General features: G+C 47.1%; 8 protein-coding genes across 10 annotated transcripts; 4 read left to right on the top strand and 4 right to left on the bottom strand.

Moving 5' to 3' along the window:
* Positions 1-64,081: 64,081 nt before the first annotated feature.
* LOC149358102 (uncharacterized) lies at positions 64,082-70,494 on the top strand. Its single transcript, XM_089585048.1, has 5 exons — positions 64,082-64,366; positions 65,869-66,021; positions 66,490-66,569; positions 66,902-67,376; positions 69,835-70,494. Exons 1-5 carry the CDS (start codon positions 64,153-64,155, stop codon positions 70,446-70,448), a joined length of 1,536 nt encoding a protein of 511 aa, XP_089441174.1. The 5' UTR covers positions 64,082-64,152; the 3' UTR covers positions 70,449-70,494.
* Positions 70,495-72,114: 1,620 nt separating this feature from the next.
* Positions 72,115-74,924, bottom strand: LOC149358101 (uncharacterized). The gene is made up of 3 exons (XM_089578023.1): positions 74,718-74,924; positions 73,466-73,539; positions 72,115-73,240 (listed from the first exon to the last, which is right to left on the bottom strand). Exons 1-3 carry the CDS (start codon positions 74,922-74,924, stop codon positions 72,115-72,117), a joined length of 1,407 nt encoding a protein of 468 aa, XP_089434149.1.
* Positions 74,925-84,078: 9,154 nt separating this feature from the next.
* LOC149358100 (nose resistant to fluoxetine protein 6-like) lies at positions 84,079-165,111 on the top strand. Its single transcript, XM_089576728.1, has 15 exons — positions 84,079-84,301; positions 126,747-126,946; positions 131,051-131,159; positions 133,054-133,150; positions 133,684-133,847; positions 135,411-135,587; positions 136,533-136,626; positions 138,382-138,474; positions 144,979-145,147; positions 145,671-145,750; positions 147,412-147,528; positions 149,174-149,306; positions 154,160-154,349; positions 156,010-156,152; positions 162,625-165,111. The coding sequence occupies exons 1-15, from the start codon at positions 84,079-84,081 to the stop codon at positions 162,736-162,738; spliced, it is 2,103 nt and encodes a 700-aa protein (XP_089432854.1). The 3' UTR covers positions 162,739-165,111.
* LOC149358099 (uncharacterized) lies at positions 165,103-166,242 on the top strand. Its single transcript, XM_089576727.1, has one exon. The coding sequence runs from the start codon at positions 165,103-165,105 to the stop codon at positions 166,240-166,242; it is 1,140 nt and encodes a 379-aa protein (XP_089432853.1).
* Positions 166,243-166,293: 51 nt separating this feature from the next.
* On the top strand, positions 166,294-169,525 carry LOC149358098 (uncharacterized). Its single transcript, XM_089578022.1, has one exon. It carries the CDS (start codon positions 166,918-166,920, stop codon positions 168,019-168,021), a length of 1,104 nt encoding a protein of 367 aa, XP_089434148.1. The 5' UTR covers positions 166,294-166,917; the 3' UTR covers positions 168,022-169,525.
* Positions 169,526-178,326: 8,801 nt separating this feature from the next.
* LOC149358097 (uncharacterized) lies at positions 178,327-190,978 on the bottom strand. The gene is made up of 4 exons (XM_089578021.1): positions 190,932-190,978; positions 186,964-187,178; positions 181,471-181,693; positions 178,327-178,664 (listed from the first exon to the last, which is right to left on the bottom strand). Exons 1-4 carry the CDS (start codon positions 190,969-190,971, stop codon positions 178,348-178,350), a joined length of 795 nt encoding a protein of 264 aa, XP_089434147.1. The 5' UTR covers positions 190,972-190,978; the 3' UTR covers positions 178,327-178,347.
* Positions 190,979-229,522: 38,544 nt separating this feature from the next.
* LOC149358096 (neprilysin-1-like) lies at positions 229,523-231,831 on the bottom strand. Its single transcript, XM_089576726.1, has 2 exons — positions 230,254-231,831; positions 229,523-229,975 (listed from the first exon to the last, which is right to left on the bottom strand). The coding sequence occupies exons 1-2, from the start codon at positions 231,829-231,831 to the stop codon at positions 229,523-229,525; spliced, it is 2,031 nt and encodes a 676-aa protein (XP_089432852.1).
* Positions 231,832-254,578: 22,747 nt separating this feature from the next.
* LOC149358095 (uncharacterized) lies at positions 254,579-282,927 on the bottom strand. 3 transcript variants are annotated; one of them, XM_089585046.1, is made up of 4 exons: positions 282,796-282,927; positions 263,911-264,116; positions 261,856-261,936; positions 254,579-255,910 (listed from the first exon to the last, which is right to left on the bottom strand). In XM_089585046.1, exons 2-4 carry the CDS (start codon positions 264,109-264,111, stop codon positions 255,509-255,511), a joined length of 684 nt encoding a protein of 227 aa, XP_089441172.1. In that variant the 5' UTR covers positions 264,112-264,116; positions 282,796-282,927; the 3' UTR covers positions 254,579-255,508. The 3 variants fall into 3 exon arrangements, with proteins under 3 accessions (XP_089441172.1, XP_089441170.1, XP_089441171.1); XM_089585044.1 differs by having other exon boundaries at positions 282,558-282,889; XM_089585045.1 differs by lacking the exon at positions 261,856-261,936 and having other exon boundaries at positions 282,558-282,888.
* Between the last annotated feature and the right edge of the window lie 5,431 nt (positions 282,928-288,358).

Raw genomic sequence — 288,358 nt, 5'->3', positions numbered from 1 at the left:
TAAACATTTCGTGACACCGCCAACGCGTAGGTCTTGCGTCGGTTTGAAGAGGCGCTCTGTCAACTACATCAGCGTCGATTTCAACTCTGGAAACTGTCGCTGCTCGCCGCTGCTGCACGCGGAGAAGTTCGCAGTCGCTCTGAACACTCGTAATATCAACATGTGGCCAATTGAGTAAGCCTCGCGGCATAGCTGCCACCACTACAGCCACGACCTATGCCTCGCTCCCCAGTTCAGTCGACGGACGGCCATCTTGCCCCGGCAGAAGCGGAGGCAGACGTCACGTAAAAAGCAGCAAATCGCTGCAATCCGGTCGCCAGGCGGTTCCGCTCTTCCGCTCGAAAGTTCAAGTTGACCAACCTCCCACGGGTCCGCGCCTCCTTGACTTGCAGATGCTCGCTCACGCTCTGGGCTTGCCTCCATTTCCATTCACCTGGACCCTTTTCATCACTATCCTTTTATTCCCTCTTCCCCCAGCACTGCGCGACGGCGGTGATTCCCTCTCAAGAGGAGACAGTTGAACGCGCCGTGTTCCTCTTTTCAACTCATCATCACCAAGAACCTCTCTCTCTCTCTCCCGCCCGCCGGACGGGGCGGTTGCCTATTAAGGCGGAAGCCTTTAATGTCTCATCGTTGTAAGCAGCAGTTGTCGACAGAAAATGTCACGCTTTTCAATTGGTGGAAACGGTCGTGACGTCACAGTGCGCGAATTTCAAACGGGGCCAATTGCACTTTGGCTAGTAACCATACAACCAATTGAAGGGATCGTATAGTCATGCTCCAAGTAAGTGGTACTGAGCTTAGTTAATTGCTTAATTACCCAATTAGCCTAATTAACTTCGCTAGTCAGGCCATATAAGTAAATAAAACCGAGTAGAAAATTGGTCGACCTCGGGAATCGAACCACGGTCTTCGGAGTGCGAAACGAGCATGCTATCCACTCCGCCATGCCAGTTCGATGGTTCGGGATGAACAAAGGCGCGTCTAGTGAATACGGTGTCTTCGCTCACTGCCATCCTCCTCCCTTCTCTTCCGGCGAGGTTTACGTGTCCACCGAGATATGAGAGACAGATTTCCTTTCCTCAAAAACCAATTTACCGACGAGCGAGGCGTAGAACCGAATGGGCGATGGCGTTCTATGGACTCCTTGGCAGCGTTGCAAGACGCTGTCGCGTTCCACTCTTAGGGGCGAAGCTTAACATCTTAACCACACATCAGTGACCACACTTTAGGTCAAAAAAGTGCCCCCCTGAATTTTGACGGGTGTCCACCGAGATATGTGAGACAGTTACTGCGTAATTTCCTTTCCTCAAATACAATTTTCATTTTCTTCATTACGGCTCCTCTTTATCTATCTTCTTTCACTCCCACCTCCCTTCCTCTACGGTGCGGTTCAGGTGTCCACCGAGATGACAGAGAATTACTGCTCCATTTCCTTTCCTCAAAAAGCGTTGCGTTCAAAGGGCAAGGCATCGCGCCGAACGGATGGTGGCGTTCCGTGGACTCCCTGGCAGCGCTACAACGCGCTGTCGCGTTCCACTCCTAAAGGCGAAGCTTAAGCGTAATTAATTAGCAGTTAATTAGCATTCAGGCATTAATCAGCAATTAACAATTAATTAGTGATTTGCCATCACTTAGTAATTAGTACTCAAATATATGTTACGCCACCAGTGCCGCAGAAACAGCGAAGGTGGTGCGGAAAACGCTTCCGCCTCTACCCACTTTAGACAGTCAAAGTGCCCCCTGAATTTTTGTCTGGTCGGGCGGTCCGCCAGTCCGCCTGCCTGGCGGATCCGCTCAAAAGCGATAGTACAACGGCCCTTAGCGGGACGTCCCTCTGTCACCTGCATTTAAAGGGTGCCTTACCATTGCCTTTCAGCATCGGCGCTGTTAATTAGACCGACCCGTTCGAACGCGAAAAGAGTGTTGTTGGTTATATTTGTGACAGTTTGTGAAATTTGAACTTGCTGGGAACTAGTGAATATAAATAATAATAACAGCATCAAAACAAAAAGTTTGTTTTCTGCTTTTCAAAAACATCAAATTTACCGCGCCACTTGAACGTTCGAAACCAGCTTCATAATTGCAATAATAATGTAGAGAATGTCAGTAGATCAACCCTGAAGACTTTTCTTGCTGCACAAAAGTGAGGGTAACATATTTTATAAACGCGGCCTTTCGCTTTCGGGTAAAACAGTTTCTTGCAGCTCGAGCAGATATCTTATAAGTGGGGCTAAACCCAATTTTCACAGAAAAGAAAGTGTAATTCGACACTGAGCTAAGTTTAACGCACAAAAACAAACTCGCGAACACCTTGCACTAGAGTGTTCTGAATGTTGTTGACTTTATTTTTTTTAATGTTGTTCATGGCGTGGTTTAGTCTGAGGATAGGTTTCAAAAACAACTTTTTGCTGGGCTAGTTCTCCAACGCTCTTGGCCGTTGAAGTGGCCGCTGTCACTTTAATGATTCGGAAATATACAGGCGCGTGCAAATGCGGAGAAACCGCGTGAACGGTGGCAGCTGTTGTTTTTCGTGCCTCACGGAAGTGCGCGGGCGAGCAGGCCAGCATATTAAGGGCGCCCTATGCATATTTCGACTACAGTCACAACAGGCACAAATACGTCAGACAGCCCAGACATGCAGTTCTGCCAGTTCGCGTGTACTCTTCGCACTTTTGCGCACGCCTGTGCATACAAAGACACGGCGGGTCCATCACGCACGCGGAAGTGCTGCGCACAGGGACCGCAGTGTCAACCCACCCAATTCTCCAACAGCATCGGCGACCGTCGACCCGCCGCCGGCTTGTCAGCGCCTTATCGCGGCACGGAGCGGCAAAACCAGCCACAATAAGCACATGAGCCCAAGTTTCCCCACAGAGTGATTGTCGTCGGCTAGGCTCTTCCTATAAGCACGGCACGTCACCGGCTGCCTTCTCCCCCCCCCCCCCCCCCTACGCCCGATGACAGCTGCGTCATGGGCGAGAGAAGGTGCAGAGAACGTGTGGATGAGTAACTGTTTGGTTTGGCTGCACGCATGTCGCTTGCTTTTACTCTGCTGAAAAATGCACTACGAATGCTTCACTGATGCGAACAACCCGGCGGTTTGGTAAAGACCATTTCATCTAGGGCGCCGCCATTTTGGGGAGGTGGCGTCGTCTATGTTCTGTTCTTGTCCCTAGCGCCATGCTGGTATGCGCGCGCATTTGCGCGCGCATACCATGTGTGTGTGTGTGTGTGCGCGCGTGCGTGCGCGTGTGTGTGTTAGAAAAGCGCCTGGGTGACGGGAAAAGCTTTTCGAGCAAGACTGTCGCCGTTTGGTTTAGTGATGGCCGCAACTTCATCGGATTATGGGGCAGGAGGCACTTCCACTGTCGTTCCGATGATTGACAGGCAAACGAAATTTGTTTACGAGTTGTTTGTTTGCTCTAGTGCACAGCAACGGTCGCACCGCTACGCGTCGGTCGAAGAAGCGACACAGGCAGCCGCCAAGCTTCTTTTATGCTATCTTATTGAGTGGGATAGACTACGATCTGATTGAGTGCGATAGACTACGATTACCGCCAGCATAACAAAGTCACTGCATGAAGGTTTACGTTAGCCGCACTTCACTTTGCTTAAGTGTGCGTGGTGCGCAGACGCGAGCTGTATTGTTGGACCACTCACGGTGATGAATTTCTTTCGTGAAAGCTGACCCGTGTACACTTCACAATTTCAGGCAGGTACTAGAGTACACTTCTCAGCGAGATACGCGTCGTGCCAGATTCAGGCGTCTGATACCTGGTGTCCTCTCTGCGTTTCAGCTGGTTATCACTTCGAGATAAATGTTCGCCTACGAGCAGGTCTAGGTGGTAGGTTCGAGAATGTTTACTAAGCCAGAGCGTGCAGGCACCAAACGAAAGCACTGTCTACGCTAATTGACATCGCGTATGTCACCGTTGCTTGCTTGGGGGCTTGGCCACCGAGCGAGCGCGAGCAATGGTCGTTCTCGCTGCCTCGCCACTTTTTTTCGCGTACGTGTCCACTCTTCACTGTTCGAAAGATAAGTGTTGCAGCCCTAAATAAATGTCCGCACTAAACAGAGAAAGTTAGATGAGAGGTTGCATGGGTATTTGCCACGCGGCAGTAGAAATTCGCCACGCCACCCGCAGCTCAATTGTGCTTTGGTGAGCAAGCGCGTTTGCGGTCGTCGTTAAGCACGCTATTCGTCTTCACACAAGTTTTGCAGACTTTGGTACCTTGACAACTGGTGCAGTGAGCACGCTCTTTTGCTTCTGCTAAGGCCCAGTTGTTCGCGGTAACAACACTGCTGCAACAACATTCCTTACTCGGCAGTGCTGTAATATCGCATATCATTTGCTGTCATATTTAGCATGCAACAAAAACTTTGGAGAGGTCTTTTTTCTGCTTATCTGAGCTATCTACTTCCATTGCTCTGATTTTGTGACCTTCATACTTGTCTGCAGGTCACAAGCTGTGCAGGCGTCCAAGTGTTGTCACTGACTGAAGTGGTCAAACGTCCGGATGCCACACATCATTTTTTATTTGCAAGAGAAGAAAGCATGTGACTTCAAGGAGGCACAAAATCCTCTCTGTTAACGCTAGCCAGTCAAAGACATCGCTCGTCTTCATCTCACGGAAAGCGACGCAGGTGGAACAGGTCGCAGCCGCACTGACGCCGCGGCTGTTGATGCAGTGCTCATGGCTGTGCGGCTAGTTTTTTCCGCTTGCGATAGTTGTTGGTGCAGCCAAAAACAGCGCAGTGGTATCCTGATGACCTCGGCTCGTGATTCATGTTCACAGCCAGCGTCAGAACACGTAAACGCGGTTATCTCGTGCAAAAGAGAGCAGAACGTCACTCAACGCGTACCTCGCCGTCCGCGCATACCCGGAGGAGAGGAGGAGGAGAAGCGGCGGCGCGCGCGCGCCGGTTCGAGGCTATTTTCCTCCTCGCGCCGAAAACGGTCTGCCGCGTGGACAAATTTTTTAGTAGCCGTTAAGGAGGAGGAATGCCCCCCAAGAATACCTCAAGACACGAGGCTTCGTGTATGTGTAACAGAATTGGCGATAGCCGGAAAATAACGTACGAAAATAAATATAGAGCGAAGCGGGTGTCAGGCAGCCAGCGAATAATAGGTTTATTCAGGCCTCCAGTAATGAAGGCTGCATTGGAGTCGCAGATAAATGTTTGAACCCCCGGCGGTCGAATTTCGATGGAGGCAAATTTCTAGAGGCCCGTGTACTCTGCGATGTCAGTGCACGTTAAAGAACCACAGGTGATCGAAACTTCCAGAGCCCTTCACTACAGCGTCCATCATAGCCTGAGTCGCTTTGGGATGTTAAACCTTGATAAACCTAAACCTTAATGTTTGAACCACAAAAGAACGGCAGACCTCAATATGGCCATCGTTTCTGTACCTGCTACGTATCCTTTCATCATAGCGGGCCAGATAAAGGACACTGCCTCCTTGAGCTCAAGCGACCAATTTGTGTGACGACGACTCCGTGAAGCTGGTCCGACGAACAGATGCGCGGACCAAAAGCCGTTGCTTTCGACAACCAGCTGGGCAGATAGGCTGCGATTCGGGCTGGATCATCTAGAGTACATCGTGGATAAATGGGCTATACAGTAGACTTCACGAATCAATGTTCTGCTTTCAATGGAACAAGAAGCGAAACATGAAAAAAAAATAAAGCCAGCCAAAAGAAGACACACGCAAGAAATGGGAAGAAGACAGGACAGAGACTGGACTACCAGCTGTATATTTAGCAGATCGGGGGCTAAATATACACATGGCATTCAGTCACATGACCATCGCCCAATCACCATCCCACTCAACCATCCTTCGGGGAACACATATAAAAAAAATTAATAAGACCGCATTCACCCGTCATCCTTAGGTATCTCACAACTACCATCACCCTAGTGTAGAAAAAATTTGGCAATAGCAGGTAATCATTGCAAAAGCAGAGGCATTAACAATAAAAGAACAAAAAAGCAACACTTTCAGCGCCCAACAAACCAAACCACATCAAGCAGAACTGAATTTCATTCTTATAAAGCAAACGTGACTGTTTCCTATCGAAGCTTCTGATTACAAAAAGAGATTGCATGAAGGCACCTTCCTTTCTTCGAAGGGCAACAGAGCAGTCACACAACATACGCCGCCTTTCTTCGCAACCAGAAACCGTCAAGTACTTCACGAGCCATCTTATCGTATCGCGACTGTTGTCCAGAAACGTGATACCATGAAGCACCGGCTCACATTCGGAATCTTCGCAGTGAAGGGGCAAATTCAACCCAGTTCCCTTTCCAGCGATTTATGGTGCTCCCATGCTTTATACTTGATACACCGACCCGTTTGGCCTATATAGCATGGGAAGCCCGCCTTGACAGACCTTGAGATTGACAGACTTCAAAAGGCGGGCTTCCCATGCTCTGCCGTGTCTGCAGTAGCATACACCCTGTTACAAGAAATGAAAGGAAGAATAAAAACCACAGCAAAGCCAGGACAAAGGCGACCACAAGTGCTCCCCTATATGCACCGAGTGGCGCACTACCTGAAAAAGGTTGCGGTCAGGTATTGTTTATGTTTTATGGGGGTTTAACGTCCTAAAGCGACTCAGGAAATGAGGGACGCCGTAGTGAAGAGCTCCAGAAATTTCGACCACGTGGGGTTATTTATTGTGCACTGATATAGCACAGTACACGGCCTCTAAAATTTCGCCTCCATCGAAATTCGACCGCCGTGGCCTGGATCGAAACGTCGTCTTGGTCAGCAGTTGAGCGCCACAAGCACGTATCCGGTCGTCTTCTCAGCTCCAAGAAAGCTGAGTGGATTGTGCGCACTTATCGAGCGAAAGAAGAAAGCCCAGTGCGAAAAGAGGCATGGTGAACCCTTTAGGAACTGTGGGGTTGGTGTTGGGTACGAAATACCACTGGCGTATTGAGGGGCCTATACAGGTCAAATGAGTCGTTGCATCAACGATAGAGCATGGGAGCACCATAAATCTTTAGAAAAGGGGGCTGGGTCGAATTGACCCCTTCACTGCAAAGATTTCAATTGTGAGTCGATGCTTGGTGGTATCAGGATTCTGGGCAGGACTTGCGATAAGATGGCTCGTGAAGTACTTGAGGCTTTCTGATTGCGAAGAAAAGCGACGCATGCTGTAATCACTGCTCTGTTGCCTTTCGAAGAAAGGAAGTTGCCTTCATGGAATCTTTCTTTTTTATAATCGCAAGGCCTTGGTAGGAAACCGCCATATTTGCTTTCGAATAATAGGATTGAGTTCTGCTTGATGTGGTTTGGTTTGTTGGGCGCTGAAAGTGTTCGTTTTCTGTTGTTTTATTGTTAATGACGCTACTTTTTGATTACCTGCTGTTTCAAAATTTTTTCTACGCTGGGTTTAGGGGACGGTTGCTATGAGATATCCATGGAAGATAGAAGGTGAGTGAGGTCCTAGTAAACATTTTTTTTATTTTTTTTCCACGACGGATAGTTGATCGGGATGGTGATCGTGCGATGGTCATGTTACTGAATGGCCTGTATATATTTGAGCCCCGATCTGCTAAATAAACAGTTCGTAGTCCAGCCTCTGTCTTGTCTTCTGGGCAGCTTACTGCGGGCGTCTTCTTGGCTGGTTTTACTGTCCTTAATGCAATGCGCCGACTAGCCCAAGAGCGTGTTTTACCCGAAGCAAAGAGTTCACCGTCGAGCCCTCGCAGGGTTTGCGGTTCGCTGTTTGGTGCTTGTTTGTAAACGTTGCTGAAAGAGAAGTCTGGACCGTGTTGTCTATTATCCAGAAATACGGCTAAAGATGTTTTTTTTTCCTTCTTTCGCCTACAAGGGACTGGTCGTTCAAGTTTTCCTCTATGTGGCCATCAAGTTTTGTCCTCAAATTTCATCAAGAATGTAGTGATGGATTCATGAATTCATGTGTATGAATTCATGTATGAGTAATTACTCCCTTATTAAAAAAAATTGTTTCTACTTTTGTAGATGTAATCCTTGCTAAACAATGGGCGTGAAATCAAGACGTCACCGGAGCGTCAACGTCTGGGGCGTGGTAAGAAACTACGACCTCGGACTCATCTGTCGGATTCCGGTCGATTCTGCTCCCACACACACACAATGAAATAATTGACTACAATCTTCTGCCCCACCTGTTCGATAGAATTTTCAAGGATTACTTTTTTTTTTATTTGCAACAGGATCTTTCGTTCGTCCACATCGCGCGGTCTCTGACAGCTCATCTATATGAAATCGGCGTCAAGACGCTAACGTGGTCGCCACAAGGAGCGGGTATCAACATCATAGAAAACGCGCAGGGGATAATGGAAAGGAACCTCTCAAGGATAGGCTTGCACACTGCCGTTGGGTTGAAACTCGCGCACTCGCACACCTGCACCCACATGCAACTAACACAAGCGTATGCATGTTCAAGAAAGGTGCAGACAGTGCCAGAACAAAAGCATGAAAGTTCAACGAGGCGTCTTTTTCTTTTTAATTGCATAGGGAATTTTGTCCTGTTTTGTACGTTTTGGTCACTGCATTCCGGTGCATACGAAATCCTGCGTCATGTGCTAGAAAAAAAAACGATCTAATTACACGTGCCTGTACTACCTCATTTCGGCCAGGAAAATGCATGGGCACCGAGCCTATAGCCGCATATACTGGCGACGGGCGAAACCTCGCAAGCCAGCGCTTTTTCTCGATGGTTTCGCCGATCTGCGCCGCGATAAGGAGCTGGTAAGCCGGCCGTTCGGCGATCGTGCGCTACTGTTACAGAATTGACCAGTTGTACGCGACGGAGTAATTACTGTAAATGGAAATAAATGGCTTACTTGCTGAATACTTTCTTGCTGCAAGGTGCCATTTCCAGGATATAGTATATCAGTGGACAAATGTGCGTTAATATTAGTGCTTTTTGCCGGGAAATATAGCCAGAAGAAGACCCCGAATTATTATACATTTTTTTAACAACCCGATTTATACCGGGATTTGAATTCGGAAATAGCGTCCGATTTTTACCCCCCGATTTCGAAAAACTTAAACCCGAAACTGACGGGCCTTAATAAATTTTGTGATGATGGAACATGACGACATCGCCATTAGTCAGCAAGCAAAACGATGAATTAAGTGCCACCTTGAGAAGTTATTAAGTCAGCGATGGAGAATGTTCTTCTCTTCTTCGGATCCTCGAAAGCTTCTGTTCAGAATCTGCCAAGTTGTTCGAAGTCCGCGTTGTCCTCCCCAAGCAGGGTATCCGTTCTGTTCCCTGCCCTGTACCAAAACTGCACCGATGTATAGAGTGCTGAAGATTTTTGCTGGGCGGTCGTAGGTTCAGCTCAATCTGCCCCACCCACTGCGATGGTATATGCGGCACTCAAGTTCCAGTTTATTATCAATAAAAAAATACAAGGCTTTCGTGTCTGCATTACAGAAAGAGGTCCCGTACTGGAAAAGTGCAGCGGGACCTCTTATGAGAAATTAAGTGTAATAATAGTGGACATAAGCATTTAAAAGAATAATAAACAACTTATACAGCAGAAGAACATTAAAAGGTCACAATAATGCATATATCAGCGCACCAGCACATTTCAGCACACAGAAAAAACACCCAAGCGCGCAAATTCATACATCACTGTGTTCTGTGATATAAAAGAAAGTGATCAGTTAGGCAGAATTAATTATACAAAAATTACCGTTTGAATGAAGAGAGAGAAGGTGCGCATTTAACTTTGAGAGGTAGACTACTGCTCATCGCCGCGAATTCAGCGGTTTGTTTACCGTAATTAGTGCGTACTTTTGGCAGTAGAAAGTTGTTATGCAGAGAAAAACGCGTGTTCTTAGGATTGCTGAGTTTTTCATATAAGTTTTTCATATAATGTAAAGCAGATTAGTATTAGAGAGTTGAAACGCGGGAGTGCTGAAGTTAAATTTGATTAGCACATTAACCGGAAAGATATGCCGTCCTTTGAAAAACGTAAGTGAGAGGAACAACCTTCTAACAATGATAAACTCATCTTTCTGTTCACGACGCATCAATTAGACGACGCCCTTACCACACGCCAGTTTTCATCTGTACCTGGTCCAGATGAGATTTCGTACTTGATGCTCTTTCACCTTGGTGTGGAAGCTCAATAGGGCTACTCAAGTATTTCAGTAACATGCAGGGATTCAGGTACTTTTACAGAATGCTGGAGGATCAACCACCTGGTCACGCCTTTGAAGTTGGGAAAGCTACTTACAGGCCTTGCCTCATATCTTTACGAAGCTGCATTGTCAAGGTAATGGAGTGGATAGTGCTGGCGGTGCCTGAATGGTTCTTAGCGCATAACGACCTTTATCCGGACATGATTACCGGGTTTTGGTGCGGACGCCTTTCTCGACAGCGTAATATCGACCTTGTATCAAAAGTGGAGCAAGGCTAAGTCGTCGACGACTCGTACCGGCCATGTTTTCGGTCATGAAAGGCGCTACGACAATGTCCTCTATGACGCCATTGTTGGGGCCCTTGACGACTTAAGCTTTGGCGGCCGCCTTTACCTGCCGATTGCAGGCTACCTCAGTGGCCGCTCAGTTTGCGTGTCGACGGCTGATGGCGAGACCGGCTGTCAGTGTCACCAGGTTTTCCGTGGAGCATTACCTTGACTAAATGAACGAATTAACTTCCAGATAACGTCCACACAGTGAATTATACTTCTGAATTAATCATCATTCAGGTAAAAAATGATTACGCTGATTTCTCATTCATCAAAACTGACATTAAAAGAAACACACATTTCCCTACCCTTTTCGTGGTCTCGGTGTCGTCCTTCAAATGTATGTCACAACGAGCCCCTCATGTTGCTACCTTTATCTGGTCAGCGTCTTTTTACAGGTATACATGTGTGTCATGCTGCCGTGCTGACCTGGAACTTGTCGTTTCACAACAGGTAGCAGTCGAAGCATTGATTCGTCTGCCAGAAAGTTTTACTCTAGCCTTGGAGTCCAGGCTAATGGGCCCCACGCGTATGCCACAGAGCTGCTCCGAATTACTGAATTTGTGACGACAGATGATAAGCTGAACGCGTTCAACGGCACACTAAGTAACCACAGCCTGAACCAGAGAGCTCTCCATGTGGAGAGTTATGAAATAGGCAACAGAATGAAACTTGCGCCCACAAATAGCTTTACTAAGCTTTACTTTTTTCAGTGCAGTGTGATGCTTGTGCACTGGTATTTTGTCCATACACTTCCTCATCTAGCTTCAAAAGTGCAATCAGTCATTGATTGGACACCAAAAAGTGAAGTATTACACAACATACTTGCGCACTCTGAAGCGTATACAAGGCTATGGGTTTTGTCGACAGCACTGGGATTCCACTCGAGAGGCCTCGCGTGCCAGAGGTAATGTTTGCTGACAGACGTGCACTAGAAATCAACGTTCCCTTTTGAAATCAACGTGTGTCACCCATAGGGGCGCATAATTGGCCCCCGATTTACTTGGTAAAGCTAAACGCGACTTTGCTGCGCTAGCACGTTTTCCCTTGTTTAGGGGCGATCACATGGATTGGTTCGGATAAAACGCAACAGCATTCGCTTCAACGTCTACTGTCGCACATCATTGCTTCTCTTCAGCAATTTCAGCGGCCCGTTTCAGACGCATTTAATTTTGCTGAGCCATTATGAGTCAGTTTCATTTTTGCTGAGTCATTCTTAGTCCTGCCTCGCTGTCTTCTACCCTTCAAGAGGAGAGGGGGATTTTTCTCTCTGCCTTGGCAGGTGGCTGACGGAGAGAGGAGAATATCCTTAAACCACGTGCCCCTGTTAGCAAGTGAAGGCTGCTCCCGGACTTAATAGCTTTTTCGCTAGTGACCCATCCAGTGCTGCGCACTAGTAATATTCATCAGCGAGACGCACGCAGTGTGCACCTCACAAAACCACAAGAGCTCAGTCTAGTACGCTAAACAAGTCTGAGCCCTTTGATCATGGTTGATAGGAGCACTTAAGCGCGTATAATGCCTACCTCAGTGACCCTGGCAGACATCAAGCCTCCGCTTCCACAGCGGACATTGAAGCGATTCTCACTCGTCTCTGCAATGAGCCGCTGCATTACGCTAGCATTACATATATGCTCGTGCCCTCTGGCAGCACGCTGCCTTCACCCATACGCCGGAACTATGCGTCGTAAGCGTGTTCTTTCCGGCTTGTACCACCATGGCCTCTTTCCTTTCTACGGGCGCCGTGTCTAGCGGAGCGAGACGCCATCGCATGAGCAACACACGTGCGTGCCCGGGTCTTCGGTACTTTCAATTACGGAATCGTGTTACGGCCGGGTGTCGACGAAGGCGAATGGAGAGCGCTACCGAGGCACTGCCAATGTGCGCGAACGCACCAATTCGCCGCTTGCGTGCAGCGGTGCTCTTCGAGCGTTCTAATGCCGCAGCAGGCAGGAACAATTCGGTAGCCTCCGCTCAGCGTGCCGCGCCTCTTTGAAACAAGGTGCACAAAGCTGCTTATCCTTACATTTGCTTCAAGTCAAGGAGACCAAGCTACAATAGCGCAAGTAAAGCTTATCTGATCTTCATGTTGCTGTTGTGGTTTCCTCTCCTTGAAATGTCTCGTCTCCTTGCTTGTCCGGATAAAAGTCGATTGGGCCAGATTAAATTGGCAAATTTAGGTTTGGTTTGGTTTATGGGGTTTAACGTCCCAAAGCGACTAAGGCTATGAGAGACGCCGTAGTGAAGGGCTCCCGAAATTTCGACCACCTGGGGTTCTTTAACGTGCACTGACATCGCACAGTACACGGGCCTCAAGAATTTCTCCTCCAAAGAAATTCCACCCGCCGCGGCCGGGATCGAACCCGCGTCTTTCGGGTCAGCAGCCGAGCACCATAACCGCTGAGCCACCGCGGCGGCCAAATTTTTTTAATGCGGCAGAATTATAACAGTTATGTGAATTGAGACCCGGCGTCAGATGTATGTCCATTAGAGAGTAGAGCTACTTACGGCCTACTAAGCATACTCATGGTCTCGAGCGGGATTCAAACCAACGGGACGCGATGAGATCAGCCTCGCTTGCCGCTGCTTTAGACCACTCGGTTACCGCCGCAGCCTTTCCCTCTGCGTGTTAAACTTCGAGCATTTCGGGCTGTGGCAGTATATAGCGCAGGTGCGCACAGAGGGCACCGAGAATCCCTAGCGCATACGCTAGTTTGCGTGACTGCATACAGAGGGCGTCACGAGTCAGTGCACTCACGAAATCGGAGCCCGCTTGCTAACGCATTTCCCTCCGTATCGGTCGCATTGATCGCCCGTGAATTTTATTCAACCTATTAATTGAAAAGGATATAGTATAGTCAAAACGATGACAGCCGCATATAAAAGAACGGCTGAGCTGGGCCTCCCTTAGACTTCGGACAGTCGGCTGTCCTAACACAGCACGCAGGAGAACGTCCGTCTCCTTCCGAGTTTCGATCTCAACTGCCCCGCTAGCCCATAGGTCGCAGTCGTCGCACAATTATCTTCAAGCAAACAATATCTAGGGCAAGGCAACCGCGCTATCAGAGGGCGCGTTCCCACGCTTTCGAGGAACACAGGCTGGAGATGGAGCTGGGACGCCTAAGTGTCTCGGCCCCGATCTGAAATGTTGCCAAACTATTCCCGCGGAGACGCACAGAATTTAGAAGTGGCTTTGAGCCCGCTAAAGAAAGAGCAGCAAGACCAGACACCCAGTCAACACCCAAGGTGGTCCTCCGGAGGTGTATGGAGCCCCGCGCACTAAATGATCACCAAAACGCGGAGACGCATGGCGACCTCCCTGTCTAATACCAGCAAAAACCAAAACAAGCTATGAAAACACGCGTGTACACTTAACGCGAAGTTGGAGCTACACGCGGAAACACAACTGGTGACAAACCCAGGGCCCGCCTCGCCGAGGGCGCCCAGGCCCCGCGCCGAAATGGTAAACAAACGTTCCCTGCGGAGGCAACGCTGTTCGGAGACCAGTTCGCCGAAACCAGAGCGAAGCAAGAAACGAATACAAGCATGCATACGCGACGACCTTACTCTGCATGTGTGGCATAATTGCATACAGGCGTTTACCTAGAGTTCAACCTCTGCATGCGCTGCATCCGAGGTCTGAGACAAGACATGCATGGAATGCGCAGGGCGAACACAACGAGCCCGAGGTGGATGCGGGGACAAGGCTGCTTTATGCGTTGCCATCTGCACACTCTGCTCGCGTACACGCTCTATTTGCCGCGTGCTCTCATGCCACGGATTGTCTCATACACGAATCAAATCACTGGCTCTACGCTACTGCGAGAAGATCCGCTTGTCTATCTCTCTCTTGACGTCCGCCCGTACGCGAATACCGCTTCCACAGAATGAGGTGCCTTTTGAGGAATTGATTAAGGACTGTTTTGTAGTCCGAGCGAAGCATTGCTATTGCGCATGAAACGTGAGAAGCTATTTTCTGAAGCGATGGGGTAAGGCTGAGTTGACTAAGCAGCAAATACATTGTCTGGCCTGTGAGAAATTAGCAGCGTGTGCATTTGTGAGCCGCTTCGTTACCTCGCATCTGTATGCTACACTTGAAATGTTGATAAATAGACTTGAATCAAAGTTGATGGCATTTAACCCTGTGTTTCTTGTGTTCCTGACCAAGTGGCTCACGAGTCCACAGTTTGATGAGCGCCGGTCGTTATCTCCAAGGGATGATGCAAGTTGAGGTATGAGCCTAGAGCAGAGCACACGTCGGCAGTTGAAGAGGACGACAAGCAAAAGTGTATGGGAGGAACTTCTCGCCAATATGCAAGAGAAGTGCACGCTAAATCCATCTCCCCATTGTCAAAAAGGGCGGAGGTGGACCCTCAAGGCATCAAAGAAGTCGGGGAGAGTGGGGCGAAACGTGATACTTTGTGACTTAATGTTTCTGAATTATCTATCGAATTTACTTCATAAAGTGGTGTTCGGAATCGACAAATGCATGCACACTACAAGTGTGGATGCTGAAAGGTTTCCGCAGAAATATCGAGTGAAGAGAAGCACTTTACAATTTTACACTCTCGGAATTGGAATTTCTCATCGAAATTGAGCAAAGGAAAGCTCAAACCTATTTTATTTTGGCGAAAAGTGCAGCAGCAGCCTCGGACCAGCTCGCGCGCCTCATTGCCGCCTGTGGTTGGTTGGGCGCCTCGTGACGTCAACAATGGCGTTTGCTCGGTCGGCCCGGCTCGGCCGCCGCCGCTGCACATGAAGCGCGGCGCACGGGGGTTGGTCGGCCCGGCTCGGCCGCCGCCGCTGCACATGAAGCGCGGCGCACGGGGGTTGGCTGTTGGTTTGCTTCTTATGCGACGATGGAACACATCGAATATTGCCCGGAGGATCTTGACATCATCCCCTGCATGTTCGAACCGATTACAAAGAGCAAACCTCTCCAAGAAAGAAACTATGCTAGCGCAAGCGGTACTTTTGACTCGAACGAAAGCGAAGTGTCAGCATCTCCACGTGTTGGATATGACTTTGGTAAGTATACTTTTCTTGCCAAACTGCATTCAGACATGCAATAAATGAATTTTGAGGCGAGAAAATGCAGTATAGCGCTGCTCCACGCAATTTTCCTAATACAATGTAAGCGGAACGGGATCGTCGGCATTTTTGTCGTGCCGCTTGTTGGTGCTGCCGCAAATCTACTTGTAATCCACACAGACCATTGGCATGGGAAAGAAGTTATCAGGCCCTTTTTGCACGCAAATTTTATGCTTGCGTCGCTTCATGGTCGCTGCATGCCGGTTCGATTCATAACACACGCGTAAAACAGAAGTTCGCGGCGTTTTGCGACAGAACTCGTCGAGGTGACAAACGTGCGCCTTCCATTCTGCGTGCCAAGATGGGAGCTAGTAGTAAATTAATACCCTTTTTTAGGCGAGTTGGTTCATGCTGCAAGTCTTGTAAGAATATTTCCATACGTTTGCGGCCGCCTTTGTCGTGCTGTTCTCTCAGATCTAGCGGCAAGTGATTTTTTCGCTTACTCGCGATGGCCTCGTGCTTGCAACCAAGCAGGCCGAATCGCAAGGCTGGCTGTAGCACGCGTGGTGCACAGTTATAGAATATTATTATTAATGTATGACGCCATGCTGCACTCGGCAATTTTTTACGACTACATGTGTTATTAGAAATGTATTCCTGACAGTTGAGTGATGCCATTGTAAACACTCTACTTCCAAAACAGGTGTTCCTGCGTCCGCTGCATTCCAATCGAGAATGGAGAGCGGAAAATGACGGTGACGAGCTCCTGTGCGCGAAAACAGACGATATTGCGCCGGGTTCTAGTCGAGCTGACTTTGTTAACAGGCCCAATGAACGCATTATCGACAGGGACTGGTGACAGTCTTCATCACGAAAGTGGTGAGAGCATAGCACTGTTCTCTTTGACGGCTTCAAATCCTTTCGCTTCACAGCAGCGACCCACTTCGCGGAAAGCTTCTTATTTTGCGGGAAATAATGAAAGACCTCATCGTTGTGGCCGCTGGTGTTCGTGCAGCCGAAGGCTGCGCAGAACGCCAACATGATGGTTCCACCGCTTCACTCGATGCTGCACACGTTTCTGTACCCCACCACAAACATAAAAACGCACAAATACAGGAACACACGGCAGCTCGCGGCAGTTTAAGATGGCACTTACGCAGAAACAAGCACGGTCGAGGAGGCGGCGAAGAGACGGATCACAAGTGTTTACGTCACCACTGCGCGGTTTCCGGTTTCGGCTCGCATCGTCAGGGTCATCAGCAGCCCTCGGCGGACGGCGGGGGGCGGAGCTAACGTGCAATTTTAAACGGCGATTACGTCGCTCCTAAGTTATGAATCTGTAAAAGAATTTCACCCACATGATTTATAAGGTTCCCACATCCACATGAGAGCATCTTAATGAATTCGAAAGACTCTTCAGCTTCCCTTTCAGGTTGCCCAGATTAGTAGCACCTAAGTATAGAGGAAAAAATTGCTAAGTGAGCCATGGTGAACGATTAATCAGCCTAAATGGGCCCGAAATTATGGAGGCAACATTTTTCAAATCTGTGCAGCGCAATCAACCTGGCATCAACGATTACCACAGGTATTTAGTTAAGATAATTGATGATTGGTCATATCGTCAGCAAAGTTTAACAGTTTTCGTGTCTAGGGTAATTAAGACAGAATTGTTTTAACAACAGGTTATATGGGCAAAACGCCGTGTTGTGATGTTCTGCAGAGACCAATGTAGATGTGACAGCCTCATTCCTCGCTCTCTAGGATAGTTTGAACGTACAAAATAAAAAAAATAATGCCGACTAGCGCGCAGGAAAGATGAAGACATCTCTGGAGAAACGCAGGCAGCGCCAGTGCCACACCATCAAGCATTTTTCTCTTTCCGAATGCGCCTACTACACAGCAGTAAAGAAAACGGGAGACTACGAGAGGCAAAACCTGTGTGAAACGTCTTGCGAACTTCAGCGTTGCACGTTGTCCGGTGGGCATGAACAGGTCTTTGAAACGCGTTATGAAAATGGAGGAAGCGCTGCTCGGTCTGGCCTGTATAACCACATGCAACACCACCTCGTGTCACGCGCAAACGAATCGAACCTATAATCGCGTCTCCATTCAACACAGCTGAGCGGGAGAGCAAAAACTATGGCATTGAAATGTAAAAAAGCTGCCAAGGCAAGAAATTCAAAAACAAACTGATACGGGACATGGAACAAAACAGTACCGGGTTCAGTCTGAGCACTCTGTCTGCCATTCGAATAAGCTCGTTAAGATTGTCTGGACGTCCGTGAAGCCAACTTCATGTGCGTTCATTGCAAGGATGAGTGATATGGTGATTTTGGAAGGGCGCCTAATTATGCATCGTGTATTGTCTCACTTTACCCCGTGGAGTGAAGCAAAATCGGCACTGAAGTTTTATGTTTCATTAAATTTCACTTTGTTGCTATTCAGCTGTACGTTTCATGCTTAGCGATCATGGAGTCAGGACGGTAGGGAATAACTGGGCACCATTTGTTTTTTTTGTTATCCAAAAATAAAAAAAACAATGGCGCCAGTTTGCAAATTTTTGTCGAGTTTTGCACCACTCTCCCCTCAGCGTGGTAGAAGTTTTGATCACATGCTCTACCAAACTGCATCACTGTCTTTGAAAATAACGGCGTTGTGTAACAAGAGCTAGACCAATCGGACAACTTACATGTATATACGTTTACCGAGGATTTGGAAAAAGGTAGTGGGACTGCGACAACAGACAAGACAAACATATTATTCGTGCATATAATGCGTTATTTATACTAGAGCTACTAATATAAACGATCAAGAATTCCTTGAGGAGAACCTTAACCGCATTCAAGCTTGGTGTAATCTCTGGTTGATGACCCTAAACCCCACAGAATGCAATTAAGCTCATATCTTTTCATCGCCGCACGCAACCCGTATTTATCGACGTATACAATTTTTGATCTTCCTGTCCAATACCTAGGCACCACTATATGCAGTGATCTATCATGGCCCGAGCACGTAACAAATCTAACCTCATCTGCTAAAAAAACTAGGGGTCCTTAAACGTCACCTTCACAACGCTCCTCAAGACGTAAGGTTTCTTGCTTACAAATCATTGATCCGGTCGAAACTTGAGTACTCATCCGCCATTTTCGACCCACAGCAAGCATACCTCATTGAATCTTTAGGAGCCGTACAAAACAGAGCGGCCCGTTTCATTCATCGTCCATACTCGTACGATATCAGCGTCTCATCTCTCAAACAGCAGTCCCAATTACCCAGCCTTTCCATCCGTCGAGCCGCCGCGGTGGCTCAGTGGTTATGGTGCTCGGCTGCTAGCCCGAAAGACGCGGGTTCGATACCGGCAGCGGCGGTCGAATTTCGAAGGAGGCGAAATTCTAGAGGCCCGTGTACTGTGTGATGTCAGTGCACGTTAAAGAACCCCAGGTAGTCGAAATTTCCGGAGCTCTCTACTACGGCGTCTCTCATAGCCTGAGTTGCTGAGGTTCACAACATGAGCGGCGCTCCGCTTCCGGCCCATGTGCGTCAAATGCTGGATCTTGGCCCAAAGTTCGCCGTTGCGCCCCGAAAAAGTGCACCAGAACTTCTTGCTATGGTAAGGCATATATCCGGATGTGCTCCAGGTCCTGAAGCCAGCAGATGCATATCAGAACGTGTCGACGTTCACTCCCGCCCTAGGAATCACTCTAAGAGGCTACCCATCAATAAGTCTGTGGACTACCTACGTGACAATTCTTTGGTCCTGTTGACCGCGGATAAGTAAGGGGGTTTTGTCGTTCTGTCTAAGGATAGTTTCAACGAAAAAGCAATGGATGCCATCCAGTCTGTGTGTAGGGAGGGGAGAAAAACAAGTCTTGCGAAGTCTGAATGCAAATTGGAAAATTGCAGCGCAGCAGTAACAAGGACGAGACAAGAAGAACGCGAACACAAACGCTGACTAGTCAGCGCTTGTGTTTGCGTTCTTCTCGTCTCGTCCTTGTTACTGCTGCGCTGTAATTTTCCAGTATGCTGAGCCAACTAGCCAGTCACTATGTTTTAAGCAAATCTAAATGCAAGGTGAAAAAGTTTTGTAAGCAGAATAACTAAGACAAGCTGTTTACCCCGATCAATAAGTGTAAAAAACCCAGCTTAACCATGTTTTTTACTGCTAAGACACATAAAACTGGCGTGCTGTTCCGCGTTATTGTTTCCGAGAAAGGTTCCTGCCAAAAATGTTTAGGACAGTTTCTGAAAGAAAAGCTAACACAAATACCAGTTGACGATCCCTTCCAGGATAAGAATTCCCTTGACGTGATTAGCACCCTGGACTACTACCATGACAAGCAACTGTGTGCTTTTTCTATTGACGCAAAGGTCTTGTACTGCTCCATTCCGCATGACAGTCTCCTTTTGTGCATTAGGGACGTCATTGAACATTATGGTGCCATTCGCTTTCAAAACGCAGCCGGCATGTCGGTCCAAAAACTTTTTATAATTGTTATTAGCCTACCTTGAATCCACGTACACAGGGTGGGAAGGTAGAATTTTTATCCAGAAGGGCATTTGCATAGGTTCCTGCATTGCTCCAATTTTGAGTGATTTCTTTTTAGCAATGCATGGCAGAGAACTAAATAACCGCTTAAATGGCACAGCTGTTGCGGCAGTTTGTCGCTTTGTGGATGACTATCTCGTTTTGCTCACCTGTGACCGCGAAGCTTTTAGTAGGGAAGTGACCAAAGTTCGTGGTGTATTTTCTGTTTTTCTTGCCCCTTTGGAAGTGACTCACCGAGTTCCAGTAGAGCATACAATCAGATTTCTGGACTTGAGCCTGCAGTTTTCACCTTGCAGTGTGTGCTGATCTTTCGAGCCTAGGGCTAATAAACCGTTGCTACCATTCGAAGCTTGTTAAAAGAGGAATTGTCATGTCAAGCTTCAGGAGTGCACTTACAAAATCCAGTCTACATCAAACCAAACGCAGCTTTAGTAACCAGGTAGAGAAGCTTACTGCCTGTGGCTATCCGCTTCACGTGGTTTCTTCTGTGGCCGAAGTTTTGTTGAAGAAACTGAAGCCTCAGCGATGTCACATATCAGTGGCATTAATTTGTAGAATAAAGAAACATTGATGCGAACGAACTATCGGCGAGGGGGCGGCACGGTGGAGATCAGTGCTGCTCGCCGCGATCGGTTATAACCATCTCGGAGTATTTTTCGCAGCTCTCTTAGAAAGATGGGAGCGTGGAGCATTTCTACAGTAGTAGTGGCAGCAATAGTCGTGCGTTGGAAAACTCGCAGCAGGACTGAAAGGTTTTCAGCATTGGCATCGATTGTAGCCCGGTTTGTGTCTTAAGGTAATATCCCGGAAGTGGGCGGAGTGGGTGAGGAAACAAATGCGGATGAATGACATCCTAGTCGAAATCAAAAGGAAGAAATGGGCTTGGGCAGGGCATGTAAGGAGAAGGCAAGATAACCGCTGGTCGTTAACGTTAACAGAGTGGATTCCAAGAGAATTAAGGCAAGCGTAGCAGGGGCGGCGGAAAATTAGGCGGCCGGATGGGATTAAGAAGTTTGTGGGGATACGATGGCGGCTGGCAAAGTAAAGGGCTAACTTGAGAGACATGCGAGAGGCCTTTGCCATGCAGTGGGCGTAGTCAGGCTGATGATGTTGGTGATGATGCACTTCAAGAAGTAGGCCAAAAGGCAGGCATTGTACTAAACGAGGGCCTTTCTTTCTACGGAAAGCAAGTTGCATTCGACGCATACATACAAAACAAATCCAGTAAGCGTAGCAATCACGTCGACACCTGTTGCCATGGTGGAAAAGCAGTGAAATCCCCGAACAACCACAGAAAAAAGAATTAATAAATGCGTTGAGGAAATAGAATAATTCCTGAACTAGAAGTATTTCGCATAAAAAAAACAAGCAGAACTATCAAGTACCATATGTGTTAAAACCTCAACCTAAGTTAAACGTGTAAAAAAGAATAAACTGCGCAGTAGTTACTGTTACACTAGCTGCAGATGTGTTAAGCTCATGAAAGTGGGCATGGGAGCTGTCACTGCGACAGCATGACCAACACGTCTCTTCTATTTTCACCGCAGGCATGTTCCATCTTTGCGGTATGCTTCCTCCTGCCTCCTTCGCTGATCTCCGGACCATCGTTCCCTGCATGGATACGTCGTCATGACTGCTCTACCCGACGACGCATGCGCCCCTGAGCAGCACCCTGATGTCTCTATTCTACCGTGTTCTATCGACCACACGTCTTCATTCTCTGATTAAAAGGTTATCACCGGCCTCTCTGATAACCTCCGGTTAACCACGTGAACGCCCACTCCCACCGGCAGTATAAATTGGCAGCACTCTGTCCTCGGCGTCAGTGAGCATGGGAGCGTCCACTGCGACAGCATGGCCAGCATGTCTCTTCTATTTTCACCGCAGGTTTGTAGACGCTCCTCTTTATACGCTAAAAATCTGAAAATCGTTTTTTGGTCGTGCTTCCATGCTCACATACGCTCTGTGAATTAATGAGTGATTGTTTTGATGTAGCGGGATTGTTGCCGTGTTCTGGCGATATTGAGACCAATACTGGCCCCAAGCTTGGCCCATGAACTGATGAAACGGATCAATCTGACGCTATGTATTAGACGCTCGAAGACATCAATGAGCATATGCTAGAATTCGGTAAAAACCAAGAAGAACTTCGAGCTAATATCAAACAAATCAAGACAAGTCACGAAAATATTGAAAATAAATTCTTAGGCATATTTGGCTGACTACAAGCTCTTGAGGATAAAATCAACACGCTCGATGTCTTTGAGCAAAGCCTTTCTACCCTACAAAGCTCCACAGAATATCAAATCTCCCAGCAGGCTATTCTACAGTCTCGCTTGGACGATCTTGAAGATAGATCGAAACGGAACAACCTAATCTTGAGTGGAATCCCTGACGAACGCGAAACATCGAGTGAAACAGAGAAAAAGTTATTAATGTTTTATCTCGCGCCCTTGACGCTTATTCACTGACATCATGTTTAGAGCGTGCTCATCGTTTAGTCTCTTTTTCATCCTCGAAGTGTCGCTCCGTCATCGTTGAGTTCTGCTCCTTTAAAATCAAAGAAGAAATCTTGAAGTCCCATGATACTCTTAAGGATGACAATCTTTCCATAACTGAAGATTTCTCGTATGCTACTCGTCTAGTGAGGAGGCGGCTTGTCGAATTTGGCAAAGGGCTGCCTCACTCCCCCAAGTTCCAACTTCGCTACAACAGATTGTCAACAATCAGCACTACATCTACAACGAAATAACCACGAATGTTGAACTGCTAATTCAGTCACGTGCTGACTTACAGCCCAGACTCGAACCACGGGCCAGCCCCTCGCGGGATGCTTTGCAAGGTACTCCACACGTCATCAATAACACGCCCTAGGAATACGAGAGGGGAACTAGGAAATTGGCATTGACCCGCAGCACATCTGTCTTGCAAGCTAATGTAAGAAGCATTATTAACAAGCGCGACTCTGCATTCCCTTATTGACACACGTAACGCCGACACCATCGCACTCGCTGAAACATGGCTTCATTATAACACTCACGATAGCGAAGTAATAAGTGATTTATCGCACTTTTCTGTTTTCTTCAGCGACCGCACGCAACACCAAGGCGGCGGTGTACTGCTCGCTATTTCCAAAGCGATTAATTCATATCTGATCCAGATTGACACCAACCTTGAAACCATCTGGGCATGCGTCAAAATCCACTACCGTAAAATAATCCTTGGTCTATGTTATCGCCCCCCGAATTTCACGTCCAGCTTCTGCGAACAGTTCCACGATGCATTAACAGCGCCTACTTCCGACATCCTAAGCTGACATTTTCTTACACGGTGACTTAAACTGCCCGACCATTTCCTGGTTTTCCAGTCCTCATATTCTTAATCCGTTCTCTACAGCTAGTAATTATTTTTTAAAACTTCGTTCAGTTTTCTCGTTCTCTGAGTTAGTCACTCAGCCTACCTGGCTAACCGAAGCTACCGCTAACATCTTGGATTTAATACTAACATCACACCCCGATATCGTCTCGCATGTAACATAAATGCCCGGAATAAGTGACCATTTAGCTATTCATTTTGAAATATGTGCCCCATCCCTTCAAAATAACAGGATAAACAAAGTTATCAGGTACTACAACAAAGCTAATTTTGAGATAATTAATAACGAGTTGCATCTGTTCTTCAGCGTCTTCCTGGATGGTTTCAGTACAGAATAACTGGCTCATCTTCAGAACCAAAGTCAAGCAACTAATCGATAAGCACATTCCCCTACGAGCCACTTCTCGCAAATCTAACGCACCATGGTATAACCTTCACCTCAAAAGATTATCTAACAAGAAAAAACGCCTGTTTCGCAACGCTTCACGCTCCCTTTCAGACGCCCGGTGGGGAGCTTATACGGCAGCCAATAATGCATATCTAATCGCTGTCAAGAACACCAAAAGTAATTTTCTTAACACCTTACCTTCCATACTTATTGATAATCCGCGAAAATTCTGGCGCACAATTAACCCAAGGAAAGTCAGCCCAATCCACTTAATAGACCCTGACGGCGAACCTAAACCGGATGCAGAATGCCCTGAGGTCTTAAACAAAACTTTCAGTAATAACTTTGTTCTTTGTCCTATTACAGCATTAAAACCCTCTCAGTCATATGAGTACCCGATGATGGATCCTGTATGCATTGATCCTAGCAGTATCAGGAAATTAATTGACAACCTCAAAATATCATCTAGCCCGGGCCCTGACCAATTAACAGCAAATTTTTAAAAAGAACCCAAACGTACTCATCACTTTTGCTTTGCAGAATTTTTCAGCAGTCCATCGACTCCTGCACTCTTCCTGCCGACTGGAAAGTCAAGAAGGTGGTTCCGGTCCACAAATCAGGTAGCAAAAATTCACCTCTCTACTACTGCTCAATTTAATTAGCCAGTATCCCCTGCAAATTACTAGAACACATCCTGTACTCCCGTATCGCTAACTTTCTGGAAACTAACCCGTTCTTCAACAACGCCCAGCACGGTTTCCGAAAATCTCTTTCATGTGAAAGACAACTAGCATCATTCCCTCACAATCTACTTATTATCATTGATAAAGGTTCAATGGTTCACTGCATATTTCTTGATTCCAAGAAAGCTTTTGAAAAAGTTAGTCATTGACTTCTCTTCTTGAAACTAGCGAACTAAATCTCGAACCTAATCTCCTAATTTAGCTTGAACAATTTCTTTTAAACTGTTCCCAGTTTGTATCAGCTAACAATCGAATCTCCTCATTATGTTTCGTTGGCTCTGGCATGCCTCAGGGCTCTGCTGTTTTTAATATACATTAATGATCTACCAGACTGTGTATCTTTGAAAAGCCATTTATTCGCTGATGATTGTGTTGTCTTTCATGAAATCAACTCTTCAGATGATATTAACGCCTTGCAGCATGATATGGATGCTATTACCAATTGGCGGGATTTGGAGAAAATGGATCTTAATACATCTAAATGTAAATAAAGCCTTACGTGTCTCTTGAAAATCCTTCAGTCCTAGCCTCTATTACCTAAATAACAGTGCTCTCGATTCTGTCACTTCCTATCATTATGTCGGCATCGAAATCTGTGCTGATTTTACTTGGTCCCTTTACATTACCACCATAATCAACAATGCTAATCGCATGCTTGATTATCTTCGCCGTAATGTTTCTCCTGCTCCGAGCTCACTAAAAGTCGTCCTGTACAATACACTCATCCGTAGAAGACCAGAATACACTGCATCCATTTGGGACCCCAGTTGTGCTAACCTAACCTATGTCCTGGAGCTTGTCCAGAATAACTCCGTTTGTTTCATTCTGCATAGCTATTATCGCGCTGCTAGTATACCATCAATTAAACGCATGTTAAACCTACCTTCATTAACTTCTTGTCGGAAATTTTCACGCATTTGCTTATTTCGTAAAAATTTTCATACTTGTCCTCAGATTCGTAGCGCACTCATCCCTTCGCCTTCGTACATCTCACTCGTCTGGACCACGCACACAAGGTTGGGGTTTCGCCATTCAGGACAAAAACATGCAGCGACTTCTTCATTCCCCGAACGTCCAAAGACTAGAACCATTTACCGGACCAATTGCCAGCACTGAAGACATTTCGCATTTTCGAACCGCAATAGCCTGTATTGTGTATGTAAATCATTGACTTGTCTGCTTCGTGTAGTTCTTGTATTTTATTTATTCGAATCATCCACTCCCCACTGTAATGCCCCAGGCCTTAAGGGTAACATAAACAAACAAACAATAAACAAACAAACAAACAAACAAACAAACAAAAAACAAACAAAAAACAAACAAACAAACAAACAAATAAATGAAAAAATAAATAAACAAACAATATATGAAGCTATATAAAGAAAAGGAGCAGTCTGATTCAAATAGCACTCGTTAACTATTAGACAAATTTTACAGTAGATCACACTATGTACAAAACAATCATGCAGTCAACGCTGCAATCACTTTTTCTTGTATATTTCTTGATTTTGATATTCCTACAGGAGGTCATGAATGCTGTTTCTTTTCGCATTCAAAAGGCAGTCGTTAGGTATCTAATGGTTTCAAGCCCATAATTTGTTCTTGCATTTGGTACTCTAATTGCACCTATTCACGGTTACCATTTTCGTTTAAGCTGTTATTGTATAAAACACTGCTATATAAAAAAAAACTTGAACAAGCCACATCTGTTGGGGATTCAGCTCATGAAATACGTTCATTCGAGATGATTAAAAATAACTTTCTGCTTTTTATATCGCTTAAACACATTATAAATCTAATAACTGTAATCAAACTAGTTTTAACTAACCATCTTGCTTCACTTCTCAGAATAGCCGCCGTTTTGGCTCAGTGGTTATGGCGCTTTGCTGCTGACCTCAAAGATGCGGGTTCGATCCCGGCTGCAGCGGTCGCATTTCGATCTAGGCGAAATGCTAGAGGCCCATCTACTGTGCGATGTCGGTGAACGTTAAGGAACCCCAGGTAGTCGAAATTTCCGGAGCCCTTCACTAAGGCGTCCCTAACAGCCTTAGTCGCTTTGGGATATTAAACCCCCAAAGACCAAACTAAACCAATCACATCTCAGAATGCTTCGTCTTTGCCTGTTTCAAAAAAGTCGTCATCAGCGCTGTTTATGCAGCGGACTTGCTTTTCCATATCAGTATATATTTCCACCACTTCGTCCTAATTAAAATCACAAGGTCGGCACACCATCGTGTAAAACTCATGCTTTTCTCGGTCCTCTCTTCCACGTACGTGTGTCGAGTGAAATCGTCTTCCTGGGCCCATTGCGATCATGGAAACCACCATCAGTTCCAGAGAGCTACAACTAACATTGTACTGTACAAATATTAAAATTCACCCGTTCATTGAACCACCACATATTGTTTCCATTTTGCTGGTGTTCTTTTCGTAGTCTTTTCTATTGGGATTCGCTTATTCTTTTCCATCTGAAATTTCCTGCTATTTTTTTCATTGTTTAGCTTTGTATACAATACATTTGTATTAAATAGTGCGCTTTCCGGCGGTTTTAATTTCTCTGTTCCCGGCTATTTCCCCTGTGTCATGATTCGGCCGTGAGGGTATGTCAGTACAAATATATTTATACACGGATTAGTTGAAAAAACAAAGGACACAGTCATTCTTTCACTTCATTATAACTCGAAGAACGCGGTCCACAAGATGACTTTTTTAGAGGGTTAGAAAAACCTGATTTCAGGATTGGCCTCTTGTTTTCTTCAAAGAATAAATAACAAGAACATATTCAAACAAATCTGCACTCTCCGCATAACTACCCCTTCTCAACATTTTTTTCTTTCACTACTCGTGTTGTAGCGCCGATTTTGCTGGGCGTTTTTTTTTTCTTTTCTGCCACGCCGCCATTATAAAAACCATATTCTGGTTCCCGGAGGCCCTTAAAGCGGAAAATGAAGAACGAATGGGAAGACAAGAGTTCTCTCACCTCCATTTATGGTCAGCATTGCAACCACTTCAAGATTAGCGTGTTCATTTGTCGCTTTAAGTGGAGGTGGCTGAGAACTTGATATTCAGTGATAACCTGAGCCTCAAGTGCTTATTCCCTCTTATCAGCAACAGCGCAAACCTCGAGCCTGGAAGGCGCCACAGACGTTCCGCTTTTACGCAGTTTGCTTGCGCATATGTGTTCCCCGAATTCTTCCCGTTGTATTCAGCCCGTCTGAAAGCAGCGCCCAATGATAAAGGCGCACTGCCTTCCGGCCGCAGGCAATGCTCACTGACGCACGATTAGTCGATTCTTGGAATCGCTTTACACAGAACCAATTCAGAGATAGGAAGCGAGTGGACGGCACCACTTTGCTTGCATTTTGAAGTCCACGGCACTGCCACCGTGGACAGTCCACTCTAGTGAGATTATTATACGCTTCTCGACATGAGGGGGTGGAAGGAAGGTGCTTGACATTAGTTGCCTGGTAATCGGCCTCTAGGGTCACAAGCGTTTCTGCTTCCAAACCTGACTGACGTTTGTTACTGCCCCCCCCCCCCAAAAAAAAAAAAAAAATCTTTGTTTCCCTCAAACATGTTGACGCACAATGACATGCCATGAATATTAAAACCACCACCCATTGGGGTACTCCTCACCTAAACCTCAGCTTTCCAGTAACAAGCAAGAAAGGACGCGGCTCCAGAAGAAATACTCGCTTTTTTTTTCTTGAGCAGTCTGTTCTTTAGTTGGCAGCAGAAGAACTTTCCGCTAACAGTTACACAAACCTTACGCGATATCAGAAAGGTATGCGTCGTGAATGCTCTTGAGGAGCTGAGAAGCGTCACTTCTTCGTGGCCGGTGTCCTCGTGGGAGCAATACGCCACTTACACCACTATGTGGCACGGCTCTCCGTCTCAGCTCACCACAGAGAACCCGGCGCTCTGAAGCTAGCTCAGGCACTCAAAGAAATTATGAGCCACGTCAGCGTGGAACGAGCAGAGCATGGAATAACAGCATGCAGCACAAGCTCACCATGCCTAAATCCGCTGCCGGAGCTTGAGCTGACTTCGTGCTGATATGCTGCGGCAACGTGGAAATTGAGCATCTAGTAACGCACAGGTGGAACAGCAGAGCCTAAAATGACCGCAAGTGCTATGCGGCAGCAATTTTTCGGACACCCTGTGTATTTTCTGCCCCTTTACCCGTGGGCCTCCACGAGGGCTGCACGAGCGGGTCAGCCCCATTGCCTCGGATGCAACAGAAACACTTACTAAGATATCTAAACTCCACTGGGTTTGCTGCTAACATGAATTTCTTACCTCCTAAATGTCAAAATAATTATGAAAAAGTGACGTTTTCATTTTTTACTATAAAGTTATGGATTTATTTACCCGTTTTATTAAAATCAACATCGTTATTACATTTTCTAAACGTGAACAAGTATTTTTTGCAATCCATTTAATATCTGATATCATGACCCTTTGTCATGATTTTTATTAGTTTACTTTTTACTTCTTATTGGTTTTTATTTTTACACTTCATTTTAAATGCTTAGATGTAGCATAGACGATAATGTTCATTATTTCTGCACGATTCTCATTTCTGCACGATTCACAATTCTGCACGATTCTCAATTAAACGTGTCGCTCTTCGGTATTTGTCGTATTCCTTTTGTTGTGCGTTCAATGCTTTGTTTTCTTCTTTTTGTCCCTTGCAATACACATTTCTGTTTCTGCGTTTTCTTGGGATGTGTTGTTTCACTTTTCAACACCTAATAGAGGTGCACAGACCTTTGGACTAGTTGGTTCATAGCAGACACGTACAAGCGCAAAAAAAAAACACGGACAGAGAAGAGACTTGGCGAGAAGAGAGCGCTCGTGTTGTCCAAGTCTCTTCTCTGTACGTGTTTTTTTGCGCTTGTACGTGTCTCCTAATAGAGGGTCCAACTTCAGTCTGCGACTCTGGGATACTCGTTTGTGCTATTAATGTTTTTGCATTATGCATTGCATGTCATAATAATAAACTGACACTGAAGCCATTTAAAAGCAACGCTGAAAGCACCAGCGCAGAGCTTTTTGACCCTACGTAGAGACCACTGAGAGCAGTTGTTAACAGGAAACTACTGTCACAGCACATGGAGTGCTGCCTCGTTTACATGAACCCGACAGCGGTGGGTCGAGTCAGGGGATCGAGTTGAGTAAGGTCAGCCCCACTCGACGATTGCATGTTTACATGAACTCGATTTTGGCGAGTCGAGACTGGTTCAACTGCAGCGACAAGAAGCGCCGAGCAGCACAGCGGGAGACGGCAGTGGCAGCCTCCAAGATTGCAGCTCAGCCCAGTGTCTCGGAGGCGCGACGGAACAAGCGAAAAACAGGTTACCATTTCTCATCTCCCTTCCAACCCTTCGACTCAATCCGGTTTACATACCATCTGCCGTTGGGGTCGCGCGAGTCAACCCACTCCCTGCAGCGGAGTTGACTGCGCTCGCTCCCTCGACTCCCGGACCCAACTCTGCGGTGTTTACATGAACCCAGTAACAGGTTTTCAACTCAGCTCCCCAACTCAACCCCGTCATGTAAACGCCACTACTCTGAAAGTATCACAGCAGTTTGTTGCCTTCCACTAATCACAAAACTGGCGCAGCGCCATGGGAGGTCCACTTTTGTTTCCTCGAGTGACTGAGACGCATAGACTGGATACCATCACATTTGAGTATGAGGTGTTCAATTGTTTCCACAGATCTACCACACACTGCATATGTGTCATCTTCTTCGCTGAATTTCTTTATGTAGTTGCGCGTTCTAAGACACCCTGACCTAGCTTCAAGTTAAAAACGCGAAAGTTAAAAATTGGATCAATTCAATGGAAAAGAAGCAGAGTGTATAACTATATCGATACTGGAAAAGGCAGATTAGGAAAGAAGTTTTCTATCATAACTCAAGAGGCAGTGCCCTACTCTTTGAAGCTAGGTCAGGGTGTCTTAGAACGCGCAGCTACATAAAGAAATTCAGCGAAGAAGATGACACATATGCAGTGTGTGGTAGATCTGTGGAAAGAATTGAACACCTCATACTCAAATGTGATGGTATCCATCCGGATGTCGATGCAGGCACAGTCACTCTTCCGGAGGCCGTAGGGTTTAAAGATAACAATGGTCATGTAAATAAATCTGCAGTGGAAGTTAGCAAACAGCGATTGGAGGATTGGTGGGTGAAAAGCAGAGATGTGACATGAGGTTAGAAGTGTAGGAAACCGTAGTGAAAGAAGATGGCGAATCTTAAGGAGAATTAACAGCACAGTTGAACAAAAATAATGTAAGAAAAGCTGAGTATGGTGGCAATTGCCACCACCCCGTTTCAAAGGGGGCGCTCCTATCTATCCATTCATCCCGTCAAGTCACCGAGCTGCGGCGGCCGTACTGCAGGGATGCGAGATCATTCTGCTTAGCGGCGTGTACGTGTACTTGTTTAAGTGCTGCAAAGCACAGAAGGTTTGATATTAAGTCGACACAGAATTATTTTAAGCTATTTTGTGTTCTACTCGCTAGAACTACATCAATGGCTGGAACAGCAGCGAGGACGCGCCCCAGTGGTCTTTCGGAGCTTGTTATTGAAATGCATTCATTGCAAGACTTTTTCGTTCATACGCACGACTGCCGAGAGAATGGTTAACAGTTACGCCTGTTAAAGATAAACCTCATCGCACATGCCCCCACATTTTGGCCTCAAACATTCTCAAACATTCTTGAGCAGTGTAATACTGCTCATCAGCCGACCCTGTGGCGTTATGAGGCCCGCCGTGCACGGAAGATGGTTAAATTTGGATGATCTGGGTTCTTTGATGTGCCCAGATATCTCAATGGGTGTTTGCGCATTTCGCCTGCATCACAAATACTGCCTTCGAAACCGGGAGTCGGCCCAGAGCTCACGTGCTCGTAGCAGAACTCCACTTCCATACGCGCGAACGCCGGGAGCGAAAGGAAACAATCAGTACGACGCTTTAGTGGAGACATTCGGGACATTTTAGTGGCTGTTGCAGTGTGCGTTTAGCCAAGCGACGCGAAAATGATTTGCAAGATGTCCCTGGCCATTCCTTCCGCTGAGCTCATCTTTTACGCCGACACCGACGACGCTGAGCGTCTGACGATCTCAGGGTAAGCTGGACCGGCATGCACGCGAAAAGATAAAAATACTTGAGGCTTTAAACGGGACTTGGATGATGTCACTACCGAAGAATTGCCGTCTGCCTGCTAAAGTGGTTGTGTCGCAGTGAAATTCACAGTCCTGTGCATTGTTTGCCGCGTCCGGGTTAGCGATAAAATAATTTCCATTTGGTTTTTTTTTCTGCCCTCCGACAACTGCAGAGAAGGTGGTGAGTCACACTCGCTACTCAGCGGGATAAGGGGGTCGGATAGCGGAGGATTCCGAGAAAACGGGAAAGGTCAAAGCCCCTCCGGGAACATATACGTCAGGGCGCATCCCGTTGCACACGTTCTTGCGGTGAGGCGGATCCGCATCGCGTGGCTTTTGTTCAATGTCTGCAGCGGAGCGCGTTGACAGCCTGAGGCGCGGTCAACAGGACATTTCTACGCTAGCTGCAGGCATGATGACAGTTTGTAAGTGACGGCACTGAATAGATGCGCCTTAATGTATCTTTCCTCGAACCTACCGGAGGTTGAAATAACCTGCACCGTAGGAGAGCGAGAATGTTCGCGATGCTTGCGGGAGGAATGGAGAACCCTCCGAAATCTCCATGTTGGAAAGTGTACATATTTGTACAGTGTTTGTTGATTGGCTGTGTTTTCCTCCCCCATTGTTGATTGGTGATGCTTTCCTTTCCCCGGTGATTTATTGGGTGGATGTTTGTGGTGTTCCCTGATTGGTTACTGTACCCACCGAGGGCGGGGACATAGGCTTTAAAACTAGCTGTTTCGGCGGGACCGAGGGCTGGTTTCGTCACGTAAAACTGCGAGTCAGTCAACTGTAAATAAATTTTCTCTTTGCTTGTATCTTTATTTCTTTTGTTAACTGCTAACAAAAAGTTAACCTTTCCGGAAGCGTCATCTAGCAACGTGGTTGAGCAATATCTAATCTGCAAGACGTCAAGCATCCTTCAATGATCATCATCGACACAATTTCCCTCCACAAGATCGAGAGGGAAACTCAACTGTCACCCTTAATAATGTTCTGCCACAAAATGCTCCATTCGGAAGTCGTGCAAATTATGCCCTTGCATATTTGTTATAAACACTGGCGGCATATTACCTGCCTTTCATACCACCATGTTCTCTGCACCAAAATGCACAGCATATGCAGACTTTTGGCGGTCATGAGATCGCCGACAGAAATTATTTGCTGCGCTAGAGTGTCATCTACAGTGCCATCCACTGAAGTAAACTTGCTGCATTGAAATCCAAGCACATGATGGTCGAAAGCGAAACAATTCTAGCTTTCAGCTTAATGCAACGATTTCGCAAAGCCTTGCTTACCTTAACAATGCAGCAATAAACCCGAGACGTGCTGCAATTTTTCTGATTTTCCCTCCGTGTAGGAACACTCAGCGCTGGCGATCTGGACATCGCTAAAATTTCCTGGAGAGGGGGCGACGATCTTGTGCGGTTCCACTTGCACGGCGGACGTTTACAGACACAGGGCGGCGACGCTCCAGTCTGTCATCTGTTCTCGGCCTTACACGGACTAATACAAAGCGTTTAGCTAAAACTAGGCCCTCACTTTCAATGAAAAAACAAACAAACACGTGACTCAATAGTGCAATCAAGGGAACTTGTCATTGTGCCCAGGATGATCCCAGACGGAGTCCTCTTTACGGTTGTCATCTTGGCTCGACTACGGCGCCGCCGATAGTTCGTCCAATCGTTCGAAAGCCAATCATTATTCCAATCAATCGAAAGTCGTGCAAATTATGCACCTGTATAGTTTTTAAAAAGTTGCCGGCATATTTTCTGCCTTTCATATGACCGTGCTTTCTCTCCCCAAAATGCACAGTGGGTGTAAACTGTTGGGGCCATGAGGTCGCCGACCGAAATTATTTGCTACGCTACCTTGCCATCTCGCATCTACTGTGCCTACGTAGGAGGTTCTTCGGAAAGTGAACAGTGATGCACATAGAATATGCAGGGTCCAGACCACAGTTAGTAGCACCAGTTATTTTCTTTGCTGACATCGTCGCCTCCATACTTTATAATTCAGGATAGCTCAGTGGTCAGGGCTTCGGATAGTCGCGCGATACAATCTCGCCTGTAGTCTGGTAACACTGGGAGCCGGGGCGGGGGTACCTCTGACGAAAGCCTACCAAAATTAGCTCACCAGACTTACCACACTGTAAGAAAAGGGTGTAGAAGAGCCTAATGGAAGAATGCTAGAAGATATCTACAACTGCTGCACAGCAACCATAGCCCTCCATAAAGCCAGCAGTAAAATTCCAATAAGGAAGGGTGTCAGGCAGGGAGACACCATCTCGCTAATGCTATTCACCGCCTTTATACGAGAGGTGTTCCGAGGCTTGGATTGGGAACAGTTGGGAATAGTAGTTAACGGAGAATACCTTAGTAATCTGTGATTCGCTGATGACATTGCCTTACTTAGTCACTCAGGAGGTGCACTGCAAAGCATGATCAATGAGCTAGACAGGCAGAGCAGAATGGTGGATCGAAAAATTAATATGCAGAAAACTAACGCCTCGGAAGGGAGCAGCAGTTTAAAGTTGGGAGCGAGATGCTGGAAGTAGTAAGGAAATGCGTCTAGTTAGGGCAGGTAGTGATCGCACACCCGAATCACGAAAGCGGAATAAGTAGAATAAGAATGGGATGGAGCGCAATTGGCAGGTTCTTCTCAGGTCATGAGAGGTAGTTTACCAATATCCCTCAAGTGAAGAGTACATAACAAACAGCTGTACCTCACCGGTAATCCCATATGGGACATAAACGTGAATGATAACGAAAAGAGGTAAACATAAATTGAGAAAAACGCGGCGAGCTATGGAAATTTAAATGATAGGTGTAACTCCAATCGACGGACGGAACACCTCAGTTTTGACTCCGTTTCCTGTAGACGGTTCCTCCGGGCTGAAGCGACCGGGGGAAATCGGTAGTCGCCCTTTCATGTCTTCCTCTTCATCTTGCACTTAGCTAACTTCTTTCCCATAACGCTCCTTCCCAAGTACTGACCGAGCCCAATGCTGCTTAGCTTCGGTGATCGGACGAGAACCGGCGTATTCAACATGGTATGGCCGATGGCAAGGAGCGTTGCGGAGCCCTGGACTGAGGGCAACCGACCACTGGTTAGAGGCGGACGACTTCGACAGAGAAGGCTCCTGGGGGTAGAACCAAGACGTCTCTGAAGAAGCCCCCAAACCGCAGAAGAACCATTACTATAAATAAAGTTTTCCCTTCCTTCCTTCCCATAACGCTCCTGTCTTCTCTTTCTTTCTTCGTCTTTCTTTTTCTTGGCTGCTAGAGATACCTTTCGTTGCTAACATCTTGGGTTTATTTAAAAGACAAACGTGGCGAATGTGACATGTGGAAATAAATCAGTCGGAAGTTAGCGACTTTGGTGTGTGCCTCACTTTCCTTTGTGTTTTTTGCGCTAAAAACCATATTTTGCTACGTGCATGTCAGAAGGTGCACTTCCTTCCCGCCGATCCATGCGACTTGCTTCATGCTCGTCAGATGGCGCTTTATCAACATTGCCATCATTGCCATTGTAATTGTTCTATGATAACTCAAGAGGCAGTTCCCTATTCTTTGAAGCAAGGAAAGGGCGTCTTAGAACAAGCAGCTACAAAAAATCAACGAAGAAGATGACACATGTGCAGTGTGTGGTAGATCTGTAGAAACAGTTGAACATTTCATACTCAAATGTGATGGCATCCATCCGGATGTCGATGCAGGCACAGTCACTCTTGTTGGGGGTCTAGGGTTTAGAGATAACAAAGGATATGTAAATAAATCTGCGGTGGAAGTTAGTAAAAGGCGATTGGAAGATTGGTGGCTGAAACGCAGAGAGGTGACATAACGTTAGAAGTGTAGGAAACCGTAGTGAAAGAAAATGGCGACAAAAATAAACAAAAATAAAGAAAAGCCTAGCATGGTGGGAATGGTCACCACCCCGTTTCAAAGGGGACGCTCCATCCATCTATCCATCCGTCCGTCCGTCCGTCCGTCCGTCCATCCATCCATCCATCCATCCACCCACCCACCCACCCACCCACCCATCCACACATGGGAGGTACAAGTGATGGTGTGCTCTTGCGTTTTGTCTGACTGGAGCACGTATTAAAGTTAATGAAGACGACAGTATTCAAAGCACAGCGCGAGAAGCTGATAGTTTAGCAGACGGGGAGAAAGGCTGCGACGATGGCCGAGTGCAATACTCTTCTGGGACATCATGCAACGGACCTTGAAAAAAAAAACGATTTAATTTGAAGCCACAATCTAAGATTTCTCACTGCACTACAATTTGTTGATGAACCCTTATATATGTTATTTTTAATTGGATTACACAGCCTGTGGAAAACACGCATGATGGACCAAGATTGTGAATCCGTTGTTTCTGCTAAACACCATTCCTGTAAAATGACTCTACACCTAAAAGAATTGTATGCCCATACCAAGTATGAGCCGTAGTGGTACTCACTCTTAGGGCTGTGTTGTTCACTGCCTTTTTTTCTAGTTATTTTTTGCTTAAATGTGTCATGATATGATGCATTAGCTATGTGCTCCGAACTGACTCTTTTGTCGTGCTTCGTTGCTTGTGTGTGTTGATGTGCCGCTGTCTTCTTAGTGCTTGCAGATAGCTCATGTACATAAAACATTGCATCATTGTAATAAATACTAAGATGTAAACAAAAAAGTGACGATGGCAGAGTGGTCTAATGCAGCGGCAAGCGAAGTTGATCTGCTGTCGCCGCTGGTTCAATTTCCGCTGAGGGTAATAAGTATGTCAATTTTCTTGCTGTTACAGCTTTCCCGGAGGTTTCAGAGATCACCAGACAGGAATCGAAGTAATGGCGGTTCTATTTTTATCGCATCAAAAGACGCCCAAAATAGCTTTTCTTATACGTTGTAGCTGTCGTGGACTTCACGAAAACCACAGTGACTTAAAAGACGTTTCACACTCACTTTTCCAGAGTGAATTTATACTTGCAAGAAAACAGCATAGGTCCTCAGCAGATCAGCATTTTAAAGAAGTGTAAATTATATCGTTATGACCGCGAGTAAACAAGCAGGCATTCTGGAGATGTTGCTATTGTCTCTTCAGGGTGGTATTTCATCTCGCGAAATCAATCTTAAAACTAAGTACGAAACTGTTGTAGTCACCGAGCTTCATTTTAAAGCGATTACAATATATTCTCCGTTTAGCCACATCAAAGAGTAACACTTCATCGACTTGGAAGCACTTTTAAACAGCTGCCAGTACCCTATCTATTAGCTGGAGATTTTAATGTCCATCCCATTTTGGGGGTAAATAAACAAAGTGGTAGTAGAGGCCATATTTTATCATATTTTATTCTAAAAAATTATGTCTGCATCTGCTGTTCAGTTCTATCGAAGTGCCCGTCAAGAACAATATTCAACCACAATCCTCAAGCTGCCATACAAGCCAGATCACACTCATCTCCCGCCTCCAGAAGAATGAGTTCTATAGATTAATATTTTAGCTCTCTATTCGTTTTGAACGATTTTAAATAGGATTTTCTGGACAACCCTTACGGAAGGGATCATTTACCTGTCATAATCATCTTATCCAGTTCAGTATTTATAGCCCCAAGCAAACCGCGCCGTTGCAAGGTCCAAATTGTTGACTGGCAACTGTTTCTAGAAAAGGAGAGTCTCGACAAAATAATTTCACATAATCTTAGCGTCGATGAACTCAACTGAAATGTTCACGACCTCTATCATTCTTGCTGCGCGCCTAGCTTTTCCTCAGTCCTCGCGAGTTGTGCGACAAAACGAGAAGGTTTGGTATACAAGAGAATGCAAGCAAGCAAAACACAAACAAACAAAAATATTAGGGCATATTTCGTAGATTCCTTCACACAGGAGAAGCTTATAATTTTTAAACAGGTGAGAGACAAAGCCAGCCATATCCGTCGCAGTTCTGAAAAACTTCATAGCAAAGCTATGTGTTATCCATCAACAGTTCAATGACATTTTTTAAAAATGTGAAAGCAGGTTCGGAAACTAAACAGCTGCTTCTCCCCTCCCACAGTTCCTCACTGGAAAGGCTCTGGCGCACAAATAAGTATATAAGGACAGGCAGACGTTTGAGGCGAACATTTGTTGATAATTTCCGGTTCTTCACACTGTACAGAATCATTCTTAAGCGCAAGAACTTTGCCCAGAAAAAACGACTTTCAACAAAAATTGGAGTACTAACGAACCTTTTAATAATCTAATTACGCTCCAATAAATTCATAGAGTACTGTCTGCTGGTAAACAAAGTGCTCCAGGCCCCGACGAAATCCTTATGAACTGATGGCCCATCTCTCCGGAGCAGCCGTAGAGGCACTTTTGAATTTAAAAAAAAAAAAGATGGATATTAGGAAAAATGTCCGAGGCTTGGAAAAACGCTATTCGCGAAACCTGGAAATTCGCCAACTCCTCCTGGTTCTGACAGGCCAATAGCTCTAGCGAATTTTCTCCCAAAATCTTTCGGAAGTGTTCTGAATATTAGGTTAATGTTTATTCTAATATCCCGAAAAATTCTTATCGTTCATCAGTGTGGTTTTAAAAAGCATGCTTGCGAGCAAAACCGTTTACGAAGTGGATTGCAGCAGTACGAAGGGGGAAGTCGGCATTCTTTTTCGCATTTAACGCCAGACGCTGCAGTGTGCATGTAAAGTTACACCTTAAAATTACATGTTACATCTTGTTGTGTACATTTAGAAGCTTAATGTCGCAAGCGCTGCTTCCGCCTTCTTTTGACGTTAGTGAGCATTGTGTTTTAAAGCTCTAGTAGGGAAGAGAACTGGCAGTACATGTGGTCAAATTCTCTTTTTATATCCGCACTAAACTTAAAGAAATATCTCGGGCATTATCCGTCAAGAAAACGGCTATTCATAACAAAGGAAAACGCAGTTTTCCCTCACACTTAACGGAGTAATCATTGGCTTTACGCAAATAATGTGACCTCTTTCATACCGAAGCTACCTGTAAACTATACCGGGTGGTATGCGGAGCATTCTAACTGTGGGCTTCTCGTCGCGTTTTGGGTTCTTTAAGTTCGTGATCCCTGCGTGTATATATTGTACGCAATGTGAAGCTGATACGTACTATCTGTAGCAAGAGTTACGGGATGCGGGTGAGCTTAACGGGCAACTGCACCAGTTTTTTTTGGAATTCCGCAATATCCAACGATTCAAATCTATATCGGCTGCAGGTAAACCGTGCCAAGTGTGTCTGCATCTAATATTTAAAGTAGTGAGGTATCGACGACTAATTTATAGGCTTCTCCTCACAGCACCGCTAGAGTGCGGAGAAGCTCAGTGTGACGTCACGGAGGTTAAGATTTCAGATTTCCGCTGTAGTCAACTACACCGTGCCGTGCCTTGTTAGATGCTGCCAACAACGCTCGGCAGGCTTTGTCTTCAGTGGCACTTGCTTTTTTTTTCCTTGAAACAAAGCGTTTATGCGATGGAAATCGACTAGTAACGTCGATGACGTAGTGATGCGCCCCCCACTTGGCGCTGTGGGCTGCGGAGAAGCTTGAGTCGGTGATTACGTCACCATTTCAAATGCTAGCCCGAAAGGACTTCTCATTCTTTACCTGCAAGTTTCACACATTCAACCTCTTTGAGCTCGCGGATTTCTAAAACTTTATGCATTTGCCCTTTCGAAACCTATTATTTTGGCGCAGTTGCGCTATAGACAATCGCCTGAAATGTATGAATGTATGGGGAAACGTGTATGCTCCATCTGTTGATACATAATTTGGCGTCTTTGTCTCGAGTCAAGGCTACATCTTTCTTTTCCCCGAGAACTCTTATCCCGTAAACTTTTCGACAAAAGCTTTCGGAACACGGAAATCACCAAGCGTTGAGCGATGTCGCTCAGGGAAGTGCAAGGTACGCCCTCTAGACTCCAGTTCGTGTCTACATGCTTATGCTGCCAAGGATTAAGCTTTTTTGTGAACTCCACAGTTAAAAGGAAAAGGTCGGGAATGGCCGGTTGGTCTGATCGAAAGCACTTCACGTCATCGTACGCTCGTCCGGCGACACGTTGCCGGTTGGGGCAGCCACTGCAAACTTCTTGAGAAGCAAAGCTTATTTTATTCTAGACAAGAGCAAAAATTCAAGTAGCACAGGAGAAAAATGCGGTTTAAAGAAAGGCTGTCAAAAAAGGCTGTTTAAAAGAAAGGCTGTATAAAAGCGGCCGAGACTGAGACTCAGCGCGCTCGTCCCTACTCTTTGTTCGCAGCGGGTTTTAACCCTTCAATAATTGGGCGGAGCTTTATTAAATCCGCTCTCGCCCAAGTTCAACCAATCCCGCTGCAATGGCACTGTAGGTACAAGTAGGTGGAGCCCAGTGCTCGCCAGAGCCCGCCTCTAGAGGCGCCGGTAAGTCCACTGCTTCGGGGGTTTCAAAAGTCGCCGACCTTACTGTCCCCCACCCCCACTTGACAGGTCATCTCTCTTCAATGGGAGACGGTCGCCGACCCCTTGGTCCCCGACAAGGTGGTCGCGGTCTTTCCCGCAGCCTTGGACAGTGTCCGACGCGCGCGACACGCTGTCACCATTCCTAACCCCTCCAGACGGACACGGTAGGGGGAAATTAGCTACTGGCGCCTTGGGCTTCTACCTTAACGTTCCGAAAATCTTTGTGAACACCTGTACATGACGGCGAGTGCAGCATCTCGTCGTAGTGTGAGTTAGCTGCATTGAGCTGATTTTATCCTATCTTTTATTCAGAGTGGTGGTTACGAGTGTGGGCCGATTGAGTCAATCAGTATCTGCACTAAGCACTAAGCACTACGAGAACGTGAAAAAAAGTACAGTCGAAATGCAAGCGGGTTATTACAGTTAGCCATGTCGATGCAACCAACAGGCCTTTAAGAGGTGGAAGGTATACCTGACGAGTGTTTGCGCCGCAATCGTCCCATAAAAACCAGCGGTTTGCACGATTTAGTGGAGTCCTGAAAGAGGCGCAGTGAACTTGCTCTGTGCCCTTTACCCTTAATGGGCGTTAAGATAGAAACGGCCCCACGAACTACAGCGCATGAGACTAAGCATGAGCACGGCCTTTGGTCTTGTACAAAAATTACGGAGGGTACTTGACTACTTACGTGCTTTGAATGCGAAAGCACTGTCTCATCGTGTGCTCTGTGGCGAGGTTCATTAAAGATTTCTTCTTTTCTAATCCTAATCCTGCTCATTAGCATAGAGTCGTAAGGAAACGCGCATACAATAGGTTCACCTTTATTCGCCAAGCAGCGTCGCGGTTTTTATGGCCTGTGGGTTGCTTCGTCTCTTCGCAACCTGGAGGTCTGTAATAAGGGAGTAATTACTCATTGACATCCACCCAAGCACTGCCATGTCAGTGAGTAATTACTCCCTTATTACAAATCTACTCCACCTTGGGGAATTCCCCTAAATATTTGACCAACCTGGAGGTCCTTGGTTCAATTCCCTGCGCCTTCGGAAGAAAGTTTACTTTTCTTCAATGTAGATGCCACTATCGCATGGTCTACTCCTGACGACATGCGAGACGACGGCGACCTCAATGGAGGGGGGGGTCTCGGTTTTCTGCAGCTGTCAACGCCACCGGGTTTCGTTGCCGATGAGCCAGATGGCGCTTTCGCATCAAAACGCGGTGAGGAAGTGAGAGCCGGTAGTGCAGCCAGCGCGTCCACCTTCCCACTATCACCGCAGCTGCCAAGGCGGGGCTTAGTGGGGCACTATATAATAAGCGGAGACGAGTGGGTATCCAGGCGTCCTACTTGGCGCTGCTGTGCAGCGCCCCTGACCCCTGTACGGAGACACAATACAACAAAGTTCCCAAAACAATACCTAATATGAAATTTCTCTGGTTCCCGAACCACATCGGGATTAATGTGAACAAGAGAGTGGACGTGTGCGCAGCACAAGCTCGCATCAAGGAAATTCAGAACATAAATAAGACCCATAAAGAGTGCACTAAGTTGGTACACTGTAAACTGGGGGATAAATGACAGTGTACGTGAAGTAATCAAGAGAATAATAAACGACACTTAGTAAAACCCATCTTTGGAGAATCCGAATGGAAGTCGTGTACGCAACAGAAACGCTTCTTAAAAGTTATATGTCGTCTTCGTATTGGGCACACATGCCGTGCACACAACTGTACCCTGACAAGACAAGAGAAACCTACATCTGAAGTCTGCGTGCGTGTGTGTGTGTGGTGTGTGTGCGGGGGGGGGGGGGGGGGGGTGCGGTCACCACAGACCGCATTTTATATTCGTGAACTAAACTGGAGAGACTAAAGAGAAAGCATTTCCCAGAATTCTATGACTGAACACATCCCGTTTCACCGTAAGTTGCTCCTGGGAGAGAAAGCACTCGTTGGCATTTCCTGTGTTTATACGTTGTTGAAGGGAGCAAAACTCCAGAACAAATTGTGAGATTTTAAGTCATTGTAGTTATTTCCATCAATGCAGACAAATTAATCTTGAGTTTGGCACATGGTGGCCTTTGTTGCTTATGTGCCATAAAGCCCAACACAACACACCTCGGCTTATTGTGACGTGAAAAGCTTCACTAGGGGCTCATCATTGCTGTGGCAAGAAATGAGCACTGCGCTAAAGAATTATGAGTGGAACAGAAAGCGCTCCAGTGTGCGGCCAGGGGGTAATAACGAGAACCGGGCACAAAACATCTGTCTTGCGTCACAGTGAGCTGTGACCATTCTGCGTACGCAAAGAGCTGTGTCGCGCTGCGCACATTGCGTTCACAGGTTCACAGTTTCGAGGAACAGCGGCAATCTCCAGGTTGTGGCAGTCAGCTCTTCCAGCCTCAAACTTCTATTTATCTATTTCAGGGGGAACAAAAAACTGCAAGGTTTCTGGACTCTACGCTGTAAACTCTGAGACACCAAAGGAAGACCGGAAGTGGCCATGCATCTCGCGTTTTGTGTTTCTTGGATAGAAATCGGCGTCCAAAATGCAGTCTTGTTTGCATTCCTCTCTCTGCTCGTACTGCGACCCCGTCCTTCCTTCCTGCAGGATTCTTCCTGTTCGAACGACCACTCACCTGCTGCACTGCAGCCGAGTTGGGGGTGCTTATCTATTTTTAGGCGCCCAAGCCTTTGTCCTCCAGCGGTATGCGTGCTATCGCTGTACGCAGCGTCTCACAGCCCCGCTGAGATTTTTGTCCTATCCGAGTGTGAATGATGTTAAGCCGTTGAAGCGGCCTTCAAACCAGAAGTGCTCTTACTCTGGACTGTCGTTTTGGTGGCGAGTGTGACCCGTTCAGGAGGGAATGACCCCACTTAACCCTCCCTCCGGTTTTTTTTTTCTTTAAGAGCCCGGTAGCTCGGCTTTCATTTTACAAAACGCACTTTCTCGGTATTTTGCGATTTGCGCAAATCGCCCGCAATTAGCGATTTTGGCAGGACTAAGGCGTTGTTATTTCTTGCAGCAAGGCATCTCCAACAGAGAGGAGCCAGGCTGACCTCTTAGCAGGCGCCATGGGTGAACATCGGAAGAAAGAGAGGGTGAGAGTGGAAGGGGCGCAGATAGCGTATCTGAGACCTCGGTCCGCGCTCGCGCGTCGAGCTTGATGGCCTCGCTACAAGCTGCTCGTTTCATTGGGCTGCGAAGAGACCCTGCGGCGGGATTTCGAAGAGCTTGCTGCATGGATGCACAAAGAAATGCGTGCCCCCGAAAGCGGGATCGCGGCTGGGCGAGATAGCCGTCGCTGGCAAACACAAAAACACACAAAATTTTCTCCGTGCACCGCTCTTCTAGGTGGTTTCCTCTTGTCTTGCAATCGGCGCAGACACATTTGTGCTGCTCCTTTTTCGGTACTTTGCTCCGCAGCGCACCCCTGGTACCGTTCCCCTGCACAGTTGCAGCGATGCTGACGCACCCCACCTTTCCCTTCTCTCATCCCTTTTGTCCCCTTAAAATTTGCGGATTGTGTGGGATGAGAAAGACTAAGACGGTTAGTCCTGCTGAAAGAATGCGCCGGCCAGGTTCTTGGCACCAGACGAATGCAAAGAGAGTCCGCGAATAATCCGGAATAACCCAGTGTGTAAAGGCAGCCGTGTAATCGTTTTTGAGGCGCATCCGCACGCGTCCTTGCGACTATGCGCACGTGCCCATGCGGGCATGGGGCGGAACAGGCGTTGTACGATCACTTTGCTGCTTCCGACCAAGCCGGAAGAATCCAGCGTTCTGATTGGCGCGCCCGGCACTACCGGCTCCCTAATGGCGTGCGGTGGCACAGGCATGCGTCGTAGCCAAACACGCAGGTATCTTGCGGTCCCATTGATTGTGGCTGACTGGAGGCATCGAGACACGTGCAGCCGCGAGATTTTTCTTGGATGTAAAACCGCTGTTGGCATTGATGCCACGGATTTCGGAGCAGCCGACCATGACGTCTGTGAATTCAAGACACTGTGCAACACAGCAGCGGCCAGCTTGAACGTCTAGAGCAATGTCGTATGAAACGGTACACGCTGGCACCATTTTTATTCGACAAAGGGAAGAAACCCGTCACATAGTGGTAGCGTACAACTTCTAATTCGATGGCTAGCATGTACAACAGTTCTCACAACGGTCTAGGATTTCTTCCCCAAGATATCTAAACAATGCTTCTACCGGAAGTTACGCTGTCCCATAACGTGCATTAACTATTTAAGAACTAAGGACAGACAAAGCATGGTGATGAACAAGGACGACAGAACGAAAAAGAACATTATGAAGAACGAAAACGGCAAAAAGGGACGGGACAGAGGCAGGCGACAACGCAGGGCGATACTGATGACTCTATTTTGTTCTTCGTAATGTCCCACCGACCGACCCACAACTAGGCCCTGATAAAAAAGAACGCGCTTGCTGAAGTCAGCGCGTGCATTGTCTTTCCGTCGTCCTTGTTCGTTGCGCTGCTTTGCCTTTTCTTAATCAAAGAACCAACTAGCGCCCAAGTGGTCACTCTAGGTTATTTCAGAACGACGAAGTGATTCTTACTGGGAATTCTGGAAGCCACACACACTGATATCGAACAAGCTAGGTTAACAGTACATGTTACTAGCAATTGTCAGCAATTACAACCCGGAAACTCTCTCCTTTTTCACAAACCTAGTATCAAGCGCTTTAAATTAATTAGTCCCAGGTTCCAGCAGCATTTATTTTAATAATTAGCTCACTTCAGTGTTTCTACATGTATTTAATTGCCTTGCTTTGCCGAGGCAGAAAACACATTTAAACGAAAATGAAAATTGGATTTTGAGCAAAGGAAATGGCGCAGTATCGGTCTCACATATCTCGATGGACACCCGAACAGCGCAGTATAGGGGAGGGATGAAGGTGGGAGTGAAGGAAGAAAGAGGTGCCGTAGTGCAGGTCTCCAGAATAATTTTGACCATCGGGGGATCTTTCACGTTAACTGACATCGTACAGCACAGGGGCGCCTTTTGCATTTCGCCTCCATCGAACGCGGCCGCCACGCCCGGGTTCGCACCCGGGAACTCCGGCTCAGTAGCCAAGCGCCCTAACCGCTGAGCCACAGCGGCGTACATTTGAACACACTTTCAGCCTGAGGGCCAGTCAATGTTGGCAAGGGGCAAAAACAAGCTCACATACTCTCTGTGCAACACGAAAGCATTCTAAAAGTGCCCCTATGAGTGCAAAACAAAGTGGTTGCTTTGTATTCTGTAAAAGTCAAGATATGCCATTGTCATTAATCTAAATGTCATAAGACGTGGGAGTCGGTAAACTAGCTTACAGACTAAGGAAATGCAAGAACCATTTCGGAGGGTTTACACAGTGATGGCTGCTGATTAATGGTTGGGAATTAATATTTAGTATAGTCAGGGAAGCAGGTTATGTAGTCCATATTTTGTTCGTACCTCAAGCAAGCCCGATAGTCAGAGGCATAATTTGTAAAAATGTATCTCCAGGATGACATCTATGATACTGCAGGATGAAATGAAATAAAAATAAGCCATTTAAATATGTGGAGGGCATATGTGCATATATTTTCTAATGAAGCTTCACAGTCATGTTTTAAGACATTTCTCTGATCAGAAAAATAGTAAGAGTGATTTTAACGGTGATTCTGGCTCCCAAAGCAGCAGGCAACATTAAGTATGGTCAACACCACTTGTTATACGGGGTGTTTCACCTAAGAATTTCCACAATTTTTAAAAACAGGCTTTTTGACTTAGGAGACCAGTTTTTCGGCAGAGCATCGTCAGCGGTGTAGTTGCATCCGAATGCAGCTAAGACGGGCTAACTAGAACGCTGGCTAATTAATATGGAATAGTTAACTTTTCAACTATTACTGTTAGGCGCCTTAATTACTCAGAGGCGGGTAGCCCAACGTAAGCAATGTCCGTATCAGTTTTTAGAATTTCCAAAACGCGGTTACCCTCGGCGCTGTGGCCCAACAAATTTTGTCTACATCGCGCCAAAATACACGCTCTTTCGAGAAGCTTGCAGGAGCAGCAACCTCTCAAGTGCACGTAACTCGTCGAAATAACGAATTTTTTTTCGAAATTCTAAAAACTGATATCGATAATACTTACGCTTGGCTACACGCCTCTCAATAAGTAAGAAGCCTAACAGTAAGAGCTTAAAAATTTAACTATTCAGTATTAGTTAACCAGCTTGCTAATTAGCATGTCTTAGCTGTATTCTCATGTACTTCAGCGCTGACAATGCTATGCCGAAAAAGCGCTCTTCTAAATCAAAACGCCTCTTTTTGAAAATTTTAAAAGTCTAAGGTAAAACACCCCGTATATAAAACTTTGCAATGCGCTATTTGTTATTAATTGGCAACATCTTCGGCAAAATATAGCTTGTTATTTCATTGCCGGCTTGGATTACGAACAGTAAAGTTCTCTGTAGTTTACCTTACATTAAAATGACTTTTTGTATTTAACTTGAATGAAGAGCTCTGCTAAGGTGTGCCTATTACTTCGCTGCTCCATATAAGGCAGTCCGTGTGAATTTAGACCATGCTAGAATGACTGCATGCAATTAGAAAGACAGATGTCCAGTTGCGCAGTTTCCTCTTACGAGTTTATGCATCAGAATGATAATTCATTTTAGGCCCACCTTTCATGAAAGCAACTTGTGTTAGTAATGCCAGCAAAACGGCACTGTATGAATAAAATTAGTGTGTAATGCAGATTTGTTCTTTTCTATGCATTCCACTGCCGTCTGTATAAGAAAATTAGTGCAGCTTTAATATGAATTCATTCAGGACGACACAACTGTATGTGTAAATTTGTCACACTTCAGATAAGCAGGCACTTCTTTACGAAAACTGAAAACATATGCCTCGCAATATGCCTGGCTAGCCACTTCCGATGAGGATAAAGACCGAGGGACACACGCACAAAAGTCGCATACGTAACCATAAACACACAAGATTTTCACCAAATGGGGTTATGTAAATATCTAAGTTGCTTAGTTTAACAAAGGATAGGAGACAAGCACAACAGATGTACTTACACATATTGGCTAGTACAGCATGTCTAGCTACGCAGTGCGCGATTTTAGCAATACGGAGGTAGCTTGTCCAAAATGTAGAAGTTAGAAATGCAGCTGTTCTCTAAATCTGCTTTCATATTGATACAAAACAGCGTGAAAGACAAAGGACAAGCAAGAATGCGGGACGAGAACTGACCATCAGCAGAAGGATTCATTCGAGCAGAATACATAAATACAGAATGTTCCCGCAACCAGATGCGCATGTTAGCGGATAAGACACCACATTCTGCAATTCATTTAGGCTGGTCAAGATATGAAATACCACGATTGTGAATAAAACCAGATGGGGTGCTTACGCACGTGTCACGATTACTGTACAGACCTGTACACAGCCACGCAAAGCGTACACTGCGTATACATAGCAGGGTGGGCACAAACCAAGGTTACCGGTGTCATCCTGGTTCGCTTTTTGAAGGAGACCAAGAAGGGAAGATGGAGTACACAGGGAAGATAGCCTCGATAAAGAAACATGAGCCTGTGTGAAAAACCACCTCACTTGGATAACTGTGCACGTCCAAGCTCACCTGAACAGCAGAGGATCACTGGATCCCTCGGGGCAATCCAGGCGTAGCATCGGAAGCTTTCTTTTTCCATCAATATAGAGTCACAAGGTAATATAATAAACAGCTACTTAAAGAAAAGATCGGAGACTTCACTGAGTAACTACTAACCAGATACTTGTCACACAGACCACCACGTTCCTTCTCAGATTGGATGTAGCAAAAATAGAAGTAGTGAAATTTACTACCTTAAGAAGCTAGTGAAAGAGCAGTACAATCATGAACAAAAAGGTAGAAGTATTTACAAAAAAAATGGGCACAAACAGTTTTCGCATATCTTACTATGTTTTCGAACGGTGTGTTGGCTTAGCTTGTTAAATCTGTGTACACACAGTGGGAAAAATAAAACCTTATTTATTTATTTATTTATTTATTTTTATTTGTTTCTTTGTTTATTTATTTCCAATACCTCAAAGACCCCATGAGGCAGAGTTTTACATGAGAGGTGGGCTAGAAGTGAATTAACAGAAAAGTGTTCGATGGCGGTTTTGAAGTTGCTGGGGTTAGAGTGAAGGATATGTTCAATGCGATCAGTGCCCGGCGCCAGTGAGAACTACCAGGATGTGATGGTCGTAAATCACACACTTTGAATTAGACATGCTGAGCATTACGTGTATAAAGCATGCAAGGCGACGACATCAAATAATCCTAGTGGGCACACACAAAGGTTCAGAATACAAGAAAAAAAAACTTATCAGAAAAAGTCACCCAAGCGCGACACGCCCACTGCGCGTTGCACGAGTAAATCTTTCTCCGTCTAATACACTCTATAAATCTGCCCTTCAGTTACGGGCTAGTAGCCCTTACCCGCAGAGGTAGGATACCAGCCTTTCTTATGAAGTCGCAGTTATAGAAATAGGTCAGTCCGCCTAACCGCAGGACCTGGAGAAATCTTTAACTACAAAACCATCTTAGTGCCCTAGCACTTATATAGTTGCCATTGCCCGCATTCAGCCGTTGTGTGGTTGTCTGAAGACTGTTTTATGGCAGACTGCTCACCTGCCCATCTTGTCAGGCGGCATCCCATTTTATCGTGAGCAGCCTCTCACGAAGGTGGTGGTGGTGGTGGAAAACATTTATTTACACATGCACTACTGGAGGTATTGCATGAGCTGACCCAGAGGGGGCCAGCCCTTACAAGTACTAGGTGGAGGTCCCTAGTTCGGGACCCCAGTGGCGTCGGCCGCCGCCCGGGCTCGCGCGACCAAGGCCCGTTGGGCCTGCAGGTCAGAGCAGCCGAGCAGGGTCGCCTCCCAGTCCTCCCGGGTTGGGTTGGGGTGAGGGGGGATAGCAGGGTTAGAGGGGCAAGCCCACACCATGTGGTAAATGTCCGAAGACTTCTCCGCACAGTGCGGACAGCTGCCCGAGAAAGAAGGGTCGAAGTGTTTGAGAGCTGCCGGGCACAGCAAAGTATTGGTATACAGGCGAAGCAAAAGCCGCTCCTCCGCCTTTGAGAGACCTTTACACGGGCGGGGATAAAGACCATGGCCAGATTGATAATGTAAAACAATGTCTTTAAAGGAGTAAGCGGGAGTGAATTCGAGTTCCTGATCGTCGGGGTCGGAGGGGAATGTCCGGTGAGAGAGCGCGCGGGCGGCGGCGTCAGCTGCCTGATTTCCCTCAAGGCCCATGTGAGCAGGAGCCCAAACGATACGCCGGTGCGCGGGGTCCCCGGTGTAGACGTTGTTTTGGAGAATGCGGTAGGCTAGATATGGTACCCAGCCCTGCTCGACGTTCCGACATGCCCCTCGCGAGTCGGAAATAATTGTTTTTGAATTAGAATCAGATGCAGCCAACGCAATGGCGACCTCCTCGGCGTGTGTTATGTCACGGGCTCGGAAAGTAAGGCCGTTCAGAAGGAAAGTCCCACCGGTGGCAGCGCCTGTCATAGAAGAGCAGTGGCGCATCGCTGCACCACTGCTCCAGGAGTAGTAGAGAGACTCCTAGGTATCTATGAATGAACAGAACGACCAATTTTAGATATATGGACATCCGCCCATTATTGCTATCCGAACAACTGCCATCAGTGAACACTCCATCTGCACACCGAAACCGAAGTGAAAACCGAACTGCTAGCTCACCTAGTTCGCATTTGGCGTAACTACGCAAATCGACCATCATTTTTTATTCACACAACTTTAGGGATCAAGGGACGGTTGCTAACTGGACGCTAAGTAGTGATCATAGGTAGTGAAAAGGTAGGAAGGCCCAAACTTTTGTAACCACCGTGAAGAGGGCAGTAAATATATAGTAAAAAGGTTGTAAAATGCAATAGGTGTCAGTGACTGCTGCACTTACTATCTTATTAATACCTTTTTATTTTTACGAGCCTAGACTGGGCATACAGTTTCCCCATGAACCCACACAGGCACACGCACTCGTGTACGTGACTCACACACGAGCGTAGAGGCACACCAACTGCAAGGACGCGCAGCTGGGGCCGCAGCCGTTACCGCTCGGTGAAGCTGCTGCAAAATGCAGCATTTCTGCGCTACAGCATGGTGGAAAGTTGGGCGAATTGAACCGGATTCATGGTGAAGGTAGCGCGAAAGAAGTGGAGAAGAAGCAAGACGCGATACCAGAGCTATTTCGCAACTGAACCTTTTCTGGAAGAACACGGGATATAAACGCACCTATTGAAGGATTTAAAAAGAAAAAAAGTGGAAAACCGGGACCGAAATAACGGATATCAAATAGCAAGCTCACATCACGAAACACATCACTCGCGCCCAGTGCGGCAACAGCTCCTCCGAGTTTCCAGACATGCACCAACTAGCCCGCTAAGAAGTACTTGGAACTCATTTCACTCGCTTCAAATCATCGTGTCACATGCATTGGCCAGCGTCTCGCCTAAGGCATATCAGTGCTCGAAGCGTCGCTTTGCTCCTGGCGCTTTGCTCCTGGCAAAAATCGGGCGCTATTTTTTTAGCTCGAATTCGGGCACAAATCGGGTTATTCAGAATACAGCTCCATATTTCGGTTGTCTCTCGGGTAAGTTTTTACAGCAGAGACACGTGGTTGTCGTGCGGGGCATAGAAGGCTGTGTTTTTTGCTGGTGGTTTTTCGTACACAATATGGTAATGGTAGGTCCCATTAGAAGCTTTACAAAATCCCATATTTTCTTTCTCTTGTTTATTACAACTATTTCTTTGCGTGCATTACCTTTCCCTCAGCAGCGATTCCGTATCTATGGAAGACCCGTCTGCCTTTGTACAATGTGAAAGGCGCGAGACGCGGCCAGACGCAAGGGCGGAACGCAGGTATCGATGCACACGCTACTGTCCCGCGAACGCGCTGGAAACAGCGGTTTACCCTGCGACTTCCAGGACAAGTCTTTGAGCTGGCAACGCGTGTCTCTTTTCATCACGGCGCGATAATCTGCAACGAAGCGTGTCTGCATGTATGCCCCTTTTCGAAGCCTGGCGTGGGGTAGCTCAGAACGCGCATGTAACGGCCCTCAAACCACGCAAGCGCGTGGCGCATGAGCCCTCAAGTTGAACCGCGTCATGAAAATAGCTTTAAAAGATATTTAAAATGAGCAGTTGCCAGAAAACACCCCTTTTAAATATGTACTCAGCTTTGTGTATACTGGGAAAGCACGTTCACTATATATTCCATCCCGTAACTAACTTGCAGCACTACCAAAGGCGGAGGCCTCTTCAGCCAGTCCGGAGAGCACATTAAACCTGTTCCTCCGCGCCTAGTCGGCTCTGTGTCGTCTGCTCGCGGCGTACGCAGATATGGTTAGAAAAGGCTATAAATCGATGCTGTCTGGGTACCATACGCGTATGTACGCTTACGTACGCTAAATGCAGGTAATTCACGGGACGTTACGTCATTTGTCACTTTGGTACTTTTAGTTCAGCGTATGTAAACGGAGGCGAAACGACAAGCTCAGTCTAGTGGCGCCACTTAGTTGTTAGAATGGGAAGCATTTTTGTCTAAAAACCGACGCTTCTCTTTATAACTAGAAGCGGCAGAATCGTCACTCTAAATAAAATAAAAATAAAGAAAGTTTGTCGCTCATACATTTTGCTCAAGGTATACATGAGACGAAGCGAAAGCCCGGTGCCCCATTTGTGGCCTATGAACGTTCTGCAAACGGCAGTAACAACGACGAATTCAATCCGAGGCGAGGGGTCCTGCTTCGAAGGGCGCTGCCATATTCGAAACGATGTTTTAAGCACGCAAGAGTCGCGCACGTGAAACTGGAGAACAGCGTACGTAAAGCGTTAACGCTCGATATGAAATAGCGTTTGGCGCATGCACACTTTAAAGTATACTATCCCATATTTCTGTATGCCTATTTTATACTGGCAATACATTCCACAGCGTCAGAACGTTGCCTCTGCACTAATTTCAGCTTTAGAAGTGCGGTTAGGAACTAGTACAGGAGGCGCATTCGTGTAAAAATCGGGTTTACCCGACTAAAAGAAGTCTGTTAGGGCCTAAGAATCGGACAAAGTAGGGTTTCACTGTAAAACACAGGACCTTATAATCGGATGCCACTCAAGAGAGAAGAGGCAGATGCCTCTAAAAGAAGGCACTGCGGGCAATGGCGTCGACCGATTTTCAAGCCGTCGCGGTGGACGTGGTTAAGCCGCGGTCAGTCCCATTTCGGCTGCCAACCACTGCGATGCCGCACTATATATAGGCCCACGACGTCAGTCTTGAGTTGTGTTCGATAGTATCTATACAGAGCTTCGAAAGCGCACAGCGAGACGGCCGCCGAGTCGCTCAGTTGGTAGGTTACCGTACGCGACATGAAAAAAAAAAGAATGGACGAATCAGTATTTATCTGTAATGAATAAGAGCGCAATATAAAGAATAGTACCATTTATTTAATCTTTCCACCATTAGAAGGAATTCCGCACACCGTCCAGCCAGTGCGGCTAAGCCGAGCAGCCTATCACGTTCTGTTCTGCAGCCACGCGGTCATCCTGTTTCTTTCTCACATCCCGATCTCACATAAGAGGTCGTGGGTTCGGATGCCACCGATGACATGTGGTTGTTTTTTCTGCTTTTATTAATCTCTCATTCATAAAAACTACAAGATTAATAAAAAAAAGACATCCCCATATGCTCCTTGGTTTCGATGACTGTTGGCTTCCGTCATTTATCTCGGATGACGTTAGTCAACCCGCTTTTTTTTAATGTTTTTTGAACTAGAAGGGCTTGACCCGAATTCCTGGTGGTGCGTTCCTTTCTGTACTAGACTGTTGGCTTCTTTTCCCTTTCTGTGCGTTGCGTTGCATGCTTGCGTGCGTGCGTGCGCGTGTGTGTGTGTGTGTGTGTGCGTGTGCGTGCGTGTGTGTGCGTGCGCGCGCCTGTGTGCGTGTGCGTGCGTGTGTGCGCGCGTGTACGCATGTGTGTGTGTGCGTGTGCGTGCGTGCGTGAATGCGCACGTATGGGGAAGTGGGCGGGCGGGCGTGCTTGCGCATGTGTAGAGTGCGTTTGCGTGGAGGCAGCGGCACCTAGCCAGCTCAACCGAATGACAGCAAATGACGGACACACACGCTTCTAACAATCAGGTCGGTTACACTAAAATTCAAGCCCTGCTCGAAGCCGCGTGTTTGGGCCGGCAAGTCAAAACAACCACAGAGAAAGCCGTCTGTCTGCCTCAATAAATGTTCTCCCCACCACCACCACCCACCAATGCAAGACATCTATCGGACACAAATGCGACAGAACTCTATCGACACGCTGTCCCCCCATTATCTCCAGTTGAGAACTGAGAACAGGAGACCGAAGCACCACGGAGGCCGAACGAGTCCTCAAAGGACGCAACTTTTACGCGGTTTCGTTGAAACTGCCCCATTTGCACACCCTTTACGTGAACTTTCAGGCTATTAGAGACCGTTTGCATACCGTGTATCGTGTTACCACTACAATTACCGAAGTAACGGGGAGACGACTGAGCAAGCGCGACTTTTACCAGGCGACTCCAGTACCGGTAGGGAATGCTGTCCGGGACGTACTTTCTACTGTGATAAGCTCCGGTGCTTAATTAGACAGTAATTCCCGCTTCTGGCAGCGTCTTTTCCTTCCTTTTTGTATTTTTCTTCCAATAAACCGCTACTACTACTACTGGCCAGCAGCTTACGACTACCGCACTTGCTGTCCGCTAACCCGTTTCGTTGGCCACGAATCCTTTTGCTTCCGATAAATTGGAGCCTATTCTCGGATCGACACTACTACACTTCTGTGTAACATACATGTGGCGTGAAAAAGGCGCCGATGACGAAGACTCGCAGCCCACTTGGTGAAGTGACATACGCTTTCTACGTCATCTAACCTATTCACTACACTCACGTGATTTGGTGGTTGCAATATGCACAAGTCGGGAAAATTTCCGGAAGATTAAATGCGACCCGTCAGAAGATTGTGGTGCACATCCGGACGGCAGTGCTTGTATGCCGAAAGATGCATTCGTGAACTGTTTACCTGCGGTTAAAGGCGAAATACAAATACGCCCGTGTGCTATGCGATGACAGCGCGTGTTAAAGAGGCGTAGGTAGCACAAATGAATCCGGAGCACTCCACTATACGGCGTCCCACATAGACCATGTGCCGCTTCGGCAATTTTTTCAATCTTCCCTGTGTTAGATTCACTGTCGAATCGCAAGGATTACAGGATACTGAGCTCATGTGGCATGGGCTGCACCAAGTTTTACTCTCGGCAGTCATTACATTGGTTTCTTCAACGTCGCACATAAAACATTCGTCGATGTGCTGTAAACGCCGGGCGGCAGAGGAGCTGGAGTGCCGAAGGTGAAGCGAGGACGCGACTAGCGTGAGGCCAAGTTCATGTTTCTTTCGTTAGAGGCGGCAGACAAACGAAGATGGGGACACTGAAGCTGCAGGGCACTCAGCCGTGACCTCAGTTGCATGCCGCGCCAATGCTCGTTCGCAGTGCTTGCTAGGGCCTACGCGAGAAATGATTCCGACTAAGCGCATCTCTTCCCCCCCTGCATGCCTTGTCGCAACTCTCTTCGATCACATTGCCGTTCAATATTACTGGGTGCACAAGCACAAAATAATGCAGAGGAAAGAGCCACATGCATCCACGCACATGCGTTTGAAACAACGGCATATGCCGTAATTACTCGCGTATAGGTCCAACCTCTTTCCTCAAAGTCGCGCTATAAAGAAATCGGAGCTACACCAATACGTGAATCACAATCAGGGCAAGGCGCAAATCTGGCTACGAACGCAGAAAAGGCAAGGGGATAGCGACAGCGACGATTCTACAGCTGAAATCCTTGCATTCCGGCCCGTACTCGGGCCGTCCCAAAGTGTTGCCCTTGCAACCACCGTTACGTCGCAATGGTATCAAGCGCCTTTTATCGTTTTCTAGAGAGCCACGCGAAGGATTCTCTGATAAGCACGACACGAAGGAAATGCTCGGAGCGCCGCCGCGCTGCGACCAGGCCGAATGTGGCCTCGTCGCAAAAACGAAACTTTTCTCAATCGCTCAACCCTCACCGAGCCTTTCCTCACGAACGTCGGTGGCCGCACGCGTCAGGAAATTGCGCACCAGCGCTCAAGTTCGACGTCGCCGAAGAGTGCGCCAGATTGAGGAAAACAGCGGTAGCACTTTCTCGCGTGCAACAGCCATGCCCAGCATTACGTGCCCCTTGGAGGATTACTGCATGCTGCTAACGTATTGACGGCATCGGAGGCACTGCAAATGGGCCAAAGTAAAACGAACTGAGGGCGATTACGTCTCGCGCTTTGTATCGCCCGTTCCTCGGCATGAAGCGTCGAATTCGCTTTCAGACCTCAAGTGCGCCGAGTTTCTTGACGATATTCAAACTTTTTTTTCAGCTTCCTAAAGTTGGCGTCAACCTATGCGGCGCATCTAACAATATACGAGTAAATAGGGTGATAAGAGGGCTACTACCTGAAGTCTCCAAATACAGCACCATCAGCAGCATCATCATCATCATCGTCAGCCTGACTACGCCCACTGCAGGGCAAAGGCCTCGCCCATGTCTTTTCAATTAACCCGGTCCTTGCGGCCACCGTATTCCCGCAAATTTCTTAATCTCATCCACCCACCTAACTTTCTGCCGCCCCCTGCTACGCTTGCCTTCTCTTGGTATCCACTCCGTTACCCTTAAGGACCAGCGGTTATCTTGCCTTCGCATTACATTCCCTGCCCAAGCCAACTTCTTCCTCTTGATTTCAATTAGCATGTCTCTCGTTTGAGCAGCGTTTGTTCTCTCACCCACTCCGCCCGCTTCCGATCTCTTGACCTATCATTTTTCTTTCCATAGCTCGCTGCGTTGTCCTTAACTTAAGCTGAACCCTCTTTGTTAGCCTCCACGTTTCTGCCCTATAGGAGAGTACCGGTAAGGTACAGCGGTTGTATACGTGAAGCAGTTTCTAGTCATTTGAATGGAAATCTTCTTGGCAGGTAGAGACATGATTAGTAGCAACCCGTTCGCGTCAGGGCGGTGAAAGTTTCCACTTTGCAAATATCTCCAAACGTATGTATTATTTGAATCCATTCTGCGAAATTCCTCCTTCGCCTATCTGAACGGATTTTTCATCCTCCTGCTTCAATTGTTCAGCCTGCTTTTGATTTATTTCCATATTTTGTAAAAATTGTTACGCCCTGGCTGTTTTTAAATCCCAATCCACCTTATATATAAGGGCAGCTGTTTGGGCGAGTTGGGTGATCATGGCGATAAATGTGTTCGAACGCTACGTTTATCGTCACCTTAGATATTTGTGGTGGTCTCGTATACTCGCGAGAAGATTATCAAATATCGTCTGCCTCTCTTGCACAAGAAAAAGCAAATAGCGTCTGTTGGCATTGCATTTTTCCTGAACGCATTTCTTTCTGAACACGCAGCTCTGTCCTCAGAAAATAAAGCTCTTCTCTCTGAATTGTTAAAAGATCTCTCGTAGTCTTTTAGGGTGACGAAGTCAATTCTGAGAAAGGGCGAACGTAGCAGGGGGCGGTGGTGAGTCAGGTGGGTAGATGAAATTATACAGGAAGTTTGCAGGAACAACTTGGCCGGGGCTGGCGCGAGACAGGATTAATTAGAGGTCAGTGAGAGAGGCTTTGTTCTGCAGAGGGCGTAGTTAGGCTGATGCTGCTGCTGCTCTCCTGGTGGTGATGATGATGATGAATACGCTTCTCAACCGTGACGTGGCCATAAGATGACCGTGGCAGCGCTACGTGCTGTGCGTATGCGTCTTTAGTTCATCATTTCAACGGCGCTCAGTCATTACTGTCCACCCTTCTGGTCACTTCGAATACCGTGTGCCTTTTCTTCTCTAAGTGCCTTCACTTGGAATCGTGGAAGCCGACACCTGCTCATGTCTTACTCCCCTTTCTGGGCGCTCTGGGGACCGCCAAGAGAGCTACCAGCCAGTCGGCATAGTATCGTTCCTCTCATCACATGATTGAATGCCGTCTTGTTGAAAACATTTCCGTCTTGTGTTCTGCCACCCTCATTAAACTCCGCTTAAATCTACTGCCTCGAAATGTATCTTTTCCTTCAGCCTCTTGATTTCTTGGTTTGCAGCTAGTTCTCCACATGGACTTCCCGCTGACATAGTTAAGGTCTTCGGCATACCGCGATATCGGGGCTTGCAAAATTTCCGCACCCTTCGCAGACAGTCGCGACTTCTAGTCACTTTCTTTTGGGATTCACTCTCATGCAACATTTACTCATAATATGTTCTTTGGTTCCATAACCAGTACATGGGTGGGCTTTACCGCGGCAGTGGAGGACTTCACACTAAGATAACGTCAGACGAAACCGGTTTGCAATGGAACAAAAAAAAAAGAAAGCATTCTGCAGAGCTACAGTTGGCATAAAGATATCCCTAAGGAGGTAAAATGCAGAAATCAACCCGAAAATTGTCTGCATTAAGGCACATGAAGCCGTACGCTAAAGCTATCGCTGTCAGTGGAGGGCGAAAAACGTGGGAGTTCTTTTACACGAGCCCCGAACTCGTATTTACGGCGTAGACAATTTCGGTGACTTATCGGCATTGTGGTGGCCTGTCAGCCCCCAGATTTGGGTAATTAAACTTGTTGCTCCTAACTTCACCCCATCCAGAGATGAGCTGCAAACCACTCTGAACCTCCACTTGATCGTCGAATAAAGGTCGGTATTATTCAAACTCATAATATCCTATAGCATGTAGCACCACGAAAAAAGTGCGCGTTTGGTAATAAGACTGAGCGCATACAAATACAATATGTCAAATCTTAAGCAACAGTGCTAAAGGAAAAAAAATGAAACATTGTGAGCTCTCTGGTCTTTGACCAACGAGATAATATGCACTCCGATTTATCAAGGTTTCCTGTGGGAGGAATGCTCACGAAATCCTTCGGTCATTTTCATGTTTCTTCCTTCTTTGCATTTATTACGAAAGCAATCTTTTGTTCCGATATTTACTTCGACTTGTATCAGTCACGTCTTGTGGCGAGAGGTGAAACATTTTGTTCATATCTGACGTTCAGCAACAATTGCAGAGGCGCGCGCGCAGATGACCTGATGACCAGGCGACAAAGAGGCCCTCACAGCTCCACATCGCTGCGTGGTTACTGGCATCGGTGAACTCTAATCCACGCGTGACTCTGAGGCCTCCGCAGTGGACCCCGCTCTGACAGCTTGAAGCAGTCGCCATTGCCGCACTTCAACAAACGCTGCACGGACGGCTCATTAGGGGTCAAACTCGTAGCTTTGCGAGCTTTGCATACCTCGCTTTGTCCGTAGCAGGTGTGGGGTGCTATGCTATCCAGTAAGTTCGCATCCGTTTAGTGGCCCCCGCGCAAAGGTTACTTGAGGTGAACAACCCGAGTAAGGAAAAAAAAACAGCGCGCAAGAATTCACTACTGCTCACAACACATAGCGACACGTACACACACCCCCACCCCACAGCAAGGCCCGCGCACATTCACGAGCGCGGCGCAGCTGGGGTGAACGATCGCTGGTCTCTGTCCTCGTGCGCATGAAATAACCTCGCGCCCTACACGCATTCGATGGGAAGGCGCCAAGGAGAGAAAAACAAGCCGTGTGCGGGGGGTAACTGCTGGAGCCGTCACAAGCGCGCCACAGACCTCGCGGAAACTCGGTGACGCGTATGGCGGAGCGACGTTCGCATGCAAGGTTGTTGATTTGCGACGCCACGACGAGGGAGATTTCGAAACGGCGGATAAGCGCCCGTTTTGCCGCGCAGCCGCGGCGTGCTCCGATAGTGCGTAGCGTGCGTGCGAGTATGTGTCTGTGGCTGCGACCGCAATCGTCAGCGGCCGCACCCACTGGCTTCATGGTGTTCCGAGGGTTCGGCGACCCGACTCCGAAGCTCGGGCAGCGGGTTCGCTGAACCTGCGACCCCTCCGTTATTCGAGCGGCGATCTGCCGCGCGAAGGGTTGGCTGACCACTGTAGCCGAGAGCAGCTCTGCATATCTGCGTGCCGACAAGGCCGGTATACGCGTCACATTTCATGCACACCTCAGTGTTTGCATTACATGTATGCGCGCCATAATTCCCCTACTTCTCCTCGCCTAGCCTCGCTGTTGCTATTTTATTTTCATTTCTGCTGGAAGTGCCAGCAAAGGCAAAACTTACGCAGCGCTTTTGCATTGGGTGCGTAGTTGCCGTAAACTGCACTCGGCACTCAGAGCAGTGTTCCTCTCTTTGCTGTCTTGCTTACAAAAAAAAATTACGTGAGTTCTAAATCGGCGGCAAAGTTATGAACCCCAACGCAGGCCCCACTTCACAACAAAACAGTACTACAGCAACCATCGAAGTCCGTCAAATGTGTATCCGACAATGGTTAACCTTTAACGAGAAGTTCACGATAAACTGAAAAGAAAAAAAGCTCCAACCTTGCGAAAGCCTGAAGTGCTAGTATGCGCGGCATTTGGCCAGTCAACTTCTTTCCTAACGTTGGTTTGGCTTTTCATCAACCTATTCCTCCTCTGATTTCTAGTTTCCTTCAGCGCGAAGACAGCAAGCAAGAAATCTGAAAAAAAGGGGGGTCCCACGGCAGCAATGCAGTAGCTTTGCACTGCCGAATTTTTATAACATGGGAGCTATGCAGTCGAAGAGAGAAGAAAAATGTAAATAAAGTGAATCCCTGTCGAGTTTGGCAAGAGGGGAAGAAAGCTGAAGCAGTCGAACAAAAGAACGAATGGCTAACGCAGGGTGGAAACAAGAACGAAAGAAAAATGCAAATGATAGAAAAAAAAGGAGAGGGGGGGGGGGGGGGGGCAGGAAGCAAATAATGAAGGAGGGCAGAAAAACAAGGAAAGAACGAAGGATAACAGGAAGAGAGAAAAGAAAGAAGCAGAAAGAAAAATTCGACAATGAATCTCAGAAATAATGAAAGACCGAAAGGCAGAAATAAATAAAGGAAGGAAAAAAGTAGGAAGGCGAGAGAAGAAAGAAAGAAAGAAAGAAAGAAAGGAAGAAAGTAAGAAAGAAAGTAAGAAAGAAAGGAAGAAAGAAAGAAAGAAAGAAAGGAAGAGAGAATGAGTGAAAGAAAGAAAGAAAGAAAGAGAGAATGAGTGAAAGAAAGAAAGGAAGGAAGGAAGGAAGGAAGGAAGGAAGGAAGGAAGGAAGGAAGGAAGGAAGGAAGGAAGGAAGGAAGGAAGGAAGGAACGAACGAACGAACGAAGGGACGGACCGATGGAAACAAAGGAGGGAAGCGCTGCTTATACGCTCAAAACCATGCATCAACCATAACACCTTCTCACGCCTGTCACTGCTTTTGAAGCTTCGTTCAACGAAGAGCGTGGATAAAAACGCAAACAGTGGGCCGAACCGAACTAAAAACACATTCCCGGTGTAAGGGATAATCACGCTCCATTGAAAATGGCACTGCAGTTTAAGGGAAGCATGCGGCTAGATAATCTCATGTATTTCCTTCAATTTTCTCACAAGGAATGGCTTTGTAGGTTAAGCCTAAACGGATATCGTTCAAATCACGCCAGACTGTACAGACAGGGAAGTTGCTCAGGCGGCCACAGCGCACGAAGTGGTTCGCTGTTCGACACAGCCAATTTGAGCGCGAGGCAGTCAAAGCCAAGACCAACTCTACTTGTCGCCGAATGAACGTTGTTTTAAGGTTGGTTGGTTTATGGGGTTTAACGTCCCAAAGCGACTAAGGCTATGAGAGACGCCGTAGTGGAGGGCTCCGGAAATTTCGACCACCTGGGGTTCTTTAACGTGCACTGACATCGCATAGTACACGGGCCTCGAATTTCTCCTACAAAGAAATTCAACCGAACGTTGTTTTAAGGTCAGGGGACAGATTTCAAAGAAAATAGCTCGGTTACTTAGAAACGTTTATGGGGAAGATCACGGGCGCGTATCCAACGCCCCTGAGTGTTTTGAAATCGGCGTAAGACTGCGCGAATGTTCCGAATTTAAATGTTTGCTCTATATTGCACAGTAGATTTGCGGCGTTAAGGTTGCCGGAGCTGGCACATATGAGAGGCGTTTAGCCGGAAGTGTACGTAGTTAGGCTGATGATGATTGTAATGATGATGATGACATAGTACATTGCATTCGTTGCATTTTGATGTCTAGTCCGGGTTTACAGGAAACGTTTGTAGCGGGTGCTTAGAAATACAAGTGATCGCAGTTACTTTTGGTAAACTGCACGCTATCTGTGCCAGGTGTAATGCAACGGACTACGTCAGGCTCATCAATAGCATACCTCGGAAAAATCCCGAAAGCTCACTCAGGCTCACTGAAAAACATTTGGTCAACCTACAAGCTCATTCAAACTCACACACACAGAGCCCCGGGCTCACTCGAACTCATGATCTTAAGTATGGCTCACAACCCACTTGAGCTCACTGAGACTCAAGACTCATCCGGGGTGAAACACTTATTTCGACTCAAGACTCACTCGACTCTCGACTCAATGGGCACACTCACTCTTCTTGACTCACCAGATTCAATAGGCAATGTAAGAAACTACTTCCTGCGTAAGAATGCTTTCCTCACTGACAAACAGAAAAAATTTAGTGTTCTCTAAAATCAAATTATAATAATTATTAAAATATAAATGCAGGGTGTCATTGATGTCCCGCTAGTGTAATATCTCCTGTCCTTGACACAGCACACGTGGACGTGCAAGCTAGATTCGTTGCTGATTTGTTTTCTCGCCGCTGATTACAATGATCGCCTTCCGTAGACACTGTCGACGAGTGCACTTGCGACGAAGTGCACAGCATATCGTCTGGCTCCGGGATCTTCATACGCGCATTCCGTCCTTTCGGCCGCAACAACTAGTGTATTTCATGACGTGTACCAAGGCTGCTGTGTTTCCTTTTTCGTTTTATTCTGGACGCGACCACAGCACGCTCTTGAAAGGTGATAGGTGATTGTACATGCGGGGGATACAGGGTTCGATTCCCGTGCCGACGGGTACCCACCGGTGATACAATGGGTACAAGCCTTCCCCTGGCCTGGTGCTCGGCTTCTCTAGGGTGAAGTGCTTGCAAAATGGGTCGTTCACCCTACCTTGTGTAGACCGAAATGACAGGGCGCTCTTCGTCCCCAGATGCCCTTGCGCCATAAAAAATCGCAATCATCAGTCCCCCACAGATCTTTCCACCAACAGGCGTGACATTGTGCACGTGCGGGTGACTTCCGTGGTGAAAGTTCAGCGAAATATGCCCTGCCGACCTTTCGCGCCTCTTGTGGACCACGTGGCTTTGTGGCAACAGAGTCGCCAAAGGATGCACGTCACAACGAGCCTACAGCCGGGTGCTTTCCCCGTAGCGTGGCTGCTTGGTCAAACTGCTGCGTTGCTGACGGGCTTTCATCTGTCTGCACGAGGTGGGGTCAAAGACCCATTTCTGGAACCCTGCACAAGTCAGGGGAAAGCTTGCAGCCATTTGCAAAAATCGGTGGATACGCTCTTCCCGCATGTCAAACGAATGAACAAACGCCCCAGCAACCATAGGTGAGATAAAGACACCCTCGAGAGTGGTCCGCATGACACCGAAAAGAGGAACTGGTATCACTGCCCTTCGCGGAAAGTCGAACAAAACGTACTTGATCTTGGTCACTGACCCCCGGCCGGTGAGCTGCCAGATGACAAGGGCGCAAATGGGAAGCCCTCGGCTCGGTGCCAAGACGCTCGATGGACGGCCTTGGGGCCTTATGGGGAAATAACTGTGACCCTTGCGCAGCGACCGACGTTCGACGCTGGATAACTCTCGCGCTTACTGCCGCCGGTAAATACTCCATCTCGCCAATTTTTCTCAGTTCCGGGTGCTGCAGGTCGCTGGCCTCTGACACCTCCAGCCTGCCAGGCTGACTCGTTGTATACGCCATCGCTCGTGTCCTGAAGGAGGTTTTGAGCCTTCTCTACCTTTGAATGCACAGTAAGCAATACATCACAGAGACACATAACAAAGAAACTGCTGGCGGTTAGCATTGCTCACCACGAAATATTGTGCGAAAGCAGGCCTTTGCAGCTGGACACCAACGACACGTTCCTGAAAACGGGATTGAAAGCGCGTTTCCTATCCTTTCGTCATTTGCGCACAAATGGAAGTTGAAGACGATAGACAGTTTCAGCGTCTATCGAGCGAAATGCAGATACACCCGAGTGCTAACACCTCGTTGCAGTTAAAGGAACCACTACGCCGGGTCCCATATCATAGTAGTTTTTATATGCAATTTGAGAATTGATTTTATTTTTTTTTTACAGATCAGCCATTTCACACTTGTCATCAGCCTCTTTTCGACTCATACTTGATTTAGCAACGAATGTTTTGTCCTTTCACGCAGCGTCCACTTCATTTCCCTCTTTCTTTTATTCTCCTGACCACGCCAACGCTGCCGTCAACATGCACGATGTTCCTCACTTCGGCATTGTCAGTTCTGTGTTCGCTGGCTTCGCCCAGTGGGTGCAATTCCCACTGTTACGCCTTCGCAGCTTGTGTATCTTGAGGTGGCTATGAAACACAAATAGTTACAAAATTACTCGCCGCCGCCTTCGTCTTCGTACATGCGCCACCGTCCACCGCTCGCTGATAAGTCATTCGCATCAGTTCCGCATTGTGATGCGTTGCAGGCTTAGTTTGCTAGTGCGCCGCTATGGAGAGCAAGCTTGAGAGTTGGATTTTACGTATTCGTAAATATTCGCAACTTTCACAGACGGTAGCGACGCCATGCGGCAACCGTCGTAACCCTCCATCAGGGGATGCCCGCGGCGTCCGCGGCCAGTTGACATCGGTGGTGTGGTGCGTTTGTGTTGTGTTTGGCTTCAGATCATTTTTACGGCGGCTTTTCTCACCTCACGCAGTGGCATTCTTTTGGCACATTATTTGCTCACTATGAGCAAGAAGTTCAAAAGTAATAAAATGTGCTGTGTGCCGCAGTGCACGAAGCGTGCAGTCAAAGGCGAGGTAAGCCTGCACTCGTTTCCCTGTGACGATCGAGCGAAAAAGGAGTGGACAGTGAAACTTCGCATCGGGAAGCCTGTCACGAAAACGATGATGGTGTGCAGCGCGCACTTCGTGCCCGAAGATTTTTTCTGGGGTACAACTGGTAAGTGAATATTTTGTCTTTCCGTTGTACTTGCGTCTCTTCACGATGGACACACGCCAGCACAACTTATTATTCTTTGTTCGGCGATAGATTGACTGGGGAACATTTTTCTTGGGGGGAGCCTTGTATAGCTCTCTTTTACTGTCTGATCAACATCAATGTTCGCGCTGCCAGCTCTGATAAAACGGCAGACCACCTCAAAGTCGCGGTTAGCATTCATGCGTTGGAATCGTTTTGGGCTTCCTGCCAGAAAAAGCACGCTGCTTACAAGCAGGCCGTAGTGGAGTGCCAGGATAAATTTTGACCACTTCACATTTTTAACACCCACTAAAATATCTCTTCGCTAGTGTTTTTCTGCATTTGGCCTGTATCAAAATGCAGCCGCAGTGACCGGCGTCAAATCCATCAACTTTTGTACGGCACTCGAGCGTCAAAGCTACAGAGCTGGGACAAAAATTTTTATTGTACCACTAGACTGTTGAGTTATTACGAAGATCATTGAATTTTCGGAGGCCTTTTGCCGCGATGCTTCAGAAGGCAGAATACAAAAAGTGAGGGGGAGGACAAACGCGTGTAGTGATGTCCAACAATGCCTTGGAAAAAAATCAAATTGTGTGGTTGCTTACTTGCTTTGCAGGAATTGACTAGCTATGCAAGTGTGAGCATGTTTCCCAGTATGATTTCCGTTTAATCTTTGCAGCTTCGTGCTGTCTTCACTGAGTGTGAGTGGGCTTGGCAGAGACAAGATAGCGAAATAGCGGCTACGTCTATGCGACTGATTAGGCACATTTTGTTAATTACCGATTTAATTATTCACTTTGCGCTGCACATTGCAGTAACAATCTTGAAAACTACTGATGAAACGCAGTAGCTCTTGAGTATTCATGAAGCAATTCCCTATTTTTTCTGCCCCTTGCTCTACAGTGTCATTCAGCATGCATCAGAACTGGCTGCACATGAATATCTGAAAACCTATTCCACTTGAACAGCTTCTGTAAATTGAATTAGGATTCAATGAATACAGTTTTCAAGAGTGTGATTACATCATGCCGCACGAAAATGATTAAGAACATAATTGTTAAATCTCAGCTACTTAGATATATAGCCATGACCATTATCTAGCTCTTGTTGAGCCCAAAACGCACTCACTGATGGCAGCATTCATGTGACCATTGCCATCATTTTTTGTGAAGCTGTGAGATTAAAAGAAGCCACTGTGTATATACTTATTTACTTATCAAGACTGTCTAAGGTACAATCACAACCCTGTAGTAGTAATTCTTGGCACTACAAAAATCTGTCAGACTTGCTCATTGCAACTAAGCACAGATTTATGGTATTCCTTTTCTTACTTTCCCCTCATTAGATTTAATTGTTTTTGTCCTTGATTCTGGCATATATTAATCATTGTTATGTGTCCCTGTTGACTGCATAAAGAATGTGTTCCTCCAAATGACGGCATGAGAAATATGTTACTAACAACGTGATCTCATATTGTCAAGCACCAGAAGTTTGGAGACCAGCCCGGAGGCAACTGAAGAAGACTGCAGTGCCATCACAGCGTCTGCCTGTGAGGAGCCTTGAGAACAAAGATCCAGCAAGAAAACAGGCATCGGCTGAAAGAGCTATGCGAGCATCGGCAAGAAGAGCAGCAAGTAAGCCACTTTATGCAAAATCTGCAATTGACAAACTGCCATAAAACGGTTATGAAGTGAAATGATAACTTCAAAAGGGTTGAGAATTAGGCAAGTTGGTACGAATTCATACTGCTGTGGCACCACGAGGACAGGGACGGAGACGGAGTGACGACAACACAAGTGCTCTAGCACTTGTGTTGTGGTCACTCCGTCTCCGTCCTTGTCTTTTTGGTACCACAGTAGTATGAACTGATAACTACTTTTACACCGATGCGATATGATGCTTTTTATTAGCTAAGTGCATGAAAACAGCGTTTTAAATTTTGTTGCCAGATGTTCCTTGGCATTTTGTAAATTATCGTTTTCTGGAAAGTGGGCAGCATTTTTTTTCCCTGAGCCACTAATTATTTCGACCAGATCTGAATCCGATTTTTTGCTAGCAAAACAAGTAAACTTGAGTTACATATCTCATTATGTTTCTTTCAGGACTCCATGCTGTCAATCCACTTGCAAGCACTTCTTCCTCATCACTACAGGATAATTCAGAAAGTACAAGCCTAACCTGTGTGAGTTTGAGTTCAACTTCATGTGGTAAAGTTTCCAAAGCTCAGTATGGCCTGCTTCATAACTGGTTACATCAGGCAAATCAGTTCAACACTCAAACGAGTTGAAGTGTGCCTAAAAAACTATCAAATTCTCAAAATGTGTAACTTTGGCAGGACTGTTCTATGAGGTGTGTAAGTATTTATTACTTACAAACATTGCACGAAGTTATTCGAAACATTTGCAGTGTTTAATTCTGTATTGAGTTTTGTATTATATTCATTGAAAAAAAAGGCATTTTCTATGGCCTTTTTTCTCTACAGTTTGTCAGTCCATTATCTGTCTGTATTATCAGGAAACACCGGAGTGCGAAAGCAGTGCCAACAAGGACACAGAGCGTACAAGGAAAAATGACGCTGCTGAGGCCCTTCTTCTACTTGATGCCCACCCGATAGAGATTGAAGGCCTGGACAGTGCTGCAGTCGAGACCCTCCGGCAGTTCAACAAGAGCCAGACTGCTTCTGTACACAAGGCTGTGCAGGTTGATCCAAGCACAGCACCTAGCACCAGCACCACTCTCATTGACATGTTTCATAGCGATGCTTGTGTGAAAGCCTTCACAGGTGTAGAGAATATGAAGCTTCTGATGTTTATTGCTGGTGCTGTGGCTGATATTGACAAACTGAAAACAGAAAGAAGTGTACTAGAAAGAGTCACTATAGTGCTTGTTCGCCTGAAAACCTTTCTGTCCTTCAGGTGCTTAGCCACATTATTTGCAGTGTCTGAGGCGACAGTGCACCGCTATTTTTATGGCACCATACGCCCCTTGGCAGCTTATTTATTATTTTATTTATTTATTACATACTGTTGGCCTCTCTTTGAGGCCGTAACAGGATTGGGTGCACATATGCATGAAAAAGTACACAATAAAAGACTGCAGAGAAGGAACTTTTCACTCTCATAGAAAGAAACATGGTAAATGACACATGGTGACAATGTTAACCGTTTTGAAAGTGGTTTGCTACCTTCGACACGAATGCTTCAGGAGTGAGCTGGCTTACAATTTCAGATGGCAACATATTCCATTCACGGATTACATGCGGGAAGTATGAAAATTTGAATGCATCACTGTGGTATCTATATTCAGATAGATGTTTTTCATGTTTTGTTCTTGTGACACATGTATTAGGCGTAAGCAGGTATCTAGTTTTATCAAGTTTTGTGTCGTTATTCAAGAGGAGGAACAAGAACTTAAGCCGCAACAGTCTAGCTCGTGTGTGAATTGTAGATAGGCCGGCTTTTTGTAAAAGCAGTGAGGGAGAGTCATGGCGACTGTATTTGTTATAAATGAAGCGGACAGCTTTTCGCTGAACACTTTCTAATCTATCAATATATTGTTTAGTGTAGGGCAACCAGGCAATAATACTGTATTCTATAACTGAGCGGACAAGTGAAATGTAGGCTAACAGTTTTGTTTCAGGTGAAGCAAGTCGAAGGGAACGTCTTACGGTATAAAGCGCGGAATGTGCCTTTGTGGCAATGTGTGTCACGTGCTTGTTCCAACGTAGATCGGAGCTAATAATCACACCAAGATACTTGAATTGCTCTACTTTTGTAAGGGACTTCTGTTCAATTCCATAAGTGAAGTTTAATGGTTGTTTCTTTCTTGTGACGGTCATGCAGACGGTTTTCTCCAGGTTGAGGGCCATCTGCCAGTTGTCGCACCATTCCGATATGTACAGCAGGGATTTGTTAAGCAGTATTTGGTCGGCAGAGCTATTGATTTCTTTGTACATCACACAATCATCCGCAAACATACGTACTGTTGCATCAATATTCTTGCACAGATCATTAATAAAGAGAAGGAAAAGAATTGGGCCGAGCACTGACCCTTGTGGTACGACAGATAATACTGCTGCTAAATCCGACTGGCTGTTTTCAAAACAGACAAACTGATGTCGATCAGTTAAGTAGGCTTTTATCCAATTAGTTATTGAGCCGTTTCCAAGAAAGTGAACTAGCTTGTAGTGAAGTTTAGAATGAGATACCCGGTCGAATGCTTTTGAGAAATCAAGGAATACCATATCTATTTGCCCCCCTTTGTCTATTGTCATAGCTAGGTCGTGGACAGTTTCTACTAATTGCGTTGTCGTGGACAAACCTTTTCGGAAGCCATGTTGATTGGGAATAAGTAAATTGTGGTTTTCTACAAACGTTGTAATGTGCTTCAAAATTAAATGTTCTAAGATTTTACAAGCCGTACATGTAAGGGAAATAGGGCGATAGTTGGAAGCATTTGCTGGGTCTCCTGATTTATACACCGGAATTACCTTGGCTATTTTCCACATTTCTGGGAGTTCTGCATTTTCTATTGATTTCTTGTATAAAATAAGCAAATACTTGGAAATCCATTCAGCGTAACGTTTCAGAAATGCGTTCGGTATATTGTCTGGGCCTGCCGATTTTTTCGTGTCAAGACTGAGAAGTAGGGCAAATATTCCTTCTTCAGTTAGTGTTATTTCCTCTAGTGTATTGCTGCTGTCGTTAATATGGGATTCTATCGTATGGGTGGTGCCATCATCCAGCGTAAACACAGATTTAAAGTAATTGTTAAAGGAAGTGGCTGTGATTGGTGCAACATTCGGATCAGGTATACTCTTTCTAGTCCTTGAGTTCAAGTACCGCCAGAATTTATGAGGAGCCGTCTTAATAAAGTTAGAAAGAGTGACGTTCATATACTTCTGCTTGGCCGCTTTCACAGCTTGTTTGAGTGCTCGTGAATGGATGCCGATTTTCGTAGCGTAACTTGACAAGTACAGTCTGCGTTTCAGCTTTCTTAGGCGTGCAATTTTGCGCTTCAGATGTATGATCCCTCTGGTTATCCATGGGTTTGTTCGGTGCACTGGCTTGGCTTTCTGTGGGATATACTTAGATACGCAATCTTGTACAATAGTTACGAAAGTCAGCCATAACTGGTTGACAGACATTGAGGGATCTTGGGAACTAACGCAGAAGTTTGAGTATGACAGTTCCAATTGATCAAGAATGCTGACATCATCCGCGGCTGACCAGTCAAGAATCCATGTTTTTTGCCTTTCAAAAGAAGTCGATATGCTTAACGGGAGGACACATAATGTAGCCTTGTGATCTGATAGACCATCTACTACCTCGCTTGAATAGTTTGAAAATTGAACTATATCGCTAATAAACATAAGATCAAGAATGCTAGTACTTTCTTTTGTAACGCGCGTTGGGTCGCGGATTACTTGCATGAGACCGAAGTTAAAACAGCTGTCCTGGAAGCAGCTATCCCTTGGCCAAGCAAGGCAGAAGTGCAACAGAATCAGCCTCAATGCTTTGTGGCATACAAGGATGTCAGGATTGTGCTTGACTGCACAGAAGTTGAGGTGGAAAAGTCCCACTGTGTGTCCTGCCGCATTCTGAAATATTCGCACTACAAAGGTGTTCACACAATGAAAGTTTTGATTGGTGTATCACCAGGTGCACTCATCACTTTTTTGAGCGACTCATTTGGAGGCCGTGCCTCTGATAAAGCATGTGTGGAGGACACAGATATCTTGCGCAGACTAGACCCTTTCAAATGTGATGTGATGGTGGACAAGGGGTTCAACATCGACAGTACATATGCTGCCTTGGGGATTGGTGTTGTGCAGCCTCCATTTCTGCGGAAGGCACAGTTTTCACCAGATGAAGCAGCGAAAACTCTGCAAATTGCTCGGGCACGTGTACATGTTGAAAGGGCAATTCAACGCCTGAAGCTGTTTAAAATGCTGAAAGGCCCGTTGCCCTGGGAAATGCTGGCCGTTGTTGATGAGGCAATGATTATTATAGCGGGAATTGTTAATTTGTCTGCACCTGTGCTCGCAGACAAAAGATTTTAGGGGTTTTTGTGATTCATATGAGCATACAGACAGTGGTGCGGGTAGGTTGTGGCTCAATAATTTCAGCCATTTGCTCACGTCTGAACAATAGGTTGGTTTATTGGGATTTAACGTCCCAAAACGACTCAGGCTATGAGAGATGCCACAGTGAAGGGCTCCGGAAATTTCGACAACCTGGAGTTCTTTAACGTGCACTGACATCGCACAGTATACGGGCCTCTAGAATTTTTCCTTCATCAAAATTCGACCGCCGCAGCTGGGATCAAACCCGCGTCTTTCGGGTCAGTAGCCGAGCACCGTAACCACTGAGCCACCGTGGCGGCTGAACAATAAACGCATGGAATATTTTGTTATATTTTTGTGTAAGTAACCACAGGTACATTGTGTATTACATTGTTACCGTCTGGTATGCACATGCATAGAGAAAGATATAGGAAATGTCTTTCAGATATCACAGCCTATCAGAAAAATGTATTTGAAGGTGCAGATCTTGTGTGACCACTCCTAGCACCAGCCTTGTCGTTCATGTGGCGACTGCAGCACCAGCCTCCTTTGGAAGGCCTTAAGGGACTTTGTTTTCGACAATGCCAGAGCCAATATAAATGCAAACATTAATAAAAACTACAATAAAACATGTCAAGTGAACAAAAAATGAGCAAAATTTCCAGTCAGTGGTCATAACTCTTTACAAAACAAATTAGTTCTGCTGCATGGCCTTCTAGCAGGAGGGAGGGGTTATATTTTAGCTGCTGGATTCTGACTTGGCTATTTAACTGATAAATTCGAATAGATGTATAGCTAAAAAGTGTGAACTCTGTTGCGTTCTGATTTCTTCCGTTTTTTTCCTCTGAAAGTGCTCTCATGCTGATGCTGTTGCAATATTCAAGTGTACCGCTGCCAAACATGTGCAGGGTGCGCCCGCCTCGTTGAGCCTTCTCAGTGGCTTTTTACACCCAACATCCTCATGTTAAATAAACATATTGTGTAGTAAACTAGCTAAATGGGTGAAGCAAGCAGATCTGGTTGTTACCTTTGTACATCAGGAGCAATTCTGTAAGCCTCACCTTGTCAGAGTGCGAACAGAATCGCAGAGACTGGAGACATGCAGGGGAATATAATTGACATCGAGAGGGATGGAGCAATGCTGTCTTTTGCCTTCATTAAAAATCTCATTGTGGCATCTCCAATTTTTTCTCCCTCTTTTATGTGCATATAATCGTACAATTTGGTGAACCAGTTTACGTGTGAAAGTACCCAGGGCCATTTCATCCTGGTCCTGTGTGAGAACAAATTGCTTCCATCTTCATAGTATCTTTTTTTAAATATGCACAGATTTTGTGGCATTTCAGGCGAGCATACTGTTTCTGCTTTATCAGTATGTAGGTATTAGGAGAACATTGCCTGACAAATGACAGGGTTGTGTTGTTTGTTTTGGGTGTTCATTACATCACTGGTGACCACAATGCATACATTTTTGCTTGTTTATTCCTTCTGTAATGACGAAGAAGTGCCCGCGCGGCAGCAGGACTGCTCTCGGCGAGCGCGTGCCTCCTGTTGGTGCTGTTGGAACCGCTGACTGTCGGTGAACGCCGTTCCGCGCTTCTTGCTTTGTGCCGTGCCGTGCTGTGTTTTGTGTCCTGTGCCCGAGAAACCCATTACACTTCCATCATCTCATATACTTAATAAGTTCTGGCAGGTAGTGTGTAAAATACACATACTGCAGAATTCGAATCAGGCTGTCAATAAATGGCACGCACCTCCTCACAACGATTATCAGAGATTCCACCTCACTGTATACAATAAGGCGGGCTTCTTCCAAATCCAAAAGAAATAGTCCCAGTTGCACTTGCGTGTAATAGCAGTGGGTAGGCCTCGAGCTATAATTTTCGCCTTGGCACAGAATGTACGGCACTTTCTTCTGCCTCACAAGCTCAGAAATTTTTTCTGTTTTGCCACGTGTTGGGCTTTTTATCTCTAATAAGACAGCTGGCTCTCCACGTCTGAAAACAATTCCGTCGGGGCTGAAGCCAAGCCATGGAACCAAAGGGTTCACAACCAGGCCCAATGTCGAGACTGCATCAGCAGTGTTCAGCACATACTCTTCAAGAGCTGGCTTCTCACAAGCCTTGCCATATCTTGTGGCGTCGTTTCCTGGAAAGTTTTCTGTTAGCATTTTTGTGATCTTCTCTTCCCAGCTGTGTGCTGGTGATGGTGCAAACCGATACAAAGTGTGACACTTGCTTCCGGTTATACGGAGCATTCGCTCCCATTTCCATTGTGCACTATCTTGTCCAATCGTTTGTGAACAAATTTTAGCTGCTTGTACTGCACTCACAGCAACCATGTCCTCATAAAATTTGAACAGATTGGGGCTCAAGTGCTCCTTACGAGTTCTGTAAAGTTTGAATCTGTTCCAGTCCCTGAACGCCACTTCATGGTACTGTAGTTCTTTGAACTGCTTTGCATGTTGGCTGGCAAGTATATGTTGCAGTATCATATCAGGTTCACAGCCCGTGTTGTCACTGCACAGGTTCTCATCACTTTCTCCATGGTTTTCATGTTGAAGGCAGCGGCCTTCCACATGCCTTGCTAAGGCGCTTCGTGGAGCAGCAGCAATGAGCTGCTGCCGAATCGCACTGAGTTTCTCAGTGTCCAACTGAATCCTTGGTTTCGGCTGGACGTGGCACAAGTCCTTGATTTTTCTGGCCTTGTAAATGTTTTTCGCTTTCAGTCTGCCCCACGCTTGCTTCACGTCGGTGCAAGTGAGGAGGTCCAAGTTCTGGATGCCAGCTCTGCAGCAGTGAACAGATTGTATTCTAAGTAAATAAAACATTCTCAAGAGCAACCCGAAAATCCTGTGAGAAACGAGTAACATATTCATTCATAGATAAGAAGCGGCGTCAAACTGTGTTTAATTGTACGTTGGAACTGAACTGCAACACGCATAGAAAAGACACAATTTGATGAATGAAGCTAGTGGAACTCCTAAATTATGAATCATCTTTGTGCATGCTTACCTGTGTGCAAAAAGCAGCATTGCAATCATGTGTTTGCACCGTACCGAGTTTCCAGCTTTGCACGAGCAGTGGCCCTGCAAGAGAGGAAAAAATAGTGGATGGTTTAGCATAGCCAAGCGTGGAATATCGTGCAGTAGCACTAGTTACAGGGAGCACATAAGGTCCGTACATGTTAAAGGTATTTAACCTAAGCACCTTTACTATGAAGGCCTTTGGTTTAAAGGCCTTTACATTGAAGGCATTTACCTTAAGGTCCTTCACCCAGGTGAAGGCCTGCCAGGTGATTAAAAATGATAATTGGCAAAACTTTGAGTTAGTGGTAATAACTAACAAAAAGAAAATCTGCTCCATGGCCCCCTCACAGTAGGGACGGGGCATTATTTAGGCAGGTGGGCTGCCTGCCAGAAAGCAGGCTTCAAAGACGTACGTACTATCGCCAGCAAATGCTTACGGCTCGTGGGTGTGCGGGACAAAAAATGCATGTTCCTTCCTCTGGTAACAATGTCGGGCGAGCGGGTACCGATATGCACCTACAATAAACGTTTTCCCTTGAAATCGCGTCTCGCAAACTTTCGCCGCCGATAGTACGTATGCGCGAAATCGGAAAGTGCCCCTAGTAGTGCTACCGCGCTAAAAAAAAAAGTACTCGCAGTTCAGAACAGGCACTCTTGATCTCATACGAATAAATGATATATTGCTCTTTCTCCTGCTTCGTTTTGAATAACATGTATCTCGCTATATTAAATTTGGATGAGAGCATCGCAAATCGCACACTACGCGCTACAATCATGCCATTCTTCGTAGCGGCCTTTCGCGTCTGCGCCTCCACACAAAAAACAACGGCTGCCCTTGCACCCCCTAAATGGCTTGTACAAAGCTGTTGCAGCTTTCGCTCTAAAATAAACAATCCGAAGTTGTAGTGGAAGAAACATTACTGCTTCGCGGGCACACAAACTGAGTTGCTCGGAACTTGTTCATCGGAGGATGACAAAATCAATGTTCCCACAGCGATAAAAGCGGCTTTCTGGAATGCCTTACCGTTTGCCATGTGCTCTGCGATTGCATAGGTTGCGCTTCGGCAATAAAATGCAAGCAAATGCCGTTTGTTTACTCGCGCATACAAGCAGCACACTTCCTGTCGTGCAACACGTGGGAAAGGTCCGTGCACCGAAGCCACGACGCACGCACGGAGCAATGGGGTCTCCCACCGCAAAGAAAACAAATTATGCTATTAAATAGTTCATGTGCCTACCTGTATGGTTTCGTCGCTCCTGAACTCGAACCACAGCTCGTGCGGGTTTTGCCGCACTTGTGATGTCTGCAGGCACAATTCTTGGATCGTGTATGACGAGGCTGTGCATCCTTTCAAGCCGCAGCAAATGATGTGTCCTGCGTTCAAAACTTCTTCCCCTTCTATCAGGCACCGAACCAGCGTTTCTGAACCCCCGATGTGGGACATAATACATCCCAGAGTCAGTGGTCGTCTAAATAAAGACATGACAACACGGAGACAGCGGCCGGAAACAGTGCGCGATCCGATGCGACGTGCACACTAGCAGGCGGCGTCTACGCGATCCCTTCAACGACAGCCATATTGAATCTCCAGTAGCGCCCCCTATAGGCGGTGAAAGTTGCGAATACGCTCGTCTACATAGCGCTCCTAGTGTTGTATACTTGCACCATGTCACCATCTCTCTCTCTCTTTTTGCTCTAATATCACCTAGACTGAAAACGTAAACGCCTTTCTCGCGGTTCCTTACACCACAAAAATTTCAGAGGGGTGCTTTGTTGACCTAAAGTGCGGTGAGGCGAAAGCCTTAAGGCGGATGTTGCTGCTTAGGTCAGTGATGTGTGGTTAAGATGTTAAGCTTCGCCTCTATGAGTGAAACGCGACAGTGTTCTGCAACGCTGCCAGGGAGACCACAGAACGCCATCGCCCGTTCGGCTCTACGCCTTGCTCGTCGGAAAATTGGTTTTTGAGGAAAGGAAATGTATCTGTCTCGCATATCTTGGTGGACACCTGAAACTCGTCGTAAGGGAAGGGAGGAAGATGGGAGTGAACGAAGACATCGCATTCACTAGACGTGCCTTTGTTCATTCCAAACCACCGAGCTGGCATGGCGGAGTGCTTAGCGTGCTTGTCTCGCACTCCGGAGCCCCAGGTTCGATTCCCCAACTGACCAATTTCCTGCCCGATTTCTTTATTTGTCTGCATGGTCGGACTATAAAGGTTAATTAACTAATTAAGTAAACTCATTCCCACTTACTTGGAGCATCACTATGCCATCCCGTGAATTTGTTGCATGGATACTGGGAAAAGTACAATTTGCTCAGTTTCAAATTCCCGCACTATGACGTCACGACCATTTCGGCCAACTGAAAAGCGTGACATTTATGTCGACAACTCCTGCTTACAACGATGAGGCATTAAAGGCTTCCGCCTTAAAATGAAGCACCGGCATGTGCCAGATGTCCGTTGGTAAGCATCCTCCTGAGCGCGTTTCATCACATGAGCTATCATGCGTGTATTTTTTGTCGGCAGTGTTTTGAAGTTCCTGGACTTGAGCATTCCGGCGTCGTAATCTTGCTTTCATAATCATGTATATTGCATGGTATGGTATGGTATGGTATGGTGTGGTATGGTATAGTATGGTATGGTATGGTATGGTATGGCATGGCATGGCATGGCATGGTATGGTATGGTATGGTATGGTATGGCATGGCATGGCATGGCATGGTATGGTATGGTATGGTATGGTATGGTATGGTATGGTATGGTATGGTATGGTATGGTATGGTATGGTATGGTATGGTATGGTATGGTATGTGGGATTTTCAGAAACATTTTACTAATACCGTTCACACTTTGAGCTCCTGATCAATTCGCTCTCGTCCTGCCATCTACATGCTAGCCATATACCATCACCAGAAATTCAGGAAGCGCCCAGCCAAAGCCGCGAAGCCTAGCAGCCACTTGATCGTTCTGTTTCTTCCTTTCAGTACTGATGACGTCAACGCGTTAATGTTCGCAGCAATGCGCCACACGTGGTAGGAGCCGAGGGAACTACTGCCACAATTGTCCCGAATTCCTGATAATAAGGTTAGATTCTTTGGTCCAGCGACATCCCAAGGATAGGCAGTGGTCCCGGGTTCGATCCCAGGCCCAAGGCTAATTTTTCTTCTACTACGAAGTTTTTGTGAAAGCTGTATAGCTTTCCTTCGTAACCATATGGCTGCGCTTGATGGCTAATTATTCCTCTGTGTCAACGTAAAACATAGCTGAGCGTTCAGATATTTCTAGATTGCAAAGCGGATGATTAACATGCCCACTGTGCATGTCCTGCAGACAATTTTTTCATCAGTTTATTTTGAAAAGAAAGGTCTACAGCCCTTGCATTATCCAGTAGGCAATCGAAAATGTTGCTTTGACAAGACGACAATTGCGTCGCATGAACTCTCTCTTGAAGATACAATCATAGGCTTACAAAGGAATAAGAAGCATTTCTGCTCCCTCGTACAGTCAGTCGTTCCTTGAAGATGCCCATCGGGACGCCAAGAGCCGATACGCTGCTGATTCATTCAGGCGAGACACATGAGCAGTAATTTTACATGCACGATTTTTCTTTATTCAAGTTCACTGATTTTTTCATATCTCCGTGCTTCTTTAACTCGTTAGCTATCCAGTGTTAGCAATGCCCACGTGGCTTCTTTTCTTTTGCACGTTATGCCTGATCGCGCACCATTTCGCTCCGATTAAGTGCAGATGAATTTTCTTGCGCTTTAAGCATATAGATTGGGGGGCCAACTAACTGCAGACCCAACGTGACACGAATACTTATAGTTTAGTTAGTTTAGTTTACGGGGTTTAACGTCCCAAAGCGACTAAGGCAATGAGAGACGCCGTAGTGGAGGGCTCCGGAAGTTTCGACCACCTGGGGTTCTTTAACGTGCACTGACATCGCACAGCACACGGGCCTCTAGAATTTCTCCTCCAAAGAAATTCTAGCCGCCGCGGCCGGGATCGAACCCGCGTCTTTTGGGTCAGCAGCCGAGCACCATAACCGCTGAGCCACCGCGGCTCAGCCACTTATCTCAGAAACCCGCACTGATAAGCAATATATCATGGCGGTGAACTGTAACAGGATACCGACATTCCAACTGCCATGAGGTCAATGGTTCAGTGGAAAGACGTCTCGTTCTTACTTACGACGACAGCGCATCGCACGTTGGAAGCAGGCATGAATAGCGCTGCTTTTCGACCACATGGTCTCTAGTCTCTTATCTTGATTTTTGGGTTAACAGTGCAGGGTTCGCGTTTATTTTGTGCACACGCGCATGCTCATCTCGCTTATGCACCGAACCCCATGTGATATGATTGTTACGCTAAGCAGCACATGACGCCTAGCAGCTGATATGATTGCAGCTCTAGCAATCATATCAACAAGTGTCCAATACGCTATCAAGCTTACACAGTTAAGAGCAAATTTCTATTTCTATAGTCTCTGTCGGGCAGAAATGACGAACTGCAAGCTCGAAACTCTGCGCAAATAGTTAAAGACTGCAAGGCAATTTTCTTAGTCGCTGCGAAAACTGACGATTGTGTTTTACAGCGTCGGTGTCTCGCCAGACTGATAAGGCATGGAGCTGTCTTACTGTTTCGAGAAACCTCACTGGAAGGACGGCGTCCTGAATTTCTAAGTACTAAAAGGCAAAGCGCATGTTTCGTAAGGCGACGGTGTAATTCGGGGCTTCTTGTCGTCGCCCCAATAACTAAGGCCGCTAGCCAAGCCCTTAGTGGCTGTGTCAGAATTGCCACATCATAGAGGTGGAAAGCTGGCGGTCCGAACTTGAATCCCCCATAAATATCCGGCGATCAAACTTTCTTAAGGCAAACGGGCCAGTTATCTAGTTTCAAAGTACTATTTTCCTCATGAGTATATGGTCGTTTTTCGCTTGCCGCAAATTTCTGCATTATCAGAAACCTTGTGTCGTTAGCTTAGTGAAACGAACCGGTCTCTGCTCAGGAAAGAGCATTGTCGGTATTTTCAATTGCATGCCTAAAAATATTATGCCCTAAAGGGCTAGTGCTGCCCAATCCCGAAGAAGAGGCCTTTTCTCCTGGAGCTTAGGCGTTAAAAGCTTTGGTCAGCGAAGCTTTCGGAATGTGTTTCGGGGAAGGATGAGGAGTAATACGCGTGGTGTATCACAGCAGACCGGCATGCACATCCACTGGACCAGACAGCTGTTAAACGCGCAACCAGCACGCGCTTTCTTATTTTAAGGCGGAAGCCTTTAATGTCTCATCGTTGTAAGCAGCAGTTGTCGACAGAAAATGTCACGCTTTTCAGTTGGTGGAAACGGTCGTGACGTCACAGTGCGCGAATTTCAAACGGGGCCAATTGTACTTTGGCTAGTATCCTATAGTGCTGCTCCAAGTAAGTGGGACTGAGCTTAGTTAATTGCTTAATTACCCAATTAGCCTAACTAGCTTTACTAGTCAGGCCATATAAATAAATAAAACCGATTAAGAAATTGGTCGAGCTCAGGAATCGAACCCCGGTCTTCGGCGTGAGAGACGAGCATGCTATCCACTCCGCCATGCCAGCTTTTTTTTCTTTCATGGTATTTATTTACATGGTTTTGTATACAAAACATATATATACATATGTGTGTGTGTATATACACACACAAAAACAACTATTTACAGAGCACCTAGGTAGGCGCTACGTGGCAGAAAAATAATAGTAACATATTGTAACTAAAAGGCCGGTAAGGATATACAGCGCATCAGGCGAGGAAACCAATCCGGTACAAAGTCCAATTTTTTGTAAATGTCCGTTACCTGCAGCAACATTCGTCTAAAGTGAATTCTGGGCGAAACAACAGGTTCAACGTTGCGATCTTGCATGCGCGTTTTCCAGAGACTATGAAGTCCAATCAGAAGAATCATATCATAAGGATTCGAGTCAGGTTGGGAAACAACAAGGTAGCGCACACTGTAGGAATTTAGGAGAAAATCTTTCTGTAGCGTCCTTTGCAACACATCCCAAAACAAAATCGCGTCTTTGCAGTCTATAAAACAATGTTCAATTGTTTCAGGCACATTGCACAAGCGACAGTTGACAGAAGACACAAAAATGTTTTTCCTGTCGAGCCACGTCTTGACAGGTAGAGTTTCAGTGTGTAATTTATAGAAAAATGTTTTGGTGCAAGGAGAAATTGGCATTTTACGCACTCGCTTTAAAACATCATGACCCATGAGCCCAACGTAGACGGAACGATACAGTGGGGGCGGGAAGAGCATGGATATCAAATCCCTGTACAGATTTTTGCGCGAAACAGAATATAAGTACTCATTTGAAAACCGAACTGTCAAAAAACGCACGGAGGCATAAATTTCCTGCATAAAGCCTAGTAAATGGGGTCGTTCAGTAAAATTGGAAGAAACTACTAAGTTCGGAAGTAGAGTCATAAAGTTAACCTGCAAGAATGCTCTAATAATCGGAAGGGAACAAGCACGAAAAAAAGAAGAAACGGGCAACCAACTGTCTCACATACAGGTGCTCTAGGCCCAGGCCTCCTGCACAAACAGGCCTGAAAAGGTTATCACGCCGCATGGGCTCAAATTTGGAAGACCAAATAAACGTCGCAAATATACGATGGAAACGCTGTATGTAATGTCTGGCGCAGTGAAGGTCCTGGAGTACGTAATAAATCCTTGTTGCCAGAAAGGTGTTGCAAGCCTGGGCTCGACCAAAAATTGAGAGGCGATGCGGTACAAACGTCTGAGCATAACGCTCAACAGCCGGAACTCGCTCTCTCCAGTAATGGGCACTGGTCGATGGTTTGGAATGAACAAAGGCGCGTCTAGTGAATACGGTGTCTTCACTCACTCTCATCCTCCTCCATTCCCTTCCGGCGAGGTTTAGGTGTCCACCGACAAATGAGAGACAGATACATTTCCTTTCCTCAAAAACCAATTTACCGACGAGCGAGGCGTAGAACCGAATGGGCGATGGCGTTCTATGGACTCCTTGGCAGCGTTGCAAGACGCTGTCGCGTTCCACTCTTAGGGGCGAATCTTAACACCTTAACCACACATCAGTGACCACACTTTAGGGCAAAATGTGCCCCCCTGAATTTTGTGAGACAGTTACTACGTAATTTCCTTTCCTCAAATACAATTTTCATTTTCTTCATTACGGCTCCTCTTTATCTATCTTCTTTCACTCCCACTTCCTCCCTTCCTCTACGGTGCGGTTCAGGTGTCCACCGAGATGACAGAGAATTACTGCGCCATTTCCTTTCCTCAAAAAGCGTTGCGTTCAAAGGGCAAGGCATCGCGCCGAACGGGTGGTGGCGTTCCGTGGACTCCCTGGCAGCGCTACAACGCGCTGTCGCGTTCCACTCCTAAAGGCGAAGCTTAAGCGTCATTAATTAGCAGTTAATTAGTATTCAGGCATTAATTAGTAATCAACCATTGATTAGTGATTCGTCATCACTTAGTAATTAGTACTCAATTATATGTGACGCCACCAGTGCCACAGAAACAGCGAAGGTGGTGCGGAAAACGCTTCCGCCTCTACTCACTTTAGACAGTCAAAGTGCCCCCTGAATTTTTTTTGTCAGTTTCCCTTTTCCTGGCACCAGTTGTGCGCCCGCAGACACCAGTGATTTAGGCAGGACTAAAATTCGGCAGTGTAATCGCGCAGTAATCGCTCATGCGACCAGTTACACTGTCGCATAAAAATGAGTGTCCATTATACTACGGCGGAGTGAGAAACATTGTATGTAGTGCTGAAGTTGTGATGGTTTCTATTAACAGCTGTCATTCAAGAAGCATGTGGCGTCTACCCGTCAAACTGGACCCAGCTTTGCAACACGTGTGACGAGGGGCTTTCAGACTTTTTAGGGCAATATCCTCCTTTTTTTTTCTCCCTCTAAAAACGAAGTCGCTCGTCAGCTGTTATCGAAAACGGGAACCAAATTGAAGCCGTACGCTGAGTTGATACCAATTTTCGGTTCTGTTCACAAAGCTTCAATGAGACTATATAAATATACTCTAGCGAATGGATATAGGTGCAGGTATTCGCTCGCAAAGGGTTAATGTTTGTACAACGGCCAGCACAGCTGTTAGGAGCGGTGCGTTGCGGAGCAAACAAAGCAACATCTCGACTCGCCTGTTTTAACGGGTACAGTGCAGTTGTCAGGGCGAATCGCCTATGCTGCTTCACTCCGGCGCAAGCGTTGCCTTTAGAGCCAAATACCTGCTTAAAAATGTCATTTCTTTTGTGAGATAGGGTGGCCCTGTCGCGCAGTCTAGACAGCCGTGCTCACGACTGCACCATCCTTTTATGAGGTAACACACAAGTTGCCGCACTTGACCTCGGTTCAGTTTCCGTCAGCTAGCACGTGTGAGCATATCTTTTTTTTTTTTCGTGCTGGTTTACGTAGTTACAGGCGCTCCGCTTCTCTACGGCTGACCGAGTCGTAGAGCATCATAGGCTTATTCTCCATTCGCAGCACCTCGTTAATGGCTTGTTGTGGGGCGGTGGCGCATGGAAGCAGTCGTCCCGCTCCATGGAACAGTACTTGCAGTTTCGCAGCTCAGAGTGTGTGCGTGTTGATCACTGGTTCGCCATCTAGCGCGCCTCCGGGTCCGAAGTTCCTTTCAATCAGTGTTAGCTCTTTTGTCTGTGATTGTCTTTTCCGCCGCGGCAAGGACGTTTTGGAGAGCGGCAAAAGCGCGCTACGCGGCTGCGAGAGCGGAAAGAGAGGCGGCGCGCGCATATGCGACGACAACGCTCCGGGCGGGGGAGAGATCGAAGCAAGGGGAGGAGGGCACGGGGACACTGTGTCACGTGATAGAGTGAGAACGGAAGACAGGGAGGGCGGCGCTCGAATGGAGGAGAGAATGAGGAGAGCATCCAAACGACTGCTGTAAGCTACGCAGATAGTGTACGGTACAAGGCAGTATCACACAGACGGCGGCAAGTTATAGAGGCAGCGCTGGGCAAAGGAGAAAGCGCGGTGGCTCCCTCTCCCGCACTCTCGCCCCTTTTTCTTGCTCTTCTCACTGATTCCAATCCGCCGGTGTCGCTTCTCGCCAGCTTCCCCGGCTATTATTTGACTCAGTTCAACAAAACGCTCTGCGATCTGACGCGTTTCGCCTGTTTTATTTTGTTTCTTTCGTGTCCTGGTGTTTTTCTCTCGCCCTTTCTTTCCCCGTTGTACTCTTTTTCTCATATCGATGTTCCTTCCTTTTGCTCTATTCTTATCAGCCCTCCCCTATTACTGTACTGGAAGCTGAGACATTTGCGTGGACCGTGACAGAGCCTCGGAGGGCGGTTTCCAGCGTCTTGCGGGGGGTGGCGCTTGTGGTCCCCGCATGTGCCAGCCACCGGTCAGAAGACGCGGGCGGGATATTCCCTACTTTTCCCTCGCCCACCATCCCTCCTCCATCACCCTCGCGGCAAGATGTCCACCTGCCGCCCCGGAGAGGTGTGAATGGTGGTCCCTTCACCCCACCCACAGAAGCCCAGCCGAGGTCCATCCTTGCTTGTTGGTGCAAGCGTGCGAGCCGCACGAGGGAGCAAGTGACAGCGGGTGGCAGCGCAGCCCATGTGGAAGTGTTCCCGGCGCGGTGACGACGGCAGCGTCGCGAGGGGGCCAACGAGTGCTTGCGGCAACGACGCCGAGGAACGCCGGCGTTCGCCCACGACGGGCTGACCAACGGCTAATCTCTCCGCCGAGAGTGACCTACAGACCCTGGTCGGCCAGCGTGCGCGTACTACAGCCACGGACGACTCGAGCGTCGACCGCTGAGAGCGATCTCCTTCAGCGTCATCGCCACAACAGCGATCGACGCCGCCTACGCGCGTTGCGCAACGCGCTTGACGTCGCGCCGCTTGCTGGCACGCTGACAATCGCCGGCTCGTTCGGCGAACCGGGAACGGCGTCGTTCACGACTTGTGCAGTCCGGCGCGCGCGCGCGCGTCGTCACCTTCGGCGCAAGAGAGAGGAAGAGACCTCGCCCCTGGTGCATCCGTGCTTTGACCCCGCACCCTGGATGGCCCGCGACCACTGACCCCGCGAGCGAGAGCCACCTAGGGTTGACTAACCCTGCATCAACATCCACAAGGACATCTCGCGCGGTCATATAAATCCGTCGCGCGGGTGCATTGGCTGAGTTTGTCGGATGCCACGGTCGCCGATCGTCGACAAGAGACAGTGCTACTGGAACCCCGCCCGAAGAGGACGGCGGCAAGGACTCACGGCCTGGACTATTTAACCTTACATCTGCCTTTCTGGGCTCCTTTTGACTCGTACTCGTTACTCGGCCAGAGACACCTCTACCTCACTTTTCAACAGGTCCTGCCGGCCACCGTGGAGCTTGCAGTACAGCTTCGCTCAATTTTACCCTCAGTCTGCTCTTCGTACGGCCAATTCATTGTCCTTTCCTGCAGTCATCGATGATCGTCGGCTCTGCTATCAGTGCCGGAATCTCTGGCTCGGCTTCAGCGAACACCTGCCGTCGCTTCTATTCAGCGCCGCCACCCACGTGCTCAGGTCCGCTCCAAAGAAGCACGTTCACCGACGTGCGCACGAGCAACATGACCCGCAGTCGAGCCTTCGTTCGGTTCCTGGCGGTCGCCGCAGTGGCGGCGCTGATCTCCGAGGCTCCGGCGGCCCGAGCTTCGACCGACAACCACGTGCTCCTGGACCGGCTGCAAGACGTGCTGGGCTCACCGGCGAGTCGCATCGGGGCCCGCTGCCGCAACGACACGCTCTTCTACCTGGACCGCCTGAGGAGCGGATTGCCGTGGGCTCTCAAGAGTGAGTACCTCCTTCCGCATGCCCTGAGCGACAGCGCCTGTTCCCGCGGAGTGTGGGTCAGCGGGGCTGCGACCCGCGCTCCGCGACAGGCGATCCGTGCGCGGGGCCTCTCGCAACACGAGACGCCCGCGAGTGTATTGTGTGTCGCTGTGGCCTATCCGCGTGGCTGACGAGCTGTTTTGTATAGACGCCTACTGCTCGCTTGTCCGTACAGGCTGCTCGATGCTGGGCGTACTTTGCTTAACCGCTCACGGAGACGATACTTTCAGAGCCTCGCAGAAAATACGTTGATTCATACTGCTACCAGTCACACTGTATAGGTACTGCTCCAATAATTGTGGGCTTTTTGCAAAGAGCGCTCCATGTAAAAAAGGAATATATATATATATATATATATATATATATATATATAATGTTAACTGGTTTGACGATTCTCTACGGCGCTGCCCGTGTGCGTTCCCTGTGAGTGGCCGCCGGGTTGAACACAGGGTCGAGTGCTGGTGTTTCATTATCACTGACGCCGATCGCGTGTGAAAAAAAAAATTGAGCTTTTGTTTTCGCTCATGTCATGGGTATTAGACGTATGCCCTGCTGAAATTGAAAAGCGTTTAAACTGTTTCACATGTTCGCTATTGCTTTTGCCCCCAATTATTTTCATGTCTATGTCGCCTCGAGAAGTGCGAGGCTCCCACGGGATTGTTTCCTGTAGCCTCAGTGAATATATAAAGCGCAAGGTTGGGAAAAATGCATGTGCACGCTGCATGCGTGTCTTGACATTGCGCTTTGCTCGTTCGAGTTGGTTAGCCCGCCGCGACCGGGTGGCGCATTGCTTGTCAATCGTCTGTTTTTCGCATAACGCTAACACGTTATTGTGAATGAAAAAACTTTGAATCAGACGTGCATTTTTTTTTTCGGGAACCAGTGAAGTACTCAAACATCCCTCAATCCATGCATTTAATCTGGATGACGTGATGAGATTTTTTTTTCCTCTCTCGCCACTAATACTGACATTCGCTTGGTTTGTGTTTCTGAGCCAAAAGCTGTCAACTGAGGATCGCTTCTCGCATGCCCTTCGCATACGATAGTATTCCTGGTGCGGACTACCCGCGGCGGTGGACAGGAATCAGCTGGTAACATTCGCCTGCAAGTGGAACGGCGAGTGCACTTTCATTGCGATACATCGGATGCAAAGAAAAAGGGCGTAGGACACCGCCCATTCGGTGTCATTATTCAGTGCCATCAAGAGCTGTGCAGATTGGCGCTAGTGGTCTGTAACACTCGCATTCGATTGTAGCCAAAGCGTTGTTCAAGCGGGCGAAGCTGCCGCCCGGCGCGTCACTGTAAAAAATCAGTCAGCTGCTATGAAGGCCATCATTTCTAAGGAGCTTTTCTTACGTTGTGAGATGGGGTGGGGGAAGAGGTGAACGAGTTGAAACGCACCTTTCCTGGTACAGTCAGGCGCAACATGAGAGGGAACACGGGAGCGCGCGGCCTCCGCGTTTCATGAAGTACTGCCGCAGAGAGCCAACGAAGATGGGCGGCACCAGGCGCATGCGCGGAAAGAGCAGCCGGCCATGCTAACTGGGCATGTGCCTTTGCCGAAAATTCTTCACGGCTTTCGGCGGCAGTGCATAACGAAACGCGGAGGCCATACGCTCCCGTGTTCCCTCTCATATTGCTTCTACCTCGACAGTGTGTACGTGCTACGCAGCATAAGGCGAAAAAGAACCAGGGGCAAAAAAGAAAAAATGCAGGCTGGTCAAGCGGTGTTTTCTCACTTGTGGCCCGTGTTAGCTCTTGGCGGTATACCTTACGTTGAGTGATCACCTCACTAGGCGTTTTTAGCTTCACAGACTGCGACATATTCCTAGCGCTAAAAAAAGGGGAGAACAAGCCAGGATTATCACTTTCGCGCTGAGCAACCGCTTCGTTCCGTTGGAAGTTCAAGTCTTGACTTTGAAGCTGTGCTTAGGACGAGAACTCGCGACGCTTCACATGTTTGTGACTTTCTGCGGAAGCAGCGCCAGCCGACCCTTATTGCTTTGAAGAATTGTAGTCTACCGTCTTTCCTGTGTGTTTCGGCTCACTGTCCTTTGTGTGTATTTTAGAATTAATAATATGTCGCAATCTGTGAATCACAAGCCCCAACTATGCCGACTTTATTCTTTAATCGCGTTTTTGGAATACCGGATACCTGACGCCTACCGCGCACGCGCATTGAAATGTGTGCGGCCAGGCGTGTGCGCAGGAGGCCTCCCGTAAGCCGGCATACGTCTCCGGTGTGCTAAAAACGTATACTATTCCGAACCCGTACGCCATAGCGCAGATAGCAGCATATGGAGTAGCCGTTGTGAGCTACGGTCCCTTGCAGCAGTCGAGTGGGGCGTGAAGGCTCGTTCAGACTCGGCCTGGGTGCATAACAGCCTCTTCCCTTTATCCCGCTCGATTCTGATCGACGCAGGCCGAGGTTAACGCGCCTCGGAAGCCGAGTGCTCGCATGACAGCTGCGAGCTCCATTCCGCTTTCCTCGCGGCGTGTGCCGCGCGCAGGCGGCGGCTCCTCCGAGCAGGAAGGATGGAAGGAGGTAAAACCGCCGTCAGGCGACGACGTTCCGTCGCCCGGCGACCTTCGTAAATAATCTAGCTAGCCGAGCGTGGAAAGAAGCAAAAATAGCAAGAACAATGACTGCGGCGAAACGGAAAGCGCGGAGGGCGAAGCCGGCGGCAGCGCCGTTCAACGAGGAAATGGGCGCGCGCTGCTCCGTAATTTTTTTCTCGCCGCCGGCTGTCCTTGACTCAGATTTTGCGATGCTCTCCCCGGGCGCGCGCGTTTGTGGAAAGTCGTAGTTGGGCAGCGCGTTGCGTATGTATGCATGCGTACATATCTATGCACATACCAAGCAGCCGGGGGAAGCTTCCTTTCGCTGTATGCCCCGCTGGGCGCTTCGATTCGCTATGTTTAGCCGGCGCTACCGAGCGCTGCTCAAGGTTTGCCGGGGAGATTCACATACCTTGACCTGCGCGCCTTACTAGCCTAGTGGTGAAAACGGCTACGAGCGCTGCAGGGGACGACCTCTATGTGAGCACCCGCGATTGGCTCCGCTTAGTCGGCTTAAGACGGGCATTTCAAGTGCGAATGAAACGAACAAAATCTCTATTCACGACCGTTCGCCTCAACAGATATACAATTAGATGTGTTTCGTTAACAAACACTGGCGCAGAACCCATGTATGTATATCCATGTATGTGTACCTATGTATATCAACAAATTTGTTGATATGGCTTGGTTGTGGTACAAAAGGCAGGTTTGGTGCAATAAACCCCAATTGCAAGTTGGCGTCAGTCCTGTCTTTTGTGTGCCTTCTGTGTCCCCGTTTCTTGCGCCATTTCCAGTTTTTTCTTTCAACCTGTCTCACACTGTCTCTTGCGGGCGATGCCCACAGCATAATACTCGTCCACCTCAAACATATTCTTCCGAGTAGACCATCTACGCCTGTCTTCAGCCATCAATAATGTAAATGCGATTCCAGCTTTGATCATTCCAGTGCGATTTGCCTTTCCCTAAAGCTGAAGAGCATGGACTTCTTTGATTTAGGGGTGGAGGTGGTTACCGGCGTTTTCTGAGCGCATTTCGTTGACTTCTGGTGCGCAGAGAAGCATTTCAAGGATTTCTTCAATCTCTGCAGTCCAAAAGAGTGTCCCCACTTCCACAGCACGGCTTTTCGCTGCAGCCACGCGCCGTCCCTCTCTCGGCTCGGTTCATCGGACTATTACTGACCTGACGTACACGCACCGCCGAAATCCGATAGCGATGACGCGGTCACAGCGGCGGGCCGACTGTGGACGGAGTTAGCAGACACGCTGCATCGAGGCTGAACGGGGAGGAGAAGATTGACGGGTGTTATTCTTTTGTTTTCGTGCGCTATGACGACTGTTTACGAGCGAGCTCATCAGGGCGATCTCTGCGGAATGTTTCCACGCTGTCGACCCTTACAAAAATGCTTCTTGAGACAGTGTTGAAGTTCTCATGAGCAGACTCAACACGCCATGTTGAATTTTTGTTGTGACCAGGATGGGCTAGTGTTGGTGAATTATTGAGGCCGAGTTGAAACTCATTGGAAAAGTGGCCACTGTGCTAGAGTTGAGCATTCTCAATGAAATTTCTGCTTTGCGTTCATGTTGAATTCATGTTGGAATCACGGGAGTGAATCAACACGCCATTCTAAATCTTGGCTGGGGTAAAAAAGCAAGAAAATTCTGGGAATACATTTGTATTGCGCCAGATGGACCGACTACCAATGCAATTTTCGGCGGTATATTCATATTTATTGCTGCAATTTCTCGTTAACGTGAAGCCGTCATCCTCTGTGACGTAGTGCTCCACACATACGCACAAACACGTATGTATATAAATACGTATGCATACATACACCCTAGCCCTACACACCCATCAGATAAAGAGCATGGCACAGTACTGCACACGAGGCTATAGGAAGAACTGACAGAGTTTTTTTTCTTTATTGAAGAACTGACAGAGTTCATCTTACGATCTTAAGTGCAACCTCGGCTTCGCCCTTATATAGTCCTACTCAGGGGTGTCCGGACCTGCGCAGGTTGCGGCCTGCCTATCATCAAAGTTATGTCAGTTATTATTATTAATATTTATTTATTTTATGTGTAGTAGAAGTAATCAAGTTCATATGCAACGGTCTATTATTTGACGACCTTGATTCGTTCATAAACAACTTAAATAAAGCATTAATTAAGCGCCCTTTTTTATGATCGCACATACGAATCCTCCAAAGTAGGTATGTCTGAACGAGCATATTTCACTTTTTTCTATGCAAGAAAATGACTTTGAGCGGTTTATAAGAGTTTTAACGGGTGCTGCATGTGTTTTAATATGTGTAATGTGATCAGGTTCTGTTTACACGATGCATGTCGCAATGATTTCATTTAGTTAGGCTTAGAAACGGCTGCCTTGAGATGATTCAACTGAAATTCAACAGAAATTGCTCAACAGTAAATCTCTTGACTAAGCTCAACAAAAATTCCGTGTAGCAGGCGTTGAGTAGGCTCAACATACATTGAGTTCATGTTGGTTTCCAGTTGATTCAACAGGAGCTCAACAAGGCATCAACTGAAGCTCAAAAGTCATTTTTGTAAGGGGAAGAGTTTTCCTCCTCTCCCTTTAGCCTCTGCGGATGTCGTGGGGCGAGCTCAGAGTTGTACTTTGGCGTTTTCGGCTGACTCTCTATAGTCAGGATTTTGATCAACCTTCCGAGTGTGATCCGTTTATTGGTGCTCCGCCTGTAGATCCTATTCACTATCAGATTTGGCAGGCGGCAGAAAGCTGTACAGCCCCCCCCCCCCCCGGCTGGTGCCTGGTGTATGACGTGAACGGGGAAATGGAGGTAGGGAACTAGACACGGGACTAGATTATACCCGGAAGATGGACTAACTGTTTCTTTTTCGTTTCTTTCATTTTTTGGGCATTTACCTCTTTCTTTCCGTCTAAAAGCTCGAACTGAGGGCTGCTCGCGAGCCCAAAAGACGCTGTACAAAGGGAAATGCGCGAGGGGGGCAGCACACTCCGCTTCTCTAATAGATGTGTCGAAGGGCGTTGACAAACCCCCTTCGCCTTGCTTTGGGGTGAGGGTCATTATCGGATTGGCCGGACAAGGGCGTTTTTTCGTTCCTGTGGCTGCGCCGCGACGCGTGGCCATACTGTTGCGCGCTATGACTGCCTGCATAGTTGTTTTGTTGAATGCAGGTAGTGCTGGTCCCCTTCACCCCCATCCTTTCCTACTTTTTTTTTTTATTTGTGAGCCCGTATTTGCTGCAGCAAATAGCAGCGGTTTTTTGTTTACACCTGTGCAGAGGCTTAATTTTTTTTTTTCTTGCGGGCAAAAATGCTGCTCATCCCGCACGTTCCTGCGCATGCGTACAGTCTCATCGTTTATTGGTGCCCATCGTGCCTGGCAAAAATAGGGGACGATTTCGGTGCACGTGTTCTTTCCAGACGGGTGTATTCTTTGGAGAACGCCGTTCTCTTGGTCAAGGTCGCAACAAATTTCGGGCAAATAATTACGTGCAGTGCTAGCATCTTCTAGGCGCATGCAGATGCTGTATGGTTCCATGAGTGACGGTTTAAAGTGCAGCGCGGAAGGTGCGTCCAGAGATGACTCACGCGTACCGTCTCTGGCTACCTAAAACCAGCACTGCTGTTAACTACAGCCCGAAAACAGCCCACCCTGCCTTGGTAAGGAATTTTCACAGAAAAGATGTGAGGGAGCTAGGCGGCCACTCTTGGCGCACTTCGCCTGGCGGCCGCTAGAAGGATGCACTACTGGAAAGAGGTCCAATATGCTCCCCGTACAAAAATTAGGCAGTCTTTAGGCAGTTTTTGGAGAGACTGTCCATAGACGCCTACAAAGTCTATAGACTCTCTGTAGACAAATCCTAATGAATAGTCTTTAGTCAATACAAATGCGATAGGCAGTCTGTAGACTATGAATATACAAAAGGAAATATCTGTAGGAATGCAATATCTGTAGGCAGTTTGTAGACTGTCTATAGACCATTTTTATGAGGGTCCGATCTAAGCCGTTTTGTTTTCAACAACCTGACATAGGCTGCGATTGCGTATTGCAACAGATACACCGCAACGAACTTTTTCGGTCCTCCTCCCAAGAAGGCAACTCCACATCGTTATTTGTCATACACCTGCACGCCGCCCGCGGCTGCGGCCGTCAAGCGGGCAAATAGTGCCTGGCCAAGCAGGTCCAAATTCTTGCATACCCGGGCACTCAACAGACAGTTCACTGCACTCATAAAAGTAAAAACGGCGCGCACACCTGCACTTCAATGTATAGGAATTGAGAAGACAGTGAACTTCGCTCCGCTCATGATGACGATGGTGACCAATGTCGCAGTTTACACACGTATTTGCAGTGATGACATATGCTCGTATGATCACTATATGCTCCTGTCGTGAACTAGGCATGACTCCGCGTCATGCACGAGTTACGTCACTTAATCAACGGGTCAAGTGTACACCCATGCAAGCAATCTACACACGGAAAGAGTGAGTTGTGGTCCACATGAGCTATTCGTATTCCACTTTGTGGCCGCAGTTTAGCACCTGGGCACGTGGCGGAATACACAGTGGTAAGCGGGGCCGTGTGGAGCCGCATTCCGGCTTTGCCAGCCCCGCGACCGCAGTTACGGGTTTCGCTAAGCGTTGCGCAGCACGCACGTATATAGCAAGCGTCAGCGCCGTTTCATTTTCGAGCGCCTCATTCGCTTGCATTTCGCGTATTCCACGTGCTACACCGGCACACACTAGCGTGCCAGACGCCGTCCTTCGTAATTTTCTATATATATATATATATAGATCTACGGTGCCAGCCAGCTTTCTTTTTTCGATGCAGGTGGCTCGAGCTAGTAGAAGCGGGACTCCACAGCTTGCGCACAAGTATGCCGAGCCCGAGCTGCATTTGGGAATGCGGGTTTCTGTATGTTGCTGGGCGCCAGTTTTGGGCTCCGAGGGCGAGGCGTACGCAACAGGCTTGCGCAGTGTAGGTCGTATGAAAAAGGACGCGACTTTCTGCAGCGAGTATCGTCTTTTGCTTTTGTTGTGTGCGTCACGTCAGCATTGTGATAAGCTAGCCAGAAGTTATGCTGATGAGCACAAATTCTCAGGTTAGATCCCAGCCCAGGTCGAGGTGAAACGAAAAGAACGTCCGTGGAATGATTACTTTCTAGCGCAATGTAAAGAGCTCGCAATACTCGAAATTAGTTCGGATCCTCTATAGCATGCACCAAACTCACGAACTCTGCATGCTAGCTGCCGAGACAGGTGCAGGAAGCGCACGTGTGAAAGCCTCGCACTGCCCTTTGTTCCGAGAAACGAACGAATATTGTGGAAGAGCTCTCAGTGGGCGTTTCAATCTGTGGATATATGCAGTAAGCGTCTGTGTCCCGCCTTAGAGAAATGGTCACGAGCTGACATGTGGCAACGGGGACATGTTTGCGCCCTCGAGAAGATGGCAGGCACCATGTTTCACGAGCGTGATTGAGTGCTCCCAGTTACAGCGCCATTTTTATCCCGATTCATTCTTTGCAACTGCGTTTTGTACCTGTGCACCGCTTCGCTGGCCGGCTCTCTGCATAGAATGAGATTTTCGCTTGCCGTTCCATTATTGCATTAGTGTTCTGCGATACTGATCTTGAGCTATAGGAAAGGAGCGCCCAGCTTGAGTGAAGTATCAGGTGTTCGAATAGTTACAAAGCGCACTACACGTGCATTTCATGACGAAGCAGCCAGTGACGCAGAGTGCCGCCTTCTCGTGTGTTCGAATGGTTACGAAGCGCACGGCACGTGTACGGGTGTGGAGCAATGCTGAATATAGGACGCCACCTTCAGCAGCATCCCAGCCGGTGCGACATCCTATGGTTCTCGCACGTTGCTGTGGTTTCATTGCGTCATTTCATTTATTTTACTTTCCTTTCTGCTTGCGATGCGCGTGCACACTTTTCGCTTTGGCTCACTCCGCTAGCTGCTCTTCTCTATTCGCATGGAGTGTTTAGCCAAATATTTTGGTGTCTGTTATGCATCACGAGGAAAGAGCGAACAGAATAAACGAAACTTTGATTTATCCTTAAGGGTATTTATTGCAAGCTCGAGCCTCTTTGGCCCAGTGCTGTAAACGAAGAAATAAGACGGGCGCTGTTCAGAATCTCTCTTCCCGCTAATCACTGCTGTGACAAATGTAAAACGTATCTGGGACTTTGATGTAAATGACGCGGCCGGCGTAGCATAACGGAACCGAATGCGCCTGCGCCCACGTGGTGGGCGTGCTGTCCAGGTGGGTTCAAATGTGGTCCCGTGATGTGGTCGGCTCCGGTCGGTGCGTCTGGGATTATTTCTTTTTCGCCAGGGCGACAGTCCAGCAGCTCTGAACGACAGATATTTGAGCGGCTACGCACGAATTTGCCTTTACTGCCTCATACACATCGCGAGTATGTGTGAAGCGGCGTGTTATGGACTCAATTTCAGCTACCGCGTGGAGAGCGGCGAGCTCGCCAAAAGAAAAGACACGAAGTGCGCTCATCGATACGATAAGCTGGCTAAAGCTGTCTTCATTCGAGCGCTCCCTGGAAGGCTGCCTTGATTGTGGGACGCATTGTTACGGCCGCCCCCGCGTTCTTCGCGTCGTCGATAGCGAGCAGTGAGGGTACACCGTTGATCGGAACCGTTCTTGGGCAGCCACTGACGCCCCTGGCGGCCATCGCATTGATAGGCGACCTGTTTACGTGCCTTATCGTCGAATAGGAGAGGTGATGCTGCCGTGTGACGTCTGCGATGTGGAATGGCGCCCGCGCGACATCGACGTTGCTTGTTCAAGGTCGGCCCCTCGTATGCCCCCCTTTCACGAGTGGCCATCAGCGTGCTCGCGGGCATATTCTACCGACGGGTGAACAAAGACGCTGATATGATATATATGCAGGCTGCGGAGGAGAAGCTGTCTGTCAGGTTCATATTTGTTCAGATGCAGTCGACAGTTGGTACCTCAGCGGTTACTACAACAGCTAACAGGACCACCTTCACAATATATACGGCAATTTCCCTACCAGGCTGATACACCCTGTTTCTTTCCTCCGAAATATTCACACTTTCCCTAAAAACGTCTACCATGTGCGAACTAACATCTTAACTGGTTTGAAACTCCGAAGCTTCCAGGGTCTCAAACATTTCTTCATTTATGCCCGGATGGCGTGGCGAAGATTGGGATGTTGGGTAGTTCAAGTTGTAAAAAAAAACGAAATTACAGCTGAAGAAAAGACGCAGACAGAGCGCTGTGCTTGTGCGTGCTCCGCTTTTTATTTCTAACGGTCTAAATTTCTCATTAATGTGGCTATACCACCACCGAAAGCGGCACTTTTCTCATGAACGGCGTAGAAAGATGCGGGAACAATCTAAACGAAACTGGCGTCTTCTTATGCGCCTTCACCCTTGCGTTTACACTTGCGCCACGAAGCTCTCTTCCACGATGTACCACAATATACAACGGTAGTGGTACATGACGATTTCCCATTTGCGTCCACCACGGTCGAGTCAACCGCCTTAGTCATCATATGCAACAATAATAGCCGTGATCAACCGTAAAAGGAAAACATAGGTGCAACAGGAGCGCCCCTATTGGCATTAGCTGTTAGTCCGGACATAGGCTATGTCTTTCTTTGCTTTTAGTAAGACCAAAGTGGTGACAAAGGCGCTCCTTGGCCTTCTCGAAGCAGTTTTACGCTGTCCGAACTATCCTGGGAACAGCAGAACCTTGCAACAGAGTATCGCTTCCTGACGTTTATTTTCACCTGTCGCGGTCGTGTATTATTTTCATTGGTCGCCAGGTGTCCGTCCGAATCCGCAGCGAGTAGTATAACTTAGCCGCAATACTATACTCCTCATCTTTTGCAGATGCAGATCACACTCTAAGGTTGATTATTCAGGTTATTCTGATGCAGGTATAATTCTCTGGGTGCTGTCAAACACTGCTGTCAAACAGTGGCCGCCTATAGTTGTCCTAAGAGTACTGGCCCATTACAAGCGTCCTGCTATATACACTGCCGACTCTATAAGACACTCCTTCAGGTATTAATCGGCTTAACGATGCTCTGTTCCGGTGTGCCGACTGAATGTCATCGCCTGTGTGTCGCTTCTTTCTCTCGTCCTGTCTTCATGCTGCTTCGCCCTTTCCATCTTGACCAGCGTTTACTTTCTTCCTGTTCGCCCTATCGGAAACTTTGGTTTGCTTCGTCCCATTTAACCCTAGGGATAGGGGCTCTGTGCAACGCGGCAATTTCGGGAAGTGAAACTTGGGCCGACTTGTAAATCTGAAATTAACCCTTTTTCTTGCCGCGAAGCGCATCGCCATACCTCCAGTTAAGAGTTCCAGTGACTTTACCTCCAGTGTTGAGCCGTCGACGCTCACGCGACGGGCACGCTGGCGTTGGCTCAGAGTTACGTTTGAGGGGAGGCTGTCGACGTTGTATCTGTCGATTCAAGGCTCAAACTTGCAGCTCTTCATTGTCTTACGACTTGGCACCACGCTAGCGCTCTTCGGGCTGTTTTCGGCCGCGCCCATGGTTACTGACACGCTGCCAACCTTCGTTATGCCCGTCATGTGATGCAGCCAGAAGCTAATTGACTGTTCCCGCTGCGAGGCAAATATGAGGGGAAAAGCAGTGATCAACTGGCATAAAGACCTCCTTTTGTTGCAGAAAGCACATGGAAAGGTATAGATAGTTTTCTTGTAACGTGTTTGGGTCACGTGGGAGCTCTTTAATCATGCAGAGGGGTGATTTCGTATGGGGGTTTACTGCCATGACGGGTGGAGAGGTCGGATTAAGGAGCGAATGTGCAGCTTAGCGTATGAAAAGAAAAAAAAGAAGACCCGCATGTTGGAAAGGTGGAAAAAAAACGCAGTATTTCCCAGCGATTAAATGTATTGGTGTGCAGGAAATGCAACAGCATGCTTCTTTCGCTCGCCAGTCTATTCAAATTGCGATCCTAATTCAGGCCACGCAGCTACTCAAAATAAATTTGTTAGATTGGGCGAGTCCTCATTCCACTACCTGTGTAGTGGCGCAGCGGTTAAGCAACGCACCACTGCACTGGCAGGTGGCTGTTTCAAACGCAGCCACTGGTGAGGCTTGCGAGACCCGGGTTGCTCTTGCCGAACAATGCCGGAAGGAATAGCTCCTCCAAGCTTCATTTTTGCGCAGATATTTCTTTGTTGTCTGAGTCATTTTTTTCGTCCGGCGTCTCCCTCCTCTCGTTTACGAGTGGAGAGGGGCAGAGGAAGAGTTAGACGGTTGACAGGTGGAAGGTGGAGAGAGGCATATCATCCTCAACACCACTTGGCACGTGCAGGCTTCATACAGACCCTGACGCCTCCCCAAAGTTTTCATCTTCATGGTCCTCCTAAAGCTATATCGCATTAAAAATTAAACGATGAACTTTGCTGTTCTCTACAATAACGAAGTAATCAGGCTACTTGTTAAAGTGTAAAGACTGGCTAGTTGGTCTTGGTACGTAGAATGCATTTTTTTTTCAGCGCGAAATACACAGATTAAAGAACGGCGATACACGCAGGGCCAACGCTGACTTCAACTGTTGAAATCAGCGTTCGTCGTGCGTGTATCTCCTTTCTGTGTTTGCATGTTTCGCGCTGAGGAGGAGGAGGAATAACAGGAAAGGCAGGGAGGTTAACCAAAGAATAATCGGTTTGCTACCCTACACGGGGGGAAGGGGTTGAGAGGGTAAAAAAAAAAGAAAGAGAAAGGAGAGTAACAGAAAATTGATGTCACATGAAAAGTCAGCGTTCGTTAAAGTCACAGCCTATCATGCAGGCCAGTTCGCAATATGCGGATCAGTGCATACTAGGTAAGGAGCCGAGCTCCATATTTAAAAGTCACCCGTTTGTGGCCATACCGTCGGCATGGCGTAGCCGTGCACGGCATCTCAGTGTAAACTCGGTCGGTACAGATGCGATCGTACGTGATGGGTAGCGAGCGCGTTGATACGGGAGGCGAGAAGGTTACATAACGCCTGGCGCTGGACAATAGATATGCACGTACCCCACCAAATACAGGTTCTTGCGCCAGAGCCCGAGTGTGTAGTTGAGCTAGTTAGTGCGCGGCATTTCGCTGCTTCTTATTGCAGAGCCGTCGCGGTGGTTATGGCTCTCGGCTGCTGACCCGAAAGACGCGGGTTCAATCCCGGCCGCGGTGGTCGAATTTCGATGCAGGCGAAATGCTATAGGCCCGTGGACTGTGCGATGTCAGTGCACGTTAAAGAACCGCGAATGGTCGAAATTTCCAGAGCCCTTCACTACGGCGTCTCTCATAGCCTGAGTCACTTTGAGACGTTAAACCCCCGTAAACTAAACTAAACCAAGCCTCTGACTGCGTGCCGTGAAAGCACGTTGTTTTCATGTCATGTTCTCGAATTTGCCGAACGGGTTTGCACTAATAAGGCCACGCACGATATCACCATGCCGGCTATGTGGTTTATCATTGTTACTGATTTTTCAATTACACTATCAAGTGCTGACTGCGGCTAATCAGGACTGCGCATATTTCGGGCAACTGTAAATAGGGGAGATAAGTAAGTGTGTTTTCTTCCACTCTGTCTGCGTCGTTGAGCTGTTTGCCTTCAACATGTACCACCAACTCGCCCGTTTGGCTATAGAGATAAGTAACGTTATGAGACACAGAAAACTAGCCGAAGGTAGCATTTATAGTCAGCACGATTATACTGACATGTGTAATATTTTAGTCCCTTTTCAGGCACAAAGATAATCAATGCACCGAGATAAGATAGTTGATGAAGTCGTATCTCATAGGAATCTTATTATCGGCTTTAAAAATCAGTTCCAATGATAACTTTCGTATTTTATCAAACAAGTAGTGAAGGAGAAACCGGACTTTCTTTAAATTGGGTAGTAACTGCAAAAGTGTGTGCGCTGAAGAAGCACATGCGCTCGAACGCAGGCATAACCTTTCACTGAATTATGTATAATCTTTGAATTTCAGGGGAAAAAAAAGTTAAAACTCGCACCAATAATGCTACAAGATGCTTGGGCTTCCCAGCACGAGAGCCCTTGCCCGACACTGTGAACAAGCGAAGACCCTGTGCTGGGAGCCAAAACGTCACCTTCAATAATTACTAATGGGCACCGTTTGTACTTTCCAATGTATCCTTTCAGCGAAACGGTATTTCGTCGCATCTTTGACTCCACCTCCTCGAAATTGCTTTGTTGGAATTTGAGCGCGTACGTAAGACCCATTTCCTTCAATATACAGCTCGTTAAAACATATATCACCTAGGAGGACGCTACATTATCAACTGGATAACTAGAACAGGTACTGTCGGCAAACACTCCAAGAAATAAGGGGGGAAAAAGCATCCGAGTGGTATCTGGACATCATATATACGATGATAATGGTTTGATTTTAATGTCGCTAGGCCAGGTGGTTCAAGGAGCACCCTGTGCAGGACATTACACAGTTAATGGACCAGGGAATACCGATCGAACGGCCCTCCTTTCACATGAGAGGCGGACACTCAAAGCCAGGAAGCCAACGCTGCAGTAGATGTAAAATACGGAATGGTAGACATACAATGGAAGAAGCGGCTACAATTCGTGGAAACCTGCACAATGGACACGGGCGATTTCGCTTCCTCGAAATGTCTTCACGTGCGCTCTTTGACGTCAGCGCTGCATTGCGTCCGCCCAGCCGCGCGCTAAACCCACCCGTACTACCACGCATTTATTCTTCCGCAACCAACTGTCGCACCCGTGCTGCCTGCTTCTGCAGACGCGGCTCAGTGGCAATTTCGTCCTACTGTTAATCCCACGGACGCGGGACCAAATCCAGCGTTTAGTTTAGAATGAGATGAATCAAAGAACAAGAGGGGTTTGTTTGCCCTTAGAGGGCAGGTGCTCCCAGGTACACGTTTCTCCGCGAATGTTAACTTCAAATCTAAACTGTAAAACACCATCGTCTGAAACTTCATGCGCCAATTTGAGAGAGTTAGACCACTCTCCAAAAAGAGCTAAAAGCTAGTTAACGGTCGCGGAAAAATCATCTTCACTCCCCTCCAGTAAAATCTCAAAATCACCCACGTATCTAAAAACATGCGCATTTTTAAAACCTTTCGGGCGCTCAGAAACTACTCTGTCACAGTGGGCTAGAAATACATCACTAAGAACAAGAGCTACGCATGAGCCGATACAAACTCGCTGCTTTTGAATGAAAACCTTGTCATTAAATTGAATGTAAGTTCAAACTTTGTACAGTCATGTTCGCGGTTCACAGCGCGCGGCTCCTCGACGGAGTGGGCAGTTGTACGCCGACTTCTATAGCGCCGGTCGTGCACGCCGTGGGCAAATTTTTCGGAATATCGACACCTCCCTACGCGACGTGACCGGTGCGCACAACCTGTATATGCGTCCAGGAAACGAAACGTTCCAGCATCACGTAGGAGCTGACCATTACTTTTAGCCTGCTTATGAATGCTGCATTGCACGACTATTTGAAAAAATAAATAAAAACGGAAAGTGGAAGCGGGAGAAGCGCTCTACAAGAAACAAACAAAAAAAAGAAACAGGCGATGGCCGACAGCCCGCGGAAACATATCGGGCAGAACAATTTTAGTCTGAAAGCTGTGGCTGCGCAGATACCAAGAGCTGATCCTTCTGAATTTCTATGGCCGATCCAGGCAGCCATTTAAGGCTGCAGCCGGCACGAACCGCGTAGCAACAGCTCGAGAGGCGCCCTCTCCCTATTAGTCGGCAGTGGCACCGTTCAACAGCTGTGCATGCAGGAACGCCGAGGGAGAAAGGCTTGCGGTACTGAGACTGAAATTTCATTGCCTGCGGCCGAGCAACACTTGTGCCATCGCAGTCGCTGATGCGCACCTTTAGCCAGCGGCGGAGTACGCAGCTAAAGCGCGAAAAAGATAAGACAGAAATACGAAAGAAAAAAAGAAACTTGCGGCGAACTAGCGTCGTTGGATGCTTTCTTGGCGTGTTGCATTGCGAAACATCCGCCCGCGCATGTGGCATTCAATTTCAAATAAATGGGCCTTCGTCTGGCGCGAAGGAATTTGTTGCGCAATGTAGTTCCGTGAGCGCGCACGCACGCATTTTAGCACGCCGCACAACACCCACATGCAACCATCTTGCTCGAGAAGTTTGCCCAAGAAGGGGTGCGGGGTGGGAGGGGGGCGGCCATTTTCTTTTCAAGGGTAGCGACTGCGCTCGTCCGTGGCCATTTCTTTGCGCTTGCAACACCACGTCTTCCTTCTTGCTAAGCGAAGATCTCAAATCCTGCATAATGACTGGAGCATTTGAAGCAGAAGTCCTTGACCTGACGCGCAAACGTCTCTTTTCATGCTCAAATGAATTCGGTGCTATAGAGGCGCTATTTTATGCGGCGCATTCGCCTAAACAGGGACAAAAGGGCAACGAAAAGTACTGGTGAATTGTCATGCGCACGAAAAAAACATGCGCACGGAAAAACAATGCTAGAATGGACCACAAAAATAGACCAACAGTTGTACCATAAACATGCGCCACAGGATGTAGTGATTACAGGGGAACATACCTTGAATTCGAGAATTTAATTTCCGCACAACTGCATTGCAGTGGTTTATGGGTGTTCAACGTCCCAAAGCGACTCAGGCTATGAGGGATGCCGTAGTGAAGGGCGCCGGAAAATTTCGACCACATGGGGTTCTTTGACGTGCGCTGATATCGCAAAGCACACGGGTCCCTAGCATTTCGCCTCCATCGAAATTCCACCGCCACAGCTGGGATTGAATCCGTGTCGTTCGGGTGAGCAGCGTTGCGCCATAACCACTGAGCCACCGCGGCAGCTGGTGCGAAATGGTGTTGTTATATACAGCAGGACAGTTTAGTAACCCTGTGACTGTTTAGTAACGTTTAGGATGACTGTTGCGTTTATGCCGCTATACTCGCTTTAGTGACACGGGTCAGCTATAGTGAATGCCATTAAAGTGCTCATTTCCACTAATGGTGGCAACATCTTAGGGTAACTGGTTCTAATCCAAAATTGTCCGGGGAAAAAATGACGTGTTAAATCTTAGTGTTACACCTAATCAAAACTAATCTTGACGTCATAAGCCCAAGATTTTTGATGCCTCCGGCTTGTTTAATACTGCTAAATATTAGCAAAATGATTCTGCTCACTGTTGTAATTGGTCAGTGGAGTAATACAGGGTGCCGCGAACAGCGGTCACTGTTACCAAGTGGTGGTTTTTTTTAGTTGTATTCTACTATATGAATTATTTGTGCACGATGAATTGGTGGCGCGCCTTCTGCTACTGATTGTTGCCTCATTTCCCTTCCTACGGCTAGTCTTCAAATAAGCCGTTTGGGGCTAGGGCCGACTTTCCGTTAAGATGATTCACACGACTCGCTTAGTGCATTCAGACCTAGCCCCTTTGCTACCAATATGAGAATGTTTTGAGATGTCGGATCTTCAATCCTGCTGCATGTCAAGTCATGGCGCTCAGCGTGGCTAAACTGCGAACCATGAATGAAACCTGAAAAGGCCGGGACCCATAGACAAAAGGGTGGAAATGCAATGGCTCCGCTTACTTTGGCGCCGGATGTGAATGAACCCGGTAATGGCTCGAAGCTTGCCAGTCGCGCAGTTGTGAAAAGCCTCGATGAAAAAAAAAAATAACAACAAGAAAGCAAGACAGTACGACCCATTACCCACCATGGGCATGTGCCATTGATTCAGAGGCAACAGCATGAAGACAGATTTATGCGAGGTAGCGTCATGCATTGTCCGTGAATCGTTTGTTTATAGGCTTCCCAGCGAATATTTGTTTTGCTAAATATTGTCAGTAAACGAGCATATTTATTCCACACCGCACTGTGCATGGTTTTTGCTAGGAGCCACGCAGCGTAAGTACTGTCATGGCCTTGATTAAACCGCGAGACTGTTTTCCGTCTTCGCATGAATGTGGAACGTAGTGACGAATGAGCAGCATAGAATGGATTCTGGCGTTCTAATGGGCAAGCTACTCCTTTTAAGTCGGATATTATTGTACCGAATTTCATCAGCCTTTGTTGTTTAGAGTGCAATGCATGAGGAAAAAAAAGGAAGGTAGCCCAGAGGTTGTTGCGTTGCATAAGTGCAACATTAGTATCACGTGATAGAGCCGCTACGTGCTCTAATCGTAGAGCAAAGCAGAAAGCGCGTCAGCTGCGTTCCGACATCGTGTTAATGACCTCGCGACAATACTCCCATCCGGCAGAAGTAAAATGTTCCGAACTCGCGCGGTGCTTGACTCCAGCCTCGTGTTGTGAAGGGGGAGCAAAAGCTTGTTTCCGGGAAACGGCATATCTCAGCGCTTTCTTTTTTTTGTTTTTTTTTTAAGCGCCGCGTTTAGGAATGCTGGGAGGGGAGAACGCGGGTTGAGTTGCAAGGTTGTAGACGCGAGTAAAAAAAATAAATTCTCTTCGTTTCTGCGCTGTGTACAGTTTTGATGGTTGTTGCATCTCTTGCCCCTTGTAGAGCGATATGCTTCCGTGCTGTGCTTCTATCTAATATTAGCGTTAAAGCAAAACTGTAACCGCTAAATATAGCTGCTGTCTGTTTCATGTCTTCCGAATGTGAGCGACCGTTGCGTATTTCTCTCTTCGTCTTTCACTTTCTTGTGAGGGTTCCTGCTGCAAGCTCTTCTTTTGGGAGCTTCTCTTTATGAAGCAACAAAATGTCTGAAATGAGGAATTTTTTTTTTATTTAGCGTTGTCTGCGAGTGTCGCGTTCGAATTCCGAGAAGGCGAAAACATCCTGGGACTCTTGACCCCCGGTTATCTACCGCATGTACGGTCGTGTCTGGTTGTGTTACCTTAGTCAGAGGGGCGTCTGATGAAGCCAGCGCCTCTGCTGATTTCAATCGCGCTGTCCTTAATGTTTACCCGTGCATAAATACTGCTGTCAGGTTGCTTCTGTAAACAAGGGAAGAAAAATGTGTTGCTCTCTGGAAATGACATACCTTGAATTCCTTCACGCGGTAGATAACTGACGAGGCGCGGCTGAGCTGCGTTTCACAAACTGCTACCGTATGGGTCACGTTTGAAGAATGCGCTATTCGAGTTTCGAGATTCAGATGTTTTTTTTTTTTCCTTTGGAGGGAGAGGACGCGGGGCTCGTTCAGAAAAAATTTGGACCACGTACCCTATTTGCAAAAGTAACCGAGCAGTAGGTTTTTGCTTCTCAACCGTATAACTGAGCCTTTACGGCATCCCTAAAGACTGAAAGGTGCCAAAACGTGAGGACAAGGGTACACCTTACTTTACACGCATTCAGAACTTATTAAGCGCTGCGGTAAGTGCTTCGCTACGCGGCTATGAAATGAACCATCGTTGCCCGGTTACTTTTGGCAGAGACTTACGTTTCATCAGGCTCTCTTGCTGTTTATCTACGACAGTTGTGCTTGAGATCATTGAAATATCCATCGTAAAACTCCGGCTTCTGCTCACTATGGCGATGGTTCGTTATCTTTGTTTGCACAGATAGTAGGTGTAGTACGTATTCGAAATTCGAGCGCAGGGCAAAAGGCGGCAACGTCGTGCTCGTTGTCTGCTGAAATGGAGAGGATGCGCTGTTATGAGATGCGTACGACGGAATAGATCGCGGTGACAGTTTGCCAACGCTTTCTTAAGAACGAATCTTGATAATTTACGCTCGTGTTTCGAGACGAAAAGAAAAGTTTGCCACCATCGCAAAGTAAACGTAGCGCCTTCTGTAAAACAAAATGACAATCAAAATATGTGTCCGGCCCTGATCAATGTGATGCCTGCCTTTTACTACTTATTTCAGCGTTGTGTTGTCAGCAGGATTTTACTTTTCCTTTGGCTCCCAGTCGAAAAACATCACCGAAAGTTTAACAAATTTCCTCTAATTATTCGAGCAAGAATTTGCAGTTACAAATGTTTGTAGTAACAGCAAAATTTTGTGCACTTACTACACAAAAGTACTACTGAAAACTACAACACAACAACAAAAAAATCTGTCGTTACGACAGAACTACTAATGTTGTCGTATTTTTCACACGGTTCTGTCGTCTTTTTTTCGAATGGATTTGTTCGCACTCCCATGCACATTTCGCTTTAGCGTGAACATCTCGCCCATGAAGAGGCCATGAAATTGAGTGCTTCATCCTCGCATACCGTGTTTTATTGCGTGCCAGTTGGTATAATGCCCGTAACTCTTGATAGCTAGGCCTCGCATTTCCCGTTCTATGTGAAAAGATTTACAAACTCGCTTCTGTAGTTCATGGAAGGTGAAGGAGGGAGAGATCGTCGGGCCATTGTTTGCCGAACGCTTAACTGGAATCCACCACATCCAGGCAGTCCTCGAAATTACGGTAGTCGTCTCGAAGCGTGCATACTCACACACGCTCGTACTACACGCACACGACTGAGCTATGACGCGGTTCCCAGGTCGCGCAAATTCTGCACGCACGGCCGAGCGGAAAGCTGGAGGGAGGAAAGATGAAAATGGTGAGGAGCCAATTTATCCGGGGCCTGCGCAAAAAGGCAGGAACCAATGGTAAGACGCGCAAATTTCGCAACGCATAGGAGAAACAACATGCTTGTCCGTCGTTCGATCATGTCTGATGGGACATGAAAGCATTTTTTTGCTCCACTGGCAGAGCAGTGGTTTAGGTTAAAATGTCGCCAGCTAACAGAACTGACGAGGCGAGGAGCGTTAATAGCGGCACCACTCATCAGAATTCATGCCGAAACTTCGCCACCACGCCGCCGTTCTTACAGCAGGGATGTTGCCCACGTGCGAGGTAGCAATGGTAACTAGCATAGGAAAACTATATACGGCTCCGCGTGTGCTATACCTTCGGACGCTTTACAGCTGGGCGCCCCACACCAGCTTATTTGTACGGTGAGCCGCGAGCGTGTGGTCCTGCCATGATTTTTTTTCTCTCTCTCTCGGACAGGACACGCCAAGCGCGCGGCGTGTAAGTATTAAACTTGAGCTGCCGGCGCGCGACGGCCAAATGAGTGTGTGCAAGAGTCGATGCCCCGCATGCAGATGACAATGGCCCCGCGCGATGCTCAGACTGGCGCAGAGCAACCCATGTATGCTGCCGTGAAATACAGTGCGTGGGCCGCGACGGCCTTCCACTCCCCCCCTCCCGTTCTCCATCAAGCAATTTGCACGCCCGCGCACCAAGTACTCCTAGCAACCATGCGTGGCGCAGCACCCCACATGTATTTCCATATCCTGTATTTGTGCATAGTGTATATTACCGCCCTACCCCTATCCTCTTTTTCTTACACACCCGCTTTTCTTTCCCTCTCCCTGTCCTTTTTAGAGGCGAAAGCCTTTAATGCCTCATCGTTGTCGACAGAAGGTTGTCAGCAGAGGTTTCACGCTTTCTCTAGTCAGACCAGAAAAAAAAATCTTCGTGCACGATTGGATTTGAACCACCATCCTTCCGTTTCGCAGCCGCGCGTGCTAATGGCAACGCTACTTCCTGCCAAAGCATATGTAGTTCTCCTTGTCTAGGACGCTGGAGAGTGTTTTCAGAAAGGCGTCGAATCAGACGGGTGCCTCCCAAGCGCCCTCCAGCGCCTCCAGCATTTAAGATTCACAAATAATTGTGTAGTTAATTAACATCTTAACCACTCATCAGTTACACAAGCAGGAACACCGCGCTAGAGGCTTTCGCCTCACCGCACTTTACGTCAACAAAGTGCCGCCCTGAATTTTTTTCCCGCTAGCCGCAGCTCAGGAGCTCCAGGTTTCGATAGCAGATGCCGCGGCTTAGCAACATCTTTTTCTTCCATTTTGATTTTTATCTTTTATTAATGAATGGCCACTAACAACAGCACTCCCGCGTCATGAGTGTCCAGCTCGCACCTCCTCGCGAACATTGTAACCCATTTCCCTTCGATCCGTCAACTGCCTGCCCCGTCACGTGATAATGGTATTCGAAATCGGGGCCTCGAATTTCGACATGGGTGAAAGGTCACGGTCAGATCGCATTCGGCCGCTCTTCCACACTGACCTTCGTCGCTCATGCGCAGTGCAGCAGTCGTGTGGTGCGACCGCCCTTAGCCGAATGGCCGTTCCCGTCCACAAAGGTCTGGAATATTCCTCTTCTGGATTCCCCTCGCAACAGGCTGGGAAAAAGGCGGAAAGACTTGTCTCTTTCGTCATACGCGGCAGGGCGCATTCATTGGGCGCGTGAAATGAAAACGCATACAAACATAGGAGCGAGATGGGGTGGAAAGGCAGCCAGCGGAGGTCACGCCTCACGTAATAACTCTATTAGCGGAGAGCCCCGGCACTGGAAGACAGGGTGCCGCGGCCTTCGTAGTCCGCACACTTTTATGCGCACTCGCTGCCACGACTGACTGCGTGATTGGTTTTCAACAAAAACACGACTGGGCCGCGAGAACACTCAGAAAGGTAGACGCCTGGGCTTGTGTTTCCGTCTCCCTCAGACCGTGTCTTTTTTGCACTATATATATTTTTCCATAGGTACGTTGTTTCCATAGGTACGCATCGCTAAAGGAACTGCTATACGGGATCGTATTCAGGTACTTCAAAGCAGTTTTTCAGGAACCGGCTTTTAGCGCGAAAGCTGTCATCAGTATTTCGTCGATACGACTACTGTGGCGCGTACCTCTACACGGGGTGTCTAATCATTATCAGACTCCTTTCGTCCGTTGCCGGACGAAAGCGTCTCCCACGGACGAAAGCGTCTCCCACTGATCTCCGATGAGTACCTTTTTTGTACCAATGGCGGCAACCCTGTCCCAGAAACAAAACTGAGTACTTTCTTTTTTTAATGCACGCGTACATGTACAACTTCGCCTTCCTATTTTCACTTTATTACTGATATTCTTCACTATCCTCTAACGGGCGATACAATGGACAGTCGAGTGGAAACCAGGGCACGCATGTGCTGTTCTCTGATAACGTTGTATCCTTTCCCCCTTCGTATTTTCCTTTCGTTTCGTTGCGTGTTCAGGAAGTTAACACTCATGCTGTAAAGACTTAACAAAAAATGGACGATCAACACAAAAATATGACAGTCTGCTGTATTACCCTTTTTCCTGTTACCACAGCTCTGAGTAAGAGTAAAGTAACACTGGACAGAACCATGTTCCAAAGAACTTGTTCGACAAGTGTAATGCTTCGATGTGTTTGTTTCCGGCTTTGCGAATACCTATTAGTTTCCTATTCGTCCGTTGGTGCCGCGCGAAAAGCCACTGAATGCACACTGAAGTCCACGGAGGTACCTTTCAGAGATGAACTTCTGTGTATTAAAAAGGCGGCAAGAATTACACGCGAGTAATAAAACTGAAACCTCGCGTAAAACAACGCTTTGACCTTTTTTTTTCACGTTACGGAGCAAGTTCGGCTTTGCAAGACCACTGTCGTTTGGAAATTCTATGCACGAGCTGACCGAATGGCCCCCAATCCGGCTCCGTTTTTCTTAATAACTGCCGTTCATCTCTAAGTGACCGCCGGCAACCCATAATCCGGAAAGCGTCCCGCTTGACCCCTCTCCATCAGCACGTCACACAGAAAATGGCGTTGCTTTGCCGTCATTCGATGACTGCGCGGCTCATGTCACCCTGCCCAGTGAGCGTTGCATTATACTTTTCTCGTGCCTTTCCCTTTATCACCTTTTCCATTCATCCGTCCAACTGCTGTGAGCGATGCAGGCCACCGGCTTCTCTGCTGCCTAAGCTCCTAGTATTCAGAAGGGAAGAAAAAAAAAAGAAAGTATATACGGAAAGCGGGGAAGAAGACCCCATCGAAGTGGTCGGGGGGGGGGGGGGGGGGGGGGGGGGGGGGGGTACGTGTCACTACCCTCGTGGTCATCCGCGCGGCCTTGTCCCTGCTTCCGCGCTCGCCCTCTTGTCGACCTCAGCAGCGCGGGGGGGCGACGACTATTGTCGCCTGCCGTCGCCGGCGCTGTGCAGCTGTGCTTGCTGTCCGCCACGGGGAAAGGGTCGTTTGACCGACAGGCGCCGACTACATAACGCAGCACGCGCCCGCGGGCGGTCTGTATCTGGAGGCCCGGCCGGCGTGCGCGCCCGCGCTTGGACCAAAGTTCAACGGCCGACCTCGATCTGGAACAGTATAACAGCGCCGCTGTCGCGCAGCACGCCTCGTCGCAGGCCACACTGTGTTCCGAGAACGTGACGATAAATGCATGGCCCCGTGGCAGCCGGCGCGCGCCGGTATATACTACACGCTCAGCCGCAAACCTCCCCCCCCCCCCCCCCCCCCCCCCCCCCCCCCACTGCGTTATCGGCGACGGCCGCACTCCTGTGATGCGCGATGCGGACGATTGCAACAGATGACGGCGGTGCAACAAAACGGGGCGCCCGGGGTGCCACACGGGAAGAGCCCGTTCCTGCTGCAGCCACTGGCACTGCGTTCCACCAAGACGGCTCTGCCAGGATCATTCTCCGCGCACCTTTGTGGGAGACAGTTTCCGGTTAACTCCTTTTTATTTCGGCTAGCTCATTACTGGAGTTTGTTGAGCCGACCAGCCGTAACTGGAAATTACTTATCTGGTTAGATGAACATGAGGGCTCTCATTAAACTCCAGGCGCCCAAAAATATTTGTCCATGGCGCGGCCTCCTCTCGCTTCAAAACTGCTGCATAGCTTTAATAGCCGGTAAGGTCAGCATTCTCTCGATTGCCTCGCGTCAAGTCAGGTTGTTTTGGTTAGTTGAGCCAGCTTTCACTCCCGAACTCACGGATATGCTCCGGGAGGGTGCACTAAACACAGAGTTGTTCTTCTTTGGCAATGTTTGCCCAGCAAGACTGGTCGCTAGATCCTGTGTGAAATGGTACTTACAAACAGAATACGGCTTCTACGTATACATTTATATAAAACGGAGCTTCCTGCAGCGCTAGAGTACATGACTTGACACTGGTCGTGTGAATTGACCATTTGCGGAAACGTGTAAGTCTTTTTCTCTGCAAGGCTTGTTTTTCAACCAAAAGTTCTCTAACACAGACGACACACTCATTCTTCGAGCGAATGAAAACTCCGGATGGACGCACTCTGCCCGCAGCAAAGTCTAGGCAGGAAGAGAAGGGGTACCGTTGGTCAAATGTTTAGGGGAATCCCCCAAGGTGGAGTAGATTTGTAATAAGGGAGTAATTACTCATTGGCATCCACCCAAGCGCAGCCATACGGCTACAAAGGAAAGCTATACAGCTTTCTCAGAAACTTCGTAGTTAAAGAAAAATTCGTCCTGGTCCGGGGTTCGAACCCGGAACCACCGCCACACCGGAGCAGTCGCTCTACCAATTGAGCTAACCGGGACGGCAAGCTTATGGTAGGGCGAGAGCGAATTGATCAGTAACTCGAAGTGGGAAGAGTGTTGGTCAAATGTTTAGGGGAATCCCCCAAGGTGGAGTAGATTTGTAATAAGGGAGTAATTACTCATTGGCATCCACCCAAGCGCAGCCATACGGCTACAAAGGAAAGCTATACAGCTTTCTCAGAAACTTGGCCGTATGGCTGCGCTTGGGTGGATGCCAATGAGTAATTACTCCCTTATTACAAATCTACTCCACCTTGGGGGATTCCCCTAAACATTTGACCAACACTCTTCCCACTTCGAGTTACTGATCAATTCGCTCTCGCCCTACCATAAGCTTGCCGTCCCGGTTAGCTCAATTGGTAGAGCGACTGCTCCGGTGTGGCGGTGGTTCCGGGTTCGAACCCCGGACCAGGACGAATTTTTCTTTAACTACGAAGTTTCTGAGAAAGCTGTATAGCTTTCCTTTGTAGCCGTATGGCTGCGCTTGGGTGGATGCCAATGAGTAATTACTCCCTTATTACAAATCTACTCCACCTTGGGGGATTCCCCTAAACATTTGACCAACACTCTTCCCACTTCGAGTTACTGATCAATTCGCTCTCGCCCTACCATAAGCTTGCCGTCCCGGTTAGCTCAATTGGTAGAGCGACTGCTCCGGTGTGGCGGTGGTTCCGGGTTCGAACCCCGGACCAGGACGAATTTTTCTTTAACTACGAAGTTTCTGAGAAAGCTGTATAGCTTTCCTTTGTAGCCGTATGGCTGCGCTTGGGTGGATGCCAATGAGTAATTACTCCCTTATTAGAAGGGGTACCGTGCTTTGTCACAGTGCTGTGGGGAGTTGGTTGTTCCTTGTTCTGGCTAAAGGCGGGGGGAGGGGGGGGGGGTGAAGGGAGGAAGTTGGAGCGACAGTGTTATTCAGCAGAAAAATTTTTAGAAAGTTTAGTATGAGTTATCTCGCTGGGGGGGGGAGGAAGTTGGAGCAGCCGTGTTACGGGCACAGGAACAAATGCCCATTTACTTTCATTTTCTGCCTAGCCTCTACTGCAGTGCTACAGAAGGTTGACTGCAATCCCCTTTTCTATACTGTACCACTGTACTCTTTCGACGGCTCTCAGGGCCATCATGAAGTAAAATTGCGACATTCTTGAGTTCACTCATAACGCTGAACTGGACTCTTTTCGTTTCCTCAAAGGACGCGAGAGTGTCGTCTGGGAACGAGACCTTATGGTTGGAAAATAAGCCTTGCGGAGAACCTGACTTAGATTTCTGCAAATGGTCCATTTTCTATCCAAATGACATCGCTGTTCTCTCCTTGACTAAACGAGGATAAACCAATGTCCAACGACTTATAACGTGAAAGCACACTGTCAGTACTGCCTTTACGATGCAGGTTGTCTTTCAAGTTGGCGCAGACACTGCCGCTCACTCTTGCGGAATGGCGTCCCTTAGTGAGGCTGATGCGAGAAAGATCACGCTTTCGAGACTGCGACAGGCCAAACGGCGCGGCACCCACGAGTATGCCCCTGGCCTCTGCCTTCTGAGCCCAAGCATTCATTATTGCTGGAATGAAGCGATGAGGCACTTTGTCTGCACGAGCCAACAACAGCGGTCGATGCACTGGCGAGCGGAGCAGGTGGAGCAGTCCGTATCGATGCTCAGAGGTCCCAAGCATCCGGCGCGTGCCAGGTGGCATTTGGGAAGGACGCACACAAAAGCAGCTTCAGCAGCCCGTGTCCGACTCTGGAGGCAGAAAGTAAAATAAACACGGGGACGGACGGGACCGCAACGAGCTGCGGAATTAGTCGGGGAGATGGAGATACTGGAGGTTGTTCAACCTGAGACGCCAAGGAGGTTACCTCCAAGAGCCGGAGCGATGACCCCACACGGGTCCTGCTGTCGCATCCTGCCGGCGTACTCCGGCGCAGGTGTGATCACCGGCGCAAGATGCCGGGCTCCCGGCGGTCTCGCCCCAGGAATCCGCCGAAACTAGGTGACGCGGAAATGGAGTCTCCGTCTGTCCCCGCAGGCCCGGGAACATCTGTTCTGCCGCCGCCTCGGGGAGCCGACGTCGGCAGGGAGTGGTGGACGTCAACGGCCGCGTAAAACAGAGCGCCGATGCCCCGGCATGGCTTTACGTGTTGCGAGAAAAAAAGAAATTGAGATTGCGGGGTACCGGCCTTCTTCTTCGGCCGGTCGGTACGTTCGCATTGTTTGTTTTGTTAATTATCACCTGCGGCGCGTAACAGCCGCCGGCGCACCGCGATCAAGCTGCCGGGGGAGGCCTCTCATTTGGGTGCTCCGGCTGCTCGCGCTCGAGCGCGGCGGCGTTTCTCTGCCCGCGTCTCCGTGCTGTCTCTCTTGTAATCTGTTATATGGGCGGTGTGTGAAAGACAGTCGCCGGCTCGTGACCTCGGCGTGCCGGGAGGTGTGTGTCGCTCTTTTCTGTTTAATTACTTCGACAGTGCGGGCCTCGTGCGGTCTCGGCACCACCTGTTTCCTCGGCGAGGTCGGTCACTGTCCTGCATGGCGGCGTAAGGGGCTGGCGACTCGTCTCAAAAGAAACGCGAGGAAAACAAAAACAAAGCGGCCCATTTTGCAGAGGAACGAATCTCTCGTTGCATGTGGGGGACATGTTTATTGCATGTTGCTGCGGATGTAAACGCGTTTTAAAACGGCACTTTTGATGAACGTGTACTGGGCCCGAGGTTGACAGCCTTCCGAAAGGTAATCCCCTCGTGTCGGATCCGGGAACTTAATTTTTGAAGTAAAACTGGTAGTACACACTGGTTAATCTTGGAGGCAGGCGTTAAAGATCTGGATTTACAGTGTTACAGGCGTTGCAATGACATCTTCATAGTGATAGCATTTTATGTTTGCAATACTTCTAGTTCTATCTTCGTCGTTTTTCCAATTCAGAATTTGGAGGTAAAGCGTGCATCTTTCAAGGTCTCGTTTATGTCCGTCCATTACGGTGGTTAAACGAAACAATCAACATCTACTTTTGTTCATTCCAGTGCTTAGTTATCTTGAAATAAAATCGTTTATTTACTTATTTCGAAATATTGCGGTTCAAAATTTTCGACGCATGCAGGAGGGCCAATAAGTGTTTCATACAATATACTAATTTTTTTTTGGTCTGTCACTTTGTAGATTAAGATCTGTAGGAAAAGGTTCCATAACCAGCTTCAAAAGGCCGCAACGTCGAGGTTTTTTTTTTTTTTTCTGCACGAGCAGATTTCAAGACTGTGTTCGATAATTCAATTCAAGATTAGGCAACTCGAAGGGAACGGACGTTGCCTGGTCATTGATCTTCGCGAGTACAGGGACCGAACGAAAAATTGGCACTGCGTAAACACTGTGCTGGGATTAAGTGATAAATTAGGATTAAGTAAAGGTATGCGGGCGGAACAGATGCTTGCGGGGATAGGGGTGGCTATGGTGGGACAGGACAAGGTTAATTGGAGAGATATGGGTGAGGGCTTTGTTCTGCACTGGGCATAGTCAGGTACGGCTGCTGATGATGACGTGCAACCTTACCACGCGAACAACACTGTAAATCCAAGCTTCATCATCGTGTGCTTATGTTGAGCGTTCCAGGTTTTTTTTTTTTATTACACGGTGAAATACGTCAATGGTTCAATCCTCCAGGTTTAGACGGTTGCCTCTGGAGAACCGCCTTTTTCGTCGAATTCAGAGTACCCGTAGGCGGACTCGGATGTTTTACCGAAAGGCGCTTTCTGACGGGTGGACTTAACGGCCGGCCACGACGCAACTACCGACGTAGGAATTGCCATGTAGGCAAAAATCGAGAGTAATGCGGGACATGACTGGCTTGATGTATGAACATACTGAGCGATGTCGACGTTGATGGAAATAAGGAAGAAACCTTCTAGAGAAGGCTTCCCTGTCGCTAAGGACGCGGTCGGCTTGCTTTCAGAATGCGATTTCTACAGTTACGGCACGTTAGTAATGGGGTTGCCCAGAGCTGCGTTCCGGTCAGTTTGCTCCGTGTACTGAGGCTCTGATTAATTAAGCATGTTTCTGTGACTAAGTTGGAGCCACAGTGTCATTTCTTCCGCCTGCCTCGAATGTCACACGCAATACGTACTACGCAAGTAAAAGTACAGAACATCAGCGTCACTGAAACGCTTGCGTGCACTTTATTTTGTTCATTTTACACTTTTATGTATAAAATTCCCTCACCTTTTACCCGAGAAGGTGGTAATACTGCCTTCCCATAGAAGCAAGGTAATTTCACATATCAGGCGGACCGCATAGCAAAAGCGGCGCCGAGAACGGGCTATTGTGCTCTTCGGATTCCTTTTTTTTCTGGCTGGCGGCTCGCTGCACCTCTTCGACGTCAGCGACTGCGGAAGGTGAAGGGAAACCGGCTGGAAAGCGCTAGAAGAGGCAGCCTTTTCCGAATAGCGCCGCTTCTGCGGGCGACCCGTCGACGGAGGGGCGGGAGGGGTTCCGTTGACCTGCGCCGCCCTCCTCTTTCCGGGAACGTAGCGGGTGCCCCGATTGTTCCGAGGCCATACGTCTTGGCACGCGACAGCGCCGAAGAACGTTAGCTTCGAACCCTAGCATCCCCGCGGCGTGGCCGCAAAACAGGGCCGCGCGCCGAGTCTGAGGCGCGCTTCGACGGAACTCAGTCGGGGCCCTGGTCGTGTGCGCCGCCTGTGTCGCGGCGGACGTGGCGGATATGTAAACAGTGGCGGGGGTCGACTCAGATGCCAAGTAGCTAACTCCGCTGTCTCGCTAACTCCGCTAAATCCTTAATTTCTTCTTCACCAGCGGGAGACGTTAAAACAAAATGACAGAGGCACGAATCATGTAGTTCAAAGTGACCCAAGAACGTGGCATCTTGTTCTTTATATAGGTTTGTATGTAGCCTCATCTGCGGTCCTTGCGTTCTCCAGAGTATACATTTAATCCCTCGCACGCAGTAAGCATTACGCTGCGTGAACTATGCTGGGGTCAAAGAATCCAGAAGACTGTCGCAAAATTTTGAGGAATCATTCCCGCCTTAATTTCTTGCCATGTTCTAGTAAAATCAAGCTTTCAATGCCCACATTGGGGTATTCGTGCTTAAATAGAAATCGTCCACTGGGTAGGCATTACCACAGTGACGAACATTTTTTTTTTTTGTATAGTGAGTCATCCTTCGTCATGCAACGGGTCTGCTTGGTATATGGCTCAGCAGCTTTGTTACATCGGCACTGCAACCGCGGTAACCGAACCTAACTGCAGCTATCGCGAACAGCGGTTTGGCTTTGTTGGGCGGTTAGAGCAGCCATCGCCGTCTTCGGAGGTGCCCTGGTGGGCCACAGGACGCTTGCTTTAGCGGTGCTATCGCCCCTGGCGTCTACTGCTTCTGGGAACGCGTGACTCTTGCCGGCGCTGGACGAAAGCGAGCGTCATTTCTTCTATGCAACCCCGCTTTTTTTATTTTAGCTGGTCATATACTATTCAACCTGCTTTTCACTGTTCAAGCATGGAGCTGGAGGCTATCCGGCGTCCAATTGATCCGTGTCAGAGGCTTGAACATTTGAATTTTGTGTGGTCCTGCATAGCAACAGTAAACTGTTCTCCTGCATGCTCCCAGACACTGAAGAAGCAGTTTTCGAACTTGCAGGAATCGGAGGCGCCGGGCAAGCTGCCTCCATGGGCAGCAGCATTTCCTCGTTTTAACAATGCCGCCAAGCTCGGCTCGCGCTAACCCAGTAGTTTAGTGGATATCTGTGCTTAGATTTTTCCGTGTAACATAGGCCGAGCGTAGGTCAAGATTAGTTCTATTAGCGTTAACTGGCATGAGGGTGAGGCATCAGCAAAATGGGCATGTTCTGAGAAACCGTGAGAAAGGCAGGAGGAAGCGGTACGGAGACGCCATGTTTCGCGCTGATACGAGGTGCCCCTGCCGCAATGAAAGCAGGAACCTCAGTGTTGCGGTGGGCATGACTCCACTGTGGTGTGCCTCAGAGCACAAATCTTTATTTCAATCCATAAAGATCAGCGGATGCGGTCTAGTGCAATTCTGTACTCGCACAATTTATTTCTAGTTGTACGGGCGAGGAAGCAGTGATTGGGTATGGGCTAGTTGGTAAATTGTAAATTCTTGGTGCGTTTGTGTCCTGTGGTCACTGTGCACACGTCTTCTGTGCTGACGGTTACTCAAGGTCTCCAAGAGCCTGTGTTGCCTACCTTGTGTTCTTCCACTAGCGCTGTCGGCGCTCGGGACGCGATCGCGCTGCGCACGGCCCGGAGGTTGGCGGGGCTCTCGTGTGAGTGAACCTATAGACAGCCATGTACAAAAGTACGGCGAATGGGCGACTCCGAGGAAGAAAGGGCGAGAGAGAGGGAGAAAAAAAGGTGAAACGGCGGGAAACGAGGGACTGATTACGAGTCTAATTACGGTGTAAACAGTGTCTGGAAAAACGCGCGCCAGCGGCCTCATTTGACGGCGTCGCGTTGTTCCGTAGAGTGCCGTGATGTCCGCGCACCCTACCCTGCCGTGCGCGCGCGCGTGCCGCGGGCGGCCGGACGCCACAATGGCGGGCCGCTTGCCAGCGCTCTGATGGAGCGCTTCGCTCAAGCGCCGCGCGAAGGACGAGACGACGGTAGCGAGCGCCGCGCCGTATTGAACGGGTGCTCAGGGCCGCTGGGCTGTGAGCGGCACGTGGCGAACGGTCGACGGGGGACGCGCAGGGGCCGAGCGAGAGCCAAGGGATGGTGGCGTTCGTGTTGAGCGGCTTCGCTCTCTCCGGTCACCCTCTCAGGCCTAGATTAGGAAACAGTTAACTCGGGATTCGATTTTACCCGCAGTAGGATTTCAGCGCTGGTGGTTTGCTGCGATATTACATCGCCCATGTTCAATATCCCGCGCCTGGAGTATCGGCTTTGCACGGCCACTTAGTTCCACCCTTGACAAAACAGTTGTGTGTTTACCCTCCATGTGGAATGTTTCTGTAGAGACTGATACTCTGGTAAACATTCGTACCTTCGTGCTGGGATTGCACAAAAAAAACAACGAAAAAAGCCATCTCTGCCCGCTTGCAGAGAAAAACATTTTCCCCTATAGTCCCTGGTTAAGCGTCGTAAACGGTGCCAGTGTGTCGGACGCATGCAGATTTATGTCTAATTTCCGAACGTATAAATCGACTCTCGCTATCTCGTTCATTGCTCTGATATTAAGAAGCTTACGCCAGTGCAGCAGAGCAGACTCCTGCATCTGTCCGCGTCCCACCTTCCCCCTCTTGCTCGCTTCCTCCAAGGCCAGTCGTTTTTCTCAATACTTTCTATGTCTTTCTCTACCTCAAACATTCGACATCGGCGTTCCTAAGGATTCGAAGCAGCGCTTGCCTTTCACTTGTGTAATATTCCACGCCCTCGCTCGGGCTGCTTACCTGTCGAGCTGCAGCGAATGGCACTCCAGCGTGCCTCGGGAATACCAATCGATGGGCATGACTCAAGAGCTGACTCCACGAGAATTAAGCTTTGGCGCTGGGCCCCGTCGTAGGATGGGATGTGATGAGCCGATGGTTGCCAGCAACGCTCTTTTCTGGACCGAAACAGATGACAATGTGTAGAAGTAAATGAAGCATTCTTCATGAATAATGAAAATGATATGTAGTATACGTTCCAGAAGTTGTCAGTATTGCACCTGTAGCTGTAATGTGGGCGAAGTGAGACACATGGCTACCTCGTAATTTAAAATAAACCTATCGAGTCTTTCTGCACAGTTCTTGCGCGTACAGAGGTGTGTTGTGGGTTCAGCTTGTTGAGGAGACGATTACTGCAGGCTGCCGGCACAATGGGCTGTATACGCTTCCAACTATGTACGCTATTCATCAGAACGCTCATTATTTTTACTTTTACATTTCACAGGAAACGCGGACATGCAGAGAATTTCGGACAGGATCCTTACACAATATGACCGCATGCTTTCGACGCGGGTATCGGTACGAACTGTAGATTTGTAATGTAGCTTCGAGTTATATCTTTGTTTGCTTGAATTTGTCCTGCCTTTCTTGCTAGGAAATCTGGTTTTTGTGTAACGAAATAAGCATCTGCTGGGACGGTCAAAAATTTCAAAGCCCCCCCATGACAGTCCGGTTTGCAGATGCTTCGTCTGCAGCTCGATATACTGTCCGGACAGCTCTTGAATATACCTGAAGAGAGGGCTCAAGAACTAAATCGGTGTTGCTTGCAGAAAGTGGAAGGGGGGGGGGGGGGGCTTTTTCTGGCTACATATTTTCAAAATTAAGAGGTATAGATGTCGAGAGTGGCATATCCGTGCAAAGACGCTGCCCGAAAGTGCCTTACCCGAAACCTTATTCACTCAATTTAGGATATTTTGCTTATTTCGGCATTGAAGAAAATAATATGTGCTAGGTGTGTTGCAGGACGTAGTGTAGTTTCATTTACTGAACTTTAAAATGTCGGTTAGAGCAACAAAATGTGCACCGCACCGACTTTTCTTCTATCCTTTTCCTTTCGCCAAAAACTTTTTATCCACTTTCGTCATTGTGCGCGTGAGCAGCATTTTTGTGGCCAATCTAGACCTGACGTGCCTGTGCAAATGCTCTAACTGTGAAAATTTTGTGCGTCCCCGCTACCATGACGATGAAAGTGCTCACGGTGACGTCACTCCTTCAGCGAAAAGGTGGACGATCCGTTCTTTTCTATTTCAATTTTATATCTAAAAACGGGCGCCTTTTGCATGCACTGACTGTTGCACTTCTTGGAAGCTTGCCATTTTAATGGCGGTTGCTAACGCAGCTTTCAGACGTACTTCTGCATGATGGTTTCTTCTTGCCTCGCGTGCAGCCCTAAACACTTCGTAATCACAGGTTGGGTGCGTGTCGCCTCCGCTGCAGTAGTTAGGTTCCATGGGGAATTAGTTTTCTCGCTGTAGACGACGAGAAACCGAATCTTGGAAGACCTTGCATAAAGAAAAACCTTTCGCAAAATTTCTCTGTTCGTCGTTCTAACGCAAGAGCAACTGGCATGTCTCCACCGGCTACGCGTAGTACATACGGGCACAGTGCGTGCCTGATTTGCATTTGAGCGTTCTGTTAGCGCCATTGGAAGACGAAAAGGCTCTGAAAGTCTCATCTAAAATTACAGCAGAGAAGAATTTCCGGCAATTTTGTATGCAGCCTGAAATAGACGGGGAAACCCACTATTTCGTTTCCCGCTCATTCCTCTGGATACTAGTTTCGCAGCTCTCTCCATACAGGGCTTATCCTACCTTTTTGTACGTACAGATAACTGGGAACGGCGCTTCAACATTTCCATCTTCGGATATATTTTCATAGTACTTAATGATTTTGCAGTAGTCCATACTGTTTTCTTTGTTTTGACTGGCAGTAAAATATCACCATCGCTACAATTAGGCCTACTCATCCAAAAACCTCCCCCAGCGATCTCCAGTGAGACTGTTCTTGTAGCATCTGAAAATTTCCTTAATTTAATACTCCGCTTGATTATCTACCACCATGTTACAGACTCCACCCCGTAGATCTTTCGGCTATCTGCTTGGAGCATCGGCTGTATACTATCGCGAGCAGTATGACTTGCAACGCTCCAGAGCGTGCTGCAGAGCAGCGGGGGGGGGGGGGGGGGGGGGGGAAGAAGTGAGGGTTTGACCATTCCAGAGATGCGCGGTGCCTCTGAGCTAGGACATGGCAAGGGCGCTCATAGGCGCGCCCGGTTATAGCTTCAATGAACGATCTAGTTCACGAGAGAGGAGGAGGATAGGGGAAGGCTCAGGGGTGTTGCCCACCTCAGGAATGGCAAAACCCTCGCCCCTTTTTGCCCCGCTGTGAGCTCGGCCGCAAGGGCAATGCATTGGCGCGTTGCAAGTCATAGCGCGATAGTACGTCCGTATATCGCCTCCTTATTCTCATTTCGGATTTCGCCGCTTGTTGTCAAGACAATACTGCTGGTTCTCTGCCTCAAAGTTAGATATTATTTTCCGTTGCCCCCTCTGTCCTCATATTGCAACCCTGTTCGTTAGGCTCGGTGTTCGGCAAATTACATGCGCTGTGTGCGTTTATCTTCTGCTCACCGGGGCAAATTAGATTATCCAGCTTTGTTTATTGCAACGCTCAAACGCATCAATTTCATAAATGAAAAAAAAAGCAAATAAAAAAAAAAGGAGCGAAAGAACACGTACTCTCCAGACGACTGATGATCGCTGCCTGCAACTAAAGAACACCCGGCGCCCTTTGTTTCCTTAGAACGCGGAACTGAATGGGACGCTGAGGTCAATTCGTTCTTAATTCTGTTTTCATTAAAATTTGATTAGATCGATCTTGCGACATCTGTTGACGTTTCTTTTCGGCAGCAGGAGACGTATTCATTGCCGGTATAGTTGCAAAATGAAGCTCTTTCTTCCCGCCAGTCGTTTCAAACTCGTGACGCTGATCGCCGAAGGGAGTGGATGGCTGTGCGGGCTAGACTCGGAGATCCTTAACAGAAAAAGCACCTGACATCATAGCAGTTTGCTTGTGAAAACGGCTTGTGCGGTGCCAGCAGAATTTTTTTTTTTGGCATGTTCGAGGCACTAAAAGTTCTCTTAATGAAAGCAGCCTATTTGCTATTAGTACGCGGTTATCAGTCGATGCAAGCCTGTGTCCCTGTAACGTCCCAAGGCTGCACGTGGGCGATGAGACACCCCGTACTGAAGGGCCCCAGGATAATGTAAATCACCTGGAGTTCTTTAACGTGCACACTGGCATCGCATAACCCTCACGGGCGTTTTTGCATTTCGCCTGTATCGAAATGCGTTCACTGCGGCCGGGATTCGTTCCCGCGGCCTTGGGCTCGGCAGCCGAATGCCAAAGCCACTCAGCCACCGCAGTGGGTGTCTGTACACAAGGGGGTGTAACATTTTCGTTAATGATTCACTAGTGGCGTATGTGAAGCTCCCTCGCATTGCCGGACTGCGCTGTGGCAAAGCCCTTCAACGCTGATTTTGGCGTTCGTGCCTGTACTGCGCGTTTTTATATCCGATAAGATTGTAATTCTTTCCAGACTCTGCACGGACAGACCTTGGAATTGGTTCTGCCTTGAGCCACGGCCGCTAGATACAAAGCGCATCAAGCGGCCGTGCTTGAGCACTGTTTAACGTGAGCTCGGACGGCCCCTAGGAGCGAACGAAAACCTTTTTTCGCGAACGAAGGGGTACATGCAGCGTAGTGAGCAGTGTTTGCATCCGCGTCGCCAACGAAAGCACCGCATGGCCCGTTCAAACTGAGGCGCGATTGATAAGAGCGGGCATATGCCACATGCGGCTTAATGACAAACTAATTACGTGCAGTAACTCCGGTTCTTCTCAGCCTAAGGCGAAAATCGAGCAGATACACGCCATACAACACACCCTGAAACTGGCCGCTCAGTCTTAAAATGCGAAAGCCAGAATGAAGTATGTGTACCTTTTGCCAAATTCTTAAAATAATTTTGATGTTGCACTTCGCCTGACTGATAGTCTCGCTGGACTTTAGTCAGATGAAGAAATTCTAATGCTAGCGTTTGACAGGGACCTGTGCTGTCATCCGGTATACCGCGTGAACCTATACTAAGCCGTAAAGGACAACTGCAAGTGTATTTCCTGCTTTCAAAATCCTCTTTCGCCATATAATGGTCGAAATGTACCCGCAGCAAAGCCGGCTTATTAAAAAAAGAAAAAAAACTACACACATGAACGCACCTATGGGCGCACAAGACGTCTACCTAAGTTTCGATTACTGTTGCTTTCAACGCTCCTGGGGTGTGATGCGATGGTTACATTCACTTGCCATATTTATGTGCATAATATGCCCGCCGCACCTCCGATGTGGTCTGATTTGAACCTGGTCGCGGTGGATTCACACACACTGCCTGCTCTTTCTGTGTCGCCGGATCAGGTGCATGCGATGGAACCGTACTCGTCGAGATGGATAGGTCAGTGAACCTTCCATGGTGCTCAGTTTTTGTGGGGACCCCTTCAGTGGTGAGCGCCGACCGATGGTGGTAACATAAGCGGGGCTGCCCACTCGGGGAGGCCGTGACACCCTGCCGGCCTCGTGACACCCTGCCGGATTTATGAGCTTCTGTAGATTTATAGTTAGTTCGTTTTTTGCCTTCGCGCGCTAGCACGACGCTTGCGCGTGAGTTTGAGCTCTGGCGTTTTTTGCTCGCCGTATCAGAACAAGCCCCCAGGCTATTCATCTGGTGACTAGGGCGCCAGTGGCACCCACGGAATCGTCGATCCTCCAGAAATAGCATAGTGTTGAAGCAGCTCAGTCAAGAGAGAAAAAAATTCCACTTGTTTCGCTAGGCATGATGCCTCGCATTCGAAGTTCTCAAGACAAGCGCCGCTAAGTGCAAGAATATCCGAGAAAATTGGGAAAAAATAGACGTTTTTAGCATACCGGAGACATCGGACTCCTCCTGCGCACGCGCAGTGGCTACCCCTGACCCCAACAGTGGCACTGCGGATGCGCAGGAGGGGTCCGGTAAACCAGTATACGCCTCTGCTGGCACTTCTCCTGTGAGCTAAAAACGTCTAATGATGCAATATCCGAAGGGTGGCGCGCAGCCGGCCTCCTTGAGTCCTATTTCGTCTTTACAAATGTCCACGGTTGACCATTCGCATGTTAAGCCCGGTCTTCTGGCAGTGCAGTGCTGAGAAAGACCGATATAAAAGCGCAAGAGGGGCTCGTAGCTGGGGTGGGGAAGACCGTGTCACGCGATTGGACGAAGGCCTCCCGCAAAATGCGTCCCTCTCTATGGCGGCCGCCCTTTCCGCAGGCTCACTGAATCAGCTAAAATGGAGAGAGAAGGGAAAGAACTTGCCACCTTGTTTACGCGCACTCGTCGGGGGCCCTCGCACGGTTGTCTGCTCGCTTTCGCTACCTCTCGTGAGTCGACCTTGCTCCCCTCTCTCCTTCGCGCTCGAGAAGCACGTCACGACGACGTGGCGCCTTTTTGACCGAGTGAGTAAACAGCAGTGCCAGTGAAGAAAAAAAAAGCAGTCGCTTACCCGTGAAAAGAAAAAGGCTGCCTGCCGGTTCGTGCCCGGCACATACAACCAACGCGGAAATTCATTTGTCAAGGTTCTCTTCATTCGTATCGCTCTCTTCTGTTGTATTTTGAAGCAGATTCCGTGCAGATTCCTATCCGGGTCGCTCCGTCAGCTCGCCTCCTTCCTTTTACACACCTCTTTCCCGACTAGCTGTCTGCGGCTGACCTCTTCTTTGGTGGGCGTGACGCGGGGATTCCACGAAGCCGGCCAGGGGTCGGTCGAAGACCTCCGACTGACCTGCGTTCCGACCCATTCAGGAGGTCGCGGTTTGGAATCGCCACTTCCACTTGTGATGTCAACAAGAGTTCCTGTGGGAATAGCACACCGCGAATGAATGAATGGAGTACGTGGCGTGAAAGGGAAGGAAGAGCAGAACCCCGTGTGAGGGGTCAGCTCACGTGAATGGCGTGGCCTCACTGGCCGCTCTGGCCTGCTGAGAGCCAAAGTGGGGTGGCGGCGGTGAGCGCCGCTTTCACGGTGGACTCGGCCTCCCCGTTTACGCTCCTTGCGAATACGGCGTCCGCGAGACACGACAAAAAGAAAGAAAGGCGGTTAGAAAGAGAAGTCTGACAGAAATGGCGGGCGCAGCGCGTCTTGTCGGCGTTCTGGGACGTGAGAAACGAATGTGTGGTACGTGAGAATCCGTCATAACGCCAAATATGGCCGCCCTAGGGACTAATGTGTGCCGATCGCCGGAAACTGCAGAGTTCATTTGAAGTTTGCAGTTTGTAGTTGCTACGAGGTCTGTTAGAAAAGTATCCGACCTTATTTTTTTGCGAACACCTGATGGATATGAAACAAGCGCGCTTGCACCAGCAGACCTTGAAGTGTCGTGCGCATGCACGAATTTTTTTCCCGCCTGCCGATAGCGTCAGTCGCTGGGAGGCAGCGTTTGAGTGAGGTAGTGCGCAGTGCTCTCGTCGGTTCTTTAGTACAAGCAAAATGGTGGTGCGACAGGAGCAGCGCTAATGCATCAAATTTTGGCCAGAAACGGGGCGACAGCCAAGTGGAAACCATTCGAAATATTCAGACGGGTTTCGGTGACGATGCTTAGAGCAGCACACAAATTAAGCAATAGTACAACTGGTTTAAAGATGGCCGCACATCGGTGGAGAGCGAGCCACGCTCCGGTCGGCCATCAACATGCCGAAATGGGCAGATCATTGCCGAAGTGAACGCTCTGGTGATACGTTACCGTCGTGTGACTATCCGAGAAATTGCGGAAGAGGTGGACATCAGTAGTTTTTCTGCACATTCCATTATCACCGAAGATTTGGCCATGAAGAGAGTTGCGGCGAAATTCGCGCCGAAGCTGCTCACGGTGGAGCAAAAGCAGCTTCGTGTTGAAGTCTCACAGGACACGCTGGATTCCACAAACAGTGACCCCGACTTCATCAACACCATAATCCCTGGTGATGAGTCTTGGGTGTACGGGTACGACCCGGAAACCAAATCCCAGTCGTCACAGTAGAAGCATTCCACGTCACCACGACCAATGAAGGCCTGCCAAATGGTCAGCGACGTCAAAGTGATGCTGACTGTTTTCTCGGACTCTCGCTGTGTGGCACACCACGAGTCCGCACCCTACAGGGTCAAACAATGACCAAAGAGTACTATAGGGACGTCCTCCGTCATCTACGTGATGCGGTGCGGCGCATGAGACCGGAGCTGCGGTCAACAGGAAATTGGCGCATCCATCACGACAATACTCCTGAACATTCTTCGCACTCGATTCAGTCTTTTTTGGCAAAAAACCAGACTATTGTAGTTCAACATACTCCTTACTCTCCTGGTAAGGCCCCCTGCGACTTCTGGCTGTTTCCCAAAATCAAAAGGCCATGGAAAGGAGCGCGATTTCAGACAAGAGAGGACATTATGGCTGGAACGACAGCTGAGCTAAACTCCATTCCGAAAAAGGCCTTTTCGGAATACTTCAAACAGTGGCAGCACATCTGGGAGAAGTGTGTGAAGTCCCAAGGAGACTACTTTGAAGGTAATTAGGTTTCCAACGCTCCAGTTAGGCCATTTTTTTTTCTACGGCCAAAGGTCGGATACTTTTCTAACAGGCCTCGTATATGCCTTATGCGCTTTTGACCTTATGAAACAAAAAAAAAACATATGCCTCGGACTTTATTCTACCACGACTTGTGAACAGCTTTAAATACATCTCTACAAAATTAGCAGTTTCATCTGCCGTCATAACCTCTTGAGGAAATTTCAGCAGTTAGTAATGTGCCGTTATATTAAAAAAAGACAGTGCGTACAGTTTCCGACAAATTTGTAAGCATGAACATCAAGCTTGAGTCGGCAGTGGTGTTCATCGTCCACGTCATGTTGCACAAGATAAATGAGGAGATCGTAGAATGTTCTGAACGTCAGGCTAGTTGCTCGCTACGGATCGGTTTTTGTTCGTATCCGGCTCAGCGCGGAAGGCTTTTTTGTTTTTCATACATATCCTTATTATTCTTATAGAAATTGCGGAATCGGTTTTAGTGTCCCCTTCCACGTGACGCGTGATTCTGGAACGATGCTTGACTGAGATTGTCGAGAATGGGATAAGCGCACTTAGGGCTTAAAATCACGACGAGGTTTTTAATAACTCAAGGAGAAGAAACACGGAGGGCCGAGTCACGATCTACAAAGCGTCGGTGCATTGGTACGGGAAGAGCAGTAAAAAAGTAACTGTTGTACTTGTGCTACTATATATTCGTCGTTATCGTAAAGATAACCTTGTGCCTCCACTACGGCACCCCTCATCGCCGGAGTCGCTTTGGGACGTTAAATCCCATAAAAAGGCCGATTATGATTCTGCCTAAAGCGAAATTTGAGCGCAGCCCTGTCGGTGTCGGAGTATCTGTAGACACATTGTTTCGCTTTGCTGGGTCGTTGGCACATCTTGCGGTGATATAAGTTCGATAGGAGTATTAGTTGAACACTACGTTGTGTAGTGCACACTGCGAGAATTTTGCAGTCTGGCACGAGGCGTGATCGGCTGCGGCCATAACCCAGTGCTCTCGTGCAGTGGCCAGCGAAGGTCATCTGCTCGCGGCGCCGCTGGTTCGAATCCCAGTCGCGGCAGAGTTTATTTTTGTTTATTTATGGTTTGGCTCGATTACATCGACGCGGCTCAACCCACAAACGGCTGCTAAAGAGCTGCGCTCTAAAAACTAATGTTTTTCATTAAAAATTAGTCTTTTATTGGCCTTTCCTTTCCGTGCATTTCCTTGCATAAGGTTCTTCTTCGCGGTAAGCCGGGAGAACATGCAAGGCAAACAAACTGTGTTGCGCGGTCCTCTGCTAACAGCTAGCAGACTGTTCGAACACCCACCACGGATAGCAGCTATATTGGGAGGAGAAAGGGAAACAGGACAGGATTGTCGCGCCAGGATGATCACACTGGTACAACATAGTACAATGAAGGTTGCTTACAACATAATGCCAACTATAAAACTGATCTGTTGACCACGCCTACAGATAGCACCCGTTGCTGTCGCGGTGATGTAGAAGGAACAAGTGCGCATCTTTCTGAGACCGATTGCAAGGTTATGCAACCGGTGTCGACAGTGTCTCCAACGATCAAACGGCATAGATATTGAAGAAAAAGCAAGAAGAAGAAAGTGCCAGAGCGCGTTCACATCACCATGTTTTGTCACCCAGTGACTTCATTTTTCTCCTGGAAAGGCTGCATGCACTGGCGCTTTTTCCTTAGACTCCGCTGTAACGGCTGCCTGAGTAAATGAGAAGCACCGGCTGGACTACGTCAACTTCGGTGTTGTTTCTTCACTGTTTCGGCATGTTTCTAAACTAGGCTGTTGAATTTATGAAATTTTATTCTCTCTATCTCCTTAGTAAGCAAATAAAATAAGCAGAAAGCTTGTCGCACAATCGCTTTGTGTAATGCAGCTACGTAACCATTATGACGTTTAAGAATGGGGAGGGGGTTCGGGTTCTTTATTGGTTTGGGAGATAGGGGAATAGCTGGGTGCTAGTGCACATGAGTAGGTAAATAAGTCGAGAGATGTTATTGTTCTACGCATGTGCACTGTCACCCCGCGATACCCTCAACCCCCCGACCGATGGGGTCCTCCTATTCTAAAACTGTATATTGCCATGAATTCGGGACAGCTCCTGGCGGCCTATAACGCTCTGATCTGCAGCCGCTCGGTCATTCTTTCTTACATGACGAATGATGTCAGTCAATCCGCTATTTTAAATGTTCAAAGCCATGCGCCACGTAGTGGCAGCCAAGGGAACTAAAAGCCCTTGTCGCGAATCCCTGGCAATGTGGCAGAATTTTCGACGTTACGTACACGGCACACCGACACAAATGACTGCGCTGTAGGAAACTACTTGCCCAGAGCTATTATGGCACTCATTTTTCAGTGTTCACCGTCCATGGTTCTGTCGGCCCTGCGCTAATTCATGGGCACCGCACTCGCAGTGTTCGACAGCACGGCCAAGCCGGAGAGCGGCGTGCTGACGGGTGGTCTGACGTTCCTGGGATACTACTCGGAGTGCATAGCGGCGCTGAAGCCGGGCCCCCGAACGCCCGCCGTCAATGCGTCACAAGCGCCGCAGTTCGCCAGCAGATACTGCCTGTCCACCGTCAGCTTCGCCAATGCGCAGCTCCAGCCGCCCAAGGTGAGAGGCTCGACCCTAAGCACCCGCTGAGATATGGCAGTGATGACGAATTTCGCCTGCAGCCAAGAGTAGCCGCTGCTGTCTTGATTTTAGCGGACGATCAAGAATTTCGTGTAGCTGATCCCCGCTGCCATACCTCAGCGAGTGTAAGCCGTACATTGTTGTGTTCCGTTACGACTGCTCATCCCATCTTGACGATTTTTTTTTTTAGCGTCAGTTCACTACACATTCCATGCCTCTTGTAGATTAAAAAAAAGCGTCACTGTTCCGCACATCGCGACCATTCCCACACCCACATCATGTCCATTCTAAACTACGCTGCACCGTTTCCTCAAGTGCCTCCAAAATCGCCGCCATGTGGAAAAAGGGCAAACTAAAAAGAAAATTAAAGGAAACTATAAAACTAGTTTTCTAGCTACAAAATACATGCCGCAGCGTGTTCCAAGAACGGCGTGGGAGCGTTTCAAATTGGCGTTCGCATCCATCGATAGCGGGTTAACGATGACCAATGGGCAGGGTGCCGGGGAAAAAAGCGCTCTAAATCAGTGTGAGGTATAACCATTGTCCTCACCTTTCAAGACCGTCTTTCTTGGGGGTGCCGTAGGGGCTCTTTCATTTTACGGCCTAGAATCAAACTCCATTGCCTTGTTACTTTTGGCAAAGACTGCACACACAGGAAGGACTACCACCGGATGAGCGCTGTTTCTGCGTGTGGTGTGTGGACATCACCCATGAAACTCATTGTATTATGCCATTGTCAACCTTCATTCACTTCCCATTTCCTCCCCTTCCCTTTGCCCAGTGTGGAGTAGCAGGCCACGGCCATGTTACCACCGGCTGACCTCTCCTCCTTTTCCTCTCATTAAAATTCCTTCTCTCTCTCTGCGTGTTTGCGTCGAATGCCCCTGTAATGCCAGCACGTTTACAGCTAGCCCAACTATCAGCACTTGGCCTGGTCTGACATGGCCGCTTCGTGGAGGCGATGTTACGTAGCGTACTGCACAACTATGAACCGATTACGGTATATTTCCTGAAATTTATTTATTTATTTATTTATTTCTGATACCCTCATGGCCCACAGGGCATTATTGAGGGGAGTGGTACATAGATATTAAGTGAAACTGTTACAAAAAGGGGGTAACGCATACATAGACATGCCTACAAAAAATGATACACATGATTGCAAAAAGAAAACTAGCTGCAAGAAAATACATGATTCAAAAAAGCGAAACAGTACAATAATTAGGAATACCAACACCAAAACGAATAAATTAACAAAAACAGTCGAAAAACGTTGCAAGTAAACACAAATCTTTTAATGTTTATTTCTTCATGCTCGGTGCCATCGCCACGCGGCTTTATCACATTGTCTGTGACGTCAGATGCAACCAGACTTATATCGAATGATCGCAGACAACCCTGAGAGTCCTCATACCACTCCTTGAGCAATGGTTGTGCGGATAAGGGGTGCGCCACTGCCCTGCGATCGCAAGTACTGCCTCCGGTGCGGCTTGTCCTACCCAAGTTACTCTTCCCGAGCAAAGTCTCGCGGTCAGTCATTAATTGAACTGCCATCTGTCATGGTGGTCAGTTTGCTCGCAGTTCGGTGAGCACGTTATGATGACTCCACAAGATCACATGACCTAGGTCGCTTCTCCGGGGGCAAGACTCCTGGGCCACGCTAGGCCACCCTATTTTCCGCTTACAACGCAGCTGACGATGCCGGACTTTCTTTACGTGGGAGTACGCGGAAATAAAGAAGCTGACAAAGGAGCACCGTCTGCGTCATACATGCTTCCTATATTCTTCACGAAGACTACAGACGCCGCATTAAACAAAATAACTCAACTGGGATAGGCAACTATATAATGGACGAACAGACAATACATTGCGCGCTATTAGACGTCATGTGGGTGCCTGCAGATCGAGCAGTTTAAATATAGCTTTGTTGAAGTGGCTTCAACAAGAATAAGAAAAAGTCCATACATGCCAGACGCACTCTTATCTACTCACGTCAAAGCGTCACGCTATGTGATAAATGTAGGCGTAATGTCTCATTGTCCCTGCCCTTATCGAGTTCGAGTGTAGTGGACGTGAGAGCGATATGAGAGCGCGTCTCCCATGAGTGTAGTACAAGCAGTGCATTCCACTTCACGGTAAACTTTCTTGCACCTGATTTAATGGTTTCATTGAGAAGAACTCAACTTTTTAAAGAAAAGTGGTTTCTTAAATCCAGTTAGGACTTTCTGACAGGTTATTTGACCTACTCGTGTCGTGTTTCTTCGGGCTTATTTTTGGGTTTCCGATTGCACTGTACGATTCATGTTGATTCGTACAGTTCATTAGTGACGCGAGCGAGGTTTTTTCTTATTCATTTAAAACGCCGCGAACTATATCCAGTTCATCGCTTTTAGCTGAACACTGGATGCGTGTGCGGAATCCCGCTATCTTTAAAATGCACAACATTTTTTATCATTCACTTTACTGGTACTGTACAGTCGGAGACAAAAGTCTCTGCACCAATAGTTCCTCAAACGAAGCCTATAGCTCTACTATTAGAGGGCGGCTGGAGACCACGCTTGTGGAGATGAAAGAAGAAAATTTTCACATTTACCTACACAAGTGTGGTCTCAAGCCGCCGGCTAATAGTGGAGCTATCGGCTTCGTCTGTGGAACACATGGTCCAGAGACGTTTGTCCCCGACTGTGCACCTGCTTTTAATATTTTATCATTGTCACTTATGATCATTTAATTCTCATATACTTTCTCATAAATTCATATTCATTGCATTCAGCTCGAATAAATTACTTGAGGTCATTAGATATCAGTTTCCTGCGATCTGTTGCCCTAATTTATGCACGGCAGTAAACACCATCAGTCATCTATTAAAAGGTTTGGTTTTGTTTATTGGGGTTTAACGTCCCGAAGCAACTCAGGCTATGAGAGACACCGTAGTGAAGGGCTCCGGAAATTCCGGCCACCTGGGGTTCTTTAACCTGCACTGACATCGCACAGCACACGGGCCTCTAGAATTTCGCCTTCACACGTCTCACACAGTGCTCATGACCGTTTGGATCATGACGTGCTTTTTAGTTTAGACGCACTAATAGAACGCCCTAGTAGAAATGCCCAAACCTTGCCGGCTTAAAATGAATTTTGGTGCACAGGGCTCCATATTATTAGTTTCATGCAGACGACACGTTTGCTAAAAAAAGCTTGCAGTAAAAGATGCCGAGCAGTTAAAATTAATCAGCTGTTCCTTACAGAGTAATGGTTGAGAAAAAAAAAAAAAAAACCTTCGTTCCAACACCGAGTCGCAGTAAAAACATGTCTGGCTAAGCAGCATAATTCCCTCGCTCTTTGACAGCTTTGCTGCCCTCCGGCTGCCCCTTTGTTTTTAGTAAGGATTTACAAGTGCGTTACACGCGATAAGGATTCGCTTGCATTGCTGAACCACTTTCACACCATTGCATTTTATGTCACGGCCATATTTATTGTGATCTTAGTTTAAGGCACTGTAAGCCATTTCAGGCTCTTACAGGTGAGGGAGCATACAAACAGAAGCATGCGCACTGAAACAAAATGCCTATATTGATCTATTTTGCTTTCAGTAAAAATGGATAGCCCCTTCGCGCTCTTCGTACGTAATCGAATGTTGCGCCAAAAGCCGTTTATACCATATCCAGCCAGCCGCTGCAGTGGCTCAGTGGTTATGGCGCTCGGCTGCTGACCCGGAAGACGCGGGTTCGATCCTGGCCGCGGAGATCGGCGAGAGGCCTATGTACTGTGCGATGTCACTGCACGTTAAAGAACAATCCAAGGGGGTCGAAATTATCCGGAGCCCACCACTACGGCGTCCCTGATAGCCTGAGTCGCTTTGGGACATTCAGCTCCATAAACCCAAACCAATCCTTAATGACTGATGAAGGTCTAGGCCAAAACAGCCTCGCTGGCACAATACTCTTCCCTGCACGCTAATGTTCCGCCCATGAAACACCGAGACAGAGAAACTATATTTGGGAGTCTGTGCACGCTTTTTCTTTTCAGAGTTTCTTTCTGGAGTTCATTTCTAGCAAAACTCATTGCTTTGCTATTTTTACGTAGGGATTCCCGGAATACCTCTGGAAGGAGCTTTACGGCAAAAGCTTGCGCTTCGGACTCTGCGTGCCGTCTACCTGCAGCGAGGCGGAGATCACCGAGGTGTCCGGCGAATGTAAGTCTCGGAGATCAGCACAGTGATTCAGGTTGTTGGCGGTCGTCCGACCGAGAGGCAAAACATGACGGCACAGGCTGACAGAGTGGGTGCAGGTGTCCACCACATGCTGTCAAACCAACAACTTCGAAACGACTTTCTGAACGTGTAAGTACGTTTTAGGAACTGAAAGCACCGAAAAGCTGGACAGGGCGCTTTAAAGCGGAGCAAGCCCTTAGGTAGGCATGCAGGGATGCTGTACTGATGGAGAGACGAGAGAGTAGTGTACACCAGCGTGCTTAAGATGTACTTTTCCTAGAGCTTTAAACGAGTATAGAAATCTAATGTTTGGATGTTTTCTTCTTTGTAGTGATGCATAAGACATTAGTATACATAGATTGCCACGTGGTGTTCGCCTGCAGCCCCTAAATAATTTATAATCTAATTTCTCTCTCATGCCGTTTTGCTTTCAACGTGACGTCAACTGTGACGTCAAAGGCCACGCGAGGCACGAAACAGCGGCGATATAATCCCTGGTTCGTCGTTTTAATTCTCCAAAACCCAAAAACCAACTTGCCTGAAGAGTCAGAATGACAACAAATTTAGAAACAGCGATTGTACTGCAGTTTTTCATGTCTCACGTGATCTAAACGAAACTTTGAGGTCACATAGCTGTTGAATGCTAAACAGTGCGAGAAAAATTAGATTATAAATTATTGTATAGCGCTCGTACGCGAATGTGGTTTTACATGTATAGTAATGTCTCACGCATCAAAGTAGAGAGGAAAAAATGACACCAAAATTAGTTCTCTATACTCCTTTAATTAGCAGCGCTGAGAGAGTGAGTGCGTGTTTACAAGTGTAATATAAACTACTAGGTTTTGATGGCTGCACCTCTCTTGAAACTTTCTTGAACTTGAGTGGCTTCAAAAAGAGCATATGCAAGAAAAAAAATAATCAACCTCATGATTTTGCGTCGTCCTCCTTGGCGTAGATGTTACAGCGATGTCCATATCGCGCCCGTCACGAGCGCGATCCACCAAACTGGGTCACAGAACTACATCTTGCTCGTTACCAAAAACACTCACTTCCCGGACCTATGTGGCAGTTATAGCTAAGATAAAATGGCCTCCTGATATGTTTTCTAGTCCTGGCCAGCAGTGAATGAACGCCGCAGTTTTCACTTACGACACGCGGCGGCGGGGCCATTTTCTCCAGAGAGGGTGCCGTGTGACAGTCAAACTGTGTGACAGAACAATTTGCACTCGCACGTCATGGATGTAAGGCACGTACGAACACGTGCTTCCATCACGAATGTAAGACGGTATAGGCCTTTTTAGCTCGTGATTGGTTTCTGTTTCGCTCTATTGTCCTTGTTCAGTGCACTTGCAACTGAATATCTATATTTCACATTTTTTGTACCATTTTATGCTGGTTTTGTGCGCCTGCACCCTGAGCCAGCACATGAAACATCCAGTTGCGAAAGTAATGGCTGCTGCTGAGGTGCAGCCGTAAAATCAGCCGTCTTTTAGCTGACTTGTGCATGCGAAAAAAGTGTAAACGTTGCTTGTAGTTGAGGTTTTTGCATACTATTACGTCACTGTTGGCTACGAGGCACGTCGTGGTGGAAAGGCTCAGGATTAATTTCCTTCACAGCGTGCATGGCCGTTTCTATATTTCATCTTTCTTGAAATGCCGCCGTGGCAGCTGGCTTCGAACTGACGAGCTCGTTCTGAGCAGCCTAAAGCTACGACCGCAAGTTACCACTGTTGGCCCTAGACGTGGTCCTACGTTGGTCCTAGATCAATCCCTTATACAGACTCACATTTGAGGTGCTGCCTCTCTAAGGCAGGTATATGTGTCCTGCTTTTTTGCGGACGAAATGTAAATGAATGCATCCTTTTTTCTTTTGCAGTTGTGCATGCGTTGGACAGCGGAGTCAACGCGACCTCGACTACCTGTTCGCCAAACCAGGAGCCCTTTTTTACCAACCTGCCTGCGATGGCTGTGGCGTGAGTAAACTATATACAAGCAAGCGCAGTACATTTAAGCAGTAAATTTTCACGGAATTTGCTAGAAGCTGAGTTTTCTTCATCAGTTTTGTGTCTTTGTTGAGTCCCGGCATCGGTATTTCTAGGATTCGACGAGCTCATTGAAGTGTTGAAACATTGGCCAGAAAGGGTCCGTTATTCATGATAACGGCTAACACATAATTGACTCTCGAAAGCCACACGGTTTTGTTCTTGTTCTTTGTGCATGCAAAAAGTTCCGTGGTGCATAAAAACGCCGGTCTCACACCTATCTCTCTCTCTCCGTGGCGTCTTTCTTTCACGTGACTCTATCCTTCTAAGTGCAAATTATAACGAACTTGTATTTTATTAACTGCAAGGTTTCTTGCATTCTATTCCACACTACATCGCGTACTCAGAGGAAAACTGCAGTAGCATTTCCTGAAATTTGCATGTTTTGTTGGGATCGCAAAAATTAAAAGCTTTTTCCGAAGCCATTGGCCAGAATACTTTAAAGCGGCCTCTCCTCGTTTTAGGGGCGTCCTCCTTCTGTTCGTGGTCTTAGCAGTCTTGGGGACGGCATACGACGTAGCGCGGTCCTATCGCTCATCACACAAAAAGCCTTCGTCGTCTCGAAGCGTGGACACCACCATGGCTTCCAACGAGGGACTCGTCAACGGAGGATCTTTAGGCGATGGCGGTATGAAAATTGCCAACGTTGTGCTCAGAACATCGCCAATGTTGGGCTCAAAACACCCCTTCGTTGCTTTAGTAGGCTTCCGTTCAACTTCCCCTGCTTGCAGCGAGCACCAACCGCACAAAACAGCGTGACAAGATTGATGAGAATAGAAGTGCTCGCTTTTACCTCTACTAACACACCATCATTAAATTCGCTTAAAGTCTGCTTGCTTGTATGCCGCGTCTATTTTGATGGTATTCATTTAAAGGTTTTGCTGCCTACTAATAATACAGTGAAACCAAATGCCAGACTTTGGCATAAAGCGCTGTAATAAGGGAGTAATTACTCACCGACATCCACCCGAGCGCAACCATACGGCTACGAAGGAAAGCTATACAGCTTTCTCAGAAACTTCATAGTTAAAGAAAAATTTGTCCTGGTCCAGGGTTCGAACCCGGGACCACCGCTTCACCGGAGCAGTCGCTCTACCACCTGAGCTAACCGGGACGGCAAGCTTATGGTAGGGCGAGATCGTATTAATCTATAACTCGAAGTAGGAACTGTGTTGGTCAAATCTTTAGCGGAATCCCCCAAGGTGCAGTAGATTTGTAATAAGGGAGCAATTACCCACCGACGTCCACCCAAGCGCAGCCATACGGCTACGAAGGAAAGCTATACAGCTTTCTCAGAATCTTCGTAGTTAAAGAAAAATTCATCCTGGTCCGGGGTTCGAATCCGGGACCACCGCTTCACCGGAGTAGTCGCTCTACCAGCTGAGCTAACCGGGACGGCAAGCTTATGGTAGGGTGAGAACGAATTAATCTATAACTCGAAGTGGGAACTGTGTTGGTCAAATGTTTAGGGGAGTCCCCCAAGGTGCAGTAGATTTGTAATAAGAGAGCAATTACTCACCGACGTCCACCTGAGCGCAACCATACGGCTACGAAGGAAAGCTATACAGCTTTCTCAGAAACTGCGTAGTTAAATAAAAATTCGTCCTGGTCCGGGGTTCGCTCTACCAACTGAGCTAACCGGGACGGCATGCTTATGGTAGGGCGAGAGCGAATTGATCAATAACTCGAAGAGTCAACAGTTGGTAGAGAAACTGCTCCGGTGAAGCGGTGGTGCCGGGTTCGAACCTCGGACAAACGAATTTTTCTTCAACTACGAAGTTTCTGAGAAAGCTACTCCGCCTTGGGGGATTCCCCTAAACATTTGATCAATAAAGCACTTACAGTGGTTGCATGTGACAAGTCAATAAGCAGTAGCTTTTGATAAGAATCTGCAGGGGCTGGCAGAATAAAAGAAAATAAACGCACAGTTATTTTCACTCCCAGAACTTTGCGTAAATAAACTCATCTTCTTGGTTCTTTAATACTGATATGTCGTGTAAATCAGTTCCAGTTTGCTCGCAGAATTAGCTTATAAAATGTTAACATGCGTAATTACTGCTGCCATTTGCACTAGATAGCTCAGGATTTAATTAACGAACTAACAATGAATAGAGGAACAGAGAAACGCATCAGTTACCCGCTCAAGTGAGTAGTTTTTCACAGTTGATTTTCATATTTTTTTTTTTAACAGGAAGCACACTCAGCCGCGCAGTCTTGGCTTTCTCCGGACTCGCCAACGCGGCCAAGATATTCAACACGAGCGGAAAGAAGGAATCCATCCAGGCTCTCCACGGACTCCGTTTCTACAGCATGGCCTGGATCATCTTGGGCCACTCATTTTCTTTCTCCAAACAGTGGGTCACATATCGTAAGTCGACTTCGTATGTACCATTTAGTGCTTATTCGCCGTTGTCGCAGTTTGCTGAGCCAACTTACGTGGCATGACCGCCATAGCAGCCGCCAAATTTCACCACCAGTTTCGCTAGAGGTCGAAGTGCAGTGAACTTTGAATATGCATGATTAGGTTTACGTACCGTGCCCGACGTGAAAACCAAGTACGTGAAACCGTCACTGAAACGTGAAAACTGCCACTTTACAGGGATAGCGATCACGTTTTTAAACCTTGCCCTCAGCTCGGTGCAACTGCTAAGTGTGAAAGCTGGAGAATCTTGGCGGTATGAAGAGGTTAAAGTGAAGTTTTTTTGTATGAGTAATATTTAACGATAGTGTTGCTTTTTCGCTCATTGAGCGCAGTATGTGAATGACCATGAAATAGATTATAACCCTAATCTAAGGGGTCTGGATATCAAAAATTGTACAGGAAACCGCATGTCAGCTCTATTAATTTACTGCAGCGGTGGCCTATTCGTTTGAGCATCACACTCGTATGCGGGAGGTGCGGGGTTCGATCCCCGCTGCCGCCGTGTACCCATCGGCGATACAATGGGCACGAGCTTTTCCCTGGCTCCTTCGGTATGAAATGTCTGGAAAATGCGTCTGTGACCGCATCTTTAGCAGACCAAAATCCCTTGAGCTATGGCGCTTTTTGGCCAATGCTGCCCTTGCGCCTGTAAAACTCATCATCACCAGCTATATTACTTCAATGTAGCCAGCAGTGGTGCGGAGCATCCTTACCTGAGCAAAAGGATTTCGGATACGTGCGCAGTTGTGTTTGCATGCAAGTTTTCTTCTGTTCGCTCCTTCCGTTCATGCATGTGTTCAAGCATCAAAGCATAAAGAAATAGCATGCTTTACACCTTTCATAATCACAACCTTTGTGATGCTTTTATCAGTCGTCACGGTTGCTTTGCAGGAAATGTGAATGATCTTCTCGTCATTCACACGGATATCATAACTCAAGGGCTCGCCAATGGCACAGTGACCGTGGACACCTTTTTCTTCATAAGGCAAGTTTAAGGTCCCAAAAATTGTCCACAATACGACAGGTTCAAATAACTTCATAAAGTTTTCATGCGGCAGCATTAGCAGTCTCATGGGGCCAAAATGCGTCCTCTGTCATAAAATTCGCTCATTGGCTGGAGGAAAGTGACATCAGCAAGCCGGAAGTGTTGTCTCTTTCGGTAAATGCATCACAAGCTGCTAATGCTATCGCATTGCCAACACGTAATGGAATTAGGTGATAATATTTTTTGAGTGACTGACGTGGTTTGCATTGCAACATGAAAAGCTCTCGGCAGTGGAAGGTGTAGTCTGTAGCCTAGAGTTATAATTTTTATGACATGAACTTTAAATCACTAGATATGATGGTCGAGTTCAGAATGATTCGTTTCCTTAGCAAATCTCCGAAGCAGTAATGGGTGAAAGCTTCTATAGACTTTTGCAGAAAGGGCTCTCTGGTCGCCGCCATAATGCTCTCTTGACTGTCGTGTGCACTTGACGCCAACGCGGTGCCAGTGGCAGCGAAACCGGTTTTGCGGTAGTCCAGAAAGGAGACGTTTCGACACCTTCACCAGATACACCTGATCAGCACCTGAATATTTTCAAGGCTTAGTAGTGTTTAGGCAATAGCTTGCTGTCAGGTTCGTCTCTAAAGCTCTCATTCAATCTGAGCTGAGCCGCCGCGGTGGCTCAGTGGTTATGGCACTCGGCTGCTAACCCAAAAGACGCAGGTCCGATCCCGGCCGTGGCGGTCGAATTTCGATGGAGGCGAAATTCTAGAGGTTCGTGTGCTGTGCGATGTCAGTGCACGTTAAAGGACCCCAGGTGGTCGAAATTTCTGGAGCCCTTCACTACGGCGTCCCTCATAGCCTGAGTTGCTTTGGGACATTAAACCCCATAAACCATCAATTTGAGCTTTTTTTCACACTGCCTTCGTGTTACAATGTTAAACGCAGTTATATCCCCCTCCCGCCAACCTCTCGTCTACTAACAGAACATTCTGTATTTACAGCAAAATTTCATCAGGTATGACTTGGTCGTTGAAACCTTAATGTTTTCACAGAAAAGTTGCTTGCAGCCCGCTAGAAATAAAACGCAACTTTATGAAGAAAAACTCCACTTTCTGCCTGAGTTCAGCCTGAGGTATAACCCTCGGCCAACTCGCCGATGTCACCTTGTATGTTATCTTCACTCATTCTTCACGAAGTGAACTTTGTTAGCCATTTTTTGGACTATGAACTTCATCATTTCATTCGTTACATCATTACTGGCCGATGCACCATAATATGCATTTAATGGACAGATTTAATCTTTTCCCCTTTTTATTTCTTTTATTTTACATTTTCTGCGCCGCTCTCCTACCGTCTTTGTCTCCCAAATTCACTTACTCATGCAGAGTAGCATGCCAGTGATCTTTAAACGCCTGCTAAATTTTCTGTTTTTCACTAAAGAGTTTGTCTCTCTCTCCGTCTGTATACTATAACATGTGTTGCTTGGCATTCTTATAGGTTGCAATGGCTTTTCTGACGGATTTTTTGAGGTAGTGCCTTTTCTAAGGTGATGGAAGCAAAAAAAAGCACGATTGTCACATGTGCTGATATAATATTTTGTAATTGGCTACAGTACACTTTGTTTTGCCTTCTGGATGTTTTCTGATGTGTGCAAAACGTATCTATATTTCGCATAGAAAAATAAAAGCTTAGTTTGCAATCTTCATCCTGTACTGGCTAATTTGTCACTATGCATTGTTGCGTGACTTGCAGTGGTCTCCTGGTCGTGTATGTGACACTGAAGGATATGGCATCAACCTGGGGAGTAAACCGGTGGCTGCTGTTCTATGTCCACAGGTATTGGAGGTAAGTTGCCCCGATGGTGCGATATGGCAAGTTACGAGCGAAAGCAAGAATATATGGTACATTATTGGCTTCGGACAATGTAAACGATTCCATGGAGCGCCCACTAATAACAACCACTTCTTGCAGAGCACAGGGGCGTCAACAACACACTCTGGCTTCTTGATGTAAACTACCCTACTTTGGGTTGCTCTGTCCACACACTTTACTTCAACTCAGTTCATCAGGGAGCATTTCCGGACAGCACCGGATTTCTCCCACGCTACAGGTGCTTCCGTGGATGATTTCTCCAACGACAATACTGGCTAAACAAAAAATTAAGACACTCTGCAGCCACCGAGGAAGTTTTATTTTTTGTCACAGCGCTATTGTTCTACCATGATCAGCCATGTCGCATAAATGGTTTATGAAAGGATGGTCCCGATTGAAAGGGCACCCCTTAAACTCTCTCTCCCTCGAGCTGAGGCGCTGAAAGCGCGAGGTGCACCTCGGGACTGCATTTTTGTGTCAAAAAAAGTTCAACTGTCGTATAGGTGGACCAGCAGAAGCTGCGATCTGTCAGAATTCAATTAAGGCAACCGGCACAGGGCATCACGTATGGGGCTGCGGCGGCGCCGCGGGAAACTCGCCACCGGAGTCGCATGAAACACGCGATACACCACGTTGAAATTAAGCTCCTTTATTTCGTTCCGTTGATGTTCGGCGACATCCTCAACGTCCGCAGAGTCACCGACGTCGTACTGGCAACAGCAAGAATCTTCTATGGGTGCAGTGAAAATTTAGCGCTGCTATACTGAATGCGAGAATGCTACTGAATGCGAGAATGCTCTGTCACAGCATTCTATAGTATCTGGTGCACTTTCCGTCGCACTTCCCGGATGTGCTGAACTCCGCGTGCAGCAGCACATTTTTTCGAAGCCTCCTGACGTAAGATAACGACCCGTTTAATGCTGCCGAGAACGGTCACCGATGTCCAGGAAGCATGACTTGCCCCGCGGGTGAACAGCAATTGGAAGTTTCATTTCTACGATAAAATCATGGTCGGTGCGTTGACAACCCAACTAGACCGCGGGCTTATCTTAGTAGGAGCCTTATCTGATGACCTCTTAGCGCAGCTGTCTTGAAAAAGAAGTGGCTCATGAAAGCTCTACGCAGTAACAGAGGCCGCAACTGCAGTGCTTTGTAAAGACCTTCAAGGCGGGCGGAAGGCAAGGCTTTTTTCGCAGTACAGCTGGCCTAGTTCTCTATCGTTTATTTTTTCTGGCCGGGATTCGCGTATTGACAGACCCCCGAGTTGGGAGAGCGCGATTTTAAGAGAACACTGCGTCCTATACGCGAATAAATACGGTATCTTTTTCAGTGATTTGAAAGAGATGGCAGGCTTAATATTCTGTGGCACCTGAAAATGCTTCTTCCAATGGACAAACAAAAGATTATTGTCACTTGTGACCAAGGTACTGCATACTGCTTACTTCAGCTTTCAGGTGTTTTCTTCTCGCAAATCGCCGGTTGCGGACGCCTGCCACTTGGCTATTGACAGAGGGTGCAGCAACTTCACCTTTTTTTTATTTCTAGCAAGACATTCCTAACTGTCACAGGATTTCTCGTGTTGAGGCCGATCGTTTACGTTTGTGCTTGGGGAATTGTTGGAATGAATTGCTTCCTTATTTTTGGTCGATTATAACGTGTATCTCTACCCACTCCGCCTACTGTAACACTACCAACAATGCCACCCCTTGACATCACAGTGCAAGGCATAACTAACCATATTGACAGAATAAAACTTTCATCAGCTGCTGGAGTGGACGAAATCAACTCCCAAATACTGAAAAACACCAAACACATTTCAGCTATATACCTTTCATTATTGTATCCGCGATCGCTTTCAGCAGGAATGCTACTGGATGCCTGGAAGGTTGGGAGGGTCATTCCGGTCCACAAATCAGGTCTAAAGGACTCTCCACTGAATTACCGCCCCATCTCCTTAACCAGTGTGCCTTTCAAAATCATGGAACATGTCATCTATTCCCATGTCATAAACTTCCTCGATTCTAACAACTTTTTTCATCCAGCTCAGCACGGGTTTCGTAGGGGACTCTCTTGCGAGACCCAATTGGCAATCTTCACTTTCGATCTGCATGCTAATCTCGACCGTAACCTGCAGACCGATGCATTATTTTTAGATTTCGCGAAGGCTTTTGACAAGGTACCACACCAACGCTTATTACTTAAACTATCCTTTTTAAATCTGCACCCTAATATTCTAGACTGGATTAAAGAATTCCTAGCTAACCGTTCTCAGTTTGTTTCTATTAACAATCACAACTCAAGCACTCTCCCTATAACATCCGGCGTTCCGCAGGGATCTGTGCTCGGCCCGCTTTTATTCTTAATATATATTAACGATCTGGCGCCACAAGTATCGTGTAACATCCGCATATTCGCCGACGACTGTGTAATTTATCGTACCGTTACTAACATTTCTGATCAAGTGGCTCTTCAAAATGACCTCAACCGTGTCCATGAATGGTGTGACTTCTGGCTAATGACACTAAACGCTAAAAAATACAAACTCGTCTCATTTCACCGTCAACGCAACCCCCTTATTTTCCCCTATACAGCTGCCAACTCATCTATAGAAAGCGTCCAATCGTTCAAGTACCTCGGTGTAACACTCTGTAGCGATCTTTCTTGGCGAACACACATTACCACAATCATATCATCTGCTAACAGATCTCTAGGATTCCTAAAACGTCATCTTCGTCATGCACCGCAACACGTGAAACTTCTAGCTTACAAAACCCTTATTAGACCTAAACTCGAGTACGCCAGTCCCATCTGGAATCCACACCAAATATACCTAACAAATGCCCTCGAATCTGTTCAAAACCGCGCCATTCGCTTCGTTCATTCTTCATATTCATATACAATCAGCGTTTCATCTCTAAAGAATAATTCCGGTCTCGAAAGCCTTGAAACTTGCCGTCGCGTCGCCTGCATGTGTTTGCTCCACAAATTTTTCCATAGCACTCTGAATCAAACACCTTACATTTCTCATCCGACCCGCATATCTCACCACACTGCACACCCGTTTCAGATCGCCCGGCCTCTATCGCGCACTGCAACTTTTTCAGGTTCCTTTTTTCCCCGCACCATTGTGGATTGGAATGCCCTCCCCGCCGATGTTGCCGCCATCACGTGACCATCTTCATTTATATCCGCTGTAACCACTTGTATCATAGTGCAATGACATGTATTTATTATTGTTGAATATATTAACCCACCCCTTATGTAATACCCCCTGAAGGGGGTCTTTAAGGTGAATAAAGTGAAGTGAAGTGAAGTTTAGGCCATACTTAAACTTCTGTGGCTGATTCGTTATCACATGTGTTTTGCGCTGGGTAGACGTCCCCTCTCGCTTGTTATTTTCCTTATTCATTGAACCGTTTTGTTTGTAAGTTATAAGCAGGGCCAATGTTCGCAGTTTTCGGCTGCATGCCACGGAGGTTCACCTCTTAGCCTATGCTAACGATACTGCAGCGTTTTTTTTTGAGGATTACGACAGTATTTAGATGTGGTCGAAATAGTCAGGAAATTATGTTCAGCTAGCGGTAGTGCGGCGAACTGTAGAAAAGTGTTTGGAATTCTGGCATCATGACTGGCATGCCACTCCAGACATACACGCCAACATGCCATGAGTGAATAGCCCCGAAAAATACTTGGGAGTCCCGTTGTAATACTACAGGGATACAGGGACAGTGAACCTTACTGGCTTGAGGAGGAAAACCAATTTGCACGAAAAATTGCTCGGACTTTCTCGGCGAGTACGATGCGGTGGAATGAGTTTGGACTCACCTGTACTTGGGACAGTTGGCCAGCATTATTTTTTTCTTCTGAGAATTTTCAGACCCCTTGTTGCGAACTGCATGTCAGCCTAGGCTGGGCAGATATTCACCCATTTGAATTGTCTCAATAATGCCAATTTGTGGTAGCTGTTTTGGTTACTTCAGAGAACTGTATTTGGCCTGCAGTTTCCTTGAAGCCCGCTTATCTACGGAGTATTTAGCATTGTCTCCCGTAAAAAGTATTATCCGGATCTGTGTGATGTTGTTCTGCCAGTGCTGTTGTACAGGTCTTTGCTGTGAAGGCCCCGGCTAGAATGTAACAAAACGTGTAAAAAATGTGTTCCCTGTGGGATCAAAACATTTTCTTTAAATTACTCATGACTTCGCTAGAAGGAAAGATCTATCTCGAGTAAAAGGTTCTCTTGTACCGTGGGGAACGCATTGTTTTGTTTGTCAGAAGCCAGAAACTATTCAGCATGATTGTTTAGACTTTTGAGAGAGTTATTTGTTATTGGCTATTCTCCAGCGTACACTGAAAAGGGCTTTCCAAATGACAGCTATGCAGTCAGCTTTCCGCCAGCGGAAGATTATTAAGGCATGCAACTAAAAGTTATAATGTTGTTAGAGCTTCGCAGCATTTGGCGACCTAGAATGACAGTTAGACATGCTTATAAAGATGGTAGACTTGTAAAGTCGTATTTCAAAGTATTCTTTAGCAATGTCATCGAGGTGTTGAGATACAACTTCAAGCAGAATGGCTGTCAGGAATGGGGCTGTCACTCCCAAATTTTAATTTCTCCATCAATGGTTGTGTAGCACTCTGTGTCCAAGTGTGTTTCGGCATGCCGTTATTTTTTCGTGTCCCGATTTCGCAGTAAAGAGAAGAGATGGTTCGAATTACATGCCGCAAAACATCAGCGCTGGCAAAAGTTCGCGGGGGTACTTAAGGCATTTAATTCTGTGCAAGAAATCAATTCCCTTCAAATTTTGCTCTCTTCCTTTGTAGTTAGGGCCGTTGAAAGTACCAGCACTAACCGTTACTGGTTAAAATTTGGTGTTTTCCCACCTTGGATGACGTCACATCGTTTCGACCAATCGCGAGTTTTGTAACTCCGCCACTTTTTTTCGCGACACCGGGTTTTCGTGTCGATGAGCCTGCTGACGCTTTTATATTAATAAACTTGTTACTAAGTCCCATTTTCTTCGAGCAGTACAAACTAAAGCCCCTCCATGGCGTTTCTGCCGCCTAGGTTAAGTACCGCCAACCCCTCCTCCCTCCATGCACTTCCTTCTCTCCAAAGCCTCTCTCACAGTAAGTGCCTTCCGGTCTAGAAAGGAGCAGCTGCCATTTTGTATTTTCGAAACGAGTCGGCGCCATCGCCCGACCCGCTACGCTGAGTAGTTCACCGCTTTGCGTGGAAGAAAGCGCGGGCGAAAACCTTTAGAAGCCGGGAAACCCTGCAGCGGCCGGTTAATACAAAATTTGCTCGACTGCTGAAGTGCGCTACGCTGAGGCGAGCCGAGGCACAGATGCACGAATACACGCAGAAACAAAATTGACGTCGACTTCCGGCGAAAACCAGAAAACGGAACCGGAAAATTCATTTGCGGAAGGGGAAAAAAGGTGGTGGTGTGCTTCAAATATTGGCGGTACTTAAAAAAGCGAAGAACATGAGCGTAATGGAGGGGCTTTAATACGAACTACATGAGGAAGGAACAAACTCGGGTGTTCGATTGCATAGACCTCGGTGTACACACTTCAGAAAGCAACAAGGAACACAAAAAGTTGTAGAAAGTAGAAATACACCTGCATTCAACTGAGCGGAAAGCAGCGTCCATGAAACTTGTAGTTTGACACAAATAGGCAGTCACTGTTTGAGAGAGATGGTATGCTTTACAACTTTTCGTATACTAATCATTAGCAATTTGATATGTCCTGAGCACTAGTCCATATATCTTATTTTGGCTCATGCCTGATCAAAGAGGGGCTCGCACCGACACGGGACGCACCAGACAACTAAATTACTCCTGGTTTTCACCTTCGAAGTGTTAGCGTGCACGTGTATATGCATGGTCTTCAACAGAGGGACCAGTGTAGACCAAGCAGAAGCCGCCGCTTGTTTTGCAGGGAGTGAACTGTCTGGCTGGTTTTTCTTTTTTCTGCGAACCCCATCTTGGAGACACACAGCGTGTTCGCGTTTCGGCCTCAGGTTTGTTAAGGTCCGCCCTTAAAATGACATTTCCGTGGTCTTGCGACGTCTAGAAGGAAAACAAATGTTCTGACCGTAGACAAATAACGTACGTTACCTTCATACCAACAGTCTGAACCAGCAGAATGCTTTTGATCTGAAAATAAGCTCTTTTTATTCGGAACTTGGTGCCAAGAAAGAACCGCCGACGGTTTTGTTTATAGAACGATGGGAACCATCTCTTTCAAGCTCACTTAAAAAACGCACTTTCCAAGCAGCACAGCTAATTGGCCCAATATAGGTAATGTACTGGCAGAACTGGTCCTACAAAGGCCCAGAGTGAAATCTTCCCTTTCCGATATTGGCCCGATTACCTGTGCTGTTTGGGTTGTAGTCGGGCGCAGCACTCGCAATCGCACTCGAAATTTGATCCCTCGAGGGTGCATACACTAATGTGTTTCTGTTGCACGCAGGATGACGCCGCTCATGATGGCGGTGATTGCTTTCTGCGCTGAGCTGCTGCCGTACTGCAGCGACGGGCCGCGCTGGGAAGAATCTGTAGCCATTTACGGTGGGACCTGCCAGCGCAACTGGTGGATCAATGCCATGTACCTGCAGAATTTCATCCACACGACAGACATGGTAGGTGACCCGAACTATTTCCTATTTAAGTCATATTCCCTATTTTATTTCCTACTTTTATAGGTGAGGAGCGGCCCCAGCGCACAATACTACGAAACCACACAAAAGGTGGCTAGAGATACTGTCGCGTAGCAACTTGCGCACTACACGATATGTATAGTAGCTTTAATGGGCCGAGTCTCGCACGAAACAGGAGCGCCAAAGAACAGTGACGCTGCCCAAGCTGATCTTGAGCCTCTTCCAAACAATCGAACGTATTGCGCAAGTTCTCGTAGGACTAGTCGCCCAGAGGCTGTAGTTGCAGAGGCAGCAATATCACTGAAAGAATTCATATCCGAGAGCACAGGTACGCTCCACTTCTGTGTTAGATTTGAATTACCATCTTCTGCACTTTCTCTTTACACTCGTTCAGCGGTGTTGATTTCGTAACCGCGTTATGACGTGTCATACTTTTCTCCCCTTCGTGACTCTGACGTTATCCTTTTTTTTATGGTCTCATTTTTTGCCACGCTTTTATTTTCAGTGCCTCAACCACACTTGGTACTCAGCTGTGGACTACCAGTTCTACCTCATTGCTCCGTTGATCTTGATTGCGTTGCAGAGGTGAGACCAGCTCGCTTTAATATGTCCTTCCGTTTGCGCGTGGCCGGTACGGATAGGCTTCATAAAGAAAGCATAGCTTGCATCACTGAGGCTCGATGAAGTGGCCATCGATGTCTAGTACGGACCCGAACGAAAGGCTGCTAAACTGAGGGGCTGAAAACAACTTGTTTTTTTTTTTCGTTCAAAGCCATGCAGTCTTTCGAAACAGTGCACTTGTGGCATCGGCATCAGCTTCTAACACTCCTGAACCGCCAAGAATGAAATCGTCGGAGCTCTGTAGAACGCATCCCTGAATTGAACCTGAATTTGACTCAAGGTGATTGTAAGATCGGCTCGGTTTGTTTTGCTCGTGCTTTTCTGTGCAGTGTTCATGTTAATTTCTATTCATCCCCTTGTAATAATATTTTTATTCTTAATTATGCACTATTCATTTTTTTTTCTGCTTGAGTGGTGGTTTTGCTTTTCGTGAGGCAAATTTCGACCTCGATGCTAAGCGAGATATCTCGTCCATAAGAAGTCCGCCGAGAAAAGATACGGCCAACATCGCTGCTAGATAGAAATGAGCCACTTTGGGTACACCACGCCGTAGGAAAGAATTCCTTTTGTATAAAAAAGAAATAGCCAGGCGCAAGGCTTGCTGGAATGAGTATGAGCAAAGGGCCCGTGAGCCAATGGAAAGGGCTGCTGGGGGCGTCCCGTATGTTTACAATGCGCGATCTGCGCTTACCGTTTTGCGTGCGAATTCTGGGTTCCGAGCACATTATTTTGGATTTCTTGCTGATTTTTGCGGCGGAGGTGGAGTGAACAGTAGAACAGTAGTGGAGTGAACACTAGGAGCGTCCAAAGGCCAGAGAAGTATGCTGCAAACTCCGAACAAAGCATACGACTAATCCAAACTCCACGGGTAGATCGACCGCCACATTTCCTGTGCCCACTTCATTTTAGGACTGATCACAGTGAAGAGCTTACAGCACGCAGTTTCGGTATACAGCAGTCATAGATCACTAACTGAATTTGGGCATTTCTATGGTAGGAGGGCTGTGTGGTTGCATCCTACTTTTGTTTTTTTGCACGCGCTGTAGGCAGGTAGATACCGACGCGAAGCCAAATAAGGTTCTTCAGAACCTTCTCTGAGTTGGTAGGGTTTCCTGAGCTTAAAATACAAAGAACCTTTGGACTAAAGGGTTTGTGCCGCTGCCCAGGTGCACGCTTAAAATAGGCGTTCCTCTTTTAAGTGGCGCATTTAATGACTACTGCACATGTTGCGAGAATGAGAGGTCCAGTGTGCACATGGGCGATTTTATGGGTCCCTTTTGGAGGGGGAGGTCATATTTGAATTATGTTTTTTTTTTACCTTCTTCGTCGACAAAATGAGGCTCAGCATGGTTTTGCTACGCAAAAATTTCTCGTGAGTGGGACGACCGCCTCTCCTTTCTGAAGAATCAAAGAAACATGTACCTAAAGGTGTGTAATATAGTTTTGAAATGGTAATCGACTACCCGCCCGAAGGATTGACTTGATGGTTAGTTGGTCGTTAACGTTAAGGTTTTTGGGTTCCAGAATGTGCACGTTTCCTAAGCCTACAGTGTTGCTGTCGGGCAGCTCATGGTGCAGTGAAGAAGCATCACGGCGCTGACAATGTATACATTTCCATTTTGCAGGAAGTCGAGGCTCGGTCTGTTCATAATAGCCGCGCTACTACTTGGAAGCACCACTTTCACAGCCGTCTACACGGCCATCAAGGACTACCCAGCAACGCCGTACATGTCGGACATAATGTACGTATGGGTTCATGTCACTAAAACATAGCTTGACCTCTGTGGAAGGAGTACGTGAAATGATTTTGGGCAAGAACTGTAGCTGCCGGATCTTTTTTTGTCAAAACGTTGTTTAGTAGGTAAAGAAACAGCCAAATTCTGCAAATGAAACCGTTTTTATACATACTATCGCTCATAGTATATACTCATTTTATGCTTTCTATTGTGATTAGTAGGCACTATTGCTTATACTATATCATCATTTTATATCGCTAGGTAATGTCCATACCTATACCAGAAGAGGCGAAATACGGGCTGGTTGGTACATGTTTGAAGAATTGGATAAAACAGCGCAACGGAAGACGAGACAAGAGAAGGACAAACACCAGCGCTGACTAACAACCAAATGGTTTATTGGTACAGGTTTATTGCCTTGCCTTGCCTTGCCTGTAGCAATAAACCATTTGGTTGTTAGTCAGCGCTGGTGTTTGTCCTTCTCTTGTCTGATCTTCCGTTGCGATGTTTCATCCAATTCTTCATCCATACCAATAGTTTATTTTTCTATTTTATGTCAGCATTTCTGGCGTGCCCACTGTGTTATTTGTTTGTGGTTTGCGTGTGTTGTAGCTTTTCTTTGTTCAGCGTTTTGTCGACAGTTTAAGTGTTTTTCTTCAATTATATGCAAAGGAGTAGCCGGCGCCAAAATCAGGCACCAACACCTCCTGTTGGTGCCTTCCGGCTAAAAACGTTCCCATTGCGAAAGCGAAACTAAATGGACAATTTACTTTGTAAATATATCACTAGGTGCCTACAAAGCTGTCTGAGGCGTTTTATTGCTTATAGGTGCACTTAAGAGGAAACTGAAATCGTCTTTTCACCGCGGGAACTCATCTGCACTCTCCGAGCATGCTTAGAAACTTCGAATTATTGTCCTGTGCGCACGATTTCTCTATCAAATCGAATTAAACGTTCAGGTTCCCGCCTTTTTTTTCGAACTCACCTTCGAAAAGAGGAGGAATCAGCCAACGCGTGGAGTTCCTTTCAGCCAGTCGCGTGGCGGCTTCGCTTTCGCTTTTCCTTTTTTTTTTAGGTTTCTATGAATAAAAGTTTCAATCGCAGACTGCATAGCCGCAAATTAGGCCCGCGTAAGTAAAAAAATGCGTGGACTCTTTGCTTTCGCCCATCGCTACGCATTACTCCGCCGATGGCAGAGCGGCAAGCCGCCACGCAGCTGGCTGAAAGGAGCTCCACGGGTTGGCTGACTCCTATTTTCGAAGGTGAGTTAAAAAAAAAAAAGCCTTGAGCCACAACGTTTAATGCGATTTAATAGAAAAATCAGCCCCACAAAACTATGATTTGAAGTTTCTTAGAAAGCTCGGAGCGTAAAAAGAGGAGCGGTAAAAAGAGGAGCTCAGAATCCTCTTTAGTACAAGTTTGAGAGCCTTTAAACAGCAAGTTTCGGGCTTCAGTTTTCATCCTGCTCTGCCTCTCCTCTCTATCGCCTTTAGCCACGCGCTCAAGACACCGAAATTTCTGACAAACCTCTCTTCTTCTCGTTGCAACAATAGAACCTTCTTTGTCCGGTGCTACAATATCACAGTGGCGCCGGAGAACGTCCAACGGATGGCAGAATTATGTAACAAATAACTGCCCTTTTTTTTAATAGACCAATCGACAAACTGAATGACTTCATGGGCAGCGTGTACATTAAGCCTTACTTCCGCATCGGCCCATTCCTGGTCGGCATGGCAGCTGGTTACGCACTGTACCGCACGCAAGGATCATGCATCATTCGAAAGGTAAGGAGCTCAGCAGGAGGCATATTACGTAATTTGTGTATGCATTATGAAGAAAGTTTTTTCAAGAAATATAAAGTCATTGGGTGTTCATTTGAATTGTTACCTCAGTTTGGACACCCATAGTTTATAAGCGACTCAGGTTATGAAAGACGCCGTAGTGGAAAGCTCCGGATAATTTCGACCACCCCGGGGTTCTTTGACGTGCACTGACATCGCACAGTGTGCGGGTCTCTATCATTTCGCCTCTATCGAAATGCGACTGCTACAGCCGGAGTCGAACCCCTGTCTTGCGGGTCAGCAGCCGAGCACCATAACCACTGAGCCACCGCGGCGGCTGGGGAGAACCATATCATGATCATCATCATCATCAGTATGATTACGCCCATTGCAGGGGAAATGCTTCTCTCATGTTTCTCCAAATAACCCTGTCCTTTGCAAGATGCGGCCATGTAAATGCAGTAATCAAGAAGTTATCTACAACAGAAGGGTTATGAGTCGGCATCGTTACTCGGTCCGGACTAAAGTACAATAACTGTTGTGTAAATCTTGATTTATGTCATGTTTAGCTATGCTCAGATGGTTTAGGGAACAACCATAACAGTTAATGGACCTTTGCGGTGGCTCAGTGGTTATGGTGCTCGGCTGCTGACCCGAAAAAAGTGGGCTCGATCCCGGCCGCGGCGGTCGCGTTTCTTTGGAGGAGAAATTCTAGAGGCCCATGTACTGTGTGATGTCAGCGCACGTTAAAGAACCGCAGGTGATTGAAATTGACCGGAGCCCTCTACTACGGCGTCTCTAATAGCCTGTGCCGATTTTGGACGTTAAACCCCATAAACCAAACCAAACCAAACCAAACCGCAACAGTTAATAAATGGAGGATTTTTCTCTGTAGAAGCGTGCTTTGCGATTAATTTAAAATTTCAATTTAGTGCTTACACGGCTCATTTGTTTGGAAAATGCATGTTCACAATTTTTCAAATATATATGAAACTAAGGGAGAGTATGTAGAAGAAACCTTAAAAATCTTGATAACCTACGCAGGCTTGCTAACCTCAAACGCAATATACCCATGTCCTGAAGTCGAAAACCTAAACTTTGAAACGTTCGAACGTGCAGAACAAACTTTGGCTTACACAACATATGGGGTACATTACCGCTCCTTCTTAACAAACCTGACGCACGAAATGTTAGCGTATCACGATCATCATCAAATCACATTAAAAGAATGATTTCCTGGAAACCTTACGTTTGGATCTGATGTATGGTTTTCTGCGAATGAGCATGTTTGTTTTTTCTGCGCATGGTTCTCTGGCTTCTTTTTACATGTAAATGTTTTGTTACTTCCATTGTATAATATTTTGCATGGACTTCAGCGCACTTTCTTATGTTTTTGTTTCTGTATGCAGTGAAAATAATGCTAATCTTCTATTCTGCGCCCGTAAATAACTTATGTCTGTTTGCCAATGCTAGCATGTGTATCATCGGGTGGTGGGTATCTCAAGCTGCTCCATGCAGCTTTTTCCCCGCCCCTTCGCATGTAATTTAGCCTCCGCGGTGGCTCAGGGGTTATGGCGCTCGGCTGCTGGCCCGAAAGACGCGAGTTCCATCCCAACCGCGGCGGCCGAATTTCCATGGAGGCGAAATTTCAGAGGCTAGTGTACTGTGCAATATCGGTGCACGTTAAAGATCCACAGGTGGTCGACATTTCCGGAGCGCTTCACTATGACGTCTCTTGTGTTGCTTTGGGACGTAAAACCCCCATAAACCAAACCAAACCATTATTCCTGGAGCCCACGCACCTGACAGTGCGATCCCTGTCCTCCTTTCCACTCCCCCCCCCCCCCCCCCCCCCGACCCCCGCTCATGGCTGCTGATAGCGGCTGGCGAATTGGTCTGGCATGCTGTTGCCATTGAGGCAGTGTTGCCTCAAGTGCTTTCGGATCTCGGTTTAACTAAGTTAAAAACCTAGCTTTTTTTTCTCCTAAATACTCTATGCCGGCTAAAGAAAGCAGCATCAGACATGAACTCAGTCCAGAGCTCATCACTATGGGCCCTGGACTGAGTTAATATTTGCTTTGAAACGTAAACGTAGTGTTGCTATGAAACGTAACCGCCCTTTGCTTGTTAACCTTAACTTTGTGAAGCTGCACACAAAGAAACCCAAAACCATTTGGTTGCCGCCGCGGTTGCTCAGTGGTTATGGCGGTCGGCTGCTGGCACAAAAGACGTGGGTTCGATCCCAACCGTGGCGAGCGCATGCCGATGAAAGCGAAATGCTCGAGGTCCGTGTACTATGTGATGTCAGTGCACGTTAAAGAACCCCAGGTGGTCGTAATTATCCGAAACCCTCCCTCATTGCCTGGGTTTCTTTCGGACGTTAAACGCTCTCAAAGCAAATCAAGCCCAAATCAGATGACTAATTTCGTCCACTTGCCTATGTTGAAGCACACGAGGCCGAACGGACGGTTTTAAGCGTATAATGTACAGTGGTGAGCAGCCTTGTCTAGAGCGCTTGAGCAGTGCGCACTTGGTAACAAAAACCGAAATTAGAGAGCAGCCCCTCATTACAGGGCAAAGTTTTCGTGCCTGCTTTGTTTACGAGGCTATCTGGCGCTACTTCCGTGTAAGCGTTGCAGCTGGACCGTAGAGGCTGCCACAAAATCCGGATTTGTTTTCAAGGAAGTGCACCGCCCGAGCGCTCTAGACAAGGCTGCTCACCACTGTACTGTGTTGGCCAGCTTGCATAACAAAAAAAAAAAATATCCCAGTTGCGATAGCGAGAGTGCCCAGTTGTTTTGAAAACAAAAACAAATTGCTGATAGGCGTAGCATACTCTTGGCGAAGCCTGTACAGTCAGGTATACTATACAATGCTATACAGGGTGTTTCACCTAAGAGAATTTTTAACAATAGGTTTTTTGAGTTAGCAGAGAGCTTTTTTTCGGCATAGTATTGTGAGCGGTGTATTAATTCATAATAAAGCTTGGACGTGCTAACTAGCAGGCTGGTTAACTAATATGAGCACTTAACTCTTTAAGTGTTTGTGATAGGCTTCGTTAATTGTAGAAAGACGTGTAGCCCACGGAATGTAATATCCAAATCAGCTTTTAGAAGTTTGAAAACGCGGTTACATCGCGCCAAAATACATGCGCTTTGCAGAAGCTTCCAGGCAAAGCAACCAATCCAGTGCACGTAACTCGTCGAAATAGCCAAAATTTGTTGGTCCACAGAGTCGGCGATAACCGCGTTTTCGAAATTCTAAAAACTAGTATGGATATTATATAACGTGGGGCTAAACGCCTCTAAATGATTAAGAAGCCCGTCAGTAATAATTCACTTTAACTATTCAATTAACCAGCCTGCTAGTTAGCATGTCCGAGCTTGATTTAGTAAACCGTCGCGGTGGCTCAGTGGTTATGGTGCTCGGCCGCTGATCCGAAAGACGCGGGTTCGATCCCGGCCGCGGCGGTTGAATTTCTTTGGAGGAGAAATTCTAGAGGCTCGTGTACTGTGCGATGTCAGTGCACGTTAAAGAACCCCAGGTGGTCGAAATTTCCGGAGCCCTCCACTACGGCGTCTCTCATAGCCTTAGTCGTTTTGGGACGTTAAACCCCATAAACCAAACCAAACCACACTACGGTGCCGGAAAAAGTGCTCTTCTAACTGAAAAAGTCTAGTTTTAAAAATTGTACAATGCTGTAGTTGTAGGTCTGAAATCGTTGTGCGCTGGACAAGCTTGATGTGCCTTACTGCGGTAGTAGTCAGCCGAGCACTGCAGGGCAGCTTTCTTGCCTCTGCGCCGCGTGCTGCAGTGAAAGCATTGGTACTCGCGATAGAGTTCAGTACTGCCATTTTTAAAACCTTTCCCTGTGCAATTCAGAGCACATAAAAGCGCGATTTTCTATCTCGGTACGCTTGAAGCATCCAATTTGGACATTATGTGCAGTGCAAATGGTTGTGTATACCGCTCCCTAAGATGCTTGGAAATATCGGTAACAACTTTCTTGCAGCAAGATGACACAATGCCGTATTACTCGCAAGTTGCAATTTGTAGTAGAGGTTTGACGGTGCATTACTAATAATGCACAGTGTGAACGTTGTTTGGCTATGGTGAGAAATCAGCTGGCAAGCATTTTTCTGTGTTAAGCAGAGTGGAATGCAAAAGTTTAGTTAGCACACAAAAATGTGGACAGTTCGAAAGTCTTGATGCAGATGTTAGAACCGATTGCTTTTATGGGTCACGGTATACTTGTTCTATTACGTTGACTAATGTTTGTACGCGAACATCTGTCTAGCCAGAGCGTGAAGAGATCGGCGCACCTTTCGTGTGCGTCCTGTGGTACCCTTAAAGCTTGGCTTTCTTTGAAAGCTCGTTCATTTCTGAGGCGTAGTTCACCAGCGAGGTGTCCCGCACAGTTTGTTGCCACTCTCTATGCACAACGCATATGTACGAGATTTTTAGTGCACAAACGGGGTTCGTAGGACACAGGCCTCCAAAGTGTCGATGGCCGTAAATATAGACCAAGCAGTACATTCGTAGTGGCCGCGCTGCAGGCTGGCTCAAGATGTCGGCCGCCCTGATCTCTCATTTTACCGTTAATCGGTGTGTGGATAATTTGGCCTTCATTGTTTTCATTGTTGCTATTATGTTTGGCAACGTGTAATGAAGTGTATCTTTATACCATGTTAAACCAAGGTTACACCACCTCGCAATGAAGAAATCAACGAAATGCCTGTTTGTTTGTTTGTTTGTTTTTGCTCAAACGCGCTTTTGAGTGCGCTTGTAAAGAAGGCATTCTCTGTGCCAGGCTTTTCGCGCGACCTCATTGCATCGTCCGCCCCCGTTTCTCGCAGCGCTACGTGTGGCTCGGCTGGACGACGTGCGCATTCATGATGCTGGGCGTCCTGTACGCCATGTGGCCGGCCAACACGGGCGAGTCCACGCCATCCGTCGCATGGGCAGCCGTGTACGGGGGCTTCGCGCGCTCCATCTGGGCACTGGGCCTCGCTTGGATCATCTTCGCGTCGGTGGCCGGCTACGGAGGTACGAAGCACGTGCGGCATACTGGCGGCTCAAGAGAACTTTGATTTGGATGCAGTTTATTCATTTTGTCGGGAAAGAAATGAAGTAAACACAGGAGCCTGCTGGTTGGTATCATACACCGTAGATATTTTAATCACTTGACACCTGTCGCTAAGGTGGATGAAGAACATTTATCGCAACTTTGCCTTGCCTTACCTTGCCGTAAGAGCGTTAGGCGTAAGAAAAATAATACATTTATTCCTCGCCATAGAGTGCAAGAGCTTTGTTTTGGTTTTTGGCCATTTTAGTTATTTGCCGATGTGTCAATAACCACTGGATAATGTTCTTACTGTTCAGTGGTCAGTACCGACAGTCAAAAAGCATTGCGTAATCATGTTATTCATGCTCCTGTCATTGTCCCTATTTATGTATTCCTCCCTCTCATTGTGCTCCAATGATTAGAGCCTGTGAGGCAATGTGAATAAAAATAAATAAATAAATGGAAAAGTGCCCAGACGGAGGTAAGCAAACATTCGTTGGGAATGATAACCGGCATTATAAAAACCGGATTTATTATTTCCTGCAAAGCACCCTGTTTTGGATATTCAGAGGACACCGTGAGGAGAAATACAGAATCTGAGAAGTTAGTGGTAATTATGCTGAAGTCTTCTTGAAATGGTCCACTAGTCGCCTCGATGTATTCGCTGTTGCACTTCGTTTTCTTTCTATGTAGTAGATTTCTCCTGGCCAGTTCTTCCTGTGTCAGTACGTATGTCTTTACCTTAAACTGTGTCATATTATGATAATGCCATACCACTTAAAGCATTGCTTTGAATAACTTAGAGTTCAGAAACGGTTTTTATTATTCGGGATCCGTTACTTTTACAGGCGAACGCTGAAAAGGCAAATTTTGATGTTTATAGCGTATCTACACAAAACTTAAATCGTAACAGGTCTCTCTACCTAAAAGTAGCTATGTATAAAGAAAATTCAGAAAGGCAGAAATACTAACTGCAGAAAATTTTTTCAGTAGTGTTTCGCTTTTGCCTTGCTCTTTTCTGACGGCACAATGTTTTTATGTCTACCTAAAAACTCCATCTTGAGGTATGGTTTTTATTTTAGGACCTCAGGGCAAACTGCACCATGCAAACTCCACATCCTGTTAATAAATTAACGCTTGTGCAAAGCTAGAAACCATGTGCTCGCTTTAATTGCTCAAACTGGATGCGACCCCGACAAGCTGCACTTTTCTTCGAGCTTTCTTTCTGTCTTGATATCCTCCTAACGCAGTGGCGCCGTACAACCTTTGTCAAAAGTAACCAGACTGCATGGTTTCCTTCTCATTGGTATAGTATAGCCTTTACATCTTTCCCTAAGGTCGAAAAGTTCTTTGAAGGTGAGGACAGGCGTTCTGCTTACCATACAGAGATTTAGAGCTTGAGGGCTAGCATAATAGTTTAAATATACGACTGAGAAGCAAAGCCATGCAGCCTGGTTACTTTTGACAAAGACTGTACTATCTGCTTTGACTGCTTTAAGAATTAGACTGAGGGCAAGGATGTTTTCAAGAAGCTTGCGCTATTGAGACTTTAGGCCCTCTCTAAGCAGGCTGTGGTGCAGTGCTCATGAAGAAAGTCTTTTGACTTCTTTAAGAGTGAAATCTTGCTCTTGTGCTTTTCAGGCGTGGTCACCAAGATACTGTCATGCAGAGTGCTGGTGCCCCTGAGCCGGCTAACCTACAGCGCCTACATCATCCACCCCGTGCTGATCGTCATCTTCTACGGCTCGAGGGAAGAAAGCTTCGACTACTCGCCTTACCTTCTGGTAAGTTTCTGCTTACTGGCAGAACAATCGCTCTTCCTGCTGATAGGTCAGCCTAATCAATAACAGTACGAAACAAGAAATGCGGCACTGAGAAATATTCTTGCCATTATGAAAGCTTTGCGTGAGCAGGACGAACCCCAAGGAAACAAGCTTTGCGCGGCAAATTAAGTCAGCTCGAGCGAAATGTAATTAACGTCTTCAACTAAGGCGTCCCTGAAAACTAAATTATAACATCCTGCTCAGAAGCTACCAAAAGATTTATCATTAAAATAAATCTTTTGTGCCGAGTACCTGCGGCACCTTTTTGGAGTGTGCAGGCTTTTTGTGCGCTGCGACGTCAAGGACCTGAGTACTAGGAAGCTCGAAACACCGACGCCCCAAAGCTATTGTGGTGAAACCGTAAGCGTAAAATAAAACGGCTGATGCGCAGTTGTTGAGCCAGGACCACCCAAACGTCTGCTGTGGCCACGGCCACACGGGCGCACGGTCGACACGAACCAGAGCACCAAACCCCCGTCTATCTCTCTCTTATACTGACGGCTTCGCAGCTGCTTCAAAGCGGGTGTGCACTTCTCTTTGAGGTGCAGCTGCATTTAGAGGCACTCGGCAACAACCGAAGGAGTCTATGCTCCTCTGTCGTCGATGCTTAGGATGCAAAGCACGGAGCCGGCTTTAATTTCTCTCCTTGTCGCTGTGCGATTTCCACATAGTAAGTGCATCTGTCCGCCGCGGTAAAAACAAAACCTCAGGACGGTCACCAGTTTCAGGACTCCCGTTCTCTACAAAAACAAGCTTTATATGTAAATAACAGTTATCAGCGGAATTTTAAGTGCTCACAAATGGTGCTTGCTGTTCGAGTAAGGACCTGGCAGGAGCATTTTAATTTTTGTCACTACCGTAATTGTCGCAAAAGTAAAAAAAAACAGAAACTTGCTGTTTTTCATTAAAATCTCACGACGAGTTGTTTTTCTCTTGTGACGATGCGAGGTTTAACAGAGCTGTTCATTCTCCGGTGCTTTACAAGCTTTTTTTTTCAATATTTAAAAATTAAAACTCGGTATCTCCTGCCTTTGTCGCTCTTTAGCTCATATTAAAGGAGTATAGGCAACGAATTTTCGCTTCCGTGTTTTTTTTTCCTTTTTTTATGGTTTGTTAAGAATTAGTATATCTGGGTCACTCTGTCGCCTTCCCCTACGACTCCTAAACAATTTATTATCCTATCTCTTCTTGATGCTGTGTCGGTTTCATCAACCGAACGATGGCTGTGACCTAAGTGCTTAAGTCACGTGAGGAATGAAAAAAGCCTAAATATAATCACTGATACGTAGTTTTAGTTAGTTGGTTTCCCTCTTGATCTCGTAGAGGGAAATTGGGTTAATGAAGATTGTTGTAGGATTCTTGACGTCTTGCAGATTCGTTTTGCTCAATCACATTGCAAGAGGACACTTCTGGAGAGGTTAAACTTTTATAACAATTAAAAGCACAAAGGAGGATACAAGCAAGGAGAAAACATATTTACACTTGACTGGCTCGCAGTTCTAGGTGACGAAACCAGCCCTCGGTCCTGCCGAAGCAGCGGGTTTTATATCCTATGTCCCCGCCCTCGGTGGGAGAATAACCAATCAAGTACTATACAAACATCCACCCAATAACTTATTGGGGAAAGGAAAATACCACCAATCAGCAGTTGGGGAAAGAATAACACAACCAATGAATGATTGGGGAAAGAAGGTAACTCATCGCGACACTGTACACATATACACACTTTCCACCATCACGATTTCGGATAATTATGCTTTCCCGCTGCGAGCTTCGCGAACACTCGCTTTCCCAACGTCCGGTTGCCGCCAAGTTCGAGGAACGCCATTTCAACTCATCTGTTTCTCGTCGTCGCTCCTCATGCCTGCAGCTAGCGTGACAATATGTCAAAGCATGCCGCTGCAGACATGGTACAAAGAGCCACGCACTGTGGCGCGGGTCAGCCTCGCCGTACACACGTGCACACAGGACGCCGCCTAACGACTCAGTCCATGAGGGGAGTTTGAGGTCTCCTGTAATCCCCCGCCATTCGGCGCCTCCGTTCTCCCGCTGGGTTCACTGACCCCTTTCTGTGCGGAGGGCCCAAGAAAAGGGATTTAATGGGCATTCCCATAAAGCGACCGGATGCAGCAAACAAAACACGGCACCGCGAACTTCACTCCTCCCAACCAAGAATGTCACACAGACACTTGTTGTCAGTGGGACATTAAAGTTCAGCCACGGTGTCCAACAACAAAAGTACATACGCACGCACACACGCACGCACGCACACGTACGCCGGCTGTCCAGTCAGTCCACAAACACGCACACATGCGCCGGCTGTCCGGTCAGTACACCAGCACGCACACATGCGCGCACACAGCGGATATTTCAACCCGCACACACAAGGCTGGAGACCAATCTGCACATTCCAGAATTCACCATGTCAGATCGTTGCCCCAAACTGGCAGAAATTACTTCTAGCCGCCTACATCTCGAAACAAAACTTGTTTCTTTTGGGCTTTGTCCAGAAGACTGGTCCAAAATTCCGAATTATCCGGGAAAACACCGGTTCTAAAGGCTGCCGCCACCGTCGGAGCAATAGAGCTCACCTGCTCCCCGCGGGCTACGAAGATTGCTGCTGCCCTCGCGTCTGCATTCTCCACTTCTTTCAATTTTACAGTTCGCTCAGGCCTCTCATCGGCTATTTCGCATGCAGTTTTGCAACGAGATTCAAGTAGCCCTAGCTCTTCGTACAACTGCCCAGAGACGTTCGCTTCAAAGACAATCGTGCCGTCACGCCTTTTCTGACAACTGCCTTCACCAGCTTGCTGCCGCACTTCTGGCAATGAAACATACTGTGTCTCCTCCACGCTGATACCCACAGGGACAGATGCATTATCCCAATCCTGCAGTTCCTTATCAGCTTCGAAAACCATTGCAACGAACAAACACGCATTCCTTCCTTTCTCGGCATCAAATGCAGCCTCATCGCTCGTTGATAGCTCACAATCTGCTGCAGAAACTTTTGCAGCTACCGAATTGGCCTCAAGCTCTACCGGCGTCTCATATTTGTCTCGAATTTTGAAAGGCTTTTCCAAATCAGCTCTCTCAATTTCTTGATGTAGCCGCTCTCTTTCTGTCTGCTCTAACAGCGAGTGCGTCTCAGGTGTTACCAACTTCGCTACACCATCATCTACATCTGCTGCCACTGCGCAGAGTGTCAGCTCCGGCTGGCTAACCGATTCATCTTTGGCAGCCAGCTTACCTTCGCCTGCAAAGAGTGTTGCCTCTATTCGTGCCTGCTCTACCTCTTCGTCGAGCATTACAGCTGCCCCAGAGTTTGCGTCAACCTGTTCTGGCCCAATGCTGAACTCCTGTTCACAAACAATGCACTCATGTGCCTCCTGGGTCTGCTTTATCTCAGTTTGCTCTGACAGGCAGAGCTTCACAGGCGCGAACAACGCCCCTATGCCCTCAGCCATCTCTTCTGGCACGGCACACCCGATTGGGCCCTGCTGCCTAAACGCTGCAGCTTTCACACCTATAGCCATTGGCCCACAGGTAATTCTCAATACGGGAACATGCTGTTCTCGCTTCGATTTCGGACAGTCAATCATTAGATGCCCAAATTCCATGCAGTCAAAACATTGAACTGCTGCAAATAACATCCCGCTATCGGCTTTCGTTCCCTGCCCTACTTTCAACTGCATCTGTGCGAGCTTTGTTTTTTCTTGCTCAATTAGAAGTTTCAACTTCTCAATTTCAAGCAGCTTTTCTGCCTCCTCAATCTCCAAACATCGCATCTTGCCCTCCCAATTATACCGTACGGCAGCCATCTCGCTTTTCCGTGCTATCATTTATAGCACGAAAACACTACACCGACATGGTGAATTCGGAGGAAGCAGAAAGGTATCCTACCTCGCAGGTTGCTTTCCTCTGCCACGGTACTCTCGTCGCCCTGAGTGACGACAGCAGGCTCCTTGATGCGGATGAGTTGAGTTGAGCCCCGGCTCTCACAGCAGCTCGCTGACTTGAACCTCCTGCCTCGTTTGACTCGCTGGTCGCCTGGTTCTTCTCTTGAACCTCAACGGGGACGCCTGGTTCCTTCCGCAGCTCACGGACTAGGCACCTCCACGACACGTCGGTCGCCTGGCTCCTTCAGCTCCTCGCCGACTTGAGCCTCCTACGTCCCGTTGACAAAGACCAGCAGTCTCATGAAGCTTTCAACGTCGCTCTATGACGCTGACGTTCCTCCTTTAGGACGTACCGCTCTGCAGCTTGTCCACCGACTTGATCCTCCGCCCCTCCGTCAGATACCTCGAGCAGGAAGACGTAGCAAATCCTGTCGACTGCGCCAGTTGGTTTCCCTCTTGATCTCGTAGAGGGAAATTGGGTTAATGAAGATTGTTGTAGGATTCTTGACGTCTTGCAGATTCGTTTTGCTCAATCACATTGCAAGAGGACACTTCTGGAGAGGTTAAACTTTTATAACAATTAAAAGCACAAAGGAGGATACAAGCAAGGAGAAAACATATTTACACTTGACTAGCTCGCAGTTCTAGGTGACGAAACCAGCCCTCGGTCCTGCCGAAGCAGCGGGTTTTATATCCTATGTCCCCGCCCTCGGTGGGAGAATAACCAATCAAGTACTATACAAACATCCACCCAATAACTTATTGGGGAAAGGAAAATACCACCAATCAGCAGTTGGGGAAAGAATAACACAACCAATGAATGATTGGGGAAAGAAGGTAACTCATCGCGACACTGTACACATATACACACTTTCCACCATCACGATTTCGGATAATTATGCTTTCCCGCTGCGAGCTTCGCGAACACTCGCTTTCCCAACGTCCGGTTGCCGCCAAGTTCGAGGAACGCCATTTCAACTCATCTGTTTCTCGTCGTCGCTCCTCATGCCTGCAGCTAGCGTGACAATATGTCAAAGCATGCCGCTGCAGACATGGTACAAAGAGCCACGCACTGTGGCGCGGGTCAGCCTCGCCGTACACACGTGCACACAGGACGCCGCCTAACGACTCAGTCCATGAGGGGAGTTTGAGGTCTCCTGTAATCCCCCGCCATTCGGCGCCTCCGTTCTCCCGCTGGGTTCACTGACCCCTTTCTGTGCGGAGGGCCCAAGAAAAGGGATTTAATGGGCATTCCCATAAAGCGACCGGATGCAGCAAACAAAACACGGCACCGCGAACTTCACTTAGTTTACTACTGGAATGACAACAAATACCGTGTCAACGGTTATACTGAATTTCTCAAGCCTCGCGTGACCTTAATATTTCTTACACGTCACAACCACTGTTCGGTTGATGAAACTGACACAGCAATCAATTAGGTTAAGAAACTTTGTTATATAATATTTAGCGATCATAGGCGAATACTACGTGGTTATCCATGTATTGTAATGTATATGCATCAGTGCAGAGAAGAAAATATGAAACTGAAATAAAGCGTCTGCAGCCCTGTAACTACCACTGCTGGTATTGAGATCAAGCTATTTGGATTGCGCTCATGCACTTTCAGTCGGCATTCAGGAAGCTTTCCTTGGTCAATGTTCTACCTAAGCAAGTGATAGTATGCGATAGGTTTTTAGTATGCATTAGCTGTCAGCAAAAATATTCTACTGCTGCGCTGAAGAGACAATATGTGGCAAAAATGACTACCGTAATTAATACGGGACAAACTAGAAGTAAACGTGCTATACATTCTCCGATACCATGTTTTCAGCCTTCGGTAATACAACCGACATTTGTGTTTAATGTCATGCATCTCGCCTTACTCTTTTACGATTTTCACTAAGCAAGGAACAGCCAGTCGGTGAGCAATGATATACATAGGGTCTGTTTACCGTTTGTTTTTGCTTACGGAGCTGCGGCTCTGATTCCAAGCGTCTCTATTCGTATGCTTTCCAGCCTAGAAAGATTTCTACACCGAAACGCGCGCACAAGCTCTATAGCTAAATGAAGACGCGGTACATTTTGAATGTCGAGAAGTCCCGGCATTCGGCATCACAGGATCAGTTAAGAATTGTGTGGAATAGCGCGACCTTGTATGGGTGCAGTCCTCGGTTACTTTTAGCCGTTACATTGACTACACAGAAGAAAAGTATTGCCGCTTAGTGAGCAAATCACGCAAACCTTTGAAGGACCAGCAATCCAGGAGAGCCAGTAAGACTGAGTCTCAATACAACGCCAGTGCAGGAAATCGGAAGTAAGCTTGCATCGTCACATCTCTACAATGCTTTCTTTCGATTTGAGCACAGTGCACAAACAGACATGAAAGTAAGCACTAGTAAGGAACCTGGCATCTCCGATATCTAGCTTGCACTGAAACGAAGACTCATTCCAAGCTTCCTGAAGTCAGTCGTGATTGTCGCTTGTTTTACGCGACGTTCCACAAAATCATGTTTCCTCTGCTTCTTTTTCTTCCCCAGATGTACTTCGCGGTAGGGAACCTGGTATTGACATACACGGCATCGCTAGTCCTGAGCCTTGTCTTTGAGGCACCAATCCTTGCCTTGGAGAAAGTGCTGCTTGGCAGAAAGTGAAGGATCGTCGGTGGGAAGAAAACAGCCACGTCGACGCTGCCTTCTCCGCTACCGCCCTCACTGGAGCCCAACCCAGCTGCTCACTGTGATACCCGCACCGTGAGCCTTGTGACCAACAAAGAGACTGACAGGATGACTGGTGTCACGCTGTGCAATTCTCGTGAACTCGTATTGCTGTGTGCGCTGCTGTGTTATGCGCTTTTGTGTTTGAGGAGCGGAGGCAGTTTTATGTCTACGTTTTCGACTCGTTCGAGAACTTTCTGACTAGTTCGAGCAAGTGCTTGCGAAAGTAATTTTCTTTCTGCTGTGGAGGTGAGCATTAGAGGCCAGCCGGCATTGCTTTCTTAACTCTTGTGACGTCTGCTGCTGAGTGCGCGAACAAGAAGTTCGAGCAGTGACCCGGGCATCTTCATAAGAGGACGCTCGTTTTCTTAATTTTACTTCGGAAAACCCTCTAGCGTTTAACTCGCATAAGAGTTACACACTGATTTGTGGTTTGTTACTGTTTCTTAGCCCTGCCAAGGTGCGGCTTCAGTCCAACTTCCTTCATTATTTTTACACCCTACATAACACTCGTTCATTTCGCTCGTAATACGTGCTCACATAAGACAGTGTTTTAGGTGCATGAATTCGTTGCGCGAACATTACATTTTTATCTCTGCATTTTTTGTGCGTGTCAAGTGTATGAAGCTGAAGCTAGCCAGGCATCGAATTATATGTTTCGCGAAAGTGTTTCTACGCAACATTCCCCAACATACACCCAGTTTAACATTCAGCGTGGCTATTTTACCCGACTTACTAGTTGCATCATTCTTGTTTCGAAGGGGCATTCAGTGTGCTCATGTGTTCTCCTATGTGTCGCAAATTTTAATTTAAATTGATAGAAAAGCGCGCCAAAGCCAACAGAATATTGTAACTGCTTGCTGAAACGCATACAATGCGGGAGGAGTGCAAAAGTGTAGCTTCTGCATTCTGATGAACTCAATTTGTCATGAAACGTTTAGCAGCAAAATTAGTCGCTTATGTTCACCGAAATGTACAGAGTGGTTACGTCGAGCCACTGTACACTTTTAATGAAAGCTTCAGCACCATGTTTTTTGTATTGGATTACTTTTCATTATTTAAAGACAACTCTCTGCTTCTTGCGATATCCACACGCATTACTGCATATTTGTTTGGGTTATGTTGTACAAAGTTGACGTAAAAACCAAATTCGAGTGCCTAACTGATCTGTTTCATCATTACTGGTTATCAACGTCAATTGTTTTAATTCTATTTCCAACCCTTCCTCTATGTACTTAAGTTTAGCATTTTATATCTGTGACAGCGAATGTGGAAGTCCAAAGAAAAACGTTCGTCCATGCTCGAAGCAAAAACTAAGCACTTAAAGGGGCCCAGAAACACAATCTTAGTTAACTGTTCTGCCTGTTGATTGCATACAGTGAGTTATAATGGTGCTATTAGCATCGGTAATACCGCGTATATTCCGTTTTTTAATATTTTAATGCCTTCCCAAAAACAACTTCATGGCTCTGATGGTGTCGCCACACAGTGGCGGGTTTTTAGCAGCGGATATGACATCACCTGGCGCGAGCTTGATGATCGGACAAACAGTAAATATACTGCAAATTGTGTGACTAAATAGAGACACATTTTGTCACCTGTCTGCGTTTTATATTAGATCAACAAAAACAACTTGTTTGTCTTAGATAAAAGCCCTGCAAAGCAAGTAAAATAAAAATACGCCACCAGGGGCGCTCTGGCATGGAAAAAACGCTGCCAGTCTCAGCAAGAACGAGTTACAGAGAGCAGGCAACCATGGAGTACAAACTTCCGCGACGTGCTCTGGCTGGCTGTTTTGATTGGTTGCGCCAGGTGCCGTCATTGGGAGAGCGAAATAGGAGTGGGAAGCCCCGCCAAAATCGAGTTGAGGGCAGCGTTTTGTTTGCTTGTATTTTGAAATTTCTTCACTGAATAACTCCCGTTCCTGTGCATCGATTCCTGTAATTCTTTTTAAGTCAGCATCTGTGTGACATAAAGAACCCACCTGAAGTATAGCCGGTATTCCCCCAGGCAGTGTTTTGCAGCCCCTTTAAGGAGAGATGAGACCATATGTACAAATATTGTGGATGCTGATTCTGCTTGAACATTTTGTTTTTATTTGCTTAGCCAGGGTCGTTTCCACTTGTTTTGTTGAGAGCATTTAGCTTCACTTTCATCTCAGAGAGTGCTCGTGGCCTGAGGTCAGAGCTCATGATCCATCCATCCTTGTTGTCGGTGTTTATGACACCAGCACTTTCACCCTCCGACGTAAGCAGCTATGATTATCAGCAATGTGCGCGGGAAATTCATAAATAAAGTGTAATGAAGCAAGTGGCTTGTGTTCATTTCAACGTCGTCATTCATACTGTCTTTGAAAGGACCTCGCAGTGTGGGCTAGGAGACAGCGAAAGCGGCAGCATGCTGATCCGCTTCTTATTCTTCACGCAGTTCTGCGCCTGCCTCGCTGGTGCCTTCGTCGGGACTACAGCGGCGCCTTGCTTCCTTGCGCTACGGACTTCAGTTCCATCGCCATCACCAATCCTACACGTGGATGACATCTGTGCGAGCGTGGACTGCCCTACCTTTCCTGTAAAAGACAGCACGGGTGTTCCCTCCACTGCGCAACCTGGCCGAGCATCGCCCTTCGACGATGTCATCTTCGATCTACCGGTCATCTTAAAGCCAAGTTCTGTGACGTCACCCACGGATCGTATAAAAGCAATGCCTACACAGCGGTCTGCCAGTGGGCTAGGAGACAGCGAAAGCGGCAGCATGCTGATCCGCTTCTTATTCTTCACGCAGTTCTGCGCCTGCCTCGCTGGTGCCTTCGTCGGGACTACAGCGCGGCCTTGCTTCCTTGCGCTACGGACTTCAGTTCCATCGCCATCACCAATCCTACACGTGGATGACATCTGTGCGAGCGTGGACTGCCCTACCTTTCCTGTAAAAGACAGCACGGGTGTTCCCTCCACTGCGCAACCTGGCCGAGCATCTCCCATCGACGATGTCATCTTCGATCCACCGGTCATCTTAAAGCCAAGTTCTGTGACGTCACCCACGGATCGTATAAAAGCAATGCCTACACAGCGGTCTGCCAGTGGGCTAGGAGACAGCGAAAGCGGCAGCATGCTGATCCGCTTCTTATTCTTCACGCAGTTCTGCGCCTGCCTCGCTGGTGCCTTCGTCGGGACTACAGCGGCGCCTTGCTTCCTTGCGCTACGGACTTCAGTTCCATCGCCATCACCAATCCTACACGTGGATGACATCTGTGCGAGCGTGGACTGCCCTACCTTTCCTGTAAAAGACAGCACGGGTGTTCCCTCCACTGCGCAACCTGGCCGAGCATCTCCCTTCGACGATGTCATCTTCGATCTACCGGTCATCTTAAAGCCAAGTTCTGTGACGTCACCCACGGATCGTATAAAAGCAATGCCTACACAGCGGTCTGCCAGTGGGCTATAAGACAGCGAAAGCGGCAGCATGCTGATCCGCTTGTTATTCTTCACGCAGTTCTGCGCCTGCCTCGCTGGTGCCTTCGTCGGGACTACAGCGGCGCCTTGCTTCCTTGCGCTACGGACTTCAGTTCCATCGCCATCACCAATCCTACACGTGGATGACATCTGTGCGAGCGTGGACTGCCCTACCTTTCCTGTAAAAGACAGCACGGGTGTTCCCTCCACTGCGCAACCTGGCCGAGCATCTCCCTTCGACGATGTCATCTTCGATCTACCGGTCATCTTAAAGCCAAGTTCTGTGACGTCACCCACGGATCGTATAAAAGCAATGCCTACACAGCGGTCTGCCAGTGGGCTAGGAGACAGCGAAAGCGGCAGCATGCTGATCCGCTTCTTATTCTTCACGCAGTTCTGCGCCTGCCTCGCTGGTGCCTTCGTCGGGACTACAGCGGCGCCTTGCTTCCTTGCGCTACGGACTTCAGTTCCATCGCCATAACCAATCCTACACGTGGATGACATCTGTGCGAGCGTGGACTGCCCTACCTTTCCTGTAAAAGACAGCACGGGTGTTCCCTCCACTGCGCAACCTGGCCGAGCATCTCCCTTCGACGATGTCATCTTCGATCTACCGGTCATCTTAAAGCCAAGTTCTGTGACGTCACCCACGGATCGTATAAAAGCAATGCCTACACAGCGGTCTGCCAGTGGGCTAGGAGACAGCGAAAGCGGCAGCATGCTGATCCGCTTCTTATTCTTCACGCAGGTACGTTTTCTTGAAAACGCACGTTGCGTCCGCTCTGATGACAGATTTTTGATGCTGTTTCCTCGCCCACACAATCGCGGTTTTCGTTATGTGTCTGTATCGTTGTATTCACAGCTTGTTTACTGCATTGCTAGTGTTCTCTTAAGCGGCGATGTGGAAACTAATCCTGGACCCTCTCACAGCAATCCCGGTTCAAAACCAGGCACACGTTCTACATCTTCTTCCGTTAATGTTCAAGTAGCAAGCACTGATGACGCTTGCTCCACTTCCAATCAGCCAGCTATTAATGAAATGCTTGCCGAATTGCTTGCGGGCCAGAGAAAAATGGCCGAAGATATTGCAGATATAAAGCGTTTCCAGCAGAGAGTGAACTCTCGTTTTGAGGCACTTGAATCACGAGTCTCTGCTCTTGAGTCAAACCCGCCAACCTCGAACGGCGACGCAAGCGACGGGGCCATGCGACACCAGTTGAATTCGTTGTCTGAGGTTGTTAGCAAGCTTGTTTCAAGAAATGATGAGCTGGAAAACCGTTCTCGCAGAAACAATCTTATATTTCACGGTCTTGCTGAAGAAGATGAAGAAACTAACAAAGCTCTGTTCATTGCGGTGACTAAGGTATTCATCGATAACCTTCAGTTGGATTGTCCTAAAATAGAAAGGTATCATCGGCTAGGTAGAAAGCAGGAAGGGCGCCCTCGTCCTGTCATCGTTAAGCTTCTCGACTTTCGGGAAAAAACTCAAGCGTTAAAAAATGCTCATAGGCTCAAAAATTCAGGCATTAGCTTATCCGAGGATTTCTCTGCTCACGTTCGATTGATCCGAAAAAAGATATGGGATGCAACGCAATCTTATCGTGACAGTGGCTCGAAGGTTCATTTGCGTTATGACCACGTGTTTATTGATAGCGTGCGGTACAACTGGGATGATGTTGAGAAAAGTTTGGTCAAAGATTCAAAATCAACGCCCCCGGACACTGCTGCTGCTAATGCTACTGCTGCCAAGTCACCCGCAGATTCTGACTGACGGGACACCGCCGCCAACCTTCGTGTTCTGAACATTAATGCCAGAAGTTTAGTAAACAAGCTTCCAAATTTTATCTCTTTAATACTAACTCATTCGCCTGATGTCATTGCGGTCACCGAAACGTGGCTACATGATGGTATAATTGACTCTGAAATAACTCCTCCAGGTTTCGCTGTAATTAGGGCGGACAGGCAGCATGGGAAAGGAGGCGGTGTCGCTCTCTTCATTAAGTCTAGTCTGAAATTTGTTGCAATTTCGGTCCCTGTCGAAATAGAGTCAACTTGGTGCAAACTCTACGTAGGTAACAAATCATTTGTTATCGGTGCGGTGTATCGACCACCAGGCACTTCCATAGACCACGTGCATTCTTTAAGTAACTTCTTGCATTCTCATCATATCAGCAATCCAAATATAATTATCCTAGGAGACTTCAATCTTCCCGGAATTTATTGGCATACATTATCCATTACTGGTCACGACATTGCAATCAGTAATGAACTTGTCAATTTTTCTTTGTCATTTGGATTAAAACAGATAGTTGATAAGTCCACGAGGTCTTCGACAATACTGTATCTGGTGTTTTTAAGCTCTTCTCTTTTCGCGACGAATTTTACATGCGAAGTCGTCGAGGGGATATCCGATCACAACGCTGTTCTTGTTTCGATCCCATGTTCTATTCCTTCCTCAAAACTAACTTATTCAACATTTCCGGATTTCAGTAGAGCAGACGACGTGGCTATCCTGGATTTATTAAGTGACGCATTTGAACAGTTTCAGCACCTTAGCATATCAAGTGACGTGAATTCTTTAGTAACATTTTTCGAAAACATTGTGAAGGTCTGTATTCAGCGTTTTGTTCCATTAAAAACTAAAAAGCAAAACCACAGTATGCCCTGGACAGCAAGGGACATACTGCATCTTTCTCGCCGTGTTGCCAGACTACGCGTTTCCAAGCGCAATGGTAACCCTGAACTCTTGCAACAGTTCAGCGACGCTAAAGAAGAACTCCGTGCCAAAGTTCACTCGGGAAAAGATTTTTACTACAGAAATTCCTTGCCGCAATTAATGAAACTCAATCCCCGCAAATTTTGGGCATCCATATTGCCACAGAGCACTAGTCCCAATACCTTCATTATTGATGATAAGCCGGTCTGTGACTCATTAGCTATAGCTACTAATTTCAACACATAATTTCAGTCGGTATTTACAAGAGATAACCTTGAAATGATTACTTTTCCTAGCAACTCTCAATGTTCTGTCGAAGATATTTCAATAAGCGTCGAAGGTGTTCTGAACCTCATTCTGAACATAAATGTGAAAAAAAGCAGTGGTCCTGATGATATCCCTAATGTATTTCTGCATCGTTACTCTCTTTGGACCAGCCGCTATTTGACTACCATCTTCCAGAAATCGCTATCATCCGCAACCGTCCCCGTAGCCTGGAAGCTTGCAAAAGTTATTCCCCTGTTTAAAGCTGGCAGCACCTAAATCTTGTCCAACTATCGCCCCATTTCGTTAACTTCACACTCATGCAAATCACTAGAACATATCATTCATAAGCACATTACAGAATTTCTTGAAGCTAACAATATCTTGTGTAAATTTCAGCATGGGTTTCGGCGCGGGCTCAGTACCATTTCACAACTTGTAGAATTCACGCACGACATTGCTAGTTCCCTCGACACCGGCTCAGAAATCGACGCTTTATTTATCGACCTTTCTAAAGCTTTCGACACCGTTCTCCACAGCAAACTTCTTCGTAAACTTAATGCAATACTCAAAAACCCGTTACTGGTAGACTGGATATCAAGCTTTCTTTCTAATCGTACACAGTATGTTTCTTTCAACTCCTGTTCATCTGAAACTGTTAATGTATCATCCGGTGTACCGCAAGGATCCGTGCTCGGGCCACTGTTGTTCTTATTATACATTAATGATTTGCCAGAAAATATTATTTCTAAAATCCGATTGTATGCAGACGATTGTGTCATATACAGTTCAATTAACACCCCTGAGCATCACGCGCAACTAAATCAGTCATTCGTGTCATTCTGCTCATGGTGTGAAACATGGCAAATGCAAATAAACTTTCGTAAATCTGTATACATGTCATTCTGTAATCGCGCAATGCCATCTTCTTACACCTACTCATTCAAAGATAACTCTCTGAATCAAGTGTCCGAGTACAAATATTTAGGTCTTCTTTTTTCTTCTAACTTGTCCTGGTCAAAGCATATTAACACAAATCTAATAATGCAATGCGGAGGCTCGGTTATCTAAAACGTACACTAAGTGTTGCCCCACAAGAAACTAAACTGGTAACATACAAAGCTTTAATTCGTCCACTTTTGGAGTATGGGTCAATAATCTGGAATCCTCATAAACAGTCCGATATCAGTAAGCTGGAATCCGTCCAAAGGAAAGCAGTACGGTTTATTTGCCGACGGTATGACAGACATTTTTCACCTTCATCCACTCTTCCTGCCATAGGCCTTTCCCTCCTTTGTACCCGCCGCGACAATGAGTGTTTAAAATATTTTCATGGTATTGTTAATTCATCCCGCTTTGCTTCACTGTCTGAGTATTTGCATTTTTCAGCATCTTCATCTACAAGGAGCTACCACCCTTTGAATGTAACACCCATTCACGCGCGCACTGATATGTACAAATTTAGTTTTTTTCCTCGTGTTATCGAACGATGGAATTCTTTACCCGGTGATATACGCTCCCTGGAACCAAACCTATTTTTCAATGTTGTTGCAAATCTGTGATTAGTCTGTTCCATTTCTGTTCTGTATTTTAATAGTGTTCACTTCTCAATATGTTGTCCCTCTCAGCCTTTTTTTTTCTTCCCCCCACTCCTGCAATAGCCCCATCGGGGCTGCAGTATATGTAAATAAAATAAATAAAATAAATAAAAGGAAGAAACAGGCGCATTTCCTCGCCTTACTTCTTTCACTCGGCGCTGGCTAATGGCGACAGTACTTTGCATCTTCGCGAAGCGTTGAAGTTTGTGTCAAAACTTACTGCTTCACTGGAAAGTACCGCACCCCACTGCGGTGTCAAGCGCAGCCCCTGTTTACTCGCTAAATGTGCAAAGCCAATAACAACCACGAAGCAGTGATCACACGTAAGCAGAAAGGTATAGCAGTAAGCGTGACTTAACGTCGCATAGCTGCACACTGGATATGGGACTCCGTAGTGGAGGGCTCCGTATTCATTTCGGCCACCTGAGGTTCTTTAGCGAGCACTGACATCGCGCAGCACAAGGGGTCAGGAGCCAAGCGCCACTGTCATTAAGTCATCGCGGTGTATGCAGGCAGAAGGGCGAGAAAAGATGATCATGAATGCCTGAGTCGCTTTGGGGCGTTAAACAAACTATAAACTGTAAACTGATAGAAGCTCTCCATTGGCCGTATTTGCTCCCATGAAAAGAAGAAAATTGGTGGCTCTAATAACGGACAATTCCAGAAAGGTGCGGAGTAATGTGTTGCTGTTTGCCAGATAAACGGGTGGTTAGTTGTAGAAGCTGCTACAAGCGAAGGGTTGCATTAAATGAGCGAGCTTGCTGCAGGCGCACAAGGAGCGTCCTTCGGAACTGAGATGGGCAGTCCGGCTCCACTTTTTAGCAAGCAGGAATAAAGCTGACATGCTGATTTGGCGCTGAAACATTGACATCTTCCTGTAGACACCGTCTCCTCAAAGTTCTTGCACCCGTGGGGACCAGTACAGTTCTTGGCATTGACAACAAAACCAGCCTCTGGACACGTGAAGCTAGTTTTCAAGGTTTTGCGTTTCTATTCATGGCTGTAGGTTCTTTAGCTTCCGCGCTGTGCTGAAAATCGCATTAGTACATTTTTTTTGTATCGAAAGTTATCTAATACCAAGCCACATTTTGCTTTTACACACCATTTGTTTTTCGACGCATGTGGTGCAGCACGGCGACGGCACGCCAGCGTTCCTCCGCGCTGGTGATGGCCGCGCAAAGTTTGTCGTGGAAGTTCGCTTGATGTGGGTGGCCTTTATGCACACGAAATGGACCCTATATTCTTAACCCCGGCGCTTGTTTTGTGAATTAGCCTGTACATATAATACGCTGATATGCATTGCATTATCGACGATTACTGATGTGACTGCCACAGCGTTTACTTCTCTAACGACCTGCAACATCTCACCGAGTTATCTGCACATAACAACTTAGCAGGAGGATGCCGAATTGCGGTGCCCTGAAAATCTTCCAGTGGATCTGCTTTGTGTTATCAAGCAACATCCACTTAATCACTTGTCGTGTCTCTCAACTGGAGCGTTGGGCGGCTTCTCATCGTGCAGTTGATCACCCTGGTCAAAATGCGCTCTTTATCTGAAAAGCTTGTACAGGCGTTTTCATGCAAATTCTGGTCCGCATACCGAGTCTGCAGTAGCTAAGACACCTCCGTTTTATACTTATCAGTCAACGCTTAGGAGGCCGCGGCAGTAGTGCTCCCGCAAAGATGTATTTCATCACCATGATCATTCGTTCATTCGTTCTTCTCAATGCCTCGATGAGTATTTGGACGAAAACAATGCGCGGTATAAAACGAAGTGCTTTCCTTTGGAATATATAACGGGGAATCACGGCCGGAGGTTTAAGGCGCTCAGAGTTCAGGCCCTCTGGCTGTAATTTGCACCGAGTGTGAACTATTTTTAGACGCAGATGGAATCGTAGCGATTCGCTCTACCAGGCGTGTAGGATACCGCGACATGTCATTCTTACTTCTTGTAGTCTCTACGGGCAGCGGGGCGAACATGTAGAAGTAGGTAAACGAAGTCCAGGAGGTTTCCAGTAACGGTACTTGGTATTTGTCGCTGACGAAATGTGCTTGTGCTGACTTGTTGCAGGGGGAAGTACTTTTTGGGCATGGATTTAATTGGCCTGTGCGAACAGGTGTGCTAGCTTTGCGCAGCGTTGACTGCAATGTATAAAATGGAACATGGGCACTGCTGCACACTAAGCGCACAAAAACTGCTGCCTCATTTCTCTTTAGAAATTTCAGGACGGTTGGCCGTTGTCTGAGGGAAGGATACTTTAATGGCTACATGACACAAAGTTAATGTGAAATAAAAGCTAGAAGAAAGAAGTTGAACACACCAGAGCTGATATCGATTTTTTTTGCACGGTTTGCATTAGTGTCATCTCTTTCAGTCTTCGTTCGCTCGCTTTTTTTTTTCATCATGGATCAGCTTTGACACGCCACAATTTTTCCCCTTTAGTAGTTCAATTGCTACCTCACCCCTCACCTATCTGCAGGTGCTTCTGCGTTTCGGTAAGGATAGAATGGCTTAACCGCGAGTCTTCGACTGTGGGCCGTGATTTCCTTTCAGCTAATGTTCCACCATATTATTGTTTCACCGTCTCGTTCTCTTCCCTCAACGAAGAATGGCAAATCGGAGGCTGTTCTGGTCAACCTCTTCGCTTGGTTCCTCCTTTTTCTTCCGCCTTAAGAGGACAACCCATGCATAGGGTAGTTGCATAGTTCTGGATATCTTCTGTCACGAATTGAATTTTACGGCACGTTCCTTTCATTGTTCCCCAAAGAAACACTTTGCTGTTATCAGAGAGCGCCAAGCCCTTGAATTCAAAGTGGAGTGCGTGAGCTGACGAACTGAATGGGCGCGACTCCAGCACTAGCCAGGCGTCAGCGGTCTTGGTAAAGCACTTGTGGCGAGTGGTTGAGTAATAGCATCGATTGCTACAATGGGTTGCACCTCATCTGGAGGCTGCATTTAGTACAGAACTTTATGATTACCTTTAAATACGCATCGTTTCGCGGCACTAAACTTGGGGTCGCAAAGAAAATGGGAGAAAACCTGATGGGCGTTTATGAATCGCCTGTTACGTTAATTCCCCACTGTATCGTGCCTGTCTCGCACGTGATGATACCATGATTAAAAAAAAATTAACGTAGCAAGATGTGTATGCGTTTATACAGCTTTACGAATGGCTGCTCAGCGCTAGTTGAAGCTGGAACGCCACCATGTTGCTAATGCTGCCTGTGGAAGAGCTTATCTTTCGTAGCACACATGGGCATCGACACTGCAAGGAGGTTCGCAATTAAGGCGGATAGGATCACAGCGGAGCAGCGTGGAATACGCTTAGCTCAGAGGTGTTTCCTTAGCCTGACATCCGCGTATGGAAATGAAGGCAAGCATAACAAGGAGCTCCTGCGGGGCGTGTTTCCGGCAGCGAAGCGCGCGCTTAGAGGGAGTGCCGATGCGTGCATATTGAGAGGCTGCTATACTCTATCAGAATGGTACTCCACTCTCGTGTATACTCATAGAAAAGATGTCGCTGTAAATTAAGGGGCGCGCGCAAAGCTTGCACTCTTGATGATTTAATTAGGCCTCCCACACACCGCAGAGGAAGCGCAGATGCCGTCTCCATTGCACAGCCAGGCAGCGGTTGCCACTGACACTAACCCGATGTCAGGGGTGTTCCGAAGACCTTCTGCTAAGTGTGGACCTTCTTCCATTTCTCTCCGCGTTAAAAGCTTGTAGGCATCGTGTAAAGGCCCGTTCACACTTTCCCAAAAATCCGGCGAGCGAAGCGGATTTCCTCGCCACAAAATTAAGGACCAGTTCTCACTTGTTCACGCGCGGGCGAGGCGGATCCGCCGCGTCGCTGCTGATTCTCGCTTTTCCACACCGCGTCGCTGCTAGCGGCATACACATATATAGTGAGAAAAGAGCATAAATTTACGCTGTCTACGTACCATAAGCGTATGCATCCTTATGTACGTTGAACGCAGGCACATTCTCACTTTTAGTTCAGCGTATGCTAGCACAGACGCAAAAATAAACTCAGCGTGTAGTGGCGCCATCTGGTTGTCAGGGCGGCAACCATTACTGTCAACAAACCGGCTCAGCTGTTAAGCCTAGAAGCGGCGGAATCGTCACTCTGAATAAAAAAAAAAGAAAGCAAATTTATCACTTATACGTTTTCTTGGAGGCAAGGTGAGAGGAAGCGAAAGACCTGTGCCTCATTTCTGGCCAGTGAACGCACTGAAAAAGGCAGCAACAACTAGAATTCAATCCGAAGCGCGGGGTCCGGCTTCGAAGGGCGCCGCCATGTTTGTCGCCGCGCGGCGGAAATGGGTCCAGCCCGATCGCACTCGCCGCGCCGCTTTCCGCGTCGCTCGGCGTCAAAAGCGGCCGAATCCGCTTCGCTCGCCGGATTTTTGGGCAAGTGTGAACGGGCCTTTAAGGCGTGTGATGTACCTGGACCAGCAGGTTGACCATGTGATGTTGTTGACGAGGGCATCCAATTGTGCCGCAGGAGAAGAAACATAACAAAGGGCCCAGTGTATAAGAAAGGTAATCAAGCAGAACTTTTTGCTGGGCTAGTTGGTTCATTGTGACTTGAGTGAAACAGCGCTAAAGAAGCCCGAAGGCGAAACGAAGAAGGGATAGGAAAGAGCGCTGAACTCGGTATATATAACGTGAGTCACAAAAGTGATGTCGAAGACGTGATTTGAAGAAAATATGTTTGGTAAGCTCTGAATATTAGGGAGAGACAGTGCTTCCGCGAGGCTCTCTTCGGGTGGCGGATGGGCGCTGGAGGGATAGATCTCGCACATTTTCTTACCATGTAGTAAAGGAGGGGGACTGGCAAGTATAGTTTCGGGCGACGGAAAGGTGTCGGTCTCTATGTAGGTGCCGATACGTGACAGCTTCGTTTCTCAGTAGTGCGCGGGAACGTAGATTGCGCGTGCGGCTGTCATTTCGGTGCCGGCGTAAGTACACTGCGTACGAGAAATTCCCGACTGACTCAAGCTCCAAGGAAGACCTATTACTCGCGCGACGGGGTCTTCGAAACTGCCCAAGTTGGAGGGTCTTGTGGATGCAAAATTCATCGGCTTTTCGCCTTTTGATTTATTTATTTGTTTCCTTTCTGATACAGAAGAGGAGCAAGAGCAAAAGGCGAAACGCCTGACGATGGCTATTGCCCCGCATACAGTTTGGCACAAACAGTCATTTAACATAGATTTATGAGAAAAGTCCCACACCAAGATCTTCGGGGGAATTAAGAAAATGTCACAGAACTGAGGGAAAAAAGGCAAATAAATGATGCAACGGAAAAAAACGCGTATGTAGCAAACAATACACCGTACATGCCAACACAGAATAAGAAGCAAATGTTCACAATTCTGAACATGGTTGTTGCAAGTTTAGCAACATGATAGCAACATCATAATAGCAACACACAACAGCAAGATTCAAAACGATAATGCACTCCCAGAAAATAGAAACTATGAACAGAAACATGCCAGATTAAGTGAATTCCAAGTTATTATCGAGCAGCAGAGCTTTAAGCGTGTTCTTAGACACATTAGCACTGAGATCTGTTAATTCTTGTATTTTGTTCAGAAGGTTAGCTGTTTGATATTCAATAAGTTGTCGTCCATAATTCGTCCTTACTTTGGGTGGCCATAAAGTTTCCCTACGGAGTGTGTATGCAGGAGCTGCATTGGAGTGTTGTACTCTGTAAAGCTTCGCTTTCTTTATGTACTGAAGTAATTTGAAATAATAAACTTGATTGGCCTTTAACATTTTATATTTTAGGAAAAGCGGTCTTGTACGCAGTAATTCCGGTGGGCCGCGGTATTGCTCAAATATTCTTAACACTTTTTTTTGGAGGCTAATTATTCTTGTGTAGTTGTGACTTGTAGTGCTACCCCAGAGATAGTGGTACCTCATAAGGTGGATTATAGCATATACATAGCCGATTCACATTAATTTCGAGTTCATTTCATTTTGCGGTTCTTGCCGTAAATTCGTATTTTTCTGCGGACAATAAAGTATGTAAAGTGAGCGCATCTCGCATTCAACGAATTTTTCATGCTTAAGCAGCGCAGTAAACAGGAAAAAAGGAAGACGGGAGACAAAACGAGCGCTAACAACTGGTTATTTCATTCAGGGAAAAGTATATAAAGGCGCAGGACACAGTGATCAACACAAAAAAAAACAGAAGAACACAGATTAAACCTAAAAACCATACTGTCCATGTGCTTCATAGTCGAGTCATGTCATCTTTCTCAACAAAATTTGAAGACTATCTTCCATAGTGGACGGCACTCCACTATCTCCTGGACCTCACGCATTTGCCAAGAAAGTCTAACTTCTTATCTACCAAATTGATAGATGGTGAAGCAACACACTCATCTGCTTCCTTCCTGATCATATAGGCCTCCACCGGCTCCCTGCAAATTCGATAAGGGTGATTAAACATGACACTTGTCTTATCTAAGTGGGGGAAGCAATGAGATTTGTTCGAACATCGCAGATGGGTGAAAAAAGCAGTGGGGTCGTACAACTTGGCTCTGCATTGCCGCTGAAACGCCGGACGGGGATTTCAGCGTGCAGAAAGTGACGAGAGGAGAGAGAAAAGCACGAAGACGCGGAAATTCAAATTTTTGACTGCGAATAACTCAGCTACCATAAAACGCACCAAAAAAATTTTTTTGCTGGAGGATATTTGTGACGCTGCGTCCTTTAGCATCCTAGGCATATCGCATTTTTGTTGAGACCCCATTTCACAGTCCCTTTAAGTGGTGGTTCCACGTTCACACTGTAGCTCTAACATTCGCGTTTGCTGGGCGACGGCAAACGCAAAGAATAAATTAATCGTTTTTGCTTGTACTTTTGCATACTTCGGCTTTTTATTAGCTTAGCATTTCCCTTTTGTCTGCCGTTATTCCGGCGCTGTTGCTTTTCCGCTCGTCATTGAACGCCGGAAAATCTGTCTTTCAGTTGTGGTTCTGAGTTGTGCACATTCATCTGCGTAACCTACTTGTGATCTACGTAGGCGCTCCTGCTGAATCTGGATGAATTCAACTCACCTAACCGATATACAAAGTGTACTAGAGGGTACTTTTGGGAAGAATTCTTACGAAGCACAGCATTAATATGCAAATTTCCTATAAACGATTGATCATTTCGCTGCACGAACCTATAATTTTCTCGTACCCTGAAATCTCCTGTTGTGCAACGTTTCCTCCCGGAGAACTTGAATCACCCACCCTTTTGCCATTAAATTTTTTAGCCAGTTGCTACTTCACTAATTTTTCGTCTGACGAAGCCTGAGCTTTCCAATTCTATCGCCGCACGTTTTATAGGCAGACGCTGCACCAAGAAACCGTGAACACTTGCTTCTGCTGCCTGTGAATGCGTTGTGTGACGTTCCCTGGGGCGGGTCAAACGTTTTCGAATCAAGTACAAGGCAACTGCTCAAGTAACTGCAGCAAAATTTGTAGTTTATTATTCGCAAAAATGAGCTTACATGATCTTTATTTACCCCAAGGATAAGAACTTTTTCCATGCATTTTGCTTCGTTCCCGGTTCACGGAACTTATTTTTGTCCAAGACTCCAACCTTAGAAATTCTTTGCGGTATTTCCATTCGGTACGTACTGTTTAAAGCATTTTTGATAATCATTCTAATATCGGTGTACATCCTAACGTTAAAATCGGTCCATATTTCACGTGCAAGGGTCTGATTCTTTTTGAAGTTCTCGAATTTCGGGTTTGAAGTGAAATTGTAGAAAGAAGGGGTCGTCGTCGTGTTCAGCTCAAATTCAGTTACATAGACGGAGTAGTCCTGAAGCTTACCTGTAAAAAAAAGAAGAAACCCGTAAACATCACGTGAAAATCCCGTCAAGTGCAACTGTAATGCGCATTTCTTCATGACTACTTCATCTACTGCCCAAGTATCAAACAAAATGTTACTTGTGTCAAGTTTAAATAAACGGCGTGCCCCTGAAGGGCACCGCGCCTGAGTGAAAGACTGCTTTCTCCACCGCAAAAAAGCTCTTCGTTGTAATGTCTTGATACCAGCGGGAGAGATTAGTTGAAATGCGCTCGTGCTATTAATGTGGGGCAGAATAGTTCTCACAAAGACATTGCATAACTGCTATTAACAAGCCAAAGACTAACCACAAAATTTTCTCTTTTCCACCATTCAGCTAAGCGTGCAGTAAGCGCCGGATAATTGGCACAAATGTAGAGTAAGTAGAAAAACTCGTACTTAGTAATTGTAAATATGAGTTCTCACGCATCAATATGTGTTTTAAACAGGAGGGGCCAATTAAGCAGCCTAGGAAGTTTTAAAATATTCCAATAGGAAGCTAAATTTCGCCGCACTAAGAGCCAAAGTTCGTCTCTAGTCTAGGCCATCATCCTCTGAGTTCATTTTGGCCTAGACTATAGACGAACTTTGGCTCTTAGTGATGATTTGGTGGCCACCTAGCGGGGACCGTCTTCATCTGCATTTTTGACGGAATAAATGTTTTCCAAACCAATCTGAGTTCATTTTTGTACTTCTTGGGCCCGCCTTTAAACATCCACCTCATAACAAACTAGGTGCCCTTGAGCACTCCGAAAAATATGTGAAGGCACCTGCCGCTCTGTCCCTATAAAAATTATCCCAGTGCAGGGCTGGCTGCCCAGCTTAACAAGTGATGGTGTGTGAGAAACATGCAGACTCCTCGCCGCTCGTAACATGCAATTGTTTATGTACAAAGCATCCATGTCAAGTTCTAATTGCTGAAACTTCTGGCGGCGTGAAAAGACGTTCCTTCCTGCTTTAGCATGTCGCCCAGATTTTGGCAGAGGCAGAACGTGCTCAAATACCGCGTCCGACTGCAGCTGTATCGCGATCGACTCTTTAACTGCGCACCCCTTTTTTGAAATAAAAAAATTCAGGGGGGCCCTTTGTTCACCTAAAGTGCGGTGAGGCGAATGCCTTAAACGCGGTGTTGCTGCTTGTTTCACTGATGTGTGGTTAAGATGTTAAGCTTCGCCTTTAGGAGTGGAACGCGAAAGCGTCTTGCAACGCTGCCGGGGGGTCCACAGAACACCATCGCCCATTCGGTTCTACGCCTTGCTCGTCGGTAAATTGGTTTTTGAGGAAAGAAAGTGTATCTCTCTCTCTCGCATACCTCGGTGGACACCTGAACCTCGCCGTAATGGGAAGGGAGTAAGATGGGAGTGAACGAAGACATCGTATTCACTAGACGCGCCTTTGTTCATTCCAAACCATCGAGCTGGCATGGCGGAGTGGTTCGCACGCTCGTCTCGCACTCCGGGCTTTGAGCACGCACACCTAGAGCTGATGAAAATGATGCGAACATAGACAATACGATGAGCGAGAATCAGTTGCGCAGTAAGGGAGCAGCTCGTGTTCTTAGTTGCCCCGGTTGCGGGGATATTGTGTGCGGTTCCAACGTTGCTTCCAACGTTGTTCCAACGTTGCTTGGTTCCAAACTAAGTATGACTACCGCGTCGGAAGGGGGAGCGAGGAGAAGTAGCAACTAGGAGACGGGCGCTGGAGCTGCGAAGTTGATTTCCTCTCTCTGTGTTCCTTTCGCTCTCTGTATTCCTTTCGCTCTCTGTATTCTTCATTTACTTCTGTTCTCACTCATTTATTTCCTTTACGCGTTTATGTGAGCGTCACATATACCGCCCTTCTTTTGTTCTCATTCACCTTCCCTTCTACTTTCATACAAGTGTTTGCTTTATATATTGCGTTTCCTCTTTCTCATGAATGTTAGCACATCCGTTGCTTCCTCCATTGTTTTCCTTTCACTTTCGCCGTTCATGCAAGCGTCGGAGCATGAGGGACACCCTGCTCGCTTTCGAACATGCATCTTATGCAACGGGCCACAAACTTCGATGCGGCGGATTTTCGCAAAACAGGTGTTTAAAAATGTTCAAGACTTCCATTAAGTCATTCTCGCACCGCCAACGATTGGCCTCTTGGTTAGTCTTGTGGATAGACTGCGCAACTAGGTGGTGGTCCTTGGGTTTTGTGGAACAGGATGGGCTCTCCCTCAAAGCCTAAGTTTACCTTTGCACATGTGGATTGCTTTGGAGGTCACAAGACTAGTCTTCTTCACGGCAATTTAGAGTTTGGTGGAAAGCAGAATTTCATCTTCAGCGCACTCAAGGAAAGCATCTTGCAAGGAGCACTGGGAAATTCTGCACATTTTTTCTTAATAGCTACGTTTATCTGCTCACTAACAAAGGGCTTCTGCGGCCGAAACTTCCATGTTAATGAAAATACTCCCAACCTCCCCCCCCCCACCCCCTCCTCAGCTGCCGATCGAGTAGGAGTGAAAATAATAGCTCCGCTACCTCAACGCCACTGGGAGCAATTACTTGAAGGCCCACTTGCATAAAAAAACCTCGTTTTCTGAAAGAACCTCGAGCGTCTTGCACTAGGCTTTTCTCTTCTTCCTCAACTAATATGAAGTACCTGTTCCCAAGGAAGATTACGGCTTCTGTGTGTTTTCCTTAACCTCCGAAACTGATCCCACTGCTTCAGCATGAAGTTAACTTTTTCTAAAAACGGAGCGAACACTGTCTCTCCCTAGGTGCCCGCATGAAAGAAAAAAAAGGTAAAGCAAGTTACTCTTACACTTGTCGGCAAAGCATCTTGCCTCGTCGTGAATGCACACACCCAGCAATGCAGGATTATTGTTATAGGAGTGCTCAGTGATAGCGGCCCGGACGGTGAAGTTCTGAACGACGTTGGCGCCGTAGGAAAGGGAACCGTCGTACGTGGCCACCATGTCCTTGAGGTCAAACTCGCATTTCACCATCAGGGCGTTCAGCCTCTGGTCCACGCTCACGCGGCAGAACTGCACCACCGAGCGATGTTCCGTTATCAGTGATCCGAAGTTTTCTTGTTCGAGCCACTTAGCTGTAATAACGATAGGAACTACAGACAAGTCACTCTTCCGTGAACTATTCCGCGCAAGGAGGCGGTTGCCATCATTCAGTTCTGTGCTACACACCAACGCAAACGTTTCTGTGCCCATGGCATTAGCCCAAAGCCCAGGTTTTTCTTCCATCAGACTGCTAAATTACTTACCCGCAAGCTTCATGCGAAATCAGTGGTTAAGAGGCTTTTGCATGCGGAGTCTATTTTCGGCTTAATGCCACTTTTATTCTCATCTGCTCTGACTCACGCTCTTGGCAGGTTTGTACAAAAAGTCCACGCGTTTTTTTCCACGTGTTCCCAGGCAAGAACACTGAGCGCCAGGCAAAAATTAGCCTACTTCAGGCTTGACAGTAAGGTTTTTAAGACCCACACAAAATATCAGCCGTTTCAGGGCGAATCCCTCAGATAAAGGCAGGTCAAAGGGTCGGCTGGTCCTATTCTTTTGCGTGACGCTTGGCTGGGGTTATGGGAAAGTGTATGGGGGAAGTGTATTCCCATTTTTATTCAATGTCGTGTAATTGCAGCGTTCTGAATACACATTTACCGGGTGTTTCTTTTTAATCTGTAAAGATTTTTCTTTAAAACACCGTGAAAGATACGACAATGTGGGCTCTGCAAAGCTATGTACGGCGCGGCGTACATTAGGTAAGTGGTAGTGGGCAGTTATCGGACGATAGGTTAGTTATTAACTAAGCAACTTTTTATCTTTTGGTTTCAGGACGCAATTCTGTATGGCGGAATCCAAGGAATTCAAGATCGCAGGCGAACGCAGTTTTAAAATTTCAAAATCGGCATAGCAGTTCGACATATCCAACGCGGAATTATGCGCGCAAAACCAGACTCTACTTGAAATAACGTGAGCGATGCGCTGGGGGTAGTATAGCCGCTTTTCACGATGGGGAGACGCGGTAAAGGTAAAAAGCAAAGAAACAAAGATTCTCCGTCAACATTGTCTCAGTGTGCGACTTCAGAGCGCTAATTAGCTACAGGAGCTGCTCAACTAACGTGGAGAAGACCAAACCAAAACATCCGCGGATGTTTCCTTTCCGGAAACATCCTTTCTAAGTAGGGTGCCTTGAAGTTTGCGCGCCTCCGCGCTAGCCATTGAGGAACCCTAGTTTTAAGTATAGTTACTGTATATAGTAACTCTACTTTTAAGACACAAGCAGCGCCATCTACCTCATGGATTTTGCAGTATTACCATTTACAGACACCTTCGCTATATCCGGTAGATTCCCTCTTTATATCAGTTAATAAATTTTATAAGCGTGTGCATCACAACACAACGAGTTGTTTGACACCATCTGGAACCCACTGCGACAAACGGTTCGGCCGTAATGGCCGTCTGAAGGTCCTCGAAATGCACGGTTTGGCGGCCGAAAGGTCGTCGGTGCGAGCCGCACACATGTTTTGGGCTTCAACTCAATTAGTAATTTTACCCTCAGGAACATCCCAAGTCTTTGACAGCACTTCGAACACTCTGCGCCTAACGGGTAGCCCTCAAATTTTATGCAAATTAATGGTGGTCCCGAGGGGGGTCTAACTTCGATGGCCGCTGTACTGGCATATATGTAACAGATCGAAAGTGTATAATCGGTTGAGGCGCTACGCGCCATCTGTTGCTATGTGATGTAGTGTGGTCACGTAGTTACTGTTTTGGTCAATTTGGCCTTCATTGAAGACAGACGCACTCTTGACAAACGTAAGCATTAAGAGCTAACGCTCATAAAAACCAAGCAGTGTTCCCTCGGCAGACCAGGCCGACCGGCGAATTTCTCCTCTGCTCCGCCCGAGTCAAAACGTCCACCTAAAGATGGAGGTGACACTAAGAGCGCAGAGCCGCGACGCCGAATAAACGCTGCTGTGCTTAAAATGACAGCACTAAGCAGTGTTCAGCGTGACAGCGCAGCGGGAGAAAATGCATTGGCGCGGCTGAGCGAAAAGCGGTGCTGGCTGCTGTTAGAATATGGGGATCCTATCGGTCACGTGAATAGGAGAATAGCGCCCCGCCAGTGCGCATGCGTAGAACAATAACGCCCGAGGGGCGTCATTGTTCTGTGCATGCGCACTGGTGGTGCAATATTTCGCTATCCTTCCTACCGATGGGGACCCCTCATTCTAAAACTGTCTAATGTCATCAGGAATGGTTTTGCGCACGTAATTCCACGGTCAATATCCCGAACCACAATGCCAAATTAGAAATTGAAAAAAAAAACTCGGTTTTGTCTGCGACGTTAGAGGTCTTTTATTTGGCACTATAATACTGTCTTAAAGCGGAAAGTGAAAAAAGTTGATTAGTTAATACTACTTCATTATTAATCTTTTAAGTGCGTTCTATAATGGACATAATGTCCGCCATGCTAACGATCCATATGCAAAGAGTGCATATTCATACCTTTCTCGGCTTCTTAAAGAAAAATCTGTTCAAACAAAAAAAAAACACGCCTGGTATATTTTTAATCCCTAACTTTATTTATTAATTTGTTGTGATGCGCCCGCTAAGAGCCATACGATTTTTACAGAGGTGCAGTCAAAGCAGTGAAATAAGAAAAGAAGAACGAAAAAGAAATAAAAAAGAGCAACAACAGAGCAATGAAACCGGTGAAGAGGGTGACAATGATAGTGAATGCTAGAAACATTTAACAGTCAAAGTCACTGTGCGCACTGTGGGTTCGCCTGAAAGATGAACAAAAAAAATACATCTTTTGCCTTGCTTTTAATTATTTTGTTTAGGCGACATTTTTATGCTGTTTATAAAAGTGTGAAGTACACTGACTCTTGCCAATCTTTTTCCGTGTCGTGGCGATTCACATTTCAACATTAAGGGCAATATGCAGCATACCTATCACATTTTCGTCGAGCACCAAGATAATTTTCAGCTTCATGGCTCACAATTGAGCCTCTGTTTCCGAAGTTATACAAATTGTTGATTGCTTAAATCAATCAATTAATTTTGAGTAAAAAACTACTGTTTCATTACCGAAAAAAAATGAAAATGACAATATCTCAGTATTTTTTCTTGATGGAAATATTATATTGAGCACTAAAATTAGAAGGCGGGGGGGGGCTATTAAAGCATGGGCATTTATTTGGTATTTTGCCGTTAGTGCTCTGAGTATTAAAGTATATGATTGCTCAGTCTTCCGGAAGTGAAGTTCGGGCAGAGGCTGGTAGCAGCGGTCCTACCCCAACACAACAACGCTCTTCGAAAACACCTGCCAGTGCCCTTAGTAGCTTGAGCGAAGGTTTAAAAATATTGCGGTGCACTGTGGGAAGGGTTCAATTAAAAGTTCTCACTGGCCACTCTATAAAGTAATCCAGGTTGCAAAGAAAACAAGGCTATACAGGGTGTTGCATCTAAAACCGGCAGCAATTTTTTAAAATACACTTTTTTAGTTACAAGAGCGATTTTGTCCGCATAGGACTGTAAGTGGTATAGTGCGTCCCAATAAATCTACGACGTCGTAACTAGCACACTGCTTAACTAATAATCAATGGTTACCATTTTAACTTTTACTGTTAGGCTCCTTATTTAATGTAGCCCGCCGTAAGTAATACCCATAGCAGTTTCCAGAATTTCGTGAATGCCGTTCTCATCGCATCTATAGCGCAAGCAATTTTGGGCCACGCAAGGGCGAAACCGAAACCCCGCGATCAGAAAGATCGCTAGCCAAGCTTACAGAGAGCGAAACACACAGAGCGACCGAACTGTGTATATGTTCCGTAGCTCCAAAAGCCGCTGCGACCAAGAAGGCATAAAATGACGGCGAAATAATCCTATGAGTTTAACTGCACATGCTTACATCCAGACAATTTTAGCCAAATGTTATCGCTAGATATTGCGTGTTCAGCCCGAAACACGCCCAGTACGTGCTCTAGACAAGCGTTTTGCCCTCTGTACGAGAGTTTTTCACACATCGGGACGCTTATTGCGTACTCTCGGCGCGCTCGTCGCTTCCATTTGGGCACCCCCATCGCTTTGTGGCGCGCGCTCGTAGGCGACACTAGGGCTCCTATAGGGCTATAGGAGACTATAGGGCTCCTATAGACTATAGTGCTCGCTGTCCCCGTGCTAGGCCCCGAAATTACTTGCGCTGCAGCGACGAAGAAATGACATATTCTAAATTCTAAAAACTGGTTTGGATTTTATTTACGGTTGTCTACATGTACCCCAATAGATACGTAGGTAAAAGTTTATCGATTCAATAATAATCAACCTGGCAGTTAGCACGTGCTTGCTGTATTCTGATGCACTACACCGCTAACAGTATATGCCGAAAACGGGCTTTTCTGACTCAAAAAGCCTATCTTTAAAAACTGCTGGGAGTATTAAGTGAAACGTCTACTTGTTTGCTTATTATGGGGCCTTGAAACTAATTGAAAGCTCTGCCGCGGTTTATCAATTTTAGCTGCACAATAACTTAACGTAACTGATCCCTAATTTAAACAGAACAATAGCTCCATAAGCTGGCCAACAAAATTCGTTAAGTTGCCTTGTTCTAAAGCACTCCTTCACATATTCAATCCTAACTTGACATAGTGACATCAGGCATACTATATATTTGCAATCGCCACAGTGCTGACTTTCTCATGGCACGCTAGCAGCACGCCCTTCGAAGAGAAGAAGAACAGAAGGCCTCCGAAGACATTTCTGCTCCCTGTTCTACTACGAAGTTGTTTACTGAGGTCAGCAACAATGACGCCATCTGCGGTACAGCACTATTCGAACTTCACCTGTTAAAAAACAAGCCAAAGAGGAACGGGGAGCTGTCTTACCTCATTTGCCGACTTGCAGAGGGTGACATCGTGACTCAGAACATTTTCGAGGAAAAACTTATCACTCTCACTTAGAACTGGCAGTGATGCGGAAGCCATAAGTGGTATCAACTAATCAGGGATAGTATCCTTGAAACTGACCGCACTTTAGAAGGACTCGACATTGGCTGAAGCGTTCAGTGTCCTAATGCCGCGAAAGGTAAGTCAGGATTTTTTCAGTGCTTCCAAATAACTCGAAATTGCTTTCTCGATTTGATGACTTCCTGAACGGGGCCAGCAATTGCCGAGATAACAGTACAGAAACCAACACAGCCCGCTGAGAACAGCACTGCTTGGAGTTTTTAAGGAAGCCGTGTGTATTTGATTCGTTTTTCAGGACGGAAATTTTACGAGCAAAAAAGCTTATACGACCTCCTTGTGGAACTTGGGCATCAACTTGGTGTGCAGGTTCCTAAGCTTGCCGTTTTTCAGGTGGAAGCGGTACAGTGTGCTGGTACTGGGTGCCCCTGCCTCTCGGATGTTGAACTTAGAGTCGATCAGGGTCAGGTTTTCCGGTCCTATGTTGGCGAACAGTGCACGGAGCACCTTTTCTTGATCGGCAATGCTGCCGCCCGCCCAGGCGCAGCCTTTGGCGGAAAAAAATAAATAAGTGAAAGAAAGGTATTATAACGAAATATGGGCAGTGCAGGTTTAGTTATTTATTTACATATACTGCCATCCCGCTGGGGATATCAGCAGGGTGGGGATACAATAAACATAGGTAAACACAACATAATGACTCAGGCAAGCAAATCAAAAGCAAATCAGATTAATGCACTGAACATTTTGCTAAGTATGCATAGACAACATATTTTGAAATAGTGCTGGAAGAAAATGACAACTGTAATGATTTTGAAGCTTGGTCATCGATTAGGAGAGTCCATTCAACTACTGTTCGTGGAAAGAAACAATACTTAAAACAGATATTATGTGTGTTTGTGTTTTAAATGGAGTTATTGTGGGGTCATATGTCTCTGGCTGATCGCAAAAGCAGATTTAAAAAAATATTCGCGAAAGATATTTCTTACAGTGAATATTAATAAGATTAAAGATGAATTTTAGTCGTGATACGCCGTTTTCTTGCGTTAATGGTGGAAAGTTCTCTTTAGTTAAGAGTACTGTCATTGAAGTACTTTCAAAAATATTATAAATGAAGCAAGCTGCTTTTATTTGCACCATTTCTATTTTCTTAATGCTAGTTTTAGTGAAAGTCTTAAATAAACCAGGCAAAGTCTTCTATCGGCAAAATTATATTCTTGTATGGTAGTAGGCGGGCAGAAAGGGTAGAAAGTCTCAATGCTCTCCTCAGAAAGAACACCTTGCTATTATCGTTACCTATTACACAGTCATTGTGCTTAATCTTGGTGAGGCTATCGGTGATACAGATACTGAGATACTTAGAGCGTGTTACTTCACAAATAAATATGCATAAACTTCAGTTTATGCTTCTTTTGGGCAATTGACATAAAAAAACATTCACATATAAATTAATCCCATTCGCCTAGCTTTGCATTAGGCAACAACTTTTCTCAAAGCAATAACTCAGCAACTCCTCATCAGTGCAGTTCTCTATTTCAGCATTCAATACACAGCCATCATCATAAAGCCTAACCCTATCGGGAATACCATCCAGCACATCAATAATAAGTAAAATGAGCAGAAGAGCCCCAAGGACCGAGCCCTGGGGAACGCCAGTCTACTGAAAGTCAGACTAAATGGTAACCATTAAAAACAATAAATTGTTCCCGGTCCTCAAATAGGTTTGTAGCCAGCGAATTAGTCGGGAAATTTTTAGAATCCTGCTCAGTCTGTGAACTTGCTTTTTGTGAGAGACATTATCGAACTCCTTCGAAAAGTCCCTGCATGTAGCATCTATTGGTTTCCCATCGTTAGGTGCTTTGGCAAAGTCATGCATTGTTAGTATCAGTTGGGTACATGTACAGTAGCCTTCTCGGAAACAATGCCGGTGGTCTGTTAGAAGATTATACTTTGCAAGAATTCTGAGACATGATTATGGATTGTGTGTTCCAAATATTCACATATCGAGAGGTTCAAGAAACTGCGTGGTAGTTTTGAATGCCGCTCCTCTTTTAGATATTGGCTCCGCTCTGGCAGTCCTCCAATCGTTCAGCGCTGTTTCCTCGCGCAGTGACCTTCTGAACAGGACGCGCAGATACTTTGACGTCCATCCCGCGTGCCGCCGCAAAATTGTGTTTGGAATGTTGCCTGGTTCAGAAGACTTTTAATCTCCACATTTACCGCAAGTTAATATGTCTGGTTCACTTATTGAACATCGGGTATAGGCGGCGTAGACAATTTTAAAGGTGGAATTATGCCATTTTCTGAGTAAAGACGGACCTAAAGAATTTATTAAATGCATTTACATTTATATTCATCAACATTAAAATTATCACATTCCCTGGAGGTTGCATAGAAATAGAACGCCAAAATCTCTCTGGACCGGTGGTTATGAAACCTCGTTGTGATTCGCACTAATGGCGTTGTTGGCACGTAATTGACTTCTAAGCAGTAAGGAAACGATGTCATTTTTTTTTCACTGACTGCGGGCCTTGCATTTTGATTTTTTAGCCGTTTCAATTGCCTTTGGAGCCGTAATGTCTCCTGGAAGGTCCAGAGGTTATGTTTTAACACGATAGCGTTAAGGGCCCCGTGTCGCAGAAAAGCCGGCGTCGTCGACGACGTCGGCGGCGTTGGTCGTGAGCGAAAAATCCCAGAAGCATTAAAAAATGAAATCGAGTAGGAAATTGGTTGAGTTGGGGAATCGAATCAGGGCCTCCGGAGTGCGAGACGGGGGCATGATAACCACCCCGCACACACCAGCTCGATAGTTTGAAACGAACAAAGGCGCATCTAGTGATGACGGTGTTGTCTTAGAAGGGTGCTTTAGAGACATGTACTGTGGTGTATATTAGTAATTATGAGCATGGAAATTACAGAAGTCGCAGTTAAGCGAGTAGCAAAGTACGTTTCCTCTACTTTTCCTCTTCGCTTGGCGCGCACTTAGCGCCATCAGGCGGCGTGCGCTAAAACAACTCCGTCGTCCTCCTCGCAATGTACGCCACTGCCCCAACCATGGCCCCAACAGAGAGCGAGCGACGGCAGCGCCTCCCGATCGTCTTGTTCGGGCGCAGTGGGGCCGTGCGGGGACGCAGGAATCCCGCGGTCAGCGGCGAACAACGCAGCGGCTTGCTGCCCGTTTGTTCGGCGCGGAAGCTATGCTGGCGTTCGTGCCATCGGGCTTGTCGAGTACGGTGCGCGGACGAACTACGACTGCAGCTTGAGTTTCGGTGAGAAGTGAGGAAAAGAATGCGAAGAGGAAAAATGAGGAGAAGGCGCCATCGCGTCTACTCGTAAGGCGAAGCTTAAGCGTCCTCGTAATTTTTTTTTCTTTTTCATTGCCAGCGGGAGAAAATGGTCAGTGCATTCTTTCACTAATTTTTTAAACCTGCACCAAAGCAAACGTACATTTTCTGTGCTTCTTGAAAAGGCATCGAACTTAAGCGAAACCGTGTCAATAGCTGACGCATCATCAGCTCGAAGAGAGATTCGGGTTGCGACAGCTTCCGTGTGCAGCACGGCTATAGAATCCCTCAGTAATGGAATAGCAGTAAGCGGTAAAGAAAAAGCACAGGAAAAGGGCGCGAATGGTGCGTGGAAAGAGGCGAACGAACGTCTATTTGAAGCAATGGAAGTCCCCGTTTGTGCCGCCAAGCAGATATCAGGTTGTGAGCTGCACGATAAGAGGGTAAAATTTGGTGCATACCATACCGTCGGTACAGTACATCTCACTGGACGACGACAAAAAAAAATGTAGAAGACTGCAACAAAAACAAGAACGTGGTGCAAAAGCACTGAATTAGAGAAAAAGTTATGCATAAGATCCGCAGTAATTACCTCAGGAATGTCGTTATGTTTCACAATTTGCGTTTTAAGGATAAATTCGGCTCGATATTTTGCGCTGTTTTTCTTCCACGATGCTATAGGCGCTGCAACTCGAGAATGAAGCGACACGTGTATATACCCCTCAAAGGCGGCCCTCTCGCCTATGGCCTGAACCGGTGGTGCTGACTTCGCAGTTAATCCTATTTCAGGCAGACAGCTGCCAGCCACCGGTGATTTCACTCTAGGGGATTAACCGCGACGTCATGACAAATGGTCGACACCACTGGCTGGAGGGGCTATTTTGAGGGGCGCTCGTAACTTAGTTCTTGAAATGTAGCCGACTATAGGTTATCTTGTTTGAAAAACGGGTGTGAAGAACGTGCAGCTCAGTAGTTTGTCACCAGTATTAGACTAGCAAAGCACGAACGCAGTCTTACCTGCCGAAATGACAGCTACGATGAGACACCACGCCTTCATGCTTGAGGCGGAACTGCAGTGAGGAGAAGTGACAGGCGCAAAAGGACACCGCATGAGAAAGCGACACTTTTTGGCTAAAATGAGCTTTGCAGTCCAATCGCCAGCGATAAATGGCTCTTGCTTCACTGCATACAATTGTGGCGTTTACATGAAGGGGTTGAGTTGAGTTGATTTAAAAAACCGGTTACTGGGCTCATGTAAACACAGCAAAATCGGGTCCGGGAGTCGAGGGAGCGAGTCCAGTCAACTCCGCTACAGGGGGTGGATTAACTCGCTCGACCCCAGCGGCAGATGGCATGTAAACCGGATCGAGTCGACGAGTCGGGTCAGAGAGAGGGGAGGTGATATATGCGAACCTGCTTTTCGCTTGCGCCATTGCGCCTCCGAGACAGCGGTGCCATGCCGCAATCTTGGAGGCTCGCATTGCCCTGTCCCGCTGCGCTGCTCGACGCTTGGTGTCGTTGCAGTTGAACTGGTTTCGACTCGCTAAAACCGATTTCATGTAAACACGCAGTCCTCGAGTTGGGCTGACCTTGCTCGACTCGATCCCCTGAATCGACCCGCCGCTTTCGGGTTCATGTAAACGAGGCTTAGCTTACTTTTTACAGTGTTTCGCTCAGAAAAAAAATCGTGCCAGTGCGCAACGTAGTTTGGAAAGTAACAGACTGTGACATTAACCATAGGTCAATATGGTATATCTGGTACATTATTTTGCTTATGAAAGCAACGGCCCTTGTTCTTGTCTGCCTCCACGAGAACTGACATTTATGCTATTCAATAATACCGGGTTGTGCGTGTATTCTGCTTTACAACGCCTCTCGACCTTTCTGAATGTAAACCACGCGTGCACGCTGATTTCTTTTTCTAATTCATACTGCCCTCTTAACTCTGATCCAGGAATTTACTCTCCCTCTAAAGTAGACATTTTAGTTTTCACCTCGTTATAAAACGTTGGTTTAGAGATAACGTATATCAAAGGCGGATTAATGTGTTTGTATTTTTTAATTTAGCAAGAATTTAGTAGGGTACTTTTAAAAACTCGCAGATTTCTCCGGGAGGCCTCTGCACCGCACAGATTAAAAATATAAAGAGGCGTTGCTTGCAGTTACCATCAGTATTCCTTCGCCATCAGGCTATCTCTTCCATTGGGTAGCCAAGAATTCTCAGTGCATACGTGCTCTACCCCCTCTATATTGTCTGCATTAGAAGAAGGGTTTATGGATTTGTTTGGTACTGGCTCACTGTGCAATTATCTGACCTCACCTCTTTCCCAGAAATAACATACAACTGCCATTTAGTCTTCCAAATTGTTGCCTAAGAGTCCCAGTGCTTTCTTAAAATCTAACAGTCGCGTTCAAAGGAGAACTGTTGTGGTGGCATCACGATATGTTTATCATAAACTTTTTATCTCAGATGTGCAGATCTGTCCAACCTCAGTAATCGACCTGCCTTTTGCGATAATGGTATCAGTTGGTGACTTGGAATTAACATGTCAAATGAAGGCGTCAAAAGTTGTTTTGGGGGAGTTTCTAAGTATTCTAAATTGAAACACTCGATGGCAATAAATTTCTTAGCTAATATTTTTGTCCTTCAATCACGTCACCTATTCTGTTACCCAGCGGCAATGCAAAAAAACTGACATGCATAAACAAAAATTCAAAAAATGGCTCCTTGGCTCCGAAAACAAGCTTTTTTAAAATCGGACCAAGTAAAAGGCCTTTTTTTTTTGTCCGAATACACTCAGACAGTCTTCACCCAGTTTGATATTTCTTAAGGTTATTTTGACATGCGCAAAAAAAAAAAACTTCTTAAACTTGCAATTTTGTCGAATAGAAACTGCGATTTGGAGAAAAATAATGACAACTGACCTTTTTCAAACTTCTAAAGGATGTCTGCCAAAGAGTGATAAATCGAGCACTTCCAGAATAATTCGCATTCCGCTATTTTAGGAAGGAGGAGGAAAATAAAAGTTAGTATTTAGGTATAATTTATAATTGCATTATAAGGAACGTTCATCATGAAGAAAAATATTAAATGGTTCTATTTTATTCACGTCACGTCTTTCAATGTCCTGTGATTATAAAGGTAATTCACACAATTCTTGAGCGGATGAGGATTATTTATGCGAACGTTGTGTTCCTCGAGGAAATCTTTGCTTACGGCTATTCGTTGCTTAGAGTGGATGAGCCAATGAAAAAAAAAAGTGTATGTTGATATGTCGTGTCTATCCCTCGTACTTATCACCATGTAACAAACTTTGAAAGCTCTTGAAGAGTGATCATTACTGCTCCGATTGATCCTCTTAAACAAAAATGACAGCAGTCAGCACCTGAATCACGCCCTGCTGACACTCCCCGATCTGTGCATGGGCAGCTATCCTCATGTCAGTACTAACTTAGCTTTCAACCTGCCACAAACATCTTGACTGCGGTGTCGTGGCACATTCACTGCATGAGTGAAACCTGCCGCACGTGCGAACTTATCCATTTCACAATTAAAGCCGTTCTAGATAAGTTAAAGAGAGTATAAAAAACAATACTAGGCCAAGATAGATATAGCAGTCGGTGTTCCGAGATCGATAATATATCGTTTGTACCAAGACAAAAGGTTTCTTAATACATGAAATTACGGAAAAGAGAGAGACTGGCAGCTACGCCTCATAGAAATTCAGGGTAACTGCGACCAGTCTCGCGCAGTCTTCACGAGCTAATTTTGTTCAGCATTTTCTCATGCAAGACCGTTCCTGCGAACCTGTACCACCGAAATGGGACAAAAGAAGATACGACAGTGCATGTGTGCTTGCGCATGCCGCCCATTCGACCAGCTCTAAGCAGTCTTGCGCAGAAACTTAAGAAACAGCCCTGAACAAGCTCTCAAAGTCATTCACGCTCTTTCTGAGCGGTGCAGTTCGATAGTGTTGAGGCAATGAGGCATGGGCCATGCTGGCTAATATTATTTTTCGATACTTTTTCCGCATGGGTATTATGCATCGCTTGTCAAAAATGAAAGTATCGGAGTATCAGTATTGAAAATACGTTTTTACTGTATCGTATATTTAACGACATCCGATACTCACAAAAAGAAGTTGGCGGCGATTTTGAGGCTGCTGTGCCTCAGATTTTGGGCCGGCGGCACTCGCTCAGGAGGTAACACACTGAAAAAAAAAGAGGAAGAATTAGATAAAGGCGATTGCCTGCGTCGTAGGCCCGGTCAGTCGTCTTCCTTTCTACGTTAGTTGTTTGGCAGATTGACGACGTATATGTTGAACTTCTGCGCACTTGATGGCAGAAGGCACGAAGAAACAGACTCACAAGTATAGTAGAAAACGCCCCTTAACTCCTATTTAAATTTGTGGTGGTTGCCCACAGAAATGGAAGACTTTAGCCTTCATGCTGAGAAGCTTACAGAAAATGTGGTGATGATGATGGATTTTTATGCCGCGAGGGCATCTGCGGCCGAAGAGCGCCATGGCACAAGGAATTTTTTGTGTACTCAAGGTGGGGTCGAAGACCCATTTCCCAAGCATTTCACCCTAAAGAAGCCCAGCACCAGGCCAGGGGAAAGCTTGTGCCCATTGTATCACCGGTGGGTACCCCGCCGCACTGGGAATCGAACCCCGCACCTCCCGCATTCAAGACGGATGCTCAGACGACTTGGACCGCTGCTGTCTTACAGAAAATTTGTTGTCTACATTGTAACCATGACAATGGTCACGCAGTTTTCCTAACGCGGGTGATTGGAGTCATCAGCGCCGGCACCGCCAGTTGCATCAGCCGACGCATTCCTTTCGTTTGGAGCAGCAAGCTACAACAAGCCGTAGTTCTCAAGAGGCTCTAGTAAATTGTGAGGTTCTTAATTATACCTCGAGTATCCTCGAGTCGACGTCGTTAGGCTTCACTCTTATCCTTTGATAAAATGCGAAACCCTAATGTAAACACGCAACATGGTCGTGTAGATTGCGCCTTCTTTTTTAATTGCTTCGCTTGAAGCACGGCCACATCGTGAGGCTCTTTCAGACCGGTGGTTTGAGTAAATTCTGTTACTTGCTACAGTTATTCACGAAAAAAATCGAAATTTATTTTATTTATGATTTATTTATTTTTTATTTCAATACCCTAAAGGCCCAATGCGGGCATTACATAGGGGGGGATTCATCAAAGAAAACAACAGATATACAACACAGAATACAAACGGCTGAAAACAGAAGTAAACAAGTTAAGAAGGCAGGTACAAGTTAATAAGAGCAAGGGAAAAAAAAGGCTAATATGAGGTATTTGAAAAAATGCACATGTAGCAAACCCCGCAAAAAATCAAGAAAAATCCCGGCTTCGAAAGTTACTAAACACAGCATCGAACATTTTGCGGAACGTTACGGCCAGCACACACACAGACTGGAGCAACCAAGAAAAAAAACAAAAACAAAACATAAGAAGTGAATCACACAGTGATAAAAAAACGCACATCAGCATATGTTAGAATTTTCTAAATAGGACCAAAGAGCTGTTTGAAATGATGATGTTTGAGCGATAGTCGCAACACAGGTTAGAAAAGTACTTTTTACGTAATAAATATTTTTAGCCATTTTATTGTTAGTCGTTTTTCTTCTCGTTTTTGACGAAGAATGTTCAACTTCAAACGTCTGGTAAACATTATGCTGGTGAAATAACTGTCCGGCTTTCCCAAACGCGCGGAACTTGTACTTTTTAGCCCTGGGCAAAGACAGAGCTAACCGACAAATGCGGCGCTAACAAATGACGAGCTTCAGAAATAGTTTCGAGCTTATTTTTGCAGACAAGTGCTCAGAGACTGGTTCCCACGAAGAACGCCAGGCTTAAAAAATGATTTTGCTAGGCTGCTCATAAAGTGATCGTTTCAGTGACCCCACGGCATCACTCCAGCGCTGAAGTTTTAACGACACCCGGTGCGCCGACAGTGAACCTTAAAGAAATCCCTGCGGCAGGTTTCATTTAAACCCTTTCATATACCACGCGCTATATCATACACACTAAAAATGCTAGAAATCACGGAGAAATTTTTAGCTTAGAAAATCACATTACCAGCTTTACTAGCGATTTAAGTGGTGTATAGTAGTGTCGACAGTACAGTATGGATTGTCTGCATTGGAAATCAGTTTGGTTCGGTGTCTTTTATCGGTATCGTAAATCCTAGACTGGTGTGAGCTCTGAGGTGTGAATATTAATTAAGGGAAAACCGTATTGTTATAAATCAAAAGCGAAAAAAGTTCCCGGGCTTATTAGTCACATACTTCAAAACTGTCCTCTTTTAGAATTAGAGAACTATATATACCTCGGAGTAACCCTCACTAAAGAAACTTACTTGGTCCTCTCATATTGATGACATCTGCTCATCGGCGTTAAATTATGGTTTAGTAAAAGAAAAGAAAAGACACTCACAAATCAGTACTAGAATCACTGCTTACAAGGCTTGTGTAGGTATCGACTTTTGTATACGGTAGCAGTGCGATATCGGCATAATAAAAAGCGTAATTTACAATTTTTAGCAATAAGAAGCAATGTAAGCCGTCTAATATTGCTACGCAGTTATATCTCTGCAAATGAAGCCGGATCTTCCTGATTGTGCGAAATTAGCGTACACTAGAGAATACTGCTTGCACAGAAGCATTCATTAGCCTCAATTTTAGCTCAATACTGCACGTCGCGGTGTGGAATCGCCTTCCATCGGGTTCGTGTAAATTCAAGCATTTTGTGAAAGAGTTGGCGGATTTATTGTATAGTTCGTAGTGTTGTGGTTCTGATGACTATTGGATCTGATGTCATGTATTATGACCTGCGACTGTTGTGGCTGATAGTCTTACGGCCTTTATATATTAGGTGAATGTCCCTCCTGCTTGAGCCAAAGCTATTGCTCGCTGTGTGCACAAATAAATAAATAACTAAATGATATTTTTGAGGGAATCGGGTATGGGTATCGACGATAGTTTGTGCAAGTATCGTGCCCAGCCGTGGTGTAGAGCACTTAGCGGGCGAAGAAAAGTTAGGAGAAGGTAAGTGACGCCAACCAAGTAAATAAAATACAGAAAAAAACACGACGTTTCGGGACCGGCTCGGCCCCTTCTTGACGGTGTGACTACGGACGAGCGCAGCTTGGCTTTTTAAGGCCCTGCGTGGAGGACCTCCGGGTCAATGGCCGCAGCCCATGGACGTAGGATGAGGGGAGTGTCCCCAGGGAACGATTAACATTATCTCGTGTTTGCTGAATGTGCCACGACTCGAGTAGAAGCCTCCTGCGTGGGTTAGCTTCCGTTTCCGCCGATTGGAAACGGAAGCTAACCCACGCAGGAGGCTTCTGCTCGAGTCGTGGCACATTCAGCAAACACGAGAGAATGTTAATCGTTCCCTGGGGACACTCCCCTCATCCTACGTCCATGGGCTGCGGCCATTGACCCGGAGGTCCTCCACGCAGGGGCTTAAAAAGCCAAGCTGCGCTCGCCCGTAGTCACACCGTGAAGAAGGGGCCGAGCCGGTCCCGAAACGTCGTGTTTTTTTCTGTATTCTACTTGGTTGGCGTCACTTGCCTTCTCCTAACATTAAATTTCCCAACCAGACAGACTTCTGTCGAATGTTTTCTTTTGAAGACAAGGTATGATGAAAGAGCACGGTATGGTGGCGCCATCTGTCGATACAGGTTCTAACAAAAGGGTCGTGGTCGAAGATTGAGTACATGGTTGAGCAGTTTCTGATTCACTCTACCCCTATGTTGCGTCTGATTCGGCTAGTGTCAGGAGATGTGCGTAATAAAAGGGACACAATTCTGAGAGTTGTTTCGGGGTGTCAGGAAGAAATCGGCAATTCTTTTGAGATTTTCTCAACTACATGGCCTCCTGCTCGCGAACAAAAAACGCTGCGGTAGTGGGAGAGGCAATCATCACTTGATCTCACCCCCGCTGCTCCTTACGCAAGCGCAGGGTTGCTATAGCGAGGGCAACGCGGCTCGGCGCGTCGTCTGCTGCTATCGGCGCCGCGGCCCCCAGTCGTTCGCGGCGCCAGCGCGCGCTTCTACCAGGTGTGTGGCATCAGATTCCACGGCGGCGTCAAACAATTTACACGTAGTTGCCGGATCGCAGGAATGGCTTTGCAAAGGCAACAGCAGAGGTCTACGCAGAGTCCACCCTGCTTCTCAGCGCCTTGGCGCTATATCATTTATTTTGTTTTCAGCTGCATTTATTTACGAAGAGCAGGCACTCCGCCGCTCTCGTGCAACTAATCCGTATTCTTTGTGTCTCGTAGGTGCTGGCAGAGCAGCGCGAACTTCTGCGTCGCACAGTAATATTAGCGGCTGCGCTTCGATAGAGGCGAAACGCGAAATCATAAAACGCAAAGCCATATCAGTTTCTAGAATTTCGAAAACGCGATTATCCTCGGCGCTGTGACTCGATAAAATTTGGCTACATCGTGCAAAAATGCATGCGCTTTCGAAAAGCATGCAGACAAAGCAACCTTTGTTCTGCACGCACCTAGTCAAAAAAGCCAAATTTTGTCGATACATAAAGCCAAAGGTAATCGCGTTTTCTGAATTCTAAAAACTAGTTTAGTTTAGTTTATGGGGTTTAACGTCCCAAAGCGACTAAGGCTATGAGAGACGCCGTAGTGGAGGGCTCCGGAAATTTCGACCACCTGGGGTTCTTTAACGTGCACTGACATCGCACAGTACACGGGCCTCTAGAATTTCTCCTCCAAAGAAAGTCCAGCCGCCGCGGCCGGGATCGAACCCGCGTCTTTCGGGTCAGCAGCCGAGCACCATAACCGCTGAGCCACCGCGGCGGCCTAAAACTAATATGGCTATTGCTAACGACTGAGTAGAAATCTCTAAATGCAACTAGGTGCCTAAATCTAATAGTTGAAAAGGTAATTGTTAAAAATTAGGTAACGAGCTTGCTAATTAAAACGATTCAGCGGGTTTGTGATGCCCGCCAACACTGGTAATACTATCCTGAAAAAGACATATTGTTACCTCAAAAAACCTATTTTTGAGAATTGCTTAAATGCTTCCCTGAAACATCTGTTAGATAGATAGCATGTAGGATTCGAAACTCAAACAAGGCATACTGTCCTATATGACAGATGTGGAAATGCCAGACCAGAGAGAAAGTAGAAATCTGGGCTTCAGCAAGGATCTAACTGCAAACTTAATTTATTTGGCATCAGAAAAAGCGAACCAGTAGGGAGTCAATTTCTGACGTGGAATTTGTTGCAGTTGTAGGGATGCGTTTATTAGGCGTCCTCAAGAGACCGAACCGCCGTGCAGGATCTGGCAGCGTAGACGGGCGTAGCCAGCACCAAGAGAGCGGGGCAACTTCGTCGTCGTCAGGCGCAGCGTAGTGTCGGCGCATAACTTCGTCGTCGTCAGGCGCAGCGCAGTGTCGGCGCATGGCGGTAGCGGAACCTGTCACAGTTGGCACACTACAGTTTCCCCCCGGTGAAAAGGAGCCATCCTGGCGTCTTAAGGGGAAGGAAGAACAGAGGGGTCGTAGTACGGCTTCAGTCGGTCGACGTGGACGGTTTCGCGGCCACGGCGACGCAAGTCCGCAGCGGGTGCAACAGGCTCAACAATATAATTGACCGGAGATGTTTGCTTGAGAACCCGGTAGGGACCATGATACCGATGCAGCAGTTTCCGCGAAAGGCCGGGAGTTGTGGGAGGCACCCAGAGCCACACAAGGGAGTCGGCAGGGTAGGAGGTAGAGGCCGCGGAAGTGTCGCACTAGGTACTAGGTACCTAGGAAGCACTAGGTAGCGGCGAGCGGGAAAGAGCGTCCGCGTCATTATGCTTGATGCCAGAGCGGTAAATGACATGAATGTCATACTCCTGCAATCGCAGAGCCCAGCGAGCTAGGCGGCCTGACGGGTCTTTGAGAGAGGCCAGCCAGCACAGGGCATGGTGGTCGGTTACTATACAGAACGGGCGACCGTAGACATAGGGACGAAATTTTCCAATAGCCCAAATGATGGCCAAACATTCTCGTTCGGTAACAGAATAGTTGGCCTCCGCTTTGCTCAAGGTCCGACTGGCGTAGGCGACCACATATTCACGGAAGCCAGGTTTGCGTTGAGTGAGAACGGCACCCAGTCCAATACCGCTGGCGTCAGTGTGGATCTCAGTAGGCGCAGTCGGGTCAAAGTGGCGCAGGATGGGAGGCGAAACCAAAAGGCGGCGCAAGGTGTCGAAGGCGTCATCGCAAGCAGGCGTCCAAGCGGAGAGGTTGGAGCTGCCTGCGAGTAGCTGGGTCAGAGGAGCGATGATCGTGGCGAAATTCAAGATGAAGCGACGGAAGTAAGAGCAAAGGCCAACGAAGCTACGGAGCTGCTTCAGTGAGGTGGGCTTCGGAAATTCGGCAACGGCACGAAGTTTGGCGGGGTCCGGAAGAATGCCGTCTTTAGAGACTACATGTCCTAAAATGGTGAGTTGTCGGGCAGCAAAGCGGCACTTTTTCAAATTCATCTGGAGCCCAGCGTCAGTAAGACAAGTCAGAACGCGCTCGAGGCGGATGAGATGAGAAGAAAAGTCCGCAGAAAAGACGACGATGTCATCGAGATAGCAAAGACAACTCTCCCACTTGAGTCCACTAAGGATAGTGTCCATCAGGCGTTCGAAAGTTGCCGGGGCGTTGCAAAGGCCAAACGGCATGACGTTGAACTCATATAAGCCGTCAGGTGTTATGAAGGCAGTTTTTGAGCGATCAGCGTCAGCCATGGGCACCTGCCAGTAGCCTGACCTCAAATCCAGCGAGGAGAAATACTCAGCTTCCTGCAAGCAGTCCAAGGCGTCATCGATTCGTGGCAGGGGATAGACGTCCTTGCGTGTGATGTTGTTGAGCCGGCGGTAATCAACACAGAACTTGATGGAACCATCTTTCTTTTTTACCAGCACAACAGGAGACGCCCAGGGACTGTGGGAGGGCTGTATGACACCCCGACGGAGCATGTCGTCCACGTGATCAGAAATGACGCGGCGCTCAGAAGCCGAGACACGATAGGGGCGCTGGCGAAGAGGGGCGTGTGTACCGGTGTCGATGGTGTGCGCAACAACAGACGTACGGCCCAAGGCAGTCTGAGGAAGATCGAAAGAAGAACTGAAGCGCTGGAGGAGGGCGACGAGTTGATCACGTAGCGCGGGTGGAAGGTCGGCGTCAATGGCACGGTGGAAGACGTCGGAGGGCGGTGGATCATTCTGAACATCACAAGAGCTGAGCACATCGACATCGAAGGAAGCGGTGGTATCGAGAATAGGGTAGGGAAGGCAGGAATCAAGTTCTTCAATACGCCCGAGGCATTCACCTCGGAGCACTGCTGACGGGCACGAAGATGGGTTCGAGACGTAAATTGCACTTTGTCCATGGTCGATCGTCAGAACAGCAAAGGGAAGCAGGAGGCAGGGATGGCGGGAAGCGGTTTCGGAAGGCGTGAAGAAAACAGTTGAATGAGGGACGCCGACACAGGAGAGCGGCACGAGGGCAGCAGAAAACGGAGGAATGTCGGTATCGGTCGCGACCACAAGTTTGGCAGACTGCGTAGGTACGTCGCAAAAGGGAGCGTCACACAGCGGAGAAAAGGCGATTTCAGCTCGAGCGCAGTCAATAACGGCACGATGAGTCGAAAGGAAGTCACATCCCAGGATGACGTCGTGTGAGCAGTGAGACAGCACAATAAACTCGATGGTGTACAAAACATCTTGAATGAGGACACGGGCCGTACATGCGGCTGAGGGATGAATGCGCTGTGATGAGGCGGTGCGAAGCGAAAAGTCAGAAATTGGGGTAGTCACTTTGCGGAGTCGGCGGCAGAGAGCTTCACTTATGACAGATACTGCAGCGCCCGTGTCGACGAGGGCGAGAACCTTGGCACCTTCCACGAACACTACGATTACATTAGCGGGACGACACGGAGGACTTGAGGAGTTCGAAACAAGCGCAGTTCTTGCCCCCGGAACTGCGGCTGTTAGTTTCCCTCAAGCGCGGAGCTAGAACGTCGCAGCATCGGAGAAGGGGAACGGCGTCGAGGGGAAGGCGATCGGCGAGTGGTGTAAATTTGGCTATCAGGGGAAACAAAGGGGGGACCAGGTGGCCTTCTCGGCGAGGATAGTTCGGCATCGTACGGGTAGGAGCGCAGGCCAGGTCGAGAAGGCGGAAGGCGCTGGCGGCAAAGCCGCGCGACATGGCCGGGCAGACCACAGGCGTAACAGATGGGTCGGTTGTCCGCAGTACGCCAGGGATTGGTAGGATGTGGGCGAACCCTTGAAAACGGAGCTTGAGACGGGGGCTCAGACGGCGGCGGAGGACGGAAAGAAGGGGCGGCCTGGTAGGAATCGGTTGCCGGCGTATGTCGTGGCCTGGCCACCGCTTGGGCGTACGTCAGGGGTGCTGTCACAGGCGCGGGCACAGGGCTGGACGGTAGCAGATCAGCGACTTGGTCTTGCACGACACGGCGAATGGTAGGAGCCAAAGACGGGGTCGAGTCAGGAACTTGGCGGGCGGGGTCTTGAAAATGGGATATGAGGGACAGCTGGCGAGCGACCTCTTCACGAACGAAGGCTTTGATGTGGTTGAGAAGAGGGGAGTCCTCAGGAGTAGTACCGCCCAGGGCCAGAGTGGAGAGGGCTTCGTCGCAGACACCGGCACGCCGTGTAGAAGCGCGCTGCTTGCGGAGCTCGTCGTAGCTCTGGCAAAGCTTAATGACCTCACTGACGGTGGTGGGATTTTTCGCGAGGAGCATCTGAAATGCGTCGTCAGCGATGCCTTTGAGGATATGGTGGATCTTGTCCGCTTCTGGCATGGCGGCGTTGACACGTTTGCAGAGGTCAACGATGTCCTCAATGTAACTTGTGAAGGTCTCGTCGGTGTGTTGAGCGCGGTCCCGTAAGCGCTGCTCGGCACGGAGCTTGCGCACCGCAGGGCGGCCGAACACTTCCGCAAAGCTCTTCTTAAATACGGGCCAAGTGGGTAGGTCCGCCTCATGGTTTCGAAACCAGAGGTTCGCCACGTCCGTGAGATAAAAGATGACGTTACTCAGCTTGATAGTGTCATCCCACTTGTTATAGCTGCTCACTCGCTCATACGATGACAACCAGTCGTCAACATCTTGGTCGGCAGTCCCGCTGAAGAGGGCAGGGTCACGCTGCCGGATGGCGCCAGAACAAATGACGGTGGTTGAACTGGCCGCCGGTGTTGGGGCAGTCTCATCTGGCATGGTTGACACAGGCGGCAGCGTACGGCTCCGGAGTTCCAGGTTGGTAGGGGACGAATTCAGCACCTCCACCAATTGTAGGGATGCGTTTATTAGGCGTCCTCAAGAGACCGAACCGCCGTGCAGGATCTGGCAGCGTAGACGGGCGTAGCCAGCACCAAGAGAGCGGGGCAACTTCGTCGTCGTCAGGCGCAGCGTAGTGTCGGCGCATAACTTCGTCGTCGTCAGGCGCAGCGCAGTGTCGGCGCATGGCGGTAGCGGAACCTGTCACAGTTGGCACACTACACAGTGCATATATTTAACAGAACAAATGTCAAATATAATACCCAGGCCATTTCAGCAACTTTCTGACATAAGAAAAACTTCACAAAGTAAAGGGCACAGGATATAAGAAACTTACGAAAAAATGCGTACGTTGACATTGCTTTGGAAGGAAGATGTACCACACGCAGCAGCACTACGAACTTTTCGCCTCGCGAGATTGTGCATATTCTGTCCACATATTTCCTTGCTGCTTTAAATCGAACAAATGTTTTCGAATGATTTCCTCTTCATGTGCGGTTCACATGGCGTCCGCCATTGCGAGGCGCGGTGCTTATAAGGGAAGATAGCCGTAGCGCCGTTCGCTAAATTGGCGCCAGTGCTCAGTGGCTAGGTACGTAACTTGAACTTGCAGTGCACGCTAGCACCGCGAACGACTTTGGGGCCGCGGCGCCGTGGGAAGCAGATGACGCGCCGAGCCGCGTCACTGTCGCTATAGCAACGGTGCGCATGCGCAGGGAGCGGCGGGGGTGAGATCAAATGCTGAAAGTCTCTCCCCTGTAGCATGCCTTCGTTCTTACAAGATTGAGTGGTCATATAACCAGCTCATCTGTCGGTGTTCGTGCATGGGGTCAATATGTGATGGCGCCTTGAATACGTCATAGGTCCGGAAATTTACTTTTCTGGAAGCTGTGCGGTTCTTCTATACTTGCCTTTTTGGAAAATGTGGTCAGCGTTAAGGAGGGAAAATTCACTTTACGTTGGGAGATCTTCCAGTGTTCAACACTGCTTATCAGAGAGAACCTTTAATGAAACGGGGAATAAGTGGCAGCAGTATGAAATCCACGAGACCTGTTTTTAAACGCTCAAAGATATATTTGTTAAGATTTTGAAAGTTCATAATCGAAGTATTTTTCTTTAGCCCATGGGTGGCTGTTTTTTTTTGTACACGCATACAAAAAAAAGAAGGTCGGTGTTAAGATGAGTGCAATCGTACAGTACTAAATATTTATCGCACTTGACTTTGCCTAACGTTGGATCTTCGTCTTTTATAGAAAAGCACTAGCTGGCCAGTGAAAAACGTCTGCATGTTCATGTTAGCTGTAGTACGAAGAAATACAATACGACGTTCATAACTGAATTCAAGCACACTTCTCATCGTGAAAAATTTAGTTGTGATTTCACAGTCTACTCGCCGGACTATTCATCGTCAGCAGAGACCAGAGATTGTTCATGTGATGCGGATGAAGCCCTATTTTTCGCGAGACATTTAGTGGCTAAGTGCTGCGCGTTATTCTGTTGTTTTTTTTCTTTCTCGCTATTTTCTTTTTAAAGCATCGGGCCGATGCTCTTTCTGAGAGGGAGGGTAATGCCGCGTCTGCAACAATAGCCGCTCGGCGGCTGTTCGGCACGCAGCTCGTGCGCCCCGCTGTTCGCTGCTGAAGAAGATGAAACTGGACGTTCCATCCTGGCCGTCGCGGGGTGCGTTCGCATCTTCTCGGTGTTGGCGTTCCTCTGCCGTCTTGACGCGGCGCTACCTGTACCAACTGCTACGTGACAATACTTATACAATACGTGTCTTGCATTAGTATCGGAGACTTACCCATAGTTTTAAAACCATTTTGGGAAAATGCCCCTTAGAAAATTTGCATAGTATTGAAAGGCAAACTGCAGCTAGACAGATGTTTCCAGTGACTTGGCACAGAATAAAGCACGCGGTGGTGTAGGTGGAATCGTCAGTTGCCATACAAGGCCGCGCAACTCGCGTTCACACCCCCAGAGAGGCCACAAGACGTGCCAGAGTATTTGGAAAATTAGCAGAAACGCCAAGAAGTCTATTGTGGAGCTACATGGAGAAAGAACTCAAAATCGCCAAAATTTCCTGCTGTATTGTGCACAGTGAGATTTTAGCAGCAGCTGCTTAAAAATAGCGCCATGAGTGATACGCCTAATAGAGATGGAAAATCTTCCAGCGCTGCACAATATAACCAGAGCAAAGGTGGTGATGCTTATGTGCAGGCGGGATTAGCCTTACAGTGGTGCACCTGCAATTGCTCCGACGGTGTCATCTGCCTGCATGAATGTGCCTCTACCTCTGTCCCATAAGACCAGTGTCCTCTAAAAGTTCAAAGAGTGCTTTTGACATTTGATTGTAAAACATTTTATTCGCCGGGAAGAGCTTGGCAAGAGGTCGCGTTAAGTGGTCGAGAGTACATAGCCCTCGAAGACTTTGTCAGCCCACTCCACCGCCAAAACTTGCGTTCTGGGGTCAGAGCTAGCCAGCACGGTCTCCCACCGCTCGAGAGAAGGAGCTGTAACTAGATCACCCGGAGGTGGCTCTATTTTGCAGTCCCACAGGATGTGATCGTAGGTAGCACGTTGGCCACAGTGTTTGCAGTTTGGGTTGTAAAGATCTGGATAAATGTGCGCGAGAAGTGATGGGGTGCGTATCGATCTCGTCTGTAGACGACGCCACGTAACCTCTTGTTCTTTAGTAAGTCTTTTGTCTGGAGGGGGGAAAATTCTCCTCTCTAATTTAAAATGATTGGTGAGATCATGATATGTGATCATGGAGTCCTTCGTGAAACTCAGGGAGCCAGACTCATCCACTGCCCGGTCGACGAAACCTCGGGCTTTATTGTGGGCTGCCTCGTTCCCCGGATTCCCCGAATGGGCTGGGACCCATATCAATTCGGAATAATTTGGTGAGAATTTGGTTGCGCTAAGGATTCTAAGGGAGGTGTTTGTAATTCGCCCTTTAGCGAAATTATTGATACCCATTTTGGAATCGCTGAGGATGATGCTCCCTTGGGTATGTGCTAGGGCGAGGGCTATAGCCGCCTCTTCTGCCGTTTCAGAGGATTTCGTTTTGATTGTCGCCGAGACGATGTGGTCACCATTCTCGTTCACAACCACAATTGCAAAGGCATTGGTATTTTTGTATTCTGCCGCATCTACATAAAGTGTTGCAGCGCACTGTCTGTATTTCTTATGTAAGGCTTTGGCTCGTGCTTGTCTTCTACCCTCATGGTGTAAGGGGTGCATGTTTTTGGGGAGTGGTTTGATTAGTAGGGCCGTCCTATAGTCGCGGGGTAAGTCTACTTTAGCATCGTTATTCGTAGGTTGAAAGTTAATTCCGAGCCTGGTAAGAATACTCCTGCCAGTTCTGGAATTGGCTAATCGCGCTGTTTGAGCCATTAAATGGGCTTCTTTCAGTTCATTGTAGGTGTTATGTATTCCTAACCTCATAAGCCTTTCGGTTGAGGCATTTAGTGGGAGTCCTAACGCAGCCTTATAGGCCTGCCGTATCATGCTATCCAATTTGTCCTTTTCTGCTTTCGAAAATTTGAGATAAGGGGTGGCATAGAGTATCCTGCTTAGCGCAAAGGCCTGCACTAGGCGGCATAAATCTCTTTCCCTCACCCCTTGTCTGCGGTTAGCTATGCGGCGGATTAATCGCGCCGTCGCTTCTACCGTGCGTTTTAGCTTAGTGAGTGTGTCAGTATTCTTTCCATTTGTTTGTAAATACAACCCCAGTATTCTCATGGTCTGTACCTCATTGACAGATCGTCCATTAACATAGACGTTTATTTGCGGGGGGGATGTCGTGGTACGCCTACCTCTTTGTTTACGACGGATCACGAAGAGTTCAGATTGTTGCTCAGAACAAGTGAGGCCGGATTCCCATGCGCATGCCTCAATGATGTCCACTGCTGCTTGGAGTGTGTCTTCTATGTAGCCTTCGCATCCTTTGGTTACCCAAAGTGTGATGTCATCTGCATAGAACGTGTGATGTAGGTCTGGTATTTGTGCCAGTTTGGGGGGAATTTTGATGAGGGAGAGGTTAAAAAGGAAAGGGGACAGGACGGAGCCCTGTGGCGTACCTTTACTTCCTAGTGTGATTGGGGCAGACTCTATTGTTCCGACCGTTATCACTGCTGTTCTGTTAGTAAGGAAGGATCGGATGTAGTTGTACGTCCTTTCTCCGGGGTTGATTTCTGACAAGCTTGTCAAAATGGCTTTGTGGGTGACGTTGTCGAAAGCTTTAACAAGGTCTAAACCCAATATTGCTTTCGTTCCTGTTCCCTCGTCAGCTTCAATTATGTCCTTGTTAAGCTGCAAGAGTATGTCCTGGGTAGATAGTTGGGCCCTGAATCCTAACATTGTTTCAGGTAGGAGGTTCATGTCCTCCGCATAGTTTTGGAGCCTATTGAGGATGACATGCTCCATGAGTTTGCCTAGGCATGATGTTAATGAAATTGGGCGTAGATTCTCAGTGCTGAGTTTCTTACCCGCTTTAGGAATAAAAGTGATTTTCGCGTGTTTCCACTCTGGTGGTATGTTGCCTGCATGCCAGTATTTGTTCATAAGGTCTGTAACCACCGCGATCGACGTTGCGTCTAAGTTCCTGAGAGTCTTATTTGTTACTTTGTCTGGTCCTGCCGCAGATGTCGTCCGCAGTTTTCCAATTGCGTACCAGACCTTTGCGTCTGTGATGTCTGCGTCTAAATTTGGATTAGGAGTCCCCCGGTAGTCTGGTTGTGTGGTACCATCATCCGTGTTTAGATAACGTTGTGCTAGCTCTTTGATTAGGTCTTCAGTTGTACCCTCATATTTATGTATGAGTCTGTACAGTTGACTTTGTTGCACGGGACGTGTTTGTTCTGGGTCGAGCAGGTGTCTTAGAAGATGCCATGTCTTCTTATTTCCGAGCTGTCCATTGACGCTTTCACATATTTGGTTTCATTGTTGTGTTTGGAGAGTAAGTGTATGTTCCTCGATTCGCCTCTCGATTTCAGCGATCTTTTTGCGTAGTCGCTTGTTGTGTTTTTGCTTCTTCCAGCGTTTTTGGAGGCCTTTTTGTGCCTGCCACAGGTGTAACAGCTTTGAGTCTGCAATCTGCTCCCCCTTCTCAACTGGCACCACAACGCTAGTGGAGCTGACATCCTCATTCAGGGAGATAACCCAGTCGCTAAGGTTAGAGATCTCCTTTGGAGCTGTTTTGTCGCGAAGTTGCCTGAACTTGTCCCAATCCGTGGTTCGTATTTCTTTTGCTTTGTTTTTAAGTTTTGTCGTGGGGAAGGTGATGCTAAGGATGAAGTGATCACTACCAAGGTTTTGCCCGGTGTTGACCCACTTTGCGTCCTTGACGTTTTTAGAGAGGGATAAGTCTGGAGATGTGTCTACACATACACTGTTACCCATGCGTGTGTGGTCGCTCGGGTTGTTTAGCGTTGTGAGCCCTAGTGACTGTATGATTTGCCAGAGCAGGTTCCCTTTCGGAGTTGCTTTGGTATATCCCCATGCTGGGTGTTGAGCGTTGAAGTCTCCCACAATTATTAGTTGAGCCCCAGCAGCCAGCTTTACTGTGTTTATCAACAAGTGTGGGAGTCCATTGCCTTTGTTTCTGGGCGGGTTGTATACATTAAGGATGAAGAGATTTGAGTCTCCTTTTTGCCTTGGTACTATTTCAAGTAGGGTGTAATCTTCTTCCGAACCATTTATAAAATGTTGAATTGCGGTAATATTTCTATGCACCAGAGTGGCTGTGAAGGAGCCGGCTGCGTTACTAGTATCATAATGAGGTGGCAGATATGCTTTATAGCCTGGCAGTGTAGCCCTGCCGCTAGCTTCTTGCAATGCAATCACGTCTGGGGTTGGAACAGACGGTGCTTGTTGGATGTGGAGCTGCAAGTGGGCCCGCTTGCGGCGGAAGCCTCTGCAGTTCCATTGCCAAATTTCAAATTTTTGGCGTGGTGCCATGTTGGGTTATAGATGGTTGTGGCGTCGTGGACAGATCCAAGATGGGGGGTAGGCGGGCCTCGATAGTTGTAAGCCTATCCATTATTTGCTGCATGCAGGTGGCTATTTGGGATACCTGTCCCTCTAGTGTTGCAAAGCGAATATCTATCTCTGCAAATTTGGTAGTAACGAGGCCTTGGAAGGTTGCTTGTTCTGTTGATATAGCGCTAGTTCTCTCTGACAGAGTATTGATGTCTGCCCTGAGTTTGGTAGGCGCTTTCGACGGCTGCGGGGTGTCGGCTTCTGAAGCCTCGGCCTTTCGTTTGGATTCCTCGCCTTCTTTTGTAGGAAGCGGTCTTTTAGTTGCTATTCTGGCGTCTGGGTCCGTCGCGTTATGGGCCGAAGACTGGGACGCGGTGGAGGGAGTGTGGCAAATAGCGTCTGTTTCCATCGCATTATTGGTCGAAGCCTGGGACGCGGTGGGTGGCGTTCTAGCCGCAGTGGCATTCTGTACCTGATGCGCTTGTAACAGGCGTTTAATGTCAGCCAACTCTTTTTTAAGGCTGGCAATTTCTCTGTCTCGGGATTGTAGTTGGATCTGAAACTCCTTCTCTCGAGCGTCAATAGATTGGGAGGCCTCTGCTGGCCAGCTCACCTTTTTGTTGGAGCGGCTATCGCTGCGTCCGCGGCTCGAGCTTCGCTTGTCGTTCCCTGCAGGGTTCCCCAGGGGCGGGAAGGAGCTGGAGTTATTCCGGCTGTGGCTTCCTCCTTTTCCGGTAGCACCGTGTTCTTTCTTCCTGGGCCTAGACTGGTGTCCGTGTAGTGGTGAGTCGTTCTCCCCTTGCTTGGGTGCCTGGTTGCCATGGGGCGTTCCTTGTTTGTTCTTGTTGATCAGCCGGAATTTGCAGTTCCGGCTGCCTGTGTTGTGGCCCCCGTTGCAGACGATGCATACGGGTTGACAGGTTGGCTGTTCTCCCTCAGGTGGAGGCGAGTGATTTTCTCCGCAGCGGCGGCAAAGGTTCGTTGTAGGTTTGTAGCAGACGTCGGCCCGGTGTCCTACCCTCCTGCAGTTGTAGCATACTTCATGTTGCTCCCTGAAGGGGTAGACCCGAAAGACGCCGCACTGATAGATTACTTGGCTGGGTAGTTTCTTTCCAAAAAAGGTGATTTGTATTGTTCTGGATTGCCCGATCCTTCGGGCATCCACAACTTCTATTCCTTCGTTTCTATTTCCGAAGCCTTGGCGAACCGCTTTTGACACTGTGCTGTCCTGAGTACAGTTCGAATTTCCGGCCCGGGCTTCGGTTTCATCTGCAAACAATGGACTCCTCTCCTCCCCGCTCTTTGTCTACCTTCTCCCCATGCGCTTTCACTCTCGCCCCGCGCGCTCTCTCCCTCTTTACACTTCTCTCCCGGGTTTCGCCTTACGCAACTGGTGACTGTTTCGTTCCTTCTACCTCGCTGCACGACTGCGGCAGCACCGCGTTTTTACAAGTTGTAAATGCTTGGATTAACTTCAATTTTCCTTGTGTTTGCGGCCTGTCATCTATATGAGGAGTGGCCGCAGCCCCAACGTGTGCCACGGGATGAGAATAATAAAAACGCGCTGATCGTCGAGTCAGTGTCCCGCGCGCTCTTCGAAAGAACCTAGGCTTCGGCGGCCCCTCTGGCAGACTGCGCTCTTCAGAAGTTCCGTTTTCGCATCGCAACCACGGACGACATAGCGTCGCAAGACCGCAAGTCGCCCGCTGCTCAAGTGAGTCCGGACCAATCTCATTTTGCATGCTCTGAGATAATAGCAAGCTCTGTGCAGTCACGGCATTCGTTGCGTTCAGCTCGTTCGGAGCGTTCGGCCGTCTCGACAACGCCAAGCATGCTCGCCGCCTGAGCAAGAGCGGAGGTCACCGCGGCTCGAGTACAGGCTTCCCTTACGAAGTATGAAGCCCCGATGAAACTGGAAAAGGCCAGACTGGAAAAACAAAAGAAAAGTGCGGCTCCGGCAATCAAGCGCAAGAAAGCCGTGCTGGACACTGAGTTACAATTCATGCACTTGTAAATTGTTTCATTGAGTTCGTCGTTACTAAGATCGTCCGGAAAAAAATTCTCCAGTGTGGCCTATTCCTGAAATAGCGCCCAGTCAGCTACGTGGAGCTTTCAACGACGTGGTTTACTTGGCATGATTGATGGTGGTGAAGGCGAGCTAATTACTATAGGAAGGTGATCGCTTCCGTAAGGATTTTCGAGAGCATCCTAATTAAAATTGCTAAAAACGGAGGGTGAACTAAAAGACAAGTAATGCAACTCATTTTTCCTGAGGCTGGGAAAGAGTATATGGGTTTACCTGTATTTAGCAGTCAAACATCGCCGCACAAAATAAAATTTTCTAATTCATGACCTCTAGTGCCAGTCTGTTCGCGTGCCCCCAAAAACAGAGTGGGTATTAAAATCTCCATCTACCAGATATGGCTCTGGCAGCGGCTCTAAAAGTATTTCCAAGTCATTAAGTGTAGCTGTTTGGTGTGGCCCCAGATATATAGAACATATTGTAATTGTTTTGAAATTAAGGACGGTGACTGCAACTGCTTCACAGTTAGTTTGAAGTTTGATTTTGCAAGTTGCAACACCGCCTTGAATGATAATAGCAACACCTACAGCGAGCCTGCTAGTTTGCCCTCTGTGAGAACGAAATACTGTATTTCGTTAAAAAGTTCTTGTGTTCAGGACCTTGGTTCGTTTCCTGTAGGCATGAAGCAACAGGGGAAAGAGTGTCCAAAACATCTTTATATCATTGTGGTTATCGAAAAGTCCACAGCAGTTCCTCTGTACAAAGAGCGCCAATTCCTGTGGCTTTTGTTTTTTGTATAGGAGAAGCGGGAGCCTAGGTTCCTCGTTTAGTGGGACCCACAAGGCAGAACAGCGCAAGCTACACACGGACAAGAAAGTAGACGAGACACACACAGCGCTGACTTACAACTGAAGGTTTATTTTTCCAAACACTGCGGTAAATATACAGCAGCCTCAAGAAAACAAAAGCAACCGAGTCTGATAAACAGTCATCGCCACCAGAAATCACACAGGAGAACTCCGATCATCCAGCTACAGATAAGAACTGCAATTCCTTATCTATAAGGGCTATGGAGGGGGTGCTGACACAACTATCTTTAAGATGCGCAATTTTTACGGCTTCAGTGATTTCTCGCGTGGTTTTGTCATCGCACCTGCGCAGCACGCTCGTGTTACCTAGCTCAGGGTCACATTTACAATCTCGGCAGTGAATGCCCCATGGCCTTAGATTCGTTGCGTCACATTGTATTTATGCTCGGACAATCTCTTATTAAGTAAGGCATCTGCCGGTTTGGCCTACGTATGCATGGCCACAAGACAAGGGAACAGATTACACGACGCCCTAAGCACAGGAAACGAACCGGTCGCGATGATGTATGGTGCACCTGTCTGCTTACGACCCATTTGATTAACGCGCTTGCAGAAGCTTGACAAGCGATCCGGAGCTGAAAATAAAACATCTGTTTCTACTCTTTTTCCTATCTTATTTAAGTTGTGTGAGATCCTGTGTTCGTAAGGAATGACTGCAATCTTATCCGTATCTCTTATTCTTTTTTCTTCTTTGGCTCTCAACAAGGCCTCAGCTACTGAAGATGAGAGGTTCAGCGGGGGACCAGCCTGCAGTAATCGGCGCGTCTGGGCTAAAAAGCTATCTTCCAGTTTGTGGTTGCAGGATTTCTTTAATGCATTGTTAAAGCGTTATTGATGATGCTGCGCTTGACTAGCTTCGAATGCGCTGAGTCAAAAGGGAGAAGAGGTTTGTTGGCCCGAGGCTCAAAGGCCCAGAAGACTTGACTGTGGTTAAAATATATTCCTAATTCTGAAAACCGTATGAAGTCATTGGTTGGTAGTTCATGAGTGACAATCAATGGGCTCAGAATGCTTGAAAAATTACTAAGAACTTTAGAAGCTTCGGAAGGGAGGACGTGCTGCTGGACCCGTGGGACCCGTTATTCGGGTCCTTCCTTTGTTTTGACGGTCGAGTGAGCTGTGCCACCTGCGCAGGACGGGCGTGCCGGATGATACATCCATCGCCTCGGTGGAGGCGCTGGAGGTCCGCGGGGATGCCGCGCGTGTACGAACTTCAGACCTCCTCCGAGAGGGGGTGGTCTTATCGGCCGCCGACTCAAGGGACGGGGAGACCTTTTTAGGGGGGGGTACAGGGCAGCGTTCGCTGACCCTGCCAGGGGCGCAGATGGCCCTGCTTGAGGCTTTGCCTGGGCAGTGGCCGGAACGCGGTGCGGTGCAGCCCCCCCGCGCACCATATCATCGAAGTCTGTTCTTGCTGTGAAGTTGAATGTGTTTTTTGCATGGAAGAGTTATCAGTTATATCTTGCTTTAAAAGTTATATCTTGCTTTGTCTTCATTGTTATTATTTCTTTCACATTCTCCCATGAGGGCCATGACCTTGAACAGGAGGGGTGATCACCTTCACAGTTTGCCACCATAGTGCTGCTGCTTCATAGTTTTCAGAAAGGAGTTCTTGTGGGGCGCAATTCGCACATGTTTTTCGACCACGGCAGCTCTGCGAGACATGACCGTATCGCTGGCAGTTGAAACACCGTCGCGAGTTTGGAATGTAGTGTCGGTCATCTATCTTGAGGTAACCAATTTCTATTGATTCAGGGAGTGTGGTTGAGCTGAACGTGAGGACAAGAGGTTTTGTTGCTGCTTCTTTGTTTTCCTTCCTGAATTTGATGCGGTCAACACTGATGACATTTTAGTCCATCTGAACTTCGAGCGTTTCTTCTTCTGTGAGTTCAAGAAAGTCGTGTTCGGATCACCCCGTGTTCAAAGATCTATGTGCAGTAATTGAGACAGGTATATCCCCAATGGACACTATGTTGGACAGTTTAGAATATTGATCGTTGTCTTTCCGTTCTAGTCGGAGGCCACCGCTAGGCATTGTTTTCAGCTTGTAACCCGAGCCCAAGGCATAGGTTAGGGTTTTTGCTGGGGGCATTGTTCGGGCGGTCTTATCCGTTGCTTCACTGTGAAGAACGTAAAATTTAGGGAAAGTTGCTTTCGATTTCTGAAAGTACTGGGCTGTCACTTCGGTCTGCACTCTTTTAGGAGGGCGAACATTTTGTGAATGGGGAGGAGCGATGAAACAGGTGTGCTGTTCGGTCGTGGTGCCAGCCGCCCACAACGAAGGCCAACAAGGGGATGGGACAGGATCTTGAAAGCAAGTGCTACCCGCGCCAGCTGTACACACGAACTATAACCAAATATGACGCAATTCAGGGTACCTGGCAGCACAAGGTTAAGAGTCTCCGCCAGGAAAAAAAGGAAAATTCAAAAAGTGAATAGGAGCCAGGAGAGTTGTGAAAAAGAAGATAGGAAAGTGAAAGATGGAGGGGAGGACAGGAAAAGGCGACTGCCGATTTCCTCCGGTTGGGTCAGGCCGGAGGTGCCGTCTTCAGGAAGCTGGGACCAAACTGCTATGTTGCCTCTGCCGAGGGGCCTTAAAGGTCCAAACACTCGACATGGGCTCAACCCCCAGGATCCTCTTTTCTTGGCACACGGCTGAGCCACGCACGACTAAGCGCGGATGCTCGGGTCCGTCGTGACGACGCACTGCTCAACATCATCCCCGCGGGGATGTCCCTGCGAATGTTCAGGAACCCGTGATGTCGCAACTCACAAACATCTGCATTTATTAGGTGCCCCTGCGGGGAGTCATGGAATGGATATGGAACTTGATGCTGTAAACTTGTTTACTGACAGCAAGGTGGTCCTAGGTCACTACATAATGAGAATCGAAGGTTTTATGTGTATGTCAGTGACAGGGTGGAACACATCGGGAGCTCTACGCGGCCAGAGCAATGACACTACGTTCCTTCTAACCTGAAACCTGCAGATCTCGGAACAAGGTCTGTGCCAGCAGCCGAAATGGCAGGATCGGCCTGGCTGACAGGCCCGGAGGTTTTGTATCATGATCACTGCTCGCGGGTATTGAAGGGCAAGTTCGGCTTGGTCGATACTGATTCCGACACGGAGGTGTGGCCCCAAGCAAATGTTCTCGCAACCAGTGTAGACGTGAAAGAACTCGGCAGCAAGTGGTTCGAGCGCTTCTGAAGTTGTATTAGGCTGACTCGTTCAGCTGCAATGCTCGTGCGGCTGGTGGACAAATTTCGGGGCACTTCTCGCCAAGTGTCCAACTGCCCACGCAAAAACTCATCTCACCAACAACGACCTTCTGCAGAACACCTAGCCCAAGCGAAGGCAGACATTATTCTGTCTGTCCAGGAAGAAGCTTGTTCAGAAGAGCTTGAAAGCTTGCAACGAGGAAAGCGACTTCCAAAGTCAAGCCCTCTGTGGAGACTGCATCCATGAGTTGATTCCGACGGCCTTTTGAGAATTAGTGGCCGACTAGACAGGGCCAACCGTTTCGACCAGCAAGAGCAGAAGCCCATCATCATGTCAGGGCGACACCACGTCACCACCCTGATTGTGCAGCATTACCACGAGTAATGCCGTGAAGGCACGTACTGAATCTCCCTCCAATTCATTACGATTGCAGCACCATCAAACACGTAGATAGCTTCAAATATCTTGACGTTACGTTCTCCTTGACGCTCACGTCAACAGCGACGTGGGATGGCCACATATTAGCAGTATCGCTTTCCTTTTATTAAAGCGTTTGAACTGTTTGCCCGCCACAATTTTTTTTTACCGCGTGAATGAGGGTGAGTGAGTACTCGGCCTTTTATATTCGTGTTTATGTTATCGTTTCTTTGTGCGGTTTAAATAAGACAGTGTCAAATATTAACAAACTTTCAGGGCTTGAGAGAGAAAGATTCATGTTATTGCTAATGTTCCATATGGTCCGCCAACTGAATATATATTCTTCGCATTGTTTTCACAATAGATTTGCATGTTTCCATAAACGAACAGTATTGGTATATCATTCATATTTTTGTAACATTGCTGACGTGGAAAGGGGGAATAATGCCACCAGGTGGCCCCAGGCAGCATCGAAAGACAAGGAGGTGAAGGTTGGCACACGTGCCCTGAGGGTTTTTTCTGGAAACGCTGCTGGTGGACGGTGCCTGGATCCTTGGTTCCGTGACAATATTTTGGCCTTTATTTCCGGTCAATCCTCTATGAAGTTAGAAGCTTTCGGTGTCAGGTACTCCCACAATACAGAACGAAGTATGCGTTCATAATGCTAAAGTTCATCTTTCCTCCGTTTCTAACCACACCTCTCTCTAATCAACACTGCACAATGTTTGTTTTTTTGCGCCATTCGTAATGTTTACTCCATTGCGAAAAAAATATTGGGCTGTTATCGAAATTTAATATGCCTTGAAATTTTCTTTTATGCTACTAATTTGTGCTCTGTATAGTGTTACGCCGCCTTGTTGGCTCAGTGGTTATGGCACTCGGCTGCTGACCCGAAAGACGAGGGTTCGATGCCGGCCGCGGCGGTCGCATATCGATCGGGGCGAAATGCTAGAGGCCCGTCTACTGTGCGATGTCAGTGAAGGTGAAGGAACCCCAGGTGGTCGAAATTTCCGAAGCCCTTCACTACGGCGTCCTTCGTAGCCTGGGTCGCTTTGGGGCGTTTAAACTACCTTAAACAAAACCAATCTGTATAGTGTTCCCTGCTTTCGCTACTGTAAAAACGGAGGCAGCAGTGTATGTCTCATTTTTTTTTTATTTGTCCCGGAGACTGTGTGCTGAGTGTGTCTAAATATTATGTTTGAACGTGACTCACTGCGGAAACTTTCGTTTATTTTAATATTTGCTCTCAAAATTACGGGTGGCGAAGCCCTTCAGGTGCGACACTTCATTTCTGGCTGTACCCTGTTTTTCGCGGAAAAGAAAAACAGTAATAAAATGAATAAAATAAAATAAACAGCCTAATAGGAATGTCGTACGCCAAAAAAGGACGAAACAGGAAGGAAAAACACAGAACAGGAAAGAGGCGCATTCTTTCAAGACAATGTACCAACTAACCCGTCAAAAAGTTCTACTACAGCCTAATAGGAATTCGCCACTCTGTAATTACACTCTTGCTTCTTCGCTGAAGTGTTTAAAATTGCCTTGCTTTGCTTCGTAATGATTTTCAACGCTCTGGTAACTGATTCTCTGTTTAGCTTCTGAATTTTCTGTGTAATGCACATCCTGTATGCCCCTTAACACTGCACTTTAATCAGCAAATCGAGTAATGATGAGGTTTTCACTTTTTTTCTTTTATTCCTCCATATTAAGCGCTTTTTAAGTTATTGCAGACGAGTAAGGAATAAAATTAGGACAGATAATGTCTACTTTTCTCAATAGCACTTCCACACTCTTATGTGAAGGAATACGGTTGCTGTGCTGCTGGTCCCCCCGTTTTAGATATTAGTCTACGCTTCCTCAACGCCTTCATTGCAAAGTGTCTCTATTATTGCAGACGATTTCTCTGCGTTATGTATCATATTAAATAATTCATGAATTCCACTATGGGAATTGTTATGTCATTTGCAGGTTTCTTTTGGCGTGTACAATAACAGTTGAGCACTCACACGCGGGTTCGATCCCGGCAGCAGCGTCCAAGTTTCAAGGCAAGCGATAGGCAAGGCGCCCGTACACTGTACAATGTCAGTGCGCGTTAAACAACCCCGGGTGGTCGAAATTAATCTGGAGGCTTAAATCTAAATCTCATAGATTTAGGCTTAAAGTTAAATATCAGATAAAAATTGAAATGCAAACATCTGAGAACTCATACCAAAGCCAGCTTATTCCTTCAGTCAGTCGACATATATGCAGAGTCGGGGTGATTTCACGAGAGAGTGTGTAAGTATATATTTTGCGCGCAACATACTCACCTAATTCCTCTACAGCTTTCCACTGCTTTGGTGCAAGCTTTCTTTTTAACTAGTAGCATGTTTGCATTCTTCAATTTAATACTCATGCAGTATTCATATATTGCGCATACAAGGCTGCAAGCTCATAGAGGGTATACGCGCTGTATGTTCAGCTTTTCTCCTAACAAAATCTGCACATTAAGACGTGACTGGTGCCCGTTATTGCTACAGAAACTTGGCGGCTAAAGAAAAAGTTAGTAGTTAGATTGACACCAAGACAGCGTTTCAGTATATATCGATTGATGGAAAGGCACATGACTCAAGGCCGGATCCCAGAAAAAACACGAGTTGATATCTTAGGTGCAAGTTTAAAGTATCTCTATTGAGTTGCACAGTATTCGCCACTGACGGCCAACATATGATGCTAAAGTCTATATAACTCAAGAACCCTTCAAAAGAGACCATCCAGCCAATGGCGTCGATCGATTTTCTTGACGCCGCGGTTGATCCGATTAAGTCGCGGTTAATTTCCTATCGTCTGCCACCCCTTGCGATTTCACACTAGCAGGTCAAATGGGATTAACCACCATTTCATGTCAATCGGTTGACGCTATTGGCTGGAGCACCCCCTTGTGGGAGCATTTGCCGCTTCGTTCTTGAGCTGGGCATTAATAGCGCACTGAAAAAGATGCGCTGGTGTTAAGACGATCTCTGCTGGATGCTTGGAGCGCACTTTACTTCCTTTCTGTGTAAAACACACACCTCACGGTGATACGCCTACAACTTTGTAGTTGGTCGGTCTTACTTTGCTTGTTGGTATTGTTAGAGATGACAAAAAAAAAATGGTAGGGGGAGCGAGTAAGAGCACTCGACGCTCACACAAATTATTGAGAACAAACAACGGCTATATTACACTTACAACTCAATTCTTGTTCGCGCACTTCAATAGGGCTCGCACTGTCCCACGCGTGTCCGCTAGCTACGCTCGCGCACCACACACTCTGCGCTTCCCGCCGTCCACGCTGATGAGTCGACGCGCCGCACTCGCGAAAAACAAACATCACGAACTCCAACCGCATCTAGAGGGCGCCGGGAAGAGAGGAAAGAGGATAGGCAGGCGATGCAGTAGGCACTCTTAGGGCCAGCACACCGAGCCAGACGTCACATGTGCGCCCCTCGAGGAGACGACTGCCGCCGTCTGGGCGGGAGTATATATGGGCACATCTATCAGAAACACTTTTGTGCGGCAAAACTCTGGTACACATGCAGAACGAAGACCCTGCGCACGGAGAATATATAACAACAGCGTATTGCCTTCAGTAAGAGATGAATGCTAAAACTTTTCTTCGGGAATAACTCTTCACTAAACTTTTGACAACTATTACGTCGTTCTTCCGAACCTTTCGCCAGCACTTAAACAACCTCTTAGAGCTTTGATACTTCCAGTGACAAGTTTTTCCGTAAAACCCGCATCACGGTACGACACCAAGTTAACATTGTGCTTGCTTGTCAGATCTGATCAGCAGCTTTGCGAAGCGCGTAAAGCGTACAAAGCGCAATGCGCGCTTCCCTTACTGCCGCACAGCACTCGAACACTCAGTGTAAGTGCCGTCGAATCGGTGCTTATAGGGAAAGCTGGTAAGCGTGGCAAACATATTGAGCACATATTGGCCGACATATTCACAGTTGAGGACACATGTCGAGCGATGGCCGAGTCGGTATGATTATCCCCTTTCGGAGAATGACACTGATGAGAAGGAGATGAGTGTAAAAATTATTTGAGTACAAAATTGATCAAACAACCGGATTTTTGCTGCAATGTGTGGCGGTTCCCGCTTGCTTTTGGGCAGCGTAATGGTGGAGTGATTTGCGCGTAAGCATTCTAAACAAGTCGCAGGAGAATTAAGAAGGAAGAGAAAGAGACATGTACTATTTTAGTCTAGGTAGCAAAACCCATGACTGGCTGTGACCGTGGCAGGCTCGTTGATGTTTTAGTGACCGAGTATGACGTCACACATTTACAGCCTGTACACACGAACGACAGGCGCAAACGAAAAAAACCAGGATTTTCTACACTGAAAGAAAACCTTTAAGACCTTAACAAACAGAAAAAGCGAGACTAATCACTGCCAAAAGATTTAAAGCAACACTGTAAACGTTCCTGCAAAAGAAGTGCTATTCACCGATTAAAAACAAAATCGCTATACAAAACTTACACCTGCACCAACCGTGACAGTAAAATCAAGCTTGGAAAACTCTTGCTTTGTTGTATTTTAACGCGCTAGCATATGTATTATATGGTCTCGATCATAGCTCGCTACAGATACGAGAGTGCATCCGGCGCAAAGTCTTCCAACGCGGTTCAGCAGGTAAAAATAGCTCGTTCCCTTGGAAGATCATCGTTGTCTTTATGCAATGCCGCGGTTTAATTATGGAGCATCGAACGGCTTAGCGTCCTCCAAAACAAGAGCCTGGCTGCGGTTGCACGATTGACGCACATTAAAGTGCATGACATCTCCCTTAGAGCCATATCTTGCTGATGTCCGAACTGACTTACCTAAGCTCTATTCTTACGTAAAAACAAGTCCAGGATTCTTGGTTTTCAACAGTTTTAATTGCGAAACAACTGTAGAATATCCTAAGGTGCTGGTATGGAAATATTGAAGGTAATGGTGCATTATTCCGATGCGTAGAAAAATCTTTCTTTTAAAACTTGTCCATGGCTCGCATCGAGTAGTTAAGCTTGCCATAGAAAACCAATGGGGAACGGTTTTGACTACAGCAAAAATATTAATAGCAAAAAAAATACAAGCCTGCAGAGGCGAGACCGGCGGATATATTGATTTTTATAGTGCAGTCTTACGACGTGTGAAAAACAAACAGCTTCCCGTTGAAAAATGCGCGTGTCCCGAAGGTAGGGGTATGATTGTGCGCCTTTGTTAGGTACTATTTCTTCAATGCAGTCCGCCCTTACGCGGCAACGTGCATTACAACCATTGTGTGCTCCTAATACGTCATTTCGTTCGATACGCGAATACGTTACGCTGTCCCACTTTTCTTCTCAAGAACTTTTTTCTCACAGTATTGCGAATACTGCTGATGCTCTGGCGGTTTAGGCAGAAAGAGACCATGCCTTGCATTTTTTAAGGCGTTGTAGCTGAAGCGATAGATCAAAGTCTGAAAATTGGTCGTACACCTAGTTCACATACACACCTTCACGCGGGGATCAACGCGCTGGACTTCGCCCTATCTGATCCTCTGCAGCACTTGAAGTTGCTGCTTTCTAGCACCAGGCTTAAGACCTACAAGAATGTGCGCGTGTATTTTAGAAGTGTTAGGACTAGCAACAGTGTCTTAGGTACGGTGAATCGGGAAAATAATCGTCCGTCATCCGGTCGCACTCCTTAATTAATTTCCCATATTTGCACTCTGGGCACATTTCTCTGCTCAGTGGACTTAATGTTGTTTTTAAAAACTCCCTTCAGTAACAAAAAAACTTGCTAACGAGTGCGTTTTCAGTAGCAAAGCAATTCTAGGTTAGTAGGCGTGCAGCAGCTTACCTGTCTCTGGGTGTCCTCGCCGAAACAATGCGAACGAATTCAGCGCTGCACGAGATTGAAGGGCAGTACAGCAGTGGTGTGTCTTATTCTTTCGATATCAGAGTGCCAGCAACAGCAAAACTTATCTCCCTTCCTTTGTCACGCGCTCTCAGGCGATCTCTACTAAATGATATCAGTCGGTAGGAGTCCACACCACGCCTGCCCACGAGTTCTCAATTGGATGTGATACCACGCTGCGGTGATGAAGTAGAAATACTGAAGCATACACACGCCATTTCTTTCTCGGGCAAGACCCTATTTTTCTGAATTGTTTCATCCCAAGCTACCAATTGCTGAAAAATTGGGTGAAACCCAATATTAGTACATATATCTTGAAGGGAACAATTCTGTTTACTTGATTTCTACAGGAAAAACAGCTTGTCTAAAAAGTAACTTCATTGCTAAAGGTGCCTTTAATAACTAATTCCTTAAAAGCCTATTCAAGTCGTGTTCAAGCAAAGCATGACTTCAGTTAATTGCACAGTACGCTGACAACACAGATGCTGACCTGACACCTCATTAGCCTTACTTTATCGAGCGTAGCGCCGTGCTAGTCATTCTTGCTCTAACGCGGCTGTACACATCAAAGAGGTAGCAGTGATGCTAAAATAAAGTTTTGCGCCCTTGAGATATAGTCGCCTCGACACGGAAGTCCTTTGAATGCGGATGGTGCTGCTCACGGTGAAACAATCGTCAAGAAAGAAAACTAGTTAGTTGCTAGGTGTTTTATTCGTCCAACCCCCTTTTATTGCTTGCTATTGACCATAAAATATTTTCCTTCCTCGACGTAAACAATTAGCCATTGTTAGCTCTCGGTGGAGAAACGATCCCCTCCTCTCGTTACACCACATTCTCAAAAGAAAGAAAAAAAGAAAAACATTTTGTACTGTATTTTCATCAAAATGATTAGCGCCATAATTTTATTGCCTGACTTGAAAAATATTAGACCACGAAACAAGACACGCCTACCTGCGCAGCACATAGACAGATGTCTCTGTTACTCGCTAAATACCATGATATAAAGGCATTGCCAGTGGTGGAAGAATTGTCGTTAATTGTACTCTTACTCGAACTCGCTCACTTTAAAACGAACCGATGAGATGTTTACATCAATGTAAACTTGCTCACCTAACGCTTTCCTATAAACTTAGTGAGCATGTATCTGTTCCTTCTCGGCAATTTTTTGAAATCCATGATTTCAACGTTAAACTGGTAAGTTGTCATTCATCTATTCCTGCGAACTCAATCAATCTTCGCACTGTCACTGAGTAAAACAGCTTTACGACCGTACCAAAGAAGCATACATCAAGAGATCGTACCCTGCAATGGAAACGTGTAATCACGTTGGTTTATGCTTTGTTTCTTCTGTTGGTTTCTATGAATCGTTTCTAATGTTTAATATGTTTGTGCATATTGCAGTTATTTTTCATATTTGTAACTTGTGTGTATGAATGAATGTAGGTATGTATGCACGCGCACTTTATACGTCATATCCCCACTCCTGGAATAGCCCCTGACGGGGCTGCAGTATGTACAAATAAATAAGTATGGTTTTAAGAATAACAGTGCCCCCTCTCTCCATGTAATAACTTCCCTTTGAGGGGCTTTAGGGGTCCCTGAAACAAAAAAAGAATCAAATAATTAGCATAGTGACACAACACACTGTGTGTGTGCTTAAAGTATTAACATAGGCTGCTTATTAAGCTATAAAGATCGTTTTTGCGGCATGGTAACACTAGCGGTGACGCACGTCGGAAACCAAGGAATTTACGAATTTACGATGAGTATAGGACGTTGGTTAATTTTTTAACTGTTGCAGTAGACACCTTGATGCAATGAGAAGTTCCTAGCTGGCGCTAGTATCAATGTCGGTTTTTAGAACTTTCAAAACGCGACTACGCTTGTGAGCTGTGGCGCAAAGAATTCTGGCCATTCCAAGCGTCATTCGAAAACCGCGGAGCTGTGCAGGAAATACATATCACTCGGCAACGGACGCGTCACGTGACCAGTGCCGGGATGAGCAGGGAAGGCCACAAGACATCCCAGGAACCGACCGAAGGGTAATGCGTTCGCTCTCGCCTCTTGCTCCCTTCCTTTATCTCTCCTCCTCTCGCTCCTCTGTGGACAAGACTGCCGACGCTATGATCCGGAGAAGCTCGGTACAAACACCTGTCGCTGCCAAAGAGGCCAGTAACCAATCCCGGATGGCATTGAAGAACGCCGGCATTTGCTGAAAGCATTTCGCTGTGCACACAGTGTTCTCGTCGGTGGACGGTTAGCATTCGAGGCTCCTTCGAAGGGAGCCGCACTGTGGAGCTACAGTGTTTCTGTATGGTCCCATTTCCCAGATGGTGCGGATTCCGCTGAAATGCTTCCACCGCACGCCTCAGAAGTTGCAGATCCCAGCGCGCTCGATAAAGACGTCGCCGAGAAGAGTGCAAGGACATCTCTGGCGCTCCACGCGCATAATTTTTCTGTTCTGTCACGAGGCACGTCTCCATTTCTGGCAAGTGCCAGGTGGTTCAAACGGTGCGACGATTGCGTCGCCATGTGCTTATTGACACCAATGGTGATGCACGCAGGTATGTGCCTGTGAAACTCTGCACCGACGATCCGCATTTAATTTGGCGCGCCCACATGTACACTTCCGAATGTTTCGGCGAATGTGTGCAGCAGAAGTTCGCAGGCGAACTTTCACAGGCTAATATGAGTGCTGCAGCGGGCGTCAGACGAATTATATTAATTAGTAAAGTGATTAACTTAATTCTTATCAGCCGCCGCAGTGTCTCGGTGGTTGTGGCGCTCGGCTGATGACCCGAAAGACGCGTGTTCGATCCCGGCCGTGCCGGTCGCATTTTGATGGAGGCGAAATGCTTGAGGCCCGTGTACTGTTCGATGTTAGTGCACACTGTAGAACCCCAGGTTCTCGAAAATTCTGGAGCCCTTCACTGCGGCGTCCTGCATAGCCTGAGTCGCTTTGGGACGTTACACCCCTATAAACCATAAACTGAAGAAAAAGTTCACTGCATATTCACATCAATAAAGTGAACTTTCTTTAGCAGGTATATGTCACACGCAAACCCAAAAGTCCCAATGACAATACCCCTTCCCTCCCGCACAGACGCATATGATCGCGCTTACACTCTTTCGGATAGCAGCTAATTTACCTGATCCCCATTTAGGTCACACCTGAGAAGGGAAACGCTCAGCTTACTAGCGAAGTTAGACTTGGCTTCGATAACCCTTTGCTCTCAGGAGGAGCAAATTGAGTTTATTTCATCAGAAAACACGGTGAATTTTATGAATGGTTTTAACTGACAGTGGATGGTTTCAATATGACAATGGACGGCACACCCGACGGATTCGATGGCCGTTTATACGCAGTCTCCGGCCCGTGCGTTTTTTCAGAAATTTTCAGTTTTGCAAATTTGTTTCCAAATGAAAATTTGTCTACGTGTTATTCGTTATTACCAAGGGAGCACACCGTTTTTATTATTTGTCACTTTCGTTGCTTCCTCTGAAGCAGACACGCAGGCTTCCCCAACGCCACGTGATTCAGAACAATACTGGTATTCTTTGCTTGTTATCGACTTCCCTGATTTCTTGGTAATTTTGTGCAAACGCGCATTCTCTTCTAGTTTATCGGAGCCCTGCAACTCCCACGCATATCTTTCTGACGTTATCATTTCCGCCGCAGGCATTGCGCTGCAGCTGTTCGCCACTCTGCGAAGGGACCCTGCCGTCCCACAGTTGAACTTTGATACTTGAGCCTTGCGGGCCTGGTTCAATTCAAGAATTCCTAGATTACTGACACGAGGCGAAGTTCGGCGATTGTTCCTTCAATTGCTCCCGACTGTGCAGGCTTATGCCTGCATAAGCCTGTGTGTGCATAATCACACAGGCTTATGCCTGTGTGATTATGCACACAAGAGAATTGGGAGAAGGCGCACGAGGTTAAAATAAAGAAGAAACATGGGTGGCCAAAGCTCAAGCACTCAGCCGCTTCATTTTTCTGAAATTTCAAACTGCGTTCACAATCTCCAGAAAAGCTCAGTTGCTTTGTTTTCTGTCGTTATTTTATTCTTTCTCCTTGTAATGTCCGGTGTATTACATAACTAATAGTATCACCGTGTCAGGCATGTTACAGACTGCTTTGATATCAACAGTTCATCGCTTGTGCTCAGAGTTGCATGAAATCCTCACTTTACAGCACAAACCGAATTTTCTTGCATGTTTATGAAAACCGAGAAAAAGTGTCGGCTTATTTATTTCTTGATTACACCTGCGTGTGCGTGTGCAGCTTTATTGGGGCTGAAAGGTTATAAATTTTCTAATTTTTGTCAATAAATTTACCAGATAAATTTACCAGTGAGAACGCATTAAAAATAGATATCGGGCTCAGATTGAACAATGCCAGTCTTATTCTACGTAAGCAGAGGAGGTATGGCATAAAAACCACCTCGCGGACATAGCTGAGGACATTCATGACGCCCTTCTGTTTTTTAGGGGTCGTCCCGCAGCAGGGAAGGTTCGCACAAAGGACCGCTTGCGAGGACGCGCACAAGTCGGGCGAGATATTTGCTATCCACATCGACGACGTCGTCAACATTTATAATTGTGTGAATGCGTCGATGTCCGAGGGCGACAGGATCAGACGCGTACTGAACTGCATCGTAGAATATGCGCTTCATAAGCTGCTAGCTAAGGGTCCCCGCTCTGTCGCTGATGTGATCACCCTCTTCTGAAGTTCTGATGCATGGCTCCGGCTGCAGCGTGTTTACCTGCTCCACCTGCGCAGACGAAAAATAACACGTGATCTTAGACTCCCAAGCGGCATGCCGAAATTATGCAAATGTCCGCATATCAGCAAACGCACGCTTATCTCATCATTATCATCGTCGGGCCTAACTACGTCCACTGCACGGCAAATGCCTTTCCCATGTCTCTCCAATCAACCCTGTCCTTTTCCTGCTGCGGCCACCGTATCTCATCCGCCCACCTAACTTCCTTCCGCCTCCTGCAACGCTTACCTTCTCTTGCAATCCACTCCGTTACCCTTACGGACCAGCGGTTATCTTGCCTTCGTATTTACATGCCTTGCCCAAGCCCATTTCCTCCTCTTGATTTCGACTAGGATGTCATTAACCCGCGTATGCTGCCTCACCCACTCTGCACGCTTCCGGTCTCTTAACCTACCATTATTCTTTCCATAGCTAGCTGCGTTGTCCTTAACGTAAGCTGAACCCTTTTCGTTAGCCTGCACGTTTCTGCTCAATAGGTGAGCACCGGTAAAATACAGCTGCTGTATACTTTTCTCTTTAGGGACATTGGTAAACTGCTACTCATGATCTGAGAGAACCTGCATATGCGCTATACGCCATTCTTATTCTAGTTATTTACCTCTCATGATCCGGATCAGCGGTCACAACCTGCCCTAAGTTGACGTATCATCTTACAACTTCCAGCACCTCGCTGCCAATAGTGAATAGCTGTTCCCTTGCGAGGCTGCTGAACATTGCTTTGGTTTTCTGCATGCTAATTTTTAGACCCACCATTCTGCTCTGCCTGTCTGGCTCATTGATCATGCATTACAGCGAAGAGGAAACTAGGTATAGGTAAAAACCAGATCTATGCATTAAAAGGCAGTGGGCAATGTCATCAGCAGTATGGATAAGATAGTTAAAGTAGGCGAAGAGTTCTACATGATTCTATACAGTAGCCAATGTAATCAGAACGTTAATGAGAGAGGCAGTAGAGCACAGCAATAGGACGTCCCGCCAGCGACGAAAGAGGATGTAAAGAGAGCCTTAGGGACAGTCTAAAGGGGTAAAGCAGCTGGTGAGAATCAGGTAACAGCAGGTCTGTTGAAGGACGGAGGGGAGATTGTGCTAGAAAAACTAGCCACCCTGCATACGCACTGCCTTATTGCCTCGAGCGCACCAGAAGCTTGGAAGAACGCTAACATTATCTTAATTCATAAGAAAAAAGACGTCAAGGACTCGAAAAATTACAAACCGATGAGCTTACTGTCCGTTACCTACAAGGTATTTACTAAGGTAATCGCTAATAGAACCAGGACAACCTTAGACTTCAACCAAATGATCAGACAGGTTTTCGTAAAGGGTGCTCGACAATAGACCATATCCACACTGTCAATCAGGTGACAGAGAAATGGACAGAATATAACCATTCCCTATATATAGCCTTCAATAATTACGGGAAAGCATTTGACTGAGCGGAAACCTCAGCAGTCATGTAGTCTTTGCGGAGTCAGGGTGTAGAAGAGTCTTATGTGAAAATACTTGAAGATATCTATAACGATTGCACAGCTACCATAGTCCTCCATAAAGTCAGCAATAAAATTCCAATATCGAAGGGTGTCAGGAAAGGAGACACAAAGTCGCCATTGCTATTCACCGCCTGTTTACAGGAGGTGTTCCGAGGCCTGGATTTGGAACAGTGGGGGGTAAAAGTTAATGGAGAACACCCAAGAAATCTGTGATTCGCTGATAACATTACCTTGCTAAGTTACTCGGGAAATGAACTTTATCTCAACAACGCGAAAATGCCAAGTTCCTGAAACTGTTCAGCTTAAGCCTAGAGTACAAAATACAGCCTGTTAACCGGCGCAGGAAACAGCTGAGGGCGCAGGAGCCCTCGACTAACGACTCCTCCAAGTTCGGGGGGCGCAGAGCGATTTATTGAATAAAATGTTTATCACCACCACCACCACCGGCAACCAGATGACGCCCTGTCATACTTAACGACTGACCTTGACGTTTAGTTTATCTATCGGTAAATTCTTACGCGGGGAGCTCGTCCGACAGCTTTTATTGATTCCCTGCGCCCAGAAGGCATCCCAGCTCGCTTCCGAATACTCCATGTTATCGTTAGCCAGGTCGCGGAAGCTGTTCGTAGTGTCCGCTAGCCGAGGCGCAAGGCAGCTCCACTCATGTATGCCGAAAGTGGCCCCCGATCTCCACGCAGATTGCCTTCCTACCGATCCTAAAATTGCGATCCTGTGAAAAACACTTGAGACAGGCTTTTTTATTTTTTAGAACGCAAGCAGTGTAGGGAAATCTTCTTAAATTATGTATCGGATAATGCTTTATGCAAGAAAATATGAGGTCTAAGCTCACCGCCTTGGCGCATTAATAAGCGGAAGTTAATTGGGAATAGCGGCTGAGAGGTCTGAAGTAAAGGCCCATTTTGACGTTTCACAGGTGGCTCCTGGGTTGGGCGTCTAGGCTCACGGGCATACTCGACCTTCTTCCAGCTTGCAGACCTCGGTTCATTTGCGTTCCCGGCCCACTTCACGGATTCCAAGGCCCGCTTGCACGAAGTTCTTAATGTTGTCTTATTCGCAGTTGAAATCCTCCACTGGTTTTGAGGAAAAAAAAGGCGCATGCATAACTGGCTTACTGGGTGAGTGGATACCTAAATAGCACTGTGAAGTGGCGCTGTTGTCCACCGACAAATTGAGGCAGTTATGCGTCTTTCCTTTTCTCAAAACCAACAGAGGGTTTAGACTCCGTTGGTTTGACCAAGGTATTCCAGGTTTCGCGGTAATTTTTTTTCCGATATAGACGAGTATTTTATTTCAGATTAAAACCGGGCATCAGAAGCACAGGCAGATTTGCACAGTCTCTTTAGGTAGGGTGCACGTCATTGCATTCTATTATGTTGGCCGAAGAAAACTTATTAAAACCTGGTTCAGGAAAGCTATGACAGAAATCTCTTAGCCCTTTGTCACAGCAAACGCGAAACTGCAGACTCACCTATTCCACTCTCCAGCGATCTAACGCTGTTTCAATCAATTAGTCGTCCAAGATTTGCACCCGCCAGCACAGGAAGAGCCGTCCTGCCCCTATCACCACTCTGGACACTTGACGGCGGGGTTCATGGGTAGCTCTGGATCACAGGAGAAGGCCTCGACGAACGACGCCTGGTTCGCCAACGCCAGGTTGCACCGGAGAGCAGCGGGCTCGCGGTCCTCCGGCGTACTGTCTCGGCTGCACAGGGAATAGCACCAGGCGAAGAAGAACAGCTGCTCTCTCACCAAGTCTTCGAGCCCAGGCAGTCGCAAGGGAGACGACAGCGCTGCCCCTTGCTTTAAGGCGGTATCGTAGGCTTCATAAAGAGGCACCAAGCCCAGGACTTCCAGAGCCACTGAGGGGGTCACTAGGCTGCTATGGCGAGGTGCTGATCGGGCCAGGCTGCGGCTGGGACGTCGCCATGTGGAGCTCTTTCGAAACACGACAGCCTGCTTTTCCAGGCAGTGCACAACCTTCGAAAGGCCCTGCTTCGTGGAAGAGGTCCAGGCCTGCGAAGTTGCGACACTAATGCACTAAGATGACCTGTCTCCCGTCAACACTGAGCGTTACGTAAGCATTAGAACCTCGCTGCTTCGAGCGATGCATCTCTTAGTAACGATCGAAACACCCAATTCGAAGCTATCAGTTGCAGTAACTGAACAGAACCGTTCAGAACAAAGCTTCCACGTCCGCAAAGTAAAACGCTAATATAACTCCTTTCGCGCACTCCGCCAGCACGGCAATGAGTCAATGCATCCGACTCATCGGAAACCACGATTTTACTCACCTCTTGTGTCTTCGAAGAGTTCTTTATTTCATCCGTGAACTTTGCCAGCACATGCAGAATTCCTTGAGTCACAATGCGCCCGAAGAAACCGTAGTTGACCTCCTCGGTGCCTTCTGTGTCCAACGCCGGGGCAGAAGCAGCGCTGCCCGAAATAAATAGTGAATTTGTCTTGCGATTGTAAACAGTCATGGCTACAAACTTCCGCGCGTCGTTGGCCGAGACGTCGGTAAATAGGGCTGTTGCCTGCGAGATGGCACTTTTCGCGTTTACCCTCAGCCCGATCAGGCAAGCGCTCAAGAAGGGGCCCCTGACGTCTGGGTAACTCTTGTACTGCTCGTTGAGGGCATCCGAAGACTCCAGCGTGGGCGGGAAAATGACTCGTGTTTTCAGACGCTGAACCTCTCCAAGTGTCACGGCAAGGGACGACCCGCGGAGCCATCGAGACGTGTTCGCAATTCGCATCAAATGGTCCTTTATGTTGTGATACACGCTGCCAGTTTTCCGGAGTGTTTTGCGTTTGACGAAAGAGTGGAAGTAAGGAACTGTTAGTGCGTGACCGTAAATACGTAAAGTGAGCTCAATGCAGTACCACTGGGTGTGTTGACCTACGAGAGGCACGACGCCAGAAGCCGCGACAACTTCGCGGATCATCTGCCAACTAATGAGCGTTCGCAGTTCGGCATCATTAAGACTGTCTATGACAATTTTCAAAAAGGTGACTGCGGCTTCCGCAACAAAGACGTGGGGCACAAATGGGAAGCCCTCGGTGATATTTTTTTTAACGAAAGACTTCCATTCTTCGTTGTTTTCTGAGTCGTCGCTGACAAGGTGGGCGAATTCCTCGAGCCCGACTATTAATATCTTGGTGCTGTTTTTGTTGTTGCCGAGGAGCTGCTTATAAGCGGCGTAGACAACATCGTCGAGGTCAGTGACAGCAGCAGCAAGTGCTTCTGCTTTGCCCGAGAGGACTCCGGCGCCTTGCAGCACTTCTTGAACGTGCTTTGTGTAGCCCTTTTGATCAGCGAACGTTTCCTGCGTTTTCAACCACAGTTTTAACGCTGCGGAGACTTCAAGAGTGAGGAGATACCTGCGTCTCCACACCATGCTGCCGTCGACGCCCACTTGGTAGAAAACAGGCAGTCCTGCGACGAAGAGTTGCTCCGCAATCTTGACCAGTGGTCGAAATTCCGCGTCTTCTTCGAAGAGCATATTTGACTCCACGTAAGACCTGAGCGCCGATAAGTTGTCCCCGTGCCGCAGCGTCCGCGTCCTGCACAGCTGAAGAAACGCGGATGCCTTTTGGCTGGTCGTTTGGTGCAAACGTGGAGGTCTTTCCGCCAAATGGTGGGCGACAATGGTTGCCGTAACCGCGACGGCTACTTGACGCAAGCCGGCGCCGTCGGGGCTAGCATCGCCCGCGCTGCCGCACACGTGCTCGTAGAAGTCGACGCACGGGCTCGTGTTGGCCGACCTGAACCGAGTCATGAGGCGGGCCGTATCCTCGCAGGTTGTGGAGGCGCAGCGCCGGCCGGTCTCGTGGGTCGCTGCCTGGCGATTGGAAAGAGCAGAGCCGGTCATGTGGAATGCAAGCAGCCACAAAAAACTCACTACAGAGGCGACGAACACGACTACTAGCAGGCGGACGAAGCTGTGCGCGAACTGAGGCGCGGTCCGTGTCGCTCTCTTTGAGCTCCAGGGTCCTTCGATCATCGCCTGGCTGCCGTTCTTTTTCGCGCTGAATGGCGCGCGTGAACGAAAGAGGACTCCAGCTGCTGCGTCAGCGGAAACAGGAATAATCTCAGCGTAGGTATTAACAGGTCGCTTTCGCTAACGGTGCTTAAATCACTAAATTTCTTTAACAAACGCAAAGGTATACAAAGAAGAAAGAAAATAGAAGATTGGGAATGAAGTGCTCTCCGTTTTCTTGGATGATGATAATGATTCCGCGGCCATTGCAGCTTCCCCCTTTTGAAAAGTGACGCCGACTGGTGTTCGCAGCAAAAAATCCCGCCAAGTCGCATGTGCTAGCATGTGAAATAGAAGACGACTCTCACCGGGCAGCGGTACAAAAGCAGCAGTTAGAGACGCTGCAAATAATTAGCGGAAACTATTTTTCACCACAGAATTCAATGTGAGATTTCTGGATTTCTCCGATTTTTTTAGGTGTTTGAATAACAAGCATCACTAGCCACACACTTGTGCATGTGTGCATGAAAAGGTAAATTTTCCTTACATTGCTTTAAAACCACCCTTATGGTACCTGCCAGAATGACAAAAACCTGGAAGCTGCAGGGATTCAAACCATAGACCTAAGAGCCAAAAGCAGCTGGCATTCCACTGCAACACCGAACCGTAATTCTACCTCACTGTCACACACTGCGCCCAGAACCCAACCAACAAGCATGACATGCATGAGCGTGGAATGCCTGCAGGTTGCTGTTTGAGGCGCTGTGTAGCCGCCGGCTGCACTTCACGTCGTTGGCAATCGCACCGTAGAAAATAAGAGTGTAAAATAACACGCATTCTTTGTTATCCAAATGGATATCTAAAAAATCGAAAGAGATTTCTGCCAAACGAGGACCGAATTACACGTATGTGATTTAGCTGTATTGGGCCCACACCAGCCGCGTCGGCGTTTTTCTTCGTTCACTGTAATTCCGCGGCGAAGACGACGTACAAGGTCGTCGTGGTTTTGCAGGTTCTTTTCAAGTAAAGAATAGCCAGCTTAAAACGAAAACAACACTGGCGGAACACTTCGTTAAATATTGCGTTCAAGCATGTGGATTTTTCCATACCATATGCCGCTAGTAAGAAAGAGGACAAGGAAAGGAGCATCGTATTTCGTCAACTGCGGGAGAAAATCTTCAACTAAGTGAAGGCCTTCCTCTCGAATCGCACAGCCACGATAGGAATTGCAGAGATCCGGTCACCGACGGTGCCCATGCACAACAAAGGCCGGCCGCAGGGCTCTGTAGTCTCTCCAATGCTGTTCATCATATATGAACGCTCAATTTCGTGCAAAAAACTCTTAACCCGCGAAGATATCGGCTTCACCTTCTACGCGGATGACATCACCATATGGTTGGTTGGTTGGTTGGCCTCAAGTGGAATAGCACATACCCACTACGGGGGAGTGGCCAAGACACAGGCGGTGAACTGTTGGAATGATTAGGAGTTTTAGAGGAAAATGAGTATTAATAGGGTATAGGCTGACAGGGATCCTTGGCAGAGAAGGAAGAAGTTCTGCAAGCAGTTATAGGTATGATCGAACAATTTGTTGAAAAGAGCAGTCTTCAGTGCTCCCCGGCGAAATCTGGACTTATCATTATCAGGCTACACAGTAAAAATTACAAGTTCCAGGGAGAAATTGAACTCTACCTAGGAAATCAAAAAATACGGAAAAGAGAGAAGATGAGAGTTTTGGGGCTGTGGTTACAAAGCAGTCTGAGAGCGGATTATACAATCCAAACTCTCACGGCTACGGTCAACCAAATATCAAGAATGATTAGAAGTGCAACCTGGCATCGCAAAGGGATGAGGGAGGAAGACACCCTCCGCCTAGTCCAAAACCTAGTCGTAAGCAGTATTACATATGGGATTTCCTATCAAGAAATCAGAATCGCTGATAGAGGGGCCATTGATACCACCATAAGGAGAGCCTATTAAACTGCCCTAAACATCCTATCAGCGACATCAACGGAACGTCTTTGGGCGTACAAAAATCTTCGAGGAGCCCAGGGAGGCGGTTGTGGAGGGTCAAAAAAATAAAAAAGACGCCTAACCACAACACAAGCGGGTATATCCTGACGAGACTGGGGCTATGGCAGGAACTTCGAACTATTGAGAGCAGGTCCCAAATTCCGACACCTGCAAGAGAAAAGATCTATGTAAACCCGATACCCAGACACATGCACCTCGAACGGCAGAAGGGTATAGAAGGAGTGATAGAGTGAAAGCATTGGCAAAATAAACTATCAGAAGAACTGCAAGCAGTATAAGTGGACAACCGGGGCTGTGCCGAACCAGGCATGTTCGCGATTGCCGCGGTCGACAAACAGAAGAGGCCAATCATCACAGCTTCAGTTTATGCTAAAGATCCTACGGAAGCGGAATCACTGACCATCATCACTGACTCAAGACCAACAGGGGAAGTCATCGCATATAGTGACGGACTCCCAACAAGCCTGCAGCGACTACCTTGCTGGAAAACATCACTTACGGAATGGCGAGCACACCGTTAACACACACACACACACACACACACACACACACACACACACACACACACACACACACACACACACACACACACACACACACACACGCACGCACGCACGCACGCACGCGCACACACACACACACACACACACACACACACACACACACACACGCGCGCGCGCGCGCGCGCGCACGCACGCACGCACACGCACACACGCACACACACTCACGTAGAATAACTTGGACATCTGGTCATGAAGGCCTAGCTGAAAACGAGATAGCAATGATCTAACCCGAGCTCTCACAAACCGGGTGGATCCCTATCCCTACTCCACCCCCCTCCTAGGACCGTAGGCTGACAAGATAGAACTCCTTAGGTTAGAAAGAAGACATTTCTCACTGCCACACAAACTGTCCTCCTCGGATGCCATTGACTGTAACAGAATACAAACATTTTTGTTTGTATTCATATATTCATATGCAAGTCTTGACAATTTACACAAGATCAGACCCACACAATACCCAAGTTACTGTTCTTGGTGCGGAGCAAGCCCCACGCTCTGCCATACATCTTGGGAATGCGAGGACAAGCCGGACAAAAAGTTAATAGTGCCATACCAAACACACGAGCAGTGGGAAGTGGTCCTGACCAGCTACAGCCTGGAATAGCAAGCCTGCATCATCTAGCTAGTCCGCAAGTCAGCTGCCGCCAGCGGAGCCCTGGACCAGGGGCTCCGACCACCCGGCTCGTACGAATAAATCTATTCCAAATAAAAGGTTGGTTTGGTTTCGTTTGTGGGGTTTAACGTCCCAAAGCAACTCGGGCTATGAGGGACGCCGTAGTGAAGGGCTCCGGAAATTTCGACCACCTGGGGTTCTTTAACGTGCACTGACATCGCACAGTACACGGGCTTCTAGAATTTCGCCTTCATCGAAATTCAACCGCCGCGGCCAGGATTGAACACGCGTCTTCCGGACAGCAGGTGAAGTTCTCTCTCGTTTTAACAAGACGCAGTCAGCTACTTCATAGCATAAATCTTTAAAGTGGGTCTTTGTGTGGTTTGGTTTTATCAGGTTTAACGTTCCAAAGTGACTCAGGCTGTGATGGACGCCGCTGTGGAGGGCTCCGCATAATTTAGACAACCTTGGGTTCTTTAAAGTGCACTGACATTGCACAGTAGACGGCCCAGAAGCATTTATCCTCCATCAAAATGCGACTGCCATGGCCGTCATAAAGCCCGCATCTTTCTGGCCAGCAACCAAGCACCATAACCAATGAGCCACCGCAGGCGGCCAAAGAGTCTTTGTGTTCGACACTGCCGCGTAGCCTGTCTCACTACGCGTCAACGGGCTTATTCCCGCGAGCCTTCAAAATTTTTCGTGCTGGGAAAATGGGCTCGAAAGCGTCGTCATCAAAACAGTATAAGATCCCACGCTACTGCACCAGCGAAGTGCGCCATCTCTGATCTTATCACACACACACAAAAAAAACCGACCTATCAACACTGGAAAGTATTCTGTGGCTGCGCATACATACTAATACGATTTCGCATAAGTGCAGTGCCCGCCCTACATTCTGGACTATCACTTGTCGCTTCATTTATGAACAGAACTGCGTTATGCTCGCTTTGACGCAAATTTCTCGTGCCTAACGGGCAAGGTTTGCGTGGAAAAATATCAGCAGCATGACGATAAAAAGGGGAGGGAACTAGAACCATATTCAGAACCTAAATGATGAAACCGTCCCTTAGGTCATAAATTTCTCATAAGATGAAGTCGCGAATATAAAACCGCGGCCGCGACTGGCCGCGACGAGAGAGATCGTACAAACGTAACAGGGAGCTTTTCCACATGAAGGCCGATGTTGCGAGAAAGGCAGCCTGGTCGGTGCTGATCAAGGCCATTGCTGCGACAAGGGCAGGAGACACGGTTTATCGGGCACTGAAGGGGGGCGCCAGATTGGTGTCGCGCCTTCTCCCCTCCTCAGGTCACGATTTCGATCGAGTGTTGAGGACGAAGAAATGATGATGATGATGATTAGGCTTCGATTTTTATGGCAGAAGAGCAGCTTGCCGAAGAGCGCGGCCATTTTCCACGAGGTAGGGCCAAGGACTCGTTGTCCCAGGCCTTTCACCCCGTGTTTAGTGTCTTCCGAGAAGAAAATACAAAAAAAAAATTCATCGCACGTCTACCCTTTGGCATTGCGAATTTCAGGATAGTATTGCGAAATACTGATGCCAGTCGGAGTGTTCAGTAACACTGAGAAAAGGTGCGGGATGTTTGCTTCTCTTATGCAGCTACACTCACGTTACCGCCACGGGTATAGATTCAGTGAATGTTTTTCGCTGAAAGCGTTTGAACGGCCGGGCGCAGTGACCAGTCATTGGTTTAGGGGGCTGAGGTGTGGATGCAGGGACGCAGGGTAGGGGCCATGAAGCATGGTCGCTCTTGTATTCATGTAATGAACGCATCCAACGTGGCAGGTGCAGGAAGACAATCAACGAAAATGAGACGGCAAGGAACTGGGTAGTCGGAAATGCTGACGCGGGCGAAATTTGGTGTCCATACAAGGGAGTGCACTTCGACTTGCGAACTGTCACTTTGACGGCACAGGGCTACACGGGGAAGGAAAAGTGTCGCCTGGAATGTACCCTTTTAGGACAACGCACTGCACCTTCACCTAGTCTCTTTGTCCATCATTTTCGCAAGGCGAAGCCGCTTCACCTGTTCGACCACTACAGGCGTTTCCTCGGCCAACGACCTGGCAAAATTCCTGACGATATATTAGGCGCACGAGTCCACCGCTGCCATCTAAAGCATGACGGGGCTTGTGGCATTTTCAGCGGTTGTGGTACCCGGCTGGTAATCACGAGGACGCGGGATCAAATCCTGGCCGCGGCGGGCGCGTTTCAATGGAGACCGGGTGTTGAATCATCGTAACCATTTTGGCTACCAGGGTTGCCGCTTCAACATGCGTTCAACATAGACATCGACCACGTGCTAACGGAGATAATAGAGGGGAATGGGGAGCATATTCGGTCTGAATGTGTACAGCCCACCCAGGCAAAGGTAAGCTGACTTCGAGCTACTGATCAAAGATGCAAAAAATATAGGCAAGGATAATGGTCTGCACGTGTTGGGAGACTTTAGCGCGCAACGCAAGAGCGGGGGATATGTAGGGGAAACCACCAAGGGCAAGAACCTAGCGCAACCGGCTGCGCAAATGGGCATGGATCTTGTAACGGATTTTACGAAACCGGCTAGACTTAGCAACAGCGACAGCAGAAATACCTTTCCACACCTCGCTTTTGTAGAGAACCCTAAAGATATTTCATGGGAAGACACAAACGAGAGTCTTGGCTCTGCCCACTCCATCCTTGCGGTATCGTTGGGCACTACGAGGGGCAGACGAAAGTTCGGAGAAGCAAAAATAACTGAATGGAATACTTTTATTGCGGATTGCGACAAGAAACCGATTCAAGCCATGAGGCGTGGAGCAAGGGAATACTTGTTTGGTGGAGTTGACAGCAATATGGGACGCCTCCAAGCCTTGAGGAGCTGAGTGCCATTTTGTTGCATCTACTGTAGTTCGACCGTCATCCCCTCTTTTGCTCTGGGTACTAAGTGTGGAGCTGGCGCCATAAGAACTACTCCTTGCCTTGTACAGAGCAATTTTCCCTGGCAATATTCCAATGCATTCAACTACATCAGAAAGTTATTGAAGACATTTTATAATAGCTGACCGCTGTTGTGGTGAACGCAGTTGGGGTATTTTGGTGTAGCCTTTTGACTGTGTTCAATTATTTGCATACGTCAGCGGCCAAAACTGGCTTCAACGGCAAGAGCGAATTCAAGACACCGGCGACATGATATTCATCACTTCAGCTCTGTAGTTGGGACACTGCACTAATTGACATTATTATTATTATTTAGATTGCTAACTTGAAACAGACACAAAGAAACAGAATGCAGAGGGGAATGCATTATCACGAAAGGGGAATATGTTGTATGCTGTCATTCGTTCATGTGTTTAATAATTTCGGGCTGCTTTTGCAGTTGCCAAGTTATACATGCGCATATTTGAATAAGCCACTCTTGAGCTTGAAGTTCATGTTATGACCATTTATTCAAATTGTTTTCATCCATTTCGAGCTGGTAATTTATGGAGTCGAGACAGAGTTTCTCCAGAACGAATCATTGCTAAACCTGCTGCTGAGAATCCCCGAGCAGGCCAATTCATTGTCTTGAGCAGGTGCTGCTTCATTGACCTTCCATACATCTGCTTGCGAAATGCCAAAATTTGCCAGATTTGTGCCCATTAGGTAAAGGTGCGTGTTCTGCTGCTATAGTCGCATGCAACTCGAGAACGAAGGAGCTTTTCTCCATCAAAAAACCCCTTTCGAGCCAATGGCGTTGATCATGACCCTGCTAGCCTGAAAATGAAGTGGAGGTACTATCCGTTTTCAACTGCCACTCCCTGCAACCTTACGCTAGCAAGGTCATGAGAATCGGCCAACGCCATTGGCTGGAAGCGAGTCCTTTTGACGAGGAACAACCGCTTCGTCCTTGGGTCGTATCCGACTATAGAACTGCGGCTCACCTGCATGAGCACCCGACGGCTTGCCCTGGAACACCTATTTTGTACCATGTCTGGTGCGCACCAGGCAAATTGGCTCGGCACAGGGTCACTGTCTTCAAACATAATGCTTGAAGTAGAAATATCTGGTTTTGCTTTGCACTGTTGCACGTGGAAATGCATGTTTTAATGTATGGTCATTACAGAATGGCCCTGTACTTTAAGAAACATACACAACTTGTTCTGCAGCATAAATTTCAGGCAGCCGTATGCAGCATTTCACATGTACACCCCCGTGAAACGTCTCCAAGCCACGAGGTATGCAGTTAGCCCCGTAGTGGGGCATTCAAGACGGCCATCATCTGTAAATTTTTGCGAGGCGAGAAGACCCTTGTGCTTGCCTGTCAAGGACCTTTGGTGTTCAGTCCAGGCAGTGGTCCACTGTACGGCTTAAAACATGCTGTGGAGGCCGAATACTTTTGTCCGAGACTGTACATTAAACGTAAAACTAGGTTGGTGTGGTGCCTGAAGCACCTTTCACAAGTAATATTTCAAATGCATCAAACTTTTTTTGATATTCAGCTGCAGCTCTTTGGGCTGCTCTGCATTTTGATGTGAAATAAATTGCTGTAAAGTCTGTTACGTTTCTCTGGCAAAATTCTGCTTATGACAGACATGGGTACTTCTCTGGGTAGTAAAAGGCGCAGTATTGTTTCGCAGGGAATGTGTTACCGATTTCAGCCACCACACAGCATGGCAGAACCTTACGGTTTCTCCTGCCGAGGTGGCACAAAAGTCCAGCGGAGAAACTGTTGGTACGCAGTGTACCTGTTCCTATCGTATCTCGCAAAACTGCTATTCAAAGCCTATCCTGCACCCTCGCGCCCGCAGCCAAAGACGATTTCATAAAACCACTTTTCGCACTGAATGCATCCTTTTATAAGATCACATGCGGCGGTATGCTCGAGAACATAGGAAAAAAGGGTACGTTCGAAAGAGCCCAGAACTCTGCGAGCGGCATGATGTACGAGTATGCTAGAGCGGCAAAATTATGCCAGTTCAACTAAGCGAACAACAAACGGCCGTGGCACTCCATGCGCAAGAATATGCAGATGATTTAGGGAGAAGCAGCATGGTGTGTGTAAACAACAGCGTGGTGTATGCTAGAGTGACAAAAGTACACACCTCAACTCCGCAAACAGTTAGGATCGCACAGATGGGAGAATATAAGGCCAGATATAGCCAGATATAGCTGTTACATTGCCGACAGTTTATCCGACACAATTGCTGGGACGTTGAAAATAATGCTCTAAGACCAGCAGTGAAACCTAACCACATGACTTGCCAGTTAGCACCGCCACAGCGCTCCGCGGCTGCTGGCTCACTCTGAACTGCCTCAGGCTTCGTATGCCTGCTTCTGCCGAATCGTTTGCCAGCGAGTAGAAAATAAAATTTCAGTATTTGGAACGGTGGCATCTTCTTCAGCGTCGCTCTCATGATCTTCTGCTTCTGGCCCAAAATAAAATTCCAATCCTTCTTGAAGTCGCACGCACTAGACGACATCGTGCTATGTTGCTTGCGCGCGGTCCGTCTGTCCTTAGCAGCAGGTGCATTAGTAGCATACGACGCGCCTACCCTTTGACGTCACAATAATGTGCACCTATGTCAAAAGGCCACTGTTGCGGCTGCCAACTTATGACGTCACGCAAATACATGGCAACCATGATTCGAAACCGAAACGGCTCGGTGGAACTACTATAATAATAAATTATATAATGCGTGTTCGTTCTTCTTACACCGCGTACCATGCTTACAGCAACACTACGTACCTCTCGGAGCAAAAAAGGACAACTCGAAAATGTCATGTTTATACAACTTTAAGGCGGTTGCCTGTATTTTTTCCTGGTTGTGATTGCCTAAATTCGCATTCTTGACATCTCTGTTGCTAATCTGTGCATAAGAGCTACGGTAGTCCACTGCCCCGTAGGAGTCGTGCTTCTATTGACGTTTTTCTTTCACTAAAGCTCGAAAGGGAGGCGTGAATGTTTCCGTGCTCGACTTTCACTAGTATTCAAATTCGCAACAATATCAATCAGGGCTGAAAGGATATCAGTACCTTTCGGTTTGTTGGGCTCAAGGGCTGCTTCTATAAGTTATGTCGCTCATTCGGCGCCGTCAAGGAGAGCGGCAAACGGACTCCATGGCAGGAACGCCTAGGTTCAACTTGTGTGTCTGTGTCTGTCTCTCTTTCTCTTGGCCTACACATAGCAGAGGATATTCGGGGTGATAGTGAATTTCTGGGATCGAGGACTCAATCAAGGAACAAAGTTGATTTTGCCAGAGCTGGACAGTCGGTCGTCTAACCTTGTTCGAGGATAAGTAAGAGCATAACTTAATCACGACCTTTCTGCCGCTCCCGTGTGTGTGGCTAGCGTCCGTACAAAATATGTCTACGAAGTTTGTTTTTTTATTTTTTCGAGATTGCGAGAACTGTACTGTTATTTCTGTAATCAAGGCCCTCTTCGAATACGTTTCATACTCATCGTCAGCCTAACTACGCCCACTGCAGGACAAAAGCCCCTCCCATATTCCTCCATTAGCCATTTCCCGTGCCAGCTTCGGTCACCTTATTGCCACAAACTTCCTAATCTCTTTCGCACACCCGACTTTCTGCCACCACCCACTGCTGAGTTTGCTTTCTGTCGGAATCCACTCCTTTACCCTTAGCGACATTCGGTTATCCTGCCTTCGCATTCCAGCTTTTGCCACAAGCTAAATAAAACAGTCATGGGCCGGGCATGTAATGCGGAGAGCAGATAACAGATGGTCGCTTATAACTACAGACTGGGTTCCAAGGTGGGGGAAACGTGGCAGCAGGCGACAGAGAGTCAGTTGTATACAGAGGATATCAGTAAGTTTGCGGGGATAGAGTGGGCGCAGCTGGTACGGGACAGGATTATTTGCAGGCGAATGAGAGAGGCCTTCGCTTTGCAGCGGATGCAAATGTGCTGACGATAGCGTTGAAATAAAATGCGCAGTACTGGAAGTTAGACCAGGGGCATAAAGATTATGCCTATCGCGTTGTCAAGTAGAGTCATGAACTGATAGCTTGCTGCTGCGATTTCGTTAGTCCTACACAAGTGAAAAAAATCTGCGCGCACGCGAGCGGAACGCTTATTTGTGCATTCGCATGGGTCATATCATACCTTGGATTTACCGAGTATACAGCTTGACGACTACAACTGCACGCAACATTTAACGTCCGCGTCGCATGCGTAGACACAGATTGGACGCATAAGTATAATGGCAATATCCTGTCCCATTTCATACATTGAATTTGCGTTCAGTCGCCCTCCAGTAATTTACCGTCTCCTCCATGTGTCATCGTTAAGATAATTTGATGACAGAACTCTCCACATGAAATCCAGAGGGTCTTCTTGGGCTAGGTCATCCATTACTGCAAAATAACGCCGCGAATAGGTCTGTGCAGTACATGTGGCTTCGCAATACTTGCTGGGGGACCAGTTGGTGCATATTTTCGCAAAAAGAGCGCCAAAACAGAGCCATGTGAGTGGCTACCTTCCCTGTTCTGATCTGCATACCCCTCGCGTACATGTACGGTTCCTCCTCTCCCTCTAGATACTTTTTCATATATTAACTCGCATCCGCTGAGAATAAACGGTTTCAAGATGCGCTTGTCCCGTCTCTTACTGTGTGCTGTCTGTTTTGGCGCCAAGTCCTTTTACAAAAAAAAAAAAAAAAACTTGTGGCTTCGTCAGCGCTTCTTTTTTTTTTTTTTGTCGCACAGTCTGAACTTCCCGCACACGGTACCAATGCTAGAGTGGACAGAAAAAGACGCAATAAATTGCTTTATTACAATCGTTCCTATCCCCAAAAGTACGCTTCTAGACAGAACAACAATCTTGAATCATGTGGGAAATAGTCCCATGTAGTATAGAGCTGTTGGGCTCCTCTCAAGAAAAACAAGACAGTGTAGCAGGAAAATTTCTGAAATTCAAAGATCGTTCGAATGAAAAAGAAGGAAAAACGTTCCCTGCTAGCTCTTTAGAAAAACACTCAAGCAAATAATTAGAGCAAAAAGATTGCACCGTTTACTCAAATCCCAAATGATCCCAGGTATACTGACTGTGAAACTTTTGCCGTACCGCAGCAGATCGTGTTCTGGGCGGCGAAATTTCGGACATATTTTATTTTCTTAATTTTGCGCGCCACCATCACGCGTCACGTATACTCCATCTCACAAGTTCCTTGCAACACTACAGAAGCTACTAATTTTTTACTTGTACTTTCTGCGATGCGGAATTTTTTTTTATTTACCTATCCTCCTTTTTACGTTTAATTGATTTAAGCCCAGTATACTTAAGTGGCACGAGATGGGACGCCTCATTCCTAATTCTTTTTTATTAAGTCCTACCATACGACAAAGAAAACAAACTATGGAAGCTAGAGACCTCCGTCAATCAGGAGAGTGCGCTAAACGTGTTCCTCTTCCTCGTTGTTTGCTCGCGGCGTAAGCACATATAGTTGCAAAAAAGTATAAATAGACGCTGTCTGCGTGCCCAACACTGAACGATAATCAGGCAGCTTTATAATAGAGATTTAGTGTGCTGCCGATGTGCGGACACGCAAATCGTTTTTACCTACGGGAGCTGGGCATGCGCGGCGGCCAGCGCGTGGCCGGGTAGGACCAACTGACCTGCGCAACAGGCGTACGTAAAACCGGTATACGTCTCCGCTAGTACGTCTCCGGTACGCTGACTCTAATGGCGCATTATGCACGCTTACGCACGCTTAACGTAAACATTTTGCGGGATGTTATCCAGGCGCTCTCCAGTGGTTAGAAAGCATTTTGCCTAAAAACCAACATTTTTCATCAGGCCCAGAAGCGGCAGAATCATCATTCGAAATAGAAAAATAAAGCAGATTTATCCCTCATGGATTCTGCTGTAGGTGAGACGAAACAAAACGAAAGCCTGATGCTGCGTTTATGTCCAGCGAACATCTTGAAAAAAACCAGTAATGTCGAATTCATTCTGAAGAGAGGGGTCCCAGCTTCAAAGGGCCGCCACGTTGGAAACATTATTTTAGAGTACGCGAGGGTTGCACACGCCAAACTCGGGGAATAGCGTACGTAACGCGAGCGTAGATTAAGGTTCGATTTTAAATAGCATTTGGTGCATGCGCACTTTAAAGCTATTCCATATGGCAATATGCCCATTGTATACTGGCACTACATTCCACACCGTCAGAACGTTGCCTCTGCACTTATCACAGCTTTGGTAGTGCTGCAACGAACTATTGATACGGACAGTTCAGGAGAGCAAGCTGCCGGGCTGGTTGGTGATGCATGTTGTAAAGTCAGCGCAAAGTCTTCTGTCCCTCTTCCGTTTTTCTGCGCCGACTTCTTCACAACAATGAGATAGAGTACACAGGCAATGCATAGCCCCGACTAAAACTGTGGATCCGCAGCGGTTCTTGCTAAATTGTTGGAGCCTCACCGCAGCACCGTCACCAGCAGCCAAGGCGTCATTTGTCTGTCGTGGAACCTCGTTAATTCGCACTCCAAGCATTTAATCAAATAATTATCACTTCAGGCTGCTTGCCCCGTTAAGCATGAGTGAATGCCCGCTGCTACTGCTGCCACATGTCCTCTGCTCTGAAAAGCTGAATATACAGTACGAGGTAGCAGCGAACAGCCGGGCAGCCATACGGGAACGCCGAGGTTTTGAGTGGAGCTAAAATGGGAGTGCTCATTGTTTTGAAGTTTTGTTTTGAATTGATTTTCATGGAGGTACCATCAACATGCCTTGCGTTTTGTCAGGGCCGGAAATTAAAGCCAGTCTCAGGATTCGAAACCAGCTTTGAACGCCCCTCAAGCGTAATTAAGAAAGCAACGTCAGTGTAGCGCTTGTCTCAAAAATGATATTTATTCTCCCTTGTATTTTTTTCCGGCATCTCTGTCTTCCCATTTCAGGCCCTCAGCATGGCGGATGCAGCATACCTACTCATGCGTGATGTTCCGTTTGCATCTGGTCATTTCTCCGTCACTTGCGCTCCTCGCCTGCGTGCCAACTACAGTTCTGTGCAGCGCAGAGCTAGTAATTTAAGCGATCGCTGTACTGTCGTCTGTGCATAATGATAACACCACGGTTGCCAAGATCCAGAGCTTTGCGATCACCCAGAGAGGGCAGGAAGCGCAGGAAAACTGTTGGCCTCTGAACCTTTCGTTCAGCCGTTAGGCAAATGACAGTTGAAATAGCAAGCGTTTTTGGCTGAATTCTTATTTTAAGTTGGCTGAATTCTTATTTTAAGACAGCCAATTTTTTGCGCCGTTTCAGCAATCACCCTGGAGTTAGAAAAATCTGCCGGCGAATACATTAATCCCGTAAAGAAATTTTAGGCGCTGCTCTACAGCACACGAAGAGACAAAGAGGCTAATATCCTCGTCAAGCGCGCAAAGTAAACTGCATTTACGGGGAGTGAGCTTCAGCCTTTCGAGTGCACTTTTGCGCCACGCAGTGCTAAACTGGAAAGTGCACTGGCAGAGAAGAAAATGACGGCTGGCTAAAACAAAATTTCTTGAAATGACATCTGTAAGCGTACACTTCATAATCATGCTAGTTTAGTGCGGTGGAGCCCATAAAAATAAACATAATTTCTGGCCACGACCGGACTGAATTTTTATGGCAATCGTGTAAAAACTCGGGACAATTTTCTAGCTGATCCAAAAACCGGACAAGAGACATCATGGCGGATTACAGCGCGTTTTAGTAATGTTTTTTCTGGTCGCTGTCAGAAAACTGCTCCATGAATAAAAATAAGGGAACAGGCAAAATGAACTTGTACGCGCATTTTGTTATATATTACATTTTATGCCCAAGAATTACTGCCGTCGACGCTACGTACTTGCCCCTAAAGTATGTTCTGCGAACGCACTCCGACCGGAGTGCACAATTTGGCGAGCGCAACTTATGTTAGGCCGTTTAGCTGTGCTAGAGTGGACTTTTAGCAACTGACACTCTTCGTAAGTGCACTTAATTTTGTGAGCTTGAGAGGGTTATAACAGGCGGGAGAATACGGAGGTGACCGCGTGACCGGGGCCGTGCAATTCAAGTGGCAAGGCACAGAAGCCTCGGAATTCCTAACGCTGACGCCAAGCTCGAGTTGCCCAGCAAGCGAGTCATGTGCGAAACTCTCGCTGTGACAGTTTTTTTAGGGGCAGAACTTGGCACACTGGCGCGAGTTAGGAGGTATGCACTGAAGCCACAGTGATTGCCATTTAGGCGTCCATGCAGCACAGCGAAAGGCTATGGCGCATGTTTAATTGGCACATCCCTGTCTCCTCCGGCCTGCGCGGCTGAAGTGGGGAGTTGGACGCCAAAATGGCCTCTGTGACGTCACGTTAATGCCACCTATACGCCAAGTGCACAGATTGAAGTCGATCCAGGTACCTCTACTGCCATCTCTCGCTGAAAATAAAGGAATGTGTGTGAAAAAAAATGTCCCAGAGACTTGGTACTGCTGACAGATTCCAACACTAGCAAAAACTGACTGGCAAGGACATTGCCGCTGCGAATGAGTGTGAGATGGTGAACTGCACTCTTCTTGTAGAGATTTACGGGGTCGCAGCAGAGCACCAGAACAAGAGGTCCAGAGGTGCGCTACATTCTCACAGTTTTGACCTCAGAGCCAGCAACACTGGATTCATGGAGGGATGACAAAGCGAGAGTTGGCGAGAGTTTTAATCACCATCATCAGCAACCTACGTTAAAATCAAATACAAAGAAAGCCCTCTCCCATGCGATTATGGTCTCCGAATAAAGAGGAGCAGCAGGTGCGCTGGTGAAGACTTAAGAAGTCGTCATTCTCACTAACATTCTTTTCACATGACACAAAAATGTGCGCCACTCGTGCCGCTTTCGTCAACATCATTTCCAAGTACCACTTTAAGACTACAATGACCAAGATAACTATCTCGTTCTCGTAGATGACGATTCAACAGCCAAAACAGAATTAACGAACGGGGATTTTAACATTGTGAACATTTTAACATTGAGGAATTGAACAGAACAGTAAAATATATGCAAAAAAAAGTTAGGTGTAAAGCTGTCTAAATGCTGCCAATTCAAACGTAAGTCTTTTCAACAGCTTAGACCTTCCCAATACAGTCTTACTTGAAGTTAGGCCCAGTGGCATAGCCGGAATATTGGAGGATGCTGAGAGAGGACGACTACTCTATAACAGCGCTATCTGTATCCGCCAAAACACCGCGTCGTTCCAGGAGAGCACATCCTTGTGCAGCAAAGCACTGCGGAAGATGCAGGGAGGAGGGCGAGAGATGCGGCCAGCGGTGCATGCATATGTGCTCCACGGCTGGAACAACTTCGGTCGTCATTGGGTGAAATGTGCGGTGCTGATACGCTTATCGGACGCTGCACGTAGGGGGGAGTCCACAGCCCCTAAATGTGCAGCGGCTGAAAACGGGGAGCACGCGTTCGGGACGCCGCCCGCAAACGCACCGCCCGATAACATTCGCAAGTCAGTGGCCACATATTTCATGAACAAAAACTGACAACGTTTACGTCGTGCTACGTAAGCGGGAAACTCAGTATCGCCTGGATTCTCAGGCGACGCTTCACACTTGATTCACAGCACAGTTTGAGGCACAAGCGTAGTTGCTCTGCCGAATGTGCAGAGTGCGGGCTTCTGTGTCTGTGTAGGCGTTATAATTATGGGTTGGAGTTTTCGGTTCGAACCGAAAAAACGCGATTAATGCACGCGAAATTAATTTTTTGAAACTGTTTTAACCAAAAAAAAGGTAAGTATCCTTCAAATAGATATGCGCCATAGATTGCTGGCTATTGTGTGCGAGCTAAAATCGTTCACAAGACAGAGGTAGAAGCCAGCGGTGCAGTGAAACAGCGGAATCGTTGGATTGAGTAGTACAGTTGAGGCATTTCTCTGCTACTTTAGAAAACGCCGGATGCAGACCGCGTCTACACTACCTCGGTTTTCACGCTGAGCCATCTGCTCACAGCGTCACCACTTTATCAGAACCGTTTCTTGGTTAGGGAGTTTTCACACAGCATGTGAGGACTCTGGCAACAATTGTGCGTGACCGTAACAAGCGGCCGTCAACTACAAAATCCAAAATCAGAACTCGAAACCATGCACAAGCGTTACGAGAAAGCGTCCTGTTCTGGCTTCCGCAATGGTTCAGCGGCAGTGCCACCGTTGTAATCGTGCACAGTACATGACAAGAGGCCCTCTGGATCCTTCTGTATTTGGGCTTTGGTCATTTTTTGTTCCTTCCCAATCCGAAACTTTGTTCGTGTGGACTGTTTGCTGCTTTCCTTTTGTTGCGTGACTGAAGGAGTGAATGGTGTGTCTCAAGCAACAAATACACTTGCATTTATCACAGCCAGGTAAAGCTATTCCGACATGAAGGCGACTAAACAGAAAGGCCTGACTCCACTAGCCTAAGCGAAGCAAATGTAGATGCGTGTTGCTCGCCTGTTGCTTTTTGGTTATTTTTTTTCTCGTCTATTTCGGTTATTGCGCAACCGAGTTTTTAGAAATAAGCTAGTATTTACGATTGTGTTTCACTTTCTGATCACTTCGCTTGCATGCTGCTATTTTTTTTACGGCGGTAGTAGTGAATGTTGCAACCATGAAGCTAAACGTGACCATTTTTGCCCTAATTACTTGCACTTCTACCATGCTTCCTAACAAATAAGCCAAGATATAGAATAAGTGACTTTTGAGTGCACAAGAGTGCCACATATCCCCATACGAGCTGTGACACAAAAGAAACGAGACTAAGTGTGTAGTTTGAAAAAAGAGTGCAGTTGGCAAAAATTGTTTTGCTGACGTCATCCCACACACCTCCGCTACTTATGCGGCCAATTTCGACGAAACCGATCACGCCAGTTGGGAGTGCTGCGTCAATGAGTGAGCGCGTGCAACAGCATTCTGCCAGAAAAATTTCTTATGCAAAAACCGAACAGCGAATCAACATGAAGTTTCTTGTGAAACGTAAGAAATCAGCCACGGAAACGTTTCAAATGGTAGCCGAGGCTTATGGAGATGAAGCTTTGTCTCGTGCACGTGTGTTTGAATGGCATAACCGGTTCTCAGGGGGAAGAGACAGTGTGGAAGATGATGAACGTTCTGGGCGCCCAAGGTCAGCAATTACAGACCAAAACATTTCCAAAGTTCGTGATGTGATCCGTGGTGACCGAAGATTAAGTGTTCGTGCAGTGGCAGAGTTGGTTAACTTGGATAGGGAAGCTGTTCAACGCATTTTAACGGTCGAGTTACACATGAGGAATATTTGTGCGAAAGTTGTTCCAAAAGTTCTGTCTGATGACCAAAAACTGCCATAAAGACGTGTGCGTGGACATGTTAGAACACACTGCAAACGAGCCAAATTTGTTGGAATCTTCTGCAACATGTGATGAGACATGGATTTTTACCTATGACCCAGAAAGTAAGTGCCAGTCAATGCAGTGGATGTCTCCAGGATCCCCAACACCCCAAAAAAGCATGCATGTCAAAATCAAAATTCAAGGCATTGTTAATTGTCTTCTTCGACATTAATGGAATCGTAATGATTGAGTGGGTTCCCAGTGGTCAGACTGTTAATCAACACTACTACATTGAAGTACTAAAAAGACTTCGTGAAAAAATTTGGATAAAAGGTCACAGTTGTGGAGTGATGGATGGCTGTTGCATCAGGACAATGCACCCGCTCACACGGCCCTCTCTGTCTGCAAAAACATTACTGACCAGCAAAAACATTACTGTGATGGGGTGTCCTCCTTATTCACCTGATTTGGGTTCATGCGACTTTTTTTTATTTACTAAAGTTAAATCTTGCTTGAAGGGAACCCTTTTTACTTCAGTTGAAGAGGTTCAGGAAAAAACAGAGAATATCCTGAAGTTCCTTCCAAAAACCTCGTTCCAGAACTGTTACCAGCAATGGCAGCACCGAATGCAGAAGTGTGTGAATGCTGAAGGTGATAATGTCACAGAGAACTGATTATGTAAGTACAATAATTTATTGGACCAGTCGTTTTTTTTTGTGTCACACCCGTATATCTGTGAAAAAAAGGTATTCTTCCACTGAAAATAATATCCACCAAAAACAACAAAACTTGCATTTTGAAATGAATACCAGAAAAAGTCTGCTGATTTTAAAAATATATATAAAAACCGAAAAGTCCAACCATTAAGGTGGGCGGACACCTGAGCTCTACCAGAATAAAATGAATTAAAGAAGGGGTGAAAGGAGCACAGATTTAAATATTCACAACAAGTATGCTAGTTAATGGCCAATTTTGCAGTTTACACAACAAGGGTAAACGTTGTGAATTTTTGGCTCTTCAGATGAATTAGACGAAAATGCTGCAAGTGCACAGGAAAGACCACATAATTAAATGGACTTGGTAAATGATCATGCCGTGTATGAGCTAGCAGTCGCTACGCGCCTCTTTCAAAGGCTCTAACTGCCACATTGCAAATGTTCTTGGCCATAAACGTGTGCAAGTACTCATAAGAGGACTAGGAACATTTTGAGGAAGAACGTACCAAAACTACCATTCATGTTTCATGCACAAATATTTTCTTGAAATAAGCGTGACATAAAGAAATAAAGCAGAAGCACAGAAAAGTGCCATGTGAAAGTACAGACAACAGTTCAAAATTGATGGGCAAGGAAGCAAAAGTCTATGAAATAATTCTTTGCCAATTAGTTGTCTTAAGTCACTTCTCTATCATAATCACAATGACACACTCTAGTCTCATGGGAATGAACAACAGAGCTGAAACTATAAGCTCCAGATGTAGGGAAAAACCATAAGCTATGCACCAGAAGAACTCGTGTTATATGTGTCACACAAGCTGCCAGGTGCTCAGCAAAAACATTTGTCATATAAAACGTCCCAAACTGGTTTGGTTTGGTTTATGGAGGTCTAACATCCCAAAGCAACTCAGGCTATGAGGGACGCTGTAGTGAAGGGCTCCGGAAATTTTGACCACCTGGGGTTCTCTAACGTGCACTGACATCGCACAGCACACGGGCCTCTGGAATCTCGCCTCCATCGAAATTCGGCCGCCGCGGCCGGGATCGAACCCGCGTCTTTCGGGTCAGCAGTAGAGATGTGAAGGTCTGAAAAAAACACTGCAATTTTGGAAAAAAAAAACGGTTTTTTTTCGTTTTTTTCAGACGAGAAAAAATGGAAAAAAACATCGAAAATTTCACAATGCAATTTCAAGGTTTTATGATTGCTCGTTTTCAGTTTAGGTTTTTGTTTTTGCTTTGAAAATCATTACAGCGTGCATGTTTGAACGATTGGAGAGCAGCCGCCATCGCCGGTGCCAGGCAGTGGTTTTAAAACGTTCGTGCTGCCAGTACGCGGGCTGAAGGCCAGGTCACATATAAGATCGAGGCTTGACTTAAAAACACACTGATACTTGAACTCTCGGCTGAAGTAGACCAAAACGGCTGCAAATTCTACAGCGCAACACACACGGCATAAATAACATAGGCTGCTGTGCACGTAATCGGTTGTAGCCAAATAGAAACCTAGCTTCCTGGGCAGGACGGCTACACAGTAACACCTGAAACTGTGGTAACACTAAGCGAGATCAAGCGTGATGGACCCGCACTGCCATCTAACGAAATGTAGGCGCAACCAAGCTGAACCATTAACTACTACAGCCAATATCGTCTACAGTGGACAGGGCTGCAGAGTGCTGCCATCTGGATTCTGACAAAACAAACGCAAGCACGATTACTCGGAGTGCATGCCGCTTTGTTAGCGTGGTAGACGGTTCTGGCTGTGACAATGGTTCGCCCGCGGTCGAATGTTTGGGAACACTTTTCTCTGTGCGAAACGTCCACTGGCGGGACAAAGCGAGCAGTATGCAAGTACTGCAGTGTTCAGCATTGATTTCCGAATGCCACACGTTTGACAAGGCACCTGTTGGCGTGTAAGAAATGCCCGCTGGACATCAAGGAAATTTGCAGCAAAGAAACGAACGCCAAACATCCTGCTGGTGTCTCAACTCAGTCATCAATTGAAGCAAGTGAGTCAGAATTCTGCAAACACGATGAAGAGCAGCCATTGCCAAAAAAAAATCAAGAGTATTGCGCCTTTTGTAGACCGCAAGACTCCAGAGCAGCAAAGCCAAATCGACACTGCCTTGGCTCGAGCGATCTACTCAAGTAATGTGCCTCTCTCTGTGACTGAGAATGAACATTGGAGAGCAGCTTTTAAGATGCTTCGACCGTCGTATTCTCTGCCTTCTCGACACCTTCTGAGTGGACCTCTGCTGGACTCGGAGTACACGCGAGTAAAGCAACACGTCGAGGAAACCGTGAGAAACGCTTCGTGTCTGACACTGTTGACAGATGGATGGACGAACATTCGTGGCGAGGCAGTCATGAATTTCGTCGCGGCAACGCCAAAGCCATTCTTCTACTCAGCTGTTGAAACAGGCCAAAATCGTCACACTGCGGTGTATGTTGCTGCCGAGATCTGCAAAGTGATTGAATCGCTGGGAAGCGGTAAAGTAGTGGCGCTAGTCACAGACAATGCCAGCAACATGCAAGCAGCCTGCAGTATTGTTGCAAGCAAATACGAGCATATCACATGCATTGAATGTGCAGCTCACGGCCTGAACCTGCTTTTGAATGATTTGATGAATCTAAAGACATTGGAGGATGTCCACCATACGGCAAGGCAAGTTATAAAGTACGTGAAGCGTACCCACATCGTTGCTGCGACGTTGCAGGAGAAACAAGAATCAATAGATGGTAAAGGGAGAACCGAAACTCTAAAGCTTCCGAGCAAAACAAGGTGGGGAGGCATGGTTCTGTCACTTCAAAGCCTCCTGAGAAACAAGGAAGCCCTTCAGCAGACCGTGATATTGAGTGATCTCAAAGTTAACAAGTCCGTGCGAGAAACTGTTTTGGACGAAGACGGTTTCTGGAAGTCCGTGCAAAGCTGCCTGTTCCTCATTACACCAATTGCGTCAGCCATAACCTCACTAGAGTCGGACAATGCTCTGCTGTCCGACGTTCCAGAAGCCTTCCATTCCATTAGAATTGAACTTGCAGCAAACCTGGCGACCTCCGCGTTGACAAGCGAGGAACAGATTCGAGCGAAAGAAATGATCACCAGGCGCGAAAAGCTTTGTTTGCGACCAGTCCACATTGCTGCTAATTTGCTGGATGCAAGATATAGAGGAAGACACCTGGACGATGCGCAGATTGCAGACAGTTTTGAGTGGATATCTCAGCAAGCAGGGCACCTTTCACTGGACATCGGTAAACTGATTTCCAACGTAGCAGAGTACAGGACATCCGCAGGAATATGGTCCAGGACAGGGGTCTGGGACTCAGCGAAGCACGTGGCCCCATCTACCTGGTGGCAAGGCCTTTGCACCAACCAGCCGCTAACTCCTCTGGCTTGCCGACTGCTGCAGATACCACCATCATCCGCCAGCTGCGAACGAAACTGGTCACGTTTCGGAAACGTCCATACAAGGATTCGCAACAGGCTTTCAGGGGAACGCGTTCGAAAGCTTGTGTATGTGCAGTCGAACCTAGCTGCGGACACAACTTCAATCCCTGCTGCTGCGCGTAGTGCCGCATCCAGCGACAGTGATTCTGAGTCCGATATGGAGTGACTTATAGATCAGGTTTCATGTTCCCTTTCTCGGTGCAATATAACAAGAAGTTCGTTCCACAAATATGATATTTATACCTCCGCCGCGGTGGCTCAGTGGTTATGGTGCTCGGCTGCTGACCCGAAAGACGCGGGTTCGATCCCGGCCGCGGCGGTTGAATTTCTTTGGAGGAGAAATTCGAGGCCCGTGTACTGTGCGATGTCAGTGCACGTTAAAGAACCCCAGGTGGTCGAAATTTCCGGAGCCCTCCACTACGGCGTCTCTCATAGCCTTAGTCGCTTTGGGACGTTAAACCCCATAAACCAACCAACCAACCAACCATATTCGCCTGAAGTGCAAATCATTATCTTCGCGGTGCAATAGAACAAGAAGTTCGTTTCACAATATGACATCTACAACTGCATATTCGACTCAACTTCGGAGCATCATTATTGATCGTTGTGTTTTTGCAAATAAATTTGTTTTTGTCACGTTTTGCAAAATTTCCAATTTTTCATGAAAAAAAACCTGAAAAAAAACGGTTTTTTTCATGCCATTCAAAATTTCTTGAAATTTTGCGTCTCTAGTCAGCAGCCGAGCGCCGTAGCCACTGAGCCACCGCGGCGGGGTAAAACGTCCCAAACTTTACTGAAATAAGATCGTAATATAAAACTAAAAGGGAACAACTCTGCTAAAACAAAGGAAAATTTAGCTTCATTTCTAACGTAAGAACAATGAACTACAAAACTAAAACATTAGGTGCAACAAACATTACATGAACAGGAATATTATTAATGTTGTGACAAGCACTCGAAGCAGCAACACTGATATATCAGCTGCACAGGATTCAAACTTTACTTTGCAAAACACTTAGTTACATCTGTAATGTGAATTCCAAAAAGCAAAGTGCAAGCTCACCTGTAATAAACAAAGAACTCTTATGTAATATCTTAAATACAGCATAGATATTACATATAACACATCTTGCACAACCACCTAATAGCTGCCACTGGAGGAACAAACTTGTGCTGTACATTTTTCATAAATGCTTCCTTCTTTGAAACCTCAAGAAACATTCACACACGACAAAATCATGGAAGCGTGATAAGACTTGAAGACAGCATGAAGGCAAACAATTATGGCACTGATATGATTACTGTGGAAAGCTGCATGATGATGCATTTCATGGTGATTAACATTGCTTGGAAATTTTTACATTTCCAAAGTTGATAAGCAAAGGGTCATGATGGATTAGTTTTTATGGCACACAAAGGAACAAAAATGCAGATCAATATTTCGTGATAGGCTTTTTGTTGCACCATTGTGACTGCCCTATCTGACAACCATACCATGCAAGTCATTGCTAGATGTATTTGTGATACAGCCCTCTATCTCAGTAGTGATCATGCTGGAAACTCTCCCTGCATCCAAACAGCTACACTAAGACAAAAACAGCTCCAGCACTTACATGCTTCAGATTTCACCACCGATAAGAAAGTGATCAATCTACCCTTGGAAACAGCACATGTGCACCATACAAGGCCAGGAACTAAGTAAAGATAGAAAGCAACTTTGGTGTTGGACAAAATCTCACCTCTCAAAAAAACATTTCTCATGATAAGAAGCACCTGTATGTTACATTATAAAACTAGTGACCACAACCCACACAGCTGCGGTTTTGCCATCCGCTCAAAATTCTTCGACAAGGATCAGTTGGGCCACCGTCTACAACATGTAACTGTATTTGAGAAGATCAGCTGATGCGGCTCAACTCCTGAAGAGCTCGGACAATGTGATGTCCACAGCGTCACTTCCATGGCCGTTGAGAGTGAGTTTGAATCTGACAAGAGCCTGGTATGCAACCAGCATCGCCAGGTCACGGTTAGGACCCTCTGGGATTTCACTGACGCAGTTTTCCATCATGAGACCGAAGGCGCGGCACGCACCCATGGCAGGCACGGCTGCCTGCAAGTTTCCAGCTTCTTCCAAGGGCGACTCACGCCGGTAGCGGCTACCGACGAAGCTGCTTGAACTGCTTGCTCCGGCGCTGCCCACGTTTATGCCGTTGTCGCTGAAGCACTTGCGTTTTATAGACACACAGACGCTGGGCGTGTGCCCTGACGGCCCAGCCTGGGAGATCTCGTTCTCCCGTGTCTCCGGGATATGGTCCTGCGGCAAAAAGATTTTCATGCTGGGTGACTAGCTCGTCTTTGCGTTGGCTAACATATTACCAAGCACTGAGCAACATCCCTGCTACAAACAGAGTTCAACTTTTAAGAGGATATCTTTCGAACGTGCACGAGCTGCCAGTAGCACGCTAATTTTCGCAGAACTTAAAGTCCATGACTAGCTAGCTCGGAGGACCCTGACTGGTACTGAAAAAGCAAATGTCAGAAAAACATCGCCAAAAGCTGAGTTTAAGCGCTGGGTGCATTTTTCAAGCAGAATGTTCGCATTCGGTTGTTTTCGTGCGTTAGATTGACGTTAGTCAATTCATGTGTTTTCCACACTAGCAAAAAAAAAGTGAAGAGCGTGGAGTAGTTACTAGAAATGAACATTGCTTCATCAGTGAAGCTGTTCAGTTTCTTGCGTGCTTAGAATGGTCCTTAATTCTTTTTACAGTGAGAAGGGCGATAACAAAAACCTGGCATTTCCCGCCTTCCGCTTATTCTCTGTTTAATTTCGCATCGCCCACACCCTTAGCTCCTCATTTTCTTCAGTTTTTATTTATTTACATAAATCATAAAAATGCATCACCATTGTTTTAAACCCCGAAGAAATTATTTGCACAAAGATTATTTAACGGTTCAGGATGTGCAAAGAAAGTCCTCCAAATGGCACATCTACAAAAACGCCAGAGCAAATAAACACAAAACAAACGCTATTACAGGTCACCTGCGTCCTGGTAGCCACTTCACAAGTTAGCATGGCTGCAGCGTGGCTGAGGAACTTAAACAGAACCTATGCTTATGCAGAATCATGCAGAACTTATGTTGGACTGAACATCAGCAAAAAAGCTTGTTCCCCTAACGCTGAAGGCTATGGCGCGATAGTTTTAATGGGTTAATCTCATATATGCGGAATTGGTCATTCTCTCCTTTGCATTCATAGACCCCTGGGAGTCCTCATACCACTCCAGGCGCTGTGGTGCAGCGGTTAAGCGATGCGCCACTGCCCTGCGATGGCTGGTGCTGCCACTGGGTGGGGCTAGTGCGACCCAGATTGTTCTTCCCGAGCAACCTCTAGCGACCAATCATTAATATAACAGCGACCTGTCAATGGGGACAGTCAACTCACAATCTGGTGAGCAGGTTGGGATGACGTCCTAAGGTAGCGCAACAGGTAACCCACCTAAGTTACTTCTTTACGGCTTTCTCGCTCACGCCACCGCCGCCGACGATGACGCCGGGTTTTCCGCCGGAAACTCAACGCTATAGCGTTAAATGTGTCGAAAAATAAGTAAAAAATCTCCAAAATTAGCTGCGCACAGCAAAGGCAGCTGTAGCCGAACGGAATGAGCACAGGAGAAGACGAAAAATCGCCGCAAAACCTTGTACAGAGAGCGACATGAACATGAACGCAGAAACGTGCGCCCCCGCAGCAGTTTTCCACAAACAAGCTAACATGAACATCGCGATTCAGTTACAAACTTGCTGGACCTGTTGCGTTTTCTCTGTGTACGCAGTCACGCCAGTTCTTCGCGCCTCTTCCTGCACAAAGGCTTATCAGCTTATGAAATCCTTTGTTTCGGGGTGTGAGCAGAGTGGTTGCTATCGCTCTGTCGACGTGCCGTTTCTTTGGCACTTGCGGCTGCATGTACAGTATGCGCCATTCCTAGATGGAACACGAGAAAGGGTCAAACCGGCTCTTAACTCGAGAAAAGTAGGTTTCACCGGGAAATGAATAAAAGGCGCAACGAAATCGGGAAGAGGAGCCTGAAGACGCGCTGCTGCTTCGCGGTGAAATCTACTTTTCTCGAGTTAAGAGCCGGCTTAACCATTTCTCGTGTGATAGCCACGGGGTCTTAGACTAGCAGTTCACATCAAACACCGCATCTTCACGTTTCTAGAAGAGTGATCGAAATTCAATAAGCGCAAAGAGGACAAGACGCAGTCGGAGGGCTTGTCATTTGGTGCAGAATATTTCCCTGATATGACCTCCAACTAGGTTGCCTGAGATTCTGATGTGGCGGAAGCTCACTGCAAACTTTGTTTCTTTTTTTCTGATTTTCACTACATCACGCAGAAGTAAAGAGCCATTCGGTGGAAAAAAATTGCAAATACGCACGCGAATCGCTCGGCACGACAGCTGAAGAAATAATTCCCGCTAAAGCCACTCTATTCTAAGAAAGCTGTCTTCTTCATCGGTACCCTTTTTACCTCTTCTCCATCTTTCCGTTATTCCATAGTCACTGCGAAAACCTAGGAGAACCTATCCTTCTACCTACATGCTGCGTATCTACACGTAGCCATGCAAACATTGTACAGCGTTGAGGATACTCACGACCTTTATTGTTATGCACTGCAGGAGGAAAATTGTTGCTTCGAAAGGTCAACGCAAAAGCCAGTGAAATCCAGCCTCAGAGCGTCCCCCAAGAAAGGATGTGGTGGCAAGCATGTGCCATATATTGCCAATTTTTTTCTTCATATTCATGTAACCAATCTGTTCCCTGTACAGGTGCTATCCAGAAATTCTTCCTTAAACAAATTCAGTTGACTTTTACAAATTCCCAGTTTTGCATTCTGACCTATCTTTATGTCACTGCCTGCTTTTAACCAACCAATCACGCAGCTGTTTCCGACTGAAGAGTACAGCGGGTTCATTCATTATCTTCGTTTTCACTCGACCCTAAGGCCTCAGGGGGAGTGACTGTGTCCGTATCTGGGTAGATACTGTCACAATCCAATAATATATGTTCAATTGTTTCTATGAATTTACCACACACTGAACAGGTGCAATCTTCTAATTTCTTCTTGCAGCTTCGCGTTCCAAGACACTCTGATCTCGCTTCAAACCACATGGCGCCACCTTTAGATTTACTGCAGAACGATGGCTTCCTGATTTCCCTTTTCCTTTTTTCTGTGGAGGCCCAGAGTCTGCTTTTTTTCCCAGCACTGAGTTATTCCACCCCACATCCTCTGCTTTCTTCAACCGACGTATGAAGCTCTTTATTTCCGCGTTCCGGTTTACTGTATATTTACTGGTTAGCGTTTAGTCCTTTTCCGCCACTTTAACTCAAAGCGCTTTCTAAAAGTACTCAAAATTTTAACTGCACAACTCTCCTTGTCCAGTTTCCTCAGGCGTTCTTCATACAATATTTCAATTTGTGCTTCCCGCGCTACAAACGATGCATATAGCCTGTGTCCCCTGTACTGCCTCATTTGTAGTTCTGGCGTGAGCACCTAGTGGTATTCTGCCAACAGCTGCCCGGTTTATTTCCAGTCCCGACTGAACTTGTGCCCTTTGGTACAAAGCAACGTTCCCAAACGTAAGCGCAGGCACTATGCCCTGGTAATTCCCGAAAGACTGCTAAAGATGGCAGGGGTCCTGTGCCATCTTCCAGGCCTTACTGAAACTTGTCGCCTCAACATTCGGCACACGCTCAAGAGATGGCAGCACCAGGCTGCTCAAACAACGACTGAACAAAAAGCGCGGCAACTTGAACTTAGCTGGCTAATTGTACAGTCACAGCACTCCTCGCAAAAATGAGTTACCATTCTGAAAATTAGAGAAACTAGGTGACTTATTCACTAAAACTTTTTGGAACCTGTTATGCCGCTTGGTCGAAACTGATTGTGTTAACAGCCAGAGCACGTGGTGTCAGCCACTGCGGCTCAGGCTAAAATTTAAATGATTTGTGAACTCAAACACTGCGATCAGTAAAACAATAAAGAAAGCATTCGTGCGTTAATGCAGGCGAATTCTGAAGCCTGGATTGCGTAATTTGCCCGTTTATGCGCAAGCGCTGCCGTTGCTCTTGAGCCGAAACCGTTGTAACAAGGTGAGAATGTACTATCGTTTTATGCTTTATGGGGGTTTAACGTCCTCAGGCGACTCAGGCTACGGGGGACGCCGTAGTGAAGGGCTCCGGAAATTTCGACCACTTCGGGTCAAAAGGACAAAAAAATTCAAAAACCAAAAACGGTTTTGCACTGCTTCAAACGGAAAAGATTGCGTATAATTTCAGCAAAAATATTCAGGTTCCACAAAATTTTATTCTCGGTTATGGAGGAAGTCAAACTTCCAAGCTTAGGAAACTGCAAAAGGAACGTTTTGCGCCTCTCGTGATATACATTTTTTTTAATGAAAAAAAAACTACCGCGTTTATTGTACAACTAGGGTCAATTCTTTTGTGTTGACACATTTTCAATATATACCACGTGTCCCAGCTAAATGTAACCAAGCTTTTAAAAAACACGAGGTGTCCTAGCCGTCTGAAACCAAATGAGGGTTGTTTAGAGTCGCGTGACCTAGTCTGCAGTATTTTTTTCGTTCTTCAAGGTTGAATAATTAGTTCAGCTTAATTAACGAACTTTTTAATTATTGACTTGAGGAACAAAGTGTGAATGGAAAAGTTGTAGATCGCTTTGAGAAACAGCTTACTGAGACATTTGCCGCAAAGTAATATTTATGTAAAGTAGTTTTTTTTACCGGCCTTTAACCATAACCCGCACAATAAGAAAAGGTTTCCACATGGCAACTGTGCCACTTCAACGTCCCAAGACGCGCCTTAAAGAATAAAAATCATTTTTCCTGAAGTCCTCTCCTCGATGAGACTTTCGGTGCACATTGGGGCGAGAAGTGAGCGAGCAGCTGGTCACGTGACAACTTTCTTTTAAGGCCAATAAATGAAGCTACGTAAATCATAACTTGACGGAAACAGCACTACTAGCGGTTTTTCGAGGTGATATAAAACTTTTGCATTGACACTTTCTTCCTGAAGTTAATAATTAAAAAGTTAGCTAATTAAACTTAACTAATTAATTGACAGAAGAGCGAAAAAATGCTCAAGACTAGGCCACGCGACTATGAACAACCCTGAGTTGGTTTCACTAGACTAGGACACTTCGCCTTTTTTAAAAGTTTGGTTACATTTAGCTGGGACACCCGGTATAAAAATTCATTGAAAACAAAAATGGCTATGGGACCTCGATTATTGTCGTTATCTGTACACGCCCGCATACATATACGGGGTGTTGCCTCTGAGACTGTGAGGAATTTTTAAAAATAGGCTTTTTGTGTTATCTGTACACGCCCGCATACATATACGGGGTGTTGCCTCTGAGACTGTGAGGAATTTTTAAAAATAGGCTTTTTGAGTTAGGAGAGAGTTTTTTCGGAATAGCATTGCAAGCGTTATAATGTAACAGAATGCACCCGAGACGTGCTTACAGCAATCTGGTTAATATTCAATAGTCAACTTTTCAACTATTACTTTTATGCTCCTTGTTTACTGAGAGGCCTGTGGTCATTCTCATCGCCGCAGCGAAACCAGTTCCGGAGCCACACACGGCTGAAATCGAAACCGCGCGACCAGAAGGAGCGCTGACCACGCCTACGAGAGTGCATCACGCGTCGGTGGGCCTGTCTAGAGATGTGAAGGCCTGAAAAAAAACACTGCAATTTTAGAAAAAAAAAGTTTTTTTTTCGTTTTTTTAAGACGAGAAAAAATGGAAAGAAACATCGAAAATTTCACAATGCATTTCAAGGTTTTATGATTGCTTGCTTTTAGTTTAGGTTTTTGTTTTTGCCTTGAGAACCATTACAGCGTGCATCGTTGAACGATTGGAGAGCAGTCGTCACCGCCGGTGCCAGGTAGTGCTTTTAAAACGTTCGTGCTGCGAGTACGCGGGTTGAAGGCCAGGTCACATATAAGATCCAGCCTTGACTTAACAACACACCAATACTTTAACTCGTGGCTGAAGTAGAACAAAATGGCTGCAAATTCTACATCGCTACACAGATGGCATAAATAACATAGGCTGCTGTGCACGTAAGCGGTTTTAGCTAAATACAAGCCTAGCTTCTTGATTTCCAACGCAGCAGAGTACAGGACATCAGCAGGAATTTGGTCCAGGACAGGGGTCTTCAGCGAAGCACGTGGCCCCATCTACCTGGTGGCAAGGCCTTTGCATCAACCAGCCGCTAACTCGTCTGGCTTGGCGACAGCTGCAGGTACCACCAACATCCGCCAGCTGCGAACGAAACTGGTCACGTTTCGGAAACGTTCATACAAGGATTCACAACAGGCTTTCAGGGGAACGCGTTCGAAAGCTTGTGTATGTGCAGTCGAACATAGCAGTGGACACAGCTTCAATCCATGCTGCTGCGCGTAGTGCCGCATCCAGCGACAGTGACTCTGGGTCCGATATGGACTGACTTATAGATTAGCTTTCATGTTTTCTTTCTCGCTGCAATAGAACAAGAAGTTCGTTCCACAAATATGATATTTATTTCTCCATATTCGCCTGAAGTGCAAATCATTATCTTCTCGGTACAACAGAACAAGTTCGTTTCACAATATTTCATTTCATTTCATTTATTGGTTTTGTTTGGCCAGTACAGAGACTGCAAACAAGGGAGAGCAAGCTAAAGGCGCCTAGTAGCGCCTGACAGGCCTGCCCTCCCCATGTAAAAAAAAAACAAAGTGGCACTTGGCAATGGTACAAAATTTCCATAAGTAACAGAAACTAGAAAAGCAGCGGATATATTGACAACGAAACAGAGATCAGTCATGCATAGAGCTAAGCACAACAAAACTAAGAGCAAAACATAACAAAGACAAAAACTGATTAGGTAAAAACACACCACAACTAGCTATAACAAAAATATTCATGAACAGTTTTCCTAAATATGACCTCGGACATATTTTGTAGTGACAATTCTGTCGAGTATGGATAGGTGTTTAATGTATGAGGAATTATGTGAGTTAGTTTTTGGAACCCATAGTTTGTACGGGATTTTGACGCATGGTATTGAGAGTGCCTAAAACTGTATGCACTGTATGTAATATGACATCTATAACTGCATATTCGACTGAACTTCGGAGCATTATTTTGATCGTTGTGCTGTTGCAAATAAATCTGTTTTTGTCACGTTATGCAAAATTTCCAATTTTTCATGAAAAAAACCCTGAAAGGAACGGTTTTTTTCGTGCCATTCAAAATTTCTTGAAATTTTACATGCTCCCTACCCTCTCGCCGCTCTCAGTAGGGTCGCTGCGAAAGGAGCACGTGACATCGGCACCGTTGTGTGACGCGTGCCAGGCGTGAGCGGAGCAGGCATTATATACTCCGCATGCATTTTCGCTAATCAGTCGCCGCTAAGATAAAAATAGGCGTTTTTAGCATACCGGGAATGCATTAGCGGAGACGTGCACCGGTCTACAGGACGCCGGCTGAGCATGCGCAATGGCCCAGCCTGACCTCACCGACGCCACTGCCCATGCGCAGGAGGCGTCCGGTAAACCGGTACACGTCTCCGCTAATGCATCCCCGGTATGGTAAAAAAATTAGGAGAACGCTAAAGCGTCGCCTTAAGAGTTTACGCGATAGAGACTTCACCTCCTTTAATCTTTCTCATCTTTTGTTGACATGAACATACACACCATTTACTTCAGTACAATACAGCACCATAACACCGCCCCAAACCACAATACTAAGTCCACACACCACAATGCGTTCACTAGGTGCCCGTCTGGCACGCTTTATCCAAGCACCCTTCGTGGCATATGCGTTACATGGCCGCCTACTGGCAAGGAGAGGGCCTGGGTTCAACCCCAATGCCAGCTAATTTCGTCTACTGAATTGCACATTCTTAAATACCCCCATTACAAGAATCTCCTCGGTAATTTTGGCCTCATTTGGACCGTATTCGTTAGCTTCATTTGAAACTTATGGGATTTTTTCCGACTGACGCAGGACGACTACGATGCCGGCTTTTTAGCAGAACAAGCTCCTTACGCTATCGCGTAAAACATATAATCTCTAATATCGGTTACAGAGCGCAGGCCGTCGATGCCCCGTGAAGTGGCTGCCACGACCACACCAACGAGAGGGACACACTCGCATCATTTTTCTTTCTCGATAGCTGCACGCAATGCATGCCAGCGGTGGCCTAGTTTTCGCGCATCGCATGCTCAAGCTGAGCCGTAGCAACGGCGCACATACCATGCTGTTGTCGGGCAGCAGCTCAGTCGGCTGGCATCCGGCGTCGCCGGCGTCGTCCTGTCGCAGGAACTGCATCTGCTGGTAGTGCGCCCACTTGGGCACGTACCGGTCTAGCGGGTGACCGCCCTGCGCGGACTCCTTGATCTTCCTCACCTCACGCTGGAACTGGGAGCGCAGGTTGGCCCACTTGGACTTCACCATGGCCTCTGCGGAAGAGGCACGTGCGGTTCATGGAACTCTCTGGGCACACGCCCCCCCCCCCCCCCCCCCCCCCCCCCCGACGGCAGCACGACAGATCACTGCAATGGCCGCCATTATAACGAAGTACGGTCGGATGCACTGTTCATCGCGGCCAAGTGCTTGGGAGTTGCCGCCGAGGTTTTAAGAGGGACGCTGGGTGAAACTGTTTAAGTGAGAAGTATTGCAGCGTATGTGTGCAAAAACGGGCATGTTCAGGAATTGCGGACACTGCTGCGGGAGTGCCACCGCGCAGGTCATATGAACCAGAGCGTTCAAAATCCCTGCGTCACCCGAGTAACGAATGAGAGAGAAAACGACTACCACCTCGATGATTGGCTACCAGTGTTCATTCTAAGGAATAGATAACACCGATCTGTGGCGCAGGCAAGATGCGATGGCGCTGGGTAGCAGTAGGGGTTGCGACCATTAGGAATACATGCAAACATAAGTTCTCGAAGTAGCTTCCTGATTTCAAACTGCATCTATGAGGCTCCTTCTTCGTTTATAAAAAAGCCGCGCGCATCCAATAACAAAATAAGCTACTAGGGGACGTCATTTAAAGGCCGATGCATCCTTAAAACCCCACAGAGAGAGAGATAGAGAGAGAGAGAGTGTGTGTGTGTGTGTGTGTGTGTGTGTGTGTGTGTGTGTGTGTGTGTGTGTGTGTGTGTGTGTGTGTGTGTGTGTGTGTGTGTGTGTGTGTGTGTGTGTGTGTGTGTGTGTGTGTGTGTGTGTGTGTGTGTGTGTGTGTGTGTGTGTGTGTGTGTGTGTGTGTGTGTGTGTGTGTGTGTGTGTGTGTGTGTGTGTGTGTGTGTGTGTGTGTGTGTGTGTGTGTGTGTGTGTGTGTGTGTGTGTGTGTGTGTGTGTGTGTGTGTGTGTGTGTGTGTGTGTGTGTGTGTGTGTGTGTGTGTGTGTGTGTGTGTGTGTGTGTGTGTGTGTGTGTGTGTGTGTGTGTGTGTGTGTGTGTGTGTGTGTGTGTGTGTGTGTGTGTGTGTGTGTGTGTGTGTGTGTGTGTGTGTGTGTGTGTGTGTGTGTGTGTGTGTGTGTGTGTGTGTGTGTGTGTGTGTGTGTGTGTGTGTGTGTGTGTGTGTGTGTGTGTGTGTGTGTGTGTGTGTGTGTGTGTGTGTGTGTGTGTGTGTGTGTGTGTGTGTGTGTGTGTGTGTGTGTGTGTGTCGGAGTTGCCTCAAGGTAGGGTGTACAGGGGGGGAGCGCGGCCTATAGAAATAATGTAAAAAAGCTTTCGAAAATTTTCTCCTTTCAGAAAGCACCTCCGAAGGAGGCCGTTCGTTAACCACCGGCAAGTACTTTTAAGAAAAGCGTGAAAAAGTATGCAACGTCATTTTAGAAGTGAGATATTTTTAAAACGTCGCTATATATGTGTGTTGTGATATCGGACATACCTGCCATAACAACTACGTGTACAGAGGGCAAAACGCTTGCCTAGAACACGTTCTGGGCGTGTTTCGGGCTGAATGCGCGATATCTAGCTACAGCATTTGGTTTAAAATGGTCTGGAAGTAAGCATATGCAGTTAAACTCATAGTATTTCGTCGTCATTATCTGCCTTCCTGGTCGCAGCGGTTTCGGGAGCTGCGGAACGCGCAGTTCGGTCGTTCTAGACATGTGTTTTGCCCTCTGTACAATCAGCTGGGTGTTGCTCCGAATCGTACAAGCTTCTCGTGCAGACCGACATGCTCCCGCATGTGCCTCATTTACTCATAAATACATTCCTTATGCTCTCTGCATGGAAGGAAGATCTCAAAGGACGTAATTGAACAGTGAATCGTAACAAACGATGGCGCAGACGATAACCCCAGCTGGCTCCTGCAGCGTCCGCGAGCGTCCTTGATGTTTGTAAACACGGTGTTGATTGATAAGTTGACGTGACCATGACACATAATGATTATTACTAAAAACAATAGATTGGTAAACGCCTCGTTACTTGCCTTACAGAAATGGACATTAATTTCTCTTAAATTTCCATAGTGTTCGTACAGCGTGTTCCGCAATGAAACACGCGCCGTAGAATGCACGTGCGAGCTTAAGTAGTGAATTCTTCGAGCTCAAATTTCCCACAGAAATGGAATTTGGTGGGCAGAATTGTTTTATAATACATTTGTTCGGGGTGCTTGCCTGAAACAATTGCAAAAAGTCTGATATTCGCATCGTCTGCGGTGAGGACGAAACGAAACAGGCCGCTGTCTCAGCGACTGCTCCGGTGGCGCCATGTCGCTTGTCGGCCGAGGAGATTTAGCAAAGGAGGTGGGAGAGTGTTTTGCGGGAGGCTTGACGATGCTGTACCACGAAAGTATTCACGTTTAGTGCAATTTTGGCCAAACTTAGCTATCTGTGATCATTGGTAAAGCCTTTGGTGAAGTGTCTTCAAGCCCCCCGCAAAAGACCCCCGTCCTACGCCTTATCTCCACGGTTGACCAATCAGATGGTGCCACCGGTGAAATCGCTGAGAGGGCGGCCTGTTTCGTTTCGTCGTCGCCACAGACGATGCGAATATCCGAATTTTTCTTATCGATTTAGGCAAGTACCCCCAACGAATATATATAATACAATTCTGCCGACCAAATGTCATTTCTGTGCGAAATTTGAGCCCGAAAAATTCACCGGTTTAGCTATGAGGAGCATTCTACAGCGCGCGTTTAATTGCGGGGCAGTCTAAAGTCAACGAAATCTCGACAGAAACCGCCATTCTATTGGTTGGCCACCATGTAAACCCCACCGGAGTTTTGATGTCTCATTATCGCAGTAAATTACTGTTGACGCATTCCAAGCACCTACCGTGTCGATAGGATTACCATGTTTTAAGTATGGTAGAGTGTTTGGGTACGGTAAAACTCTCGCTATGAGTTGACACCATAAGTAGGCGGACACACTCATGACTCGACTCACTCGTGCTCACTCAGGCTCATTTCAGATAATGACCTGAGTCGTGAGCCCGGACTGGCGACTCAGATCATGATCTGAGTTGTGAGTCCGGACTCACTTTCAGATCACGACCTGAGTCGCCAGTCCGGGCTCACATGCAGATTATGATCTGAGCCGTGGTGAGAGTGGGTTACATTCAGATCGTGACATGAGTGCTCCTAATAAATCCGCTCATAACCTCCTATATTTTTTATGCCTGCTCATAGGCGCCAAGAACAACGGACGCCGACCATCGCACTTTCGTCATAAAGCCCCTCGATAATTTGAAAGTAGCGTCTTTCTGTGAACTATGCCGCCGCGCCGCGCACCCTCGCCGATCCTCCTCTCTCACCTCTCCCATCGGCGCTTTTCTCAACGTTGATTGGCTCCGCGGGCGGTCTCCAGGAAAAGCGCGCGGAAAGTTCGCTCTTTTTGTGTTTTCATTTGTCGTCGGCGCCATTTTTTGGCCAGCCGCCGCTGCTACGACCGAGCTCCCTGGCATTGCGCGCTTGCACTTCGCGTCATTCGCGCTCTTTTAGAGCAGCGCTATGCCGAGTTGCTGCGCATTTCAGTGCACAAGCCAGCGTGAAAAAAGCCTTTGTTCTTTTCGCGATTCCGAGCGGCAAGAAAGACAGCATTAGAAGAAAAAAGCGGCTGCACAACATCGGCCGCAAGAACTTTACCCCGACGAAGACTGCCCACCTTTGCGAGCAACTGTGCATTTCTTCCAAGCGACTGTGTATACTGAAACTGCATGCATGCGCATCACAAAGCCAACAACCTCACTTAATTCACTGATCATTTTGCGTCATTATGCGTGTTATTGTTGTCACTTCATGGTTCCGCTCAACGTGCTATAATAGCGGCGGCTGATGCATACAATGTGTGTGCACGTGTTAGTAAGTGTGGAAGCAAAAGTGTTGGTATGCGTGCAGCGGTATCCGCGGTGCGGTAAATTTTTCGCACCTCTGGTAATGGTGCACATCGCAGTAATGCGGCGCGTGTCCCGAGCGCGATTTAACCTAGATTTTTTTAATGAATGCAACTTGTCTAACGATCTATGCTTATTTGTTGTTTTGCTGAACCGTTACGCTTCTACCAGGTGAGATTATCAATGCCACATTCTCGGAAAAGACCTCATATTGCATTCACATAAATAATTCATTTTTAATAACTTCAGTGCTTTCCATCGTTGCCTGAATCTACTCAAGTATTGGTAAATATCCAATGCATGCCATTTTTGTATATTCATTTCTACAGTTTGCGATCATTTGCTTCAGTTGAGCATGGTCGCGTAGCCTTTTGTTGAATACATCATCCGCTCAAAACCTATAGGCCTACATCTGAGCTGTTTCATTTCCCTAATTATGTTTTTGTTTTCTGTGTTTTGTTTTGAGAACTGCACCCAACGGGAGACAGATGTCCACAGCTGGCTTCTTCGTGGTTTTTATGTATATTTTCGGCGTAAAACTACACGACTCATCTGTAATAAACATTGCATCTGAAATACTGTGTGTCATATTGTGACTGTATTTATAATCAAGGCATAATTATATTAGTCAGGCACTTGCTTTAGGATAACCTTGACTGTGGCTGATCAAATTGCTAACACCCTATAACTTTCTCTTGGGTGTTGTCACGGTCGTTGCTATCAGTTTTTTCTGTCCTAACGAAACATCTCTTTAAGCGGATTTAAAAAGGAGTACAATGTAGGCAGAAAATGCCCAAGTGTGCCAAACTTTGGGGGTGGTCTACCTAAATTTGGAAGCCAACACTGAGTTTCCCATAGTCAAATTAGGTTGGACCCCAATGTTGGTCAAATATGGATGTCAAATTTATGGGGTCCAGAGAGACAAATTTTGGGGATAGCCCACCTAATTTTGGAGCTCACCATTGAATTGGTCATATTAAAATTAGGATTGACACCAATTTTGATGAAATTCGGACAAGGTCAAATTTCGGTGGTTGAGAGGGCCAAATTTTGGGGTGCGGACACTTTCCTTGGATGACGGAAAATCGGTGCGCGGATCTTTGGCTCTCAGCTTCGGCTCGACATCACCTTAAGGTCGCCCACAGCGGGAGCTGAAGTCGTTTCATGCGTATATGAAAAGTTCATATTCGTTTTTAAGCCACCGCGAAAATTCTCAACTACAAAAACGATTAAGCCGTTGCATGTGCACTGCGTGGTGCCAAACTCAGTCTGAACCTTAATGAAAAATTTTAGAACGGCCATCGAAGCAAATGCCCCAGCTTGTTCCCAGCAGCCATCCCACTTCTGAAACTCCACTCGTGAACAACTTCATAAACTGTACTTCCGCGATAATTAGTTCGAAGTGAATACACATTTAACTAAACATTGGTATGCTGAAAATATTCAGGAATGTTCAAATATATTGTAAATATTATGCTTCATATACTATGCCGTGTTGAGGCTTACGGTACTGAAAAGTCAAAAAGAATGTGAGATGTATGCAGAAAGTGGTTTTGTTCGTGCCGCAAGCGCTCGTAATTGGCACTTTCATTGCGCGTACGAGACGCTAATTTATGTGGCTCGTGGTAGTCACGCGTGTCGCATGTCTTTCTCGCGTTTTTATTCAATAACAGAGCGTGGAAAAAGCGCGAACTTAAGAGCGCGCGCATGTGCCAGGCAACTGCCCGCACGGCGAGCGAGCGACGCCCAAAAAAGCGTGCCGTGTGCAGCGCGCGCAGCCGGCGGGCGAGGATATTCGAGGAGGAAAACGCCGGAGTGGAGGAGAGTGTCGCTACTTTCAAATTATTGAGGGGCTTTATTTCGTCAAGGCTGCGAGCGCCGCTTCTCGGCGAACGGCAAAAGTACGCGTGCTGCGATGAATCAGGCGCTCGCCACGAAGAGGCGCTCGCATCGGAAACTTATTCATCGCCTCGTTCATCCCGGCCGTGGCCGCCGCGATCTGCTCCAGCGGCGCGCCTTTGCTCAAAAGCGGGCTGCGATCGCGGAGGCCACGTCCCGGCGCGCATAGTTTTGCCGCTGGCCGTGATGAGGCGTTCGCATCGGAGAGAACATGCTCATGGCAGGGATACTGAAGTGCGCGCGAACCAGCAGCACAATCTCGCGCCATATAGAACAGCCAGGAAAGAGTACCCAACACCACATAAATCGCTCAATAAGTTAGAAGAGAACACCCTTAGGAGACCACAAACCAACACATACCCAACGCGAGCTAAGTTACACCAGCGGTACCCTACACTATACTCTCCGCAGTGCCCACACTGTTGAGAGGTAGCTAACCCCTACCACATGATGTGGACATGTCAATTTAATCCCTTAGTTGACCCCATTCCAAACCCCTCAGAAGGCATGTATGAAGGCGCTAAATAGTATGCAGATGAGATCGAAAAGGATTAAAAAAAACGGCAATTATTTAAATTAAAGGGACAACAGAACGATACTGCCCCAAGATTGGTTGAAGAAAACATCAAGGTCATGAGAGAGCGGTGGGTGGCAAATATTCGAAGAAGCCATTAAATAAGCTGAAAAGTTATGCAATCACCTCGAGTAAATGGGTGCAGTGCCAGGAGAAACGCACAGAATTATGAGGATAGCGACAGCAGCCTTTGGAAAACGAAGCGGTCATGCAGTTTGCTTGCGAACTTATCGGATAAATCTTCAAGGAATGCGCCACGCAAGCGGCATGCTGCGTGACAGAGAGGGTGGAAGGTAGGATAATTTCAACATTGACATAAATCAAACAGATCGCAAAAATCTAAAACAGTTTGAACGTATACCTCTGCAAACAGATTTGGACAAAACACCTATGAGAAAACCGACACTATTCCGACACGAAAACAAAAAGGAAATATTCATGACTCTCAAATCGCGTGCTTGAACCTAGAGAAATGCCTGCAACGTACAGGGACTACAGTTGCGGGTAGATGTAAACGGAGCGCGCCGCACAAGAAAAACTGGGTGTAAGCGCCGCCTAGCCGAGCTGGGCGAAAGCTGAAAAGCGCCACTCGCATGTGCGCGCCCACAACGGGTGCGACCCTCCCATTGCTAGAGAAGACATGGTTTGGTGCTTTGGTTTACTGGGGTTTAACGTCCCGAAGCGACTCGGGCTATTAGGGACCCAGTAGTAAAGGGCTCCGGAAATTTCGACCTCTTGAAGTTCTTTAATGTGCACTGACATCGCACAGTACACGGGCCTCTAGAATATCGCTTCCCCCGAAATTCGACCGCCGCGGCCGGGATCGAACCCGTGTCTTTCGGGTCAGCAGCCGAGCGCCGTAACCACTGAGCCACCGCGGCGGACCCTATCGCAGAGGACATGGTACTAGCGCTAAACAACAGGCATGAAGGGAGATAAGACAACACCAACGCCAGAAACCCTCTTGGCTTGCATTCGGCCAGCGTCAATGTCGCGCCAATGATGATAATGACCGGATGGTCGCGCACTTTGTAGCCAGCGAACGTTTCGGAATGTGTTGTGTTGGGTTTCATGGCGCTTAAGCGGCTAAGGCTACCATGTGCCAAGCTCACATTTCGGAATGGGCAAACCATTGCCATTTTACGGCATATCCGGCAACTGTGTTTCGGCCGCAAACAGCCCGCGTGTTTAGCCGCCTCTGGAACTGAACTGTCTCGCTGTCGACCAAGCGTGCTCGAAACTGCGCCGACGCAGCAGCAATGCCTGCACCCTGCCTGTCTATATCCTGCAGCACACTGCTGCTGCACTGGAATATACTCTAGAATAAGAGGAAGCCGCCACTCCCGGCACTTTTTATAGCGCGATCCAGCGTCGCAAGGATAGTGATACTGCTCCCGAAGGTGCTGGTTGCTGCTGCTGGGTTGCAACGCGTATACTGCAAAACAGACCGGCGTCTAAATGAAGCACGTAGCCGTGAAGCACACAGGAGTTACAATCGCTGGTTCGAGTCTTTCGTGGTTCATTCTCCGATCAGTGGGCGCACACAGGTACAGTCTTTGTCAAAAGTAACCAGGCTGCACGTTTTGCTTCTCAGTCGTATATTAAAGCTATTATGCCAGCCCTCAAGCTCTAAATCTCTGTATGGTAAGATGAACCCCTCTTCCCACCTTCAAAGAACTTTTTGACCTTTAGGGAAGCCATGAGGACTCCACTATACGAGTGAGAAGCAAACCATGCAGCCTGGTTACTTCTGACAAAGACTGTACGTAGGCCGAATTTTGCATGTGCGGCACAGAACAGTGACGCACCGCTGCCGCGCCTAAGACTGCGGCCGCTATAGTCACCCTAAGATCTGAAGGGGCACGCAAGGTGATTACCCGAGCTTCCGTCTGCACATGACAGCGCGATACGCAGCGCGCCGTCTCGGTAGCGATAAGGTAAAGCATAAGAGCAGGTTCCAGTACAGGAGCATTAGCTCCAGAGAGACAGACCGGGTGCATGCATTGCTGCTTCTTCGGCGCCCCGTAGCAGAAAGGTGAAAATCAATGGACGAATTCATAAATGCGGCGGTATGTCGAGTGCTTCGAGCACGTTTTGGTAGCTAGCGGGACGCAATTCGCAAATTAACCATTTCATGCGGCACGTGGCGGCACAGGCAAGAAACGAAGAGTGGAGGTCCAGTAGCAGACGCCCCTCTCAAGCCAAATGGAAACACCTTAGCGTAAAGCTCATAGAGCCGCAATAGCCGAAAAAAGCGAACGGGAAACCAAACCTGCACCGTTCCGCAGTCCGTGTCAACGAAGTGACACATCATTTTATAAATATCTTTCGTGCTGTAACCATCGGCCGTATTACGATTCTCCGCGGATCTAGAAAAAGTCACAGCGACAGTTTTGGTGGTACGGCCAGCCGCGGTGGCTCAGTGGTTACGGCGCTCGGCTCCTCGGCTGCTAAGGGTTGCCATTTCGGCTTTGGCGTTAGCACAGGCAAACTCACGACACTAAGAGAGGCAACCAACACGATCGATCACGCAAAAATTTTGTCGGACTACATCAGCGAGAATGCACTGTGAAACAGCTATCCACGCACAAAGCCGAATCTCTGCGAAAGCATATTTATCTTTGTGAGGGCGCGTTGCAAACTTCCATATCCCGAATTATTTTGCTGCCCCTTCTCGACACAGATAGCTGCATGCTCCCAAACGCAACATGCCGTCGACTCGACGTGCTCACTGCTACCAAGACGTTAGCGGCAATGAAGGCGACACACAAAAACCGCGACGAACGGAGTCGCCTCCGGCGAGCGCGGCGCTGCTCTCCCGCGAAATATTGGCAAAGTCGCCAAAGTCCTTACCTGTAGAAATGGATACCTCAGTGGAAACACGTTTCCGTTTGTCACCGACACCGGCGACAGAGGGACACTTCGGCTCCTTCTTGGTAGATTCCATAAAGACGTGTGGCGTATGAGAACCGGGTCCACAGATAGATATCTTCAGGCCCACTTCGCCAGGCGGAAACCCAGACTGCGTGCCTATTCTCTTCTGCGCGCGCACGCGTCAGTTGTCGCTGCTCTTCTTCTTTTTCGGCCGGACCATCGTAGCAATCGCGTGGTAGGCCGCTACAGGGCTCCCCGTCAGCGAGGAAGCCGTGAGAGTGAGAAGTGGGAAACAGGGCGAAATGTACCGACCCGGTCAGGAAAGGATGCGGCAGCACAATTAGATGAGTCTTCAGAGTCGAAGTAAGCAGGCTTCAGGCGATCAATGGAGATATTGTCCTCCTGGCAGTTGAGAAGCAGCAGAAATACTTGCTGTGCCGCTTGAGGACCTTGAACGGGCAGGCGTAAGGGGGACGTAAGGGAGGACGCTACGGCGTCGTTTCGCACTAAGACGTGCGTGCAGCTCTGAAGGTCGGGGTTGACGTAAACACACGACGAGTGGACTGTCTTGGACGAGGAGGAACGATATCACGCGTAGCGGTGCGTAGACGGCAGGCGTAGTCAGAAATGTCAGTAGGAAGGGTTAGTGAGGAGTCGAAGAATTCACCTGGGACGCGAAGAGTGGTATCGAACGTAAGCTCGGTGGCACTGGAGGAAGAGGCACTGCGAAGAGTGGTGCGGATGCCAAGCATAACGAAAGGAAGGCGCTCAAGCCACGTTGTAGGGAAAGTCGAAGACATGAGTGAAGCCTTCACTAGTCTGTGAAAACGTTCGATGGCGCCATTTGATACCGGGTGGTAAGAGGTTGTTTTGATGTGGCTCACGCCGAGCAGCCGAGAGAGGTTATCGAACAATGCGGAGTCAAACTGATGACCACGGTCGGTCGTAATGGTGGAAGGTACAGCATAGCGGCTAATACAGAGACTCAGTAGCGCTTGAGCTACCGACTCCGCTGTGACGTTCTTATGCCGCATCTTATGCCTTTCTCATGACTTTCTGGTGATTTTCCTAATGAATTCCTTATCGCTTTCAAAAACGAATTGTCCACCGTGGTTCTAGTGTGTTCTTAATGTATGCTTTTCTGATGATTTTTCTTTGACTCTCTTATGTCTTACCTGCCGTGGCAAAACCCAATCGAAATATGAGGAGCAGTGTTGCAAAAAAGAGAAAATAAAAAGGAAGCAGAAACAAAAAAAGAAAAAAGTAAAAAGAAGCGCTGGCCTGCACAGGGATTCGAACCGCCTACCTTCAACGCCTTATCTGACCACGCTAACCACTACGCCACGCAACAACTTTTTTTATTCTTCCATGGTATTTATTTACATGGTTTTGTACAGAATCTCTCACTCTCTCACACACACACACGCACGCACACGCACGCACACACAGAGAAAAACTATTTACACAGAACCTAGTTAGGACCTACATGGCACAAACATGATACTAAACATATTAGAACTAAAAGGCCGGTAAGGGTATAGACCAAAAATTACGAGGAACTTTAGCGACTAAAGTGGTGAAAGGCGAAAGCCTGAGTGCTGCATTCTGCTACGCGATTGTTCACTGCACATTTTGTTGGTGCATTAACTAACTTCCAATTAATGATGCTTAATCTTCGCCTTTAGGAGTGGAACGCTACAGCGTGTTGTAGCGCTGCCACGGAGTCCAAGGAACGCCACCACCCGTTCGGCGCGATGCGTTGCCCTTTGAACGCAACTCTTTTTGAGGAAAGGAAATGGGGCTGTAATTCTCTGTCATCTCGGTGGACACCTGAGCAGCACCGCACAGGAAGAGAGGAAGTGTGAGTGAAAGAAGAAAGAGGGGTCGTAATGAAGAAAATGAAAATTGCATTTGAGGAAAGGAAATGCGCATTAAATGTCTCACATATCTCAGTAGACACTAGTCGAAAATTGTATTTGAGGAAAGGAATTTGCGCAGTAAATGTCTCACATATTTCGGTGGACAACCGTCAAAATTCGCGCGCGGTGACGTCACGACAATTTGGACCAATCTGAAACGCGGACAAATACGCCTTGCTATACGGTAAATTGGTTTTTGAGGAAAGGAAATGTATCTGTCTCTCATATCTCGGTGGACACCTTAACCTCGCCGTAACGGGAAGAGAGGAAGATGGGAGTGAACGAAGACACGGTATTCACTAGACGCACCTTTGTTCATTCCAAACCATCGAGCTGGCATGGCGGAGTGGTAGCGTGCTCGACTCGCACTCCGGAGACCGGGGCTCGATTCCCAAGCTCGGCCAATTTCTTACTCGGTTTTATTTATTTACCTTGTCTGACTAGAAAGGTTAATTAGACTAATTGGTTTAAGTAAGCAATTAACTAAACTCAGTCAAACTTACTTGGAGCATCACTATACGATCCCTTTCATTTGTTGCATGGTTAGTAGCCAAAGTACAATTGGCCCCGTTTGAAATTCGCGCACTGTGACGTCACGACCGTTTCGACCAATTGAAAAGCGTGACATTTCTGTCGACAGCTCCTGCTTACAACGATGAGGCAATAAAGGCTGCCGCCTTAAAATCCAGAGCCGCTCCTGGGCGCGGCCATTTTCCGCCGACTGGTGCGCCGCGGTGCGGGAGTTTCTTTGGGGACTGCGGGGCTACAGAGGCTAGAAGGTTTTCCTTCTGGCCTCTGTAGCGGGGCTGCGGCAGCTCTCTTTTACCCTCACACGCAGGCTGCTGGCGCGCCCCTACTCTCGACACCAGTCGCCATCTATCGGCGCGCGCGGACCGATGGACTGCGGGTCGCGCCGGCGCCGCGCGTAGAATGCATGTTTATGTGTTCGCTTCTGTCGTTGTAGTGCTGCATCATAACGTATAAAGGTGTGTGCTGTGCCTCACTACTCACATTTTCCCTCTACCTGACAGTACTGTGGTTATCTTGCGCGCAGTTAGTCGTTAACGTGACATCTCTGAGTTTTTTTTTCGTTCATTTGGATGTGAGTAAGTGCGGCGAGGCAGTGCGCGTCTGTCTCGTTGTTTGTGCCCACCATCATGATATTGTTATTGATGATTAGCGCTCGTGTCCTGTCTTCACCTTTTCTGTGTCTCGTTTTTCGCGCTACGTTTTTTAATGATGATATTCTGCTGGCTCAGAATTTTAAACGCTGGCACCGCAGCGGCGACACTGCTCCACCGAGCCGCTGGTGCGGCGGCGCTGCTCAGGGAAATTCTGGAATAGTATTGTAAACAGCAAGGATTTTTCCCGCGGAGTAGTCGGCCAGGTAGCGTACGGACTGGAAACCGGCACTTCTAAGCAGATTTTTGCGCTGGCGTGTCGTTTGTTGCAGTCTTTTACGTGCGCTAGCATCTATGATAATTTTAGGCGCAGGAATGTGGATTTATTGATTTGAATCAGTGGTATAGTAACTGGATAGGCGAGCTGCAGACTGAAGGTTGTCCCGACGAAGCGCGTCTTTTCGATCACCTCCTTGCGCTGAGCTTGCTCTAGTTCCCAATGAACACATTTCATGCACAGGATTGTAAGCACGACCGCTACCGATTTCAGTTGCTCTTTCCGCACGCATGTCATAGGGATCAAGGGGGAGGGGGGGGGGGGGGGGGGGTAAAGAGTTTACCGTAGTGTCTTTCTGCTTTTGCTATACACCTTAATCATAGGAAAATATGATGCGCGATTTTAATACATTCATTTACACTTAGCCAAACGCCTACGCAACGCTGTCACACGTGCCGAGAGCTACCGAATGAAATGAACGCGACTTCGGACCTCACAATTCGTGAAAGCTGGATTCGCTGCTAATATCTATTCAAGCTTTGATAATTTGAGCGAAAGTACGTTTTTACGCACCAGGTTGCATAAACCATGAAAATTTTGTTTTTTGTTGGCGCTGCGACTCAGTTAAGCTCACAGCGGTAATTTGTTGATAAACTGGCGCACCACGCATGCGACAAGAAAGCCCTGTTTGCGGGTGGTACTTTATGGCCGAAGGATAAAGAGTGCATGGGAATTGGAACTGCATGCTAGCCGCGCACCTAATACTTGATATTGAACAAATCGTTTTTTTTTCTTTTTTTGCTGTGGAGCACCAAGACGGTAGCGATATACGCACGTTCGCGTTCTAAGCGTCAGCAGAATTCACGTGAATGTCAAACTAAATGTCATTAGAACGCATCAGTGTGCTCCCTTTAATAGCGTGAATACTTCCTGCAACACAGCCACGCAGCGAAGGTATGCTCGGCAATGTTTTTTTCCTAGTGGTTTGAGCGCCCGTCTCGGCTGCGGGAGGTGGGTGGTTCGAAACCCACCGCCGGGCACCCACCGGTCAAAAGGGTACAAACGTCCCCCGGCCTGGCGCTCGGCTCTCTTTAGGGGTGTACGTTTGGGAGAACTTTGTCCTTTGTCCACACGACTCTCTGCCCACAGTGACGGGATTTGAAGGCGCAGGCTCCTTTCCCAAGCAATGTAACCCTAGTAAGCCGAGCACCAGGCCGGGACATAGCTTGTACCCATTTTGAGAAAACCGGTGGGTACCCGGCCGGTGGCGGGAGTCGAACCCATCACCTCCCGAAGCCGAGGCGGGCGCTCTGCCACAAGGCCACGACTGCGGTAGTGGTCCGCAGAAACGCAGAGTCAGGTAGCCGGTCGTGGTAAGGCTTCATGCGAACAACGTGTACGACTTCAGTTCGGTGCGACCGGCGCGATGAACAAGCTGTCGGGGCGAGAGCCAACTAACTTCTTCCTCTTCTAGTGCATGCACTACTTTTGTCTCTTCGAATGCATGTATCACTATTTTAGGCCCACTCCGCCAGGTGGAAAACCAGCCTGTGTGCCGTATCTGTTCTGTCCGCGCGCATGCGTAATTTGTCGCTAGTCTTCTTTTTCGGCCGGACCATCGTAGCATTCGCGTGGTAGGCCGCTACAGACGTGTCTGTTGGCGCGATTTTAAGTCGGAAGCCTTTATAGGCTCATGTATCAGCAAAGTGTCCGCAGGATTTGTCCGTCCTCAGAAAGTGTCCGCGCAATCTGTCAATCGCAGTTAGGTAAGACTTAATTATTTACGACTTAATTAGTAATTATTTAAGGCCTATTTACTTAAGACGTAATTAGTTAAGACTTCAGTTTCGTTTATAACTAAATTCCGGATATAGCGAAGTCGTAGCAAGTCGCAACGCGAAATTATCTCGTCATCAGCACATGTGTGTTTGACGTCACGAATGACTTCACAGGTGAGGTGACTGATGACGTCACAGGTGACGGCACTGCTCCCCAACTGCGCGCGCGCTCGTTCCTCCTCGGTCGAGCTTGGTCTTGGTCCCCGGACTGAACGGACGCTTGATGGTGCCGAAGAGTTCGTGTTTCTCCTGCTACAAAGCGCGCTCGTGATACAGAACGGAAACGACAGAAACGTCAAGAACAACGTGCTTCTAGTGGAAGTAAACGACTACCTCCATATTCTCCCAACACAAGACACGCTACACTGCTCAGGAGGATGTCTTCCCTGAAGACCAAGACATGCTTACGAAACTCGTCATAGAAAGGAGCAGTGTCAATCGTTGTCATTGCGTTACAGTAGCGTCCGACACAGCACCAATTCTTGTACACAGTATCCCTACTTTAACGCTCCTTTAATCATTCAAAGAAACAGTAAAGATGGCAAAGTTGTCAGAAAGGCTTTCGCCTAAACACACGTAAGGTGAATTAAGTGCTCCCCTGAATTTTCGCGAGGATCGACAGTCACGCCGTCACCGCAAATTAGGTCTGATAGCCTCTGGCGACCTTAAAGAATGTCAAAACTGAGTGCTCAGCGTCAAAGACGCGATTAGCCCCAACAAAACAGCGCGAATTTCGGCACAAGCAAGGGATGCTCATACATCCATAAGCGGCGAGCTACGCGTGAACCTCCACTCATGCCATGCTGCCAGACTTCCCAGCGCCCCCTGAAGTTGTTTGCTCACGAATTGAGTCCCAGAGGAAACAGAAGTTCGAAACACGCGGGCTATTGCGGCGGAAACGCGCCTATACAGCTGTCTCAGAAGAAGCGGTTTAATGGTAGCGCCGTCCCCGCAGGCTCTGCCGTATCAAGGCAACGGTTTACGCATTCCCCAAATGCCCGCTTGCTACAAAGGGCGCGACCATCCGATGATGATTATCATTAGCAGGACATCGACGCCGGCCAAGAGCAAGGCAAGCGGACTTTCTAGCGTTTGTGTTGTTTTATCTCCCTTCATACCTGTTGTTTAGCACTAGTACTATGTCCTCTCTATAGCAAATGGAGGGTGGCGCCGGTTGGGGGCGCGCTCATGCGCGTGGCGCTTTTCAGCTTTCGCCCGGCTCGGCTAGGCGGCGCTGACACGCAGTTTTTTTTGTGTGTGTGTGGTTTGTGCGGCGCGCTCCGTTTACTTCTCTCCGCACCAACAATGAGCCCGATATAAAAGAGCAACGGAGAGAATGATGATGTCAAGACCTACAGGCATTCAATCAGCGTTGCCGTTGAGCAGCTCGGGAAGAATAAGCCAGCACAGAAGTCAGTAGTAGTCAAAAGTAGCTAATCGTTTTATTTCGGCGCCAAATATGCCACCATCGCTAAAAAATACATTGAAAAGCTCAATAAGAGTGGATTCATTCGAATTACAACAATATATGGTGCCACAGCGTGATAGGTCACGCCCATTTTCTGGAGAATTGATGTTAACGTGACGAAGTTTTGCCACATAGCCGCTACTCAAACTTCGGAAGTGTTACCACAAGTAACTATACAGTGTCACCTCGTTCCTATGGGAGAGAAAAAAACTGGAGGGGACACCTAAGCTTCATCTTAAAGGAATGACACGATGGCGTTAATCAATTAATGTCCATATATGCGGAATCGGTCATTCTCTCCATTCACAGATCCCTGGGAGTCTTCCTACCACTCCTGCAGCAGTGGTGCAGCGGTGAAGCGATGCGCCACTGCCCTGCGATGGCAGGTGCTGCCACCGGTGAGACATGTGCGATCCAGGTTGCTCGCAATCTGGCTGGCAGATTGTGGTGGGTGCCACAAGGTCATGTGATCCAGGCGATGCACCTAGGTCGCTTCTCCGGGGCATGGCCACCTGGGCCAGCCTGCGGAACCTTATCTTTCGCTCACAACGCCGACGGCGACGCCGAATTTCCTGCACAACGGGAGCTCTCACGCTATCGCGTTAAAACGCCTCGGCTCCACGCTTTACATCTACAAAGTGGCTGGACCCCGAGGGCGTCGTGCGCGAGGTGGAGGAAAGGACACGCCCTAGAAGCGCTCGGTTCTTCTGTAGTTGCAATCATGTCAGTTATTACTAGATGTGGAAAAGCGCCCTCTGTTTTATTTTTATTGAGCCACACTTAATCTTCTACGGGGGGGCTATGCCGTCTCATCACGCTCAACATTTTGAACAAGAGCTTATTCCGTCCAGTCGATCAGCACGTGCTGGGACGCATATTGAACATAGTCTTGTGTACAGCGTGCATACGATAGGATCACAGAACACACTTCAGAGTATAAAGCAATTCTGAAATTTTGCGCCGGCTTCTAGCGGATGCAAACTCTGAGTAGCTTTCCCGGCTATTGCAAAAGTCGAAGCGGCTGGGTTTTGTCATCTAATATTGACTACAAATGTCAACATGGATATAAAAATGCGCGCATTTTTGTAAGCGGCGAAAAAGCTCCGCTTATGAGCCAAACAACAGTTTAAACGTAGCCAAAAAGCCGCCATGCAGCGAACACAGATTTTTAGTTGTCCCCGCGCCTTTGAAAATAGCAGGAAACGCATAACACAGGACATTTACAGTAAAACAAAGACAAAAAATGCAGTACTCAACATATTCGATAATTCTGGACACAACTAATAGCGGGTGATTCTTTCTTTCACGCTTACAAGTTTTTATCTTAAGAACAGTGAGAGATACGTCTGTTCGATATGTGCACTTAAATGTTACAGCAAGGCGGACATTATGAATATGATAGATCTCAACTAAAATACGGTTAATTAAATAAAATAATTAATCAACTTTTTATTTTTTTGGTTTTAAGGCACAAGATTATACTGCGAAATTAGAGGGCTTCGACATCAAATGCGAGACCAGATTTTTTAAAATTTTCTGAATCGGTATTATGGTTCGAAATATCAGCGCCAAAGATACACTATTGTAAGTTCCTTGAGTTGGCTTCCCCGCAGTGTGAATATAGAAAATGGCGTCACTCACATTTATAACGCACAAAATACAGATGCAGTTTGTGTATTTTATGACGCAGAACAATAAAATGAAATTTCAGTGATGATACGACGCACAGGGACGCGATTTTGTAAATGTGCATTGCGGGGAAGCCAACCCAACAGGCTCGTAAAAGAGCGTTTTTGACGCTCGATCTTTCGAACCACAATGCCGATACTGACCATTAAAAAAACAGGGCTTGCCTTCGATGCTGACAGCCTTCAGATCGGCAATATAACTTCTGCCCTGAAGCCAAAAATTTCCAAGTTGATTAGTTAATTTTAGTGAATTAATCGTGTTTCAGTTCAGCCAAATCGCGTACATTATGCCCGTCTTGCTGTAAAAAAGCTAACTGCACAGACCACATCCACGTATCTCTGTTTTCTAGTAAAAATCTGTAAACGTAAAAAACAATAATCACCCGGTATAACTAAAAACACCTGGAGTCGATCAAACAACAAAAAAATTAAGTACGCGACACGCGATAATACTTCACACATGAGATATACGACAGAATGCATGTGGCGTATGTTAGAATAAGCGAGCAATGACAAACGAACTAAAATACACATTACACGGCACTAACAACACAGCAAAGCAAGACGAAGGAACAAAACTCAGTGCACGAAAATTGCTACAGTTATGCAACTTCTAAGGCAGAAAATATTTTTAAGATATACGTAGGCTACTCCCTGTCATGAAAATTTGAGAAAATTAGGGCGTGGAACCATGGGCCGATTTTTGGAGCTGTAGACGAGAACTTCAGAATTCAAATCTTCTAGCTGCGTTTGAATGCCGCGCTCAAGAGCACCTGACGTTACTTTCTTCAAACGTCAAGAGATGGCACCAGCGCCCCACTGCCAGCTATTCCACGCGCACGTTATTGCCCAGCCTATGGCTTTCAATGCACCTCAATAGAAATGCCGGTCCGTCTCACCTGTAAACCCGCCTCCTAGATGTTCGGTGATTTCTCGCATGGCCATCTCTTTAACATGCCTGTTGTGGTAGTGCACGTCTTTAGAGTTCCAAAGACACGGCCGTATTTCGACGAGAGCGATCAGCTCCGACTCCACTTCATGGGTAAATTCCATCGCGAAACATCAAGTAGATCGTCTTGGCCTCTGCGCTCACTATCAGAAGACCCGTAAGCTGCAGTCGCAACAGCTAGTACTCACAAAGCCAATTTACCGTGAACCACAGGAACGAGGGATGTGCTTTCCCTGACTGTCGCTGTTGTCAGTGGCGATAACGATAGTAGCTGTCCACTTCGCGTCGCTTTGCGGAAAACATGCTCGTGCAGTTCGCGCCGGCCATTGATGCTCAAGTTTTCATGTAAAACAGCTATAGACTAAAAATAAAAGCAAAAAAGTCTGCTCGCGTGTTGCATGTGTGGCTGCTTGGCTCTGCTGGAGCTGGACATTGCGGGTTTCACACCACGCGTGTTTGGCGCTGTCCGCGAGGCAATACTGTGTGTCTGGCAACAGCGTCTGCCGACGTTGTCTGCCAGCTGTGTCTGCGTCGTCTGCTACGGAGGCGCAGGCCGAGCGCTTGCGCCGGCTTGAGCTTTGTGAGCGCGGAGTTCCTGTGGCATTTCACATCGCCTGTATGTCACATGTTGAGAAGTGCAAAACGGGAAGCGATGATTTGATTAATATGCTTCGTCCCCTATCAGTCTGTTAGCTTTAAAATGAGTTCAAGACAACCGCACGCATTCAAAGCGAAATTTGGTAGCAAAGGCGAGTGGTAGACGTTCTTCGCTGATGTTCCTGATTGCTTCTTGAGTCCAGAGGGTGCCGCGCGCAGTTAACAACAACTTTTGTTTATCCCCGTTCTTTTATCGTTCGTGAACACGAATCGCACGAACATTTTCTATAAGCGGAAATAAACGAGATTAGTGCCAGTCGTCCCGTCAACATGACCTGCTGAAAAATTTTTAATAACGAGAAAACAGGCCCAGATATAACTTTTCGCTGTTTTCGCGTCCCCTGACACCCCCTAGTGCGCCACAGGCGCCCACAAGAAATCATGCTTATGTCCGGAAATTGATGTTTAAATGTTCGTAGGACATCCACCAAATCCATGGGACGTACTACAAGTGCACGGGGGACGGTCCAACGAAAAGGAATTGGCATACAAGTTGAAGTCCCACGGGAATCTGTGCCGGATATTCAGACAGGGACGTTCAGAATCGAACAATCCCATCAGGAACGGCGCCAGAAAATTTGGAGTGGGGTGACGGACGGGAGAGAGAGTGATTAAATTTTCGGCAAGCATAACGCCTTTGGGGCTATTTTGGTGCGGCCCAGGAAATTTTGGTGTTGCGGCAGCCATTCATCTCCTCCCCTTGGTGCCGCCACTGAATCCCACTGAACACACCCAATGAATGTTTACATGATAGCCTGTTTAGGTACAGGATGTTCATGGGATAGTTATGCCTAGTCCAAAGTTGCACTAAACACGAATATCGTCTACTGGTTAAGGCGCTCGTCTCCGGAGTACCCGGGTCCGTACCCGACCGCGGCAACCGCGTTTCGATGGAGGCGAAATTCTAGAGGCCCGTGTGCTGTGCGATGTCAGTGCACGCTAAAAAGAACCCCAAGTGGTCGAAATTTCCGGAGCCCTTCATTACGGCGTCTCTCATAACCTGAGTCGCTTCTCAAATTAAACCAAACAGGGTTGTTCTTCAAAGAACACCATTATAATCAGCGAGCTTTGTGCAGCAATGCATATACGATGCAAGAACCTTCTAAGATAATATTCTTGCATACTGTGACGCATTTACAGGTAAGTCTGTAGACGACAACGACATCACACGTCGAGAAAACAGTAATACAGTGCATCTAAAATGGGAAAGATCTGGCAGACATATAATTAATGTGCAGCCTTGAACCAAGAGTGAACATGCACAGAATCTACATGATCAGCGGCTGCAGAATAAAATTTCTAATCAAGGATTTGGCGACATCCCCTAAGATAGGGCACAGCTGAAAATGTAGTATGTAAGTCACCGGAGGCTGCACATAAGTATGGCATCAGGCATGTACAGAAACATGCTTATGGACTACAATTCTATTAAAACAATCAAGAAACAGCACAGCGTTAGACTCCTGTCAGCTGCCTGCTGACATTTTGAAGAATCACAAAATGTAAATGTATACTTAAAGAAAAATAAAAGAACGAGTGGTGGGGATGCTAGAAAACATTTCACAATTTGCAGCTGTCAAATAGTCCACATGGAGCAACTTCCTCATGTTTTGGAGAAGCCAAATGCTCAGAATCACGGTAAAAGTGTAAGCTAGACTGTATTACCGACATGTCTCGTGGCTACGAGTAGGAAACTATAAGCACTTTGCAATATAAAACATGTCAGGCGGAAGCCCACTACCCGAGTGAATAAAAACGCGAAAAAAAAAAATGTAATGAAACTTGGACCTCCACGTGATGGTTGTTACTGAGGTTTTTACTGCTTCATAAACTCTTCGGAAGTAAAGTTTGTACTTTTCTGGTCATGTGCTTATTTTGCAGAAAATAACCACCACATGATCAACTGAATTGCTCCCATGTGTTTCATTTTTGATGTTCACGTACTAATGTCGCACCATAGACTAAATAGGAAAATAGAAAACAGGAGAGTGAAAAAGCGAGGAGGAAGTGCCCTCGGGCCCAAATGCACTGAGCCTGATAGTGGTAATATGGAGTGAGAGAAAATACTTCGATGGCAAGTCACTTAATGGGTCATCAAAGCACTAGTCATAATACCCTGTAAAGAGAGGGAAGCAGAAATAATTTTCAAAATATCGAATCTAGCTGCCAAGGCTGAAAGAAAGAAACAAAACCAAGCATAGAACATGTAACATAGGTGCCTTACCAGAATCTGATTTGAAAATCACCAACTGCGTAATACACCTTACCATGGAAAGGCAGCGCATGGCGGTTGGCATAGCAACAGCTGCAAGCGTACACCTGATAGTGGGTCAATGAAGCTGGCTGCTTGTATAAGCAGACAGCTGCATCTAATCATGTTATATCGGCTCTGTAATGCCGGAAGGCGACGGAATGCAAAAGTGGCGCCCAAAAGGGGTCAAACGATGGGAACACAAAGTTTCGAGAAAAGACACACCTAGAGTGGCAACCAATGGAGAAAAAAAACAGCGCAAAGAGCAAAAACAATAGGAAGCAGGAGCTTAAATCCCGCATGTTATAAAAATCGACCAGCAGTAGCATGTATGTAGAGCAGCAAGAACTGTGGCGCGAACACAGCAACCTTCAAATTTATTTTGTTTTAAAGGTGCAGTGAAGAGGAATCTGAACTTGTCTTTTTGCCTCGGGAACTCAATCTGCACGTTCCGAGCATTCTTAGAAACTGCGATTTATTGCCCTGTGTGGCCGATTTCCCTAATTAAATCGAATTAACGTCCGGCTCCCGCCTTTTTTTTTAATACTCCCGCGTACGGTGGGCGGAGTCGACCAACGCGTGGAGTGCCTTTCACCCAGTCCCGTGGCGGCTTGCTGCTCTGCCATCGGCGGAGTAATACGTAGTAGTCCGTAGAAGCAAATAGACCGCGCGTATTTTTATTTCTGCGGGCTTATTTTGCGGCTATATTATCTGCAAATGAAACTATTTATTCACGAAAACCTAAAAAACAAAATAAAGCGAAAGCAAAGCCTCCCCGGAGCTCGCTTAAAGGCATTCCACGTGTTGGTCGACTCCGCCCACCGTACGGACAGGAATTCGAAAAAAAAGGTGGGAGCCAGTCGTTAATTCGATTTAATTAGGGAAATCGGCCACACAGGGCCATCAATCGCAGTTTCTAAGAATGCTCAGAACGTGTAGATTGAGTTCCCGCGGCAAAAGACGAGTTCAGATTCCTCTTCAGTGCACCTTTAAATGGCTCGTATGCTGGAGGCCAGTGAAGCCCAGAATGACTAATGGCGAATTCCAAACAGCGATCTGGAGCAGATCTTCGAATCCTTGCTGGAGCAAGAAGACTAGGGAGTCAAGGGACCGTACCGTCGCAGTCCAGTTAGTACTCAGGATCTGAATCCAAATCGCCGATTGAAACACGCTCTTCGGTTACTCGGAGGAAAAAAACTTGCTCCGCATTGCTGTTTGGAATTCGCCATTATTGAGAATCAGCAGGTTCATCAGCAGATGTATGAGGCCGAGGTGCATGCTATAACTTGCAACCATCCCTGGAAAAAGAGAGCAAGTATCCCGTGTAAAAGAAAGAAAATTTCAAAATTTTAGCGCAGCACACATGAGTGCTTCAAGTGAACAAAAATATGTACTCACATTGCACCTTACTTCGAAAAAAAAGTACAGGCACTATCATCAGCCGCTACACATAACATATCGGCTTGACGCAGCATGTTAGCAAATGAACGCCTCGAAGCGACTCAAGGCTATCAGGGACGCTGCATTAGAGGGTTCTGGATTACTTTGGATCTGGACCACCTGGGCTTCTTTAACGGGCGCTGACATCGCACAACACATCACCCCTTTTGAGTTTCGCCTCCATCGAAATGCGCCTGCAGCAGCCAGGACTGAATCCGGGTCCCTGAGCCACCGCTTTCTTTTTTCTTTATTGCACCGCTAAGCCACCATGGCAGGTGTCGAATGTTAGTGAAAGTAATATAATCTGTAAGGGAAATGAAACAAAAGCCAAATGTAATAATATCAGTGCCTGGAGAATTTCTGCAATACTCAGCAACTCGCGGCAAAAGCATCAGAAGTTTGACTTGTACCAATGTTTTTGTCTAATTCAGCCCGCTAAATAGAGACTGAAATTTTTCCGCTCCAGAAAATGAGCACAAATGTTTGTCTGCAGTCAAGTTATCTCAACTGTATTTTATTTAATTATCATAACAAGATCCGTGGCTGTTGATAGCAGCCCCGGAACTACACAAGTATTCAAAAAGAAAGCAGTACCTAAAGCGGTCTGTTCAAGGAATATTTGAGTTTTCACTACTCCTGAGACATATATACAATATCCATAAAAAGGCTTTTTCTGATTCTATTGACATTAAAGTATAATGGTGCTCAGCTGTGACGAATGATGCAACGGTTACATCACTGTAATGAGGTAATCATGCTGGCTCAACTTTTCAGTTTTTACCAATGATTCAATGAAATTATTAGTTATCTTATCACGCATGACGTTAAAAATGCACGACCGCAGCGGTGTCCTAGTCGTTTGAGCATCCGTCTCGCATACAGGAGGTTCGGGGTTCGATCCCCAGTGCCGCCGGAAACCCACCGGTAATAAAATGGGTACAAGCTTTGCCCTAGACTGGTGCTCGGTTTCTTTAGGGTGAAATGTTTGGGAAATGAGTCTTTGACCTCACCTTGAGTAGACGAAAACGCCTTGTCCCAAGGCGGTCTTTGGCCACAGATGCCCTTGCGCCATAAATATTCGCCATCATCACATTAAAAAATGCATACTTGTGAACAGGTTTCAAAAGAATCGTTACATATTTCCTCTTACTTGAAATATTTTCAAGGGTTTTTTAAGAGACTGGCATAAATAGAGTGCCTGCAACATCGTTGTTTTCATCTTCTCAAGTTGTTCTTACTTCTCGTGGCAAGTCTTCCCGGTGCGTGTCTCAGGCAAGGCTTGGCACATTCTTCATTGTAGTGAAAGCTGTCAATCATCATTCTTCCTCCAGCCAATGCGGAGATTAAGTGCACACGTAAGGCAATTTGAAGCGAATGCCTCATGTTGGTTTTTCATCTTTCTT

The sequence above is a fragment of the Amblyomma mixtum genome, chromosome 3 (assembly GCF_055824585.1).
Source record: "Amblyomma mixtum isolate Tamu chromosome 3, ASM5582458v1, whole genome shotgun sequence".
Taxonomy (NCBI): Eukaryota; Metazoa; Arthropoda; class Arachnida; order Ixodida; family Ixodidae; genus Amblyomma; species Amblyomma mixtum.
Note: the sequence above shows the minus strand (reverse complement) of the source record. Positions and strands in the feature narration are given on the sequence as shown.

Coding starts and splice junctions, on each gene's coding strand:
- LOC149358102 (XM_089585048.1), top strand. CDS start 64,153: ATGAGCAAGAAGTTCAAAAGTAATAAAATGTGCTGTGTGCCGCAGTGC. Junction 64,367..65,868: donor TTTTTTCTGGGGTACAACTG/GTAAGTGAATAT, acceptor CATATTGTCAAG/CACCAGAAGTTTGGAGACCA. Junction 67,377..69,834: donor TGGCACCATACGCCCCTTGG/CAGCTTATTTAT, acceptor CCGAAGTTAAAA/CAGCTGTCCTGGAAGCAGCT.
- LOC149358101 (XM_089578023.1), bottom strand. CDS start 74,924: ATGTCCCACATCGGGGGTTCAGAAACGCTGGTTCGGTGCCTGATAGAA. Junction 73,540..74,717: donor GGAGCGACGAAACCATACAG/GTAGGCACATGA, acceptor CCTCTCTTGCAG/GGCCACTGCTCGTGCAAAGC. Junction 73,241..73,465: donor ATGCTGCTTTTTGCACACAG/GTAAGCATGCAC, acceptor TCACTGCTGCAG/AGCTGGCATCCAGAACTTGG.
- LOC149358100 (XM_089576728.1), top strand. CDS start 84,079: ATGACCCGCAGTCGAGCCTTCGTTCGGTTCCTGGCGGTCGCCGCAGTG. Junction 149,307..154,159: donor GATCATGCATCATTCGAAAG/GTAAGGAGCTCA, acceptor CGTTTCTCGCAG/CGCTACGTGTGGCTCGGCTG. Junction 154,350..156,009: donor GTCGGTGGCCGGCTACGGAG/GTACGAAGCACG, acceptor TGTGCTTTTCAG/GCGTGGTCACCAAGATACTG.
- LOC149358099 (XM_089576727.1), top strand. CDS start 165,103: ATGAAGCAAGTGGCTTGTGTTCATTTCAACGTCGTCATTCATACTGTC.
- LOC149358098 (XM_089578022.1), top strand. CDS start 166,918: ATGCCTACACAGCGGTCTGCCAGTGGGCTAGGAGACAGCGAAAGCGGC.
- LOC149358097 (XM_089578021.1), bottom strand. CDS start 190,971: ATGAAGGCGTGGTGTCTCATCGTAGCTGTCATTTCGGCAG. Junction 187,179..190,931: donor CGTAGCTGTCATTTCGGCAG/GTAAGACTGCGT, acceptor TTTCCGCCAAAG/GCTGCGCCTGGGCGGGCGGC. Junction 178,665..181,470: donor AAGATGCTTTGCCGACAAGT/GTAAGAGTAACT, acceptor TTTTTTTTACAG/GTAAGCTTCAGGACTACTCC.
- LOC149358096 (XM_089576726.1), bottom strand. CDS start 231,831: ATGACCGGCTCTGCTCTTTCCAATCGCCAGGCAGCGACCCACGAGACC. Junction 229,976..230,253: donor ACTCTTCGAAGACACAAGAG/GTGAGTAAAATC, acceptor GCAACTTCGCAG/GCCTGGACCTCTTCCACGAA.
- LOC149358095 (XM_089585044.1), bottom strand. CDS start 282,711: ATGGAATTTACCCATGAAGTGGAGTCGGAGCTGATCGCTCTCGTCGAA. Junction 264,117..282,557: donor TCTAGGAGGCGGGTTTACAG/GTGAGACGGACC, acceptor CCTCTTCCGCAG/AGGCCATGGTGAAGTCCAAG. Junction 261,937..263,910: donor TGCTGCCCGACAACAGCATG/GTATGTGCGCCG, acceptor TTTCGTTCGCAG/CTGGCGGATGTTGGTGGTAC.